Source organism: Cebidichthys violaceus, unplaced genomic scaffold (genome assembly GCF_023349555.1).
Source record: "Cebidichthys violaceus isolate CVI_PGR_0920_01 unplaced genomic scaffold, fCebVio1.0.p SCAF_20, whole genome shotgun sequence".
Lineage (NCBI taxonomy): Eukaryota > Metazoa > Chordata > Actinopteri > Perciformes > Stichaeidae > Cebidichthys > Cebidichthys violaceus.
Window position 1 is genome coordinate 6,291,397 of NW_027176373.1, and position 288,358 is coordinate 6,579,754.

Genomic DNA, 288,358 nt, shown 5'->3' on the forward strand with positions numbered 1-288,358 from the left:
GACAGGTGATGCATGCTTGTTCAGGTTCAGAGTCCCTAGGCTCTCCCCCTAGCTGTGTCTTTTATCTCCACTATCATTTCCCTTACCTCTGGAGCCCATTACCAAAGCAGTTTGAGTCTGTGGGCCACCAGCCAATCAGCATTTATGATACTTATTTGGTCCCTCTTTCTGCTGATGGCATCTTGATTTTCATCCTAAAAAACATATAATGTAATTTCAATAAGAGATATACTGTATATAGTGTCATCGTTCAGAAGATTGCACATAAATCTACTTTGTATTCTTTGATAAGAGTATGAGAGGGCCGATCGACAGAACCAGCCATTTAGTGTTTTATCTGAGATCCTCTGAGGAGAATTTTCTTCCCCAATAGGTTCCCTCTTGCAGTGGACGTCTCAGCTTGGCCATTAATCAAGTCATATCAGTGAATTGTCTCAAAAGTTTGCTGAAGCTAAATGCAACTCATCCATCACATTACTGAAATGCTTCATATGTAAGCGATGGAGACATTTTTCTTCTCTATCCCTTGTCAACTGTGGATATGATCTATATGCAAAGTCAGGTTCTCCCCTTCACTTGATTAGTTTGTGAGGTCCTCCAGAAAGGGATCGGTGGATGAAAGACAGCGGGTAAAAAACAGTGAAAGGTACAAGAGCAATGAAGGCGAGGGACTAGGCAGGAACAGAGAAAGAGAAAGGTGGTGAGGAGGGCAGAGAGACATAGAGGGAAAGACGGATGGAGGGGTAAGAGGGATATTGGGTTACTTGCAGATAACATCGCTGTGTGATAGATTCATGGGGAGACTAAATTGGGCTCGTGGGCTGAGAGGGAATCAGTCTAAGTCCTGAGTGACAGGCAAGGAGAGTGCTTATCAATGACTAGTGAAGGGAAATTGGACACCTCCTGAATGGCCTCATGATAAAGCTGCTCATTTGTGTGTGTTTCTTGAACGTACACAGCGCGGTAATCGATAATTCTTTGACATAAATTCAAAACACACCATTTCATTCTTTGTCTAGTCTGTAGTTAGACTGACATAGATATTAGTCTGACCATTATAGCTGCACTTTAATAAATGAACAGCAGCCCCTTACAGGTCCATGGAGCCTCTGGGTAAAATACTTTTACCTTGCAAGATGTTTCGTCCAACATCTGTAACAAAGACTTTCCAAAGCTTGACAATCATCAAAGGTAAAGATAGGTCGAGTTAAAGGAATAGTTAGACATTTTGGCTTTTCCTCGAGAATTATGAATTGAAACTACTCTCATGTATACGGTAAATATAAAGCTAGCGCTAGCAGCTAGTTGGATTAGTTTAGCATCCGTACACACAAAAAAGAGAGTAAAACTACATGTTGTTTTATGGGGGAATTATACACTTGATCTTGGCACAGTAACATCTTGTCATCACTGTAATGTTGCCAAGCAATCAGCAAGGACTCCAGGAAGTCATTGTGCCTCAAAGAAATTGTCCGGCACTCAACGTGTTGTTTTACGTTGCAGTTTTTTTGTGTGGATTAAACAAATGAGATATGTGTTAAATTGTGAGGTTTAGAGATGCTCATAGGCAGTAAACCTTTCATGCTAGCTGCTTCCCCTGTTACCAGTCTTTGCGTTAAGCTAAGCTAACCAACTGCTGGCTCCTGCATATTTACATGTATATTTATGAGTGTGGTATCGATTTTCTCATATCACTCTCTGTAGGAAAGTGAATAAGTGTATTTCCCTAAATGTCGAAATGTCCCTTTAATACGGTGGGCGGATGTTTATGACAAGGTGACCCAAAATTCACTATGGTTCTTCTTTGTCTCTCTTAAGTTAGAGCACTTGTCCCCATTTTCACCTTGCTCCCCCTCTCTGTCGCTTTCTGTCTGTGCTCACTGGCCCACTAAACTGGCTTTAAAAGCTCAGACCAGATGGCTCAAGAAAACGAATGGCTGTGCCTGTGGAAGTGTGTGTGTGTGTGTGTGTGTGTGTGTGTGTGTGTGTGTGTGTGTGTGTGTGTATACGCGCAGTGACACATTCAGGGTTAAGAGGGACATTAGTGAAAAGTCATTTTGACACCCCATCAGGGAAAGAAATTCCTTAGTCCTTCATCGCGTTCATTCATCTCCATCTCTTTATTTTTCCTTTACTTATTCAATTTTGCCTTTTGCATGAGCATCTATTTAGTTCTCAAACAGGGTTATTTTAAAGTGCTGCCTGCCATGTCTTAACGCTGTGAAGTAGAATCAGCACTAGGAGGAACATAAAGGACATAAACACCTTCCTGTATAGACTGAAAGGAGAAAAATGTGCCCTTTTCATTTTGTTATTTCTTTTAACTGAAAAAACCTCAAACTGAATAATATTTAATTAGTGAATTACTTACTTTTTAGATCAATGCTGTGCATATTATACTTGAAAAGGTCAGTTTTGTACAGTAAATTATGCTCCAACTCTTTCTGAAGAAAAACATGTTTAAGAAAGACAGCAATTGACAAGTCTTGTCAAAGCCCTTCCTCAGCCAATATGCCAAAGAAAGTTATTGTTAGAGTTTCCTCCACAAATGTTGCTGAACAGCAGAAACTGCCTTTGCGTCTCATTTGCAAACATCTTTGGTAAAGGAAGTGTGTATTGAAACCTTAACGGTTATATCTGTGTTGGTGTGCCTATGTGCGTAAATGTTGAAAGCCATGCATAGTATACAAAGAAGAGCTTGGTGTGACTAGAAGTATAATGGAAATTGATTTATTATGCTCGACAAATATACAGCATAGATAAATGATAGATAGATGAGAAGATTCATAGTGCATACTTTTCCAGAGGGAATTCACTTCTCTTCTATGTCACAGCCATATTAATCACCTCCGGGAGGGAGAGTGACAGCATGATAGTTTCATGAATTAATAAAGCTCTTGCTATACAACAAAGCCTTCCGGTTAATCCAAATAAGGTCATAATTCAGCTGCATTTATTTGTAAAAAGGCACACATGTACTACACGCCACACGCGCACCAAATGCAGCTACCACCACTCTATTGGAGCATTTTTCATTGAGGATATAGCACACTGTTAATACTTATTATTCAGAAACAGTGGGGAGGTGTCGAGCTCAGCAGTCTGCCCATTTTTTAATAAACAGCACACTGCTGGGCTAAATCATACCATCGTGAGTGTGTGTGTGTATCTACCAGTGCATGAAAGAAACACAGAAAACACAAAAAAAGGCAAAGTGAGAACAAAAGAATTAGTGTTTTTACTATTTAAAGGGAAGCAATTTAAATGCATAATTGGATTCATGTCGAAAAATATTAACATATCTTTAATTTTGCTCGTGCTACTGGGAAGAATAAGTGAGAACGAAATGATGAAACACTTAATTTGCAGTTGTTCCTGCAGACAGAAGTTGCACACTGCAAGGTAAGAGGGGGAAAGTAAAATTCGGAACTAAAAAAAATATCATTATTGACAAATAACATTATCGTCCTTAATTTAATTGCAATTTTTCCCAACACATTTTTTTATGTATGACAAAATGATTAATTAATTAAATAACTCCACAGTCTTACCGGAAACAATTAGCACTATGGAATTAGTTGCCATTGGCACAGTTTAACAAAGATTGTATATTTTAACATCCAGTGTTGAAATGCAATTAATTCCCTGCTAAATAAGAAAACATTATAAAAAAAAATCATATCAATTTCTAAATAGCACAAATAAGTTAACCAATCTCTCAATACTGTTTATTACACATTTTTATACTTCATACTGTATTTTTTTTCGAGTGTTATTAATCTCCCTTTCTTAAGGTTACCACACAGGATACTAACTAACCACAGTTAGTTAGACAGTGACTGAATGACATAACAGCAGAGAGTGAAAACGGATCTTTTCAGGGTTTGACAGCGCTTTCTCACAATATGTTAACATTAGCAGTGATTTCTTAGCAAAGCCATGGCAACAGCATAAAAGCTTGACTTCCACTTTCTCACTCACAAGCATGGGGTCTCTTGACAGAGACGGCAGCATTTAGTCAACTCAAAGAGGATGTGACATGCAATCCCTTCTGGTCTGCAGCATCTGCTTAATATTGACCCATGTCCTGACGCACTGGCAGCAGCCCCTGCCATAACATCTGTTCAAAGGTGACCCTGACCCCCATGTAGTACCTTGGTGTAAAGTCGTACTTTTCTCTCGACATAGATCATTACCTCTGGCCAAACCACGGGGGGCAACGTGTGTGGATTGAGAAGCATGTGGAGTCAAAGCTCAGTGAAAAACATCTGGTTCATCATGACCCTTTTGCCCCCGACCTCTGATAGAGCTACAAGTTTTTCAACCCTTTTTTCATTCTTACAGTTGGGTGGTGTGTGCCTGCTAGGTTTCAAAGCATGCTGAAATTATTGTTATAATAAAATGAGTACAGGGACTATAAAGGAGCTATATTTAACATTCCAAACATGAATATAGCAGCAAACAACAATTTGTTGTGTAAAGATGTAGAGGAGTAATTTCTAAGTGAGAAAAGAAAGAAGTCACTCTCCCTCTGTGTGTGTTGTCATCAGAGCTTTCCCTTGCTTTGTCGACACAGCTGGGCCGGCCGCGCATAATTTCAGAGCATGTTAGTCACTGGCTCGCTCACAGCCCCCACTCTGCACTGCACTTATACAGCGGTTACAGCTGACAATGCCTTCCTGACAGACAGCGTTGTAGCAAAAACGTGCCCCCCACCGTCCATTTCCCCCTCAAGTAAACACTGTTAGCTCTGTCAGCTCTTTCGCAGGTGTTTGAACTGTTAGCATTGTTTGCAATGTTAGCTGTGAGCCGCCGGCTCACTTTCGCCATTTTGAGAGACGGTGAGAGGCAATCGGAATTCTCCCAATTTCGTATCTTGCACCTCCAAAAAAGTTTTTGAAGGTTAGGTCAGAATTTATAAATCCTATAACATGAGGTCACAAATCTGTATTTACGTGACACCGAAATGGTTTCTCTAGAGCTCCTGTTGTGTAATTCTGTGTCAGTATTATTTTTTCTTCTTTTCAACATTTAAAGAAAGTACCAGTGTTGAATTATATATGAAAGCAAGGTAGGCAAAGTTCATATATGTTTGTTTTCATAGTAAAAGATAACCATGATGGTGTTCCGACCCCCTTTCTCGTGACACACACACAGAAACTCACAAGGTTAAAACAATACATCTACACCACACCACGCTGTCGCTGCTTGTAATAAAATAACACAACTCTTCAGCTATTTAATGAGGCACCACCATTCAGACCACCCGAGCACATACACATTCTAACTGCCACAGAACTCTCATTTAACACTGCACTTTCTCATCATTTGGAGCTGTGCCCTTTAAATGCACAGTCTGGAATGGACAAACCTGAGGCCTTTTATATCCTCCATTAGTTGTGCTGCAGAAATAAATTAGCAGTATCACTGCAACCACGGCAGCATCCAGCCAAAGGCCAACTAATGATTTGCAATCCTCCATAAAGCTCCCATTCCACCATGATGTCGTCCTACTACACGGGTGTCTCACATAGAATGAGCGTCATAGGCATTTGGATAGACAGTGATTGAACAAAACACATACAGCTTTGGCTCTGTGCTGTCATTACTTTAGATGTGAAGCAGCACAGCTGCTTTTAGTTTCATGTCCAGACTGTCAGCTTTAATGAAGATGTTTTCCCCACAGTTGGAAAACTTCTGTCACATTTGGTCAACTTTACACATTGCCAGTGCTCCAAAAGCTGTGCAGATAATTATGATAAAATGATCAGATGATAGAATAAAAACATATGTTTTTACAGACTTCTAAGGCCTTTAATTGATGCTATGACCATATAGACGGAGACAGGAAACACAAGGAGACAGAGGGCGATGATGTGCAAAATGTTTTTATCCAATGTTAGGTTTGTTAGATGCAAATGCTCTTCCAGCATCACTCTGCTTCACACCAGGATAGTCATAGTATACTCAGGATAGTCACAAAAAAGTCAAAGTGTAAAGTCTAAGGAAAAAGTAAAAATAGCTATCAAGGCAAAATATTGTAGTTTATGAAATCATATAGTATGCCACAAAAATGTCAGAATTATACTGAACAAAATGTCATGATGATGTAAAAAAAAGTCATAGTATAGTATGTCTTAAATAGGTCACATGGTCAAAAAAAATCATAGTATGGTATAACAGATTTAGTCCTAGTATGGAGAGACTACTCTGAGTCTCTCACGGATGACTGAACTTCTCACCCTATCTCTAAGGGAGATGCCAGCCACCCTCCTGAGGAAACCCATTTCGGCCGCTTGTACCCGCGATCTAATTCTTTCGGTCATGACCCAGTTCACATGACCATAGGTGAGGGTAGGAACGAAGATTACCCGGTAGATAGAGAGCTTTGCCTTGCAGCTCAGCTCTCTTTTTGTCACAAAGGTGCGGTAGAGTGACTGCAATACCGCCCCAGCTGCTCCGATTATCCGGCCAATCTCACGTTCCATTGTTCCCTCACTCGCAAACAAGACCCTGAGGTACTTGAACTCCTTGACTTGGGGTAAGGACTCATTCCCTACCCGGAGTGGGCAATCCACCGGTTTCCTGCTGAGAACCATGGCCTCAGATTTAGAGGTGCTGATCCTCATCCCAACCGCTTCACACTCAGCTGCGAACCGATCCAGTGAGTGCTGGAGGTCACAGCCCGATGAAGACATCAGGACCACATCATCTGCAAACAGCAGTGATGCAATCCTCAGCCCACCGAACTGTAAACACTCCTCCCCACGACTACGCCTCGATATCCTGTCAATGAATACCACAAACAGGATTGGTGACAAAGCGCAGCCCTGGCGGAGGCCAACCCTCACTGGAAACGAGCCCGACTTACTGCCGAGAACCCGGACACAGCTCTCGCTTTGGGCGTACAGGGATTGGATGGCCCCCAGAAGTGGACCCCTCACCCCATACTCCCGCAGCACCTCCCACAGTATATCCCGGGGGACCCGCTCATACGCCTTCTCCAGGTCCACAAAACACATGTAGACCGGATGGGCGAGAGTGAAGAGCTGGTCCGTTGTTCCACGGCCAGGACGGAATCCGCATTGTTCCTCTTCAATCCGAAGTTCGACTATCGGCCGAACCCTCCTTTCCAGCACCTTGGATCCAAGACAGCCCCTACACACCCAGTGCCTTCAGCATTTCTGGACGGATCTCATCAATCCCTGGGGCTTTGCCACTGTGGAGTTGTTTGACTACCTCAGTGACTTCCACCAGGGAAATTGATGATGCTCCCCCATCAGCCTCCAGCTCTGCCTCTACAGTAGAGGGCGTATTAGTCGGATTCAGGAGTTCCTCAAAGTGCTCCTTCCACCGCCCAATTACCCCCTCAGTTGAAGTCAACAGAGTCCCATCCTTACTGTATACAGCTTGGATGTTTCCCCGTTTTCCCCTCCTGAGGTTCCAGATGGTTTTCCAGAAACACCTTCTCCATGGCTACTCCAAACTCCTCCCACACCCGCTGCTTTGCCTCCTTCACGGCAGCGGCTGTAGCCCTCTGTCGGTACCTTGCAACTGCCTCAGGAGTCCTCCGGGATAACATATCCCAGAAGGCCTCTTTCTTCAGTCGGACGGCTTCCCTAACCACCGGTGTCCACCACGGTGTTCGAGGGTTACCGCCCCTTGAGGCACCTAAGACTTTGAGACCACAGCTCACCGCTGTAGCTTTGGCAATAGAAGCTTTGAACATCGTCCATTCCTGTTTGATGCCCCCAACCTCCACAGGGATGCTAGAAAAGCTCCGCCGGGGGTGTGAGTTGAAGATCTCCCGGACAGGGGCCTCCTCCAGACGTTCCCAGTTTGCCCGCACTACCCGTTTGGGCTTACCAGGTCTGTCCAGAGTTTTCCCCCACCCTCTGACCCAACTCACAACCAGATGGTGATCAGTTGACAGCTCCGCCCCTCTCTTCACCCGAGTGTCCAAAACACGCGGCCTCAGATCCGATGATACGATCACAAAATCAATCATCGACCTTCGGCCTAGAGTGCTCTGGTACCACGTACACTTATGAGCACCCTTATGCTCGAACATGGGGTTCGTTATGGACAATCCATGACTAGCACAGAAGTCCAACAACAAACGACGGCTCGGGGGCCTGGCTCCAGACATGGGCCCCGGGCTTCTTCCGGGTAGGGTCTCCTCGACTCTATGCTTTTTCATTGGGGTTTTTGAACCATTCTTAGTCTGGCCCTTTGCGTTAAGGTGATGGTTCCCCGGAGAGGCATAGTATATCATAAAAAAGTAATAGCAGAGACTTATACTATAAGTCTGTCGTTAAAAAAATCATATCAAATTGTTCGTAAAAAATGTCATTATAGTATGCCATTGTCATTATAGTATGCCATTAACAATTATAGTACAGTACATTATAAAAATTGCAATTAAAGGTCATAGTATGCCATGTCATTAAATATAAGTAGGTATAGTATAGTATGCCATAAAAGAATAATAAAAATGTATTGTACAGTATAGTATGTCACAGAATTATACTGAACAAAATGTCATGAATAAAAAAAATCATAGTATAGTATATTGTAAAAATGTCACAAAAAAGCCATAGTCAAGTAAAACATAAAATGTAATGTATGGAAAGAAAAAGTCATAGTATATTATGTTGTAAATATTTCACAAAAAGCTATAGTAAGTATGCCAAAGAGCCATAAAAGGATTTGCCATAAAAGTTTTGTAACAAAGTCATGGTATGTTGTGTGATGAAAATGTCATTAAAAGTCATAATGTAGTATGTCTAGGTAATTAAAGAATTATTGTACAGTTTGTCCAAAAGTTATAATATAGTATGCCATATAAAAGTCATCAAATATTTTGTCTAAAAAAGTTATAGTATAGAATGTCATGGAAATATAATTAAAAAGTCATAGAATAGTATGACAAAAAAGTCATAGTACAGTATGTATAAAAGTCATAGTATAGTGTACCATAAAAATGTCAAAAAGAGACATTGTATAATATGTCATAAAAAGGTTGTAGTATAGGATTTCATTAAAAGTCATAATAAAGTATGCCTTATAAAATAAAAAGGACAGTACAATATGCTGTAAAATGTCATAAATCACTCATACTATATATAGTATGATATATAAAGTCATAGCATATTATGCCTATATAATGTCATAAAAAAGCCATAGTATCGTATGCCACAAAAGTCATAGTATAGTATGTCATGAAATAGAATTAAAAAGTCATACTATTGTATGCAGTAAAAATGTAATAGAAAGTAATTAATTAGTATTTTACAACAATGTCCTAAAATAATTATAGTAAAGTATGCACATAAAAAATCATAAAAAAAAGTCTATAGAATTCCATGGTTGCAGCAGCTGCTGTCATCATCTCTTGTTAATAACCCTTTTACTGTTGTTCTTTGCTTATGGTAATACGATTCTTTTTGGAGCAACATCCAGTTCAAACCTACAATTTGGTCGAAGCAATGAAGAAAACCTGTTATAAAGCGTTGACCTGATTGTCAGTCGTGGTAGCTATGATTTTCCTCGATGTGCTCACTGCTGTGTCTTCCGTTGTGTTAAGCCTAATCAAGGTATTTAGGCTTTTTGGTGATTTTGAATTGAGGCTAAAATGGCATTAGGGTATTTGAAAAGTACGTCATAAAATAGTCATAGTGTAGTATGTCAAAAAAGTCATAGTATAGAATGCCATAAAAAATGTCATAGTATCGTATGCCATAAAAATGTCACAGTATAGAATGTAAGAAAAATAATTGTATTTGTATATCATTAAAACAGGTCTTAAAAAGTAATTGTATAGTTTATCCTAAAAAGTCATGCAATAGTATGTCATGAAAAAAGCCATAGTGTGTCAAAAAAGTCATAGTATACATCACAATTTCACAAAAATTCATAGTTTAGTATGCCATAAAAGTAATACTATAGTACATCATAAAATATCATAAAAAGTCATAGTATTATGAAAAAAAGTCGTTAAATAGTATGAAAATAAGAGTTACAAATAAGTATGGCAGAAAAGTCTTAAAAAATCTTACCATAGAAAATAAATTAAAAAAAATCATGTTTTACAAAACAGTCATAGTATGTTTTACAAAACAGTCATAGTATAGTATGTTATAGTAGAGTATACATTCAAATTTAAAAACAAGTTATAGTATAGTATGTCATAAAAAGTCATAGTATACCATAAAAAAGGTTCTAATATAGTATGGTTTAAAGAGTCATAGAGTAGTGGGTCATAAAAAGTCATAGATTATTATGTCAAATAATTCATAGTATAATAGTAGTATACCAGAAAAGTATTTCAAAAAAGTCATAGCATGGTGTGCCATAAAAATGTCAACGTACAGTTTTCAATATAAAAGTAAAAAGAAGTCACAGTATAGTATGGCATAACACTGTAATGAAATGTCCTAGTATCATAGCCCATAACATATTTCACAGAATCATCTGTCAAAAAAGTTTTATTACAGTGTGTTAAAAAAAAATTTATGAAAAAGGTATAGTATAGTATGCCATAAAAATAAAAATTCTAGTATGTCAAACAAGTAGTTGTATCTTATGCCATAAAAAGTATTTAAAAGTCTAAAAAGTCATATTAAAGTATACAATGAAGAAAGTAATAGCTATAGCCCTTTCAGTGTTGTTCTTTGCCTATGCTAAGTAGGATGTGTTGATCCCAGCTAGGCACTCCTCATCCAACTTCCTGCATAGATTGGAGCAACACCAACCCCAGCCCTACAATCTGGGGAAAGAAAGCACAAACACATGTTATAAAGCGTTGGCCTGATTGTCAGCTGTGATCTTCCTCCAACAGCTCTCCACTGTGTCATCTGTTGTGTCAAGCTGTGTCAATTGAGGCACTTGTTAATTATCTGAGGACTGGACAGTTAGTAGATAGTTTTTGAATGTATTACAAATTTCAAAATGTTTCCTGTACTAGGGTTCTGTTTCCACGGTTTTCATTCAGTAGGCTCAATTAGTGAGGTTTTAATTTTATTGACATGGAATACAATGAATTGTTTTTGATAAAGTATTCTATGACTTTTTATGATTTTTTTTCAACAAACTATACTATTACTTTCTTTTTTTTTACATATTATACTTGGTCATTTAAATCACTTTTATTTACATGAAATACAATGAATTGTTTTGAACATACTATACTATTGACTTTTTATGTTGTTTTTTCGCCATTCTATTTTTTTATTTTTCATGACTTTTTTGACCTTCATTTTACAGACTGGTATATGAACTGGTTTAGTTCACCAGGTAATGCTTGTGCCATTTAAAACAAGAATATGTTGCAATTTTAGGGCTCAAGAACAGCTTGAGCTTTCTTTACTTCATTCATGAGTTTTTTCGACAGACTATACTATGACTTTTTATGACATATTATACTTGGTCTTTCAATTACTTTTTTGACATAAATTACAATTAATTGTTTTGGACATACCATTCTATGACTTTTTTAACATCCTATACATATACTTTTTTGACCTTCATTTTACTCTCTATATCATTAGTGTTATTTTACAGAATGGTAAATGAACTGGTTTAGCTCAACAGGTAGAGCTTGTGCCATTTGAAACAATAATAAGTTGCAATGTAAGAGTTCAAAAACTGTTTACATTTTCTTCATGAGTTTTTTTGACACACTATTCTATGACTTTTTATGACTTTTTCGATACTCGGTCTATTAAATTACTTTTTTTTTTTACACAAAATACAATTAATTGTTTTGGACATACTGTACTATGACTTTTGTGAACTTCATTTTACTCTCTATACTATCAGTTTTATTTTACAAACTGTGGTATATGAACTGGATTAGTTTGGTATGTCGTAAATAATCAGAAATCACTACAGACTCTGAATTGGAATGATCGTTGTGTGTGTGTAACAACGGGTTCACACGGAATGTGAAAGCGTTACGCTATTTCAATTGTTGCAGATATGTGGATGGACTGATTGATGGTTGGCATGGTGACATTACACCTGCTTGCAGAGATGACACTTCACCAATAAACAACTCTGTCTGGAATTTATATTATTTTGCTTTCACAGCACATGAAAGAGGTCTGTATTCCCTGCATGTCTCCCTGACATGGGGTGACTGTGTCTGTAAAAAGTCTTAACTCGAGGTCACTTGCCTGATCACCTCTGGTCTTTGGCCTGAACTTCAGAAAAGTCAAAGAGCTGTTGTTTGAGGAACTCAGTGTGTTCATGGGCTCATGTGGGGAAAATTCCTTCAAAGTAAAGCTTGTAGACATCAAAGCTTTTTGTGCAAAAATTCTCTCTGATGGCATCTTGCAGCACAGCAAACCGGCCATTGAATGTGTGTGTGTGTGTGTGTGTGTGTGTGTGTGTGTGTGTGTGTGTGTGTGAGAGTGTGGTTGTGGCTACACATGGTCAGCACAATTACAGAACATCAAAGGCCACTAACATCTCTGCTGAAATCCCTGTTCGATCCCTCTAAAGTGAATCGCCCTGCAGAGTAAACGGAGATCTGGCAACACAGGATATTGCAGAGGAGGGATGAAGAGGGAAATGAAGATGAGTTATGGGGCCTGTGTGGAGGGCAGGTGATATAATGGAGGGAAAGCGATTAAGGGAAAGATTGGGATTGATGGAGGGATGGAACGAAATGGCTCTGACTGAAGGCCTGAAAGGAGGCAACCAGAGATGTGGGCAAGTGAATCCACATCATAAAGAACAGGAAGGTATTTGCATATGGAGTGGCTGATATCTTCAAGACAGCTGCAGCTCTCACAGCTGGCAGACTGACAGCACTGGGCAGGTGTGAAGCTCGTCACATTCAGAAAGGGACACTTAACGAGAGATGTGTGTGTGTGTGTGTGGTTGTTCGTGTGTGTGGAGGGGGCACCATTCATCTTAAACAGCCCTTTGTGAAGCAGCCTTCAAAGATGGAGACTTACTGTATCAGTTATCTCTCTTTTCCCCAGCACATCCATCTGCTTCCTTCTTTCTAATTGCTGTTCCCTTTGTAAAGCTTTCTCTTCTTTCTCTCCCAAAGATAAACCAAAGGGCACCAAAGTGCTTTATCACCTGAACAGTGAACATTCACATTATTAAGTTATATGAAAACCTGAGCTACGTGTCTTTACTGATACTTATTTCTGTGTCTTTGGATTTCAGATTTGTATCAAAATGGTCTACATTAACATGTTGTCATTTTGTTGCTTGGCCAAGAGGTGGGCTATTATTCATGCTAAAATAGTCTTGCACTGACAAACCTAAATGAATGCCTCAATCAATATTTTTGCACAAAACAGTACGATTAAGGGGAATATATTTTGTCATCTTCCTTCAATTTAATATTAATATCAATAAATAACATTATTCTATCCTGATTTTGTTTGCTCTGGGACAATTCAAATAATTGTCAAATCACTTATCAGCAAATCACTTAGTGACCACATACATTTGAATGCATTGATTATTTATTTGAATGTTGACAAATCCAATATTTATCACAGAAAGTAAAATAACCTAGAGCAAGAAAAGAAAAATAAGTTCTGAAAGATAGCGTTTGGAGAAAGTCTAAACTCTATGGCTGTAGGGCTTTTGGTTTTCTCAGCAATGAGTTTGAAATATCTCTTGATGCCGTTAATTCATTATTAATGTGTTTTTGTTTTTTAAATGCTCAGGTAATATGGTTATGTGATATTACTGTACCATTCACTTTAGTATTACACTGTGAAGCAAATTTACAGTGAAATTTTAATAGTAACCTATACTCTCTTATGCTTATACTGTATTTTGCTGTGAAAGCAATGCATTCTGGGAGTCATAACGCTTGCTCCTATGATCCTGGTCAAGTGTTTCTTTTCACACAAATGTTCTGCTTACTGCTGACAAATTGACAATTTAATTGCAATAAGTTACTGTATTTCTCCGATAAAGTCAAGATACTGTAACTTTTACAGTATATTTTGATACAGTCAAGATGCTGTAAATTCTAAAGTGGCTTAAGAGCAAACTTTCAGCCAGTAATTTACTGTAATTTTACAGCTGACAGTTTTCCAACATTTAGGGTGTGATTGGCCATGAGGCATTATGTTGACAGTGTTGAACATAGGCTTACAAAAATATAGTGGTAAGTTTGGGTTTTGTGGCAGGCAGCTCAGTGGACTATGTTACATTCTATTCATTCACTGTATTGCCTCAAATCTATTGTTGGCTGTCATCCCACCTGTCCCCTCCATCTGTCCTGTTATTCTTCTGCACCATCTAACAAAACTTGAATATTACAAACAAAGAACTTTCAGCTCATTTAAGAAAGTTGGGACATCATTTTTCCTCAGGGAATGCAAACACTTGGCTACAAAATCTGCTTGACATTATTTATGTCTGGTATCCTTTAGCTTCTCTGTCCCAGTTCTCAAAACTGCTCTGATAGATTGAGTGGTAATTGAGTTTTTCACTCACCCCTCACTTTTCATCAGCAGAAGAATCACATCTCATCTGCAGAAATGCAACCCTCTCCTGGCTGCAGTTATTCCTGACAGGTGGGCTGATTGCGGCTGTTTTCTTCAGTCTAACAAGAGATATTATTGCCATTACTTACACCCCCCTCCCCTCCCCCAAGTCTTAGATATAAGTATTAGATTACATAAACTAGTCAATGAACAGAGGAAAGTACTGCTCAGACAGCTGAAAGACTCCATTTGACAAACTGAATGGCATTATCACACCACCACCACCACCACCACCACAGACAAGGGGCCTAAACATAACATGAATTATTCTTGTTAATTAAAATGCATAAATATGTGTCTGTGCATGTGTTTGCTTGTTCGTGTTTGATTGTGCGCCGCATGGAACATAGTCAGACACTTCCAAAGCAGCAGTATTACTGTATCATCGGTGCTTATCTCTCAACTCAGAGATACCAAGGTTAAGAGGCTTCCAGAAGGAAAATAATGATAAAAAAACCATAAAATCAAGCTCATACAGATGTCTCTGTTTCTATTTATTCAACAATACATGAGAACGAACCTCTAAATTAAATGTAATAAATCCCACAGACAATGGGAGAAAAACACCTTCATTACTGTGCTATATATCGAATCAAGCCCTCTCAGTACGGCTTGATATAAAACCCCTTATTTCACCAAGGTACATCAGAAGCTAATTAAAGTGTCTAGCTCTAATCCTGATCTTCACTGTGGATATTTTGTATTTTGTGAGTGATAATGCGTTACAACTCCTTTACTCCTTTCATCTGAGGACTGATATACATAAAGTTGACTGTTGCTACATGGAAAACATTATGAGATAGAGGGTAAAAGCATTGAACTGCTTACATACCATCAGCTAATATAAGATAACATTGTGTACAAACACAACTTCTATCATTCTGAAATTGTGTGATTATTTGCAGCATATTTATAAATATCAGGATTTCAAGTCAGCCATCATATCAAAAAGTTGTTTCCTAAGTCAAAAATCCCAATGACAGCAAGATGACAGATTTACTGAAGAATCACTGAATAACTTTATTAACATTGCGATAATCTTAAACTCAACAAACACATGGTGTCAGCATTCAGAGACTACAGTAGCAGAGTGAGAAGTCCCCATTTTTAGACAGAAAACAAAACAAAAAAAATATCTAAATGAAATAGATTCCTGAGATGCAAAACAAAAGAAAGTGATATAATTATAAAAAAGAAAAAACATCTCTACATGTGATTGTGTCACTTGTTGTCATCGTGACAATATGGAGACTAAGCTGATTGATTCTAGTTTCAATATTGCAGATGAACAATGAAATGCGCTGAAACCAAACTGTACAAAGATATGAAGGGTCAGAGGAGGAGAGATACGACTGGACCGGGCCATGTCATGCTATTATCACTGCTGTTGAGAACAAAACCTTTAATTTAAAACAAAATGCAAACCGATACAGTGAAAAAAATACAGATTATGACTCAAAAGAGGCCATTACTTTCATATTCATCCCTTTTTTAATAAGGGATTTAGAGTTGGTATTTTTAGTTGATATGGGCATCTAATTTCCTGAAACTGGGGACAATTGCTTGCGCAAACTTGAGCAAAAATGCGTGTGTGTGTGTCTGACTGACTGCAATATGTTGTGGCCAGGGTGAGCTCCTGGGGCAGTGCATTGTGGTGAAAAGGCTGTAGCAGGATGAATACATAATGCAGTCATCAGGTGGAGTTTGGACAAGCTTCAATGATCACATTAGCTTGTCTCATCCCTTTTTTAAAAGAAACAGACAGGCAGAAGGAGGGTAGAGAAGCAAACTGGAGGTGCAGCTCCCCAAATATGTGTCCAAGGATCCTGTGATGTCCCTTTTTAAAGCTGAATTTAAATTTCAGGGTACACTGAAATCTTGTGATATGATGATCATATAACATAATTATATGAGTGCACTTGGTCAACATCGACAGTAACTTAGTATTATATTAAAAAGGTTTTTTTCATTACTTCCTGTTGCCTAATAGAGTGGAACACGCACATACGATTAAAAGTCACGCATACATGATTTTGTAAAAGTCTGTTATGTGCAACCGCCAACATTAAAAATTTTACCCAAAATTGTGAGCAATTTCATGACCAAAGTCACTGCCTGATCTGCATAAATAAGTAATCTCAGTTGCACCACTCCCACTGTCAGTCAAAGAAGGTGGGTTTGTTTGGAGCCAGGAAACAAAACAGAGGCAAGTCAATTAAATGGACTAGTGCCCAACGAAAATGGCACAGTGGCTACGTTAGCGCTGTTATGGTCTTGCCACCAGGATGAAATTAGAGGCCCATGATGTCGGGGATATTTATCAAACTGGTATATGTTGGAAAGCAAGGAGGCAACGAGTTTAAAGCTTAGTTTCAACCGAAAACATAAAAAGAAACACAACTAATAACTAACCCAATGATGTTACTCACTATGATAGTTGATTCAATCATTGTAGAATAGTTCATAATGGTATGTGCCAGGCTGTTAGATTAACAAATTATAAAAAGAAATATAATTTTTTAACCATCTTAAAAAGCCATTTGCAACAAATTAGCTCATTACCGCCATGTCAAAACAAATATTTACATATGGTTTTCAGAAAGAAAAACAACAACAAAAGTAAAACACATTTCACCATTTACTAAGAAATATCCATCAAATTAGTCAGAGTGCATAATTCAGTAAATGGCACCTGTTTCATTTCTAAACACCAACTCATCACTGCAGACCTGATTATTTATGAGTGTTCATTTAATACAAAACAATCTGCTTCTCCGACTTCAGAATCAACAGATCCATTCGTCCGCTCTCTTATTTCTAAGATTGATACGCAGGCGTAAAGCAACAACAAAATTGACTGACACCATCATTGATTAAGACACAATGAAAATAACTAAATAGAAAAGTAAAAAAAAAAAGACATTACATATCTGTGATAAAAGTACAGTATGTGATACAGAAGATTTCCAAAGACCAGAGTCTAGAGTGCTTTAGCCCGGAACGTGGTGAGGCTGAAGACTAACTGTAGTGGGATATTGATTGAAGTGCTCTAAAATGATAAAATATGGAAACTGTGGCAAAGCTTTTGCATTTTTAAAACATATTTAAATGTAATATGCAACCTAAATTCTACATCAGTGGTGATAGGTTTAATGATTCCCAACTTGTGATTCAGTCCAGCAGTGCTGGAGACACATAGAGAAAGACCTTACTTGCTGACCTTATTTGCATAATGTTGTAAATTGGCCACTGAATTGGAGACAGCTGGGCCCACTATTTTATTGCCCTTGGTAATAATTTGCGTCATCTTAGTAGATTAGTGCCTTGCCTTTTAAGTCTTTAGTTTCAGAAGCCACATTGTTTATCGCTCTTTCACAGGAGAGTAAATCAGCCAAATTCCTGCAAACTGATGAAAGACAAATGGCAGGGATATATGAAAAGAAACAGAAGTTGTTCACAAGGTTATGTTTGTAAGCGTGTGTGAAACTTTAAATGCCTCCAACATGAAGGCAATGTATGCTTGAATGCTTTTCAATTCCAATTTGTATTTTAAGGATTTGGTAGAGACAGATAGACATAATTTTCCATTTCTGTTCAGTTTTGTAATTTTTCTTTTTTTGTTAATCACATCTATTACAACATCGAATTCTTCCGATCTGTAGCACCCAAGAGCACGCCACAAAAACAAGGAACCACTGCTCTCCAAAATTAAGTTACAAACATACTTTCATTGTAGTTCTCTCTTAAATAACTTCAGTTAAAATAAATAAAAATATGAACCAAACAAAAACATGCTAATGTGGATTACCAAAGTTTAGTTTTCACCCATTATATACATGCCTTGTGCCAAAACAAAATACATTTGTTTAAAAGATTTCCAATAAGGATTATGCAATGAAAGAGTAAAGTAAATAGATAAAGTGGCTAATATACAAATTTGTAGGAATCCAGAATTTAACAGCAATTTTCACAATCAACCACATTTTAGCAGACACAATACACAGCAGGGAGATTTGAACCATTTAAACCAAAACTATTACAATATTTTAATAAAAACATGTTTTAGCTTACACTTTCAAAAAGATGCACTGTATTTCCCCCCTAGAATTGAATCAAAGACAGCCTTGTCATCTTTCCACTACCATTTGAATAGAAGAACCATTCCCAAGGCAATCTAATTGTTGGCAAAGGAACACAGTTACTCATTCAGACATTTTTGTGCTTCTCTATTTGTCTTCAGTTTTTAGTTTTGGAAAGGAGGCCCCTGCAGATCCATGACCCAGCACTCGCACACTATTTTACATTTTTTCTTTTTTTGCTTGAAGACCCCATGAAATGGAAATCAAAGTTCAGTTCATGGCAAGCGACTCTGACAAAATGAAAATAAGTAGAACAGTTATGCAGTTTGAGAGTAGGGAGTTTATGACATGTCGGTGATACATACAATTTAACTAAATTTTGAAGCTTGTTAAACAGAAATTTGGAGGTGGAAATATGAACAATAATGTGTTTTAGTCAAATTTATTTTATCACTATTTGTATAAAATATGAATATGATTGGATGTTTATCTATGAGCCAGTAAATGAACAGAAGTGTGTATATAATCCACTGTGAAAAGCTGCCAGGACCTCAAGCTTACAAGAGGTAACCAACGTAAGACAACGGAAATTGTATTACTGTAAGTAAAATAATTCAACAGTAAATATTTATATTCATACAGTAAGTGTGTACTTATTTTACTAACTCTTAATGGTTCATTTTACATTTCACAGGGTCCTTAAGCCTTAGAAATATTTCAATATGACATAAACATTAAAAAAAAAATTAATTCAAAGCGAAGAGCTAAAATCATTTCAGTACAATTTATACAGCGTTTAGAGAGAGGAGATTAATTCTTTCTGTACACCTGAACCCATTATGTGAATCACAAACTATTGTAAGCTGTCAAGAGGACACTGAAGGTGTTGGTGTTTCACTAAACTGCAGCCTCGACAGTGCAAGAATATACAGACAAAAGTACAGCAGATTTAGCAAATGGTTTTATACACTTGATTGAGTTTATTTGATGGAATGCTTCATCTAGCATCTGTGTGTATTATCTGCTCTAAACAATACCACACTACCCTTTATTACCCCTACTCTAATAATGAAAATCATATTACACACTTATCTGACAAACCTTGCTACAGTGTTACACAAAACCTTCTTCTTATCTTACAAGGGTCAACTGTTTCATTACAAGTCTATTTAGAGGGGATGGGGTTGGGGGGAGGTGGATCTAAAAGTACCATATTCAGTGTGATAGACATGTATAAGGCGTAAACAGCAAAGATCTTCATTAAAATAAAAAAGACGCAATGTATAATCAAAAGCTGTGAGCTAATCAATGAAATGATGGTCCAGTGAACCCATCTACAAAGCATTTACATTGCTACTGACAGACGATACATGAAGGCATTGACAGAAGTTCAATGGCGTCTGTATTTTTAGGCACCGTGTTGATGTGATATATGATATGTGTTTGTGAACGTGTGTGAACAAAGGGGATATCATGTGTGTTTGGATGCCTGCTTGGAGGGAAACAGGAAAGAAGATGCAGAAGGGCTCATGTAAGAAGCAGTCATGGTAGTTATACAGACTTCCAGGCATTCATGTCAAAGACGAGGAAAATTATGAAAAAGGGGACAACTTTGGCAGCAACAGCAAGCTGCCTTTGAAAACCGGCTGCCAAAAAAAGAAAGAAAAAAGAAAGAAAGAAAGGACAAGATGTAAAAGATAGAAAAAAGGCAATAATAGGAAAACACTTAAGGAACTTCTCTGTCTGTGGACTGCCTGCGGGTTCCTTGTTGACACAGCGGGGGCAGTGGTCAGAAGTGGAGAAGAAAAGGGGGAGAAGGAAAGAGAGAGAGAGAGAGAGAGAGAGAAAGAAAAAAGTGATACAGAGATTGAAAGAGGGGAAAGGGGAAGGAGAGAGCTGCACAGCTCCCTCTGCAGTCTAAATGAAGTACTCTTTCTTCTCTTCTGCGTGTGCATGGTTGCCCTCAGCGTTGATAATAGCTGTATCGGCGTCAGGCGCGTCGTCCGCCCCTTTAGCCTCGTTTGTCAAGTACGTTCCTGAGGAAACAAAAAACAAACTTATATCAAGAAAAACAAATATCGAGCAGCCCTGCATGGTGTTTACTGCCTGGGGAAAAAAACACATCTGAAGACAACATCAGTAATACTACATAATTCATATACATAATGATGAGAGGCAAGGATAGTACAAGATATGCAAATACAGCAGATAGTAAGTGTGTAAAAAAACCTGCATCGATAGACAACTTTACTGTTCTCAATGATGGCAGACGAGGCTTAAATATGAAGGCAAATCAATGTCAAAATCCGCGTAAACCCAGTAGCCCAGTAATTACTTCTGCGAGCGCTTTCACATCACTTCGCGCAGAACATCTCTGCAAAGCCTGCTAGGAGAAAACCATGCTTTAAGGGCGAGGAGCGCCCCCTGGTGCACGACTTCTATCACTGCTCTTCTGCGCGCAAAGGTTTCACTTGCTCGCTCTCGAGTGATTTTACTTTCTGATAGTAAGTGGGCGGACCCAGTCACCATTGTATCACTTAATTTAATTGGTTACAATCGTATTTTTGGATTGGCCGAATATCCCTCCCGACACAGACGCTAGGTGGCGGTATAAAGGTGGTTTTCTATCCACCACTAAACACTATTCTACTACATCTCAGAGGTAAATATTGTACTTTTTACTCCACTACATCTCAGAGGTAAATTTTTACTGTACTACACCTCAGAGGTAAATAATGTACTGCAAACATAAGATGATCTTATAGAATATGATTGCTGTAGCTTAAACTAACCAACAGTATGTAAAGGAGTTTAAAACATGCAGCATACACGTTAATGCAGCAATAATATGTATCCTGAAACATAAGATAAAATAGTAAAACACTGACAGGGAACATTTTACTGCACGTGTACTTTTACTTTCGGTACTTAAAGTACATTTTGCTGGTAATAACATACTTGACTAAGGTTTTGAATGCAGGACTTTTACCCGTAGTGGATTATTACATCAGTATAGTATAGTATATAGTACTTTTACTGCAGTTAAGGATCTGAATAATTTTTCATCCACTAATTACTCGTAAGTGACTTAAGTTTGGGAACTCACTTGGCAAACAGTTAATATACAAACAGTGTTTCCTAACCTTGGCTCCAGATCCTTTACCAGGTCAAAATTCTAACTCATAGTATATACATCTATATTTTATCTGTTAACTGTTAACTGTAAACACAACAGTATGATTAAATATTATCACATCATATTTTAATTAATTAAGATCCAAGAGTTTCTTTGAGCTGTTTGTCACAAGAGGTTTGACTATCAAACACACATTGTCTGTAATAGAATGATAGAGTGAATTTAAATCAATCTATGCAACTTGACTCCAATTTATTCAAAGAAATTGAATTATTGTATTTAAAAATGCTACTAATATGCTTTGTATTTCATCAGCCTCTACAGTTTGAAAAGTTAACAAAAACTGTCAGACAAATGGAGAATTTTTTACCTCTGAGATGTAATGGAGTGAAAAGTACTATATTTAACTCTGTAGTGACTATATCTAATTCCAGCAATTAGCCACTCAGCTGGGTGCCGGAGAAGAACATGGTTTTTACACGCTTCAATGACGAGATTGCAGGCTGATTCACTGTTTGATTGATTACCTTTATATTGCAAGCAAACGTGTGCGGTGATATGATGACTGACTTGGCTTTCTGGTTTGCTGCCCAGTGAATACAAGCGTGCGAATGGTAAAAACTGTGCGATCTCCCCGTCACCATGCGTCATTAGCCTGCCTGTTGCACCTGTGCTGCATATAGAATTTACCTGCCACCTGTCGTGAGCTTGAGGTAGGCTACCAATACAAACAGACATAAATACACAGTTATAAGTTATGGCTCCTACACCTCTGAGATGTAGTAGAATAGTGTTTAGTGGAGGATAGAAAACCACCTTTATACCGCCACCTAGCGTCTGTGTCGGGAGTGATATCTGGCCAATCCAAATACGAGGATTGTAACCAATTAAATTAAGTGATGCAATGGTGACTGGGTCCGCCCACTTACTGTTAAAAAGAAAAAAAAACACTCGGGAACGAGCAGGTGAAAGTTCTGCGACCAGAAGAGCAGTGATAGAAGTCATGCACTAGGGGGCGCTCCTCACCCTCACATCATGGTTTCTCCTCGCAAGCTTAAATTTTGCTCGCAGAGATATTTGCGCGGCTGTTTGAGTTGCACATGCGGGACCTCTACACACAATCTCATTTTGACATTGATTTGCCTTCATACTTAAAGTTCGACGTCCAAACAATGTGATGCAAAACTTGATTTTGTATACGTAAATACAGAGACATTTCTGAATTGTTCTTAAAAAATAGACCAGATCATAACCAAATGAGTCTGACACATCAAAGACACATGTCCATCAATGCTACCAATGTTTGCAGGACTTAAAGGGTAACTAAAAGGTTAATAAAGGTTACTAAAGGGTGGTTTTCAACCTGGACCCTTTATTCTCATGTTTTTGTATCTAGGTGAATAATGGCGACAACCCTTTTTGAAATTAGTCCAGTATTAAGAGAGAACACTGTAACTGGCAGCAGCGAAACGATCTGCGAGGGCAACTGCGCAATGTAATGTTACGTTACCTTTTTTGACACTGACAGGATAAGATTGTTTGTGTCTGATGTTGTAAGAGAACCTACAGAGAAGTAAAACATGTTTCCCTTACCGTTTGCTTGATCCAGGTCTGTTTGTTATTGTGTCCAAATGCTGGTCTCAGTGTCTCATTGTAAAATTTGAATATCGGGCAGCAAAAGGTCACACTCTTTACTGCATTTTTCCTCTGTGGGCATAAGGGCACAGCCCCCACAGGAACACCACCAGTCTCCTGAGCTTCTCGGCCTTGCAGCTCTTGAGCACTTTATCTGTTTACTCTGGCTCAAATAAATACGGGATGCCATGGAATCCACAAAATTATGTAAATTCAGCCAGAACATTGAAAATCTTTTAGATAACACTAAGAGACTCTTTCTGTACTCTCACGTTTCCACCGTTGTCTTCCAGCAACACGTCCCCTAGCAAGATTTCAGAATGAGACTTCCCCTTTAGCAAGACTCTTTCTATAACGTCAGACACTTAGGATAACAATCGCTCCCTGTCACTGGCAACAACAACAAAAAGCCCATTTAGTGGACGTAAATGACGCTGGCAGCTGGCTCCAGCCGGATTACATTGCATCCTATGAGCGGCTGACTTCTACAGTGCTCTCGCTCAAGACTCGACCAATTTCAGAAATTGTTGTCCCTATTAGTCAGTTCAACACAAAGACATTGTAAAATAGGGTCTCGGTTTAAAAATACCCTTTAAGCCTTCAGTCACTGCAGGTATGTCACACACTTGTAACTTGGAAATAGGGGAGGGACTTTGATGTCTCATGGGAGAAGTAGGACATGCTTAACTAGTTCCATGAGCCTCGAGAGACTCAGGTCTTTTCCATTGTGGTTTTACCTTTATGCCTGGCCAGGTATCTTCCCAGAACAATGATTAAACACAAGGTGACAAAGACCACCACAGCCACCACTCCTCCGATCAAGGCATGGTCAGTGCCGTGCTGCCCCAGAGCATTGGGATCTGAGGAAAGACAGAGAGAGAAACAAAGAGAGCAGATGAAGGCGCCGGTTGGTGAGGTGACGGAGTGAGGGCAGAGGAACAGCAAGACAGATGATACAAAACAGAGCAAGGAGGAAAAAGATTATTTCCACCTCGTTCCTGCTCTAACGAGCTGCTGTCATTCCTCTCTCCTTTCACATCATGCAGTCGAAACAGAGCTGCCTAGCTCTCTGAGAATAATAAAATGGAGAGAGAGAGAGCATGAGACACGGACACCACATTGACACAAAGAGGAGCTACAGGCAGACACACATTCGCCCTGAAAAATTAAGGAAAAAGAGAATGAAAGAGGAACTCGGAAAAAAGAGGTGAATAATTCAGCATCACCCCCACGGTGCTGCAGGAGTCCCCAACATGCAAACCAGGGCGGCAGTGGAAGACTAGTACACAGTAAATAAATCATCACACTGAAAATAAAAAGGAAAGATCAATCTTTTTCTGTGTCTTGGCGAGAAAGGATTTGTTGTTAGGAAAATTAATTTGGTGTTGGAGAGTTGCTACAGGTCCCTAGCTGTTGGAAAAACTGCGGAAATGATAGCAGAGTCATGAACGAGTGCAGATGTGCCTATTCACGCCTCATGCAAAAACCCATCAAAGATTTCCCTTGATGTAAAAAATAGCTTATTTCCTTTATTCACCTCAACTTACTTTTTCCACAAAGTCTGGCTTGTAGGTTATTTAAGTTTAAAGGGAGGACATGGCACTGATGGTGTCCACTGTAGGCAAATGAAAAAAGTTGACAGTGACAGCGGTGGGGGATATGGGTAATGGGATAGCCTGTATTATTCATATCAGTCCATGACACCTGAGAAATTAGCACTCATCTCATTATCCTCCTCCGAGTGCCAGGGCATGCCATATACCACCATGTCACTCTGTGTATGTATGTGGGCTCATGATAGCTAGAATATGGCAATGCCAGAGCAGCGTAAGCAGTGATAGAAAGGTGGTTTAGACATACAGCACACGTCTCGTATTGACACTGTTTCTCTTCAGTATTCTCCTTTTCTTTCAGTGTCCGCCCATGTGGCCAAATTGAACAGCTGGCTTGCTCTCGCTCCATAACTCTCCACGGCCTGAGTGACCAGGCCGTCACACTTCACCGCCTCCCAGTGGACAAACACACACTCATACCAGCACACACGCTGATACACACAGACGTACGTGGCGTGGTTTCACTGTGCTGCAGTTCTGCTTGGTCAGTGGAGCAGAGAGTAGAGGAATGTTCCCCTGGCACGGCCCAGCAGGGCGAGGACTCTGCGTTTAGTTACACACATGGTTGTGTCTCTTCACCTCTATCTGTCAGGACGGTGAGTGTTTTTTTTTTTTTTTTTTTTTAACCATCACTGTCCGGCTGTTTCAACCCAGTGCAAGCACAAACAAGCCATGGCAGTCGTACGTCTGCCTATAGAGTACTACACAGTTTGGCCATGCAATATGCTGGTGTCATGTTCAAGAGGTTTGGCTATAAGTCAAACTCCTTGTCACTTCAAGAGCATGCTGTCTGGTCCTGCTGTTACAGGATAGCCACTGAACTCAGTTTGTATACACTCACAGTTTCACAATGGCTGGAAAGCTGATACGTTTCTATGGATGTTTTGATGCTTTGTGATGCCATCCTAGTCAGTTTATAGGTCTCAAGGAGAACTATTTGTGAAAAACGTATAACTTGAGTCAGCATCGGTTAGGGCTGAACACTTCAAGTTTGAAAATGAAACTTGCGGAGGTGTGGAGTTAGAAGTAAGTGAGCTTACTCGACCTCTATGCTGTAGTTCGCTCCTCATTTAGCGTAACTAGCTAGCATAACACACCAGAATCTCCGACTGAACTGAACTGGTAGAGTTAAATTGTGGGTAATGTAGGTGGGTAACGTCAGGTTTTAACAAGGAGGAAAAATGTTGAATAAATTCAATAAAAATTACGGTATCTCTGTTTTTGCTGCAGTCATAGGAGTCCAATGCTAAGTCGATTAAGGCATCTTTCAAGCCAACTGGGGGAGAGTATTTGATACAGAAGGTTAAATTTCCCGAGGAGTATTCCATCAACTGGATACTCACGAAGCAACAGAAGCCGGTGGCATAAATTCATCACAACCTACAATGTGTAAATACAAAACATGGTTCATCTATTGCAAACTTTGCATTCTGGTCTGGTCCACATGGAAGGAGAAAAATACAGCAAGAGTGTATGAAGACACACAGAAAAAGGAAACGAAAGAAATGATGCACAGGAAAAGGCTGAAATTTCAGTTAGAGCAAGAAGGACAAGGAAAGAAGACAAGGAGGAGAGGGATCTAGAGGGAGGGTCATACATTTAATGGGTCCAGAACACATTATCTTTTAATAAGGGCACATACATTCTTTTCTCTGCGATTTAATATGAGAGCGTGGAAGAGCAAACTCCTCTTTTAATATTTATAACACTCTCCTTGTCGCCTGGCTTTGCGAGTTGGGCTTGTTTAATAAATTAAAGGGGTTCATGGCTTCTGTGAGCCACTGCTTGGCCAGACTGAACCAAAACTGTTGCTCTTAAACTGCCCCACTAACTTCTCATCTGATCTGTTTCAGTGATCCTGGCTCCATACGGGGTTACGGTGAAATGATATGTGATTGTGATACTGTGTGGTTTTTCAAGAGGATGTGTGAAGGCTGGGAATGGAAATATGGTGTCATATTATTGAGTATGATTAAATTACATTAATCCTATAATAACATTTCTGAGACTAATGTGAAGCATACTGCATATCAAAATACAAGCATGTGTTTTAAGTCAAACTTCGAGAACAGTTCACTGTTCATGACTGAAATTTGACAAAACTACACAAGGTTTTGCACATGGACATTATGGACATGTCCCTACCAATAGGAGGACGGAATTGTCCCTACCAATATTTAAGCAAACTTCTCAAATAATGTTTGCATTATCTTTGCAGTGGAAAGACTCACACAGAGAGAGAAAGGGAGAAGAGCAGAAATGCTTGTTGACCTGCACAGAGTAACGCACTTCTGGTGTGATCGGTTGTAGCCTGCGTTGAGGTCAACGAGGTCCAGACCTTGGTAATTGTTTCCTAAACAGCCCACCATCTCTCTGCATCTGAATGACGTGAAACCGCTTTAAACTGACAGCCATTAATAAGACCGCTATCTATGGTGATAATTTCATCAGCTGATTCATGTTTTGAATGTGAAGACAATTTTGAAAATGAGCAGAAATCTTTCGGAAACACATATGAGGTAATAAAGTCCAGAGGTCCATAAATTAATTCAAATTAATTTAATTTATCATTGTGGTAATAATGCACATTAAAGAGGTTAAAGAGGAGGAAGAGTAAATCCTTGTCATATACGGTAGTCTAATGCGCTTGCGCATATACTGGGGTTTATACGGGAGTTGGGGTTACGCATGTAAAGGAGACACACAGTGATCCATTAAAGACCTACTGACCAAGATTACGAAGCCTCTATTGCATTGCTTTACATGGTGTCAGAAGTGAAAACGGAGTCATGGCAAAGTTCAATCCCCCGACAAACTTTTCCTTCGATAAACCAGGAGAATGGCCGGAGTGGAAGCAGCGTTTTGTGAGATTCAGAACCGCCACCAAGCTGGACAAAGAAGATGGCGCCGTGCAAGTGAGCAGCCTGATATACGCTATGGGAAGCGAGTCGGAGAACATCTTCCGTTCGTTTGCATTTACCGAAGATGGACACAGAGATGATTTTGTTAGGGTGCTTGGAAAGTTCGATGAGTACTTTGTGCCGAGAAGGAATGTAATACACGAACGTGCATGTTTCCATCTGCGCATGCAAAGACCGGGAGAGAAAGCCGAGACTTTTATCAGGGCTTTGTACGAACTGGCAGAGCATTGCGAATTCGGCGTGAGCAGAGATGAGAATATCCGCGACCGAATCGTCGTTGGAATACTTGACAAAGACGTCTCACGGAAGTTGCAGCTAACGAAGGACCTGACGCTAGCGCTGACCATAGAGACAGTCAGGCAGTCGGAAGAGGTAGCTTCGCAAGTCAGCATGCAAGGAGAGACAACGGGGGTGATACAAGAAGTTACTCACGAGCGCAGAAAATACTCCAACCACTACGGTAAACCAAAAGGGGAAAATAAAGGACAATGTGGACTGTGTGGGAAAGCGTGGCACAGTAAAGATGAAAATTGCCCGGCCAGAAAATCCACATGCAATACATGCAACAAAGTTGGACATTGGAGTAGGGTGTGTAGGAGCAGGAAGGCAGTGAGTGAGGTTACAGAGCAACAGCGGTCATACTTTCTTGGGGCTGTGAGGAAGGCAGGTGGGTCACCAGAGCAATGGGCCGTCGAGTTGCTGGTGGGCTCTACACCAGTTGACTTCAAAATCGACACAGGGGCCGATGTTAACATCATTCGCGAGGAGACCTACCACTCACTCATCCCCAAAAGACCACTGGAGCCTGCAGATATACCACTGGACAGCCCAGGCGGCGAGCTGCAGTGCATAGGACAGATCCAGAGCACTGTGACCTACAAAGGAAAGGCTCACCCACTCACAGCATATGTCATCCGCGGATGTACTGTAAATAACCTACTCAGCAGGCCGTTGTCTGTGGAAATGAATCTAGTGAGGAGAGTGGATGAAACGGTGTGCGACAGAGGACATCCACGGGCATATGGTGAGCATGGGACATTAAAGACTGAACCGGTGAGAATACTGCTGAAAGACAACGCTCAACCATATGCTGTATACACAGCACGACGCGTACCTCTCCCTATGCTGCAAAAGGTAAAGGAGGAGCTCCAGAGGATGGAGGGAAATGGCATCATCGAGAGGGTAACACAGCCCACGGACTGGTGTGCACCCATGGTGCCAGTCTTGAAGAAGAGCACAGGTAAAGCCCGCATCTATGTTGATCTCAAGAGGCTGAATGAGGCTGTGAAAAGAGAACAGTATATCCTGCCTACTACTGATGAGATTACAGCAAAGCTGAGTGGGGCCACTGTCTTCTCTTCGCTCGATGCCGCCAGTGGGTTCTTCCAGATACCGTTGCACCCAGACAGCTGTAAGCTCACTACCTTCATTACTCCATTTGGCAGATTCAACTTCAAGCGGCTACCATTCGGAATAACAAGCGCACCAGAAATCTTCCAGAGGAAGATGATGGAGACCCTGCAGGGGCTGGAGGGTGTCGAGGTCTTCATGGACGACATTCTGGTCTATGGGGCCACAGAGGAGGAGCATGACGGTCGCCTGGAGAAGGTAATGCAGCGCATAGAGACAGCTGGTCTAAAGCTAAATCGTGAGAAGTGCTCCATCAGGCAGAGTCAGCTGCGGTTCCTCGGGCATCTCATTGACCGGTCCGGGATCCGGCCTGACCCCGACAAAGTGGAAGCTATTCGGCAGCTGTCACCACCAGCAGACGTGCAAGAGTTGAGGAGAATACTGGGAATGGTGAATTATCTCGGAAGATATATCCCCGAACTCTCAACGGTAGGACAGCCGCTGTACGAGCTCCTGAAGGACAAAAATACATGGATATGGAGCCATGTACAACAAACAGCATTTGAACACATCAAGGAGCTGTTGACAACTGCACCAGTACTCGCTTTCTATGACTTGAGCAAGCCCACGGCTGTGTCAGCGGACGCAAGTAGTTATGGATTGGGGGGTGTACTCCTTCAGCTGCACGGGGAGCAGTGGAAACCTGTGGCATATTGCTCCAGACGCCTCACTGAAGCAGAAACACGCTACGCCCAAATAGAAAAGGAAGGTCTGGCTGGTGTGTGGGCATGCGAGAAGTTTGACAGATACCTCAATGGACTGGAGCAGTTCAAGCTAATCACTGACCACAAGCCGCTAGTGCCTCTCATTAACAGCCGCAGCCTGGACAATGTACCTATACGATGTCAGCGTCTCCTCATGAGGCTCATGAGATTCAATCCAGTGGCAGAGTATGCTCCAGGGAAAACTCTGATCGTCGCGGACACCCTGTCACGCAGTCCACTGGCCAGCACGTGCGCGGAGACAGACACACACAGTGAGGTGGCATGCTACGTGGCTAGTGTAGTAGAGGGGATCCCCGCATCTACAAGCAAGATGGATGAAATCAGAATAGCGACAACATCAGACGCCGAACTGCTGTCAGTTGTGAAGCTCATAAAGAAAGGATGGCCTGAACACTTAAGCAATGTGCCCATGGACGCGAGAGAGTACGTCCAAGTGAAATCAGAGCTATCAGAACACAATGGCCTTGTCCTCAGAGGAAGCAGGATTGTTGTGCCAAGGGCAATGAGAGGTGAGATCCTTCAGAAAATTCACGAAGGGCACCAGGGCCTAGTCAAATGTAGGGAGAGAGCGTGCTCATCTGTGTGGTGGCCCGGACTCTCTACGGAGATAAACAAGCTTGTGACGTCATGTCAGGTGTGCTGTGAACTGAAAAGAACGCAACAAAAGGAACCTCTCATCTCCACACCGCTTCCGGAGCGACCCTGGAAGAGAATTGCAATGGACCTTTGTGAGCACAACCACCACAACTACCTGGTAATCTCGGATTATTACTCCAGGTTTCTAGAGATACTGCAGCTGCCATCGACAACAAGTGCACAAGTCATCCAAAGACTGAAAACAGTCTTCGCCAGGTTTGGCATTCCAGATGAGGTGGTGAGCGATAATGGACCCCAATTTTCAAGTGCGGAGTTCAAGGAGTGCGCGAGGCAGCTCGACTTCAAGCACTGCACATCCAGCCCTCACCACCCACAGGGCAATGGACACGCAGAGAGAGCCGTACAGATGGCAAAGAAAATTCTCAAACAAGAAGATCCTGTGATGGCTCTGATGAGTTATAGGTCCACTCCCTGCTCCACCACAGGCTTCAGTCCAGCCGAGTTGTTGATGGGGAGGAAAATCAGAACCACACTCCCCACTCTGGAGGAAAATCTCATACCCAAATGGCCCAGCAGGACAGCTGTGAAAGAGAGGGACGGGAGGGAAAAGGCTAAACAGGCTCACTACTTCAACCGCCGTCATGGAGCCAGGCCCTTACCTGCCCTGCGACCAGGAGATGTTGTATTCTCCAAGTTGGACCATGAAAAGTCATGGTCTTTGCCAGCAGTGATCTCAAGCGAGAGCACCACCCCGAGATCCTTCGTCATCAGGACGCAGCATGGAGTAGAGCTGCGACGGAACCGCCGTCACCTCCAACCAGAGCCGGTCCCCCAGCCCATCCCAGCAGTGCACGGGGAGATCACAGGGACAGACACACACTCTGACGGAGCCACTATGTTAGAGACTGTTCCTGTCAGTCAGAGTGTGGCTCCACCCACAACCTCTCTACCCGGTCAGACTGTGACCAGATCTGGACGGGTGTGCAAGCAAGTCGACAGGCTTGACCTGTAGATTAGTGTAGATCATATGGCCTTTGGGGGGGAGGAGAAAAAAAAGAAAAAGAAAAGTTGTACATGATAATGTTTATTTGTTGGTTGATTGGAAAGAGACCAGTGTATGTTGAAATGTCTCCATTTGATTTAATTTGAGTTCATCTTGGTTCATGCTATGTGCTGTTTGAATAGCCATCTTTAGTTAAATTGTTCCTTTGATGTTATTGACATAACACTCAAAAGAGGGGGAGATGTCATATACGTCTAATGCGCTTGCGCATATACTGGGATTTATACGGGAGTTGGGGTTACGCATGTAAAGGAGACACACGGTGATCCATTAAAGACCTACTGACCAAGATTACGAAGCCTCTATTGCATTGCTTCAAAGTCTACAGGGGTTTTGACTCAGCAGAGGTAACATTAAATGTGAAAAGTTGATCTACATGACAATACATATTTGAAAGCAATACAAAATGCTTGAGAGCCTTACTGCATTATGTTCCATTATATTTGTATATTTTGAATTGTCACCTGGTGCCTGAATTTAGTGGTTTCCTTTACCTAAATAAAGATGTTCGCACCATAAATTGATGCAGAAACATTCACCAAAATGTAGGAAATGAAGTGTTAGACTCTCAAAATCTTCCCCAGACACCCCTGCTTAATATGTGTCCCCACCCATGTTGAGACCAAGCCTACGCCCTTGGAGCAAAGGAACATTATCAATTCAAGTGAAAGCTCAAATATTCCATCAAGAACTCAGCTGGAGAGAAATGATGAGTATATCTAAAAAAATCTGCCGACCTCCTTCCTCAATCTGGTCATCACTAGGCATGCACCAATCAGACTCTTTCAGTTCTGATTCCTAAGGTCGGCCGATACCGAGTACCGATCCGATACCAGTGTTTAACTAATAAGCTATCTGCCTCACTGTGTCAAAATGACTGGGATCAGTCTTTTATATGTAAGGCAACATCAGGCTTGAATTAAATATTGCTTTCATTACTTAAAATGTAACAAATTAATACATAGATATTAATTTACTGCATTCAGTACCAAAAGGTGTGACTTGGTTGGTTTGATTATCTGAATCTGTATTAAGAATATACCATTAAAGTTGTCTATATTTATTCTGTCTTCTCAAGAAAGAAAGAGCTTTATCTGGTCAGTATTGCCAGATTGCAATTTTTCTAAAACATTTCAGAATCAGCAAAGTATGCACAACTTTTACTTTACACTCAAAACTGGCGAGCGCAGAATGTGTCTAGCACTAAGCTAATTTAAATTTGCCTAGATAGGGCAACGGCATCTCTTTGGCCTGATGCTATACCATCCTCTGCTCTGCCTTTCATCTAAAGTCATCTTTTAAATTAACAATCTCAATTCATCAGATTCAGCATCCTGGAAACATATCCGTATGCAACTCAAATGGCCTTCGCCAAAGCTTAATATACATCTCTCTCTCTCTCTCTCTCTCTCTCTCACTCTCTCTCGCTCTCTCTCTCTCTCACTCTCTCACATCTTTTTTTGTCTTCTTTTGGAACACCTTTCCTCTCTATCTTAGATAGATATAGCTCTGTGAAGCAATGGTTTCAGTTGCTCGGATCGATAAAGCAGCATCTACTGTAGCTTAAGCATAGGCTTATAGAGCTGCAGCGTCCTTGTGTCCTTGCATCTTTTTTGTATTTGCAGTTAATACATTGTTAATTTGAAAATCCAATCATTATAATTACTCTAAAACATATAAACATCTGAATTGGATTTGTCTTGTATCTTGTCTTGGTTTTTAATTGCATTTGATAAACAATTTGTGTTCTTATCTTGCTCTTGACCACTTGTCAAATTTTCTGTTACCTGGGAAAAGAGCAAAAATAAGAAAACATTGGTGAATCTAAGAAAATAAAAACAAGTTGTGGATAAAAACAAAAATAAGAAGAAATTTGTTCTTTTATTGCTTCCTGAATGAGGCCCAGTGACTGTTACCTAAGATACAGTCTGATTACCTGAAATAAACTGTGACCAAAAACTAAAACTAAATCTTGATACCTCGCCTTGAATGGCTTTACACTGCATAGAAAGAAAGAAGACATTTATTAGAGTTGTCATATACATATATACAAAATTTAACTTCTGCACTTAACCCATCCCTAGCTTATTGGGAGCAGTGGGCTGCTGAGGAGGGCCTGCAGCAGGTAGGGGTTCAGTGTCTTGCTCAAGAACACTTCGGCACAGGACATGTAGCAGCCAAGGATCGAGCCGCCGAAACTTGCGATTGCCGGACAACCCTCTCTACCCATTGAACCACGGCCGCATATTACATAATTTAGCGTGAAACATAAAGATAAAGATATTACTTCCATACTATTGTAATAGTGGTAAGGTAAAGTTAAAGACAAAAGAAAGAGGTGCCTGCAAACAGAATGGAAGTTAAGGAGTGAGTGTTGCAAAGTGCCTGCAGACTTCACTTGTTCAATGAGTCAATTATGCCCAACTTTTTGGCTGAGACTGGAAATTCACCAATCTGCATCTAATGCTGGCTTTACTGCCAAGATGAAAGAGTCCCTGGAGGCTGTAGAAGAGGGCTGAAAGACACATGTGCATACACTTTTGAATGCATGCACCCATGCATGACTGAGAGAGTTAGAAAGACAGAAAAGACGAGACGTAACCGAGACAAGTGTGAGTGTGTGTGTGTGTGTGTGTGTGTGTGTGTGTGTGTGTGTGTGTGTGTGTGTGTGTGTGTGTGTGTGTGTATGTGTGTTTGTGTGTGTCCTGCACATTATTACTTGCTGGGTCAGAGTGGATTAATTAGATTCTGAAAACAAATTACTTCTGCTAATCATTCAATAAAGCCCACACATGGACTTGGACACTATCTTGAATATTCAACAACCTCCTTCTCTCTTCTCAGAATGAAAAGAAATTGTGGTCAGCAGGGTAACAGCATGAAGTTATAAGCAAAGCAAGATAATTAATCATACGAATTCATTAAGTTGCATCCAATAATCAATTTATCAAAGCAGCTCTATGTTTGGCAAAATCCATAACCTCTTCAAAACAGCAAGGCAAGGAGATGACCAACGACACCAATGTTACTCATTTGTGGTAATATATTGCTGCTGATTTTCAGATACATAAACTGCATTATGCTGCTGGTTAGCTTGGAAGAATTGCACTGCGTTAGCCAACAGCAGAACAAGAGCAGGAGAAAAGAACTAGCCCACACTGCAATGAGTGATCCTGGAGGAAGTAAGTTGCCACAACAAGCTCAACAACCCCCCGAGGGAGACAAGGAGAGAAAAATGAATAAAAGGCTAAATACAACTTCATGTCAACAAATGAAAATTAGACTACCTTAACTGTGTGTGTGTGTGTGTGTGTGTGTGTGTGTGTGTGTGTGTGTGTGTGCATGTATGTGTGCGTGTGCATGTGAGTGCCTCTTGAAGATTGCTGAATGTGTCCCCTGCCATTGAGATTTAATGAATAGAAGGGCTATTACAAGTAATTCATAACACCAGCCCCAAGATCTAATGATTGCTCTTTTTCCGTTCTACACTTTGTTCCAAATTGTTGCAATAATTCTTCCCCAAAGCGAGTTAAAGTGACAGGCCATCAATAATAATTGCCCAGCAATAAGTGGAAAGACCTTTGCATTATGTTTTAATTTATCCTGTGCTCCTCAGCTTTATGGTGGAAAGGGTGGAGAGTGGAGAGAAGATGGTAGGTAGTGCTCAATATTTAACCATTTCACCCCCTCAGGGATGCAGCAACCTGAACCCAGCCTTTCTGGTTTAAGCACATGAACCAACCAGCTGCCCTGGACACTTGCCCTCAAGAATATATGTCTTTAGCTCATCCTATGGCCTAACCTGGTCCTTCCATTTAAAACAAGATCAATAGCAATGGAATAAAGCAGTTACGACTCCCTCCAAGCAATGAAAATTGTCCCCTCCCTAATTTAATTTTCACAAAAGGTTTGTCCTTGATCTAAACACATAGGTGAAAGTGGGGTTAAAGACATAAAACATTATTTGTGGAGTTCAACCTTCCCCTTTAATACCTCAATAATTTGAAAGGGTAATTTCAAAAGTCTGTCTAAAATGTATGTTATCAAGCATGCTATTAAAGGAATTTGAGTAATCTGTCTCATTATTCGCTGCTGCAAGTTTTCTAATAAACTCAAAATGTTTCAGTTTCCTCCTCTTATAGCTCACTTAGAAAGCACCTCTGACTGAGACAAATGAACAGCTTCAAGAGATATTTTACTTTTCTGATATATATGCTACTGTACAACATCACGTTACACAAAGGATGTCTGTTCACCTACCACTGCTTTTAACCCTCAAATATAAGAAAATATCTTGAGAGGTAAATAAAAAAATGTTCAGTACGGCAAACAGGATACGAGTGGTTCTGTTTTAATGTCTTACTATTGATGTGCAGGTTTTCGGGCCAGCGCTCACTTGAAGAGGGTTAAATCTCAAACTAATCCCGTCTTTTGAACCCTAACCAATCCCTTGTTCCAATCTTTAATTCTCCTCCTAGTGTGAAGTCACTACTATCAACTCCAAGAGAGGAAAATCCTTTGTATTTTGCTTTAGAGTACAAGCATAAAAACCATGATAGTTATGGATTGCCGAGGTCCTCCATGGGGTCCTCCATTGGACCCCACTGACAGTTAAAGTCTCAGATATAGCAACCAGCCCTCTGGAATAAATTTAAGACAATCTAGCAATGTATTCCATGTTATAGTATGTGTTCTGATTAAGGTTGTTGGTACAATTCTTTACTTCTATCTTCTGTTCCACTCTGCAAGGAGGTAGATGGTATTATTTTAGTCTTTCTGTCCTCTCCACAGGCATAGACACTAGGCATGAATAATTGCTGTCTTCTCTGCAGTGGGCCCTTTTTCTGCGGCAATTTTAGACTACAGGGTCTGGGGTTGGCCACACGAATGCTGATTATGAGAAGTGAATAGTAAATATTTGAAACACCAAAGAAACCCTTGTGCATGATTCAACCTTTCAGCTACACAAGGTCAAAGCTAATTTGCAAGCCATGAAAGAGCATTTGGCAAATTTTAGAGAACTCAGTGGTGGGGGTGGGGGGACGTGTATGTGTGTGTGTTCGTGGGGAGGGGGGATCTGATGACATTGCATAGACCTCTGATACTTAGCGAAAGAGTTATTATAGCCATTAAGGCTGGCTGGGCCATTGAAGCTGTGTGTGTGTTGGGCATACCTGCCAGCACTTCATTAATAAAGTGAATCACAGACCGCAGTTATGCATCAGTCCTAGCATTATACAGTACGGAGGAAAAAACTGGAGGAATCTCTTGCATATCTTTACACTACACCCCAAAGGTCGACAACAGTTAGTATTAAAGGCATGGATTATTGCCAAATTTAAATTACCATTAGAACCGCTGAGTCTACAGTATGAAGTATTTATTCACAAATATCCCTGAAAGCATGAATAATGCTTCCATTGGTGCATTATTGTATTGCCCACTAATACTTACTGCCACTAAGTCAGGAAAAATAGACAGAAAATGAGCTATCATTGTAAAATCCTATTGTAAAATAACGTCACATTTTATTTACCACTAACACTTTTTTGTAAATACAAAATATTAAATCCTGCAACTACTGAGAGGAAAACAAGTTGTTGCTTAGTACAGGGAGAACAAAAAATGGTGAATCAACGGCTAATTTTGGCATACCTGAAAACATGAGAAAAGCACAAAAACAACACTTATTGCATCTGGGCTTCACTCAGTCAGGTTTTTCCTGGCACCAAATCCACAAAACAATAATACATGACTAATGAGGTAGAATCACATCTCTTATTTACTACAATTACTATTAAAGTTATTTTATTTTGGATAAATATAACATCCAGTTTATTGAAATCCAACTTTTCCCCGGTCGGAATGATAGTTCCTTATAATCGGGCCTCATATGTCTATTGTAGTCCAGCACCCTCACCTTGCTTTCGTTGGCCTGTGGTTGCGGTTGTAGCTAACAGGGCTTATTAAGATCAAAGCAAAAAAGACCTGATACTTAGTTGACCACCGGTCCATTTTAAAGGGACAATCCTAAACTTGGACCTTTGCCCCACGTCCGGCAGTATTATGAAAATCATAGAAAATGTCCCACATTTGATTAATCAAGCCTATTTCTTTTGTTACATTTATTTTTGTAGTTAAAAAAACCCATGTATTAACTGTGTACTACCATCATCTTTCCTAAATTAAAATATTTTCCCCCACAGAAATTGTGATTGGTTTGAAAAGAAAAATCTGCGCAGCCATCTTTTTTTTCTGAAGCTATTTGGTAAAGAGGAGTGAGCTAACATATAATCACATATAATTTCTGGACCCTGAGTCTGAAATAAAGTCTATCTAATATCTTTATAGCCTAATAATTTTAATTTCTCTCTTGCTCATGTGTCCCACAAAATCACGTCTGCTTTCCTGCAACACAACAGTAATGATGTGGTCACCCTCTAATATAATAGCAGCTCAATTACAACTGAGGTCTTAACTCTGAAAGTCTGGGAGACAGAAGCTAGTTATACATTTCGCCTCCGCAATTACGCAAGGGTCCACGAAGTAAATGTTGTCATCAGAGGGTGTACATGTAGGCTCTGTGCAATTGTCCATGTACCCCCAATTTGATGGGACTGTGCGGTATGTGTGGATGGTGTCTATGGCGTCGGCAGCTGTCAGATTACAAGTAAGTTTGGGAGTATATTCGAGGCTTTAGCACACATAGAATATCCATGATCAAATATTTTTATTTTTTATCTTACATGGTTTACTCTATTTCCAACTGATTGAGTGTAATGATGGCTAAGGAGTATTGGCATTCATTGTGATTTCTTCCCCATTTAAATATCTCCAATTAATTCAACTAAAGGTTTCAGTAACAGCATGTTAAGCTGTATATCTAAGGTGATGGAGAAAATAAGGCAGGTGGCTGCATCCACACAGAAATCAACTTGCATACTGTAAATTAATTACACCATTGAAATCATTCATTTGACTCAGTTTCTACATTGCCATGGGGTATTTGTCATACCGTAATCTAAAATTGTCAATTCCAATGGCCGATGTAGTTACAGGGATATTTTAGGCCTCATGCTACAATAGGAATACAATGAACACACAAAGCAACACTCAGGGTGAGACTTTTGCTGAATGTTACAGATCCTGTACAGGCCTATCTGATTTTCCAAATTACCATGATCACTTTTCAGGTTTTTTAGCCTGGACGAATGAAAAAAGTTGAAGGGGTTAAGCTGGGAAAAGGTGATCATCCATTCAATGAAAACCAATAAACTGTACATCTACAGTCCCTCCTGTTCAAACACCAACTGCTTATCTCTTCTCTGCTTCTCTGTTCTTCTCTCAAACCGTTTGTTGTTGGACTACAACCTCAGATGTGCTGATGACGGGCAAGAGAGGGAAGATGCAAGACTAGTATAAAAAAGATGACGGAACAGAGAAAGGTGCACCTAAAAGAGCTCATCAGATATATAATATGCTAATATTCTGCATACAATGTTGTAATGCAGAACCTACACTGTGTATTTCATCTGTACAGGAAGACAACTTTATTAAAAAGACAAAACGTCATGGGGCTGGTACAGCTCCACAGTTGTTTGCTTTCATGCAGAGCCTGTGAGAAAACCTGGTAATAAATCAAGTAGACACATGAAAGCAGATAGTGTAGTATCCTGTGACTGGGGACACAGTGAAGGAGTCTGATATTTAGATTCCCTAAAGATACACTAAGAGGCTCAGCTTCTCTGGTGTCTCTGCACTACACAAACAGACATCAGAGAAAAATAGAGACATGCTGATGAGGAATATCGAAAAAAGATGTGAGGAGGTGTGAGGGTAGAAGACAAGAAGTGGTTGAGAGACAAGTAAAACAAAAGCTTTGATAGAAAGCAAAGCAGCGGAGGAAAGGTAGAAAGGGAGTCGAGACTCTTGAAGGACTTTAAAGATGGAAATTTAGAGAAAGCAGCAGTGATAAGAGGAAAGTATTCTGAGTGAATGTGACTGTGAAGCACAGTCTGCACAAGTGGCAGAGAAGGTGAACTTTGCTACATCTATAGAAAACAGACACATTAATGAAAATGAAGGAAGCTGCTTGAGAGAACTGCAGAAAAAAATGCAGAGAATTTAAGACACAGAGAAGAAATCAGTGTCTTGAATCGTATGTATTAATACTATTTAGTCTGAATTCTATTTGGGGTTGAATTTTTATGTTTTACGTGAAAAAAATACTGTGTTAATTATATGTTAAATATGTACAATCATCTTGTAACAACTTTGTAACAACTTTAAGAATCCATGATTATGGATGTATTTGCATACAGCTTATCACAGCATAACGTTTTTAATTGACATGTCACTCAAAAACTTTGATTGACACATCACTTTACTGTAGCAGACATGGCGCTATGTCAGCATTATTGTTGTAGTGTCGCAGTACGAAACAAGACAGAATCACTAGACAAACTGCAATTCAACAAAACAATTGTTACTTCAACTTTTTATTTCTTAGGTGTTTGTCCAATGGTACATTTATTGCCTTTGGATTATTAATGTAAATCTTAAAATAAATGATGTAAAATCACATAAACTGTACACTCACCAAGAATAAATGTTTCAATCATACAGATATAATTTGGGTAAATAGATTTATATAATCCCAAAGGGTTGTGACATCTATTCCATCTGTCCATCTGTGATGCCAAAACATCCCTTTCCTCAGCCACAGTCTCCAGCTCCTCCTAAAGTATTCTGAGGCTCTATATGTATATTATGTCATTCCCCGGTATGTCTGTCTGCCCCAAGGTCTCCTCCCAGTTGGTTGTACTAAAGAGCCTCCACAGAGAGATTTACAGTATGTTTCTTACCCAAAACAACGTAACTGCCGCCTTTAAATGCAGAGCTAGTTTAGTTGAACATGCTGGAACATCTCCAGTGGGGGATATCTTTGTCCTCCACTGGAGGTGGGCGGGGGCAGCTTTCAATTCTTGAATCGAAAGCTGCATAAGAGGACAACAGAACTACATTATCAGCATTAAGTAGAGCTGCTACTTCGACTATACAAGATCGGATTGCTCATAACAGCTGTCCAAGCACTTATATTCATGTAGTACCACCCCACAAGACACCAAGGGAGATAATAATATATCTCTAATAATAATAATTGTTTTTGAAGTCCACGCTTCACAAGAATGGGACAGACCTGAGGTCACACTGACCACCAAAATCTAAACAGGTCATCCTTGAGTTCAAGTGGACATTTGTGCCAAATTTGAAGAAGTTCCCTGCAGGCGTTCCTGAGATTTTGCGTTCACGAGAATGGACCCGACGAACGGACAACCCAAAAACATAATGCCTCCGGCCATGGCTGTCACCAGCATGGAGGCATAAAAATGGGAACACCAACATCCATCTGTTATTCCATAGATACTGTCCCCAACCTCCAAGCAGGCAGGTCAACCATGACAGCAGAATATTCCGAAATTTTACCACCTCAGGGTAAATTCCATCAATCTGGCACTTTATAACTGCAGGGCTTTTTGACCACCTCAATGACCTATACCATAAGGAACGGCAAGGCTTCCCCTAAGCCTTTCAACTGTGCCTCCACTGTGTTGGCAGCATTCTCAAGTTCCTCAAATTGTTCCTTTTATCATCCAGGTCAGCAGTATTTCTATCCCTGTTGAGAACATCTTTCTGGAGACCACCAGCGGGTTCTTGGGTTGCTGCCATGACAGGCACAAGTGACCTCCTGGCTAAGACTTGGAGGGATCGTATACACAATGGGCCACTCAAACACCATGTCTCTAACCTTGTCCAAGCTGCAGCAAATATTCTCTAGAGGTAAACTGGTTGTAGCTGGTATCCCTCCATGTTCTACAGTAGCTTTAGCTTCTTCCTCAGCCAAAAAGTGACATTCAACCTCCAAGGGTCAACATACCTCCAACTGATTGGCAACAAACCAGACCACCACACCAAACCTTTAGGGTCCAAATTGTGGGGTTTCTGAGTCAAGAGATTTATTGAAAGATGTCCTAGATTTGGTGAGGCATTAACACTATTATGAGAAAAATGGTTTGTGTGGATGGCATTGGTTGCCTAAGGATGGAGATGATTTAATTTATACTGCACATCACTCACTTTAAAGTTTAAATCTATGTCATCAGCCTCTGCAAGGATGAGAGGGGCTTGAAATTGGAGAAGACATAAGTATGTTATGCCTCCCCAACATTTCATTTTCATTCATATTCTTTTTTTCCTTTTTCAAATGTTATATTATAATGCTTTACGGTTTGTATCACACAGAAATAGATTCTCTAAGAACACCAACAAGCAGTAAGATGCCTACATGATGGCTACTGTGTTATCTCTCTGAAAAAGAGCTTTTCAAGTCAGAATTCTTTAAGTTTGAACACAGCATTAGGAGTCATGATGAGACATCTCCAGTGGCCAGACATTTTCAGTTGGACATGACATTTGCTTCTTTGAGGTTTCATGGCACAGCAGTACTGAAGTCTTTGAAATGCCAAGGGGACAGTAGATTGTGTATTTGAACAGCTAGACTCTTTGTGAATACAAAGACCCAGAGCGTCTGAGAGACTTAGGACATTTGAATAATATCCTTAATGTGAAAACACAAAACAGGTACATTTCAATAGATATGCATGTCATTGTCCATCAAAAAGATGCACAGTTTATGTTTACAATCCTAAAAGGATAAGAAAAAGAAAAAAAGGTAGACAGGAAAGAAATTTGTCCCAGGAAGCACGTTTCATCAGATATTTTCCAGGTTTCGGTGTTTCCATGTCTCAGTGTGTCCACATGTAGCATGAACACTGACGCTTGAGGCAGAGAAATAGCTGGGAGAGAAGTAATAGGACAGAGGAAACATAAAAGTAAGACGAAAGCGGGAATATACAGTAGCATGCTGAGGTGGCTGTGGAGATGCATGGGGTGGTACTGTACCTCTGTTGCCAGTGACTGTGGGGTCTGAGGCGTGGGAGCCTAATAGAGCGGTAGGATCTGGAGGGATGGAATGTAGGGGGGGAGTGGTGGATGGAGGCAGGGTTGTGGGGACGTCTGGTGGGGGGATAGACACACACGTATATACAAAACAATAAAACAACAAAAGATAATTCATATGGGGGCAGTTATATACTTTAAAAAAGCAACACAAACTGGTCAAAGCATTATACAGTGATGAGAAACAAAAAAGGTATGATTATGAAACAATTCAAAGCATAAAAAAAATAGTTGAAAACACTTTGAAATGCAGTAATGAGATACTGTTGATGCAAAGTGATGCACTACATGACACACATTAATTTAATTGCTCATCCTTTTTGTTTGGCTTCTCATACAATTGACTTTTAATGACTTTCTTTGCGTCAATTTTCCCATGAGTCATATTTAAGAAACAAACGCATAGGTACTTTTGTGTTATACCTGTTCATCATTAACTGTATAGCGCATCAAGGACAATACATTTTCCTCAATTCCCCCCAGGTGTTCCTAAGATACTGCTTTCACAAGAATGGACCGAACGCATGGAAGGACATCGGAGAAACATAATGCCTCAGGCCACAGCGGTCACTAGCGCAGAGGCATAATTGCAATATGAGTGATGGAAGAAACATTTTGCAAGTTGCCATTTTCAAGTTATGTTCAGAGTATTTTCATCATCATTGTAATTCCATATGTTCTGTCTTTGGATATGAGGGTAATTGCTGTAGCATGAGAACAGGATTAACTTTGAGTCTTCTAATGTTGGCTCAAGTCTGTGAGGAAAGATCCTACACTGGAAACCTCTCTACACCCAATGAAAGAAGTCATTTAACAAATGATCGGTGCCAATGATACAGGTTTGCAAGGATGATTTCAGGAGAAGGTAGCCAAACCATCATTATCATGCTATGTTTTCTATTTCTCACTGCAGTATAATGGTAACAGTGCTTCATCCAAGGAAGTGTTTCTCACTGTCGCATGTTAAAGCAACAGGAAAAATGGGACTGAAACATTCTGTGACAAAGTTAATGAGGTTACACAACCACGTTGGCTTTTATGTTTGTGTCACTCTGCTTTTTATGATGAGCTTGAGGCTTTTAATTGGCGGTGGTACTCTTTCTCAGGGCCAACTGTCCTGCGTGTCTCTGTGACATTTCAGCCTCAGCGTGAATCACTAAGCAGCTAAGTGCATGTCGCTGGGAAAGAGGGTAGAGAGAAAAAGTCTTCTCGTTGAGGGGGAACCATTAAAAAGGTATTTTCAAAGAATTATGGCAGCAATTGTGAAAGGCTAAAAGGTGTGGTAATCACTAATGAAGGGTAGGAACAGACTGTGTGCCATTTCAAAAGAACAGGTAATGAATAGGCCTCTTTGACCCGCCTATATTCCTTTTTTGCGGCATAGAATTTGTCAGTTTAATAACATCACTGCAATTAAGTGCATTGGTTAATCTTGTTGATACATTGAGCTGAAATTTGAAGGAATTGTTAAATGCACACAGACATTGTGGCATGTTAATAGGAAGTGCAAAATTAATCTTTTAAGGTTTAAGTAATAAAAGCTTTGATATATCTATTTGAGTGGACCAATAAAATATCAAAAGAGATAATAACAGTATTTTTGTTATTTTACCATGGCGGATCCCAGATCAATACGCTGCTATAGGCTGTGTCTTCTTTTAACTCTGGTAATCAGATTCAGACATGGGTAGGCAGTTTTCTTATCTGTATGTGAATTCTGCTTGGGAACTTCACAACTCTCTTCGTTTTAATACAGCCTTCACAAAAGATTTGAATATGAAGGAAAAAATATCATATATATCAGTCCTGCAGTGCTGACCTGTTTTGTGGCTTTAAATGCAAATGTGGCACTTGTGACATTCATTATTTAACTAAATATCTTGTATTGTTATGACTGCATTTGGAATGGTTTAAAACTGGTTTAAATAAAGTCTTCCCACAGTAAATACAAAAATGTTAGTAAATTTATATCATTACATTTGTCTTGTCACAGTAGCATCTGGATTAGTATGAAAACCAAAATATAGTGTGACGACAGAAACCATAATTTGTCAAGTTTTAGTTGTATAACATTTGGATTTTACCTTTCCTTACTTTGAACCTACCCATTTTAATTTAACTCTGCAGAGACTTCTAAGTGCTGCTAGCTGAAGATCAAGTTGTAAGCCCTACAAAACCCTTCATTTAGAAGATGTCATTATATTTCTCTGACATTTACAGCCTTACTTTCATACATGGATCTAATAAAGCACTTGACTGTCCATGTCTTTAATTTGTGTAATGACATGGCTTAAGTCCAGTTCTCAGTTCTAAGAGTTTCTTATTGGAGAAATAATTAACCTGTATTATTATTATTATTCTGTTTTGTATGGCCAGCAGGGGGCAACTTCACTGGTTAAAGAAAGAAATCAGTTTGTTTAGAATATTTTAGACTACAATTTTAGATTAGAAAATTACACTACTTCTCACTTGATTTATTATCTCAGTAAACATTTTCCCAAAGAGTTTATGACATCAATCGCAAGTCTTCTTCAATACAGCATGATGTTCATTTTGTAAATTATGGTCCCATTTAGAGTAAGGTAGACGATAAAGCAGCCTATGCTTTAGGGCATGACAACCTTGTGATAGACAAATCACTACCACGGTGACCTATCAATCACAGTAGCAATGTGTATCCCTCCCCAGCTCAACCCTCTCGTCCAAATATGGTTGGTCACTTCTGGCTCCAAAAAAACGAGATGGCAACGGCCAAAATGACAGACTTGAAGCTTCAAAATGATGGTCGACAAACAAATTGGCGACGTCATAGTGGCCACATCCACTTCTTTCATACAGTCTATGCATATTACAAGATATTTCACTAGGAGGAAAACCGGACAAGTCTTCAAAACACTTGCGAGAAGTGATGCGGGGAGAGATGCAAGAACATGCCCGAGACAAGAATTATTATTTCCTTAAATGGATGTCCGCAAGAAGCCAGCAATTCAATTTGAAAAACCAAGAAAAAGAAGAGAATATGTAGGAGAGAATGGTTGGGGAGATGCGGGCAGCAAGGAATGAGAAAATAGGTTTTTCCCTTGTCTCGTATCTTTCACTCAAAAACAATTTGTACACTACAGGATATTTAATACATAGTGTCAATCTCCAAAATTTGTCAGAGAGTGGAAAATCCGGGCTAAAATCTTGTAGTGTAAGCTCGGCATTAGTCACATTCTCCATCGGTTCCACATCTGGTTAGTTACAACTGTACATCTAACAAGGACAATCATGAACCTACTAGAACACACAGCTCTGTCAAAGCATAGCTTTCTCTCATGTTCATCAGATTAGCTCTGCTTTTAAATTAGAGAGCAAATAAAACACCCCCTAAGTGCATGTAATGATAATAATGTAATATTTGATTGATCCACTTAGGGAAAATATATTTTGCCTCCAGTCGTATGATCTCTCTGGCCAAACACTACCAGCATTTTTGTTCCTCGTCTCACACACAACCAAAGTTACTAAAACAGAGGGTAAAAGAGATGTGTCTTTGCTCTGCTCATTTTTAAGCATTATTCCTTAATGCCAGAAGACAAATGGCAGTGGAGAAACGGAAGTGAGGAAGAGCTATCTGTTTTCCCTCACACTTAGTCCCTTTATCCCCCACCTCCTCTGGCGTTACTAGGAATTACTTATCCTTCCTGGTGATATTCCTGACAACGCAGCACTAAATTCTGCCACCCTCACACATTTCTCTCCTGTGTGTGTGTGTGCGTGTGTGTGTAGGATCTGGGATGCAGGTTTATTTAAGGAAAGGCGTTGGTGGCATTTGTGTCACCCAAGGCCCTTATTCTCCTTGTGAGAGATGGTGCCACTAATCACTCCTAGCACTGATACAGTATGCAGATCAGGATGTATTATAATCCTGGTTTTTGCAACGGAGTTTGGAGCTATTGCCTGTGAGGTTCATACTTTCCCCTATTTATGTAGCATTATTGGAGTCCAAGGCATCATGCATTGCAGCTTTTTCCCCTCATCCATACGATGTTTGAAATGAGTAACTGATGAAGATTTCTCTCTGTTTCTTTACCTTTGGACTTGATCACATGAAACACAATTACCCACATCAGCCTCTCCTTTTAACTCACCATAGACGTAGAGCACATATTCAGCACTGCTGGTCCCTAGGTGGTTGCCAGCTTCGCAGCGGTAGGTGCCATTGTCTGTCTTGTTGAGTGAAGTAAAGGTGAGCTCCCTCCCCTCTACAATCATCCTGTCCAGGTCAGGAAGTTCACCCCCGTCCTTTGTCCACATCACAGGATCTGGCCTGGGAGGTTACAGGATGTGAAAGAGAAACAAGGTATGATTAATTTTCCTGTCTGAAGCGTAATATAAAAGGCTGACACAAACTGATACAGAATTTGAGTGACTTACGAAGGGTTTCCTTTGGACACACACTCCAGCTTTAAGTACTGACCCTCCTGGGGGACTGCAAGGGAGTGGATAATCTGCACACGAGGAGCATCTAGGAGAGACAGAGAGGCTCACAACGAGGGCTGACGATCAGGATTACATACATATTAAGATAAACATCTGATGATTTACTTAATATTGGGTCATGATTTAACAATGAACTAAAATATTCAAAACCAAATGGTTAAAAGCATTAGACAAAAAAGGTGCATCCCCTTGAACAACATTTTCAAAATATGATTGAAATATAATTATTTAAGACATAATGTAAAAAAGAACTATGACTTATGATATGTCATTATAAGCACATTGTCATGATTCAAACACAGCACATGGAGTTTTTCATGAATGATAAATGATCAAATTCTCTTTGCCATCCAACAGGATTCTGCAGCCTTAGAAGCATTCTTAGTAACTTCCTCTTTAATGTACATTCTCTTCCGTACATTGTGAGGTTTCACAACGTACACTCCATGTGTGTGTTTGAGTATGTGCATGTTTCAGTGTGTTCACTCACAGTGGACCTCCAGTACTTCTGTGGCTTGCTGCGGTGTCTGTGTGAGTGCCACATGGTCCACTTTGCAGGTGTAGGCCACTCCATCATCATTTCTGTCCACGTGCAGCTGCAGAGAGCTCCGTACTGTAAATGTCTTCCCACTTGCATTCACCTCTTTGGCACCTTTGGAGAAAGTTGCATACTGTCACAGATGTAGCACATTTATCTTGCAAGGTGTGAGGGCCGCACATCAATGTGATGCCCCTGTGTACAACTATCCATATAGACAGGAGCCTATCATGCGATGCAACAAGCACCTAAATGGAATTTTCCCAGTATCTTTATATTAATATCTTCATCATAGTACTAGGGCATGTTAGAGGAATTATGCATACAACTATTCCTGTAAGAATTCTGCACTAGAAAAGGCTTTACACAAAAGACTGAATAAAAAAACAAACAAATGATCAGATGAGAATAACAATTCCAACTCACATCACACATCTCCCAGGATGCTGCTTTGGCATCTGTACAGCCCACGACCCATTCCAGACTCTAACAAAACCCACTTGCCTCACTTCTAGGTCAGTGGCTCTTTGAATGTAATGTGTATATTTACACCCTAGGCCTTTTTAAACACCTCTGGCCCCAACTACTATCTCTGCCTGGGGCTTTCTGGGCTTCACTGCTCCCACACAATGTCTAAATCTCACCAAACACTTTCCTCTCCCTCCAACCCATCTACCTAACAAACATTTCCAGCATCATTGGGACAAAAACATTACCAGGGCCAATCAGATCTTTGGCAATACCTTCAATAAGCTTAGTTGCAAAGAATCATTATACACAGTCCTCTCCATCTGTACAACCTGCTTTCAGAGCTATCCCTGCCACACCTGCCTTGTAATACCATCCAAACAGCTGAGTTACCTCTCTGTTTCCATTAACACCCCAATCTTTGCCAAGGCATTGGAGAACTCCTCCAACCTAGCTTCCTAAAATTATCTACATGATGTCTGGAAATTTGGCTTGCACCTTGAGCACATCATTCCACTTATTGCTTCTTTTGCCATGCCCACTGATATGGGCCTTAGATAAGCCAAATTTGTTTGATTGACGTTTCACGACCAAACCTCATGACACCAATCTTGACCACCACTTTAATGTTCTTGTAATTGTATTGGCTCACAATAAATCATCATCCCTGAAAGCAGTGATGCCTAGTAAGTAGAGAGGTCCTTATAACAAGAAGGTCACAGAGTTGACTCCCGCACCGCTGACTTCCTCCGTCCCCATCAAACTGTCCTTGAGCTTGACACTCCGTATCTGGCCCTGGGTGTCCTGTGCTCAGTCTAAATGAGTTTCAGACTTATATTCTCTTTACATACCCAGAACATCTCATTAATGCTTGTTGTTTAACACCCTCCTAGTTGTTAAAAAAAAAAAGAATAACCTTCTGGATTTGGGAAACGTCAAAGTCCGATAGTGATCCTGCACAAATCACAGCAAAAGACTTGAAGAACTGTAACTGTGTTCAGGTACCAGACGACATTTAAGGATGCCAATTTTTGACGAAGCCTCAGCCTACGCATATGACACGAATGTTCTCCGAAATTCAGAGACTGTTAAGTACGTGTTATGCAATTCAAATGACCATCCTCCTCCAGACTACACACATGCCAACATTCACAACTCACCACCGCTAGATCTGCTTTTACCTACTAGCTGTAACTTAATTTGTAATACGTAACCACCCCCAAGCAGGTATTTTTAACACATTCTTTTCACACACATCTGCTCAACCAAGTCTTTTGGGGCTGGTTGGTCTGCTCACATCATGCCAGCAGCCAGTATTTTAAACCATGTCAAGCCTGTTCATTCCCACTCCTACAAGGTTTTTTTTATAATAGGAAAAGAATACTGTAATACTGCATCCAGCTGTCCAGGCTTATCTCTTCATTCAGGTGTTGCCCTGCTTTGTAAAAATGTCCCCTTTTTCTTTAATCATCATAACAAATTCAAGAAAGCTTCAGTGTATGTAGAGTCTCTTTCTCTCTCTTATGCTGGCCACCTTTGTTTGTATCTCCTGAAGAGACTGTTTACGCTCCATATCCTTCTCTCCTCTGCGCTCATCTGCTCCACTTTCTAAGCATTCCACCCCACTGTCTCCTCTCCCTCTCGATTCTGCCAATCAACCATTCTCCTCAGTCACTTCCCCCCCAACTGAGGCAATGAGCCCGCCTCCCCTAGAGACGAATGACTGACAGCTCTGCAGTGTTAGCAACATCCACACAGACAACAAGAGAGAGGGGGAATGGCTGAGTTTCTTTCTCACAAAGAAGAAATAGAAGGCGGCAAGAGACTGAGAGAGAGTGGAGGCCTAGAGAGATGGGACATCTCATTTCTAATCTCTTGGCATGCTTTAGCGGTTGCAAACATTCTCCTACTATTTTTATTAGTTATTCCACGTCCACATAGACTGCTTCTCCCTGCCTCTTTGCCTCTCCATCAGTTAAACTTGTCTTTCTCCGTCTGTCTGCAAAAAGGTTCCTCCCACTGATGTACTGTTTATGTAACCTTATCCTTCTTCTTGTTTGATTCCTGTATTCTTCTGTTAATATTTGTATGTTATTGTTCAGTTTAGTATTAGGGTTAACGGTTGGTTATGGTTTAACTGAAAAATTGCAATTACTCAATAACGCATCTGAAAAATAAAGTCACTTGATTTCAAAACGGGTCTCTAAACAGCTGTTTCGAATTCCTCTACATTTTTGTTTGTTTGAAGTTTGGAAAGTGTATAGTAATGTTTTTTTAAAGTATGTCAATTCAAAATGACTTACAACTTAATGAATCATCCTGAATTGTGCAACTAACCTAATGTTCTGGCAGTATTTAAACTCCTCTATTTATTATTGTAGATTGGCATTCAGCAAAAAAACACACAGGATTATTTCTAAAAGTTAGTTCATAATATTTTTATTCGATAGAGAAGCTCACTTTCTGTATAATTCTACTGTGTGATTATAATGTCTAGACCCATTTACACTCTTAAAAGCCTTATGGCGATTTGAATGGATTCTGATTGCAGCTGTGAGATTCAGGATAAGAGTACTACAAAACGTGCTTGCACAAAGTTGGAGTTCATTAATATCATTATTCGGTCCAAAAGCTTTTTAGATCCACTTTGAGAACTTAATAACAGTTGTCTAACAGCAAGTAATACCTCATTGTTAAAATGTGTCAATCTGCATGCACTCATGGCTTCTGCACTGTTGTGTGTGTGCATGCGTGGGGGAGAGAAGGTACTGTATAATTGGTCTATAAATATCTTATCACATTTTAAGTGCAGCTGACATCAAGCTGCCACTACAGGTCATGGTTGTCAATCAAAAAAGTCATCTGGCCAGTCTCACACCACTGAAAAACATGTATTTTGGGGGAGTATTGGGTGGAGTATTCACTTACTTTAGGATAGAGGACACATCAGTGTATAGCACATTGTATATAGTAATTTTTTATTAGAGTTTCTACAGTATATAACAGAGACAAAATTCAGCTTATCTTTATGTTATTATTTTAACTAGCAAGCAAATAAAAAATGCATCTTCTTTAAGCTCATGAGCCTATCATCATAATTATGTATATACATTGTAAGTGCAACCAGCAGCGAACCCATGTGTATTGTCTGAAACTGCCTTCACACATTATACTATTATTACATCTCTTGGCTATTTTGCAGCTCCCTCTCTTTAATCTTTTTATATACGTTTTCAAATACGAAAAATGCACACTATCCTATTATATTCACCTGTGGAACCTCGCTTCAACAAAAAAGCCTGGCAGTATTTGGCTGTGAGGTGGGTGCTGCTCACAGTTCTGCATCGATGGCGCGAGCCAAGACATAGCCTTGGAGGATTAGAAATGGAAATGACAGGCGTAAAAGTGTGAGAATCTGACCCTTTTATGCCATTTCACAGGAGAGAGGAACGACCCAAGAAAAGAGGATGGGGGGGGGGGGGGGAAGAAAGACAGAAGAGGACTTCTGGGGTGGCGGAGGAATCATCAACAACAGCAACAGAGCTGACTAATCCTGGCAGCAGGGGTCCGAGGGCTGACTCAATATACCCTGAACTGCATCCCATCTGAGATTTAAAACAATTTGCCTGTGAAATTGCCTGTGGGTGAGGGTGAGGAAAAGCAAAATATATAACAGTACAAAATGCTCATTTAGATACAATAAAATTCACAATGCAAACAGAAAATAAAATGTTGCCAGATAACTACCCAGTCTGCGTGCTTTCATTTGTCTGTCAGATGAGCTGCGCAGCAATAAGTATGGCTTGACTTTGAAACAAGAGCACTAATACACAGCAGGCTCCAGCTCCAGTGAGGTGTGGAGATGATATATTGTGCCATCCACCGTCTTCTCACATATTCTGGCCACCCTGCAGCGTCAGGGAGCTGGGCCTGTTGGCTGAGCTGTCTTACCAGATCGACTCTGCACTTATCTGACGGCTGACTATGACCAGGGAGCACTGCTGAGTTTCTATGGTATCAGTGCCTGGCAGACCCGTCATAATGTCCTTTCTGACATGAAACTCTCTGAGTATTTACAGCTAAGAAATGTCTGCTGTGGATGCAGACGACAGGTTTTTTTCGGCTCTCAAAAGGAGAGGTCTGATAGGTCTTGGTGCCTTGGCATTTAAAACTGGACAGGTGCTCCACCTCCAGGATGTTGCTCTTAATGGACATAGACAGTGGGGGTAGCAATCTGATCTTATCTTCTTTCGCCACAGTGCTCAAGTCTAACTCTGTTAACCCGATCACACACTCTTATGATGCCAGAGAAAGAGGATACATTAGGTACACCTCTACCTCGGCATATTAAATCAAGGTAAAACAAGTTTAAAGAGAAAGAAAGACAGTAGAGGTGGCGCATGAGAATTTCATGCTCAAGATAATTCTGCTCTTCATTTTACCTATCTTGTGGTTGAAAGGTTTGACAGAAACAATTGCAATTAAAGTTGTGATGCTACAAAGCGATGTAAAAAACATAAAACTAGTTATGTTTATGTATGTGTTATAATTAACATACCAACAGATTTCAACAGAACTCATTACAGGCATGTGTGCAAGTTGTACTTGTGAGACACATGTATACAGGATATAGAGGGTGAATATGCGTTTTTGTGTGTGTGACTTAGACATCTTTTATTCATGCCACTGTGACTTGCAGGAGCCATCTTGAAATTACATCTTTAATGGTCATTGATCCACACCACCCCAGGGAGCTGGATAGTATAAATGCAGTCCCAACACAGACTTTTTTTAAGTAGTGTGCAGCGTTGTCAAACACTGTCGAAATGACTGAAAAGATATTCCTCTTTTAAGTGGAAAACGACTTTAAATTCCTGAACTTAATTCTTATTTTAGTGTTCACAATGTCACCAGCAGTCTCATCAACTTCAACATCATCCTCTTTGATATAAGCTCCTGGAGCTATAGCCTATTCGCTCTCCTCGATAGTTCTTTCCAGAGCAAACCTTAGAATAACGATGGCCACCTTATTCTGTTCTCACTTAAAGTAGTCAAGGACAATTACCCATAAATGAAGAAAAAGCCAGCACAATTTGAAAAAGTTGTTCAGTCACTATTCAACTCTTCAGTGTGCGAGCAGACTTGAGTGATAGCGTACTGAGAAGTCAGCAGACAACGACCTAAAATAGTGCAAGTTATATCTGCAGTAATAGTTCCTTGTCCTTGACTAACAACTTTGACAACAGAATAGGGATGTGGCCGCAAGCGGATTTGAATCAGATCTTTGTGTTTTCTTCCATAAGCCCCGTTGGAATAGAGTTATCGCGTAACATGATGAAGCAATAACCTCTACAGTTTAGGTCAGGGAGTGCGATAATACTAGTCTGATAGCGAACATCCCCACCCTTATTTGAAATAAATATTCATTTCATCTCTGCCTTGCTTGGTCTCCACACAGCTCCCCCTGGTTCAGTGGTGTGTAAACAAGTGCTACATGTGGTGATATTGGCAGAGGTCTCTCTGGGTTACGGTGTGTAACTGAGATAGAAATATATCATTACTGGGTGGGGACTGAGGGGATCTGGGGGACAAAGAGACTGAGAAATAAGAATATTGGATCCTCACACACAAGCTTATGTCCTCACATGTAGGCTGTCTGCTCCATCTGTCTGTTTTGCTCACACACATATATACACACACACTTAGCATAGGGTGTCCGTTAACTGCATGCGAATGGGTGATGGACTGCTCCAGTGGCTCTGCTGGTAATATAATCTTCTCTATTCCCCCAGATCCCACACCAATATGTCACAATTGTCATTTATTCCCAGCATGGTCGCCCACAATCAGATGGCTTTTCAGATTGAACACACCCTGATCCTGTCAGGATGATGAACACTTCAGTTGCACTCACATACGCCTACACATGCGGACATACATTGTGTATTACCCTGCGCTGCTCTTTGTGTTTGCTTTTTTCATGTTTATTTATATTGCCTGTTTTAAATGTGGAAAAAAGTCAGAGCGCTGAAGAGTGGCTTGCACGCAAATAAACTCTATTGGTGAGATATAGAACAAGTCACACTGACTGTGTCTTGCTAACAATTCACACCTTCCTATTAATACAAAAAAAAACTTGGCCAAGTAATGGTAGAAATGCATTTATAGTGTGACAAAAAAGAACAACATGTGTAAATGAGTCAATCACAATCTCAAGAACTGATTTTTATTCCTGAACTAAATACGTCCTGAATAAAAAAGATAATGGTGACAAGGTTAGCCACCAAGATTTGATGAGAGATTTGATCAGAGGTGACCATTTTGTGGTGTTAAAAATCAGATTGGGATTTTGTCTTCACTCTGTCAAGAGTCAAAGTGTGAGATTGACACGCTTTTTAAAAAAAAATGTATTTAGCACAGAGGATGTTCTGAGGAAGTCTGAATAGACGTGATGAGACAAATTCAATATTATCTCCCAACTACAGTTAATCAAATGGAAAGACACCATGATATCTTCTTGAAACTGTGTGCAAAACCAGCATTGATCTGGGCTTATCTGCTTGCTTATCTGGACCCTGGTAAACCCTAATGTGAGATAGCAGGCTGAGCTGTCTGGGCTTATGCTGGGGTAGAAAGGGTGTAATGGCACACACCGAGAGAGCTTTTCAGTGTATTCAGCGAGGGCCAAAACATCACCTCTGATCGAAATTCTTGACTATTCCAACAGCAGATCTGACAAGAATCTTCTAATCTGACATTTGTATAAAGTCTCAAGGTTCTGCTTTCTGTTTTGGGACAATGTTACCAAGACTTCTTTTACAAAAAAGAAAAATGAGGACACAATGTGAATGGTCATTATATATATAAATACTGCCATCTTTACAAACAGTTTCAACAATGTTAAGAGTTATTATTCGTGTCCTTTCTGGGCAAAGAACTACAACCATGTCACAGTGAATAATATACTGATATGACATTGTACAAGACCCAAATTAAAGGGAGTAGTGTGCCAAGTTGAGGAGAGAATTATAGCATCTGACCTTAATGAGAAGGCGTATCCTCTTGAGATTACCTTCACTTCAAACCACCAAGGATATCTCTGACTACCTGTTAACTTTCTGTGGCAAATTGAAAGAACATTATGTCCTGGCTAGGTTTCCATTTGCCTTACAGGGAGCTCTTCTGTCAGTAGTGTGCCACTGGGAGAAGCCATAATCACCCGTAGAGACACAATAAGCCTGTAAGGAAAAATACCCACTCTGCTAATTAGTGTATATATTCTTCTATAAGCTTCAAGTTCCTCAGAAAAGCAACAAGAGGAACTATAAAGTGGAGTGACAAATACTATACTATAATACATTACAATCACATGGTGATTAGAAAAAGTTAAACAACCAATATGCAACTAGAGGAACTACTCACAAACATTATTTAATGAGTGAAATATTAATAAGGATATTGTTTATAGAACATACAAGTGTGAAAATGTTTATAGAGATTCAACTATTCCATATCATAATAATAATAATAATATTTTTTTAATAATTAAATGCAATTTCAAATAAAAATGTTCTTCATTTAATTGGACATTTAGGATGTGCAACACCTGGCTGCTTGTTATTCTCACTACTGAGTTTCAGTGATCTGTTGGGTTACACAAAGACTTTGACAGTGCCTTTGCAAACCAGTATTGTTTATGGCAGTTCTAATACAAAAAAATGTAATCTGTGATTCTCAATCCTATCTCTTTGTTTACACATGCAGTCATTTGAATTAGAAAAGGGTGATTTGCATTTTGTTATCTGACTTCAATCTACTTTGTGAAACAGCATAAAGACCTTTGTAAAAAAGTTCTGAAACTGTGCTGATGATCTGTGACAGTCTGCCCCACTGGGTTTTGCATTTTATTTGATACAGAACCACATCTGTTTCTCTGTTCCTCAAAGAGCTCATCTCGTCATTTCATGTCCCTATCTCTCTTTTCTTCAATATTTTTTTCTCATTCTCCCTCTCTCGCTCCCGTTCAAACAATTACATAGCCGATGGTTCATCAAGTAGAACAGAGCAGGGGGTGGGTGGAAATGAGGTGTGTATTCCAGTCAGTGTGATTTAGAACTGCCCTCTGATAACAAGGGAGGTTAATGTATCGGTCTCAGGCCAAAGGACACTTGCTGAATCTGCTCTATTAGAAACAACTTGTTCGGAAAAATAATACACTGTTGAGACGTCTGCTGCAGCAGTTTCATGGTACCAGTTTTATGAATGTATGCAATGTATTCTATAACACAAATTCCTATTTTCTGGCACATTTGCTCTCAGTTGGTCTGAGCCATGCTGAAATGTGATAATCAATAGTTTTTAGTGTCTGACAACACAGTGGAGATTGTGGGCCTAATGGAATGGTTTAACATAAATGGGAAGTTATAGCATGGTATTGGAAATATCAATAAATCCGTAAATAATTTTTACTTTAGCAACATCAGTAATAGCACAGAATGATTAACTTTATCTTTTTAAAACTACAGTAAGTAACTTAACTGCTTCATTGAGAAAATGCTCACAATTACAAATATGTAGTCTAAGGAAAATATTCTTTTATTTCTAAATATCAATTTGCCATGTTTTAGGTGAAACCCTTGACATATTGTATGAATGATATTTAGGGCTGTCGTTGACCAAAGAAATTGTCGACTAACAGTAATACGATTTTGTCGACTAGTTGATTTGTTAATTTAATCGCGTTAAGTTTCTTGGAAATAAGTCATTCAGCATGAAAAAAACAACTAAAGAAATGTCAGTCGACAAAAAACATAACGACTGATTTGTTTACAAATCATTTGTTTACAAATCAGTCGACTAATTGACTAAGAGGGGGCCGCCTTGATGACATTACGCATGAGTTTGTGTACCCAAAGCAGTGATGCAGATGTAAATGCAGGTACAGATGTTACATACCTTTGACCTCCTTTTCATTCCTGAACCAGCGCAGGTCGGCAGCGGGCTTGCTGCCCTGAGTCATGCAGGTCAGAGTGATGTGGTCCCCCTCCAAAGCAGGCTTCATCAGGCCATCGATCTCTGGCTTCTCTGGCACACCTGAAGGATGGAATGGGAAATTACAGCAATGGAACTTATTTACACACTGCAAAATGTCATTATGCATCAATAATATTGTTATGCCTTATTGGAAATTCTCCTCTCGCTTGTGCTTCTGCAGGCAGATTAGAGAGCTGACTACAGAGCAGCATCCCTGAGCAGCCCGATAATGCATCAGGTAGGACTCTTTCTGACACAGTGGTGGATGGTCTCTAACCGCTGGACCGTCTTCAAGGATCAGTTCACCAAAATTACAGAGAAGCTTGTTTTCTCACATACCTCTAGCTGTATCAACCAATGTGTTTATGATTAAATCAGGAAATTATTTACAAGAGCATGAAGTTATTCTTAGATTTAGCCTCTGAATTTGGCGCTCAAAGTGCACCAGATTGCATTCAACTTTAAAATGTAGAACATTTTCAGATAAAACTCAATTCGGCACCGCTGGCATCAAGTCGTGTAGATTTTCTTTGGCCAGGTTGTGAAATATCTGATTCTGCCTCAGCGCAATTACAAAAGAGGTGAATATAGTTTTGTTTGGGATGGTCACAGATCAGAAGATTTGGTCAACACTTTTTTACTGCTATTTTTTACCAGAGAAATAGTACCTAAATAGCACAAGGTGTAAGTTGACAAATGTGTTTTTGTTTGTGTGTATACGTGTGTGTTTGTATAGGTGTGTGTGTGTAAATGTGAGTAAGCAAAGGCTTGTGGTCACAGAGGAGGCCATGAGGTTGTACAGAAAATGTTAATTACTGGCCTTTCCTATAATGAGTGTTTTAAGTGTGTAGCGCTGCCCTTCTAATGCCAATGAGCAATAAGTCTGCCTCAGGCTGAGAGTCTGAAAGGTCTGTCAGTCAATGCCATTGACTGACTCTGGCCTTGTCTGTCTCACCACCTCCAGTAAGGTTTATTACCAGACTCCTGTTTTCTGTTTACCATCAATTTGAAGGAAAAAAACTGCATCCACAATCCTAACAATGGCTGCTGCTGGGTAAATTCAGCATACAGTGATATATTTCCCTCCACAACTAACTAAATCCTTTACGTTTTTCTATGCACATTTGTTGAATGCATAGATTTTTAAGTGTGTGAAGTGTCTCTATATCTAACTAAGTACTGGGCTGCATGTATAAGTATGTGAATGATTAAGTGTGGCTTGACTCAGAAAAGTGTTTGATGGTTTTTCTCCAAGACTGAATGAGAACAGATCAAATACAATGTTGATTTTTTACAGTCATGTTCCCCCTTGGGTGGTTAGAGGCTGTTAATCCTTCTCTCTGTTTGTATGTGTGTGCATGCACGTGTATAAATGTAAAGGACTGTGGGTCCGTTTGTTTCTATGCTCATTTATGCGTCATGGATCTGTATGTGTTTTGGAGTATCCATGTGTGCATGACTGTTTAAGCCCAACCAACAGCTTTTTTAAGACATGCAAAAAAAATAAAAAATGTATTTCAGATGTAAGGTGAAAACTTCCTGTTCACTGATAATTCCTAGGGTTAAATTTGATCATGTTGCTTTATGCTAATCTACACATTTATAAAGATGCATTTAATACAAAATACAGAGAGGTAATTTCTTTGAGAAGTTATTTAGAACCAAAATCAAAATCAGCTACTATTACTAATAAGAAAAATAACTGAGGGCTAAGTCTGTCATGTTGCCAAGCTACAGTAGCTGCATAGCAAAGTCGATCCAACACTTTGGTCCAGAAATACCTATTGGATGGATTGCGATGAAATTGTGTAGAGAAATGTATGACTCCCCAATGGATGAATTCCAATGACTTTGGTGATTCCATGACTTTTCCTAGCACCACCATGAGATTTGAAATGTCTCATTAAAATTTGTTGCACATATTTGCCCCTCAGGATGATATGTAATAATTTTGGTGACCCCCTAAAAGGACCGATATATGACATTCTGAACATTAATATAGCAGCGAACAACTATTTGCTGTGTAAAGATCCAGAGGGGTTATGTCTACCTGAGCAGAGATGGAAGTTTCTCTCCCTCTGTGTGTGTTGTAATCAGACCCTCTCCTTGCTTGGTTTATATATCCGGGCCGTCCGTGCATGCTTCTAGTTCACGTTTGTGCATGTGAGCGTACCCCGCTAATTAGCTCATGGCCACCGCTCTGCACTGCTCTCATATGGCGATTACAACTGATAAAGCCCTAGATGACGACATCGTTGTGGAAGCATAGCACCCACCCTCCAGTTACCCCTCAGGTGTTAGCTCTGTCAGCACTTTTGCCGTTGTTTGCACGTTTAGCACTGTGAGCATGTTGGGATCCGTTAAGAGGCAATGGAGATGTCCCCAATCTCGTATTATGCACCTAAAACCTTTGTTTTATAACCGAATACCTGCAAAACTAATGCCATTCCTATTAGCCTCAGCTGTTCTTCATGTATGGTTAAATTATGAAACGCTGAAATGCAAAGACGATGAACCAAAATGGTAAACTCCAATTATACCTGCTAAACTGTTAGCGTAGTCATTGTGAGTGTGTTAGAAAGTTAAACAGTTAGTTTAAAGCACTGCCTCATCGGTCGTGTTATACCACTACTATTTTCATACTCAAGAGTTTACATTTCATTATTTCACACTTCAAATCATGTAATTCATTTCTAATCTTAGTTATAATGTTTTAAAAATTGTGTGGTTGCTAATAGATAAACACATATAATATAACAAATGTATGTTGAGAAGATCTGAATTTGAGGCTCAATTAATTTTGATATTTTGTCCAAAGAATTTTCAATGTTTTCTTGTTTTCATTCCCAGCACACTTTCCTGAAGCAGTGGCAGATAAACCAGGCCATTCACAGACCATTTTGAATGTTTAATAAATCTCCCTGTTTCCTGGCTTGCACCATTAACTATTGTTCAGTATTGCAAAATAATTTTCTCCATATCCTTATTGAGCCGTAGCCTTTAATGTCTCTAATTCTCTGAATGCTTGTTAACACAGAGAGCCTGCTAATGGTCCTGGAGTGCACTAGGACATCTATTAACATTAGTGAAAACTAATTGGCAAGATAATAAGCCCAGTGGCAGGAAATGAGACAATGTTTGTGAGGGGCGATGATCACAACACAAACATTACTAGAGGGCCCAACAGTATGTTTTTATTTGTCTGCAGATGCTGGCGTAAGCAACAGACTATTTGTAACCACTGTTGATTTGTTAATTTTTGTTTGTCTTAAAGGAAAAAACAAAAGACAGAACCATTATTGGTTTGAACTGAAAAATTTACCAAAAGGCATAACTAGAAAGCATTCAAAGCATCACCTCCACCAAGGATGCACAATTGTCTAGAGGTGTTATTTTAGTAATAATGTTTTGAAATTAACACACACACAAAATTGAATACAGATAGTAATACAACCCCCTGCCAGAGTTGCTTTTACTACTGATCTTTCTCTTGCCCCATGGCCTGACCTTCCACCTAATTTCATTGAAACCGTTGAACACGTTTGTGCAAACTACAGCAATTGGCGATGCACTACACCTTGCATTACTGAGCCCATCTTATGTTTGGTGATATAGTGCTCTTTTAAGGTCTTAAACTTACACACTAAACAATTGTACTATATTATCCGAATAAGCTTTTTCCAAATAGATAACATGCACAATATCACAAACAGTAGCCTCTGTAGACTGTAAGGCATTGCAACCAGAACAGCCTCTTGGACCCCCACCAGTCCGGCTTCAAGGTGGGTCACTCGACTGAGACAGCCCTCCTTGCGGTGACAGAGTCGCTTCACACCGCAAGAGTGAACTCTCTCTTCTCGGTCCTGATTCTCCTGGACCTGTCTGCGGCGTTTGACACTGTGAACCACCAGATTCTCCTCTCCACCCTCGAGGGGATGGGCGTCTCGGGGTCTGCACTCTCCCTGTTTGCATCCTACCTGACAGGTCGATCCTACCAGGTGACATGGAGGGGGGCCGTGTCGGAATCACGCATTCTGACTACAGGGGTTCCACAAGGTTCAGTCCTGGGCCCCCTTCTCTTCTCATTCTACACAACATCTCTGGGTTCTGTTATTCGCTCGCATGACTTCTCGTACCATTGTTATGCCGACGACACCCAGCTGGTCTTGTCATTTCCCCCTGGCAACACCCAAGTGGAGGTATGCATCAGAGCAACACCTTTGCTTTCAAAGTAATTTTGGAAAATTTAGGATTTTCTTAACTATGGTGGACCAGGTTGAAATAGGTTGAGGTTGAAGGAAGGTGTGCGCGCCCACAAACTATGTTATTGCAGACTGATCTTAAGTAACAGTGAATTCACAAATGAACATTTCCATTAAGCAGGAATTAAATACTATACCTAATATGAAATCGGTACTTACCTAGAACCGTCAGGTAGGCTTTGGCTGTTCTGACAGGCATGGTGAAGAGAGAACAGGTGTACATGCCTTCATCCGTCAGCGTGACATCACTGATGCTAATGGTCAACTCTGACCATGACGCATGCACCAGCTCAATCCTGTTGTCCCTTAAAGCTGGACAGAAAGACAGACAGAGACAGAGAGGGAGTTAGTAAACATTAAAAAATAGAAACATTTCATTTGTACATTTCATTTTTGTGGGGGCACAATATGCACACAGACAAACAGTCAAATAAGGCACATTAATCATGGCAACAGTAGGCAACTGCAAAATGAAAAAGTGAGATCAGTGATATGCTATTTTCCTGCTCTATTGTATGATGCTTAACATGTGCATAGTGTTGAAAAAAACAAACAGTGCCATGTTAACTACACACACATTAATCATATCCAAACGTAGTACTACAAACATGCATTTTGCCATTCAGATTTTGGCATTTATTACACATGGATATACAATTTTGCCCAATCATTTTGAAATGCTAAACTTGGTGGTATAGTATGGTTTTTGCTCGTGCCGAAATATGTAAGGCTCATTTCCACTTTATACTTTGACGTGAAAAATAGTACTTGAGGTAGCCAAACCACGCTGTGTTGTGTAAGTGATATATGTATGAATACATTTAAATGCATAAAAAAATGTGAAATGGGACCACAGACCTGAACTTCCTGTTGAATCTGAAAATGTACAGGTCGATACACCTCTATACTGAAACATACTCATACCATTTTCTGTGGTGGAAACCCTCGTAGATATTTTACTTATATGAAAATGTAATCTTACGAAAGACATAACAGGAATGAAAATCAATACTGCAATAACAGGCTGGGAAAAAGGCCAAATGAGAATTTGGCAAGATGTGAGAGTTGAAATGGATTTGCTGAAATTGGATAGCTTGTTGAAAGATACTCCATGGTCTTCAAAGTAGACATTGTACTTCATGTCTGTGATACAGTGTGAGCAAGCTTTCAGAAATTGGTAATACCTTGAACATGACATGATTCATGCCTGTTGTATCCAAAGGGGTGCATTGTGATATACAAAACAAAACCACCGAAAAGGCTGACTTCTACTTTAAAAAGACAATATGTGGATCGTTAAGTGCGATAAAAAGTTAATCCATTCTGTGTCTGTGGCCTTGGCTGCTCAAGAGATTTATGCAAGCCTTCCTTCTGCAAGTACAACACCTTTCTACAAACCTTATTTAATACAAACAGCTCTCCATCAAAGTGACTCAGAGAACATCTCGTTCAAGTGCAGTGTGTGCGTTTGTGTGTGTGAATGTTTGATTTAAGCAGAAAAGATTATTGATCATCTTTGCACATTTGTTTATATTTTCTTTCATATGAGGCTACATGAAAGAACATTCTTATCTTATGGTAATTTGGGATAAATCCCATAAAAAGTAAAGCACCCTGGTTTTGTTACCTCTCTACAAAGATTTGAAGAGTAAAGGCCATTAGACAGTCTGTTTGTAGAGTACTTTAAAGAATGGTTGGCTGAATGTTAAAATTGATACAAGAGGTATCTAAAGAACTGAAAGTGGCTTTCAGTCAGCATTACAAAAAGTCTCTCTCCCATAGTTTCAAAGTTTTCAAAGTTTCCAAAACAATAATGTAACTTTTTTTAAAAACTACAACACAAACCTTAATTAGTTTACTCTTTATCAAACACTTGATTAAAAAGAAATCTATAAAATATGTACCTACAAAGTCAATTAACTTTGAAAAGAGCTTTAAGTATTGCCAAAGGTCTCAGTCTTACATTTGATTGATTGAATCAATGGCGACTGCTGCAGTAGATGTGTTTTTACCCACTTACGTTTGTAATTTGTCAGTCACTGGTAAATGTCTATAACCCTTGAGGTGACTGTGAAGGAGGTGTTTGGCACACAAGCTGCATTCTTTTTTCCAGAGTCTGTGTATGCATTGCTGCAATGATCATGGAACTGACAAATGTAGAAAAATGTCAGTGAGCACACTATCTCGTGTCATTTGGCCTGCCAAGGGATGGATAGCTTTGCTTTGCCGGTTCCACGCTAAACACCTACAGTAAATGGCAGTAGAGTTGTAATCAGTTTGGCTAAATGACAGCTGCTCTCTCTCGTTTATTATTGCATTTGTTCTGTCCCTTCCTGTCCCTCACAACACCGGTTATCTCTACAGGCTGTGTACTGAGCCTGAGCAGGCGTGACACGTTGATATGAGCACATGCCATATCTTTAGGCTTGACACTGGTGACAGTACATTCCTGTTTCTGTGTGTGTGTGTGTGTGTGTGTGTTTGTACAAGTACACGTCGCCATCAATGCAAGACCAACGAATTAGATGTAGTTTGACGCACTGCCAGTTCAGTTAATGGTGAGACCTGTACTATAAAAATTGTTATTTAATTCAGTATGTATGCACACAAATATATAAACCTTGTCTCATCAAAAAATAAACTAAGACAAAGAATAGATTCTCTTTGCCTCTGTATTTCCTTTCTGTCACTTTCTCTCCTTCCTCAACCCCCACAGACCTCATTCTGTCGGCTCAGGCAGCTTCACTAACCTGTGAATGTGTACAAGTTAAACAATGCTTCTTTTCAACAGTTGTCTTATTTGCTTTGGGCAAGGAAGTATGAGCAGGTCAGAAAATACATCCACTGTGGCTGGCTTGCTAGCTGTCGCGATGCAGCTCTACTTTCTTCCTTCCCTCTCTTCAACAGCCCATTGTGGGAAGTTGTTTGTGTGAGACTGAGGGTAGTGGATGGATAGATAATTCTTTGACTTCTTGGTCAGCTTAAGCAAGGTAACGAGAACTCAATGACATCAAAAGCTGTGATGACATTGCATCCGCATGTATAATGAGAGAGCCTAATTGAAACGTGACTTGGTTGAAACAACTGCATTGAATAACTGGTAATATCAAAACTTCCTTTCATCACCTGCATGTTGTTGAACACAGTTTATAAAAAGATAATAATCTGAAGATTCTGATCATTCAAGTTAGAATCTGGATTCAGTGATCCTATAATGCTTTAAGTGTTGTTTCTGCAAATGTCAGAGGTTGAACGCGGAGATCAGGATAATTTAGATGCCAAAAAGCAGGATCATCCTGATCCCCCTGGAAGGGTGGATTTAAAAAAAAAAAAAAAAACAACATGAAAGGTGTTGCGCATAACCGTGAAATAGTGATATGACTGGTAAAGATGCTATAATACGGTCAAAATACAGAGGACTTTGTTTTATTCAATCAAATGAATAAAACCTTAAAAACAAATTCTCACATCAATGGCTTTGTCTTTAAATTGTTAGAGTCCTGATAGTCTTATAGCCTATTTGTCACACTTAATTTAAATTGGGCATATACGTACATTTAAATAAACTTGATCTATTTAAAATATCAAAACCAGGATTTGGTCATTTGTACACTTGCAAGATTTTACAAATGTAGACCGTACATATTATTGCATGTACACCATGCAATAATATGAAAGGATTGAACACACACACACACACACACACACACACACACACACACACACACACACACACACACACACACACACACACACACACCACTAAAATTCATAAAGGATTTACTGTATCTATTAAAGGAACAACAAAGTCTTCCATCTTTTTCCCTTCTCTCCCTAGCTATGTAACCTCCCTTTTCTCATTCTACGCCCAGTGAAAGGTTGGATATCGACGGAGCGAGCAGACGAGAGGAACGCATCCTTTGCTATTTGTCTGTGAAGGCGGTGCAGCTGCCTGCCATCCATTAGACACTATTACTGCTGTCAGTCCAGAATGTGTTCATGGAGAATGATATTGTCGACAACAACAAAGGGTGGCGGATTTGTATTACAAAATATCTACTGACTGAATGTACGTCCATATTTCTTTGCTCATTTAGCCTTTATCTGCATCTCTCCCTGTACATAGAAAGAGAGACAGAAAGCAAAGCAGCACTTGTCCGCATCAAAGTTTGATTTGTTTCTGCAACAAATGGTCAATACACTTCCATCTATTTTGCTGCTGAAGTAGACAGAGCATACAGTTTGAGTGAGAGAGAGAGAGAGAGAGACAGAGAAAGCGAGAGAGAGACAGAGAGAGAGAGACAGAGAGAGACAGAGAGACAGAGAGAGAGAGAGACAGAGAGAGAGAGACAGAGAGAGAGAGAGAGAGACAGAGAGAGAGAGAGAGAGAGAGAGACAGAGAGAGAGAGACAGAGACAGAGAGACAGAGAGAAAGACAGAGAGAGACAGAGAGACAGAGAGAGAGAGAGAGAGTTGTCTTTCATACGTTTGATTTCCTTAATCTTGGCAGAACAAATACGCAGTACCTTGAGACGCTGGCAATTTTATGAGTTTGCCGACGCAGATGCAGTTTCATATTCAGAAACCCAGTGGAGGCAGATAGATTGCTCATCTTATTATGAGGGCTGATGACCCTCGGCTCGAACGCCGTGTTGAGATTCCCCTGAATGAAGCCATGACCGATCAGATAACAGAGAGTAAACGGCTATAACATCGAAGTCACAAGGCTCTCTATTCCCATACAGCATATTCAGAAAGGGACAGAAGAGAGAGGGGAAAAGTCATCTTTAAAAAACTCTGTAAAGGATAAGAAGAAAGAGACATCTTTGAAAAGGAGAAGTGAGAAGGAGAAGGTCAAACACGTTGTGTTTCTTTCAAATTAAAAGCGACGTTTTCATTCTGAGAGAAGACGTTAAGTCAGCCGGTAAAACAGTCTTATTGAAAGTATGGATTCAATCATAATCTTTGAACCATTAATGAGTCATTTTTTTTTAAATGTGTCGGGAAATCTCCACCCAACCATTTCTTCTCACCCTAGGCTCAGCAACTTCTTTCCACCATTTAAGATGCTTCCTACTTTACATTATATTTCTCAAAACATCCTTCTTTGCTTTTTTGGCTTCCAAATTTGCACAGCAAAATTGTACTGTAACTTGTAGCTATTTGACATCCCATGAATGCACCACAATCACAGTCACAAAAACATGACACATCACCCTTTTCCCCAGCTCCAAATGCTAGTTATGGAGCTTGGTCTTTTGGTTGAGTATCGAAAATCTGAGTATGCCACAGTCAGACGAAGTGGTAAATGCAGTGAATGCCTGGGATTCATTTTGATCACCATTAATCTGTGATGCAAGATGGCGTAGGGCCCCAAAACTGTCCATTAATTAACATTGATGTTCACAACACTTGGTTTGTAAGTCCCACAACAGCTAAACGAGTAAAAGACCCAAACTACAGGAGTGGAAGTGCCTTTAGAGTCCAAAAAGCATTTTCCAGCTCAGCATGGGGAAACCTATCATTATTATTATTATCATAATTATTATTATTATTATCATTATCACATGACAGCTGATGGTTTTGTGACTCATCAGTATGTTGCCAGAGCCTCACTAAAATTGCAACACATCACTGTGTAGCTATATGTATCTGTATTATTGTGTTGGCACACAGCACATACCCAAATTGGCTGCATATCTTGCAGTTTTTCACGGCTACCTTCCATCATTAAAAGCAGCGGGTGAGTAAACAAAGCGCGTGTGGGCATGTGTATGTATGGCGGCTAATTACATTTGAACATTAGGCATGCGATTATATTATAGGCATACAAAGTGCATGCATAAGCAAATAGTCATAACTCTAAAGTCACTCACTTTAAACCTATCATGTTTGCACATTTCACTTTCTCCCTTTATTTCCTTTGCCTTTTCTCCCTCCTGCCCTTTCCTCTCCCAGCCCCCCTCCCACGTCCCTTCGTCTTTCCAGGGACAGTATGTATTAGTATGGAACCTCGGCAGGTGTTTGCTCATTCAAGTGACACACATTTATAATGAGAAAAGTGCACATTTCAGAATATACATTCAGCTGCCTGTGTCTGGATGTGACTGTTCTCTTTTCCTTGTCAACACCCCATCTGGAGACTTGAGCTTGTCTGCGTATATACGTGTGTGTGTGTGTGTGTGTGTGTGTGTGTGTGTTTGTGAGTAAGAGATAGAGAGAGAGAGAGAAGCAACAGCATGCAATGTTTATTGAATAGCTTAATGTATATTCTGTATCTCTGCCGTTCCTCAACCTCCATTACCTGTTATGCCTTTCCAAAGGCACACCAGCTTTTTAAAATGTAAAATGTGCCATACTCCATACACAGTAATTGGCTTGTGGAGATGTGGAGATTCCTGTGACGGAAATGATTTCCTTTCATCAGTTTCTACCTGCCATGCCAAGTTCAGTGGGACACTTCCACCAGCCCTACTTCATTAAGTCCTTGTGAGAAGCGGGTCAGTGAGGAGACAGCTCTTCCCTATAAACCCTCTTGTGTTTTGCATAGGCATACATTTTCCCCTCTAGCTAGTACCTAGGATACCCACTACAGCTATCCTTCAAAAATGACTTTGAAAAGTGTTCCAAAATAAAGTGGACAGTGTTTGTAGAGTTTTTCCATTTCGACAATAAAAAAAAAATAAAAAAATCTTAAATTCTATTATAAAATATGATTTCTTTTCTCGGTGCTCCAGAACTTTCTCCCGGAATAGAAAACCACTAAGCCTACGTGCACCACTAAGTGTGAGCTAATTATTCCCATTTGCCTCAGGTATTTTTCTCTACACCTCACGGATGATAAGTAGCTCTACTAATAAAGGCAGTAATAACTGGATATATCGCTTCACTTGGCAATGTAGTCTCTTTCTCACCCCAACCTGCTTTCCAGGTGTACAGCAAAAAAAAACAAACAAAGCTGACATTTATCTGACACCAGTTTCTCTCGACACACACACACACACACACACACACACACACACACACACACACACACACACACACACACACACACACACACACACACACGACAACTATACAGATCTCTGCTTGTAATTATTATACCTGACTGCCACCTCTAAATACAATGTAGTAAATAGAAAAAGGTTTTTTTTTAATCAAAAGCTGAATGTTATACAAAAACAGACATATGCAAAGAGATGTGACAAAGAAAGACAACGCAGAAGGCTCAAGGTGAAAGAAAAGTTTGCCTGCGTCTTTCAGAGGTGATAACTGCGTCTGAAAGCTCTAATAAAATGCCTCCTTAATTCCTCCCCTTTATCCCACCAAGGCCTATATTCCGTCTCCTTTTTCCTCCTTTTCTTCCTCTCATGTTTTATGGTGCTTGTCTTGGGGAGAGGGGACTTGTTAGGGATCTTTGGAGATTTACAGTCAAGTTTTTTTTATCAGAGCGAACACCGTATCAATCTTCAGGCCGATATGAAAGGATGTTTCATAGAGGCACTCTTCCAGGAAATAAATAATAAAAAAGACAGCTGTCTGAAAAGTTTAACTTTCCTTGCTAAGATTATGTTTTGAGAGAAAGTTCTGCTATCTGTTTAATAAAAAGTCTGTCGAGCATTTCTTATTTTGTTATTTACTTTGGAAAACTTTTAAAAGCCTATCCCCTAAATTGCTCAGGCACAGATATTCTGAATGCATCAAAGCTTTCATGGGTGCATACTGGAGAGGTGGAATGCTTGACATTTCACATGCACACACGTATATGTGCACTTACGTACACACTCAAACACGCACTCACACAACCACAAACAGCTAGCAAATTGATTCAGACAGCTGAAAATTTGACATCTGAGGACGCGAATGGCTTCATATTTAGCAGCTCGGGGGTCTAAAAACGAGCAGTTGGCCGGTAACTGTTCACCCAGAACACTAATCTTAATTTTTAAACAGATTCAATAAATGTGCAGATGACACAGCGTGAGCAGAGATATCCACCACAAGTACACCACCAGGAAACATCAACATTGTACCACTCGTACATCCAAAAGCTGCAGATACTGCATTGTACTAATGAACCAATAAATGTGCGTGGTGACTCGGATTTCCTGATAGTGAGGTTAGTGAGGCAAAAATGCAATCAAACCAAAAATAAACCCATGACTCACTGTGTTGTGTGTCAGTTTTATCCTGCAGAGCACCCAGATTCTCTTTTCTATGACAAAATGACCAGCACCTTAATGTAGTAACCCTTTACACCCCACCTGAGAAATACATACAGCATCTTTTGTTTCAATATTTGCCAATATATGTGTCCGCTGCAGTAGCCACATTTTGGACACGGCTATAATGCATTCATATGTGCAGAATAGGCAAATACTTTATGACATTTTTAAGGACAGGTAAACTCCGATCCTGCCAAACTCCGGAAGGCAGGGATGGAAAGACAATTAAAGGGAAGAAAACGGGATCAAGAGCCACCCATTCTCACTCCCAAAGCGGCAAGTACCGCAGCTTGTTCAGTGCTCCTCGGCGTCTGACACAGACACACACTTAGCGTGCGTATGCGGCGCACCCACCCACCTGCATTACGGGCAGAGTAAAGAGAGTAATGTGGGTTGAAAATGAAAATACTGATGTGGGTGTTGAAAAAGAACTGGAAAGAAAAAGGGTTAGCAAATTACAGTAACCGCGTTGAATAAATTATTTCGATGTCATACCTTAGCCACTGCTCACACATGCTGAGTCCACTAATTAGGCCAGCAAATTTAGCCTGGAAAGTAATTACACATTGGGTTTTTTCTTGTACGGGAATAACGAATACATTGTAATTACGCCTCATTGCAAAATTTCTCCATCCAGGAAATAAAGCTATTATCAGTTCTTGAATTACAATGAAACCAAAAGAGCAATTTGTAAAGAGATATTAGGCTCTTTTGAATCTTATAAAGGAGAGAATCCCCATTGCCCCGTGCTCATCTCTCGCTCGCTGTCGAAGCTTAAGTCCCTCAGTGGTAAGTGATGGAAAGGACGAAATTGGGTACTTTCGGGACAATGACTTATTTGAAATTCAAACAACTCTTCACAGCCATAGGAGCACCTTCTAGAGGACGGAAGACAAGAGGAGTCTCTTTCATCCGACTAAACGTCTTGGAGGTGAGCCTCAGCTCTGACATTAAACAACAACAGCAGCCAAACGGGCACCACTCAAAGGACTGTAATGGAGTCAGTTGCTGCATTTGTCTTTGAAAAAAACAATATGTTTATGCTAATGCTCTGTGGCTGACTTTAATAGAGGATGTAACTGACACTTTTTGAGATGCAACACATGCAGGCATACGTGCAATCTGTTGAATTAGACAACAAACATAATAGATTCAGCTGATTTTTTGGACAGTTGCCTGTGTATACGTAAATCTGTAGTATGAATATTCTGTAAAAAAAATATCTATCTATGTATGTTTTTTCAATATACAGCAATGAATAAGTCACATAGACCTATAATTTTCTACTAGAAGAGAACATTTTAGCACTGACTTCCAAATAAAACTTTAAAAGGAAAAACATTTTAATTTTTATCACTTGAAATTGTATTGTGTTTACTTATGTGGAGTCAACCTTTAACCTTTTAGAAGGTAGATATTGAACTGTATAAAACCAATTTCTAATTACAAACAAAAACATTTCAACGAATTGTAAATTATGCAAAACGTTGGTGAGTTGAGGTTGTATTTTTTAGCAACTGTGTGCTTTCCCTAATCCCCATATTCTTCTTATTATTCTTCTTCCCAACAGGCAGCAAGGACAATTAATCTGAAACCTACTGTGCTCAAAGGCGTTTGCAGCTGAGACATCTTTCCTTCTCACACTGCCAGTGGCACTTTGGAAACGCTCACCATTTCAGTGCTCCCATCAGCATGTGCATCTGAATTTACCACATTCAGCAAGACAACTCCCAAAGCACACACTCATTCACAACGATCCAAAACAGCAACACAATTCTGGGGCCTCGGTAGTATCCTTTTGCTTTTCTCATAATAACAGAGTTTTTGGCTTCTTTTTCATTTCCAATCTCAGAGCTCTGCACTGAAAATGCCATGAAATAGACCCCCAAGACCGACCCCTGGTGTGATATGGAATGACCTGCAGAGAACATCAACTGTTGAATTTGATGTTCAATGCAGCTTTTTTTACTGCCACTCCTTCCAGTAAGGAAAAATGTGAATGGCTAAACATGGAAATGCTTTGCATGTATTCACTTGTTGTATGCAAAATACAGACAGACAGACAGACAGACAGACAGACAGACACACACACACACACACACACACACACACACACCTATACACGTACAGTGCATGGCAGCCCAGTGGGCAGATGGATAATGGAAGAAGACTGTGTAAATCCCATATGTGCTTAATCCAGACACTTACAAGAGAGTGTGATTCATACTCTATTACACTCAACTAATACAGCTGAGAGACGCACAGGGCACAATCATTTCAGCAGGCATGCACCAACAAAATAACACCCATGAATCCTCTTTATGGGGACTTTACTGAAGAGGGTGTGGAAGGTCAGGAATAAAGCCTTTGTACTTATTAGCCATTAAAACAGTGGCGGTGGTGCGCCACACCCACAACGCGTGTGCATGGCTTTGTTAGTGTGTGAGTGTGTGTATTACTGAGCCTGTGAATGTGTGGAAAGATAACAAGGGTTTGCATCCATTTAACAGAAGGAATTTCTTTGCAGCACGGTGCAGGTTTCCAGTATATAAAGTGCTTTTCTGCAGATCACATTAATGGCAGGCCATTTTCTCTCAGGAAGCGGGTTGTGAGGTTGATGAGGCTGTTAAAGTCCTCTACTACAACACTTTATTCAGTGTATATAATATACTTTGTATTAGTAAAAAACAATATTAAGCCCCAGTAATTTTAGCTTAATTCATGCTGTATTGTTAAATATTGCAAAACGTTTGAACTACTCGTTTGAGTAAACACATTTTAACAAGTGAGTCTCATTTAATTTACATCATTTCAAGAGCAGTCAGTAATGCAGGGTCCACTAATATGGCTATTCTGTAAAAATGTAACCTTCATCGCTGATATCTATGCACCACCAAGTCACCTGTAGCTATTCTGGAAATGTTTGCTACTATATTATGATAACCCATCGCAAAAAACTTATGAATACACTACCAAATAGCTGATTGGGTGCAAAGAAGTCCACTGCCTGTCACTGATCATGTTGTGAAATGTAATGCTCTCACCCCATCAATTACACACAAGGCCATAATGCAGTATCATACAAGGCTCAGGTTTTTTGGTTTGTTCCATTTCATGTAGGCTTTGCCCTCTAAGAGTTGTCGCTATTGGGTTTATACCCGCACACATTATTTTCCTTTCTCCCTGCATGGGCCTCTCACATCTTCGCAGTTGTGACAAACTCCCATTTTTTCTTCAGTGTCCAACAGTCAACAAATAAAGATGAAAAGAAGATGAATAAGTCCAGCGTTGTCCATCTGTGTACTGGCTGCGAGGTTGGCTACATACTCCCTACTGACCTTCGTCCCAGCTGCTCGTAACCTGTAAGCCACTTGCCAATATTGTGCTCACTTGCCTCCGGAGGATCTGCAGTGACGATGGGAGGCCTTGGTGTTTAAGGTGGCGGGGACGGTAGTTAGGTAGACCATCAGGATACCGTAACGGTGGAAGAGCTGGACATCTTCAGCTGCACTTTCCTGGACATCATGAATGAAGAGCGCTGTGACCGACACAAGTCTGCTGGCTCAGCTTCCTCCATAGCAGGTTCTCCACATTTGCAGGCTTCCTCCGTCCCCACAGTCGCCAGGAGCCTCGCAGCAGCGACTCCCTCCTTCTCCACATCATTTACCTGCCACCAAGGCACTTTTTCAAGACTTGCCAAGCATCAAAAAAACATGGCAAAGGCTCGCCGCTGCACAAGTCACAATGCAGCTGGCGCAGCTCAGTCACTCCCTCACATTTTCATGAGTAACAAATCTTCGTTTAAAACTTGCATTACTGAATTATCAGCCTCCACCCGTCCTTCAAAGTGAGTTAGAGGTGATATCCCAGCACGCCCGGTGGCAGTTTTTTAATACACAATGTGTTTTGCTGACGCTGTCATGAATTTCAGCACCGGCCCTTTCTCAACTGTTGAAGCTCTCTAGCACCACAGTGGGATTTACCGCTGGTTCTGCAGATGCTTGGGGATGTCCCCTTTGAGCCGATAGCCCAAATCTCTCTTGAGATACTATCTTTAAAGACACGCTCCTTCTGGCCCTGACATCGGCTAAGAGAGCGAGTGACCTATGCCCTCAGTCGGTCTCGTCATCCTGCTTTTCCATTAGAGAAGAGCAACCTTACAGCCAAATCCCTCATTTACACCTAAAGTCTTAACAAACTCTTTTCGGTCCAGAACCATTTCTCTGTAGAAATACATCCTCACCAGAATGAGGCAGAAGAAGCATCTCATCGACTCTGACTCTGTGCTTTGTCTCAGTATATGGCACGTATGTTTAACATAAACATAACGCTGCAGCTGCTGGGCATCTGAGCGCTCTCCATGAGAGCTTTATCCTCATCCATGGCCCTCCTAAGAGGGATGGCAGTGGCAGACATCTGGGCTTCTCTGTGCCCTTTCATCCGTTTCTATCTGCTAGATGTATCTGAAACCTCCCTAACTCATTCAGTGTTCAATGTGCTAGCTGTCAGATGAAGCGTTGCCCAATCAGGCACCTCTAGGAGCCTCTAATCTGATCATCAACAGAATTGATCCTTGTCTAAGCTTCTCCCTAGAACGGCCATTGTCCAATCCTTCGTTAGCAACTGGAAGTAGGCATAGAAAGCCAGAAGCCTAAGAGGAGAGATGTCGGTTATTGATTAAACGTTGTGGGAGACTTCACTCCCAGCTGAATTCATCGGACTATAAACGTTGTTTATTCCAAGGTAAGATGCTAGTAACGCCAGCTAGCTTTACACATACACACATATAACAAAGATGGTTAAATATATATTATAATTAATTTATGATACCCAGTGTATGGATCAAGCCCATGATGTGCAAGCAATATCCTGGTGAGCTTTAAACAAATGGAAAAGCAGAATAAATTAGTTTTGTATTAGATAATTAAAGCTATAGTGAGTCAAAACTAAACAAATTATATTGCAAATGTAGTTTCCAAAAAGTATATTGTATTGCATTCTATATACTTCTCTATGCTATTTCAAAACTATTATGTCAATAATCTGCTCTTCTCTCCTATCAAATATCTCTCACTGATAATGACATGGCAGGTGCGAAAGCTTGACAGGCCTAGCAACAGTAACCAAGGGGGGAGGGGCTTAGTGAAGGTCAATTGATGTCCCCACTCTTCTGCAACGGCAGTGCTGTGTGAAGAGAGTGTGATATATTTGTCTCGACACGGGGCTGTGTTAACCACGTCACATTCAGCGCCTTCCCTGCCATTCTTACATTCGGCATCTGCAGTTTGTGAAGTGGTGCGTGTTGTCTTCTTGTGGACCTTGGTGTCACAGTGGGGCATTGGGAACCCAATAGCGACGTCCCTCAAAATAGTTAGTTAGGTACCGTAACTCCAGATTCTAGGTGAGTATAGGTGTAGCCCTATAAGCTGTGGGCCCAAACTACTCCAGCTGAAGAAATGCTGGTTTAAATTGGGAGCAGAACTATGGTCACACATCGCAACTGCGGACGTGCGAGAGGCCTGTGCAGGGCACAAGGCCACACACAAAAAAAAAAATGCTGAATGCGCAGGGATAAATGTAACTAACGTAAATGTAAATGTAACTAACTTCTTTTCGCTGAATTTGTATTCATACTGTATTGTGTGTGCTAGACGCAGTACGAGCTAAGCACTACAGGGTTGTAGTGAAGGGCACTTGCACAGCGGGGTGAATGGTTGACTTTGAGAGTGTGCAGGCTGTTTCTGATGTTCTAATTTGATTTGAACAACAACATGAAAGTATTGAGTATGCATCTTTTGATTCAGATTCCAACCAAATTACACCAATTTTTTATCCATTTTGACTTTTCAAATATACTGAAGTGAAATTGACTGCACACAAAAAATCATAAACATTGAAACCCAAATTGTCCATGGCAGTTAATTTTCACGACTAGTTATCTCGGCAAAACAAGTGAAATAGAGAGCTGGCCGTATTTGTTTTCCTCAACAGAGGGGTGACTGTAAAGTTGACGGATTAAGTGAAAAATCCATCCCAAAAGGAAAGCTGTGTATCTTTTTCTATGCACTGTGAATGCACTGTCTGTGAAAACAGAGCATCAACAGGAAAAAACAGACACATGAAATGTGGGACAGATGGTATGACACAACAAAAACAGCAGCTTATTCAACTGACAAACACACAGGAACACGAGGGGTTGTTCGGGTTGCTCTCCAGCCTAAAAAAAACCACAGTTTTGTGTGTTTTGTGCATTTCTCAACCACCATAAACCTAACAGGGAATATTCTGTAAGACTGCATCTGTTGTGCAGCAGCTGCTGTCTGTCAATATTCAAAACCTACCTTTCTTGTCCCCAAAAAAGAGGGTTTGCTGTGCTGGGTTTGACCACTGGAGGGAGGTGTTGTCATTATACTCCACACGGCAGGTCATGTTCGCCGTCCCACCCTCTGTCACCGTCACATTCTGAACCAGTGGGTACTGACCGCTGATGCCTGTAACACAACCCATAAGAGAAATGTGTGAAAAGAGATGAGGATGCATCAGCAAAGGGGGAGATCGAAAGATACAACGGTAGACAGAGTTAAACAGACGGTACACGTTTGATTGCTTGATTTGTAAGGTTGCTTTGTTGATTAAATTCGCTTAATAAATTTCAGATGATCACATAAAATTAAAGATAGATAGTAATGCGACTTTAATCCAGTTGGTTCATAAAGATGTACATAAAACAAAGAAAAGACTTGTCTGTCTCTGGAAATCAAGAGAGAAAATCTTGTTTATGTCTTTGAAAAAGGCTTAACACCCTAATTAAAAAGCAAATGTTCAGCCAGGATGGCCAATCACTACTGTGTGCTAAATTGGACCCTAACATAGAACACAAAGGGGGCATTTAGCCTGCGGTACCAACCCTGAAACCTCAGCTACACAGGGGAGACCAATTAAAACACATTTTTAGAAGACTTGTGTGTGCATGTGTGGATGCTGGTGTGTGCAATGCCCGCATCCAATGAGAGAAACAGGTTATATTGTTACATGTGATTAGTCCAAGTGGAGAGAGTTTTCAGCACCATGGACAGGTCTCTATTGCAAGTGGTTTGTCAATAGCTGCTAGTTTTCAGAACTCTGGACAGCTCACTGTTGTGCATGTGTGCGTATGTTTTAGTGGGTGTGTACGTGTGTGTGTGTGTGTGTGTGTGTGTGTGTGTGAGGGATGCTGTGAGCAAGTACATAATAATAACCATATATCTATCCCTGTCCCTATTCCCAGAGGACAGGTTTTAAAGACTGTGTGACTAAAGGCTTAGGTAAGAAAGATTATTCATCCCCTGCTAACTCTCCCATCTTAAACCACCATCCCCCCCCGGGAAAGGATCATGAAGCTGAAAAAAAAAATATGTATAAGGAAATAAAGAAGTAAGAAATATTTGGAATTGAGGAGTTTTTTAAATTCCATTCCTGTGTGATTCTGTTTGATACCTCCCCATTCAAACGCTGTTAATGTATTAGATCTAATTTAGCGGGCAATTTTTGTGTTTCCCTTTCTTCAGATAATGACTGCACAGGTAAGATAAACAAACCATCAAACAGTGCTTGTCTGCAGGGTTAGCAGGTGAAGCAAACCCATCACTGACAGGCCTGTGGTGAAGGACATGTTGAGAGGAGAGAGGGTGAGGTGAAGGAGGGGAGGAGAGGTAGAGAGAGGTAAGTCAAGGAGCACGGGTCATTTCCAGTGTTGATTAAGGCCTCCCGAGGTTAATCATGCGTTTGAGAGATAGAGAGGGAAGGGCAGGGAAACGGGGGGAAAAATGGATCAGAGCTATGGGAGGCTAGGAATATGTTTTATTCATGAAAGTTTTGCATGACGCATGATCTGCCAACGATTTACCGTTCTCCTGAGCCAGCCGTCGCTCTCTTTATTACTTCCTCTTTTTAAATCACTTATTTTTTTCCTCATTTTTCTCACTCACGCAGTTGGGCAACATACAGCCCAGTGTGAAACAATTTATTTCTTTTGTGCTGGCCGCAAAGGGAAATTAATGGTTAACTGCCATACTGAACGGTGGAGATGATGATTTCTGTGTGAGCATCTGCACAATATGACGTAGTGTAACATTCAAATTCAATACTGCAGTGGATGTGTCCCTGCAAAATGTAATTGAAGATGGAGACACTGTGGAGATATGCTTGTTTGTTGTATTGTCAACCCTGTACTCATCCCTGAATATATAATATGCTAGTTTGTTCTTCATGATCTGCTTTCGACAAACAAGAAAACACGAGATTTGGGTGATTTAATATTACGGCAAAGTGCTTTTAACGTGCCCCTTGTGAATATGGGTGTTTTCAAAATGTAGACTATGAAAACGTTATAATATATATATATATATATATATATATATATAATATAACATAATAAATAATGTTTGAATTTGACTGCAAGAAATACATTTGAAAAATTATATATACTACATACAATACATACTGTGTATAGGTGTCACACATGAGAGCCTGTATGTTTACTTATCAGGACAGAAGCTACATATTATAGCATATATTAAAGTTCCTTTTTGCCTTTCTCTTCTTTTTCTCCTCTCCACTTATAGTAGTGCCTATACAAAGTCACAATAGTCCGGGGATCCCCCTGCCTAAGCCCTTCGCCGGTGTCTGGTCAAACACGTCCAGTGGGACTGAAAGGGCCGAAGGGGCCACAATGATGGTTATATTAGAACAGTGCAGTGTTCTGTGTGCCTAATTGGCCAATGGAGTAGGTTCTTCCATTCTCCCCCCTGGCCACCCAGACCTGATTTAAATGTATCTCCTGAGGGAAAGAGGCAGCTGTTCTCTCCTGATTTCCATGTCTAAATTTAGGTCCTTCCCTCACTTCACCTCCAAGCTTTCTCCTACTTTCAGTTTCTTGCACTCTCTTTTTCAGTTCACAACCATTCCACTCAATTCCCTTCTCTCAATTTCTCTCTCTCTCTCTCTCTCTCTCTCTCTCTCGCTCTGTGAGTCACGTTTCCTCCTCTGGTTGATCCCTGAAGGGTGGCATTTCCACTTTCTTTGTCTCTCATTTTTGTATTCTCTCTGTTTCCTGGTGCTCCCCAGTCTTTCAAATTTATCTTGATCCTACCTCCTTTCTTGTGCTCAATTGGGATATATCTCTCGTGGAGAGTGGGGTCAGTTTAATTGCCCTCCACTTTGACTGACATGCCAAGGCTAAGCCAGGTCAACAACATCCTCAAGTGCATGACATTATGAAGTAATGACATAATGAAATTAGCTTTGCTTTATTTAGCTTCAGTTGGATAATATATGTGTGTCACCCATCACTATAGAGCAAGGCAAGCGTTGATTTATTTAGGGTGACTATTGCAACGCCGCTTGCAGCTGCCTCTAAACAAGTAGCAAATTATTTTTTTCCTCTAGATTCTCACACTTTACCCTTCATACAGCTGTCTCCAGAGATGAGCTGGATCTTAAGATTTAATGGGACCACTCAGTACCCTCCAGTACCCACTGTATGCACTGGCTAATAATCAAGGCTGGCGGCAAAGCTTCCCCACAATCATTTGAACTTGTGCCTCCCACCACACAAAGTAGTGTCTCTAATATTTCTCAAAAGACTAAACTATGGTTGCAGCCAGTAGAGATATTTCCATGACACAAAGGTAGATTCAGACAGACAGTACCTGTTGCCAAAGCAAACTACCGGACAAATAATACTGATAAGAGTATCCCGGATGCTTCCTGTCCGCTCTCCGACATGACCTTTCAAGCAAGAGCAGCTGAGTCTACTAACCTTTCTTATTTAGGCATTCAAGAAGCAGAGAAAAAGAGCGCGATGCAGGGAGACAGACGGACAGCCTGGAGCTACTGACCTTTATACCAGGACTGGAGCTCAACTGAGCTGTAGAGCTATGATGCATGGGCCGGGAATACAGAATTACAAAATGGATAGAGGCAGTCCACAGTTTTGATTAGCCGATTCACCTTTGAAGCCAGTCGAACATAACTACCCTATCAATGCAGACTCTGGATTTCATCACTGTATATTTGAATTCAAAGGATCAGTCTCGTTTTCACAGTGCCATCATTTCTATCGGAAATGAAAACACCAAATAAGTCTCTGAGATCTGGAAACACTGTGATGTTGCTTCAATGAAGCAAGAAACAAAGTAGGAGGACAATAAGGCAGGTTGTAAACAAGTCGACAGTAGATATTCCTGAAAATGAACATAGTCGTAGTGTTGGTAATAAACCGTCATTGCAACATGTGTGCATGCACTATGTTAAGGAGAGAAGGTAAAGTATGAACCAAAAAGCTGGTATGGTATGCAAACTGGGACAGATATACAAAAAGACATTACAAAAAGAAAATTTTAAGTCACAATAATCAAATGATAAAAACGACCTCAAGTCGCTCACTGCTTAAATGCATCCCACTCAGAAGATCATGAATGAGATGCAGAAGATTACAAAGTATATGGCGGCTTTGCCATGAGCAGCTAGAGTCTTTACGGTTATGCAGGTGGCTACACAGCTGGATACACAAGCTTCTCAGACTGAGTGATTCTCAGAGTGTCAGGCAGCAGGGTGGCCCGGTGATTGGAGAGACCATACAAGGTCGAGAGTTTGATCAGCTAAAGAGCTGGTGTGAATTCATCAATCAGCCATGTATTCTGTCACAATGTCCTTGAGTAAGAAAACTTATCTACCAACCTCCTTCCTGGTTTACAGCCTCATCAAAATGTTGAAAACGCAAATAAACCTGAACTTTCAGGCAGGTTTTTATTTTTTTTTGGGCGAGAACCAATTTTAGCCGATAATATGGAACACAAAATGTTACCGGTAACTTCCTGGAAGAGAAGCTGACATATCAGACGAGTGCATCATCACTCCCTGCTCTCGCTCTGGGACTCTCCCTCCCACTGTGACAATTTTCACACCAACTCCTTCCTTTTTCTCAGGAACATGTCATGCAAACAGACAGTCTTGTTTCTTTCTCTTTCGCGATGACCTTTTTCACGCCTTCTATCAACATTCATCCCAAATCCACGTTGCAGCTCAAATGTGATTTATCAACATTTCATAACACTATTACACCTGAAAAATAAGCCTCCAGTATTCACATTTAAATTAATGTATGTTCACATAAAAATAAAAAAATACCAGTGTGACAAAACTATATACGTGTCTTTTTAACTAAGAAAGGTGGAGGGTTACAGCACTGCAAGTCATTTATCTTTTACATTTCTGGAAAACAGAGAAGGTGAAGACACATGGTGTGCAAGCCAGCTGTTATACAGCCGGATATTTTGTACTGAAGGACCACTAAAGTGTAAAGTGTTGAGAATACAGTTACATTTACATTGACTTCCATTCTAAGTGAAACAATTCTCAATTTGTTCTCCATATAAGGATATATGCATTTTCCATGACAAAATACATTTTTATGGAATTACTATATAAATATCAATTAATGTAAAGCTCATGCTGCAACTAACTGATAACTAATTAAGCTCTCTACTTTCTGTTTCTTATAACTGAAGTGATGAAACGTTCTATTTGCCTGATTTGTTTTGTTTGTGTTTCCGAGTGAACTGTATGCTAATTTCTGTCTGTGTGTGTGTGTGTGTATGTGTGTGTGTGTGTGTGTGTGTGTGTGTGTGTGTGTGTGTTCACACACAGAATCTCAACTTGCTCTTTTGACAATGATAAGACTCCTGCTGTGAGCAAATTGAATGCAACCCCTGCAGAGGGCGGAGCTACCTTTGTATTCAACACTGGGGTACAACCACCTCAGGACAGTCATTTCTGATCTGCAGATATGAAATTAATTATCCTGCACCAGAGAGGCTGGCTGTGGCAGTGCTGTTGCTATTTACATACAGTAATTAGACCGGGCAGCTGTTGGGGCTGCCATCACAAAGTTGACGTCCAACTCAACAACTGAACTCAGATCAACAAAATATCACCTACTTCTCCTCAGAGATAATAGGTGTTGTTTAAGCGCGGCATGGGGTGACCGAGAGAAGGCAGTTTGGTAGAAATCGAGAGCTGTCAGAGAGGAGAGTGACATCTTTTTGGCTTGTTTTTGAGATCGGGGGAGGGTGTTTCCAGTCACATCTAGGGTGTGAACGGTGTTAACAGAAGGTGATATGGTGATTAGAAAACATCCAGAAAACAATTCTCCCATGACAGCACATTATTCTATGTACAAAGCACTACAGGAAACAAACATGCCAAAGCACAGCAGATTCTCTCTTTTTGTTGCTGAGGAAAAACTGTGAATACTATTTATTTGGGTGTAACGGTACAGACAAGTCATACTTCATTTTATACCTGGTTTTGGGGTCACACATATACATATACATATATATATATATATATATATATATATATATATATATATATATATATATATATATATATACATACATACATACATACATACATACATACATATATATATATACATACACATATATATATATATACACATACATACACATACATACATACATACATATATATATATATATATATATATACATACATGTATATATATATATATATACATACATGTATATATGTATATACACATATATATATATACATATATGTATATACACACACACATATATATATATATATATATATATATATATATATATATATATATATATATATATATATATATATATATATATATATATATATATATATATGTATATATATAAATATAAAGCTCACACACTAATTTCAAATCGGTGACCAGTATTGGTGCGACGGATCATATTATGGATCAGTCATGGATCGGATCAAAGATCGGATCAGCACAAAAGGGGGAAAAAAGGATGCAAATATAACTTTTAGAGATCCCTGAACACATTTGTTTTGCTGTCAAAACTAACTGATGATCATTGATGATCCATATTGTTGTTTGATTATAGCAACTGGTCTACAAGGCTCCAGACTATTTTTTTTGCCACCATCCCAAAAATCATTTCAACCACACTGTAGTCTGTAAACCATCAACAATTCTAAACGTTATCCTTTTACTTTACTTATAGTGTTTGTCTGTCCCTCATAAAAACACACAATTCAAATGATTAGGAAATAAAATATTGTATTTTTTTGATTAAAACAAATCTTTTCATTAGTAGTTCTAATGATGTATTATTAGCAGCTTAGAGCTAGTGTGAACAGGTCATAATTTATCTGTAATATCTATTTTATGTTGCTGTGAAAACATCATACAGCTGGATTTATTCAAGTTCGTATTACCAAAACTACATTTTACGAGGTTACATGTGAACACGGTGTAACGGACCACGGTTGATCCCGTTACACCACTAGTGACCAGACATGCTTCCAGACACCAATATTATTTGCCCAGTAGCCTATTCTTGCCCTTGATTCAACCACATCAATTTAAAGGGCAGAGATATAAACCTCTGCCCATTCTCTGCATGCAAGCTGCCTGAGTTCAAGCTTGCTCTGTCCAGAATGTCCAGGGATCTCACTATCCTTTCTGAGCCAAAGGCAGACATCTCATGGTTTTATGAAAGAGGTAAACCTGGCCTTCATAAATACTTTATACACTGCTTTCTTCCAGCTGGCAAAAAAGAGCAGAAGAAGCTGAGAGCTAAGCCTAGTAATGGCAAGGACAAAAGTACGTATTTTGACAGATAAGTGAAAGCATATAAGGAGGGACAACAGTAAACTAAGGCAAGTGCAAAATGAATAATATCTTGAGGGCCTCCTTCAAGCCAAAGAGGACACGTTTCTCAAACTCCCTGTGATGCTAAGCAGACATGTGGGAAACAGGCATTTAAATGAGGCTGCCCTGATTTATGGATACAAATATAAGCTGGTATAGATGCTTTTCTCTGTGTGCTTGTATTTGGCTCTTTGTACATAACTATAATTGTATTTGCTGCGTGTAGATAGTGTTTAGGGTTGTTCTAATGTCACCAGTTGTGGTAGAAAGTGAGCAGTGCAATAAATGTTATTTTCAGTTCATCCTTTCCATAAAAAAGCAAATTCCCAGTCTCATCTGGTCTATTTTCAGAGCAGCAAGGACACAGAAGGCAAAGCTTTGGCTACGTACAGTATATCTAGGCTTAGATATTCCACTTTATTACCTCTTTAAATATGGCAAAGCAATATTAGCAGTCATACATACTGGCTTAGTAGATTTTGTTAAACAATTTCAGAAAAGCATAAGGTCAGGCAAAAGCAATGTCATGAGAAGGCATATAAATAGCATGCCACTTTTAGCAACATTGCGTGTCATGTCTACGCATATTAAGCTTTTGTGTGTCATTTAACACCTTGTTCTCATGCCAAACTCCTCACATACGTATGTACCCACACCGTTTTAAACACGTGGGTAACATTGTGAATTAAAACTAATGTTAATGTACTATTTGTAACTACTTGTTTGGGTTTAGAAAGATCATGGTTTGGGTTAAAACAAGTATGATTGTTATGCAAATCAAGATATGTATATGAAGTAGTCCACATAAGTAAGTCAACGGTTGACAGTGGTCTCCTTGGTTAAAGTCTCGTGTTTGTTTGATCCCATCCATTCATCCGCCCTGTCCTCACCACCTACTTGCTCCGAGCGCATAAAATTGCCGTGGTGTGAAATGACATGCAAAAAAATAAAATAAATACATAGTGATAATGTGAGAACTTTAGAAAACACCATTTGGCTTTACCAGACTGGGTCAGGGAAAGCATATTTATTGTGGCTGAGGACATTTTCAAATTTCATCAAATTGATGTGGAGGGAAAATGCGCTTAACTTGTTTTTATTCTGTTTTGATGCTTTCATAAGGGGTGAGGGCAGAATGATCGCAGACTAGTGGCATTAATGAGGGAAATCAGACTAATCATTGCTGCCACCAAAAACTCTCCAATTCCCCAAATCAACATGCCACAGTGTGATTTTCTAATGTCTGGTGATGCGTTGACAGATACTGTTCATCTAAGAGTGATCTTGGGAAATACTTCTCGCCCCAGGGGAGATCTGCAAGATTCAGTGAACAGAAAGTGCTAGATTTAAAAACAGCTCTTATCATTTAGCTTGTGTGTCAAACTGTAATGCTCTTTTACCAAAACTTTCAGTCAGGGCAAGGTTGACACTGAAGATCTAATATCAAAGCGAAGCTCAGACTGGTCGCAACCAGCATGAGTACAGCTAAGTATATCATTTGAGGATTATTTTACGACTATCTAAATCTCTTCGATGTCCACAAATAAAGGTCCATTAATCCTCTAGAACTTGTCTGAGAATCATCACATTGCTAATAGCTAATTTGGCACATTTTGGATCATACAAATTTGCCAAAATGTAGGCTAAAGTATAAATATAAATAAATATAAGCTAAACGGAGGGGGCTCAAGAACATTGTGCTTCTTGTTAACATCCCCCAAAGCATTGTGTGATAGTTCCAAAACTACATGCACACTCGCACGCATCCTGTGCAGGTGTCATATATCTGTGTGTTGTGTTTATTGAGGTTGTTTTTTATGCTTATTTGCATCGCTGACAGTGATGTCATTATGTTCTCACATTTTCTTAAAATAAACTTAACTTGATCTTCAACCAATGAAATAAAAATATTATAGTGACAGGTTAGAAATAATTGTGGTGCTGTATATGCAGTATATATATATATATATATATATATATATATATATATATATATATATATATGCTGTATATACAGTATATAGCGATAGTACAGCCAATTACTGTATATATATATATATATATATATATATATATATATATATATATATATATATATATGCAGAAGCAAGCGTAACTCCGAGTCCTTCAGTCACATACAGATCTTTTTCTCAGGGCCACATGCTGATGAACTGGTGCTTTGAGGTGAACTGAGCCTTTATCTGCCACTTATCAGCATAACTCTTACCTAGCTTGTTATGTTTTCCTACCAATATCCTCATTATAACATAGAAAGAGGCAGGAGGGAGACATGTGCTCGACTCTGAACTACACATTCTCTGTTCCCCTATTAAGAGAGCAATGGATTTCCTATACTGTCACAGTAAGATAGAAAAGAATGATAGTCAGGTAGGGAAGGCCTTTAATGAGAGGAGGGTCAACACTGAATGAGACAGAGATCTTTCAGACAAACACTGCACATGCAGCTGGATGCTGGCCTGGAGGGAGGCTTTAAATTAATTACGCATTCCGACACAGCAGGAAAACAAGGAAATCCTGCATTGGGGAGTGTTACTGGAAACATGTGATGCTGATGCTGTTACTGCCATTACTACTACTGAGGATGATGACAAGGAGGAGGAGGAGGAAAAAGGGAGACTGCATTTTGAAGAGAGGACAGGGTTTTGAAGTGAGCAATATACCAAATCTATCACTCCGCAATGGGCAATCTTTTGAAAATGGCAAACCTTGCTTCAAGCACTTGAAATGCAGTATGGATTTACTGTTTATTTGTACAGAAGCACCAGTTTTATCAGAGAAGACCACTGCAGTTATTAAACAGCAGGCCAGCTACCCACTGTGATTTAGAATCTCCCTAGTAAACCCCACTTATTTAAAAAAATGTGTTCATGAACAACAAAAAACTGAAGAGTGTAGTGCGTCTTCCCATGAGAACACTTTTAACTCTGCTGGTGGAGCATGTGCAGAAAGAGTATAGATTTTTCTGAAAACAGAAAGTAACTTGAAAGAGCATTTACACAACGATACTTTATCTGTCGACTGGATTCGATTTGTTTTTTAACAAATGGGCCACCTGATTAAGATCAAGGTGTTTCAACGGGGTGTTTTTTTTATCTCAATGGCTATTATTTGGATTACTTGCACTCAAACACGTACATTTGGTCACATATATTTTCATATTGGTCGACATTTATTTTCACGTTTGGCTCAGATTCCATAACATAACATATCCATACTAAAAATGCTGCCTTTCACCAATCTTTTGATAAACACAAGTTGATGTGTACATCTGGCCAAAGTGTGCAATTCCTCTTTGAGCTGATTTCTCTCCTGTCATTGAACTCATCATCACATCTCTGCTCAGGAATGTGACTGTGTTCAAGACCTGTGCTTCTATCATCATTAGCCAAAGATGGTAACAAAACAGAATGAGATCAGAGTCATGGTTGACTAAATTCTTAGTTTTGAGAGGCATATTTACTGAAATCAGATTATCTCCTCTCACATAAACACTTTGCCTCTCCTCTCTGACTCTCTCTGATCTATAATCTACTCTCACTGCCATCTTGCAGACAGAGAATGATGGAGAAGATGTTGATCATGCTAATTTACTGCCACCTCTCCAGTGCCTGGCAATGGTAAAGGGCAATATTACGCAATTAAATACCTGATAATTAATCGTATGACCTCGGACAGTGCTCTCCAGAGTTTATGTGCTTAAATAATTTACTAGCAAATATGAAAGAAAATATATATGAATACAAGATGAGCTTTATGCCGTAGTGGTGCTACCATTTCTAAAGACATTCTGACCCAAAGCAAAACATTTGTCATGATTTCCACTGTTTGGAAGTGACAAGCAAACAATGCGTAGTGTTGTCTAGTGTGTTTACTAAAACACATTAAAAAAGGTATGCAAACCAAACGGCACTTTTGCCTTTCATCAAAAAATGTGACTGTTCTTGAAATAAGCAAACAGCACAACAACAAGGGAATAAAAAGAAAATAAACTTAAAACTTGATTTTCAGATTTGAGTTCAACTTTTCTGATGTTACTTTTGTAAGGCGTTTTGTCAGGAGTATGAGGCACAGCAGGGAAATGCAGCCACAACTCACCTCGAGCTTTGCCTTTTGAAGCCATCACTGAAGTACCCAAGTAGACAAGAGGGGTTGAATGGACAGCAAGAGAGGCAGACGCCAGAAAACAGAGAGGAGAAAGAAAAGACAGAAGACAAAGCAACTGATTAGATAAGTGTGGGAAGAACAGTATGCCTGTATCTGTCGCGTATATGCAGAAACAGCATTGTCTTTATCGTCAATGTCAATCACGAGTGCTGAAGCCCTCCCATTTCCCAACGCTGAAAGAGAATGTCCCGATTTAGCTCATCAGCAAATTGAGATCTTACAGTGTGGCACCTTTCAATTAGTCGCATCACATCATGTGGATCATGCAAGGAAGCTTGTTGCTTTCTAATGAGCTTGCAAGGCCCATAAGGATATGGGCATACTGTAGATATCATGTTGATGATTAGTGAATGATGTGCTTCATTTGATTTTTTGGAGGAAATTACAGACTTTATGAACATTTTACAGTTGATTATCTCGTTCTCAGCTGATGCCTGTATGGCTCCAATTTTATGTGTACAAACAGAGAGTAATGATTTGTCTGTCTGTGTGTGTGTGTGTGTGTGTGTGTGTGTGTGTGCTCATGCACACCCTGGTGCACCGTCATATTAGATTGTGATTGACAGCACTGTAATCAGAGAAGGGAAGCACAGACAGGACTGTTATGGGAATATGATGATATGGGAAGGTTCAACGAACAGCTTAGTGTAAACCATATAGGCCGACATATAGCCATGTACAACTACAAAGGGAACCACAAGACAGACAACATAACCAACAACAAGAGCGTCACCTCAGAGACTTCCTGCTGGTAAAAACACAGAAGAAAGACAAATAAACAACATAGATTGTCTATTAGCTCGCGTGTGTGTGTCTGTGTATTTGCGTGTGCATCCCGAGGGAATGACTTCTATGCTTCACACACACTGCTTTGCCAAATTGATGGATCTATTGGAATGCCTCCAGTGAGCCTGATAAACCTGTACAGCTCTAGGAGACAGTGCCTGATAAAGAATGAGAGGGGAAGAATAAAGAGAATATAACCGCAGGTGCCGAGTCTGCAGGTTATACAAAAATATTGTGCTTTCTTTTCGATTACAGATTAATAAATCACTCTCCCTGTACATAGCATATATATATAATTTTCTATTTTGGCTGAAAAACATACCCTACATAGGCTGAAATTCATTGTCAGAGAGGGGGCGGAAAGCAATCCAGAAGAACGCCAAGAAATACAAGCCAGCTGCTGGACAGTCTTTTGACTCTCACATACATATTGTTTTGTTTATATCTGGGAGCCATCAAATCATGACAGCCAATTTTCAGCGGCTGATGGAGATGATTATGTTTTGTTAGTACTATTTCACAGATCGCCACGGTGCAAGAGAGAGTGAGGAAGTGAAAGAGAGAGACTGATCATTTCCTGGGGTCTTTTAATGAATTTACACTTAACCCAATGCTAGTACAAGCAGATTTTAACTGGTTATGAAACAGTCCAATTGTAATACTGATGCCCCTATATGACCTACATGAGCAAATGAGGCCATCAGCAACGAGATTGGCTGTTTCTCTATAGTTATTCTTTCTCTATAGTTATTCTTAATGCCTGTCACATAGTTCGATTCCCCACAAAATCAGACAAAACAATTCACGCCACACAGACCCGAGGAGCCTTGGTGTAGATTTTCTTCACAGGCAAAGTTTCCCAATGAGTAATATTTTAGCCAGTTAAAAAGAAGCTCATTTATTTATTTTAGAATTTTATTTTCAAGTTAACCTTGATCGGTCATTCAAAAGACTGCAAGAATTGTGAGATTTGAAAGGATTCAAAATCGATCTTGAGCATGACCGACATGCACCAGGCGATCACACAACACACACACACACACACACACACACACACACAGGCAACCGGTGAGAATGTCCCACCTTGCTGCTGTTTCACTGGTCAAGAGGGAGAGGGTCAGACAGAGAAAGGGGGCAGCGGGTGTCACATCTCTACCAACACTGCCTTCTACATGAGACTGATGGCTTTGTGAAATATTCCCTCAGCAAAGTCTGACCTCGCTCTATTCCTGCCTTTCATCCCTGTTGTCAATGAATGAGTTCCCTGTCACAAGAGTGGCTCTGTGAAGATATATATATATATATATATATATATATATATATATATAAAGCAAGAACACAAGCAGCGGAGAAAAGAGGTGGGAGTCTTCCTATGTGCGCTATCTGCGTATTACAGTTACCAGGCAACCAACACAACAGTTTGGTAAGTCCTGGCAAGCTGAAATTGAACAAAACACTTTTCATTCCACTCTCTCATTCCTCCATTTTGCCATGACATGAGCAGAGTATTCCAAATTGATTACACAATGGCCACCTCTCACATGCTCTCCATTCTCCTGTTAGGACAGAATGCACTAAAGATACCTAAGAAGCTGGCACCTGAATGGGATCACATTCAGCTATTCTTCTAGAATGCATTAGTTCAACCTGATGCATTCTCTTTTGATTCCTCCTTTTCGATTGTCTCATGTCCAGTAAAGTGTTATTTGAAAAAAATCGTAAAGGAAGTCCAAGGGGAAAAAACAAGTATTGCAGTAATATGTCCACCATTGTTCTATGACGAGCAAGCAATGCTTTTTTTTTTTAAATCAACATTCAAATCAATTCAATAATATATGGGATTTTTGATATATTTAAAGCGCTATCAAGCAATATTTTCAATAAAAAAATACATTCTACAATGTGAAAGTGAAGCACCTAGCACTGACCACACAAAGAATCAACACACCACTGTATTTTTTTTTTTTAATCTATTGGTTCATTGGACCGCTGTTCCAATAACTGTGGTTGGTGGACCAAACTGGGACCACATCAGGAGTACAACAGCAGCAATATTGGATTTACTGTACAATCAGGTGGTGAAAGTTGCTCTGCTGGCTGTGCAATCAAGCAGTTGTTTTCCAACATTATATTAGTCTTACTTGCTGTTTAAGTTGGAATCGTTCTGCCCCCTAGTGGTCAAAAACATAGTTCCAGTGTTTTTACTAACAGGTTACCTGCAGGTAGAAGCCCACCAAGCTTTACAGAAGTTTGATTTATCCCTCCAGGTGAAAAATCCATCAGATCTACTCTACATTATAGAAACGTAAGGACATTCCCACCTATAGACACTTCTTGTATACATTTTATAGAATCTATTGTATCATCACAAATACATGGTGATTAATACCCTGCATTTGAGATAAACATTCAGAGTTTTGTTTTAGTATTTTTAAATGCCATTTTGATGAATAATTGTGGACAAGGTGCATGTAAACCATGTTTTCAAAGTAATAACCTTACTTGGAGCTATTGGTCTAAGTATTGTATGTGTACAGTATGGAAACACACACACTTTATCCAAGACAGTGAAAAGTGAGTGTATGGTGATGGAACGGTACAACTCAGGTTGTTCTCCGTCTCTGTCACTGTCAGCGGGGTGCCATCATAAATAAACTGTGTGATAGTTCATACAGACACCACCTACTGTGACACACGCACGCACGCACGCACGCACGCACGCACGCACGCACGCACACACACACACACACACACACACACACACACACACACACAGCAGTGATCATAGTATTCCCTAAGGGTATACGTCTCCAGGGAAGACATGTGTTCCATTCCAACATCCTTCCTGTTTTCCTCTTCTTTTCCGTCTCTGTTCTTCTCCCTTCAACTTATGCTCATTCAGGAGTTTGTCTCCCCTGGCTTTTCATATTCACTCTGCCCCCCCTTTTAACCCTTTCCTTTCCTGTATTTTTCTCTCCTCTTCTGTATTTCCTTCCCCCCCCCTCGGGCTACCTTCTTTCACTGTGGCAGATATATTCAGAGTCTGACATGCAGTGAAAAGCCTATGGAGATCGATGTGTGCAGCGTGGCTCTCTGAGCTGTCACATGGCATGATGGAGAGTTTAGCTTATCTGCCGTACAGAAGCAGCTGTTTTGCAATATGTTTGATGTACTCCGGGCCTTTGGAATACAACCAATATTCCACCGGTGAGCAGATTGCTGTAAAACCTTAACACCCTCTTTGTCACCCTATGACGTGGCTGTACATGGAGCCATTGACCCACTCGTACACAAAAGCATAACAACATTGAGGAAAATATACATTGTGACACGTATTCACACAATAGTGACTGTTTTGATTTCAAGAGAATCATCAGCATAAATGTATGTAGCTCAGAATGAATACAAGCAAATGTATTTAAATCTTATTTGATTTAGCACAGCTTTTGCTAAGGGCCACAATTCATCTCAGGGTAATAAAGGAGATGGTAAACAGTGCTAATAGATGGAATCAAGCTTACTTAACTCAGCTTATTGCCACCATACTGCCCGCTTTATTAGATCTGTCTACCTCGTCCTTGTTTTCTCACATTACACGGAGGCACACATCTGTTTGTTTTGTCATTTAATCTAGCATATTTGATTTCCACTCCTTAACATGATTACACATACACACCCTGTCCATGGTACAATCATCTGCTCATAAGCCGAATACCCATAAAGCACACATATACACATGCACACGTGTTGATAACGCATGCACAAATTGACAACATTTGTTTCATCAATACTAAAGATGGTCCAGGAAACACACCGACCAATTGCATGCGTTGTTAAACATATAACGTGATGCTACTCAGTCAATCAAATGTGTATTTTGATATGCATCGCGGCTTGAGTGAGATCAAACACACACGGGAGAGACGGGGCGATAGACCGAATAGTCGGAGAAGTACAGTACGTGAGTCACAGAAGTTATTTATCAAATCGTTCTTTAAAAAGAGAAATGTGGACAACGAGACCAGTCTTTAACCAATAATGGACGGACTCTTGTTTGTTCATTCTTCCCACAGGTAGCTCAAAACCAGTATGTCGCATCTGTTCAGAGACCATGACGATTATTAAAAGCGGTGATGTGAAGCACCACTACGAGACAAAGCACAACTCTTTTGACCAAACGTACTCACTCATATCTGAAATGAAGGAACAGAAAAAAAAAACAAGAGCCCAATGTGATCAGAATCCTAACAAATTCATTCACTTCCCAATAATGATGTTGACAGAGAGGATAGAGCTGGTTTCAATAACTACTGATGTAGTCCCTGCACACAATTGTCTCTCTTTTTAGAAGATGAGAATATAATATTGTGTTTTCACACTTTAATGAATTGAATTTAAAGCTGCAGGACAATTTAGTTCAAGTACTTTATTTTAAGATAGACATTTTTCAAAAGCTTTCTGTTATGTATTTTTCTTAAATGCAGCCCTGATTTTACTTGAAACGAGAGAAGAACATTTATTTATTGTTAGAGTATGTATTATATATAATCCATCCAGTTCAATTTGAAAGCTGATAATAAATATTGTTGAGAGATTATTAAATGTTCACTTTCTTTATTTGATTTGACAGTCAGTTGTTGACTACACACAACGGTTGATACAACTGCTAGGCTCTTTCAATATACAGTATATGGGACAAAATCGGAGCACAAGTTAGACATTATTGTGATGTTCCAGACATTTGCATAAGGAAATGATCTCGAAACAGACCTCGTTGAATTATAATTGAATACCCCTGGTATAGGGTCTACAGTTGTGGTCAAAAGTTTACATACACTTGTAAAGAACATAATGTCATGGCTCTCTTGAGTTTCCCCGTTATTTCTACAACTCTGATTTTTCTCTGATAGAGTGATTGGAACAGATACTTCTTTGTCACAAAAAACATTCATGAAGTTTGGTTCTTTCATGACTTTATTATGGGTTAACAGAAAAAGTGATCAAATCTGCTGGGTCAAAAATATACATACAGCAGTGCTAATATTTGGTTACATGTCCCTTGGCCATTTTCACTTCAATTAGGCGCTTTTGGTAGCCATCCACAAGCTTCTGGCAAGCTTCTCGTTGAATCTTTGACCACTCCTCTTGACAGAATTGGTGCAGTTCAGTTAAATTTGATGGCTTTCTGACATGGACTTGTTTCTTCAGCATTGTCCACATGTTCTCAATGAGATTTAAGTCAGGACTTTGGGAAGGCCATTCTAAAACCCTAATTCTAGCCTGATTTAGCCATTCCATTACCACTTTTGATGTGTGTTTGGGGTCATTGTCCTGTTGGAACACTCAACTGCGCCCAAGACCCAACCTTCGGGCTGATGATTTTAGGTTATCTTGAAGAATTTGAAGGTAATCCTCCTTCTTCATTATCCCATTTACTCTCTGTAAAGCACCAGTTCCATTGGCAGCAAAACAGCCCACAGCATAATACTACCACCACCGTGCTTGACGGTAGGCATGGCGTTCTTGGGGTTAAAGGCCTCACCTTTTCTCCTCCAAACATATTGCTGGGCATTGTGGCCAAACAGCTCGATTTTTGTTTCGTCTGACCACAGAACTTTCCTCCAGAAGGTCTTATCTTTGTCCATGTGATCAGCAGCAAACTTCAGTCGAGCCTTAAGGTGCCGCTTTTGGAGCAAGGGCTTCCTTCTTGCACGGCAGCCTCTCAGTCCATGGAGATGCAAAACACGCTTGACTGTGGACAATGACACCTGTGTTCCAGCAGCTTCTAATTCTTGGCAGATCTGCTTTTTGGTGGTTCTCGGTTGACTCTTCACCCTCCTGACCAATTTTCTCTCAGCGGCAGGTGATAGCTTGCGTTTTCTTCCTGATCGTGGCAGTGACAAAACAGTGCCATGCACTTTATACTTACAAACAATTGTTTGCACTGTTGCTCTTGGGACCTGCAGCTGCTTTGAAATGGCTCCAAGTGACTTTCCTGACTTGTTCAAGTCAATGATTCGCTTTTTCAGATCCATGCTGAGCTCCTTTGACTTTCCCATTGTAGCGTTTGTGGGCGTTTGTATCTAATGAGCCCTATTTAAATGGCCTCAGAGAAGTCACCAGGTGTAGTCACTCATAATCACTCACAAGAAGTTAAGAGGCCATGCTATGAAGCTCATTTCATTGACACAACTTTCTAAGTCACCAAAATTGCTAATTCATGTTGCTGTATGTATATTTTTGACCCAGCAGATTTTGTCACTTTTTCTGTTAACCCATTATAAAGTCATGAAATAACCAAACTTCATGAATGTTTTTTGTGACAAAGAAGTATCTGTTCCAATCACTCTATCAGAGAAAAATCTGAGTTGTAGAAATAACTGGAAACTCAAGAGAGCCATGACATTATGTTCTTTACAAGTGTATGTAAACTTTTGACCACAACTGTATATTAATCATTGTAAAAGTAGCCAATTAGTTCAAATACTGTTAACAACGTGTAAGCATCGTAAGACAATGGCTCGCTTGATTTTTGTTAATAGGGACTCTGATTGGTTTCTTTACTTTGATGAGGATATTTAAGGTCTGGGGATGTTTAAGAATACTGAATGAAACTCAAGACTGTGCCAGTCATCATTCATTTTTTCACCTTTTCATAACACCTTTGTTGTGTTGTGGTGACATTATAGGCATGGTCCTGAGGCAACACGCACATATAACGACTCAAGGGATTCACAGTTTATTGCTGATTATCAATGGCCTCCAGCTAAAAACACATTGAACACATGGGGGCACCACACCTGATGCACTGCCGACACTCTGAGCCTTGTTCTTTATGTTGCTGTAGATCAGGTACAGAGAAGCACACCCATTTAATTGGCAGCAAGGGTGCTTTTCCTGTCTTTGCCTTTGGTAATTCAGTGGTCCATGACAAAACTTGCATCAAAATGGGAACAGAGTTGAGGGACATGTGGCTGCAAGTTGAGCGTCACAGTGTTGCTGTCCCATGCTAAACGTATGCGTTCACTGTGGTTTTCTTAGCTTAAGTTGGCAAACGTGCATTAATAAAAAAAGACTAATTGAAATGCATAAATCGATAAACTAAACTACAGAAAGACAGATGGACGAAAAAAAAAAAAAAAGAAGTCAGATGCTAAATAGTCAAAAGCTTTTCTACTACATTTGCTCTGTGCCCTCTGGCATTCAAGGACTCGCCGTGACTTTAAGAGGTTTATATCAAAGTCAGTGCAACACCATACTTCATGTTATACAAGAGAAAGGTTGGGAGGCAATTAAACATTCAGCACATAAGTTTCTCCTTTAGTCGTCTTATTTCCTTTCAGATCACAAAAAAATAAAAATAAAAAAATCAACTTGGTGTTTTTCATGAAAGTACAGGAATTGCAACTGAGACAAGAAGACAGTATTGATTCTCTTCTCTAGGCATCCGAGTTATAATGATTCTCTAATATATCAATGTTTCTGATGCTGAAGTGATGATAATGCACAGTCAGTGATTAATAATGATGTGTCCAGTATACATTGTATGAATACAGTGGAAAAGGCATTATCACTCATGCACACCAAAGAGCATAAATAAGGTGAACCAACTTACAAGTTAGTAACAGTTGACATAGCAGTAAGATCATTGTTGCTATGGCTATGTGCTAACTAGCATATGCTAACCAACAAGGAGTATTTATTTAGAGTGGTGATTAAACGGTTGGCCCTTACTAGTTTTAACTGTATGGACATCTGCAGCACAATTAGAAAGAAGTTTGTTCTGTGGCACGATGTGACATATATTCTTATTCATTTGTAAACCAATACTAATACTACTATTTACAGCAAGTTTTAGCAAAGAAAACACTTTAGAAACACAATACAATCCACAGTTATTGCATTAGGAAGAGGGCTCAGTGACAGTAGCCTGGTGGTTTTAATGTCAGGACATTTTGGTTTACAGCTCCTCTGTCACTTGACTTCACAGCTGTTCTATAAGAAAGGTCAAAGCACAGCTACACGAAAACACACACTATGTGAACACTGCTCACTACAGCTACACATATTCTTGGGCATGCACACTCACACAGCAGACACAGCGTACATATCAAAACATGTAATTCTACCAAATTGAATACCTCACAGGTTTTTCACAGATTGCACACCCACGCAGCAAATACAGTATCACGCCCTCCCGCGCACACTGCCGACCTCATCAGGAGCATGTGGTACTATGCATTGTGTATTGCACATAATCCTTTACTGATCCTTATCCCCACAGTTAGAACAGATTCATATATCATGATAATTAACTGCTTTTGCTAGACAAATGGTGAGCTTGGCTTTGAATGGATTGGGCCAGGGCTGTAGCACTCAAGACTGTTTTTTTTAAACTGATTTATTATGCATTCTGCCTGCATTAACTGAAAAGAGCTGTTATCAAAGTTGTGTGCAAGTGGTTACACAGCAGAGCATAGGATTAGCAATGATAAGACATTATTGCCTATTATGGTCATGAACAGGACTCAATTTGCTCTGGTCTTGACTTCTCTACCGCCTTTGGACCTAGTCTCGAAACAGACTCGACCTGGTCAAGTTGGTCTCGACTACAGCACTGGAATGACCTCAGTTTTTAGTTTTTAAACATCAAAGATTTGGCATCCCAGATGTCAAAGGCTTCTTAAATGTAACTTAGATCTGCAGTAGCAGCCATCTTCATTAGGTATAGAAGCCCTTTAAAAAAAGCACAGAGCCATGGGTTTGTCCCATGCTACAAGCATGCCTGACAAAAAAAATAAATAAAAAGAGCCAAAATAAATTATGACCCTTGAGGCTATTAAGCAGTCTCCATTTTTGAAGCAGATTCTCAACTTATCAGCTAATACTTAACATTTTACTTTTTCCACTGGGCATATGATGAATTCTTGATGAGTATGTTCTTAAAAACTGACATGACAGGAGCACCAAACTCATCTCATTAATCCATCTAAGACACCCTCTGGACTGTAACTATGGCAGCGCCCTATCGTAGAAATCTTCAATCCAGTCTTATCATGTTACTGTGGGTAATATAGTATGCATCGTTTTTATCCATCATAGTGCAGTGGATGGTATAAAAGAGAGAGGCGAAGATGAATAAGGATCAGACAAGAGGAAAGAAGATAAAAGAATTGTGGGTTTGACTATGGTCATCTCATGAAAACTGCCCTTTGACCACAAAAACAAATACGGACACATGCATGCGCATCGGCACACACACACACACACACACACACACACACACACACACACACACACACACACACACACACACACACAGCCCATAAAATGTTGCCATTTAAAGCATTAAAGAAATCCCTCTGGGCTCCAGAAGCACATTTCAATTCCCACAAAACACCCGGGGGATATCGAAATCATGAATCTCCCCAACAAGAAAAGTCATACCAGGAATTGCCATAGGATGATGGACACACACAAATGCATAGACTTGCGCACACGTTCGCGTACACACACAGACACGCCGCACAATGTCAAACAGGTACTGCCGTAAGATGATGGACAGTCCGTCTACAGCCTATAACTCAGCAGATGCTTTTTGTTTCCACTGCTTCTTCAAATGAATAGTTTAGAAGGTGACGTTATACTGTGATAGATGCCTTGGGGGTAACAAATGGCTTCCTCTAGACAAAGCTTTGAAGTGGATGTGTATACCTGGTCACCTACCTGTAATCTCCAGTCATTCGTCACAGGGTGAAGGGACAGAAGATTTCCAAGGAAAACTTCCAGATAATACGTTCACCCTGTGCAGAGGTCAAATCCCTACAGGGCAAGGGAATATGTGGCAGTAATACTTTTCTCAGCATTAGGTTCTCTTTTTTTATCCCAACATATAAATTGTCATATATTTCTGAGGATTTTTCTATTATGTGGCTTTATCCTTACTGTTAGTCTGAGATCGTGTTGAGATGGGAAGCTTTTATCATCGGTGGAGAGGAACACGGCGCCTGGAAAATGCCTCCTCCCCTTGATAGTGAGACTTTGATCAAAAATGTGTCATAGCATTTTGCTCAAGCTGAATTATTCAAAGGTCAGTGAACAAAGGCATGTTTGTGCTGTGTTGCATTACAAAGCCTGGAATGATGGTAAATTGGCAAAGTGTTCACTGTGTCTCTATAGGGAGCTGACCGGTGAGCTTCACCCTCCAGGGACCATTTGGCATCAAACAGCGCAAGCTCCCTGTGATTGTTACTGCCTCAGTCATCGCCAGGCTGTTACCTCCCATTTTCAAACCATCACCTTTATATCCCATTCTATTTAGGGCTTTGGGTTTCTGTGGATTTCCAGCGGGTCAAGAAGAGAGTAGACTTCTGACGGGAAGGGCTGAAAGCTCGGGACCTGTGGGGCTTTGCACCCCTAATGAATGTTGCATGTATGTGCGTGTGTGAGTGTTAAGATTTTCATGAGTTTGTTTAGAGGCAAAATACTGTGTGTGTGGACTGCTGCAGTGCAAGTGGTCTTTTCTAATGATGGCAATAGGTAATCTCGAGGGCATCAGGGCCGCAGCCTGTCTCAGTGGGCAGCAGCTCACTGGAGACCGCAGCTATGAAGGAAAAGGGGAAGAAGAAAGAGCTCAAACACACATGTGGACTTATCCTTCTTTCAAGTCCATGACTATAGCTTTCTCTCCTTTGTCTTGCATTCTCTTCCTTTTCATCCCTGCACCCGCAGCTTTCTTATTCAATGGCGTTTATAGTGAGTGTGTTCTTTATTTTCAATCAACAGTACACCATGTGCTGTTCTATCCATGGGCGGACCAGTGGAGAAGATGAGGGCAAGTAGAAGAGTGGAAGAAGAAAAAGACAACATGGGGAGATGAGGTAGCGTAAAATGGCTAACCTTGCATGTTTGTCCGTGGCCTGTGTATGCGTTAAAGCATTCATTCCACTTCAAAAGCTTGCATTATTCATACAGTCTTTCTTAAGAAAAACCCAAGCAAGTGTGTGTGGGTGATTCACATAAACACACAAAATGTATTAATACACACAAGAGAGACAGGGAAGTGCAGTAGAGTCTCTAATGAAACTGCTGTGGTGAGATGAGATGAGGAGCACTGCAACACACAGGTTTCCCATGGGAGTTAAACCAACTCCAGCTAACCAGGTCAGCCAGGCCTCCTGCAAAGATCCTCTGCTTTGACGTCTTTTGCTTCTCCAGTATATCCTCAATAATAACTTCAAACAATCTGACAAGTAATATTTTTTTCAGCCATGTTGTTTATAGTCCTCCCTTCTACTTTTCTGAAGAACTATCAACAGATATTATTTTTTAACCACCCATCAATCTGGCATTGGTATATGTGCTGCAAGTATATATATATCAGTGCAGGATGTTGTCATGTCACGCTATCTTAGCAGTGTTATTCTGCAGGGAAAGCTGCCACTTACAGGAATTATGTTCACCAGTGATTTGTCTAATGTAGAGCAGCTGTGAGCCAGCCCTCTGGAGTAGGTGGAGTACTGACGTAAACAACAATACCTGACTATTGGCAAGTTCAGTGTTAAGTGTAATATTTGATTCATTCAAACTCAAAGTGGCAAATGTGTCTCCCTAAAAAATAAATGTACATCATTGTTAATATTTTCTGCACATTACCTGTCCAGTGACTTACATGACTGATGTAAGTCGGTGCTTTGCTAGGTTTTCTTTTCCTTTCCTCCTCCCACTCCATCTGTTTTGTCCTGTTTTGTGTGATCGTGTGGGTGTGCTTGCCTCCTGCCGGGGTAGCCTGGCAGGAGTCATGCCGGGTTGTCCTTGTAATGGGAGTTTGTTTGTAAGTGACCTGCCTGGTTAAATGTTGCATTTGTTTTTCAACCACCCAACCAATCAGACAAAATTAATGTTTCATTCCCTAGACATGTTAATTTTTCTATTTAGATTAATATGTTGGAAAATGCCTGTTTTATTTATTAGAAGTGTTTTTTAATGTTGGAAAATGTCTTATTGATTAAGCTCAGTAAGGATACAAATAGTTTCACTGGATTTACAGAATTAAAGAGACTTGAATGCATTTATATTCTGGAACAGGTCTTCATCAAAGATATGATAAATGTATAAAGGCTACTTGTGATACAAACAAATGTTACATGTGGGCAGAAGAAAGACCAATATACTTGTGCTTTCAAAACAGATAAATTAAAAATATCAAGGCACTGACACACCTCGCCTCACCCTGTTACCTTTTCAAAGGCTGGAAAACATGAATAAATTCCATTTCATGCCTCAGCTTGTATTTACAGAAGAACAAAAGAAAAACCATGTCCAATTACCAAAGACAAATTTGAACTTATCTTGGTCATTTTGAACAAATTGAACAGGAACTAATTCCTTTGGAGTGTTACAATTGAACAAAATAAATAAATGAAATGGTGACTTGTTTGCTTTTTTCCCCCATCAAATTAAAGTTGACCTCAACATGCTCCTATTAAAGCTATCCACAGGCACAAGCCCATGGGAGCTGTGTAAGGAAAGAGGGGGAGGTGAAGGGGGAGGTGGAAACAGCTGTGCTAAACTGTGATGCAGCCTCTGCAGGAGAATGCACATAACACAGCTTATTACTAGAAAAATAAGTTCATATTCCAGTCATCGTTACACCACCTACCATGGTTCCTGTCTATCCTAGCTTTCATTTAAACCAACTCGCTCTCCCTTTCCTCTCTCCTTGTCTTTCTCACCCATTACAAAAGTGTAAATTGGACACAGATAATTGAACATTACTATCCCGGGAGATAGCTGGCGCCATCTGTTAAATGTCCACCCCCAACATCACAGTGCATCACACAATGCGCCCAAACTTCCCAATGCACCATGCTGCACATTTGTGTGAGCATGCATGTGTTGCTGGGTGTTTGGCTAGAAGCTTTCCTCTTCCTTCTATTCATCGACCCCTGAAAACACTGAGTACAGGTATTCAGTGCCACAAATGTGTTCTGGCTACTCATACGGCTGTGCAGGAGGCACTTAATTTGTAAACAAGGTGAGCCAGTAACATTAGATGGAGACGATTTGTAGTAGCATGTATTCGAACAATATTACTGATACTTTACTATACATTAAAGTACATTAAAGAGAGGTGGAAACTTTCTGTATGAAAGTCATAATATCATTTTTAGGACTGTATCTAATATTATGATTTTGATAATACATATTTTTTTAGATTCAAAGCATCTAACAAGGTTTTTGAAAGAAGCTTGAAATTAGACGTTATGATGTCATCACCCTAAAAAAAATCCCAGAACAGATTTTACATATACATATATATATATATACATATACATATATATATATATATACATATACATATATATATATATATATATATATATATATATATACATACATACATATATATATATATATATATATATATATATATATATATATATATATATATATATATATATATATACGTATATATATATATATATATATATATATATATATATATATATATACATATATATATATATACGTATATATATATATATATATATATATATATATATATATATATATATATATATATATATATATATATATACGTATATATATATATATACATAAAGTGATCGGATCATCGGGTTAAATGATGTGGTTTTGTAAAGGTAAAACACCAATAAATATTAATTTAAGCAGACAATTGCATTAGATATAAAATATTTAGTACATTTTTTAAATTTTTAAATATATCTTTTCATAAAATTTTGACTTTTGGACTTTGAAATGTTCTGGAGTAATAACAAATGTTTGTATCACACGAGATGGAAACAATACCACCCAGCCACCACTGAAATCAAATTCTACAAATAGTAGAATACTGTTTATTCACTACAGAGCCTGTTTGTAACGTGTACAGACAACGTTATCTTCATCCCTCTCTCCTCTGCACAACAAAATGTGTCTGGAGAGGCTAAACCCAGCACACTGAAACACAGGAGTAGAGGATATCAATGACTGTGTGCCACATACAAAATAAATATAGAGGAAACACTGATTAGTGTAGCATAATCTTTATCTGAAACTGTGCATAAATACTGTTAAAAAAAACCTAGCTTCCAACTATTTAGTACGGCCCTATAAATTATGCTTTTAATTTAGCTTCAAGTGATAAAATAGGATAATTATAAGATATAAAACCTCTCCCTCCATCTCCGTTTAGCATCAAATTATTAAGGTAATAAAAGTTTACACCTACAGGGCTAGAAACAAAAAATACTTTACCATTACCCAGGGGTTTGGGTAATGGTCAAAAACTTACATACAAAACTAACTTTCTTTGTAGCTGTACCTTTGGCTGGAACTTGCTGTCACCAGTTACCCAGTAATTGTGCTCCAATTATTGTCTAATGGCTGGTATTGTTCATTGCTCATAGAAGGTTTACATAAATACAGAGCATCCACTGCATTCCATAAGGTTCCCAACAAAAACCCAATTATTGGCTCAGCCTGGATTATGATTGGTTATCCACACAAATAATGAGGAAGATTGTCTATGTGAATTTTTGAAAAGCCTTAATGGTCCCCGCTCTCCCTTTCTTTCTCTCTCTAACATACATGGCTGATTAGCAGTTGGCATTTTGTGTTGGCTAAGCGCTAAATGAGAGCAGCAACATTACCATCTCAAAGATGCTCTCCTCGCCCAGTTAATGGTCAGGACACAATGGCTGCTCAAACACTTGATGGATCATTGAAGGATTTTACCATTTGGCTTCGTGCCTTATGCTCATTTTGTGCACGGGGGCGTGCATGTGAATGTGTCGTGTGAAACAGACAGGCAGAGACATCCTGTATCCTTTAGGTGTGGACTCCTACGGACCTCTCAATGGGAGCAATAATGTCAAGGATCTGCAATGTCATATCCATCAGAGCTGACTTTCTGTCAGGGCCAGACAAAGGTGTTGACACCTCAACACCACACAGTGAGTGAGGAGGCCATTCAAATGTCAGTTACCTGACACATAGCTATGCTCTCATAGATGAGTGGTAACCGATGATTGTCAGTTGGTAACTCAGGAAAAAGGCCACTGCATATATAATGCTCAAGAGGAACAATCCATTGAGATTTAATGAATGGATGTGTTTTAATCCTCTGAGGCAAGTATTCAGTTGGTACAATCACACCTGTCAACTCTGGCAAATCAGCAGTTATGGAAACGAGGCTAGGCGGCTATCGCTAAAGTGGCCTCAGGAGACACATTCAGATTGCTCAGTCAGGTGTGATACTGTCTGACCTCACCACTGTTTGCAGTATCTAGTAAAAGTTACACTTCAGCTATATTGTTTAGAGAATTTAAATACAAAATTTCACACCTTACCTGCACATTTTCACACTCATTTCACACAAATCATGGGATTATCAAAAAATACTGCATCTCATCAACATAAATGCATGAAGGTATGAAATCTACACTTATTTAGTTAACGGTTTGTGTGACAATCAAGATAACATCATCCCAATAGGTGGTCACAGTGAAATAGAAAAAAGGACAACCTTATGCTGAATGGTGCTGGACAGTCAGGGTTTGACTCCCACTTTCAGTAGAGCTGTATGTCTCGTCAATTAAATCACTATTTAATATCGTCAACTTAACCAAACATGTTAATGATCATCAATGAAATAGTTGACAGTAAATCAAATGTATGTTTTTCTTTGAAAACTTTATTCAAACTATTGGTTGATTGGTTAAAACGAGAGAGAATCAAATGAATAGGGGGTTTGTTTTTCCATCAGTAGGGGTTTTGTATCTTGGGATATCTCTGGAGCCTTTCAATTACCTGAAGACAAATAAACTGAGTTGGTCTGGACAAACTGGCAGCAGCACAAGGGACCACAAACAAGATGACCTCTGATACGAACGTATCTTTGGAAAAAAATGGGAGAACCTCATACAGTAGTGCTCTCTGAGTAATACATGTTTCTTTACTTAGCTGGCTTCCCTCTCTAGCAAATGCTAAAACCCTTCTAATCAGACAACAATTCAGCTCTGACTTTGAATAATTCAGATACCTTGTCCTGGCTACCACTGATAACTTGTTTCTGACGTCTTCCTATGTACAAGAAATTATCTTGCAGTAATGGACTTATTGACAAACCGATGATTGGATATTATTTCATGAAGTGCAGCACTGCACATTTTAGTGAACCACACAATAGCTGTTTCCTTTCTACCTTCATAATGACGTCAGTACCAGCCAGACTGTCCAAAATGGGCTTCAAATATCCCAACTGCAGTAAACTCATGAAAACAGCTAACTTCTTTGTCCCACCTTTATTGTTCATAGTTCAGAGGGTGGTGTGAAGTAAATCATCGAACCGAATGCTGAAACAATTTACTTCTTTCTGACAGTCTGAAAGAATGATGTCTCACTTTAAAGTACGTAAGTTGTGTTAAAGGAGACTCAAAATCATAAATTTGTACCTTAAGACATACAGAAATGGAGAAAACATGATTCTAAATCAACTTTCCTGTGACTTAGACTCCCATTCCCTCAGGCTTCAGGCCGTCATACGACTAGAATCATTGCTGTCACAACCACATTTCTCTTAACAGGAGTGGCCCATCTTGCTATACTGGTCTGCTGCCTTTGAAACTATCAACCACCAATGGGCTTCATTAGCCTGGAGATCACTGACTCTTCTACATGCACAGAGGGAGGACAGACTACCTGAATATCTCAAGAAGGTTTACATTTTTGTGGAACGTGAGCCTTACTTTACTGTATCCCCTGTGAGGTTCATCAGGCCTGTGTCCTGGGCCACGTCTTACTTTGCCTCCACATGAAATGAATTGACTGTGCCATCTCTTCTCAAAAACTTCTCCCACCGTTATTCCAACAAAGCTAAATTCATAGCTTACATCGATGGGACATATCTGGCTGTCAATTACAATCCAGTCACTGCTGACATCCTTGGGACTCGAAACCAAACTACCACAAATCCTGTAAACTCCACAAGCAACTTTTGGTGTGCTCTCTACGACTTCCACTGACACACTTAGGGACATTGACTGCCCAGGTCTTATTTGTCTTCCATCAAATAGTATAGCTACCTTCATTCTAGGCTCTTGAAGTAATTTCTTCAGCTCCAACAGTGCCTCCAAGGCAATTCTGTCTTCCATCATAAAATAAAATTAATGTTTCCAGGAAACATGTTATCCTGCCCTCACTTGAATCATGTTCTCCAATATATTATTTCTCTGGTTCCTCATATTCTTTGATTTACTTCAACCTGAAAAGTTTCTTAATGTATTCATATATTCCTTATTGGGTCTTTTTAATTTAATAGTTCTGTCTCTTCTGTGTTCCTGTCCATCAGCACTTTCAACACAACTATTCTGATGTTTTAAAATGAGTTTATTTACTCTCTCTCTTGAGAAGGTTATTTTTTCCAAAGTGTAATCCAGATGTAATTTTACTTTGCATATAGCATTTTATAACCTTGAAAATGGACAAAATGCCCATTTTAGCCATCATGTCCTGGTAACCGTAACTGTAATTTTACAGTTATTTTCTCAGGAAGAAAGACTGAATTCAGAATGCTTATAAAGATCACTGATTAATATACCGCATATTAACTTATTAATGTCAAACTTAAAAAACAAATACAGATATATTTGAATAGTCAAGAGGGCTGCCTGTAAAAAGACTAACATAAAAAGTTAAATTTCATATCGGTAGCATGTGGCCACAAGCACAACAACACTTCTGTATCATCCATTAATTACAATTTATGGACATCTCATTGTCTTTAACCTTCAACAGTCTTGGCATTAGGACTCTCATGCTAACACTGGCCAAGTACACAAACACAATCTTGATCATTTGTCCTCCACTTTGTTCATTTTTTTTAGCTCACTATTTTTAGTTCCCATCATTCTAGGTCAAAAACTATGATTACTCCTTGCAGGCATTTCTCCTAACTTTCTGGACATTTTAGGCCTTTCTGTCTATCCTTATATTATCAGATTATAATGCTCCTTATGCGGAAGACCAGCCTTTCTCTTTAAATTTTATTAACTCAGAACAATACAAAGCAGTAGGATTGCTTAATCGAGATATAAAAGAAACCAAAAGATGGATGTATATTTGTTTCATTATGTCATGCCGAGTCTTAAAAATAACTACTTCTTTACATTTCCATACATTATCAATTCAAGACACACACAGAGCTTTAAGTAAAGAAAAGTGAATCAGTGTTTGATGTGATAGGACAGACATTAATATGACAAGGCATTTAGGAAGTATTTGGGCAAAGCACATTTGTGAATAAGCAACAGTGTGTGTGTGTGTGTGTGTGTGTGTGTGTGTGTGTGTGTGTGTGTGTGTGTGTGTGTGTGTGAAAAGATGAACAAGGCCTTGTGCAGACATGATGTTCGTGCAGATACAATAACTTATGATGCCTGTGGTGTCAAATAAAATAAAAAAAGTAATTGTGTGCAGAAGGGAGGAAAATTATAATTTCAGCTATAAATAATGGAAGTCTGTTTCAATTATCAGTGATGTAGATCTGACAAAAGCCGACAAATACTGTGAACTACTGAGCTCACATATTATTTTCTCTTTGGTTTCTATGGGGTTAAATCAGTCTCAATATTAATGAATGCATACAGAAGGACTCACACATGTATTTTATTATATAACAATAAAATCCACAAATATATACATTTAAAAGTATTTGAAATGCCACTAATCACACTTCAATAGTTTGTATGTAAATGTAACAACAAAATATGTTTTTATGATAATTTGAAATACTTTTAAATACATTTGTGAATGTAATATTTTTGACCTTCCACACACACACACACACACACACACACACACACACACACACACACACACACACACACACACACACACACACAGTGAATATTTTGCAACACAATCCCAATATTCCAGGGTTTGTGTGATAATATGAGGGCAGACTTTTGTTTTGAGCAAAAATCACAAGCAGAGATGATTATTATGATTTACAACAGCTCTATGTTACAGATATTCAGAACTGTTAGGATTAAAAGCCCTTTAATATCTGCCATCTTTGATGCTGTTAAATAAGCTAAGGTGAGCATAACAAAGGATAAAACATCTTTTGACCTGACAGAGGTGAACTTGGGCTGTTTCCCTAACCTAAATTAATGTTTTGAAGTCAGTCCAAATAGAAGAAAATAGGCAGGAAATCATGTGTTTAATGTGGTTAAATGTCTGACTTGTGTTGACATTTTCCTGCACTTTACTAAATTGTCTTGGAATAAGCCAAATTACTTTATAATACCAATGAAACAAAGGGCAGCACAAATTGCATGACTAAATGAGCAGTGAAATAGAAACATGACAAAAGTTTTTGACATTTCTTTTATGGCGCAAAACACAAAGAGCAGGGGACAAATCGAGAACATCAAGCATGTTCTTGTTCTTGTTCTATTTTAAAAGACAATGACTCACTGATAACCAGCTATGCAATAACAAGTACCTTTGCAGTATGATAACATACGTAAAACATTTAATTGTTTGCAAGTGCATACAGATCGATTTAGTTAAAAGGCTTAACAATAACTAAATATTTGGATATACATAATTACCATGAAGGAAACCACTATTTAGATTTTTTTTGTGGGTCATTTAATGTGATACACTAGTAGTATTAATTTGATACGAGGGAAATTAAGGGAAATTCAAGGATCTCTAAGTGTTTGCATTAGTGACACTGTGAAAGTACAATTTAAGACGGTTAAGAATGTGTTTACAACATGAAACCCCCATTTTATTGCTGGCTTCTGCTCTAGTATTATCATTTAAACTTACAGCAAATGAAAATGAAGTGTAAGTATGCTTACTATAAGTACCACCTCCATGCCGGTAACAATCTGTTATTGAATTCAGCTACATTTTGCCAGCAGCCGACAATTTGATTTAACCGTTAATTGACAGGGTAATATTTCCTGGAGTATCGACTTGGAAAAAAAAGTCAACTTCAGAGAAATCAATTACACAAAGTTAATGTCTTTTGTTTGCCCTTCTTCTTTCTCAGTCTTCTTCATTTAGCCTACACCCTGTGTTATAGATCCATTTTATTAGATTGACAACCAACTGGAATATCCAGTAACTGCTCACATGACTGAAGGTCTATACAAAGGTGGTATAAATGTAAATGTATTTAAATGTATAAAGTAATCATTTTGTATGGATTTATAGAAACTATTCACCATATGCTGCCCGGCTCATTTCTTCACTTCCAGTTTGAACTCAAGTGTATTAGTTCTTCCAGCTTAGCGTTATAGTGTTGTTGACAATTGGATGGTTTACAGTACCACATCCATCAGCCATCAGTGACTGGGAGGACAACATCTGACAATGGCCTGAAATCACCTATGAGGACATTTATATTAATTTGTATTTTGTCTCTTGGAGTAAATGGCTTTGTTATGGGGAACTACACAAGTAGCGAAGCATACCAGTAAATCTGCTGGTCGGATTCGGCACACGGATGCACATGTCGACAGTGTCTTTGCAATTACTCTCACTGCCAAAGGGAAGGCAAAGGTCCGCACAGAGAATTTAAATGTATAAATATTAGTTTATCTTGACAGTGTATTAAACCAACTTGTCTATCTGTCTATTTAGCTAGCTTTCTCCAAATTGGTAGTTCTTAATTTATTATTATCATTTTCTAATCACCCATGGTTAAACATGCAGTGCTGACCTGCGTCTACCCCAACTGGCAGTGAGAGCAATTACAAAAACACTGTTGACATGTGCTTTTTGTTCTCTCACAGTCAGCAGCTCCTCACAGCTAAAAAAAAATGTCGGCATTAATTTAAAAAAACTGATCACATTTTGGGAATCTAAATAGTGACTCGTCTTACCTAAACATTATTAAAACTGCTTTTTATTAAATCTTAACTGTTTTTTGTTGGCAAGGATGATAAAGCTGGCGATGCAAAGCAAAGTAATAACACTTCCACTCTAAAACGGGAGTAACAAAATGACAAAATGACGCAATGCGGAAGAGCCCTAGTTTATTACATACTCTGTGTTGTTTAATATGGCCTTCACATAGTTCAGGGAGAACACAAGTCACTGTGGTTCTCCAGCACTGAACAGACAAATAGGCTAACTGTGGAGAGACAGACATTGACCGTCTGTAGAGACATTTATAGTGCTGTCTTGAAAGAAGGACAACTGGAGGCCAAGATCAAATATCTTTCCTTCTTTAATAGGATGTAGTAACGTCCTACATCAGCACACTTCCACTTAGACCCATCAGCACACTTCCACTTAGACCCGCCTGTTAGTCTCACTTGGCTGCTCTTTCCTCCCCTAGGAGAAACTCCACTAGAGACAACACATTTATTTTGTGGAATACACACATGCATGTGCATCCATGCGGGCCAAATGCACACACATGCACGTACTGTATACGTGGACAGGCATTTATCAAAGGAGAGGCGGATTCATGATCCATCAACCCATTTCTGTCCATCACTGACATTGTTTGGTGTGTAATGTTAAAATTGGATTACACACATGCTGAGCAGTGGCGCATAAAAGGTAGATGTGGCTAAACATAACATATCAGGTAATCACTAAACTGTGCCAGCCAGGTGATTAGAATTTGTCCGATTTGCCACATTTTTCCAAAACATTTAATACATCTCAGTCAGGAAACTGCAAACAGCTTTCAGTGTTTAGCTTGTGTTTTCTGACCGGTGGTTAGCTGCAAGTTACTGGCCAGAGATAAAGGAGACCTCATGAGACCATATAAAAAGGAAGAACCAACAACAAACAACCTCAAACAAACATTTTGGTCATTGTTTTATCCGTTGCACAAAATGTTCAATGCAGGATTGTCTGGAGCATGCATTGTAAATGCAGAGGAAAATCCTGCCTCTGAGTTGTATTGATTCCAGTACTGTGTGTATGCGAATCCAATGGAGTGTGTGTTTGTGTGGAAATGTGATTGTTTATATTGTTACGAATATGTGTGTATGTGTGTGCCCTCTGCATCGATTCCCCACTTTGTTCCAATTATCAGGGGTATGGGGACTAATGCTGCTATTCACACAAACGTTAAGAGCAACAGAGGCGGCCACATCTGAGAATGCTTACTGTAGGAGAGTGGGAGGAAGTGAGAGGAGGAAATGGCAAAAGATGCAGAGCTGAAGGAGAGGATTGAAAAGAACACGATATGATGCAATAAATACATTTATTTTTCAGGTTATTTTCATGCACCTCTTTTTTAAAGATTGGACGACAGATTCTTCTATGCTGTGAATCCCCCCTCCCCAACATTGCATTGCACACACCACATTGTATGTTTATTTCCAAAGCATTCAGCCATTAACTATTATAAATAAATCTTTGCAAATAGGTGAATAAAAGCAAATTCTAACAATTTATGGGTGACACAGAGCAACGATACAAATCCTTCCAGTCATTTGTAAATGTCTCAAAGCTGACTGATGACTTTAGTTTCTCGTTTTCAGGTCATTGGCTACATGTGACATGCCATTAATGAAAGACTAGGGTTACGATGGCATGATGGCATTTGTAATCGCAGGTAGAGATAGTTGCAGTCACAGTTCTTATTTCAAAACCCTGTGTTTTAGTGCTCTTGCCAGATATTAGCTGACAGAGCATTATAGGGGACACACGATGCCTATACTTTCCAAAGAGGAACACCAATTATTAATAATGTGACACAATTGATATTTTCTTTCTAGTAACTTCTATATTCACAAAATAATGCTGCCTGGCCTTTTCTTTGGGTTGCAAATGGACACCCACAATGTGGATTAAAATATTTAGTGCCGCTACAGATTGATTGTCTTATCCTCACTCTACACACACTCTTGTCTGTATATTTGTACAGAGTTTGCAGCTTCTCAGTTATCAGTTGTAACCCATAAACCCTGGGTTAGAGGTCATCATCGAGGACATATAAAACAGCTATTGATCACCTTTACAGTTATCTTAACAGTTTAGAACAACATGTAGGGATGGAGACTCTTAAATGAAATTCGTTTTCACTTGGTGGCCAATATTAAGTATTGTGTAACAATGGAAGGAAAGGGTGTGGGAAAATACAAAAGGGAAGAAATAGGGGGAAAACTAATGCTAAGGAAAGGTAAAATGGGATGCATTTTGTGTCAATTTGTCAGTGTATGTTTGCTACTGTGGATGAAAACCTCTCCTGCGGTTTGAGCTGAATTGTTTGATTCCACTGATTCCACAGTAAGAGTCGCCAGGGGCTTGTTGCCAAGGTTCAGCCAATTGAATTAGGGATTTGTTGTTCCCTCCTCAGTCCAACCCTCCTGACCATTTCCTGTGTCTAGGGATCCCAGAGGACCCTTCCTCTCCATTCAGCTGCGGACTGTAATTGTATTTAGGATGCCTGTGCAGAGCCCAATGGAATACAACATGAGTAGACAGAGAGAGAGAGAGAGAGAGAGAGAGAGAGAGAGAGAGAGAGAGAGAGAGAGAGAGAGAGAGAGAGAGAGAGAGAGAGAGAGAGAGAGAGTTAAATGGATGACTAAACATGACGGTGGGAATAAAAGAAGAGGAAAAAGAATGACGAAATGAGGAAATTCTTAAAGATAGATGTCTGTAGAGGATAGGAGTGGTGTGAGAGCAGAGAAAGACAGACTATCCACCCATCCAAATGGAACACAAGGTCATTGTTCTCATTAGGTTTCCAAGCCTGACTAACCTAGGCTGGTTGGAGACAGTTTGGTGTAAGTACTGCAGTGCCCATGCTATAAAGCAGGAACCTAATAGACTATTATCTCCAAAGACATTAGCGTGGTAGCAAAATGATTTCCTTCAGCATTTACCCAATTTAGAAGTAACTGTGGTATTATATCTCTTAGTAACTATTATATTTCAACTGTACAACGGCATTATAGCAAAATAGCCCTGAGTATGCCATTCGGGCACATGTATTTTTATGTATCACCTTACCATCAAACCAGGCATTCTAACATTAATAAACTGATTCATGAAGTTTGTGTAATATTGTTGTGTTAATAAATGCAAGTGTGAATTAATTCACAACATGGGCACAATTATCAATATGGATTTAATGAGAATGAAATCTTAATATTAACATAACAGCAGGTGCTATACTTTTTGGGCCCTGTGGCAAAAAGGGTTCCTTTACATTGATGTGTCCTGTTGGTGATATATCACCTACCATGCCCAAAGGCCTTTTACCTAGGACCCCCTGAAAGTCTTAATCCCATAACCACACACTGGTGGCACCAAAGTATCATGAACACCTATGCAATTTAATGCAAGTAATTTTAATAGCACTGCAAGTACCTTTGTCACTTGCATTGTATTGTAAGGTGTTCAATGTGTTGCAGTAATGCCTTTCCACAAACAACACCACATCTATCTTACAGCTGAGGCATGAATAATACGGTGCCTTTCTGCTTTCAGTCAAAGCAAATATGTAAAAAACAAACAACAGAAATCAGGGGATTACTGTATCACACATAGTGAGTTCAATATAGTCAACTTATATTTGAGTCCTGTTTTAAACCCTTGTGCTCCAAGATGACCATTTTTTTCCCCAAGAATGTTTACTGTGTTTACTGTAGAATAAGAGGATGAATAGAGCCATTAAATAGAGTAAGATGGATAGACTATACACAATTGGGAATTACTATCGTCCTCAATGATATATTAATGGGCACATTCTCATAATTTAGGCAATAGCCGACAAATTTGTTTTGCTAATTGTGGCAATGCTTTTGCTTGAGACGGACATAATCTAAAATTGATCGACTCATCTGAAGAGAAGATGAATGATGTTTGTGTCAGATCTACATCACTTAAATTTCTTTGATCCCCATCAGGTCAGGCCCATACTACCCAATTCTGACCCCAGGAAAATACTCAGCTAATATTGAGAGAGACAATAAATTAATTTATATGTACTGGCAAAGATGACACTTACAAAATGTATTTTCAAAGTAGAAAGAGATGAGAAAGCAACTGACACTCGAGCATAGAAAATCATGTTCACTATGTTGTTGTACATCAGATAATTCTGAACGCTCTCCAACTTGATGCTGTTGTCTGCGCTTGTTTGAGTGACATATCTGCCAGACAATGAGACTGAGTGCATTTCCATTGGAGCGCATTGTTCAGCTCTGACTCAGACTGTCACCTTCCAGCTACATCTGGAGAGGAGATCTAGCTTGACAGGCAAAGAGACAGAAGTTCACACTTGCAGAAATGATTTATTCAAAAGTGTGCATGCAGCTTTCAACACAATCACGTATTGTATCACTATCACATGTTTTGTCATACACATTGGTTGACACCATATACTTTGCGACTCTTCAAATTCAACGATTGCAGCTGTGTTTCTGTCCATGGTCCCATTTCTATGAATGTGTCTGTGTCCGACTCCCTCTGGTTTCACCCCCTGGCCCACATCCAATGGGACCATAAAGCAATCTTTGGTGGTGCCCAACAGTTTTGTCTGACATGTGTTGGTCAGGGTATGTCCTTCTGTTGCACCACTTGGATCAAAGGAGGAAGCTACTCCACCCATCTGTGTCACATTTAATTTATCGCAGGCACGACAGGCCTTGCTTGTCTTGATGGCGAGGGCGTGACACAGAGACACACTTCTGCCCACAAAACGTGAGATGCAATATGGCAGGAGATGATAGAAAGCTGATTCAGGTAAACTGATGATTAACAAAGAGAAGGATCGGGCATCAAAACAGAGATGCAACAACCAAAGGTGAAAGCATATGGCATGAGGTGCCCTTCCACGCCTTCCTCCGATGCTCTAATCCTTTCTCTCTCCGCTAAAGATGAGAGCCCTCCTTGGTCTTGCTTTGATGACCAGGTGCTGGGCAGGTGGTTTGGGTTGGCAGGAGGTAGCTCTGCATGTGTGTGCATGGGAGCGTGTGCATGTTTGTTTGTGTGATTGTATGTGTATGTGGGTGCGATAGAGGAAAATCCATCCCTACAGTAATGAGAGAGGTGCCAACTGCTCTTCCATCTGGCATTGAAAAAAAAAAAAAAAAACTTTCTCCTTCTCTCTTCTCACCCCCTACACTTCTTATCATCTGCTCATTTGCTTCTACTTCAGTATCATCCGTTTTGACATTTTCAGATGATGTAAACACTCGACTACCCACACACACTTCATCCTAGCCCAACACATTAAACCTGAGAAATTCAAGCTACACCTCCCACTGAATTTGAAATTGGTACACCGGCTACTTACAAATGGAGCCAATTGGCAAAAACATCTGGTTACGAAATATCTGCGGCTGAAATGCACTGTACTGTACTGTTCTTGGGAATTTGCTTTGCATGCCACCGTCTTGAATATTCCTGACAAAATTCAAGAAAAAATATTTTATAATATATCTGATTATGTGCAACCTGCACATAAACAAGCAAAAACTTTCTCTGGCAAGGCAAACTCACTCAACTGATGACCTGATGCAGTGGCAAGTCCAAATGCAATAGCATAAACATGTTGATAATACAGAGTAACGATGATGGTAATATGAACACTTCAGTTATACATTTCAAGTAGAAATGTCCAGATTAACATACAAATACAACTTCAATGTGATTAATGAAAGAATCCCAATAAATAAGGATATTAATTAAAGGTTAATGGATTACACTATTGTAGCTGAACTAAGACTGCTTCTAGGTAGTATGAAGGCTTTCCCTTCCAGAACATTGACTACCTGCAGCCAACTAAAGGCTGGTTCATCTGCAGCAAGTCATTTGACAAAAGCACTGCAGCAAAGCATCAGTATGCATGCTGATGCCTTGGGATTACAGGACCCATTTGTTGAAATCTTGGACAAACAAAACCAAGCTGCTTCAAACAAAATGCACAAATGTTGTGCTGAATCAGTAGTGTTGGTTTGAATTAAGGATTCTGCCATTTTATACATTACACTATAGAGGAACCAATATGTGCCCCACTCAAACAGTTGGGAATATGTTAAATATGTCCTCCTTTTATGAACCTGTAAACTGATTTGTCCCTTATTTATTTCCAAGGTATTTCCTTTTGTTAAGGAAATACATGCATTTTTTGCCATTGGTTTATTTTATAAATAATTATATTTAAAACCAACACAAAGGCTAGAGAAGACATTGGATTATAAACACGTCCCCGCTTCTAATAACAATGTATATATTCGTTAACTAGGGGTGCATTACATTTTCTTGTGAAGCATTACATTGACGGCATTTCTTTATAAACCTTACAGTGACAGTGTCAATTAATTAATTAAATAATACAAAAAGAATTATTTTGATCAGTCAGAAGGAATAGTCACAGTTTTAAATAGTAATAGCTATTTACAGACTGTGTGGACCAAAATGCAAAAGAAGCCTAATTCTCCTGTACAATAATTCACTACATGTTTTCTATCGGATCTGCAACCTCATTAAATATATGGAATAATTATATGATACTAGAATAGTGGCATTAGAATGTGCCAGAGGCCCAAAAATTTGGACTTTTTTCTCCAGGGGTCACACCCCTGGACCCACCAAGGTAATTACTTTTTCCCCACTGGCTGGCTACTCCATATCCTCATGGAAAGCCCTGCTTCAAAGCAGAGAAAGCAGTCAGTAGGCTAATGGTCAACGTGGTCCTCAAAATGATGTTATAAACGTGTGACTTTCCATATGTAAATATGATAGAATTGTGGAAAAATGCACTTAAAAAAGAAAAAAGAAAATTCTTGGGGAGGGCTCTCATTTGGTTCCCATCGGGTGCCATGTGTACAGTATAAGAAAGGAAACAGAAAGTTTGCCTGAATACGTCGTCTTTGTGTACATAACTCAGCACTCTGCATTGGTCATACATTTTCAGAAAAACGCTCAAAGGTCAGGAATCCGTAACCTTCAGTAATGAACACATAATGTTCAACCGGACAATATTTACTCAACACACACCCGCCCTCTTGCTGTATTACACACACACACACGCACGCACGCACGCACGCACGCACGCACACACACACACACACACACACACACACACACACACACACACACACACACACACACACACACACACACAGGGGAGAAAGACAGGCAGAAAGACATGTTTGCATACAACACACATTAATTGACTTTCCAGCTTCTTCCCAGGCATTTTGAGTGACAGGGGCCGCCATGGGAGATGGGTAATGATGAGGCAGCTGGCAAATGGGCTGATGGGTAATGAGGGACCCGGGGCTGGCAGCCGATGGTTAGATGCTGAATTAAACAGCGTCTACTGTGTGCTAACCATACATTCAATATGCTATCCTCTAAATGTCAATACAGTGGAACCTGGAACATCAAACTTTCTTCTTCTGTCACTTGTCATATCGTTGCATTATATGAATGGTTAATCAGCACCACACTAGTCAAGCAGAAATGCTTTTACACTGCTTGTTTCTTTGTAGCACATTCTGCTAGAGTTATGCCAATCACTTCATATTCAAAACTGGATCCGCACAATAAGCTCCAATACTTGTAACTTAGAAAACCAATAGCTGTGGCAGTGCTGCAGCTGAGCGATGCAAATTGTAGTCGCAGCACTTGTAACGGATATTTGGTTTGCCTAATCTGTTTACCTCTACCGATTTTTTTTTTCTTTTTCACACAATGATCTGAGTATGATCTGAGGTTTTTAAGCCACTTTATATGAGTGATGTACAGGGCCATTTTTGTTTACTCTCCATTATGTAGACTATGTCAACTCTAGCAGGATAGCAGGACAGCCCGAAACAAAGCCTTTAAAGCCCTAACATTTCCCTTGAGTAGGGGGCATTATCTTTTAGCTGACTGCTACTGTGGATGTTCAGTATCCTCCATGGAACACTGCAATACAGAGAAGTCAAGTACGAGCTTTACCATTTGGCAGTGTGTGCACCAGGATTTTTGGAGCGCAATGCATACCATATATGAGAAGTCAGTGGATATTAAGATTATTGACTTTGGGCCTATGCTCTACACTGCACAGATGGCTCTCTGTGACTTATGCTATGTGAGCCTGTCTGTGTATGAGAGTTTGCATGAATGTGCACTCAAATGAACCCAATCTCTCAGAAGCATAGACTGTTGTGCAGATCTAGGGTGAGAACAAAAACTTACACTATAATCTTTTTAATGTTTGTGTACTATAAATATTGTTATCACTGAGTATATTTCATTTTTATGACAATTGTTAGTTATGTGTATAAATCTATGTGAGCGTGACAGACATAAAGACTCCCACACAGCTAATGATTTTGAATCCATGCCTACATTGGTGGAATAAGTGCAGGTGGGTAACAGGTCCAGAGGGCGGAACGGTAATTTACTGCTTAGCTCTTCACATGCTGGTCCCTTCCAACACTAAAGTAAGCCAGTTAAACCGGCAGCACAGCACTAATATTAGACCTTTTCATTGGATTGAATTATATTGTGGGGGATGGTAAGATCTTATGAGGTACTACAAGGTGTATTTCTCCAGGCCTTGGGTAGTTAAACAGAAAAAAGGGGTGGTGGCTGCTCTTGCCTTAGTTGCTTAGAGACAGTGGCAGACATTGTCCATTTGGGATGCCATTAGAATGATGTAGTATCAAGCTTTCTGCTGACAATAGCAGGGACCTTATATGTTCTCTGTTTATTATTGGCCATTACAGATATTTACTGCAGCCACCATCAGTGGCTTGACCCCTGAAAGCTTCCCACTAACCTCTAACTCCTCCCTAACTATGGCCCCGTCTCCACAGAACACCTCTTTTTAGGATACCACTGTTAAACAGATGCTCGAGTTGCTGCTGCTCGGGGCTTCCGCTTTTCCTCTTAGTCTTTTAACACAGTACTGGGAGAATAACACTTTGTGCTTAAAAGGTCTACAGTTTTAATTGCTAGTGCTTGACACTCTGAGCATACTCACAGGCTTAGTTTTCAGCACTATCAAACATTTAGCAATGATTTGTTTCCTTGTTCATTTTCTTGCCTGTGGGTGCAACCTATTGGCACTTGCAGACAGCTTAAATAGCTTAAATAGGCTAGCTATAATGAGCAAACTGATTTGTGTTTATTTATATGCAGAGCTATTGGGTTAAAACGAACGCAGTCCTAATTCCCTGTTACTTATTAGGAAAAAAACTGTCCAATTTTAATGTACTTAATCAGAATTCTATGTCATGTTTGTTACACTTGAACCACATCAAGTTCATCCAAATCAAAAGAAAATCAGCTTAATCCCTCTCATTTTCAATTCATAAATTACATTTCCTGATTTTGTCTTTTCAAATGTATCAGTGACCCGTTGTTGTTGTTGTTGTTATCTAATCTCTTAAAGAGGAAGGAATTAAAGAAACACTCACTGCAAATAGCTCAATTCAGGAAAGCTTAACTCAACTGACAAACTGCTCAGCATACACAATTACGGATATTAAAAATTAACAATTTAACTGTTAAACAACAATAAGTATTTGACTGATTAATCTAACAGTTAAATAGTTAAAAGACAACAATTAAGAATAAAAAAAAATCAAGCAAAACTTAGAGGAGTGGCTGTCACCTAAAGGAGAATATTGCTGGTTGACCTTAATGATCAGACTATCTTAAGTGAGCTTGAGCCAAAGTTGTTGCATTGTATCTTTTTCACCGGCAAATAACGTGGACACATACTGAACTGCTACATTTGCAGCTCTAATGTTACTGTAAACTCCATACTCATCATCACACAAATGCGCTCTCTCTCTCAACAGAACACTCGCTAATGTTACACCGAATTTGCATTACCCTGGCAGGAACTACCTGACAGAGTATGCCATGTAGACAGACAGCTCACAATCTTGCAGCTAAAGTAGTTGATGCGTTGGAGACATACTGGCAAATTTGCTGCACGTGTCTGTGACAATGCAAACAACATCGTTGCTAACTCCTAAATGGGTGAACTGCAGACTCAGTTGCCTGTTTTGCGCGTACACTGCTTTGCAAAAGTATTCAATCCCCCATGGCATTTTAATTACTATTTTGCATTACAACCTCAAATTAAAATTGATTTAATTTTGCTTTTATGTACTGTAATGTAAAAAAATGTGTTTAAACAAAAATAAAAAATAACGGAGCACCAATCCATTATTACAAACAAAATTAGAAAACCTGTTTGGAGTTTCCCACCTGCCTTGGGCAAGCTCCAAACTTATTTTATCTTTAAGCAATGTATTTTTCTGGCCACTCTTCAATAAAGCCCATCTCTGTGGAGTGTACAGCTTAAAGTGGTCCTATGAACAGATACTCCAATCTCCTCTGTGGAGCTTCCCAGCACCTTCAGGTTATCTTTGGTCTCTTTGTTGCCTCTCTGATTAATGTCCTCCTGGCCTAGTCTGTGAGCATTGGTGCTCTCATTGCGGTTTGTTGCTTCCTTCCATTTTGTTATAATGGTGCTTCAGTAAAAGGGAAGTGAGGGATTAATGAGAAAAGAGATGTAGCTTTAAGAGCGGATTAGTAAAATAGGTGCAGCATTTCGGTTACCAGCTACCCATGACATCCCATTTAAATTCTCTTGATTCTTACCAATGTAATTGTGGTATTAAAAAAAAAGAAAGGGATTCAAAGATTGATTGGCCCTCATCATTTTATCTCAGTACAATAGAAATATGATAGGAAAAGACATTCAGTTACTGAATAGAATGAGGCAGAGCGTGATAGGGAAGGTATCTACATATAAATGTTACATTGGATGCAAAAAACTTTGGATTGAAAGTGAAATATTACAAATCCAACTTCTTTGATATTCCTTAAGAATAAAATAATTTTCACTTCTGAGGACTGAATGTAATATTAGAAGCATCTCTAATACCTGCCAGGCAAAAATGCTTTGCTCAAGTGGAGGCAAGTCAGATAGCAGACTTTTGTTTTGAGGACAGGAAATTGTGTGCTTACCTGTTGATGGAACAACAGCGGTCAGGTAACAGTCAGGGGAGCAGGAAGAGGAAATGAAAGATGAAAAAAGAGAAGAAATGAGGATTATTGTTCACAAAACATGCCAAGAGTAATGAAATTGTATGTTTTGCTAAATGAAAAGAAAATTGCAACAGGACAACAATGTCTACGATAATTCATTCATATGATGTGATGATGTTATTGCTAAAGATGATAAGTCCATCTCTGCTGGGTTAAGACGTGTGTGTGTGTGTGTGTGTGTGTGTGTGTGTGTTTCTTGGCCCTGCAACAAATTAGTCATGACGGTAACAACGGATATACCTATGTCTGCGCCCAGCGAGGGACCTGGCTCTTTAGGGGTGTATGTGTATCTGACGAACAAAGTATAAACATAGAAACACAATTGAAATCCCTCCCGCCTCTCATTAGAGCAACATTAAGTGAAGCTCAGGGTTGGAGCCCGGTGAGAAGAAAGAAAAGAGGAGAAAAGCACACATCATTCTTCCCTGGGCAGCTTAAATGCTGGGACACCGAACTGCAGTGACACCCCAGACTTGATTGGTTGCTTTCACTGAAGTGTGTCATAAGCCATGCAACAGCTGTTGTGTAGAAGTCCATTAGATTTTGGGGAATATTACATTTTAAATGAATTATGATGTGTAAATGACTCGCTGATCTCCCCAGGATTCAAGAGGAGAGGGAAGATAATCCACTCCGCCTCTCCCTTTCTTCTCGCTCTCTCCCTTTGTTTACACTAAGCTTTGCCCCTGGAGGAAGGATAAGAGGGTTTAGCGAGGGGTTGACGTGTGTGATGTCACACACACGGGCCTGGATACACACACTCACACACATTCATTGAAGAGAATTAATGATTACGTTAGCATACAGCAATTAAAACATATAAAACAACAAATGAGTTTTGTGAAATATAGTTTTGCAGGCATTTTTACTACAGGTGAAACCAATTAACAAACAAATCGTTATTTATACATCTTGCTGACAACAAAAAATCCTCCAACCAAGCAAATCTATCTGTGCTGATTACTCTTCCGGAAAGGCAACCATCAACAACCATCTTGGCAGCGCACCTCAACTCCATTTCCTCTGGTAAGAAATAGTCCCACTTAACTGGTAATGTCGTTTTGGCTGTGTGGGGCTGTTAAACCAGCATTACTCACTAGTGACGAGGTGTATGGTGGTGTGTTTGAGTGTGTAAAAGAGTGCGGCTTTACAAATGACAGATACAGCTAGTCGATACACCGTCATTATCAGCTGAGAGGAAGGAGGACCGATTGACTATCGACAAGGCTGGACAAATGAAATGAAGCCTGGCATCCAAAACAACAGAAGCTCACAGCGGACACAGAACTTAAGCTTGGAACCTTTATATTGCTGGTCCGTCTCTATGTTTGCCTGCTTCCTCTGTTAGGAAGACGAGCTGACACACACACAAAAACCAGCTCTAATTAAGGACCCACTGCAGGGCAAACCCAAGTGGCAGGGACGTGGCTGAAACATAACTTGGAACCTGAGGCATGTTTAATGGCTGTCAAAACTTGTAAATCAACATTCAACATCAAAAGCAGTCTCTTGCAGCAGGTCTTACTTTACCCCAGGCAGCAGTCTCGTGGTAAAAGCTAAAACACTCTCACACCCGAACAATTAGTTTCATTATTGATTCATTTGTAAATACTTTTGGGACCAATCAGTTTTTGATTGGTCAGTTGATATGATTGCATATTTAAATTGCTTTCCTCCAACGAATAGTTCAAAATCTTAAGATTTTAAATTTAAAAGGTTAAAAAACAAAGAATGGCAGAACATTTGAATGGCTAGAATAGGCAAATGTTTGTTGTTTTTACATTAAATTGATTAAATAATATTCATTGATTATGAACATTGATGCCTATACATTGACTCATTGATTAATTGAGAGCGACTACAATGTTAGCTGATGATTTTAAATCTTGTGCAGACAGTGCAACATTCAGCCATTTAAAAGTCACCCAACAATTGGCTAGTTTACACATTTTCTATTTAGTGGCTGAAGAAAAACCTCAACCCAAAAACTGCTTTTTTATTTTAAAAACAGCAGTTTTGGTCTCAAATTGCGGTGGGACCTGCAACTCATTAATATTAGAAAGTGTCTGTACTTGTGTTTTGAAATAGGGTACTAAAACTAAGTGAATTTATGGCATTCATTAAATAATGACTCCCATATTGATGTTTACAAACATCTGTTGTGTTTGCTCATCAGGCCTAAAGTGGAAGTTTGGTATTGAGTGTAATCAATAGCTTTCTAATTAGAAATCAACCAGGGGACAGCTGTTAGTTACTTAAAAGGCAAATACAATATAACCACCAGATGCTTTAATGTGCGTGTGAGTTTATGTGAGCATCTGTGTGTGCATTGTGTGCAAAGCAATGTTTCTGTTTTGTTTTTTTGTTTTGCTGATGTGTTGTTTTGCTTTTCCACAATTCGCCAATGTCTTAACTGCAGGTCGAACTTATCACCGGTAATAAACAGGCTGCACATTACAGAGGCAAACGCTGTTGGAGGTTCTTTTTTTTTTTATTGTTTAGCAGATGAGAAAATAAAAATTGGCTGAACTAAAGTAAATATTGCCACAAATTGTTTTTCTGCTCTCTTGTGCAGCAGGTTCAGTGCAGATAGTTGTGCAGGGACCACATGCCCATGAGCAAGGAAAACATTCTTCACTGAGTCACTTCCAGGGGATGAATTACAATCAGAGCTCTTTTGACAAGACTGAAGGTTTACAAGTGATTAGCTAAGTCTAATTCACTTCGGGGTAACATTCAAGTTTTCAAAGTTTGAATGCCAGACTCTTATTAGATCCCTATGCACACAATTGGTAAACAATATGTTGGTAAACAACTTAGAATTTGGCTAATTATTTGTCAATTTTCTTCAATTTTCTTTTTTTCCAGATTGCAATAACGCCAGAAGTGTAACACAGAGGCAATGACAGCTTAGGAAATGAAGGCAAATTAAAAATCATCAAGTCCAGATGCTTCTGCTCAACTAAACTACTCATTTTATATAAATGTGTTTGCTTTTGCACCAAAACAGATGCAGCGGAATATACACAAACACACCAGCATGCACACAGATTCACCCACACACAGAGTATGCACGTTTATACTAAGTGATAAACTTTGTCTCTTCAATATGTTAATGTGTTTTATAGTATTCAAAACAACCCAAAACATGAGGTATATTGTCCAAAAAATATCTGGAGAAGAGACACAATACTAAATGAAAATGCAACTATTTGTTGAGAATTGATTAGGAGGTGGTGGTCTGACTTGGTTATGAAAGACTCAAGCTGCATGCGAGGATATTTATATTGCATTTACTTATTTTCAGTAATAAGCAGTTGCACAGTCCATTACATTATCTACACAAATCAACCAATCAGTCTTCCCTCTTCACATAACGAGAGCACGGAGAGTCATGGAGGCAATCTCTTACCATGATGAAGACTGATTTCTTATATCTGACGTCAGCGTGTGGGATGCTGCATCGGTGAGCAAAATGTGTACCAACAAAGATTTCAGGAGCACTTTTTCACTCTTGGACTTGAGTTTGGTGTACAGATGGCCTGCCTGTTGGAATTCTCATTCATGCTTGCAGTGACTTTCAAAGGAGCAATCTGCCAAAATCTAAGCCGATCTAAAGAGAACCAATTGAATTAAAGATTTGTTGTTCTACATTTAGAATTTGGTCAGTCAAATGGCAAATTTTTTTTTGCGTGGAATACCAAGTGTTGCAACACTCAAACTGACAATTACACACATACATTTTTTTTGAGAACTTAAAGATGATGAAATCAGTTTGAATTTGGACAGCACTGCCCTTTTGTTCAGCCTGCGGCTGTGTCCGTTGATTCTCCTCAGTTAACTACTCCTAACAGTTAATGGCTTGGATGAGAACATTAATCCTCTGATTCATGTCCTTCTGTCTGGCAGCATCAAATCTAGCATCATTACCTCCCATTACAGCCAATGCTGACATTAGTAGCTGGTATAGAGCAGCTACCTAATCACATTAAGAGTTCATGTAATTACAATCCTAAAAGACTTGATGTAATGGAGGCATGGGGAAACATGATTTGCAGTGATGAAGAATGCGTACTGAAACTTTCATAGTCATTCATGAAGTGCAAAAAAAACATAAAAAGGTTGGACTTTTCATCTTGCTATGCTGCTTTCCCACAAAATCATTTAGACACAAGAAATAAATCCAAGCTTGAGAAAAATAGAAGATATGTAGACAATATACAGGCTTTATTCTAAGTGAGCCTTGACCACTTATAGCTTGTTGCTAGTTTGCGTGAGAAAAACTGCAAAAAACATCTATTTAACCGGCCATCAGGTCAAAGTGTTTCACTTCTATCGATTTTAAAGATTGGTAAATATTGAATTCCATCAGTGGGAATTGCTTTACTGTAGCTCTATGACTTTGGGTGTCCACAAGACTTGTTCTCCTTTCTTTCTGATGTAATACTCATTTCTAGTGGTTGCTTATGCTACCTTTACTAAATATTAGACATAATATGAAAGAAAACTTAAAAGAAAGGTATTGATCCTATTTTACTTCCCAATTTACAAGTATTATCATTTATGTTGTTCTGGTTTGTTGAGTGCTGACTTTTAAGTTAGATAGAATAATATTAAGTTACAAAAGTAAGATGATAAATGTAACAGATTATTGTTAATAAAGTCAATCAATTGAATATGTATTTACTGGTTTGATGGTTTAACAAATGTGAGACATCTGCCCCGTCATCTACAGTGAAGGCTTCACTTCTTAGCAGATGGAAAGCATCCAAGGCTCTGGAATAAACTTAATGCTCGACCAAAACCATTAGTAAACCTTCGTTTTGCCATTTGCTTTGGACAGCTTCTTCCATTTTAATCAGTGAGAGAGGATTTGTAAGGAGTGGTGGTACATTGCATGCACGTGAGCACACTCGGACTTGCCCGTAGGCTGCAAGTAGTTGTACTGTGGTGTTGATTTTTTTCAGTGTGTGACCTTTATTTATCTCAGCAGGTACAAAGCATTCAAGTGCACTTTCCTCTGAAGATAGAAGTGAACTAAAATGTGCCTTCATACAGGAACATATGCTTAGACATACAAGCTTCTTTTCTTCCTCTCACGCCTGTTGCATCTGCACAAAAAGTGACAACTTAAAAATACCTCACACGCAGAGTGAAGAAATGTTTCACCATAACCATTTGCATCATACAAATGCCAATCAAAATAATTGAGGCATTTGATGTAAGGTTTGTTATAGGTACTATTTCCTTTGTGGTTCCAAGCTGAAAAGTAGCAATTAGTGTCTGTGGCGCTGTCGCGGTACACAGGAAGGGGTTGGTAAAATTACATATTTAAGCGCAGCAGGGACCCTACCACATTACATTTTGTATTTTTCTTGAACATCTTTTGACTCTGTTTGTGTCAGTGTGCATGGAGCAGCTATAGTTTAATTTCAGACATGCAGCCGTTGATGCACCTACAGCACAACGCCCTGTTGCAATATTTGAAGTTCTCAAATGGAAGCAAAAAGTACAGTGAGAATAAATGCTTATCAGGTAAAGTGCACACTTCAAAACACATAATGTAAACAAATGCACAAAAAGCATAGAAGAATGCGAGATTCACTGTAAATGTTCAATCCATCATTTCCTGACGAGGGACGGAGTGGTTTTGAATGGAAACTGTGTACCTGATGCACAAGCGTTGTTAATCACAGGTGGTGGGGGAAAACACACTTCCTTGTCATCTCTCATCATTCACAGCATCTTTTCTAGTTTCCATTTACTCCCTTCTTCTTCTCCCTCCCAGTAGTGACCAGAAAGACTTTTGAGTCAAAGGGAAAACATTTAAATGTTGTCTTATTATCCACCCCGTACCCTGATAAGCGCATTTTATGGACATGAAATATATGACCACACAAGCGAGCAACCAGAAGCGCCCTGGGTTTACAGCATGAATAACAACCCCCCCCCCCCCCCTTTCGTTTGCATGTGTGAACAAGAGAATGAGAGCTGTTGTGTTGTTCCTTGCTGCTACTGCAGCCTTCCAGGCATGTGGTACTGTTGATGTGACAATGGGTTTGAGATAGTGTGAGGCTGTGTGCAGCTTCTGTAGAGTGACTCAGCAAGATCTTAATGAATGAACAAAGAAGAGACCAGCACACACCTCAAGCTGAAAAGCAACCAAGACCTGCATTCACCTCTGTTCTTGTGCACAGTTTGCGTATGAATTGTTGAGTGTGAGAGACAAAAAGGGAAAACGAAAGAGGAAGATGGAGCGGCTCTGCCTGCAGTCCATTATCAGTTTCCATTTCCTCCCCCATCTTTCTTCTCTTGTAGTACAATTTCTTCCAACTGGATTCTCTGTGGGGATGTGCTTTCACCCATATTGTCACCCCAAACATAGCGCTGTTTCCTCTCCATTTTCTGCATTCACAACCCCTCTGGCTCCCCACCCCCCTACCTCAGACAAGACAAGCATCTCAGTGCCTTGTCTGTTCAATATTTCATCACTGGTGGAAGGATGTTTTATTTACCATGCCCGGGACACCTGCAGTGACTCACTCACAACAGAGAGGCACCAAACAATACAGTAGCTGGGGAACAGAGGTCAAGGGGTTACAGCTGGGAGATCCAAAGTAAGAAAAGACAACCACTGTGATGCCAGAGGCGGTGTGTCTACAGTATGTGTGTGTGTGTGTGTGTGTGTGTGTGTGTGTGTGTGTGTGCATAAGTCACAGTGGGCATACAGAGAGGTTGAAGCAAAACAACATTGCAATTAGCTTTACAGGAAAGGCTTTTAGAATCACATGGGAGTATGGGAAAGGAAAGACGGATTATTGATGAGAGTAAGCTTAGACATACAACCACACCCAAACAGAACAATCTGGAGCTTCCAATAGTATCAATTCCCACCTTGTAATTCTCCCATCTCCTATGCATAAAATAGGTATCCAGTGCGGAGGAAAATCAGTTCATTATGTGAACACATATGTGGCGCTGCACTGTCTGCTAGTTGGGAATCATCAGTTGAAGCGTTTAGTGTCAGACAAACACCGTCATTTCTGGCAAATTGGCAGCATTTAAAGTAAATGGCACCTTCCTGACAAAGGAAGAGTGACTTTATTTTGTTCTGTGAAATCACCACGTTTGTCACTATAGTAACAGCAGCACAATGAATACTAACTCGGAAGCTGTAAAAAGTGTCTGATTTGCACTTTGCATAGTATTACACAGACAAAGTTTATTGAAAAGATACAGGAACCAACAAATCAAATTACATTTACATTGAAGGCTTTGCAGGGTTGCATAGAGCTGGATGAGTGAAAACCTTTTCTAACAGACATAACAGATTACTCGGAAAAGGTAAAGAGAGGACGAAGAGGAGCTAGACAGAGGGCAAAACAGAGCAGGAGAGACAGACAGAGAATGGATGACCCCATTTTCTTAAGGATTATCTACTGTGCAAGTGGCCTTTGATTCAGATTCAAAGGTAAACAAAAGAGAAAACCAGCCATAAATATTACACGACTGGAACCTGCTTTCACTCAAATTTTTTTTTTTATTTATGAACACAAGAAAGCAACATCTAAGCTTTTGATGTCTAACACTAACCCATGTTAACATAAACCGGGATTAAAACAAAGACTGTACTATTTAAGTCAGCTAAGAAAAAAACAATACTGTATGTTTTTATTGTATTCATATAGTTTTAAAAAAACTGCATTATTCGCCAAAGAGAAGAAACAATGAATCATTAGTATCTCCACATTACAAAAGCAATTGAAATTATTTGAAATAAGTATATTCAGTATCCCTGCAGATGTAATACAGGTGTTACAGATGAAATGATTAAACAAAACACTCTGCATGAGTGCACACCAATTTTAAGATCAGAAATACATTTACATTGGTTTGATGGATGAGGGTTATGTTTGTATATATGTATATGAATATTTGCTGCACATTCTTTTGCATTCTTTCCAATCAAGTGTTTCTCCTACTGTGTATCTATCTCAAGCTGAAAGGACAGGCCGGAAACTACAGAAACCACATGAAACTGAACAGTCTGCTTATGATGATCTTTTCATACCTTTTGGCTTGACCCTGTTATCTCTCCTTCAGATACAAGACGTACTGGGGAATTATAAAAACATCAAAGCTTGATCATAGGTCGATCACAAGGCCTCATGGCCCACGTATGGGAGAAGACATCATTTAGTGTTTAGAGCCCAACAAGAAAATACTTTTCATGGTCACGTCTGGGTATCAAGGCCTCTGTGCTCTTCCCCTGCCCAGACACACTCAAGCTAATTATGGAGCCTATTGAGCTGAACGAGAGGGAAGAACAAAGCCTGTCTCGTCTGGCTAAAGACATTTATAAGGCACCAACGCTCAAAACACCAACGATAATACGTGGGCCACAATTAAGCAGCGAGTACGTAGTTTATCACCGACTAGAAAAGTTTGCAAAGTGCAGAGCACTTCAGAGAGACCCACAATGTTTTTCACATTTGTTGGAGAGTCACTAAAGGGATCAAGTAATCAAGAAATCAACTCATGTTATTCAAATGTAGTATGTTTGCACTGTGCTATGATGAACCCATACAAAGTGCACCCTTTGATATCAACATGCTGTAGTGGAGTGAAGCTATTTAATTGCTGTAACTCACACATTGACATTGCATTGGCTTATTTCTAAAATATGATAAACCACACTTATGATACTGGGGAAATTCCAAGTAAAAACATGTCTCTCATAATAACCCGTTTCAAGTTAAGGCCTCCTCGGTTTGGCTTAGCATCCTCTCCTCTTCATGACTTTGTTTAAATAGCTGATAAACACCGAGTCCAGCTCCAACGTGCAACTAGAAGCAAAGTGGAGCAAAGGCTGCTAATGAGATCAAAGTGGAGTGCTGTTTCCTCCCAGCCTGATTCATTCATGTCACCCAACAGCCTATGTGTGATATCATTTCAAAGAACTACCCACATGTCACAAATTAGCTAGTGACATGCCTCAAATAAGCCTTTGTTCTGCATTGAACCACACTGACTCTCAGTAATTGGGAGACTATGATGCAGGACTAGGGAAGTGATGAGTGTGAGGCTAATACTCTACTTGTGAGACGGAGAGAGGAAGAGAGAGCGAGAGCGAGGAAATTCACATTATTGGTCTTAATCACCATGTAAAAAAATCATCATCACAGAGACAAGTCCAGTGTAAAAGCACACATTAAAAACGAATTAAGATGGTAATTAGGTAAAAACAAAACACGAAGATTTTGAGTAATTCATACTTAAGAAATGCAATTAGTTCTTCCTTCACCTTAAAGTACAATAAAGGAGAGTAAAGGGCAGAGATGGAGAAGAGAGAGAAAACAGTAGGTTATAGCATTGTGCTCCCAGAAAATGAATAGAGTAGAAAGCGTGACTAAAATCTCTTTCCAAATAAAATTATTACAATAAAACGCATGTTATGTTCTAAATATGAGGATGTGAGCCATGTCCTGATCAAGTTTTTTCTTTTTTCTTCAATAATGCACATCTGCTGATACAATACTTATATTTACCTAAATATGTATTGGACACACTGAAACAAACAGCTGAACAGTAGCCTTCTATCTTTGGCCCACCTTATTTTTCACAAGCTATTGATCCAAACACTGAAGGTCTTGAATCAAATCTATAAAGGCGACCAGCTGAAATTATTGATATGATATGAATGAAAGTTTATTCCCGAGGATGTATCGTTCAGTTGGAGTTGTGAGAACTACATAAACACTTTTTCTTGGCCTGCCATCAACATACTCACAGAGTTAACGTTAATTAGCAGTGAAAGCAGCGGTCAGCACCGGCTGCAATGAGAAGCTGCTTGCTGAATGTTTGCTTATACGAGAGTACAGAAAACAGCTTTGTTACGATCAGAGTTTTACGGATTCACACACTATCCTTTTCGAAATGCTCGCACAGTGGAACCCACTGTTCTAAAGGAGAGCAGTGCACCGCAACACTAAACTGTAGAGTTCAGCAGAGAAAGGATCAGATTCTGCTGATACGGATCCATCAAAATATGCAGCATTGGCCCCGACTCCTATCCTTAGGAATGATCTGGGACATCCATAGCTAGATGTAAAGAGAAAGTGCATACATGTTTCAACATTACAGGCTGCAATGGCACTCTTTCAGTGTATGTATTTATTCCCCCCAAAAAAGCGGTATCTTTTTCTCTGTAGTCAGACAACATTGGAAAGCAAAGCACGAACCTTGAGGTTCTCTACTTTAGAAGGAGTGTGTGCACCACCACGTACAATAGAAACACAGCACAGGTCAACTCCGCATGAGCTATTCTCAGAAAAACTGAGATCAAAATTTCAAACTGCACACAGAAAGAACATTTACTTTGAGATGTGCAAGCAGGAAGCCAAGGATGCATAAAAAATGCATTTTTCTACAAGCACAAAAAAGACCACTCTAGGAGGGGTATGGGAGACTGTATGATTGTCTTAAACCACATTCACTGGCTCCTGTTTAGAGTTTAAAAAATGTTGTACCACACAGTTGACAGGCATCAGTTTAATTGAGCGGTAAGGAATTTCACAGCCTTGAACTCTTCGGGTGCCGTAATGTCATGTCCTCAAAGTTTTGAACTGGACTAAGCTGTCTGAGAACTGCCAAGATAAAGACAGTGGATGTTGCAGTCTCTCTGTTCAGCAAGAGTTTCTCCAGTGCGATGCATGTGCTTTCCTCAATGTTTCTTTCAAACTATTATGTGAACATAATGATGCTTAAGGCTGTGTTTGTATTCCTGCAGGTGTGTAGACTACTGAGGCCTGACCTGGGGGGAAGGGTTTGCACTTCTGTGCTGCATCATGCATTTAGGGTCTGTTTACTGACATTGTCTAACTACATTTAACAAAACAGACAATGTTACTCCATTCATGCTTTGGTATGGGGTGATTTGGGTTGCCTCAGCATGCCCCTATATCACATCAGAAAGAGAGGAGATGTGGAACAACAAACTGACCTTTCCGAACTCTGCAGTCGCTCTAAAAGAACAAGATAAACCTGACATCAAGCTGTACAGGAAACAAGTGCAAACTAGTGCAACCTTTTTGCTTGCACCATCCACTGGAACAAAAGCTGAGAGTAATCCAGACCTTACACCACCAGGTGGACAAAGTGTCTACAAAAAGGGTCTCACGACAGGGAACACAGTCACATCAAACAGGCTTTGGAATCCTGCTGTTACCCCGACTGGGCTTTTATCAAAACAACAACAATACCCAAAACGAACAGCGGACCAACAGGGAAAATGGATCACAACATGAGACGGGGCTTTTTTATCATCCTTTATAGAGGGGAAGGTACGGTTGACAGTTTGTCACTGTAGAAAACATTACCACATAAATGTGTCATGACTTCTGCAGTAATGTGATTAAGAATCAATTCATAGCTATGCGTTTTAATATACACAATTTTCTTGTATACCTTAGCAATTGAGAATATTTTTTTTGTTCATCAGTGACTCCTAACAGCCCCTTAAATGCATGTTCAGCACTGAATAGTCAATGAGTCAGCAGCAGCATCTGCAGAACCAAAGTACAATGCACAAGTTAAGACAGAAATGACGGACTCAAAGGGCTCTCACCAAAGAAAGAGAGAGGAATCCAACATTATGCATGTCTATGCATGTACAATGTTTTGATATTTTCCTTTACATCAGTAACTGCGCTTTGCGATTGTGAACTCAAGGCATAACAAGTGTAATGTATACATTATCTCAAAAACAACAATAAACATCAGATTTTAGAGTCAAGACCTCAAAACCAAAGGGACTCTTTTCTATAGATTTCCCACTTTGTTCTGATTCGACATTTATGCAGGAATACATTTGTCATAGAGATATATCTCTAACAACATAACATCTCTACTGAAGGCCCCTGTAGGCTATCATCCGATAATTGAATGCTGCCATAAGATCTCATGCTGTTCGTCTACCGGAGAAATGTGGTCTCCTGCTATTACTGCACAATTACTTTGATTGTTGCTCCGTCCATTAACACTGACTGTAATACAGTCAGGTAGAATGTGAAGGCATTAGCAAATAGGGTGGAAGACCTGCCTGTGGCCTACTCATTACTACAGTAAAAGCAGTGAAACCAGCTCAAGAAGAAATGTAGGTAATTTGTGATACAGGGTCAAAGATTCAATTCAGCTACAAACTTAAATGTGAACCGTCAGTTCAATATGATCAGGGGTTTTACTGCTATTGCCCGGTCTGGTATGACCAACAGCTTATGCTGACGAATATTAGCTGTATAAACAGTATTATTGAGTCTGTTTTTGAGTTCTTGCTCTTTTCCCACTTTCACACTACATTTGAGCATTTCTTATTCTCCTGTGACTGCCAGTCAAGACCTCAGTAGCTGGCATTCTGCAAATTACATAGAGTCACTTTAAGCAAAGAACTGCAGCCCATTTCCCATTCAGTAGTTGGCTGACAAATGTGTTTATCAGTTGACAATATCCATTCAAATGAACCATGAATATTTATTTGATTTAATTCAATTGACTCTTGTGATTGCTATCACTCAGTATCCAAAGTTATATCAAATGAAATTCGAAGAAAAACGTGATTGTCCGCCAATTCCTCTGCTCACTGTCGGCAACGTATTGGCTCACTTGTGCTGCAATTGCTAACTTGTACTGAGCTATTGAGAGGACATTTCCAACTAAATGCACACTCATTCATTCGTGACTGCATTCCATTGCTGCGACAGAGGTGGAGTGAGCTGGGGTCGCTGGTTTCGAGTGGGATTTCAGCAGGGCTGCAGGCAGGAGAGGGATGCTGTGAGAGGACTGATGGGGGCACAGAACCCCTAATGCACTTCCTTTTAAATATGAAGCTGCACATTAAGCTTTCATAGGCCTCCCACTGCTCCTCTTATCTGACAAACTGGCGAGCCAAGCTGCACGCACACACTTGAGTAAAGACAAACACACTTACACAGCCAAATAGACACTCACACATACACAACATATACAGGCTGATTTTATGAACGATACAAGTGAACAGTCTAGACAGAACAGAGTACAGTATTAACTCATGTAAATGCTCATAGTTACATCCTGCAAATGTAAGGCTTATTTGTTTTCTTCAAAATCAAAAACGACAACCTATAAATCTGTGGGGATACTGGAGTAATTAAATAAAACAGCACTCATATATCTGTGCTTTCAGAATTGCATGATCTGGCCCCCAATTCCCAAAAAATATAGTAAGGCTAAGGTGATCCTCCTCCTAAAGTATTGTAACCCAAGACACAAAGACAATTATTTTTAAATCAAAGTTTATAAGATGGATTTTTCAAACAGCCGTACCATGCTAAAATAATTGAGTCAGAAGAATCAACCCGTGAAAGCTTTCCTCAGCAAAGGACTAAAGCCACCAAAAATCCTTTAAAAAGGCTACTGGAGTATTTTTCACCTTTTGCCATCAGTCATAGTTTTTTAGAAAGGGTGCTACTTATCTTTCCAAATAGTGGATATCTCATTTTGGAATGAGGCTCTTTTTCAGACCTTCACAGAATTGAGGTCGTTCAGGAGAATCAAATATTAAAAGCACTGAAAGGCATTGCGTTTTTCCACATTCCACATTCCATTTGTTTACAGTCTGAAATAACATAGTGGCAGCATTCATTTCTTTTCAGCGGGCGATTTTCAGGGTCAGAGGTTCAGTCAGCTGAGTCTTCAGAATTCATAACTGCTTCACTAGCATGGCAAAGAAACCCTGGGGATTTTGAGGTATTGATTCAGAGACCAGCTAAGAGAGCACACACACACACACACACACACACACACACACACACACACACACACACACACACGGTTTCAGTGTATTGATGTCAATATTATTCAGGAGGAAAGGCAGATAATTTAATTTCTGATATATCTTTCTATAGAGAATGTGTTGCTATTTACAGAAAGGTAGACTCTGTTTTAAATGTGTTACAATTATATCCTACTATAAATAATTTAACTGAGAAGATTACGTGGGATAAAAGATAATCTGAAGTTGGTGTGTCCACTTAATTTTGAATTATAGCATTAGAAATAACTAAAATGAACATTTCTTATTGTCTTTTTATCTTTTGATTAAGGAAAAATAACAAATCATACACCACACGGTATATCAAATGTCTTCTGAAATGCAAAAAAAATACTTTTTTTGCAGTTTGGAAGTGTATTGTGTGGCAGGGATAGTGTGTCGTGTGTGCACATGGGTGTCTATAGATGTGTGCATATTCGCACCGACAGGTTAGCAAAAGAGTGTGTATTCTCAGAGCTGAGAGCGTCCAAGCTAATCCTGTAATTCCAGACACGGAGATTGTGGCACGAACACACTGCTGCAGAGAGAACTGCCAGTACACCCCGTGTCTCTCTCACTGCTCCTCACTAAGTCTCTGCACTCCTGTTTTATTCATGCTCCTTCTGGAGAGGAGAAACACAGGATCAGTTGTCTGTGTGTCCACATGTGTGTATGTTTGTGAGCCTACAGCATGTGCATGTAAGGTATGTGAGTGTCCATGTGCCTTTAAAAAAAAAAAAAAAAAAAAAAAAACCTTATTAGAGGAATACATCCTGACTTTGGAAATGTACTGAATAATCAATGGTAAAAAAACATGGATTCTGCCATAGATTAACCTTTCTGTACACCCAACCAACATATACACCCTCACCACACATCTCCACCGCTGCTGCAGAAACACCTTCACACAGCACAACCCAAGTTATCTGCGACAAATGACATTGCTTTAAGTAACACTTGTTTTAAGCAACCCAGCGGCCCTTTATTTTTTGTTTTTTTTTAAAGTTCTACAGTTTCCCGTGGTGCTGGGTGATTGCTCCGGTGTTGCTACATCAGTTTGAAGGGAGAAAAACAGAAAGACAGACGACAGAATGGCACTAAATCAGGGAGACAGAGCTAGAAACAGAAATGAAAAAAGACAGACAAAGATGCAGAAAAAAAAGTAGAGGAGTAGAGGAGTCAGAGGGAGGTAGAGGGAGAGGCATGGAGAGAGAATGAGCAAGTGAGCGGGGAAGGGGGAGAAAGGTCCCTACTGAGCAGTGGCTGTTGAGTGAATTTATTTGAGCTGTGGCCTCTCAAGTGAATCCCCTGAATGGGAGTAAATAGACAGCAGGCACTACAAGGCGGCCTTGCTTCACATCAGCTGGTGAATGTAAGAGAGGAGGAGGATGGCAACAATACAAGCGAGCTAACAGGTTCCCAAGCAGTGGAGACTTAACAACACAACAGAAAAACAATATGGAAGCACACAGGATAGGGAAGACAAGTTATTTTGTCCTGCCGCAGTACAAACACATCAAGGACCATGCAAGGCAATTGTTAAACAGCACATTTACAGAGTTGACAATTTGAGCTACATTGAACATTAAACAAGATATTTATTTTTTCAATGGTGGTCTGTATTTTTAAACATCCCGTCTTTTCTACTGCCATGTGAAAACAGATAGAAGAATGGTAAGCGTACTGAGCACATGGGCTCAGGGTTAGTTAGTTAGCCACTGGGGCATAGTGTGTGCTGTGTATCTTTACCAGCCCCTCATTTTTTGTTATATTTGCCCACTGGACATTCTTAATATTCTAAAATATTATTGTTAATACACCAGTATGTCTGCTTCGGACCATTTTTGTGTTACCTATCAAAACAACACAAGTTGTTTTATACCATTAATTTCAAAATATGCATTATTTTGCAAGCTCATCGTTATTCTTCAGCCACTTTGTCAGTGTTCTCTCATAGTTTAGACATCAATTATATGACACACCAAAAGAGGCGACTTATTGAGCGAATGTGCACTGCTAAATGCAATCTTTCTAAAAAAATGTCCCCAAAAACAAATTTAATACATTAAAACACAAAAGTGTTTTGATTTGGCTTCACATAATAATGTATGAGACTGGAGCACTAACAGTAATATTTCCTCTCCATCAGCGCTGGTAAGAAGTTCCAAACACATCAGGCGAGCAGCATAAATATGGAATTCCAAAGCAATAATGATGTGCGATGGTTAATATGTCTCTCAATCAAGAAAGAGCAACTGACCTTATCATATAAAATGCAGTGGTGAGCATTGTTATTATCTACAGTAATGAACCTGAGAGCTGAATGGTAAACACAATCTAAGGTCCTAATAAGCAGCATGTTTATAAATGGAAATATAACTCATCATATAACTCAGGGGGAAGTTGACTCTGTCTAAAAGAGAAGCCACGGTTTAACAACAAGGTTTTCTATGCAATAACATTTCATAATTTGGCCAGATGACAATATATTTCTCTATAAAACCTAAAACCCAAACACCATAGCAACTACACAGAACAGAATAGCAACCAATCAGAAAATCTAAGCAACTAAGGTACTGTCGTGTTGATTTGGCATGAAAATAAACAATGGGCTGCTTCAAAGGTAGGTCACAAATATCATTTGATATGCTTTGGGAAATGGTTCATGGAAATTAAAAATCCACACAATTAGTTAATGGGATTAAATGTGCAAATCCACGGCCTACCCTATGTCGAGAAGTTCCACTCATCCCACAAGAGAATTAAAGGGTGTTAATCCATACATCTCTATTAAGAACTAAGCATTGAAGATATTTCTGTAACGGATTGTGATGCTAGACCACTACTGCACAATACAGTAAGTTAGAAAATAAATAAACAGAGCAGCAACATCAGGAAACGTGCACGCTTTCTAGAAGCCTTTCCTAGATTGGTAATCTTCTTCCTTCTTAGAGCAGTCAAAAGTTTTCATGGCTGAGTGTTTTTTTGTTTTTTTAACTGCTGCCATGTGTTTTGCTCTCTAACCCATTGTCTCTCTGCACCTGCCGCCCTTTACCGTGTCTCTCTGTCCTTGTCTTCCCTCTGTATATAAACGTACTCTGTACAAGGTGGCTGTCCACGCCTCTGTGACTAAGTGACTGGCAGTGACAAGCGACAGCTCCCTACTTTTTGTGCGTGTGTGTGTGTGTGTGTGTGTGTATGTGTGTGTGACTGAGTGTAACTGAGGAAGACTATGTGTGTGAGTACCCCTGGCCTTAGTCTCACTTTTGCTCTCTCTCTGTCTCTATTTCTGCCTCCTTTCATCTGTCTACCTGTCAAGCAACATTCCAACATCCCTTCCCACAAAAATAAAATAAACTAAATAAAACAAAAAAACCCTGAAGCTGAAATGGTGGAGACAAATATGCTACGCCCACAAGTCCTCATTCTTTCACTCTTCATAACTGCATCTTTCAACAACAAAAAAAAAGAAAACAGAAATTGTGTGGTATTAGTTTGTATGCCATTGGTAAATCTGTGTGATCTGGGTCTTTACGTGTGTGTGTGTGTGTGTGTGTGTGTGTGTGTGTGTGTGTGTGTGTGTGTGCAACTTGTAACTAACTGCTCGAGTGATGACCGCTGGGTGACACCGTAGTTAACAAAGAAAACAAGAGAAATCCAATGAATATGTTATCTATCAGGAAATACATTGTGTGCTAAAAGGCTAGCTCAGTGCGTATGTGCCTGTGTGTTTGTGTAAACACACTGTTTATGTCAGCGAGAGTCTGGTCCTGTGTCAGCTGGCAGAGACAAGCATGGCATTAGGATTTTCAGATTTAGCTAATCTCAGAGCAGCCATTCATTCTACTTGCCACTTCAGCAGCACGGCGACACAGGGGAGCTTCGGAGCTACCTTCTGGGATTCTGCATCTTTGGTGCATGTAAAACCAGTTACACTGGATGTAAGACGGAGTAAAAGAGAGAGACATAATGAGTGTATGTGTGTGTGTGTGTGTGTGTGTGTGTGTGTGTGTGAGTGAGTGCATGCGTTTGTATCTCCTTGCTTTAGGGCAGTGTGTACCCCAGCTAGTGGACAGCGCCTCGTGTAGCCATCTCATCCATCTTCGTCAAGAGTCATCGTCTCAGACAGCTGCTTCACAGCCCGACACTCACAGAAGACTCTGCTCACCCACCTGCTCTCGCAACGCAGTCACATACAGGCATAGAACAGCTTTTTGTTCTACAGTACCAATGCAACAGACCCGCTGAGCCAACAGACCTCTTAACCTCGTTCTAGCTCTTCCAATGTGCGAGCATCAGCGTGCTGCAGCATGTCGATCCAGAAGCCCTCTTGCTTAAGTTGAAAAATGATTTACACTCGCTCACATTGCTTAACTTAAAAACATATGCATGGGTGTCAAAAGATAGTGTATTTATTATTTCTTAAACAAGTTTTTATCCACTCCCACACAAATATATGACATTTCCTAAACAAATGCCGTAATAAAGAGACAATCCGGAGCCTCTGTTTTTACTCCACTGTTATCTCGTACAGACTTTATGACTATTTGTGTTGTGCTAATGCTCCAAAAAAAACAGGGTAATCTCGATTTAGATTTGCCTTGATTAGGCAATGCAATATGCGCAAATTACTGTATGAAAAAAATGTAATTTGGAAAGCAAAAGGAGGTAAATGTTTGCACATGTGCCTGTGTATTCGGAGAAAAGCGAACGAGAGCGAGATAGTGGGCACGGTATGTAACATTTGTTGGATAAAGATTAGTGTGGGTCTCTTAGTGTTGAATAAAGAGATTGAATAAAGAATAAAGAGAGTCAGTGAATTAAGACTCAGCAGCAAGACGGGCAAACTGCGATTAGCCCACGCTTAAAGGTCGTGGAGCTTTACAGGAAAGGGTGAATTCCTAGGAGGGAAAAATAACTTGAAGCTGGGAATGTAATCCATGACATTTTTTTTTTTCCTCTTGTTGGTAGTTCAGCACATGAATGTCATTTTGAAAACATATGTAAAAAAAAAACATGACATGTTCTATATGTAACCCCAGTGAGGCAGATCTGCTGTTGGCTACCTGAGCGTAGATCGAAGTGAGTGAAAGCTCTCGTTTTCTTTCTTTCTCTGCCCATGCCATATACTCAAATCAGAGAGTGGTTTCTTTCTCTGAAAAGTCTGATTAAACAATTTTGTGATTGCAGAAATCTAGGCACACATAAGTGCCTTTCACTCATGGAATACAAAAAACTGCCAGATTAACTTTTCCCTAGCATAGGTAGATCTGGCTTGCTCAAACAACTAATGACTGCTGCACCAGATAGACTGCTTGAGTTGGTAATACGGACAGCTTAGTCTGTCATTTTTTAATGCTGTACGTTTATTTTTTAAATAAATATCTACGGCAAGGGAATTCAGTTTGCTAATTATCTAGGATTTTCCTCCATGTGCAGTTTTCTTTTTTTAATAACCGCGTCTTTAACCATCCCTGACAGCTGCCGACATATTTCTTCCCATGCCTTGCTGCTCAGATTTCATTTTTTGCCATCATTCCCATTTGGGATCTTTTTGTTTTATTTTTCCAATCAACATTTTAATTTTACATGCTCAAGTCATGCAAGTCCATTTTGATAATGCAAGGGTGTATATAGTAAAGTTTACTCAAGGCAGCAAACAGTTTTGAAAGAATTTGGACTCTAGGTGTCATTTAAACAATCATGCTTTAATTGAAGTTACAATCTCATTTGTTGAATGTTTACAGACAGACAGAAGTGTATCCTGGGATCACTATCTGTGCTCTGACTGCTGGAATGTATCACAATCAAAGATAGCTATGTGGGATGCACAGGAGAATACCATCAGATTATACCTAATGATTGATTAACTCATTCGGGACTGTTGCTGCAGTAAACATGGGCTTATGGTCTCAATCGCTAGTTTTAAGCCTTCCATACAGCATGATGTCCAATTACTAAATTAGGGTCATGTTTAGAGTAAAATAGACCATAAAGCAGGCTATGCTTTAGGGTGGGTGATTGACAATGAAAAAAAGATGGCGACGGCCAAAATCCAAGACGGCGATGGCCAAAATGCTGAACTTGAGGCTTCAAATTGGCAGTCCACAAACCAATGGGTGACGTCACGACTACGTTCACTTCTTATATACAGGCTATGGTTGAACCAGCACACTCATGATGAGGAGCACGGTTAGCCTTAATGGCTTGTTGAGATACAGTATCTTAGTACATTGTAGCTAGATATGATGTGCACTTTTTTGTGAAATAATAATTTGAATAAGGCCAACAATGAACAATTAAATATAAACACTGTAAAAATAAACACATTCAGGAACAAAAGGGGTTTTCAAATGTATTTCTTTCAGTGGATTACACCTTTACATCTACCCACCCCTGCTAGGCCAATCACTGACATTGTAACAATAGTGTTAAGGATAGCTGTATGTGTATAATAAGCATCAATCATACCAACGGTTTAATTAGGGCCATTTTGGATTTAGAGAAGTTGACCTCCATCCGGTCAACTACGGTAGATCTTTTTAAGTCACCGAGCTTGAATCCATCTTCTTCTCAAGTCTCATTAAAATCAGTCAAGTGACATCGTATCATGAGAGACAGACTGACAGTGTCCTAATCCGTTCTAGTCAAAGATGATATTAGGCCAAAGCAATAAGCTATTGCTACAGTTTTCAATCTCATTTGCATTCTGCAGATTTCACAGGCAATCATGAGACACTATTGATTCTAAAAACTGTTAATTATAATGATATAATTATTCTTCAGACAACATTGTAAAACATTTGCTTTGTAGCTTTCTCAGATATCATGTGCAGGGATGTGTCATGCTGATGTTTACCTGCATCATAACGAAACTGGTGTGATTACAATATAATTAAAAGTAATGTCCTTACTACAGTAGATTCTAGTGTTCAGAAAAGTTGCCATTTTGAGTCAAGTTGCTTATCATGATTGGAAGATTATTCACTTTTATGTTGGACCGTTCAGTTAGTATACTGCAACCATTATACAGTGATTAGGAAGTATTTGCTTAAATCATATCACAGTGCTAGGTGTTGCAAGGGGGTGCAGGGGCAGAGAGAGTGGGAGATTGATAGACCGAGTGAAAAAGAGAGAATTATGCCTCACAAGAGATGAGAGGAACACATTTTGTGCCCCGAGGACAGATGGGAAAGAGGATAGAGGAGAATAAGACTGGAAATCGGTTGAAGTGCAGCACAGGAGTGCTGAGCGTAGATAATTATACATTATGTATGCTAACGTAAAGAGTATTGAGTATGCACTTAGATGGCTATTGAAGAGTGTGAGAAAAGGACAGGAAAAGCTTACATATCGGCTAGAGGGAGAGAAATCCACATACATTTTCCGCAGACCATAATGTGATGGCATTGTGCTGTGTAATGCATTGCAATTAGTGGATGATGCATTTTGCTTTGATAGACAAACTATGCCTGTGACAGACTAGCCCATTGTGTGAGGACAGATTGTCACACACACACATACACCCCCCCAAAACCCTCTCCACACAAGCACGCACACGCACACGCAAGCTAATACACACAGACACCCAAACAGTAGGAAGCCCCCTGGTGGATCTAATTGGAGAGATTAGATGTTATCCTGTTATATCCCAGCCAATTTCAGCCCATAGCCAAACGTAATGCCTGAGAATTCAGGGGTTACAGCAACCTCCACACACGCAGCATAGCTGTTCCCTTGGAAACAACAGCAAGACAGTCTATAACAACCTGTCTAATAAACTCTCTTTCTCTCTCCCTTCTTCTAACTCACTCTCTTATTTCTTTAAACCTTTTCTCTGACAATTTCTTATGTCTGTCTAACTGTTTTCATTAAATAATTTCATGCTATTATACCGTTTTCTTTCTGCCGTCAAAGGAAAGTTCCTCTCCTTGCTCAATACTTTGCTTCTAATGTGCTTAAAAGGCTGTGAAGTGCCCAGGGAGCAACTTGGGGTCCATTGTTTCGCTCAAACACATGAGGAGGACAATGACAATAGGAACTGGGGATTGAACCACTCACCTTGTGGTTAGAGGGTGATCCTCCTTACCCAATGAGCTACAACCAATGCATATCCTATACACAGAAAGGCTAGAACTTTACCGTGAAAGAATACTATAGCTTAAGACATGAAGGAAACACTGTTTGAGTTGGGATTTGATTCCGAGTGGACTCACTCATTCAAAACATACATTTTATATATAGACACTTTAGAAATACGAAGATAAAAAATAAATACATGAAACAAAATAAAAACTGAAAACTACAGTTAGTTAAACTACATGTATTTGTAGCATAACGTCCATCTGTTTTCCAATAGGACAAAGGCCCCATAAAGTATTAAGATACATGAGATAAATTAGTACCAGATGTGTTTACAGAAGTATAAGCTCCATATGTGTGGGTGCATGAACTCCCACTCAGCAAGAGATGAGCTAAGCATGGTCCCATGGGCTTTATAGCAGGTTATAATTTAATCTATGCAGCTAACCTGGGAAAAAAAAGGAACCAAATGACCAATTAGGATAATGTTTGCACCCTAATGCTCCTATTTGTGTGCTGCGATAACAAAGGTTACAATACCCTTGATACCACACGCACACACACAGCACTCATACAGACCGTCCTGAGCTGCAGGATTGTGTTTGTTTACCCAACAGTTTAGATTAACCTTCAGACACACTCTCCACTCTTCCGTGACCTGGTAAAGGTGTCGTTGCACCCTCGCTCCTCCCTTCCCTCCACATTCTGTCATGTCCCTGCAGATCTCACTTCATGTTGCCACTAATTCCTGTAATCATCTCAGGATGAAGAACCGATTAAGTGAAATACATTTAACATTCTATTGCTGAGTAAAACTGCAACACTTTTAGTTCAACTGAGGGTCGCATATGAGACATTATTTTCATTATATTATTACATATTTCTATTTAGCATGTTTTACAGGTTTTTGAAAGTTGCATGCTTGGAAAGAAAAAAATGACCTTTCTTCTGTACGATAATCAAATTAGAGCAGGAACCCCTCAGCGTGTATCTTGTAGGTACCACTGGACCTCCACAGATTCATTTGTTCATTGTGTAACTTAAACTGAACTTTTATTGTGAAATGTAAACCGTTACGATAACTCTGCCCATGGCCTCATCATTTACTGACAAGCCATGATGTCATCGTATCATCAAAATCACATCTCCTCCGTTTCTTCCATCTCTGTTCGTGTTTCAATGCTCTCCCTTGATGAATCGCGGGGGCCTGCCTGGAACATTTCTGGTTGGCCAAGTACACACTGCTAACTCAGAGTAAACAGGGTCTGCCAATGAAGCTCGTTAGCGTCAAGCTGCTATCTCTTGCAAGGTGCTCAAAGGAGCAACCAGTTTTCTCTGACCTGCACCAACAGCACAGCAAAGACAACAACTGAACCAAAACTCTTCCTAGCCTGTCTCACAATAATAGACTGAATTGCTCGCTAAGCTACCAAAGCAGCGTGCCCCATCCCCCTCCATGGACTGGTAACTTTAACTGAGCATAGCATAACGAAACAGTACACGGCTAGTGGACTGTTTGAATTTTGTCAATGAACATGCATTGATTTGGTTCAACATGAATCACTGAGCTTTATTGTTGTGATCTCTTTGTAGTCATGTTATTGGGTAGTTGGCTTTTCCACAGCTAAATTGATGTCAGATATTTTCACACAGACACATGGTCTTGCGTGCAACCCTTCTCTTTTCTAACCCGTCCTACAGTGGTCACGTACACACTTGTACTGGCCTTAAACAGAAATACACATGCGTAGAGGAAACTCAAAGCTCTTTCTCCGTAGTGTTTTGCTCTGACCACGTGTGTCCATGCTCGTACCCTGGTCTGTTTAGTGTTGGACAAGAGAGAATGCTGCAAACCTCTGCTATTGAGAACTCCAAATGCTTAAACCGTTACTAGCTACTGATATAGTTTCAAATTGATAGTTAAGTATGTTGTATGAGACTACATTAATTATTTGGATATAATGTTCCATTTATCAAAAAAGGGTGGTGTCCCCATGTGAATTATTGTTAAACTCTGTTATTCAATAGCTGCTGCACCTACAAAGGGATGCTAGTTCTACAGTATTCCATACAAACAGCAAATGATGCTGCTTCTAAACAATATGGCAAGTTCTACTTCAGCCAAGCTGCATGTACTGTCATTCCAGTCCAACACTAGCACTGTAGGAGTGTTGAAATTCAATATTTTCCGCTAATAGAGCTTCAGAGAAAATTTGGATGAAATGAAGGGCCTGTTGACAGTGAAACAGCCTACTCAGTTCAAATGAATTTAAGTCTTTATTTGTAGCTGAGAGGAAATTGACTGCAAAGTGCAATGTACTACAGACGTTAAGCCAAGAAACTAGAATAATAGCCAACAGTCTGTTTTCAGTCATTCACAACCATAGTGGCTAAACTTTAATGGAAAAATAATTCCCATTATTTATTACATACACTGGGCTCAGTTATGGAAATATACAATCAGCTGCCATGTCAATAACTAGGACAACGAGCTACAGTAATAAAAACATTGGCCAAATATAAAATCTGATAGAATACAACAATTGAAAGGAATTTCTGAAAAATTATACTTTCATATTGAAATGAATCACCCAGAAATATACTGATGTTAATGTTTATGAGTTTAGCTAAGTAAATATGAGTTTAGCTAAGCTATCAGACTGGCCTATAATGAGGGCAAAAAGGCATAAAAATCCATCACCGTCATGGCAAATTCTATGATTACTATTGATGCTGCTCATCAGGGATCTCATTGCCTTGGCGAGAATGATTGGTTCTGTCTGGCAGGGAGTTCCATGTATGTGGCTGAAGCCTTCTGTTAAATAGTGTGTGTGTGTGTGTGTGTGTGTGTGTGTGTGTGTGTGTGTGTGTGTTAGCGTGTAGGAGGTGATGGGGTGGGAGTGTTGGTGAGGCTGTCTTGTGATTAATACTCCTATCTGTTACTGCCTCTCCCTCCTCAGCCCTTTCGTAGTCCAAGGTTAGTTGGACATATCTCGTGCAATTTCCATAAGAATATTGGAACCGTAATACACCATGGCACAATACTTAAAAATACAGCCATCAGCTAATCGTTTTTTAAGTGACCACATAGTAGATTTTAAAGAGTTTTACAAGGTTAAGAAATGGCAGTCAATTTAAAAAGGAGCCTAAAAGTACTTATCTTGATACAGGACTTTACTTAAATTTAAACATTGCACAGATCATCAAAATACATTGTTATGATGCATCATTGTCATTTAACCATATTATCACATGATTTTCAAATTTATTTAAGCGACTAGACTGGATTCATTTAAAAAAAAAATAAAAGTCCTCCTTTCTTCTTTTAGAAAATATGTATGGTACACAGGCACACAAGCAGACACACCACAAACAACATCATGCACAGACCATCCACTGACGTAATAGGCTATATTTAACCCATTGGACCTTTGCTGTTGTGCACAAAAGTCTCAAGGTTAATTGCTATAGCATGTGTCAGTTCCAGGCCACTAAGCTGTGGCTAATAAACACTTTGGAAGCAGAGATAATATCCAAAAACTGATTATGGACCAGGTGTATGACAAAAGCGAAAATTTAGTTTGACATTGTTTTTGACATATTTCATTATATTTGGAGCTTGTTGCTTCGTCTTGTTTTATTGCATCAGACTTAGACTGCTGACATGTTAAGGATCTGTATATGTTGCTATTTTACAAAGTGCATGCTCATGATTCATAATACATCAAGCCTCCTAATGATAAGTGAGAGACTATCACAGACATAGTAAAAGCACCGGATTACCGTGCCCACTTAAGCAACGCTGTCACTACTGTTCATATCAAGAGTTCAGAAGAGCCTGAACAAACCTTTGCACATCACAATACGACCTAAAGCACAAATTGCCATCCGAAAACATAATCAAGAATTACATCTTGGGAGTAGAAGTACAAGTCTGAATGCAATATCCCACAATATGCTTCTGCTCGCATTAATTACCCGGCAATTAAGTTGCCTATCATCATCCATCATCTGTCACACAGGGTAGAATTTTTTTTCCCCTCACATTATGATGTAAATTAATGACTCTTTAATCAATTAGCCCACTGATCCTTCTCAGTTGGTGCTTTAGATAATCAGAGATAATAGGAATTATTAAAAAGCACAATACACAACTGTCGTCTTTGGCAGCAGGGACATTTTAATGTTCTCTCCTAGCTGGATTTTGAGCTTTTCTTAATATTATCAAATGTCTACTTAAACTACCCTTCTGACTATGTGCCTGTAATCCCTATGTACACACATCTTTAAAACGTATTGTTAGCCAGTCTTAATGACTACCTCCCCCTGCACACATACACTCTGCACAAACACTTCTCAAACCGCTAACAGACTCCATGCAGTGTGGCGCTTACTGTGCGGAGAAAATTGAAGAGAAATACATTTTCCCTCTTTTTTTCTATGTTTATCCCTCTTTTTTACTTCCCTTTTCTCCCTTCTCTACCCCACATCCTCCCAATCTCTATATTTCTGCCTGATGACAGCTTGATTATGCAAAAACTGTAGGAAATACAAGAGGTTGGGAATAAATTGATATTAATAACTGTGATTTGACTGCAGGCATCTTGCCCAGCTATTTTCACATTTTGTTTATATTTGTGACATTATTCAGAAAAATGAACACTTGCTGAGTTGAGGAGAAAAGGAGATTCAAGGATAAAATTGCAGTTGCGCATGATAATCAGGGCTAATTTTCACAGCAATTCACATCTGAACAATGATTTAAATTAATACAAACCACTAGAGGATTGACTTAGAATGGATTCACTGACATGCCACGCATTCAGACAGGCGAACAAAGGTAGCCAATTGAAGGAGGCCTGACTCTTGATCCCTATTAAAATGAACAATTACACGGTAGGGCAGTGTCCCTTAACTGGGTTGTAGTTTACTGGCATTTGAACCAGACGAGTGATCTGGCAGGTGGGTCATGATGTGTGCATCAAAGGGGCAGAGAGTAAGAAAGTCCAAAGATAAATATTAAATAAAGCTAGCAGGAGATAAAGACGGATAAACCCTCCTGACCTTGCACATGATGTGTTTTTGTAGGTCTCTGTCTAAACATTGTGTCTGAAGGTCTATTGAGGTTGGAGCTGCTACACTGTGACCAAGTTAATATGATGCATCATTATTTGTAGCCGAGGTTAAGCACCAATAATTCACTCTGTAGAATATTCTCAATGATACACACGAATATAAGCAAAGGCTGCTTCAAACATGCCCACATCGTAACACAATACAGTAGGCGACTACTGGGCATTGACAGAGAGACAGATTTCACACATAAACACACACGACAAGCTGTGTGAAATAAAAAAGACTAATGAAGAAACATGAACTCATACTAACAAACACCAAAACAAAGCCTCGCCATGCGGGGCCTCAACATTGAAGGTAATTAAGAAAAACAATGGGTTTAACAGCATGCTCCATTTTCAAGGTATTTTACTTTATTTTAAGTGGGAATCACAGGTAGAAACATAACACAGAGGATGAGCATATCACTGTGGCTGCGGCACACAAACATTGGCACACACACGCACACACATGTACAGTATGCGCACAGCAGAATGTAAATGAGCAGATGAGATGATAAATACTGGGAGAACAGAGGCGTCATTAATCTTTGCGGAGATGAGGTGTAGTAATTAAGGTTGCTGACACATGGCAGACTCCCATAGGGAGGCTGTGACAGAGTTAGACAGGGGAACAGCAAGCCTCTCTACCCGTGCCCAACGCCCTCTTAGTGGGGTGCTGAGGTGAACCTCGGCTGTCTGGCAGCACGGCTGACGCGTCGGCTCTTCTCACACTCTCATCCTCGTAATGAGTATGTGAATTTCTGCAACCCTCCGTGACCCATTTTGCCATTTCCCCACCACTCTTGTGAACTTTCCTGCTCTTCAGAAACAACAACAGCTTAACACAGAGATGGGGGAATCTTTAAATATGCAGCATTAAACTACTTCTATGCTATGAGGCACTGATCGAGCACAGGAGGCAATAAAAAGCAACCAGTGACACTTGAAAGATGATATTATAAAGCTTTTTTAAACTGCTTCCACAGAAAAAAAAAGAAAAAAGTAATATATGGTAGGGACATATTGTATATATCCTGGCTGAAATTAACTGACATTCTGTGGAATTATCTTGACTGTAGCTCTCCACTTTCTTGCCCCTTGGGTATTCATTTGATAAGAATTACCGATTGCATTACAGAATAGTAGATAAAGCTGAGACACTTGTATTTGCCGCTCAGCCTCTTTTTAACTATACATGCATGCATCTGCTCAGACATAGATAATGTTATATGTTGGCACTTAGTTTTGGATTTATTAATCTATTTACATCTTTGAAACATATGTCTTGCTCTCACATAAACAACAACACTGCAGAGTACTCACTCGTTTGTCTTAAGTGTTTATCATAAAATTTGGGTTGGCTTCAGTCCTAATAGGCCAACAGAACAGAACCTTCTACAGCATGCAGAAAGAAATGACTGCTCTCATGTTTACTAGGATAACAAACCTGAACCCTGGATTATGACAAATCCATAGGCTTTGTGCTATTACATTTTTTTTATTAATAATACATTTGTGAATTTTCATGCTGTCATTTAATGTAGAAGCTCTCCATTAATGAATTCTAGCATTACCTTTACTTGTAAACTCACATACTCATACATACACATATTTTCTTGATCATGCTCAATCCTATTTTTGCCTATGTTATAGTATAATAGATATTCTATATTTAGGACAAGCACAGTGGCTGAACTGCAGTGAATAATAACACTTTTTTTTGTCTGAATGCAACAATCTGAGAAAAAGTTAAATTATATCAAAATTGTTATCATAAAAACAAAAACACCCTTGGGCCCATCACGGTCAGAAAGTCTAAAGTGATTTTTGGACTACCGCTTGATAATTCACACACCGTAGCGCAATTTGACATACTGAAAAACAGATTTGTGCGTTGAACATTGCTTTCACAGGGGCGCTGGTGACTGACATATGAAATCAGATTTGCACTTTTTTTAAACTAAACAAGTGTGACTTGTTTGTTATTCACTGGATAAATGCACACTGTGCCAACACAGCATCAAAAGGGCCTGCTGGAGTCCACTCAAACAGAGGAAATAATCTGCATGTTTTTACTGGCGCTACTTCGTGTTGATTGGCAAACGCTTTGCTTGAGTTATTCAGTGATGTTTGCTTGTCAGCATAGGGAATGTTGCATTTTTTGTTGTATCATCAAACTCGACACAACAAAAACAGTCTGGCTTTGTGGAGGTGCACTGCTGCAGAAAATTTCAAATTCACCACAGCTTGGGCTATGCTTCAACTTCGTATCACACAAGTGTGGGAATTCATTGTAATGGTACATTTACGTCCTAAATATGATAAAGCATTCACTCCGGTTGTATTCAGCCTGGTCCTTATTTTAGGTTTTTCCCCACAAGAATGATTGATTGTATTCATTATTGCTTCATGATCTGGAGAAAGTTATTATCACCAATATTTCCTCTCACCTAGCCTTCTGTAACTCCTTTTATGGTGCATCACGTCTGCAGCTGGCTCACAATGCTGCTGTTAGACTTCTCACCGGTACCACAGTGCTGACCTCTCGTCAGTGAATCCTAGTGTAGAGCACAATTGATTCCAACGTCTTCCCGTTTGTTCCTGTGGCATTTAGTGAGATTGCATCATACATCTCATATCTCTCCTTATACCTCCTCCAGATCTCTGGGGTCGTCTGACCTGAAGCTTGTGGCCGTGGTCGAAACCAATATACAGTGAGGAACAAGCCTTTGCTGTTGTGTCACCTATAGACTCTGGAAAAACGTCCCTCTAAAAGTTGGAGGGACACTGCAATCGAAACGTTGAAGACAATCTCAAAACTCTTTTGTAGCTACAAAGTCACCTTTTCTGTTAGCTTGTACGTAGCAGCTTCAGTTCCCTGGTAGTGCTGCACTCTAAAATTGAACTTTCACAACTGGTTTTCTATCATCTACAGCGGGACCCGTTATAATCTTAACGCCGATCAAGCATATGCCTGCTACCATTTGTACTCTTATACCGTTGGAACAGTATGTGTTCTTAAACTGGTCTACTAAAATATTTCAGATCTGTTTCATAGTTCACTCAATTTGAATCATGTTAATACCACTTTTATACTTTTAGACAGAGGGTCATTTAACTCAAAGATCAAATGGAGTCAACTTGAGAGCATTTATACTTTTTAAGTAATTGATCTTAAAAGCTTTCAGAAAATGAACAGTAGACTGGCAAAGTCCTAATGAATCCAGACATTCAATATCGTAGTAATGGAGCTTGCTTTAGAACATTTTATTGGAATATGTGCATTAAAGTAAGTGACTGATTTATGACAGATTGACGTTATTCGTCAGTCATATTAGAGTTTTTATTGGCCTAAAGCTAAGGTGGGTGGGACAAATAGACTCAATATGTGTGTTTTATTGGCACAAATGGTCCCCATCTGTAGATATGCACTTTTTAATGGTACAACAAAATTTCATAATTTATAGCAAACACATTTTGTGGACCCCTTGGCAGAATGCCATGGACCCCTGAGGATCCCTGTACTCTACTTTGTGAATCACTAATCAAATGTTTCACACACCGACGTTATCTGATACCTCCAAGCTGTTGATGTCACACATATCAACACAATGTAATGATATTCAAATAATAAAGTTACTAACAAAACCACAAGTACACACCACAGATCGCATTTTTGTAAAAATGCTCTATTTACTTCCTGAGGAAAAACATGACTAGTAACTAACAGCAGAGGCTGCTGAATGTTATTGAGTGAATGCAAGCAAATCACTCAGAGCTTTCTACATTTTATACCCACAACAGATGCTGCACTCAAAACTCAACTGTGCAACTTGACCTGGCATTCGGTAATTAATCAGAAAGGTAATTAAGGCCCTTGTGAACCTTGTTTCCTTGTCTTTATCCCTAATAGGGGCCGTTGTTGGCATAACATTACGTACAGGTCCCTTTTGATTGCCGTCCATCTCATTAATTTGCACTATCCAAATACATACTTTAAAGATACATCTGAATTCTCTGTTGTCTGACATGAATATCTATTTACAGTTTGTCTAAACTCACAGGGATACGCTCATGTGCTAAATTGTTAAGATTTAATACTTCTACTTTAATACATCTCATTGGAAATAGTTGAATAACAAAGACGTGTCTGTTGCAACCGGAGTAACTATGGTGCAGTATTGGTGAGGTCTTCCATCTGTGTCCATCAATGCCTCAATCCATTAGAGGAACAACACATGTCTTTTCTCGGAAGTGCGGCATATATTTATCTCCATAAAGGATGCTTTTTCGACGCTGGAATAAGCCGCAAGAATGTAGGGACCGGAGAACTGAATTGTATGAATGCTCCACTAGCAATAAAAGTTACACAAAGTGCACCATATGCGCGCGCGCGCGCGCGCGCACACACACACACACACACACACACACACACACACACACACACACACACACACACACACACACACACACACACACACACACACACACACACACACACACACAAAGCCTGGGATGTGAGATGGGAACGACAAAGTCAAGACAAGACCCAGTGAATGCTGATAACCTTGTTACCTTGACTGCATCCGCACTTTGTTCTCCAAACTGACAAAAAAAGAGGGTTCTTTCCAAAGGTATGGAATGAATGCACAAACACTAAACCATTTACAGTATATTTAAATACACTACTAATGGATTTTAAAGTAGATGCAAGAACAGTGCAAATAGACGTGAACGATATGAACTTCAGATGTAGGCGAACGTGACGAACTGCAGACGTTTTCTGGAAACAAGAAGCAGCGAAACGCGGTCTAATGAGAACAGTCCTGATGTCCTGCTAAACATGTCACAATCCCCCTGCCCCGCGTCACAAGTTCCATGCTCAGAGAAATCCGATCTATCATAATTACATGGATGTCTGCCCATATTGATCACGTGTTAGTCAGGCAAGACTGACAGTGAGCAGCGGAATTAAAATAGATGTGTGAGTACCAGGCATGAGCTGAGGGACTTCTACTCCACTTTGGCTGAGCAGCACACATGTCTTGGAGCCTGTAAGCGTCATTTTGATGAATCTCTTTCCTTATCCCAGTCTCTCTCCTTCATACATGAAGCACAGATTTAATAGTGTATGTAACCTGTCATACAGTACAGATGTAGTACATGCTAGATATTGTACAAATATCTTATATTTCTTTTTAATACATGTAACTCCAGTGCAGTTTACTACTGTGTGCATAAAAACAGAGCTGCCAGAGACAAATAAAATGGTTGAGCAGCCCTGTGTTTGAAAGTCATGAATTATATGTTACAAAATACCCACTGAAATGCATAGGGAGCGATGGCTACTCCACCCAAACACACCATGTGTGTGTGTGTGTGTGTGTGTGTGTGTGTGTGTGTGTGTGTGTGTGTGTTACACTATCCCAGTGTATCTCTCACTCTTATGTTGCATTGTTTTTACCAAGATTAACAATAACACAAGCATGCGCATCATCATAACTCGTCACACTATCACACTTTTTTCATCCTTTTCTTAATCACCCAATTCATCATCATATTCATCATCATCATGAATCTGAAATCACATCTGTACTTTTGCCACACTCTCATGCATCACACTTTTTTCCACATCTTTCTAGTTGGTCTTGGCATTATCTAGAATATATTTTGATAGGTTTTTCATATTTAATTTAATTTGCTCTCTTTATTTTCATCACATATTTGCTCCCCTCGATCATACCTCCCACTTAATTTCTCCACTGAAGGTGTCAGAGTGACTCCATCACTCTCTGTGGAACAGCTGAAACCTTAATGGTCCCTAATGATTCTCTGCAATTCAGCCACTGTGCTTGTACTAAATATAGAATATTCATTATTCTATAATATAGTATGGCAACAATATTTGTGTGCAATATCTAGACAATATGTCTATATGTAATAGTATGTAAGGTTGCAAGTAAAGGGGTTGCTAGAATGCATTAATGGAAGCTCAACAAGAGCGAGGAGAAGGCTGCACAGTGACGGCAGAGAGATGAGTGAGCAGAGTAGGAAAACTGATAGATAAGGTTGTGAAGAAGAGGCGAGAAAACACACAGGAGGGAAAGAGTGTCTGGAAAGAATGTGTTGATGGGAATAAAGTGAATGTGAAGGAGGAGATAAAATGGAAGTAAGAGAGGGCAGAGTGGGGGAGGGTATAAGTTTGAGAAAGAGGTACTGTAATTGGTGTAGCAAAGACAAATAACAGACAGTGAGATTGAGGGGGGGGGTACTGTACATACCAACAAAACAGCACACCTGCAATGTGACCAATAAAATGATCCAATGGTTGCAAGAGTTGAGCTTTTTACGGGTCGATTACAGCCGTGTTCAACTACACTGTGCTCATACAATAGCAGGCAGGAAAGAGGGACCTGGGATGTCTATGTTCCCCAATCGGTAATGTGTTACCATCCAAACAAGCAAAAAGTCAAGAGCCAGCTGGCCAACCATGACAGGATCATCACACCCAGCTTACACCTCAGCAGCATATTGATGGCTGAGCGAGACAGACAAAGTGTAAATGCACCAGGTGTATGCGTGATCACACATCGCATGCTGGCCAAAGCACGCGCACACACAGACGCACGCCGGTGCATCCTGTTTGTGTACACACAAATATACACACACACACACACACACACACACGCATACAGACGAGGAGAAACTAATAAAAAAAATTCATAAATTTGCGTTTTCAACATCTGTCAGATTCCAGCTCAGCGGGGGAGACAGCATGAGGGAGAATGGAGAACAGAAAGGGAGACAAGAGACGAAGGGAGGGAGTAAGCAAGTGGGGTACGACTTGTCTCTGCCCATCTTTCATCTCCCTCGCAGTGGACGCTGGCTCATTTTGTATGGGTGTCACACAGACAAAGCCAGGGAGAAAGAATAAGGGCCTATTTTTTTGAAATTGCTACTTGGTAGGGGTAAGTGTTCTGCAGCGGTGTAGTAAAACCACGTAAGATTTTGAAACTAGATATCATGGGAAAAAAATGGAAGTGGTGTGAAAATGAGAAAAATAAAAAGAACAGGAGCCTGGACTTGACAACGTTAAAGAAAGAAGAGTGGATAAGAAAGGAAAAGGCTGTGGATTCAGCACTCAGTCTTTTCTCCCCGGATAAAGCCGACATGATCTGGGTCGATACAAGGTCATTTGAATAAAGAACAGTTTGTGCAAAAGGTCCACACATACTGTATATACCCACACACTTTGAACGGGAGGAGAATAACGCAAATGTTTTCAGATGTAAAAACTAGCCAGCTTAGTCACACACCCTTGAAAACTGTGAGGGAGTGAATAAAAAAAATAAAAAAAGGCTTCTGACAAATTCAATTTGCAAGGACTACAGCCAGTGGATGCAGACCGGCCTATATTAGTATTAATAATGAGGCATATCATCCATCACATGTAGAAGAGAGGACAGTAGACAAGAATAGAGGTGAGAACATTGCATTTAAATAGCACCTACCAATAACTGAACCGTAACTTTATGTGTGTTACTGCTCCTCTGAAGACATTTGTCTTAAACCTGTGGTCTGATCAAAGTGTTGTTGCATGGGTGGAAATGCATTAGTTTGTGCCCACGTGAGTATTACAACTACCTGAAGGTTGCAATCCAGTCTGTCATCACCTTCTTATCCCTTCTGGGAAAGACGGTTATGTAACAACCTGGGATGGATGCAGTCGGAAATGCATTTTACTGTATATTGCCATGTAGGTCACTATTCCCTCAACAAGCTTCCCTTTCAATTTCTCCTTCATACATTCCTTACTCATAACTTGGGTTACAAAACACCTGAAAGCCATATGAAGGCTTTATTGCAAACATTGAGAAATTCAAGAATTAATAAAAAATTAAGATAAGTTAATCTGAAAAAAAAACAACAACAAATGCATGACAGTCGATAAAATCGCACACTTTCTGGTTTAAAACAATATGTAGGTGCCCATGTGAATACTAAGACATAATGTTTGAAGTATGAAAACAGCAAATTTAAACATGAGCCGATTACAAATTAGAGAAATGTCTAAAACAGCAAAAATTGTAGAATAAAGGAATGTATCTATAATAGACTTGTCTTTTTTTCCTTTTATTTTTTTTAAGTCCAGGTGCTCTCTGCAGCTGGGCTAAATAAAGGTAGAATAAACGGTATGTTTATTTATTTCCTTCACATCCTTTGTTCACTCGCTCCCTCTCCCATGATGATGTATGCTATCGTCATGGCTACCTACGCTCTACTTCACAGTGAGAACAGAGCAGAAAGCTTCTTGTGTGTGTGTGTGTGTGCGTGTGTGTGCCCCGAGGGTGTGCATGCGTGCGCATTCATGTGTGTATCTATGCATGTGTGAGTGAATGTTTTCTTGACCCCTAGCCTACTTTTTTGACCTAGTTCTCCCTCTCGTGTCCTTAAACTCCCCCGTCATTCACTTCTCCTCAGACTGCACTTTTATAATATTCTGTTTGCCCGATCATATCTAAAAAATGTGACGCACTATTTGAATTTGCTTTTGTGCATTATTAATTAAGGAATGTTGCAATCTGAGAGAGAAAAAAATAGAAGCTTTACTCTGCGTGTTGTTTTTCACTTTATGCTGTTGTGGATCGACTGCAGCCGACACAGACACACACATCCCAATGGGTATGATTGCTTGGACAGCTAAATGTCAAGGTCACTCTCAGAGTTCAAAAACCATCTCTTTGTTTCTAAACCATTCTTCAAATGAATCCTGATAGAAGTCACTAATGCAATCAACCTTTTAGCCTCAATCCTAAACCTCCATTCTCCATGTGGGGCGATGTGAACTCCGATGGGGCAGAGGACAGTAACATCCCCCCTTTAACGATTCATGAGACCGCACTCAGATAAAAAATCAATTGAAAAAACAATCCACCCTTGTGCTGTTATGGTTGAGGACAATTGTTCAACTTTCGATCAGTTTTTCCACCCGTAAGACTTCCCTTAACCTCAGCCATTATTTTACATCAAAGCCTGCTAAATGGTGCTCACAAGTGCCAATTTCTTGCTTCTCTGATCTTGAAGTGTCACAGGATACTTCGGACCCGAGAAGAAGGAGCACATGCAGCGCACGACGCTGAACACACAGGCGGGCACACACACAAATATCCGCCTGTTCCGTGTCATCGCTCTGTTTGAATGGAGTGTTTATTGGCTCTCACTTGGTCCACAGTAAATCTTCCCGAGAGAGTCCCTGCCCCCTTCAGGTCAAACTCATATCAGCGCTGTGTTTGATCTTAGGTCGGTACAAAAGAAACTGGGAGACAGCGCTGCTTGTGATATTGATATCGGGACACTTCACAGGTGTGTTTGTTATGTTTAAAAGTAAAAAATGTCAAGAGCTAGGGCGCAAATATGCAATTAAAACCAAACTCGGATGCCTCAGTCGGAGTTTTATAGTACATAAGAACATCAGGGAGTCGTAGAATAGACAGACTAGTAAAATGCCACACTGAGATTATACTGTGAAACAAACGCCACATGAAAACATCAAGTGAAGCCATGTGATATTATACTTTAGATCTACTCCTGCAAAGCAACAAAGCTCAGCCAATTCTCTTGTCCTTTGTACTGCAAGATCTTCTCCAATCTTCCAAGAGTTTCGAAGCGTCTACTTAATGTATGTGTGAGTTAGACAGAAGGAGAGAAAGCAAAACAATCTACAATAGTGTGTGCATGTGTGTAGTGTTTCTCATTAATGCATTTTTGTGCCAGTGGGCCTCAGAATGATCTAATATAGAGACTAGGCCCTCAATTTGTGGTGTTTCTCAAGCCTATATTTAACAGCAACAAAGCCAAGACCCCAGACCACGGTTCCCTCCCACTCAATCTAACTCCATTTTACATCCACCAAAAGGCTACTTCTATCTCCAGCAATTCATCTGGGACACATATGAGAGTCTTTCTGGAAAATAAACGAGTGGAGAAATAGGCTCTGTACCCTTTGGATATAAAATCACAATGATATTCATATACAGAGAAATTAGGCAACCAAGCTCTTTCTCATGACAACCTGTATAATAAAAAAAGAAGCAAAACCAACCTTAAACCACACATCTGTGTTTTACGTTAATATATACTGAAATTCACTGTAAAATAGAGACCATCTGACCTAGGCAATATCTCTTATAATCTTACAGGATATTTTTAATTCTACTATACAACACAGATCTTTCGTTTGATTCAAGTCTTATCAAAAGGGTCTTGTATAATAAAATATTCCCTTTCCTTGAATCTTAATACGCTGCCAGTTCACTGTGTTGTCTTGTGGTGAATATTTTATTTGTGGGAAATTAATGTCATAGACATTTCCATGCACATTTTCTTACACTTTTATATCTTTATGATGGACACTCAAAACAAAAGCTATGCATGAATGCTGTGCTACTGGAATGTTTTGATGTTACCGCTTTGTCTCCATTCATAACAGTAAAGCTTAGGTGAACTGAATCAAACTGAAAGAGTTGGCAGGTGCAGGGTTTGGTTAATGGGCAGGGTGCCGCAGTGTCTGCGTGTGACTGACTGCTCGTGGTGCAACGGATCATAAAACTCACGGTTCGGATCGTATCATGAACCAGAGTAACGGATCGGATCACAGATCAGCACAAAAGAAAAAAGGGAGCAAATATAACTTTTAGAGATCCCTGATGAGGTTGTTTTTTTTGCGGCCGACACTAAATGTTGATCACTGATGATCCGTATTGGCAGAGACAGATCCCTTTGTTGTTTGATTATACAGCTGGTCTAGAAGGCTCTAGACTCATTTTTTTTGCAACAAATCATTTAAACCGCTCTGAAGTCAGCGCAAACAATCAACAATTCTAAATGTTAACCTTATACTTTGTTATAGTCATCTATAGTGTTTATTTCTGTTCATAAAAACACACAATTCAAATGGTTAGGAAATAAAAGATTGTATTTTTATGGATTAAAACAAATACTGTCATTAGTAGTTTTAATGATGTATAAGCAGCTTAGAGGTTTTGTAAACAGGTCATAATTCCCTCTCTGATATCTATTTATGTTGCTGTGAAAATGCCTCCTTCAAGCAATTGGATTTATTAAAGTTTCTCACCAACACTACATTTTACGAGATTACGTATGAACACATCATGATAACGTTAGAATTTACCTTTGCCAAATACAAATTTTCACTGAACAGAGCCTGTAACTTAACTGAACCTTTGTTCTCCTCCTGTCAATTTAAACACAGATTGGTTGTTGAAAATGTAACATCAGAGATCGGCGACTATAAAAGCATAAATGCAGATGTCCTGATCGCATATTTTACTGAATATCGGCGGATAACGATCGTCAGTAAAAGTTTATTTCACACTGTGATGGTTAACGTTAAACTCTGTAATTAATCCGCGGTTCACCTGCGTCCCGAACCGTGAGAGAAGGATCCGTACGAATTAACAGTGGTCCGTTACACCACTCAGATCTGTGACCTTTCAGAAACAAGTCAGTCACTCTGACAGCTATGCCACTCTGCCACGTGTCATGACTCAAACTGGCGCCCTATAGTGCTCCCAGACAGCAGTAATGCCCACATTTGTGTTGGCTATTAGAGCAGCAAACATTGTACTGTGGGTTTCTGAGCTCTGTTATTGCTGGCTCCTTCCTGCAGCTTGAGGTTAACCTCAGAGATACAATAACAGAAAGACGGCTACGTCCATACACACTGCACACAAACTTCTCCCTCCCCTTTCTGTCCACCTTTCAATCTCCTCTAGTTAGCCTTTTTGTACACACAAACACATGTCCTGCAGAGAAAATGGTAACTTCAGCTACATACCTATCTAGTCCAAATGAAACTGGGATTCAATAACAGTGTGTAGATGCTAGCAGATGCATGAGCAAGGAAGAAAAAGACTGCACAGTGTGTTTTCATAAAATCTGTATCACAATCTCTCTTGATTTACATACTGATTTCAGCGTAGCCAACAACACTTAATGAGCTGATTTTAATTTGCACATTGACATATGAGCTTACTCAACTATTAAGAAAAATTTGCATTTCATTAAAACTGAGTGAATTTGTCACTTTTGAGTTTGGACTACATACGACTTCAATTTATTGCTTTTTCCACCAGCTCTGAAACAGTAAAGGCCAAATTACGAGGGTTATTTAAAAATGTTTTTTTTTCCTTCTTTTTAATGCAACTGCTGCCGCCTTGGTGTTTGCCAACCCAGTCACAGATTTGGTTTTATTTGATGTGTTTCTTGGTGCTTTGGTGGAGCACAGACGAGCCAACTGCTCCATGGGCTTAGGTCTTTCCAATAACCTGAGGGTTGTGCGGGTTTGTGAAGTGTTTGCCTGCGTGTGTGTGTTTGTGTTCCCAATCAGATGTGGCATCGAAAGGGATGCGGCAGCTCCTGGTGTCTGGAAAGGAACCCTAGGCCAGTCCTGAGCCAGTTTGGAGATTGTTTATACCCCGAAATGTGGTAGATCACACAAAAAAGGAGGGATGGAAGAGGAACTGGCACAGAGGGTGATGAGATTTGACAGCTTTCAAGTGTGTTCATTGTCTGTGTGATTGTATCTTCTGTTCATGAAAAACTCTGTTCTTGAATCCCTTTGTTGACTTTTTAGCACAGTATTTGATCACTTGCCTGTGTTAATAAGGACAGCCTAAGACTAGGTTATCCATAAATGCAAAGAGCAGAGGCAACGCAATATAGAAGTCGCTCTCTCATCGGTCAGAAACTATGAGCTGAGGAGGAAGGAGGCCTACAGCCTCAATGGATTTTTCCCAACATACACATATGAATGCTACACACATCTATTCAAGCATTTAAATCAAATCATATGACGATCAAACAAGAACACTGGGCCATAGCACATCATAAAAGCTCTACCACAAAGCCAGTTCCCTGATCCCACAAGGATATACACACAATCTAGAAAATAAAAAATAGCGCTTTACGACCAATTTGGACGTGCTCTGTTAATGCATAGCAGAGAGCATTTCTTTCTTTTTTCCTTCTTTTATTGTTTTTTTTATTTTATGATGAGCCAAACCAGTAGTTCATGACTCCAGTAACCACTTAAGAGAAAACCGAAGGGTGGTCTCAATTGCAGGGGCATGGATCCCATATGAGTAATGCCGTGCTAATGAAGACCAGATGTATGTGTTTTGCTACAGCATGGTTTTACTGCAGTAGAGCCTCTTTTTTTTGGGATGGTGGGTTTGTGTGCTGTATGCTCCAATCAAAGCACACAGAGATGGGACAACAGTTTCACTTTTGCTGAGGGTTCATTTGTTACTATTTCTGTAGTCGGCCTTACTCTGCATGATCAAACGTCTGAGTGCTTAATGTTTTACCAGAGACAGCTGGGAGGTTGTCTGTGCACGCGTCTGCCCGACTGTGTGTGTGTGTGTGTGTGTGTGTGTGCAAGCGAAATGTTCCCTGTTTGTGGGAGTGCTTGTGTGCCTATGTGTCTGTATAAAAAGAAGACAGAGGACATTGGGAGGGGCTGCTCTGTTAATGTCCTGGTGGAGGACTGAAGGGTAGAATGAGGTTACAGAGGTCTGGTTAAGTTCAGTCCAGCAGAAGAGAGGGGAGGATGGTGAGGAGAAGAAGAGCAGATACAAAGTAGAAATTAAAGCGCCAAAGAGGAAAAATTTACAAGAAAATCATCTGCAAATACGTGCATGTGTGCGTGTATGTAAGAATGTACTTGGAGTAAGCTATGGGGAAGGTGCTAATACAGTGAGTGAAGGGTTGGATGAATTATTCTCAATCCCATAACCTCAGTCTTATAGAGACGACATTGGGAAATGTTTGTTGAGCTTCTCCTTTTTAACATTTTCACTCATGTTGATACTTCAGTTTCTGTGTTTCAGAATTTTTTGGAACAAATGTATTGCTGTTCAGTTAAACCTGAAGATGTGCTGTAGTATCGCGGCGTGCTACAAACTAACAATTCAGTGTACGACTTGCTAACAAGCAGAATGCGACTATGAAAAATGTAATTCAGTTAATGTTAAAACAAGGTGTAATCTGACTGTTATACATGTTCAAGCTTTCAGGATGTCTGAAAGTTATTTATGTAATGTTGCTATAAATATCTTGAGAAATAAATAAACAAAAGCCGCTGTGAGCTCAGAGGGAGCCATCGCTGGTGGCTGAGGAGGACAGACAAGCATCAATGTAGATTAGCTCACTTCTAACTTCACTAATGTAACAAGCAGTGCCAACCACTTCCTCAATCTATCCCACTGACCAAAGCAGAGTTGTTTGCTTCTGTGATGTTGAGAATGAATTTCCCCAACAAAGTTAATGTAAAGCTAGCCAAGAAACTACAACAAAACTGTTGAAGCTACCTGTCCAACACATTTGAAAGGTGGGTGACAAACAGAATTCAAAAGCTAAAATAACTCGCAAAGTAGCACTGGGTTCAGCCAACCATAGGTATATAATGGCTCAGGCCAGCGCAGACTGCAAAATAATTTTGCTGGGATTCATGTGATAGTCTAAGAGAAAATGTGTTAAGAGTCACAGTTTAGACAAGGGTCAAACTTTAAAAACATTTTTTGAGCGGACAGATCGCCAGATTATTGAAGATTCATGTGGCTCCATGTGTAATTTTAAGATGTGGGCCTTATTTAGTAAGATATGAAATAGTTACTTCTGTTTGCAATCACTTAATATGTAGTTTAGCACCTAACTTATTAAGTAAGTTTATGCAAATGAGGTCAGGAGCAATTTCCCAATTTAAATACCTGAGGCACAACCATAATCAACAGTCTCAAAGCAACCGTCAGCAAAGGAGAGAGGGTAAAGTGTGATTCCCCATTGTAAATGCCACCACCCAACACACCACCAGAGGCTACAAAAGAATAACTGAAAATTAAGACTCATTATTGAAGTAAATGGAAAATAAAAACGGTTTACATATTAACAACAAATATTTTCAGTAATCTCTGAGCCCTCTTACCAAATATAATTAAGTGAAACACACGCTACTGAGAAAGTTGTGCCTGTTTGCTCAAATTAGCAGATTAGCACTCTTTACGAATGTGACTGCATTAGTGCTGGCATGACTTTGTGTCTCTGATTACATCATTGTCCTGATTCAAAGTTTAATGAGTTTTTACATGATGCCTCAAGCTAAAACTTTGAAAAAACCCCGAAATAGTACTAAAATGGTTGTAATAAAAGGAAGCGCTGATATCAGAAAATAGATGGCAGTGACTTCTAAGGGAGAACAGCATGTACTGAAGACATAAAAAATGGCCTTCAAAAAAGAAAATGTGTACCTCGTGCAATACCCAAGTGTTTCCAAATGTGTGTGACCACATAAGGCTTTTGAGCTGATTTCAGTTGTCCACTTTGTGTTTTACCCGATGGACCCCATGAACACAGGGGAGACAATGTTGCAGCCTGTGCTAAGTGGCATGACGTGTCAAGAAATGTCTTTTGGCAGAAATTAACGTACTTTCATTTGTTCTAAGAGCTGATTCGTACGGCACGTCTGAACTGAGGAGACTCGCACTGCTCAGGAGCTCACATAGTAGCTGCCATCTAGTGTTCAGCACCGTTTCAGATAATTGTTCCCTTCTAACCATGTACTATCATAAAACAAATTAAAGCGTAGCTTTGGGTTGGTGTAACTAAACCCCTGGAGAACCTTTAATGTGCATCTTGAACTGAATTACTTTGATTTGCACCACATCACCGATGGCAAGAGCCCATACAGTAGAAGTTCAGCTCCAGGAGCAGGCAAATGGATTCTTTGAAACACAACAAGAAAGACCTGAATAGTGCAGTCAGTGTACTACTTATTCCTTGCTTTTGGCCAAATAACATTGGAAGTAACAGAAATGCAGGAAGGGCCTCTGAGGGTTTACACAGGTTTATTTGCTGCTGAGATGTCAAACTGTGTGCTGTAAAATATTGCTTGGTGATCTCTCCTGGTTAACCCATGTTCAAAGAACTGAAATGGACTCTCCCGTTTCCAGTGAAAATGTATCTGAGATGGCTCTCGGCTACAAAACTTGCCAGAACCGGTTTGAAATATTTCATGGGAGCAAAGAGAAAGATGAACTACAGCTTGGCCTGAATAACATTGAGGTTCTTGAAAAAGTTTTAATTTAATAGTGTACTCAAAAAGCTACTAAAAGAGAATTAAAGAAATGTCCACCTGTCATCACGGCACAAAGAAACATGTGTTTTCTGTCACTCACAAATCCAGCACTTCACAGAAGGTTTCACCACAAATGACTGACTTACCTGGAGAGACAGAGATAGAAAAGCAGAGAGAATGAGAGGGAAAAAAAGAAAAACAATAGTTATTACATTAATGCATCACATTCCATATAATTTATTACAATGATTCCCCCCTCTGTCATCACTATTACTGTTTTAAATACATACATACATGATAACACTGTATTCTTAACATTGCAAATCACTGTTTGTGCATTTACATTCATACACAGCAATCAGGTCATCTCCCCTCCATGATGGAGTGAAAAAAGTATCAGAGACTATCCGTCTTTTCCAGCTGAGTGACTGGTAGACATCATAGAGGCAGGCGGTGGAGAGTGTGTTCATTAGGAAAGAAAGGATCCATGTATCTACATTTCTGCATAAGCATTTCCAAGAGTGGGCGGATGAGATCCTGGCATTTAGTGAAATGTTAAGACGTCATTCAGTGTCAGTCATCATTGGCAGCTCCACATAATGAAGGAGGCTCTGTTTTGTGCTTTTTTTCAATGTATTTGTATTTGACTGTATTTGCAGCTATTGATAACAGATTGTGCAAAAGGCATGAATGACAAGTCTAATAAATCCATTAATGGCATTTCTTAAAAGCGTGGGTCCACATGCTACTGTATTTAAACAGCTTATGAGTATGTGTGTGAGGGAGAAAAAGACAGAGAAAAAAAGGTAAGCATGGACAGAGAGTGAGAGTGGAGGGGTAATGAGCCCTGGTCTGAAGCCAAAAGCAAAGTACAGGCTCATCTGCTCCAATCAGACGATAGCAAAACTAATGAGGCACAAAGAGGGAGCCTTAAGATACCTCGCTATAGCTTTTGTGCCAACCGAGAGCCTGCACATTAGCTCGGGTCACTGACATAAAACCTAACATTAGGCAGTCAAACTCACCTCAGTGAACAAAGTGATCTTTAGCAGGTGGAAAATAGTAACTTTTCTTCAGTAAACACATTAATGCCTCTGTGGATTGACTTAACGTCATCGTGAGCAAACACCCAGTCACAGCGTGTCCTGCTGCTGCTGCACAACGAGCTCAGCTCTACCTGCTGCAGGAAACTGAGCAGTGTGTCTGTGTGTGTGTGTGTGTGTGTGTGTGTGTGTGTGTGGAGGAGCACATCCTGAGGTGTCCAGCTGCACTGACACGGTTAAGACGCACTAATGTGTTAATGGAGGCTTTACCCATCGAGACACATCTGGAACAAGCGCTGACAAGGCGAAAGTACGTGTGCCTGAGTGTGTGTGTGTGTGTGTGTGTGTGTGTGTGTGTGGGGGGGGGGGGGGGCATGTGTGTTCAAGTACCATACACCAAGCTCTAATGTCTCACCACACGTGCTCATCATATGTGGGGCTGCACTCCAAGCAGAGCAGCCAGTAAGTGGAAATCTCTGCTAGTGGCGCAGCATGAAATGTGCAGGTACGGTTAAATCTTAAATATTAATGGTCGGACCGTTACCGTATCAGCTTTATGATCCTCATTCATTTGGGCAAAGTAGATGACACACACAGGCAAAACTCAGATTGTCCATGTTTGCCCTGCAGTACTAAATCCCTGGTTGTGTGTATTATACAGCCTCAGAGCATAGCCTGTATTTTCCTGTTTTGTGAAAGCTTGACAATGAATATTTAGACAGGGCATGGAACTCAAACATTTAAGAGCATCACTGCTGTCAAACACACTTAGAGCCTCATCTGCTCAAGTAAGACCAAAATATCTGAAGACATGTTTTTGTCTGAGCATAACCTCAGAGAAGCCTTGTGACTGCTTGCAAATCCCCTCGATGATAATGGCATACAGCTTAGAGACAGAGGGAGAAAAAAGTGTGTGTGTGTGTGTGTGTGTAATAAATGAGAAGAAGAAAGAAAAACTGTTATTGTTATCATAACAGCTCATATGTTATCAGCGGGACTACTCATGCTCGGGAGTTTGCACCTGTTTTCTTTTTGATAATCTTCTTTCAGAATCTTTCACGTGTTAAACTCAAAGTTTAACACTGGTGTGGTGTCCAGGTAGGACGCTGCGCCTCACAGTTTGGTTTACTGATTATGAGTCAGGGGTCCAGTTTGTCTTGGCCTCATAAACCCAAAAGAGTAGAAGTAAAGACCAATGACTATATATACAGTTCATAATGAAGTGTGAGTGACATGCTAAGTAATATAAACCCACACAGACACACACACACACACACACACACACACACACACACACACGCAAGAAGACTGTCAGTCTTCTGCTGTACACCCTATTTGTAACAGAAGACTATTTCAAATGACTACTTGAAATTAATCTCACCGGATGACAATGAAATTGTGATTATTGTGTGCTTGGCTATTTCCTCACCCACGTCCTCCCATGTGTAGCTGTTAAATGCAGAGTGGAAGTAAAACTGCTAAACAGATGGCAACTTACCAAAGAAAACCATACACTGAAACATGACTTGTTAGAAGAATACAACTTTTCCTGAGGGCTTTTTTTGTGGTCCATCAGCCGCAATAAATGAACTTACTTCGGTTAAATTCTGACATAACTGAGCTTCTCATTATTGGCCCAGAACATACCACAGTCTCCAGTGTATTGGCCTTTTTGCCCCCTACGTCAAACCTATCTCCAGGAATTTTGGCATTATATTTGATGTTAAATTGAAATTCAAACACCATGTTGATAAACTGGTTCAATCCTGTTTCTTCAACTGGAAAACAGCAAAAATCAGACCATTTTTTTCAGCTTTCTCATTATTCTATCCTGAATTTTATTGCAATAGATATCCGCAATGCATTTGCTTTTTACCTAAGGATTAGTTTATGTTGTAGAAGACACTGCTTCTGGTATTCATCTGCTATTCTTTTCAGCAATTTAAACTGAAGGTCTACAGAGGAGGCCTCAGTTATTCATCATATCACATTTATTCATTTTTTGTATTTCATTATGCTGCTTTACAGCGAAAGGCTCGAGTGTTAAGATAGTTCATAACTCAAATAGGCATGCTTTTCTAGACTTGCTTAGTAGAAGAAAAAAGATTCAAGGATAAAGCATTCCTGGTTTACAAAAAAAACAGCAATTAATGAAAATTATTAAATTACTCATAGAGCGACTTAACATCAGGTTGAAAAGCAGTGTGTCACTGTCCTCCCTGGTTAAAAGATGCAAGCATGTACCTCTGACTACATCCTGCAACAATGATATCATTGGAGTACACCTGTATATGATGGAAAGGTGTACAATGTGTCACAATAAAGCAGCACATACGCCATGCCAAATGCATGAATTGAGATCAAAATCCCTTGTGATGCCAGTAAACGTCAGCACTTGGCTGAGCCATTATATTTCTTGACTTGGAGTGACAAATTCACAACACCTAATTACAGAGCAAAACTTAGTTAAAGATTTTCTGACTATTAGGGTTTGTTCAAATGATCGATAATGGAAAAAAGTCAATATAAAGTCTGCAAAATTCTAATCTCATAACACTTGGGTTGCAGACGTCAAGCATCCTATTATGTGAAATGTCATATTGTCTCATCGTCCACATGTCCTTGTTTTGAGCAAACTGATAGTGTGCAGTCGCAAAATCAACATTCAGTGTCAAATGTGAGTAATTTACTACCGAAATGACACATGCAGGCCCACTTTGCCTGTGCATTGTGCATTGTAGAAAAGAAAGACATTTTGTCATCGCTGACTCTCATGGACATTGTATTATTCTTTTTTGACATTTTCTCACAACACATCTTGAGCCAAACAAACCTGATTGTGATTGTTTCCAATTTACGTTCTGCTTTGTGGAATTCTAATTCCGACTGGATAACAGTAATTTCTCCATCAGTGTGTGCGCTTCTGTGTGTGAGAACACCCGCATACTGTATGTTTAGCCATGTGCACAGGCACTGGATAAAGAACCCAGTGTCTAAAAGTTTTGGTTAATTTAGATCTCAGTGTCTGTGGAAGCAGCCTGAAAACCTCAGCTGTGCTTCAATTAACCCTGTCAGCAGCCAAAGACTTAATTCTGTCAATTTCCACACTTTTGTAGTTCACTGAGTGTTTCTCTGCTCCTCACCACAAAAGCCTCATCCCTTTTGCCCTGACACACAAGCACTGCAAAATAACTGAAACCTTGTTTGAAGTCAAAAGCACTGCAAAATGTTGTGGTTTCTTTCAGGTCATTTTACTCGTTAAATGCTCTGTTAATGATGGTACAGAGCCCTACAGTATTTAGTATTACGACATAAAGACAAGCCGCAGGTTGAGCAACAGAAAGACATTTTGGAGCCTTGACATGCAGTCTAAAAAGTTCTCCCTCTTTGTGCTTTCCTGTCTTTTTTGTTGGACTAAAATGTGTTTTTTTTCACATTTTATTCAGATCAATTTGAGAAGATATGTCAAATCAAGGTAAAAGGGACAAACAATAAAAATGGTAAACATATTACTACAACAATACGTTTCCTTTTCCCCATGTAGGCTGCATTTATTCATTGGCTTCTGGTCTTGATATGTTTTAAACAGTATTTTCCAATGCCTTTGGGATTTGGATCTTATCTTAATCCGAGTGTGCTATGGGAAGAAAACAGGAAGTTACACACTGATAAATCCGGGGAATTCTGGGGTCATGCTGAGCAGACGAGACCTCAGATGTCACATGCATGGGTCGGATTAAGGTTAAAACCCTTCAAAGAATGCGCAACACCACTTACTCTCCCATGCATCTTCAAACCCCCTTTCTAAATCCTTATTAAGGCAATTGCTGTTTGTTTTGTTTAGTTACTTAACAGCACAGGCTACTACAAAAAACTGGAAGACGTTGTCAGAATCTGAACTAAGCAGAGGATTAAACAGCACTTGCAGCTTTAAGAAAAACAAAAAGTCTGTGGTGACTTGGAAACTCTGGAGTAACAAAGGATTTTCACCAAAGCACACTTACGGCTGAATCAGCCAGTTCCAACTTAAAACAAAACAAGGCTGAGTGGAAGCCTACACGGGCTGCATTAGACACAGGCTTGCAACTGGGTACCGCGGAAGAGGCGGTGCATAATGCCCAGACACCATGCACGGTTTTAAAAGGGTGGTGACTGCCACCCCTACAACCGGATTCAGATGCAAACCAAAACTTTACACGGTTGCTTGGCCAGCAAGTTTAGTCGTGCCTGTATGGTTTATGTCGTGCAGCTTTTCATTTAAGGGAACAAAACTTCAAGAACTCTCTGCAAAAACACACTAGCACGAGTTGGAAACAACTCTTTTAGTCGAACACAGCCTGGTCTCATTCCTGGTCGTCAAATACCGTTCTTTTGTCACAGCCCTCGGTATCAACCCACAAGGCACCATTTAGCATCCGTGAGAGGCACCGGGCTTTCATGTAAAACATGTACATTTTGAGTTATTATTACACATTAGAAATATTATCAGGGAACTTGTAGACACCGCAGCTCATGCACACACAGCTGTCTGTGAGGTACTTCCCACCAAAAATGAGTCTGAAGTCTAAAAATCAACGTGTTCAGTTTCTGTATTAAAACACTGCTGCAGTGAATTAACTCAGGTCCAATTAAACCACACGTACACAAACACACGTAATATCTCTCTCACACAAAGTTATAGACATTTAAACAGGTTGTGTTGGGTTACTGACAACAGCACTAATATATTTCTAATGAGGCACCTGCCAGGCTGTAAAGCTGCTAATTCACTAGTAGATTCAGCTGAACAGCTAGACTCTTTTCAGCTCAGTGGGAGACACAGACACATACTGAGAAAGAGAGAACATTTTTGGATCTTTTTTTTTTTTTACCTGTCAGATAGTAACACAGATAATAGAACGATAATTAGGTCAAATAAAAAACAGAAAATGTGATTTGTACTAAAGTGTACTTCAGCAACATGACCAGCATTACCTACCACAGAGAGCTACAAGATACACAATGCTCATTCAACCACAGTGCACACCAGCAGAAAAACACTTCTGAGCCCCATTAAAATATGATCTGAATGCAGATATTCTACCCAGATAAGAAAAAAAAAATCCCCCACTCTTTGTATTTACACAGTTTTTTTTATACGTATCCCTTTTATGACGCCATGTCATTTTTCATGTACTTCATATGCACAGCAGCGGAGCAGGTGGAGAGGTAGCACAGTCAATAAAAACATATGGCAGGTGCAGCCTGTATTTACTGTCTAGCTGAAATGAGAGAAAAAACATTATCTCTATTGGCTGGTTCTAAGGACGCATCAGATACCACAACAGGTTGGTTTTGCTGCAAGTGTTGTACAGCTGTACAGAGACGTCTTCATTATGAATGAGGGCAATGAGCAGTGACAGGTGGGAGGAGCTCACATGGCACTTTTTCAGTAAAGCTGTGCAGAAGGTTACGTGTGTGTCATAATGTTTGAACCCTGTGAGAACTACTTTTCACAACTGTGAACACACTGGGCAGACTGCGTTTGCACCTGGATGACTCTGGCCGGCATCCAACCGCAATTTAACCGGAGGTGATCTGGCAAACACGATCACATTCACATTACATTGCATGCTGTGGGCAACTGCAGTATACCTTTGCATTAATGGGCATTTTACTTTGCCATGGAAAGGTATCCAATTACAGATCATATTACCGGGAGTAAAGGTTTAACGTTAACCTGCTGATTCTGCCTGGTCCGTTATAGTTACAGTATACAAATGGTTTTTTTTTTCAACCTTGATGCCATCCCTTGTCACTTGTTTGACTTTTAAATAATATTTTTTTTTTCCTCCATTATGTTTGAGTACACGGTTCAGGTCAGCACCACCTCATTTGTGTATTTTCCAGAGCAAGCTAATCAAAGCAGTAAAGTCAGGGTTTTGTCACAGGCAGTGTGGAAGGTGACACTGTGCCAGACAGCAGCCTGCTACACAACGCAAGAGTCACAAACTGTGTACAACAACCACATTGTTTTATTTGCTGAAGTCTACTTCTTATCTAATTTACAAAGATGAACACAGGTCCTGTCCTGCACCTCAGTTTAATGAACAAACCACCAAACGCCAGCTTGCAGAATAGAGAGCAAACTAGCGGCTCAGCTGCAGCACATTAAACAGGACCTGCAAATGTAATTTTAATGTTGTGGTGCTCACTCTTCAATGGCACTAACTGAACTCTGTAAGTTTGTTGACTTTGTCTCTCATTTCCCTGCTGGAGCTCAGTCTGCCAGCTGCTGTCAATCAAACATGGGCACTGGCACGCCCTCCTGCTGTCTGAGAACAAAATAAGTGTTTCTGAAATTCCTCCAAAGACCTTTTTTTTTTCCCTTTTAATAATAATAAAAATAGTTAACTAAAGACCATGTTGTGATGAGACCCCACAAGCAACAATGCCAAATCGGGCCAAGGTTGTAAAGTGTGTGTGTGTGTGTGTGTGTGTGTGTGTGTGTGTGTGTGTGTGTGTAGGCCAACAGACAGACAGACAATATAAACATCTGTCAAAGTATACTCAAAACCCATTTTGTGATAGTTCCTGCTACAGTCGGTGCATAGGTGTGAATGAAACAATGTTAGAGAGAGAGAGAGAGAAAAGAGCAAGGGTAGGAGATGTGTTGTTGCACCCAGAAGAGAGAGGTGACAGCAGGTTGCTAAAGAATTGATGAGTAGAGAGGAGACATGTTTCACCTAAGACATTTCCTGCTGTGTTACATGTCCTCCATGATGACTTCCTGTCATCAATATCATTACATCCTGCTGAGGTGAGTTGACAAAGGTATCTGGTCTGTAAGCGTACTACCCTATAACTGTGCCAAGACTGAAAGACATAATGCCTGTTTGTGCGTTTGTGAAGGGCATGCAAGGATTTTATGAGGATGGTACAGTGAATTATTCATTTCAAAATGGGCTTCTCCTTGTTTGTAATCCAATTGTAAATGCTTTACTTCCATCTCAAGTTTGACTCTCCTGTTGTTTATGCCATCAACTGAGATACCATAAGTCCATTTGATATTTCAAAATGCACCCTATGAAGAAGATCAACTTGAGCTGACCTGATAAGTTCATCTACCTTTACTATCCACTTGAAAACTGGAACTCTCAACATCACAAATCATATTTAACACTGAAAAGACAAAGTAAAAACAATTGCAGGTGGCACGCTTTTTGACCACTTCTCATGAAAAAGCAACAATCTGCCAAAACATCAAATCAGCAGGTGCTCTGTGATGGAGCAAATCATATTTCAGTGGTTGAGTGAAGAAGGGTTATTCAATACCACACCCCTGTCCTGTCAAATGGCAGGATACTCGCCAATAACAAGAACCTTCTGGCTGAAAACCAATGAATCAAATTCTGATCTAATAGGTCAGACACAAACTTAATCACAGCTAAATAAAAATGCCTATTGAGGATCCTCAGTGGCTACAGTGTGTGTAAAGAATTGATATTTGTGCCAGAGATTCAGACATCTTATAATAACGACAGCTGTGGGAGAAGTGATGGACATAAGAAATAGCAAGGGTGTCATTTGAACAGGAGAGGGAAGAGGATTTGACATCACACCAGAGTGAAAGGCGGTGTTACTTGATGGAAATAAAGGCAACATGACCCTCAAGACAAAAAAAAAGACAGAAACAGGTAGATGCTATGGTTATAATTATAAGTAACTTAAAATGCACTGTGTAAATTAACTTTATTCCACTGTGAGAAAAGTTTTTTATTTATTTTTTTCTATTTTAATATAGCGACTTCAAATTAGAATTTTTCCACAGCAACAATTCTGAACTGAGTCACGTATGCACTTTCCTCACAGCAAGTGCATCAAATATAATAAAAAGAAAAACCTCAGAGACTGTGATCTAGCTGCACGTCCATGCAAATCCTGTCTATTGTTTACAGTAGTTGTTGCGCTGCCAGCTGGTTACTGCCCTGTAAAGACAAAGAGGCCACACTATTCTGATATATTTCTGCAGTGCTTGTACAAGAAACCACTTTTATTATGACATGTAAAACAGCCAAGCTGAACAAAAAGCAAGGTAAAGAGACATTCAGGATGGCGTTTCTTGAAACTCTCATTTGCACTGCATTCCTGTCGTGACAATGGAAGTGCATTAGAAAAAGCACCCCGACGTCCTCCCTTACCAGCACTCCTAACCTCATTTAAATGGAGGACAATTCAGTTAAGGATTTTAAGCAGAGTGAGTCCAAATAGTAGAGAGACTCAAAGTGTATATCCTACTTTTACCTGCCTCTTACAGTCTTCAGTAACCATGGAAACAGAGAGATTTGAAAGAAGAAAGAGGAAGACTGAACTATTGTACAGTGCAGATGGACAGACGGACAGATGGATCAAATTATTATAATACATAATAATACAAAAAAACATTTTCGTTTAGAACAAGCAGGTCCCATGCACTTGACATGTTGAATATCCAGTAGCAGTCTTGCAGGATGTTCTCTGTTGTGTCAGGGTATTAGTTAAATTAACATTTGTTCTCAGTCCAACAGCATAGACTATGTGGACAGATGTGGGTAGAAATGATGCTGTATATTTATCTCTGTCATCTAAACACTGCCTTTGATGTGCTTTTATTTTTCATATTTGTATTTTTGGCATCAATGTTCTGGTAGGTTAGGATAGCTCATCAGAAAAGTGTATTCCTAATCATATACAATAACTCCCCCATGTCAACTTTCCTCATAAATGTTGTTTTTGTTTGTCAAAAGCAAGAATGCCTTCATTTACATTTTGGTTATTGTGCTGGTGTTCTCATCCAAAGCAATTAAAATGAGTGCAGTGAAATTTACCAGTCAACAGGATGTAATGCAACAATCTTTTGTGCCATAACCTGTGGTGAGCTTCCAATCAGAAACCTCATTTGGATGTTGAAAACAATGATGAAGCATCTTACAAATGATTACCAACGAGAACATGAAGCAACACATCGTCCCGTACATCAGCAACCAGCTCCCTGAACTACACGTTACAGTGCCAGAGTGTGTAACAAAGGATAGGGTTTGGTGTCTTGTTCATGAAGACTTTTTATGACTATCTGATCTCCCAGATACAAAAAATGATTTCAGTCTGCCCAGCAGCCCTGCCGTCCAGAATCAACATAAGTTAAGTAGTTTAAAGCATAAACTAAATTTATAACTACAATAATAGAAAATATTTTTTTTAGGGTGATGACATTGAAAGCTTCATTCGAAAAGCTATGATGATTCAATGTGATAATTCAGCGTCATTTCATATTTTGATGAAATCATATATAGAGGTATTGTGATACACAATTATGACGTCTAAATTGACAATAACAAGCACAAACTAATTTTCAGAAATTCTGATGCGAAATATTTTGAAGGACTATAATTAGAAGATTGAGGTTTTGTTTTTACATTAAACTTTACATTACCACTCACTTCAATACAATAACAAACTGGAGCCTTCTAGTCACAAGTTTCTCCAAGCTTTAAGTTCCATTATCCGAGAATAAAGAAGTGCATGCAGCTCAGGACAGGGTTATCTAAATAGTGGTGGGGAATAACGTGTAAATAAACTGTGAGGAGTGTTTCCACCAGAATTGCAGGATTTTCTTTTCATATATTCATTCACTCATTAAGCTTTATTGTTCAATTATTGCGTGCCTACACCCCACCCAAGTATTCCGCTTATTGGAATACCCCATCAGTTAGTTAAAACAAAATAATGTTTTTTGTTTTTTTTGAGGGGGTATATATTTGTTGCATTTGTTTAGGATATATGTGTTGTTGTTTAAACAGAAGTAGAAAAACATTCTTGTTGCTCACATTATGTGGTCCGGTTTAGTTGTTGGAAAAAATTAAGTGGGAAAAAACGTATTGCCTTAATCTAATTACTCTGTATTTGTGTGTGTGTCCATGTAAACATAGTCAGTGTATTTTTTTCCTGTGTATTTGCAATTGAAACTGTTATGTTCAATTTGCACTGACGTTCTTGATTAAATGAGAAGAAAGTCGTCAAGTATTTCATTCACACAGCTGTGTACAAAAATAGGCTGTACAATGCAGTTATTCAATACAGACTATATATTCATTTAATTACTAGAAATCAAACTATATTGTGATATATATCGTTATCAATATTATTAAATATCAAATGACTGATATCGGGATAGAAGATTTTGGCCATATCGCCGAGCCCTACAACATTTATTCTCTTACAAGCGTCAAATGGTCTGGCACAATGGGTGCCAATCTTTTTAAGCTGTGAACATGATAATGACAACTCATTAAGCATGCATAAAGGAAAGGTGAGCATTTTGACTGATGAAGAAAAAAGTCTGACAAAACAGACTAGTCTATTTGTGAGCTAAAAATATGTTTTACAACCAGCCATGTAGCCTGGTTGTTATTAAGCCCATTGCTTACAGCTGAATAGCTAACTCTGGTATTGATACAGGTATTGATTGATTATCCTTCTCCGCAGTCTACAGGCAACATCAGTTATCTTCCCTCAGTTATTTGTGGCATTTCCACTGCTCCCTTACAAACCTTTAAATAATGAAAGGCCAACAATCAGGCCTTATAGATAGTAGTTGTAAATGTTCACACCTCAAGGTTAGCTGGGCAGTGTTTGTTTCTGCGAGTCATCCATTACTGTTCAGATTATTGGAAGTGGAGCAGTCGATTTGTAAATGGTGTTTACTTTCCCACACAACCATATATCTAAGTGACACATACTGCAAAATCCCTAATGTCTTCATCGTGGTTTAAATACATATAACGACACAACAGCTTTGTTGGTAATAATTTGATTTAGGAATGAATTAAAAGTGTGCTTTTAAACACAGCAACACCCTATTAAATGCAATTCAAAGAGTGAAGATAGTAAACTGAGACAGAAAGGACAGGGATGCAACAGAGTTCTAAAACTGTAGGTCCTCTTGGAGGTAATGCATACACTGGCTTACAAACTGGCACCTGACATGATCCTCCACTCACAGTCCACAGAGTGACCACGACCGTCTCACATCCATCATGTTACTATTCTCTAACATGCCTTCAACACCTGCAACCACCAATGTCATTTGTTGGTGAAAGAAAAGTAAGAAGCACACTGCAACATCAGAGAAGGTCAGTGGTTTGTGGACGACAATGTGAGGGCTTGAATCCTCGAGGGGACCCAAGTATTTCATCATAACGCTGAGAGTTTCAACAGTTTCTCCTACTCTGTATTCTTTTCTTTGTGTGCAAGTCTGCAATAATAATACGAGTGCTTCAGCTGTTAACATGACATGACTGGCTCAAAATTGAAGATATGAAATGTACAATTCCAATGAATAATTTCCTAAGAAAAATTGCTGAAATTTAAAAAGAAGTACGAAGGAGTACACTGAATTTGGTGTCTCAGTGGGGTAAGTTATGTAGCACAAAACTGCTCTTGAATCAGAAACTGACAGACAATTGACCTGGAAAACAGATAGAAATACATCCACTCTCTACTTTAACGCTGCAACCTACTTTATGATAGGACTATACTGTAAGCAGTGTAAGTGTGTGTGTGCGTGTGTGTGTGTGTGTGTGTGTGTGTGTGTGTGTGTGTGTGTGTGTGAAGAGGCCAAATTCCATTTCAGAGTTGTGCCTTCCAAACGGTTTGCTGATTAAGGCATTTAAAGAAAATTAACCCCACAGCCATCATGAATCTCACTGCTTTTCTTGAATGAATGCTGCAATTCTCACAGTTCATTTTCTCATTTGCATATGAAAAGCATCACCTTCACTTTCACTGTCTCTCTATGTTGCACAAACCAAATTGCGATTCGGCAAACAAGGGAGAGAAAACATGTAAGTAGTGATATGTGGCGCAGTTTGTGTCAACATCCGCATATCAATTTGTACCCAAAACGCGACTCGGGAGTCTGAAGTGGACCAGCTCATTCAGACCTCGGTGAACCTTCCCTCTTATTACAAAGTTATTATGCATCGGCAGGCGACAGAGAGTTATGACGCTCCATCATCTTGAATGATCCCTACGAACTTAGCACCATCATTCATCTCCTCAGTGACTAACAAAATATGGAGCTAAATGAGAATAGGAAAAGCATTATCAACTGAAGACAACGTAGCTGGTGTTCCGGTTTGATGAATATTTGGCTTTTTGGGAGTAAACAATCATGCCTCACATAACTACTGAGGCAGAAGGGAGGAATAGAGCAACTTCTGTATGGAATTCACAAAGGCCCCAACTTAATGGAAGTTTGAATTACCATTTAAATGGGATTTCTTTTGGGGGAAGGGAAGGCATCATAGAGAAAGATAAATTACATTGTAAACAATGTCAAAACAGTTTAATGACACATATGAAATGAAAGTACACACCCTTTGCTTTCTTAGCTACTTAGTGATATAAAAAGTGGATTGAATACATAACGAGGCAGCCCGAGGAAAAAAAAGAGGACTATGAAGACTTGTTTGGTCTCTAGCTGGGCCGGCACTTTTAATTGACTTGAATAAAAAACTCAATTAAAGCATTCTGGCCACCGGGGGGAGAGAGAGCAAGCGGCTGAGAGAGAGAGAGAGAGAGAGAGTGAGATGAGGATGAGAGGAAGGGAAGGGAGCAGAAAGAGGAGCGAATGAAGCATGAATGGAATGACGGAGTTATTGGGTCAGAATGGCACCTCAGGGGGGAATCAGGACAGCAGACGAGCCTTTATACGGGCCACTCTGTCTATGGGAATTACACCTCGCTGAGAGAGACTATAAAAAGAAAGGGTAAGAAGGTAAAGTGCTTTGTCAGTACCTTCGAAGGCTTTTTATGCATTTATTGTCAACTATCCCGTGTTATTCCACTGAGGCCGACTGAGATACTGATTGAAGGTGAGGGGCATTGAATCAAGTGAAATCAGTAAGCAGTCCCACTCAGCTGAGGCGCTGATTTAGCTTCCACAGAAGTCGACAGGCCTCGTGCTAGGAGAGTATTAAAGTGAAGAACATGAATAGATAAGAAGGCAACAGAACAAATGGTGAGCGTGATGTAAGGAGAAAGAAACTGGAGATTCTTTGTAAAAAAAAAAACATCCTCAGCACCACACAGTGATACTGTCAGGCTGATAAACCATGACTGATTGTGGGTCTATTGGCAGATTGGTGTGCGTGTGTGTGAGCACATGAATTTATATTTTATATTTTATATATATATATATATATATATATATATATATATATATATATATATATATATATGTATATATATATATATATATATATATATATATATATATATATATATATATATATATATATATATATATATATATATATATGGTGTGGCAGTAGTGGGGGTGTCGTGGAAGCGTGAGTCTTCCAGATATCCTGAAATCAGAAAACAACAGATTCTTTGTCAGCCTACAGCAGTCAATGCATTGTTTGCGGACAGTGAGCCAATATTTCCACCTGTGTGTGTGTGTGTGTGTGTGTGTGTGTGTGTGTGTGTGTGTGTGTGTGTGTGTGTGTGTGTGTGAACAGCAAGCCGTTGTTCCCATGGTTGTGTGTTATTGATTAGTCATCTCTGTGGGCAATAGGAGCTGTTATCAGGCCTGACATGGAGACAGACGGGGGTGGATGATGCATGGGACGGGAAAACAGTTCAGACGCAGAGATAATGGAGCTACACACACACACACACACACACACACAGCAAAGATGGACAAGGAAACACTGGCACATGCTCGCACAGATTCTTGCACACACACACACACACACACACACACACACACACACACACACACACACACACACACACACACACACACACACATAATAGACCCGTTACACAACTGAGCACAAATGTATTGGCGACGATAAATTTGTTTTCAGCACCATGGACAGCACTCTAAATCTTGAGCAATGCCCGTACACAGTGCATATGCCTAATGACTATCTAGTGTAGCGCCCACAACTATAATCAGCCATTACTCATGGAAGTTAAGTGTAGATGCCCTCAAGAATCACAGTAAATTCACCAAGTGAATCTAAGAAGTGGAGAAAAAAATGTAGTGCCTACTGTCACGACCAACCCAGTGCTTCTCACAACCATGACACATGCACCCAGTGTCCTGGAACTCACCTATGGCAGAGAGAGAGAAGGAAAAAGAGAGGGGTTAGAGTCAAAGAAATAAACTGTACATCCTGCAATGGTGTGTGTGTGTGTGTGTGTGTGTGTGTGTGTGTGTGTGTGTGTGTGTGTGTGTGTGTGTGTGTGTGTGTGTGTGTGCGTGTGTGTGAAAGCGAGTATTTTCAGCACTTGTGTGAAATGTTGTGTGAATACAGTGTTGTTGCCTGTGAAGACGATGCAATTGTACAATACTGCAGACACTGTGGCAAAACCAGACACACACACACACACACACACACACACACACACACACACACTCATCAACACATCTATTTTTCCAATACAATACATGCACATAGAAATAAAGACATAATCTACAATTAGAAAGTTAATTATCAACTGCTTACAGCTTTGATAAATTAAGCAGAAAAAGGAAGAAAAACCCATAGATGCTCATAGTACTTTCTTGTCTGAACTAAAATTGATTGTTCATGTTTTTAACAGCTAGAGTGACAAACAAAGTTTGCAAAGGAAACATATTGTTACCTAACTTGGAGCCGAGTCTTAAGTGTCCCTTGCTTGTAATCATGTCACAACAGCATGATGAGCGTTCCGATTGCCTCTCAACGGCTCTCAACACATCAACGGCAAGCTAGAGGCTAACAGCGCTAACAGTGTAAACTCCAAAAGCCAACAGTGTTTATCAGAGGGTGAACTGTAGGGTGGGTGCTAAGCTTTCACGTTGATGCTGTCGGACAGCGTTATCAGTTGTAATCATCATCCGACAGCAGCGCAGAGCTCAAATGCACAAATATGCCCTATAAGCATGTGCGGCTAACCCGGCTATGTCAACAAAGCAAGGAGAAGCTCATATAACAACAAACAGAGAGAGAGAGCAACTTTATTCTCTGTTCAGGTAGACAGTACTCCACTATATCTTTACATAGCAAATAGTTGGTTGCTGCTCTGTTATTGTTAAATACAGCTCTTTTAAGATGTCAGTTAATGCAAGTCTTACATTTTCCTTTTAGTCGTTCCTCTTTCTGAGAGCTGAGTAAGTTGTGTGTAAATGTCAGCTGTGGAACTGGCTGTCCACGAGAGGCCAACCATGGGCACACAGGGAATAGATTGTCATGGCCTGCACTCTACAATCCTCTCCTACTCCGCAGGGAGAGGTAGACTCAGGTTTTTTCCAGTCAACCATGAAAATACACAGAGGTCAAGCTTCCCACCATGTCCTCCACTCTCTCTCTGATGAGATGGACAGGGTTGGGTAAGGCCACAGACAAGATACAGAGAAAGTGATCCATAAAAAGGAATTTCCGAAGCAACTTTTGGTACAAAGTGGTGGAAACATGCTAAGGATTGGTGGTTGACATTTTGTCAAGGGTCAGCAATTCACTGGTGTTACTTTATGTGGTTAGGAGTTAAGTAATATTCCAAGTATTCAAAACATAGCTAGACAATATAGTTTCCAAAAACATGAGGTGGTCAATGATAATAAAGAACAGACCTAATCATGTTGCACTTCATCCAAAATTCCTGCTTTTGAAAATTGTAAACACACTGATGTGCAAAAACAAACAATAAAAGATTAAGTCTACACCAGACGCTGTGCATACATACTAGATTTTCTGGAGAAGATTATCACTAACATTACTTAGCCTTCTACATTTGTTAATCACAATAATTTGTACAGTAACAACTTGGGATAACTAGATAACAAACAAAAAATGTTCAGCAATCAAACCAAGACATCATGCCAGCTTATAGTAGCAAGACAAACAATGTCTGTTGTCTAATTTAAAGGAGCACTTGTGAATGACATTCAGTGAAAGCCCCGTTAAAATAAACAGGAGAGCTGAATACATTATTCTGGCTGGCACAGCGTTCCACATCTCTTGATGAAGGAGCCTCTGCATTGATCGATGCATCCTGATAGAAAAGCTTGTTAATAATACGAGGTTGATTGGAGGTAAGGCTTATCCCATTAAACCAACAAAAACAGAACAAATTACTCATCTTCCCCTATGGTAAAAAATGAGGTTCATTCCAACTTTTTTTTTTATTATTTCTTTTTAAAAAGTCCTGATATATTCCAGTAGACAAGTAGTAAAAACAACCACCATCAATGTGAAACTCATTATCGAATATTAATAAGTTATTAGTCCAGGTATGTTTGCTTCCAAAATGGCTTTTAAGACAAAATCATGATTTAAATACTATAAAATTAATTTCAGGTGGAAGTTACAAAAAAAAATTAAAAAAAATAAAGCTGGAATATATATTAACTTGTTTTGTTTTCTAATATTTTATAATGCCAGAACATGTAGCGTTAAGAACAGATCTCTCCTTGAATATAACATTATGAAGAACAAAATTTAATTTATGATGCTATGTCTACAGGTCAAGTTGTCAGCCTGCTAGTCGGTGCCTGTGGCATCTACAGCGCACCAGTGGAGCTCCTAATTTTTCTCTAACTGGCCTAATAAACACATGGCTGGCTTTCTGAACAGATATTAAAGTGAGCCTTGCCCTCTACTACAGCAAAAATGAATATAGACATCAACTGAAAACTGTTCTTATTGGACTGTAGGTGTGGTACCTGTACATTGAACCAGGATAAAATGCAAAAACCTTGTTTGTCTTTACTCCGTATACAAATCTGCCTTTTGTCTCAATGCTACTGAGATATTGTGAGATTGTTTCTCTGCCTTAATCTGATACCTCAGTATGCTGTCACTGGCATCTAGCCTGCAGTCAAAACAGTACCTCTCCCACGTCTGGCAAAAAAAAATCTCCTTGATTTGGGGCTGACTAAATGCAGGATATGGATCATCAGCAAACAGAAAGCATCTTTCACTCCTCAGCTACAACATTGTTTGAGTCAATCTGCATTGCATTGTCTTCCAGACAATACAGTGGAAATGAAACCAGTATGCCACCATGAATTGCAGTAGAAAGAGAGTGTTAAGTAGCTAAGCATATAAAACACATACAAAGAAAATGACACAAAAGGAAAAAAATACCAAAATGTATTTTGCAAACTGTATTAGTTCAGGTACAATAGCTGCCGCAGCTGCCATTTCACCCACAAGACAGAGGAGTGGCCAAATACCTTGTCTGACCATCAGCTTATTACTAAAATTAGTTTTCTACAACATTGAATATAATCTCTGTTCATCCAATATGTAATCAATAAAACTTGAGGACCTGATGTGATCTCCTGTCTATTGAAGTCCCGATTTGCTTATTTATTTATCTGTGTCTCTCTACAAATGCCAATTAGGGGAGAAGGCTGGATAGTGGCAGTGCTGTAACCTTTCTCTTTTTGGCAGGCTAGACAATCCTGCGAGGGGACACAAAGACAGAGCACACACACACACACACACACACACACACACACACACACACACACACACATACAAACACACAATGAGAGAGACAATGTTTTTGTTTGGGCATAAAAATATACTTAAATGGTGACTGCTTAAGAATTCATCATGGACTGACACTGACCCCGCTGTATCCCCTTATTATAGAAAGAATAAACAAAGGCACCGGACCAAAAGAAAAAGGGAACAAAATGAGGACAACAGCAAAAAGCATTGCCATAATACAATGGAACAGAGAATTATGTAAGCACCTCATTTTAATTTTTGCAGATAACTGTCCAAATCTCCATCTCCCTAATAACTAATATATCTGGCAGTGTATGAATTAATCTGATTACATAAGAACACCCATGTGCACACATGGACACCAAATTTTGTTGATGGCTAAAATAAGAGAATAATTAGTTATAATGGCGAGGAAGATGGAGCAAAATGTTGCATAACCCGGTTTTGAATCAAGCCAACAAATCAATAGGGAGTCTGTTCATGCTGCTTAGTTTGCGCCAACCTCCACAGATATGAATTACTCATGTTTTTGACCAGGGAAAGGTGCTGCTCTCTGGGAGCTGTTCACTGCAGGGGTGTGTGTGTGTGTGTGTGTGTGTCCGTCTACGACGACATGAGGCAAACTGCTGAAATGAGGTGACAGGGAAAACCTTGGCCACCGTATTCCTCTGTGAGATGTCTCGTGTTTTGTCATCGTTCATCCTATGTTTATTCTAACTCCTCATCCCTAACAAGGCATGAAGCACTCCAATGAGAGGCTATGAAAGGATTTGAGTGACAGCTGAGGTCGGGCGCACAAAGCGACAAAGAGCCATTCCGCGGGGGGGGGGGGGGGGGGGGGGAAGGTGCAGCAGGGCGGCAGGTCGTGGGCCACGTCAACCTACGCGGAGAGAGAACACTACGCCAATGCTGCCTGCGTGACTATAACCCTGAACCCTGACCATCACACCATACGGCGGGCGACCCCATGGCCTTCAACAGCATGGATGCTAATGGGACAGACCGTGTTAGTCAGGACACATTAGCAGGGGCGTCAAGTTCAAGAAGTCACTTGGTAAAAGAAGTTGTTTTGTGTCTCTTCTTTCCTTTCACAGGTAGTGACAACCAAGTGTTTAGAGACTTCAGAGCGAAGTGCTGCTGTGATTGTATAGGCGTAAACGGCTGCTTTGTAAGTAGGTCCTACCCATAAAAACACACACACACCTTATTTTCTGTGTGTGTTTGCACCTGCGTGAACATGAGTGTATTGATTTTCCTTTCCACCTTTTTTCTCATCTTTACTTCGCTGGCATCCCTGTATTTTTCTATTTGTTTGTGGACATCTTCTCATAGTTCAGTCTGATGGAAAATGTGATCTTGTCCTATCCCCTCACTTTCTTGCTTTTTCCACTCTTTTTTTTTCCTAATAGAAATTCTGTTAGTATGTTTGTATGGGATGAGAGATGAAAATGATTCTGTGGATAGGAAGAAAGATGGCAATGGAAGGGAGGGAGTGGGCGATAAAAAAAATGGCAGAGGATAGAAAATCAATGAGAGATGAAATATATCAGAGCTCCTGGAGCAAGGTCAAGAGGATATGATCTCTCACAACACACAGTTGTGCCTCACTGAGCCAGAGGGAGCAAGCGAGATGGAGAAAGAGGGGAGAGACAAAGACGGGGAGGATGAGGGAAAGAAGGAGTCAGTGAGAAAGACAGACGAGGGCGGGGGCCAAGACAGACTTTTCTTCCGAGGAGCCGTTGTCCATTTATCAAAAAAAACCAGCATCCTACTCAAAGCCTGTGTTTGTCCATAAGGGCAAAAGTATCGTTACCACAAGCAGTGGACACACTATGCGCTTATGTTGGCACAATAGGGTCCGGTACAAAATGTGGAAATTAATCTTCCTTCAGTCAACTTTCTTCCTACGCTAACTAATTCAGCATTAAGTAGCTAAAGGGGCCTAGATCAGCAGGCTGCGTCTCCACCCCAGCTCCAACTCCTGGTTCCATATGCGCAGACCATTAGAGCCCCACTCTCACCTCCTACAGAGAGCAGGGCCAGATAACATCTGTCTACAGCTACCTCCCTGCGAACACTCAACCAATTAAAGAGCCATTAGCACTCAGGCTTAGCGGGTGGTGTTTGGGTCACTATTTCTGTTTGTGTTTTGGCTCATTCTCTAGGTTAATGCAATCTTTTCTATGGCATATGAACCGGAAAGTGTTGTTTACACATGCATATGCATAGCATGCAGACAAAAAAATTAAATACACATTTCTTTCCATATAACCTTTGTTTTCCCTGTCCACCCACTTGGCCCCACCCCCACCATGTATCATTCATTAGTCGCCCCAGTCTTCATCATACAATTTTAATTCATAATAGAGACAGAAGTAGGTCGTTTGACAAAACATGTCACATCTGCTCCAATCAAGACTGCACCTCCTTTTAGCATCAATGTTTCATCCCTGCTTAACACAAGAACATTGGGTTGAGGTAACAATCAGTTGGAGCTGCACCTGAAATGTGTTGCGTCGGCGTGCCGCTGGCATCTCACAGGTTCAACCCTGCTAAGGAAGCTATTATTACAGACACAACTGTCTTGTCCTCAGGGCTCGTATTAGTGAAACATATACAGTATGTTGTGCACAGTTCTGTACCAGAAAAAAATGATAATCAACACATCATAGCAACTTACAGCAGTTATCATTATGACAAACTTATGACAAAGTGTTTTTGTCAAAGACAATGGAAGAGATTTGACTCAATATATGTGCTACGTACAGCATGTGTTCAAGTGTACCTCAGATGCAAATATTGTGCAGTGTTTGTTTTATACTACTTGAATGCTTGGCTCACTTCTAGAGCACAGTTCACCTTTGACACTTACTTTTCTGAGTTTTGTGATGTCATTATACAAAAAATGAAAACCGTGAATATGAAAAAAAACAAAAAACATCAACAAGACACCGTATACCAATGCCGAACTGGCATTTACAAAATGTCTAGAGAGGGCATTGGGAGTAGGAAAGTGAGACAAAGAGGCCAGATGAGAAGCAGACTCTCTCAGAGGGACCCAGGTGTCAGCTGGCCCCCTGTGGTGCCCTCTGTCCCTCATCACTGACCCCGGGGGGGGCAAAGTGTCTGCTGTCCCCAGAGTGCCCTGCACGCCGGTCTGCTGCCCTGTACTCCAGTCTGTCTGTCCACCAACTGTCAGAGCGACTGCTCAACACAATGACCATGTACACATACACGCACATTCCTTCCAACATCATACTGCACAATATTTCACAGATAAATGGGGGATCAGTCGTGGTCATTGCATGTGGCTTTTACATTTGGATAAATATTTGTACATGCACATGGAAAATGCTTCTTTAAAATATTGTATGCATAATGATAATGCAGTAGATTTACATAACTAATACAGGATGAAGAAAAAACACCCTCTGGGTTTAGATACCCACCTCAACCACACCATTAAATTGTTATAATTCAGTATACATGTAGTGGAGTGGATTGTGTGTTGTATGCTGTGTAAAATATCTGTATTTAAGGGTATTTAGTAGTGCATTTTTGTGTGTTTCTCTCCTTAAGGTTCCCTGTGGAGAGATAATGCCTGTAGCCACTGAGCTTTGAACGCATCCAGCGCAGGAGACAACACGCTGGCTTTCAAATCCCCATGTCCAACAAGAGAATCGCTCGGCTTCCACACTGCTCACAGCCATTAATTTGTAGCCTAACACACTACAGTGACTTCAGCATAGCTATATGCACTGAGTTTTAAATTGTCAAAGGAATTATCAATGCCTGTGTTTGCTCCACAACAAGGAACTTGTGGAATCGGCAAGGAAACTGTCACCAACAGTGTACTTGCTGGGGAAGCAGACAGCCGGCAGAGCAGCTACTGCTTCGATTGAATTCACAAAGAACAGATTGCACTATGAATTGCGCATCATTTGTAACCTCTATTTGCCCCGTCTTATGGTCTGATACACAAAGAATATTGCACTTATGATAATACAGCGCTAACATGCCCATGAAGTTTTGCAGCCGAGTGCAATCTGCAATGTTGTTGAAGGTGGAGAGGCATAACGTAATTTGTTGATTCGTTTTTCATAATAACCTGTTTTCATGACTTCTTACATGTTTTATTTTTTATATATTTTCAAAATGCAGTGACGTGATGACAATTGTCATTGCATCCCGTCACTGCATTCCGAAATAAATGAGTTTGAGCGGAGCATGACGATGCCTTCTACTGGCTACATTCACTGCTGCCATGATCACTGGAAGGTCCGGGCGTGTCACCTCTTATACCTCAGTCACCACTAACTCTCTGAAGACGCTAATCATTTTCACTGTAACTAGTTTTAGTAGACAGTTTTTGCATAGAACAGGGCCAATTTTGCACCACATCTATGCATATTACCTAGTTTAAATGCGAGCAAATAGCAGATGCACCAATGTGCTATTTGCTTAGCAGGGCAGTTAAGGATGCATTTCATACTTTGTGGGTTCTTCGAGCATTACATGGATTCTTTTAGTCTTATTTGTGCAGGTTTAGTGACTGCAAAAAAGCCGCTAAATCCTTTTGTTAATTTCCTCCTTAGTGCGCATGGGACAAGTTCAGCGTCAGAGTTCAGAGCCAATTGTATAATAGGCTCACAGATAGGTGACACTAGGTTAAATAATGACCATATCCCCTAATAGAAGTGGACGCCGCAAAGAGGACGTTGTTGTAAAGGTAAGCAAGTGCTGACCGCATTAAATATTCACTTCAAATTACAAATAATGCAAAAATATAGGGATGTCCTGTCAAATTGAATTTCTGATATGCATCTTTATTTTGAGCTGCTATAGTTTGTGAACTGACAGTTATCGCCTGAACAAAAGAAAACAGCTCTTTCTCTGCAGACTGTTCTGCAAACTACGGTGAAAGAGGAGTGGAAAGGAATGCTCAGACAACCTCTGTCTCTTCCACTTATTGTAACAAGTAGAATATTTATCCACGCCTCAGTGACCAACAGGAAAACATTGGAAGTCCGTCCCTCTCTCTCTCTCTCTCTCTCGGATGCTTGCAGTAAACAAGATACGGCCCATGCGTGCCACAGCAGTTCCTCTTAAGAGGATGAATGCATGCCTGGGTTAATTAAGGAATAAGCGTTTTTGAAAGTGGCTCTATTGTGTTCCCTGTCGCGTAAAATATTTCCTACTGACAACCTTAAATGCAAAAAAAATAAATAATAAACAATTATGGGTTGACTTGATGACAGAAACCAGGATTATGAATGCTAATGAGCACAATCAACACTTGAAGTGTCAGAAAGTGGCCGCTTCTGTGGGTATGTGTGTGTGTGTGTGTGTGTGTGTGTGTGTGTGTGTGTGTGTGTGTGTGTGTGTGTTTGCTATTCCTTTCTGTTTCTGCACGAACAGTTTGCAGTGCATTGTAAAATGGTTGATAAATTACTTTAGCAATTATTCAATTTTTGATTAATTTTCTGCCAATCAACAATTACTCAACTAATCGTTCATCATTAGCATGTATGCTTATATTATTCACACCATTGGGCCCTGTAGTATTTGAAAATGGGCTTTGTTGACGTTTACTGCAGTCATTTGCCATTGGGTTTGTGCATTCGAGGTGTACAGCAGTCCATCACTTGACATTATGGTCCTGTCGGCTGCACTCTCACTGCGTTGTCAAACAGCATCATAGATGTCAGATTCATTTGAGATAGGCAAAGTGTTGATGCAGTTGCGTCCGCGCCTGAATTAGCGGTCATGCCTGTCTGCTTTAAATGACAGGCCATCAAAGACAGAGCGTATTTTGCACTCACATTAGCAACTAAGAATATTCAGGAGTTGATTATCTGCATTGAAGGAAAAAAACAAGTGCATGTTTTAATGAGCCAGCCAACTTCCTGCACACCAAGAGCATCAACCCCATGTGCAGGATGTTACAGAACAACCTGTTAAAAATCCTAGCAACATACTTCTACATATACACATTTCTCCTCGAAACAAGATCAATCTAATCCCTTATCTGCTCTCGTCTTTGTTCCCCTTTTAGTAGTGACAAGCCCAGACGGCGGAGGGAGGTGGATAGAGGAAGGGGAGCTGCCTGCCTGTGTCCTATTTGTAGCGGTTGCCAGACTCTATAAAATCCCCCTCTAGTTGTGTAGAATATGTCGCCCACCCACTGACAGCCTCTTCAGCTTGACACACTCTGCCTTGCCAGTGGGAGATAGTGGGACGAGATATGCAACCCAGCTGGATTAATCTTGTTATACAGTTACGCATAGACCACAATCTCACTTACAGAACACATATATATATATATATATACGTATATATATATATATATATATATATGTGTATATATATATATATATATATATATATATATATATATATATATATATATATATATATATATATATATATATATATGCATAAATCAAACAGCAAAACCTTAAGCAAACTGAGTTTTGTTGTTTCTTAAAACTGGTACGACAATTGTTTTCTATAGATAATGTTTTTAGAAGGACAATGTAGATCCACACAAAGATTAGTTGCCATGTAGTTATCTCAAACATAAAAAGAGGATGTTGTGTGTGGGCCCACCACACCAAATCCACATTTATCACTGAAAATGGCTGGAATATCTTTGAAATTATGCCTGCTTGATTATTAATAAAGCCAATTAAATTTCAGGAACCATCTTTTCTAGACCTACAATGTATTCAACCTCTGGCTCTGCAAGTTAGACATTAATATTCTTCAAGCACATGTTTTCATATTGAAAAAGAATTAAGTCTATTTAGAAAACCAAGTGAGTTGGAAACAAAAATTAATGGGGAGAAAGTGACCATACACATACAATGAATTTCAATTACCTCCCTTTGCTGTCTGAGCTCAGAAACTAGCTCCAATCACACAATGATGAACACTGCATGTTGAAACCAAGAAAAAGAAAAAAATTGACTGCAAGATGATATTTACATAGGAAGCTTAGAAAATGCAAATAAGAATGTGACGAAGGCTCAAATGCTCTCATTATAAACCCACAACTCTCATTATCACAGTAGACTCTAAACTCATAGTTTAATTTAGTATAGTTAGCTTCTAACTATACTTAGTATAGTAAGTATAGTTAGAAGCATGATAAGCCACTTTACAATGTGGCGAAAAGCACTCGTTGCTCACTCTATTTACAGACAGATGTATGCTGGTTTTCTGAAATGTTTATCTCACGCAATGCATCACTTATGTGTCGGTCATCAAGGCCAGCTCATCGCCATCAGTATTATAAAATGCTTGATACTTCCCACTTCTCTTTGACAGTGTAAAATGCACAGCACAAACACAGCTACAGCCTTTACCCCCCTATGTACGTCATGTTCCTGTTCCGTGATTCACTGTTGCCATGTGTGACCCGATACAAAGAACTTCTCCTTGCTGTTTACAACAGACACAACGCACTGCTGCTGCACATTGCCGACAGCACCGAGAGCTTAGCGGGCAGTTAGGGCTCACGGTGCCAGCAGTAGAAAGACTAAAAACTTCTAGCTAGCAAAAGGGAAGTGCACTTCAAACACATCTCCTTTGAGTCACATAGCAACAGCAGCCGCCGTAGCCAGTGCTGGCTGAAAGGACCGAACCTCTCTGCCTATGACTACGACAGTTGCTATGTTATTTCCGTACGATTGTGCAACCGCTTTGGCCTCAACCCTTTAAAATCATACACATTTAAAAGGATGCAGTGGTCGACTCTTCAAGTCAAGTCCAACTTGTGTCCAGTAGCTCAATTATTACATGAGGTAAGTCAGCTGAACACATGCAACACTCCAAGTGAAACAACTTATATGCAGAGCTTCCTTGATACCTTATCTTAGCCCTTTAAACGGCAGTAGAGGTGCAAAGTGTCAGCTCCTTGTCACTCTGTCAGCTACCCTAGTGTCCCACTCCATGTTAACATGCAAGTCCCTATCCAGTAGGCATTAACATGCAGGGCCAGCAGCCACTAGGTGGGCCTGAGCAGAGCCCAAGGCAGGTGGCAGATAGTCAATGTGCATGCTCCTAAATCATTCATGTAGCTGGGTGGAGGGGTGTGTGTGTGTGTGTGTCTGTTTGTGTGTGTACTTGTGCGTGAGAAGAGAACGTGGAGGGCCTCTATTGATGTTACAATATAAGAATTGAACAAGTAAGAGGGAGCGCTGGATGAAATAGTATTTCATAGCCTTTGTGGGATTCAAAGAGTGGATATAATTCATGTGTATATTTCTTATTACCATATGGGTCCCTTGGATGGAGCAAGAAAAAAAGATAATGTGGAAAGGAAAAGGAGGACAGGAAGCCGGGTGTGGCGGGAAGGGATTGGGGGTAAATGGGATTGGAAAGATGAGAAGGAGGAGGGAAGGTGAAACTGACATTCTTGAGAAGGGGGCAAGCCATGTGGGCGAGGTTTTGTTAATGAATTAGTATGCATGGCTGGTACCACACAATGACCTCGAGCAAGGAGCTGAAACGCCATAGACACAAGACTGAAACTAACTCTAACACCACAAATTATTACCTTTTCATTATGGAAATTAGCCCTTCCTTCTCATTCCTCCCACTCTGTCTCTGTCTCGCTTCTCTCACCAGCTCTTTTTCTATTCCTCACATCTCCCCACTCGCTCTGGTATATTGGAGGAAGAATGGTGTTGACTCTGAAAAGCAATTACCTGTCATTTACCTGTCCCTCTCTCTCCCTCTGATAATGAATTTCAAGTGAAAGGTGAAATAATTATCTTTTCTCACACAAAATCAAAGCTGTGGGAGGGGACAGCCCCTGTCACAATATGTGGCATGCCATACGGGATTAAAGGATTCTCGGTTAACACATACGCCCACGTACAGTACACACACACACACACACACACACACACACACACACACACACACACACACACACACACACACTACAACGTTGTTCTTTGATTTAATGGGGAGAAAGTGTGTATAAAAGGACACCTCAGCCTTGGCTGAGACCGTGACAGCAAGTTAACTTTGTGCTACCCGATGGCCTGTGTGATCTCAAAGTTTAGTTTTAGATCTGGTAGAGAAACTCATCTGGAAGTGCATTTACTGTGGCTGTGATGAACCGACCGAGACAGCAAGACACCAATGAGACACAGGGTCAGTTTATACTTTGAATAATCCCAGCATGTTAGAGGGCTTTAAAATGAATTGAGTGCAGCAGATGGACATACTGTAACTAACAAAATATATAATGCCGCCAAAGCTTTACAACCTATGCTCGACACAATTGATGATGTCAACATAGTATCCTAGAACATGACACGTTATGGGGAACGTTCTCTTAAACCTCTTAGCCACTACTGAATAATTTAAAGATGGATTCATTTGGGAAAAAGAAAAACCTGAACAGGAAAACAAAGGAGAGGAGAAGCATAAGAAACCATATAGTTTAAACAACAAGCATCCAATTTTGTTGGTGCAAACAGAGGTTTAAAGGGAAATCAATGTGGATCCTTTAGGTTTCCATAGGGGAAATCAGAGCAGGAAAAAACAAACAAAAATCACAACGACGACGACACAAGGAAAATAGTGTTGATATACAGCAGGCTTGCTGTGGTGGTGGATTTATAATGTATGATAGATGGAAAGAGTGTCACCTGTCAAACCATCACTAAAGAAATGTGATTTTCTTACATTATCTAATGCATCTTTCCACAGTCCTTCATTTCTTTCATTGCCCAATTTTGTTATAACTGACTGACTTTACTGAATAAAACGGCAGGGACCCCATACCAATCCCCCCATAAAAACTTAAATTTGCACCCCAAACAAGTCACAGTCTATCCAGAGTAGACATGCCAGTTTGAAGCTAGTATATATATACATATATATATATATATATTGTTTCTTTGCAGGTGTGAAATGTTGAGGCTTTTTTTATTAAAAAAGAGGTCAGACAGTCAAGAGAGAACATCAAAACAGACATAATTAAATGGAAGCAGAGTACATAGACGCTTTCTTGAGGAAAAACTACCAAACAACTCGATCATTTGTTTCCAGTTAATCAAATTTCTGGCCTGGTGTCAAGTTATGCCACAGAGCAATGACAAATATGTAAACATTAGACCGCCAGATATATCACAACTGCTCAGTAAACTTTGCTTCATTACTCAGATGATGGTTCAAAACACAATTATGGTTTGCGTGAGTCAAAGAAAACTACTCCCATCCCTTATTCTTCTTCTCGTCTTTACCGTTTTTTTTCCAGTTTGGTTCTTGTGACTGTGCGTGTGTTCATGCTGTGCGCAGTCTGTATGCATGTGTGTGTCTGTGTGTAGTATGGGATGTTGCATAAGCTTCCACAGCAGGCAGTTGTTCAACGTGAAAATAAAATGGAGAGATAGGGAGGGGATCGGAAAAAGAGGAGGAGGGCACAGATGAAGAGGAGCAGAAGACGCAGCAGGAAGACTAAATAAGAAATGGGAGGTGAGAAGTGGGGGAGTGTGGGGAAAAGATGGTCTTGCTTCTTGCAGGTTCCTCACTGTTGCACCTTCACTGGAACAGCTTTTAGCAGCGGGCAACAAAAGGGCTTTAAAAATAATTGACAAGCGGACAATCACCCACAGCCTCGGTGAATGAGTGACGAAAGAAAAATATCATAGGTGATATAAAAGGAACGAATGAGAAAATAAGGACAAAGCCAGACAGCAAAGTATGAACAGATGAAATATCATGTGAATCTCTTTCTAATCCTATCCATCCTTTTCGACAAAGATAATCTTTGAATATCCTCACATCCATTTATTTTCAATTTTCTATGTGTGTGTGTGTGTGTGTGTGTGTGTGTGTGTGTGTATGTTTGTGTACATATGTGAATGCGAATGTGTGTATGGTCAACGTATGGCCCAGAGCATGATGCCTTTGTCGATATCCAATCACTGTGAAAAACTACACTCTGAACTAAAAACGAACCCCAGGGAGGGTCAGGCATTTATCTGTGCCTAACAGGCTTCCCCACTGTTAGCTGGGACACACACACAAACAAGTTCATACTATGTCTTTATTCATTTGTTTAAATAACAAATGAACACATTTCAAATGGATAATATATGAAGACTGTTTAAGCACTAGTACAGTGCGTGTTTGGGGATTGGCCGTTCAGAAACACGTGTCCGTGCTTAGCGGGCCAAATGCCAATTGGGGATGGTTGTGGCTCAGTGGGTAAAGCGGATTGTCCTCGGGGCGACTGTGGTGGCTCAGTGGTAGAGAAGGGTCGCCCTTCAATCAGAGGACCGGCGGTTCGATCGCCAGCTCCACTAGTCCTTGTCGATGTGTCCCTGGGCAAGACACTTAACACCAAAATTGCTCCCGCAAGCTGTGCCTGCGTTGTATGAATGTGAATGAATGTTAGTTAGAGTCCTGATGGGCAGGTGGTACATTGCATGGTAGCCCCCTGCCATCACTGGATGAATGGGTGTGAACGGGTGACTGATGACATGTAGTGCTAAAGTGCTTTGAGGTCGGGAAGACTAGAAAAGCAGGATACAAGTACAGTCCATTTACCATTTCCTTTAACCACAAGGTTGGCGGCTCCTATGTCAGTGTCCTTGAGCTAGACTCTGAATACATTTGTAGCAGTTCTGCTTGCAGTGTTATGGAGAACAACGCTCATTGACTCCAGGGAAGTGAAGAAGAGTGTGGTTGTAAGCATCCAGCAGCAAAAGTGAACGACCCACTGCAGAAACCATGTTGGACTCTGCAGTCCCCCACTACCTCTCGGAGCCCCGTTCGCTTGTTTATTAGTATTCTCGCATGTCCAAATTGCACCAATTTTATCACGGCACTCCCTTGGGTCCCTGGCAATACACCTGCCAAGAGTGAAGTAGAACGGCTGAGCGGTTCTCCAGATATGCAAAGGACCCACATGCAAACACACAGACAGAGATTCCTTGCTTTATAGTTAAATGAAAAATGCTGAAAATTATATTTAATAGGCTCACCATCCATCCATCCCTTTCTCCCTCATTCTTCTGCCATTAGTTTGTATACAGTATGCTGTATACGGCACTATAAAATTATATTTACTAGGTGTATTTTAATAGTCTAAACACCTGGCACTATGCGGCCACAAATTTAATTTACAGACAACTAGTTTTATGTTTACTTCACAATCAGTGAATTCATAAAAGGCACAGATGAAGAGGAACTAATGAGCAAACGCAGAACATTTGATTTGTTTATCTGACATTATATCTTGCTTTTCAGTCTATTTTGCCCCAAACAGTAGCAGCGACAAAAACAGACTGCAATAGTGCAACATAGACAGAGAATAATGGATAGAGCAACAGAGACAGAGGGTGCAATCCACAGATAAAGGGGGAGGTGCACGCTGGAATCTCAACACCTGATCCACAAGCAAGCTAGTGAGAGGTAGGCTCTTTGATCTCTGGAGAACAGCTTGGTTTGTGGAAAGCTGATTGGAGACAAATCCGTATTGTAAACACCCTCGAGCACACACACACACACACACACACATAACAGATGTACTGTATGATATCATTTCTCTTTTAACGATGTACCTTGATACTGAAAATATGAAGTGTAGTGTTGTGCAACTTTTCTTGCCCATCATGACGTAGTTAGCATGTCCCGACCTCATAAACACAGAGCATTGTCAGCCCTGCTAGAGACCAAACAGACAAGTTTCTTTTGCAGGAGTTACTGTTTATCTGATAACTGGCAAAAAAAAGGCAAGGCTGCCTGTTACTCCTGTTTACAGACACGGATATTGACGTTAACCCTGATATTTTTAAAAGTGAAATATTGCTTCTATGTTAATAACCTACATTTGAAAATGTTGTGTAGATAATCCAGCGCCTTTTTAACCACGCTTTTGTACAATTATATAGAGATTGTCATAAAAGCGTTATCATGAAATATTTTTTTTCAGTATTTCAATTTTTATTTTCAAATTTTCTCTCATGCCCTATTTCTCCACCAGAAAAAGTTGATATTATGCAAATATTCACTAACGCTAATGTATGAAGGCTGGCACAGGCTCATTTGCATATGGCAGCACACTCAGCCAGTGAAACAGTGTGACATGTTGACCCTGGTCAGGTTGCCAGGGGAACAACCCCCCCCACCCCACTCCCACACACAAAGGCACACAAACGGAGAACCTCAACAGCACACACCATTACTACAACACTGACTGCAACGACGTTGGTCGTTTCTGATGAGCTGCATTAATTCCCAATTAAGGGTTCACAAACTATATCTAGGAGAACCATGCAAAGTTTGCCCCTCGACTGCACAGACATCCCATGGTGAACATGGTCCTGTGATCCAACAGGCACAAAATGATAGTGGTAATGGGCTGCTTTTGTGTCCATCACAGCCACTTAGCTCTGCTTTTGAAATGGAAATAGTTGGATTACTGACAACAATGGGCTCAGTCCTCTTTTGGTTAATTTTACAATAGAATGACGAAGCTTCTCTTCCTCTTGCCGCCATCTAAATAAAGACATATTTTCATGTTTCCAATCACCGCTATTCTTTTTCTAGTGACACCTAGACACACACGCATGAACACACATTTGCAGCTCAGCGTGCGACAAACAAAGATACATGAAAGCATGGACGGGTAGGCAGCATCGTTTATATGTATGGGGCATGCTTTCAGGCAAACACTCACACACTATCCGTTTTTCCTGAAGAGAACAATGGCTGACAGGGATGGATGTTCTGGATTCTAGCTGCTTAAGGATTATGTGAATGGGTCTTCTCAGCGCACGATAAGCCAATAAGACTTTTTCTTGGACAGCACATTTGGGCTGCCGAGATGCGACTTTCAGGAATCCTCTTCCCGTCAGAGCATCTATGCATATATCAAAAATGACACTTGAAAAGAGAATCGCTGAGAGAACAAAGATACGAAGTGAAAGTGTGGTAAAATAGGAAGAGAAAACAAGTCAGTCAGGCTGGTTGCATGGGTAGAACTGCTCGGATTCAGAAGCCACAACGGCAGGTGCTACGGCTTCTATCTGTTTATCTGTTTGTGTAAACCACCACAAACACTTTTCATGACAGCCTGACGTTTCTCTACAGTATGATATTCTCTCCAATATGCTATCTGAACTCATGTCAGGCATTCATACAATCCTTTCACTCTCACATCCTTTCTGTTTCTCTTCCATTACCTGGCGCAATCTTCTTCTCGATTATGCGTCGCTCATGGCAAAGATTCCATTTAATGATCGTGTCTACATTGAGACTGATTTGACCTGACTTGACACTAGCAGGCTTGAGATTGATATGATAATATTATATTTTTTTCATATCCCCTTTATGAAAGAATCATATAAGCATAAAGTCTATTTGATGAAATTTGGACATAAAAAAAAAACATGTTACCATTACATTTTAGACACGGAAGTGGGCAATTAAAGAAATATATTTTTTAAGTCCTACTGCTCTGTTAACAGGGGAACTGTCTTTCTAAACATGTTGCAACATCGTGAAAGGGTTATTATTCATTCATTCAATTACTTATTTATTTAAAACAGGGACAGTGTACAATTAATTTATTTCACCATATATTGCACAATTTCCATCTATTATCCCCAAGCAGGTAATGAAATATTAGAGTCACATTAATATAAGAAAAAAAGTAATATATGTAACAGTATGAAATGCATCTTTATCCCTAAGATAGCTTGTCACTTTGGAACGTTTAGAGTAGCTGCATTGAGCAATGGAATAATATATAATAATTTAGAATAGTGAGTCCAAAAATGTTTACAAAAAGTTCCGGCACTGGATGACTAGTTGTTAATGCATAAAATCAATAATGCATCAAGTATCAACAGCCTGATCAGAAGATCAGTACTCCAGAGCAACTTAAAAAGAGCAAAGCAGCAGGATGAGCTTTAATTCTTGCAATAGTAAATAAAAGGCCTGATTGAGATACACAGTGGCACAGTGTTCCTGAGCAAGAAGTGGAGAAGGATTTGCCCCATTGGCAGCTAATGAGAGAGACGGGAGGAAAACATATCTGAAGACATTTGTAAATCCCCAACACAAAATAGTGAAACATTAAGACTCAATTGGACTTGTATTAATGCTACATAAGGTGCAATGTTAATGTAATTAGAGTAGATGAAGAAAACAACTTGCAAAATGCCACCTCGAAGCATTGATGCTCGCAATACTACCGTGTGAAAATGGCCAAGGCCGGGTTTAAGTGCAGTCCACATGTTTACATGGAACATTGTTGTATTGATTGAAGGTTTTACAATTGAATAGCTGAATAAACAGACGTTACTCATATCAACTCATGCCTCACTTCATGCATCAACAAGCCGCCCAGCTGCAACGATAACCGATGCACCAAAACATTAAATCCAGGATTTACCGCAAGCTGCAATGTACGCGCAAACTCCCCTTCACCCGTCTGGGAGAGTTTGCAGCCGCGATGTTGTGTGCATCGTCATGGACACACGCAGCCACTTTCCCAGTAAATCTCCATCGCATCATTTAGTTTAGCTGCAAGGTTGCCTGGCATACTTTGTCAGGGTTTCCGCCTGTGTACTGCAAGCCCGAGGTAAAGTTAGTGAGTGTTCGGTGGAGAGAAAGCATATGCGTGAGATGATGAGTATGAAGTTATCCCCACATCCCTACTTGTGCATTGTATAACTTGTGCCATGTAAAAGCTTCACATCTATCTTCAATGGTACATTTGATCATAATGAATGCATCAATTGTTATTACACAGGATTGATATTCAGTCTATCCAACATATGATAGGTAGAGCTAAGCACACTTTATTTTCAAACTCCAAGTCACGCTTGATGTTGAGGAACAACAAAGCTTGGAATGGATGTGTCTCCTTTAAACTGTGTGTTACAAGCAGGTAAACTCAGCCAGCTCTCTTTATATTCTACACACACACACACACACACACACACACACACACCTTTTGTTTGTGTGTGTGTGTGTGTGTGTGTGTGTGTGTGTGTGTGTGTGTGTGTGTGTGTGAGAAAGAGAGAGAGAGAGTGAGCGACTGGCGTTTACCCCTAGGCAGCCTTGTAACACCTGTTCACACCATTTCTATTTGACTGAAGTCCTGTAGCTATATATTTAATTGTATACATTGGGGTATGCATAAAAGATGTATTAATATTGTGCAATTGATGGTTGATTTTGTTGTTATCCGTGTTGAAAATTGAGGTGAAGGGCCTAAATTTAAGAGGTGCAGTGGTCAAGTGCAGACCAAAGGCCTCTCTTGCCCTTCATCAGAGTGGATGCCCGTAAGTCCTCCTCCTACGCCCCATGTAAATGAATTTCACCGATTCATTAGACCTGGTGACCAAGGTTAATCAGCTCATCATTTGGTAAAGAAAAACCCTCCCAATTATGATGGACTTCGGCTTCACTTCCTCCTTAGACGCTTGAGAAAGCACAGAAAATATTGCGTAGTTTCAAACTTTCAAACAGACATTAAAAACCATTTGGAAACTGTTTCCCGAGTGCCTAAATCTAGACTGCAAGATGTTGATGGCAGCTTTAATTTAGTTATCTGATTAGGCTCTAGGGAACACACTAATTTACAGTTATAATGGGTATGGCTGGAGGCATTGGGTATGACTTTGTTTTTTGCCACACACTCAGTGTTTCTATGCTGAATAGAGCATCCATTTATCTGTCATATGTCTAATTCAAGACTGCAGCATATGCACTTTTTCCATTCTTTCACTCACTATTTCTTGTTTATGAGTTTTCTTTCAATAGAGTGGCTTTTTAATTACTGTTCCCTCTATCTTTATAGTCTTGTTTTTTTCTCAAAGTACTTCTTTGATAGTTTTATAAGTTGGACCAGTGGCTGTGTGGTAAGCAGATTAATAGCAGAGTAATGCCATTAAAATGGTAATGGGTAGACTTGGGCGAGATGCTGAAAACAATAATACTCCACTTGATTAATGACACTAAAGCATGAGCATGCACAATAAATGTGTACACACACAGCAACACGTACACAAACTACCATTGTCATTCTACTTTTATAAAAACAGCTTTAAGAAATTGTATTTGTTGGTGAATACACAAAGACAATAACATTTCCACTCCTGCTCTACCTCCTGAGCTACATTAGTCTGAAGAAAACAGGTTGTCAATTAACATGTGAAACTTCTCAATATCTCTAAAATCCAGCTTTACTTAAGGAAGAGACTGAGAGGTATAATCCATGTCAACACACACACACACACACACACACACACACACACAATTGGCTGCAAATGGCATTATTCTGTATTTTTGTGGAAGTTATTTGAATAAAATCTGGAGCTATCTGCCATGAGCAACTCATGATTTCCAACCACAAAGACACAGAGTGGGTGAAGAAAATAAGAAGAATAAGGAGTTGGGAGAGGTTTTTGAAAATGAACGACTTCTGGCCTCTTTTGGTTTTCCACATTAGTTCACTGGTAGAAACCCTCAAAGCTTTGGAAACCTTGACAAATAGGCTAGGGGATGAATTTGATGCGTTTCTTTTACTAATCCTCTTGCAGAGATCCTAAACCATAAAAGTCACCTCCTGTGATGTTTACATATGTGGCGATGTGCTTGCTTGATCAATCATGATCCACAACACTCCTGGTAACACCCCAAAGTTCCTGGAAATGGAAAGGTTCAGTATCTCGGACAGCCAAACGGGGTTGCATCAATTGTATTCGGAACATGCCACCACTAATACAAACACCTAAACCTGTGAACTCTGCACAGCAGGGCTTGTTTTAAGTGTTCTCAATAACAATGGCTGTAGATAATTGTAAAGAAGGAGCTGTATGAAAGTAACAGCTGACACACAATGCTACTTCTTTCCACATAACAAGGGCTATCCAGCAGCAGCACCCTGCATATGTGTGAGCGTCTTCATGATTCGCTGTGACTGTGTATCCATGCCTTCATAGTTGCTGGTGGGAAGCAGTTGGCAAATGGTCAAATAATGACCAGCGGTGACACAAACAGAGTATTTGAGGGTTTGAATTCAATGTTTGTTTCAGCCTCCCAGCATGCAAACAAATCCGCACAACGGCTCTGTAGAAATAAATCTGGCTCCTGGGCTACTGCACTAGATACAGCACAACACCCTGTGGGCTAAGCCCACACACACGCTGATGTGCCCGTTCTATACCACTACTCTCTCACACACATTTAGGATGAGAATGCACGGATGGTGCTTTGTGTCATTTCCTTTACTGACATATCAAAATGTGTAGGGGGACTTTACACAATACAAGTATTTCAAAAGGCAACTGAAAATTAAGTCAAATACGCTCAAACATACATTTTGCATGCATGCTTGCGCACAAACACACACCTCTGGGCCAGCCTCCAGGAGGTAGTTGAGGCCTCTCAGCCAGAGCGGCGTCAGGGGAACCTGCTCTCTGATCATTTAATAGGCCTGGCCCCTAATAGACAGCGCTCGCTTCGTCAGCCTGTCAGGGGGCCAAAGCTGACCCTGCAGAGCCATTTTGGCTCTCGCTGGCTGCATGCTGAGAGGCCGAGGAAAAACAGCAAATCCAGAGCCTCAAAACGTCTGTCTCTGTCACTGCTGGTCATTATTTAACCATTCACTACCAGTTTCCACATCAGCAAGACACATAACCAACACCCGCAGCCACACAAATCAGAGAGCAAAGATAAATCTATTCGATTTCTGCTCGTGCTGCAACATATATTTACAGATCTTGTGTAACAGTAGGTTTTCATTGATTGGAGACGTAGACACATAAACAAACATAAACAAAGACATAACACGAATCCTGTGAGCTGGCATTCTGTTACTTTGCACTATATTGTGCCGTGGGCTAGCAGTCATGCTGCATTTGAGGCAAAACAAAAATAGAATGTGACTAAAAGAAAGCCACACAATGCCAGCCTCCAAACCACAACTGTGCCTGTAGCAAGGGAGAATGACAGCATGTCTGAGCGCTTACACTCAAGCACACACACACATACACACACAGGAAAAAAATTGTGGGAACAGAGAGAAGAGGGGCATAAAGAATGCGACGCATCATCAGCAAACACACCTCAGCATGCCATACAAGATACACATGACCTTGGCTAAAGGTGTATGTGTGTGTGTGTGTGTGTGTGTGTGTGTGTGTGTGTGTGTGTGTGTGTGTGTGTGTGTGTGTGTGTGTGTGTGTGCCACACTGATTACATCTCACCTGCATGTGACTGAGACACTGACATGGAAGGAGATCCAAGATACACCAGTTGACGCGTGTGCTAGGTTGCTTGTGTGAGAAAAGTCCCTCATGTAAAGCAGGATACTTGGTGACTGGTTTCTCTATATCATTCAGCGAAGGTAATATCCGTCTAGCTTTAGACTCAAATGATTCTAAATCAACTGTAATGATCTGCTTCCATGTAAGCACCTGCTGTGTGACAGGCTGCTGTCAGCACAAGTAAGCAACATGCACAAGGCTAAAAGCCGGGTCATCTCAGAGTCAAATCTAACATGCGTCTACTTGTTGTACAGCTTTAATTTCTGCTTAAGTAGTCGCTTATGATGTTATTGCATGTCTGCATCATGTCACGTTAGTGAGCAGAAGGGGGAGTAGGAGAGAAGAGAGGCAGTGCCGGAAGAAAATAATGGAATTTTGAGAGTGGATGTTGAGATTATTATTATTATTATTATTAAAATATTAAGACTACATCATAATTACCCATAATAACCCTTCTTGATCATCCTGCTGCTATAGCTACATGATGTGTAACCATAAAAGACAAGCCTTTTTTCTGAAAATGTTACTGCAGTAAAATATCTAAAGTGTGTTAAAAATAAAAATGTATGTATATGTAATGATATAACATAATGGGTTTTTTTTCTGCAGAAAAGCTGCAGGGCGTGTAACTATTTCCAGCTCCCTCAGAATGCATGTGAATATGTCATTAAATTTACATTCATTTAGAGTTATAACATAGATCTACAGTACACGGCTGAATCAGGTATTGCCAGTGCATGCTTTCTGCTGATGACAGTTGCCGGCCCTGGCACGAGAAATGTATGGAAACGCAAACATGGTGCAGCTTTCAAAAGCGTCGCCAAGACACACTGGACCAAAGCAGACGCGATAAAAACCCAAACCCATCCAAATGACAATCGGACATACGGGCTGTTCATCTCCTGCTTTGCTAGATCAACACAGATTGGACTAATGTATCACCATAATCCTCACAACACTGAATCCGAACTGCTGCCTCATCCAACAGCAAAATGATCTCTCTGCGGCATGTGGGAAATTGTCACACTTTGATTTTCACTAACTGAGTCAGGTTTGTCTTGGCATGGTTTGTCAACAGTAAAGAAGCTCACAGCAACCTGCTCTGAATATAAAATCATACTCAGTGAGTTTTACTGTTAATGCCTCCCTGCTACAGATGGTTTATGCAGGAAAATACAAGGGGAGGGGGTATTTGAGGGAAAAGGTGCTGAACGATAGCGTGGGTGTATTCATTACAGTGAACTGCAGAAGCAAGTTTCTAATGAATGCTGATGTGCGTTTTTGTGTACGTATGCTGATGTGTAGGTGTGAGTGTGCATGCGCGATAACTGAGGAGCAGGGGGACACTTAGGGCCACTACATAATAACTAGGTTTCTATGGGGCAGCAAACACACACACACACACACACACACACACACACACACACACACACACACACACACACACACACACACACACACACACACACACACACACACACACACACACACACACACACACACACACACACACTGAAAGGGGCCCCTCGTTACTCATGCATGACCAGGCCATAATGCACTTCTGCGCTTTCACTCACCGTTGGCAGGACAACAGAATTACTGAGAAAAGCATTTGGGGAAAGCAGGATTTGCCAAGACTGTGGGAACAGCCAGATTCCTTCTTACACCACAAAAGATGGTGAAAGAGCAACTCAACACTCCCCTTCCCTAATAAATACATTTGGAGCAGTGAAAGTATTATCCTTTATTGTATCACCTTCTGTCTCAGAGCCTTATGCAGCAGAGAAACAGTTTTTTTTCATTTGGATTGCATGCAAAACAGAAAAAAAAATTGGTTGAAATCAAAACATTAGGGAAAGATAAAGCTGCAATTTGTTGTATTAAACAAAGAAAATTATGCTAAATTGTTGCACCTGCAAGTCCTAAACTTTGAGCAGTTTATAAATGATTGTGTGTGTGTGTTAGGGTGTGTGTGTGTGTGTGTGTATGCACGCCAGCATCCAACTCTGGCTGAGCATTGATCGATCGGGCTCCCTACAAAGAAGATGTGAGCAGACAACTAATGGAAGAGCTAGCCTCAATTAGCCCACTGACTGATGGGAAATGTGATTTCATTTAGTTGTCGCTACAGACACTGTAAACAAGTCATGTTTCCCCTCCGGGAGACTGAGCAAATAGAGAACACACACACACACACACACACACACACACACACACACACACACACACACACACACACACACACACACACACACACACACACACACACACACACACACACACACACACACACACACACAATTCAGACGGATGTGAGATTCCTTGCAGCTGTTCAGAAGCTTACAATATGTGATCAGTGTCCGTTGTGAAACTTTTATGCCGTCTCATTATGTTAAATGTGTCTACTTCACCTGTGGCACGGAGTCCAATGAGGCACACAATAGTGCCACTGCTAATTTAATGGCGTCGTTTTCAGCCTGATACAATTGAAAGTGGAAAATGGTGAGACCTCTTTTATTTTTTGTTCACCTCACACTTTGGTTCTTGCGAACACATCTTCCCGATTTAATTAACACAAGTTATAAAGAAAACTACGCAGAACCTCTGACCAAGCCTTGTTAAAATTCAAATCAGGAAAGGCTTTAAGAGTTGGATTATTTTGTGTACTGTGCAGTGTCCTTCCCTGCATAATGTGTAATCAGCGTTGTACCATTAAGTAGCCTTTACAGTTTAATGCCTCGGGCTGGGTATTACTTTAAAGTTTTAAAGGTAAAAGCCAAGCGATGCCTTGCTTTTGGTACCAAGCCATGTTTAAACATTTCATTGACCAAATAAACAGCCTTTTCTCTCTTATAAATGAAATTAATAGAAACACTTTTTTCTACAAAGTGGCATTTTATTTTCATTTAAATCAAGCTCAAATGATTATCTATCTATTAATAGATTTTCAATCGGACAAATGAAGGTTCAATCCCAAAGACTTTATTCATGGGTTTTCCACACTGTGTATTGGCAAGCACCTCACGATACGATACGTCATGATATCGCAATATTCTGCGATATGAAACCATACAATACATATTGCGATATATTGTATTACTGTCTATTTTTTTTATGAAAATGTACAAATAATGCAGAAAATACAACTTGCGGTTTACCACCTTGAGACAGTCTAATACGTACATCACATACTGATAACTCGGCGGACAAATTGCATCAAAACTACTTCAAAAGGTATTTGCATTGCACATAGTCACTCGGCAAAAAACACACTGAATTGAAATGTCATAAAAAAGTAAATGGAAAATAAAGTGCATATTGTATTCTCATTGTGTCACTGAACACTTTTTTATTGAAATGCACTTGCCACAACTTCATTTGAAAATAAAACATGTACTGTATTTTCTTATTGTGTTACTGACCACTCTTAACATACATGTAGATGCCATTAACATCATATGAAATAAAGTGCATTAAATATGGCTGGGTCTTTCCCATTTATGTCCCATTCCTCCAGGTTCAGTTTTCAGAAACTCCACGATGTTACTGCCTGTACGGCTCTCGTGCTGCGGTTTTGTGACGTAATCGTAACATGTGACTCGCCGGTCTAGTCGTTCACACATCGCACTTCAGAGCTACTCTCTCTGCAGGGGAAGTTTCTTCACTTCTTCGTAAATCCTGGGCACTCTACTGCTACATCCGTCATGTGTCGGCAGAAATGGTCCCATAGCGCCGCTCTATAGTATACGGCCGCTTGCTTGTGAGACGCCATGTTGTGGAACTAGGCTCCTTCGAGATTAACTGACCCTCGCCTGGAAAGTGGACGAGAACAGGCGGCAGCAGCAGGGGGCGCTGAAAAAAGAATGCGGTCAAGTCGGACAGTTTTCAACTGCCTTCAAAGAATACACGGGAAGTCACAGAAACAGTTACATCCTGTTAGATACGATCTGAAGGCTATTTGTAGTTTGCAGACCTCGTTCGGATTTATTGATATGGGTTTGGAAATATATATTTATGTGGAAATGTGCATGTATGTTCGTGAAACACTTTGCTGCTTGTTTTGATGTGTGTTATACAAATAAGCTTTATTATTATTAATCACACAAGATGTTTTTAGATTAAACCTTCATTGCACAACATGAGACTAATAGCCAACAATTGAGCGTTAAGTAATTACAATTACACAGATAAATATATTTGTTGTCAAATCTAAGTGCCAATCAGCTCTTTGACCTGGCAACAGCCAGGCGTTTCCCCATCATGCCCTGGGTCATGCAGTCGATGCAGAGCAACTGTGGAGCCTGGCTCTAAAAACTTTAGAGCCACGTTGACCACGTGTGCATGACGTCAGAGCAAGTCGGACACAAATCTAACCGGCATGATTAGTGCGGCGATCGCCGATGATCGATTCTGTGCAGGACTGGCTCATCTCGAACGAGCCTATTTGCTGGATCATGTGACAGGCCGAGAGGTCACTGGCCTTAGTTTAGAAGGAAATAGGCAGCGACATCTAGCATTACAGGAGCGGAGGAGGAGGTTGTTTGACACACTTGAGGCAATTTAAAAGACATTTTGAATCTGTTTAAAAAAAATATATATATTTTTTTTTATTTTTTTTTAAATATATCGATAGTAGTCGCGGACATATCGATACACTGTCATTTAAAAATGGTCGCGATAGTAAGCTATTTGATATTTTTGCACAGCCCTACTGTCAGCTGCCTCTTGGTGTTCCACCTATTCAGTCTCAACCAATTAGATTTCTCCACACCCGCTTCGCAGCCCTCAGATTGGGATACAACTCCAGGTCACATTCAACACGCGCCTCAGGAAATCCTATACCTAGTCAAACCCATTAACCCTTCAACTACAGAAATAGGTTGCGTCCAAAAGACGCATCCACAATTTCTTTCACCACCACCGATGTCTTGACACCATTAGGGGAATTCATATGCTATACACTAAACATTATACAGGGCAAAACAGACTTGCTTAGGTCAGAAATGATCTTTGACAGACGCTGCATATTAACTGTCTTTTGATGCACATAACCTTTATGCAGCTGCATTGACCCAGCAGTGATATAAAGCTGAAAGTCTCACTTCATCCACAGATAGACAGTCGGAGAGAGAGAGAAAGAGAGTGTAAAGGACACGGAGAATGAAAAGAAAAGAACGTAGCTTGCTGGTGTAACAGATTCATCAGTACAGCCTGGGTGCATTCTGATGGAAACAGAGCACTGTACGCATCATTCTGAAAAGAGGAAATTATATGTCATGGTCTATAAAGCACCCACTTTCTATATTTTCAGAGACAGTGTCCTTGTGGCCTAGATCATTGTAGAACCCTCAGTTATGATGACAAAGCTTCTTTTAAGACATTTAGTCGCTCTGCTGTAGCTGCATGCAGAAGATCAAGCTACTTTAGGGATAGATTTTTCCCAAATTCCATTCAAACTCATTTGACCAGCACAAAGAGCAAAAATAGAACTGGAGCAACATAACGACATGGCAGACCTTCATAACCGTCTAGTGCCATATTTGCTTCACTCATGGCTATTTCGTATTTTGAAGACTTTAATAGGAGAGGAGGAGGTGCAATAAGTGTGAGACAGTTATGATCAATTAATGTTGATATTAGGGCTTGCTGGGATTAGAATTGTCAGCATACACCATGACACTGATGGTGAAAGATGATTTGATCAAAATATATTTCAAAACATTAGCTGCACAGTAGATCTACTATATAGGCCTTTGATACAGATCACTAGAAAATTATCAAATTCAAAAGTTTCTTTGGTCTGCATGTTTGTTACAGTCAATGTGAAAAATACTTGGAATCAGGAACAAAAGGGAAATCATCAGAAGTTGTAACAAAAGAATGAAAAAGATCAGGAGCAATTGAAGTAGTCAATTTGAATGGAGACGCTGGGAGAAAAATCCACTGTTTATTTGCAGCTGTACTTTTTATTTGGCACGAGACTAAAATATTGTCAAACTGAGTTTTTGACTCTTGATGACTATCCATTCCTACTCATTAGATTCTCCTTTTTTTTTCTATAAACTTTCCCCCGGCCAAACATCCCATTCAACACTTTCTTATTCAAACCCCAACAAGCACAGAACCATCTATAACCTCTACAGTAACCATGTATCTATCAAAGAACAGACAATTTGTGTGAGTACATCGGCAACTCCAACTGGTTGTTTCTGTCCAGATGTTACATCTAACAGCTATTTATCTTATGGATAAATTACTACTGTGCCTCTTGCTCAGAATATACAGTAGCTATTAACATATGCAATTATACAGCATGTGCCTTAGTATCTGAATACCAAGTTATTGTAGTGACAGCCAAGATTAAGTGGAGATATATTTGACCAAATTGAATACAAGAGAATCAAATTCAGAGAATATGCTACCGTATCCGGCTCAGTTAACTTCAGAAGTCCAAATTCTCCACGGATATCAGCAAAGCAAAGCAAACTTAACTTACTCACTACCTTGGGGCGGCTCCAGTGAAACTTTTTTTTTATGTATGACAAGGACATCAACATAACTGTCTCCAAACTTCACTGCCTCTTTAATTTGGTCACAGGATCTGCATTTCCATTGGTATGCAGTTTCCGCTGTACCACAAAACTCAGTGGTGCTTGTTAAAACACTTTTCATATCTATGCAAGTGCAATGAATGGTGTCTGACAAGGGCGCTTGTCTGCCAATTGGAGTATTCTCATAAAGAAAGCACCCTGCCAGGATGAAAGCCCCGGGTGACGCTGGTGAGTGAGGTGTCGGGGGTAAGAGAGAAATGAAACATCCAGATAGGAAAGAGAGCGTGTGGAGGAGTGCAAGGAGAGACATAAAGATAAAGGAGCAAAAAACAACAACATATAAACCAACTATTTTATTACATTCATTGAGATGCTTCTCAAAGAGCAAAAATGAAACGGACCTTATAAAACAGGCCTCTTCATTGTTACTGTGTTTCTCTGTGATTGTGCCTGCATACATAATACATGGTTAGAAATTGTGCATACTAGTCATATTTGTCAGATAGTGTGTGTGTGGGTTTGTGTGTTTTGTGCACAATATTGTCAAGGCTCATTTCCTGAATATCTCACGCATGGCTGCTGTTCATTTTTTGGCTCTGCTTTTTTTTCACTGCGCTTTCTTTAATCTATTTCTATTTTTTTGAATTCTCCGGGTTAATCTGTCTCTGCTCCAGTTCCTGTCAGTATGGTGGAGAAGCAGATGTGATATAGGAATTCCTCTATTCTCCCCCATTGATCCTGTTAGCATCACAACCTCCTAATTTTTCTCATCCCCCTCACCCTCAACCCATTTATGACCCACCCACGCGCACGCGCGCGCACACACACGCACGCACACACACACACACACACACACACACACACACACACACACACACACACACACACACACACACACACACACACACACACACACACACACACACACACACACACACACACACACACACACACACACACGGTTTTGCTGTTACCCTCATCCCTGTCTCATCTCATCTCGTCCCAGTGAGGCTTTACGGGAGCGTTGGCACAGCAGTGGCCTGGAACATGTTACTCAAGATCCCAGCCGAGCCACGGGCTCAATATATACTCGCATAACATCTCAGAACAACCCATCACCTTTCCCTGTTGCATTTCCTGCTTTCTCTTTCCTGTCATCTCTTCTATCAACGGTGGTCTCCTTTGAATGTCAAGTACCCATTGGATATCAGGAGCACTGCTGGGACTTCAGGGACTATGCTATTAGTTTTTCTAATCAAGCTGGAAAGGGATGAAAGCCCTGCAAGCAGTTCAAGCCGCATTTCTGTTTGGTATAGCAGCACACTTTAAAAAGGCCTAATTTGATACAAATTAGCAAATAAATGTCTACTTAGTTGCTTCACAAGAACATGCAGTCTGGTTTTTCTTGATTTATTCTTAATGTATAGACGTAATGCACCATAATGTCAGTGATTTTGCTTAATTTAAAGTGGGAAAGAGTCATTGATTTAAATGGCATATATCTATGGGAGGGACGGACATACATATGCAGTCACATCTCTTTGTGGACTTAATGAACCCAAAAGTGTGAGAAAACAAGAAATTTGGAATCAACATATTCCATCACTCCAACCGCACGGCAGAACCATGTATTTACGAGAGAGTAGAGTAAGACTGCAATTCATCAATTTCATGATTATCCTTTACGGATCAATTTCATTCAAGTAGATCTGCCCTATGTGGGGCATGAAAAGACATCAAGACTAGTTCAGGCCTTGATGTCATGAAAATATATCAAAATTACAGTTTTTCATTACAGATTTTAGATAAGAAAAACCTTGTCATCATCATATATTTGCCATGTGGATATGAGCATGAAATGATGTAAATTTACTGCCGATAGAAGATTTCTTATTATTTCAAATTATGGTCAAATTATTTCTCATATTGCACATGTTTCTTGCTAACATGTGCAATATGAGCACTACTCTCCGTAAAGCAGGGTATCGCATGGCACTGCTGTAGTGTGTGAATATGGAAATCTATATCTATATCTATACAAAAAATCTCAGACATATTGTATTCTGTGCAGTTTACACACTGCACTTTTCTTAGAATCCAATTTTGTTTATTCTTAATAAATGCTATCAGATTCGTCCGAAACTGAAAATGTGACTCTGATGTTACCTCAGCTCCGTGATCATAATGCCTAGAAGGTAAAAGGTGGCTCCCGGATTATGTCTTGTGAAGGTCACCTCCTCTCAAACAGGCTGGGCTAGGACCAGCTGTATCGAAGAACTACTACAGTCCAAAGATATGGCTCCTTTCTGTCTCACTTTTAATAAGGTCAGGATTAGGGTGACTAGTGCATTACGACAAGGGCTTAGGATCAGCGCTGAGTCCTGGAGAGTAGTCTACCATTTACCAGCTCAGTGAAACAGTGGTTAACACCGTCTCATTATTGCTGCCACGCGGGGAGATTTTGGGACGATCTTTTCAGTAATAGCTTGTATCTGCAGCTCTGTAAGTGCATGTGTATACCTTTGCTAGTGTGTGTGTGTGTGTGTGTGTGTGTGTGTGTGTGTGTGTGTGTGTGTGCGTGCGTGCGTGCGTGCGTGCGTGCGTGTGCGTGCGTTAGAAGGTGACCACTGGTGTGAGGATTTGAGCGTCTGCTGTTATAATTTAATATTTGCTGCGCTGATATCGCCATTTACCATTCCGCTGTCCCCCCTCCTCCACTTTCCATCTCAACTACAGACTAGCATGATAATGTTGCACTGAGGGTGCTTCTCAGAGGATTAGCAGAGATTAGCATTAGCTGGTCCATTTGAACTGGATACACATATTGCAACAGTAGCATGTCGGCAAACTAGTCTGGGATTGTAGCCATAGCATGAATTTGCAAAGGGAGATAAGGGAAACATTGAGAGAAGGAAATACACAGTTGCAGCTTCAGAAAGGCAATGTTAGAAAAGACCTTGTGCTTTTACATCAAGATAACCCCCAAAAAAAAAAATTCTCAAAAGGAAATTACTTAATTTAGCTGGGGTTTAATGGCTGTAATAGTGATTGTTTCATAAGTCTTTTACTTGCAGTTTATAACTTTAATAGTCTGCCCTTTGTATTCTACATTTCCTTTAGTTCACTTTCTGCAAAGACAGCCACTTTACTCCTGTTATCTAGATATGAAACAGCCAGACGATATAGAATGCTACCAGGAGCAGTGACACATTTCTAAAGGAAATTTATGTTGACAAATTCTCCAGTGAAAAAAAGCTGCTTTTACTGAAATGTCAAACAATCTAAAAATAAATGACTGCTGCCAAATGCTGGAACATACAGCCAGACTACAACTGAAATCCAATCCATCAAAACCAATCCAGCTGTGCTAAATGCACTGCCCAGGTGGGCTATAGATTTACATTTAAAATTGTAAATCGTCCTGGCAGTAAGGCTTTGATTGGCAGTGTAAGAGTTAAGAAGCACAGAAACGAAGCATCCAGCATGTTTACTGATGAGGCCGTACTACAATTGTTTCAAAGCAAATAAGCATATCTAAAATGTTTATGTTAAGCATATGAATGCACAACTTTGGCATCACTCACTAGTCACTAATGAGTCTTACTGGATTCTAACTACGTGAGGAGTTCGACTCACTTCAGCCAGTGGAAGCTTTTGACTTGTGGGTAAAGGAGAGTGATGGACTGAGTAATTGAGTGCACTGTGAGACACACACTAATGAGGAAGATAAAGGGGGAATTGAGCAAACTGTGTTTCCCATTTCTAATGATAAGAGATGAGGAGAAACAGAGAGGGAATGCAGGAAAGGCAGACCATTCTGTTTTTCGAAAGAATGCATCTGCTGTATGTCTGACTTGTCTAGTCTTTGTTTTTTTGCTAAGCACAATGCTCGCTCTACCCAACCGGAGCAAAGTGAGAGAACAGCAAATAGCTTTAAGATAGGCGGTGAAATTACCCGTAATTGGGGGCCATTTAAAAACATAATAACTTCTTTGTTTCCTCAGCAGGAGGTTCAGAGCTGGGGACGCGTTTTGATTAGAAGTGGAGATGAGTTAGCTATAAAACTACTGAGCCAAACCTTAGCCAGATTCATGCAGCATGTGTGTGTGTGTGTGTGTGTGTGTGTGTGTAAAATCCGTCTGCCAAAAGGCAAAAAAAAAAAAAAAAAGAAGAATTCTGGAGGTGGCAGGATTATTCAAGTCCAGTGACAGTCCAACAGGGACAACTAGAAAAAAATCACACAAACTGACACGTGAAGCAGCGGGAACAAGCAAACAGGCTTGTAAAATCTCAAACCATCAATGCTAAACACCAACTTACAAAAATTCAAATGGAGCATGAAAATATGTATTAAAATCCAGCTGGAAACATGCCACGGCATCTTTAACAAAGATGTGTATGCGGTGGCAAATTGTCACCGTTCCACTGAGTAGGATAGTGGAAGTGAGCTCAGGGGTGTGTGCCACTTAGAGTGGGGGGAATAATGTTGTGTAGCATATAATGGATTTGCAATGTGGCAAACAGAGACAGATGGTGGAGGCTATGTGTTTGCTAGCTTGGACACACACACACACACACACACACACACACACACACACACACAACGTGTGTGGAGAAGAAGTCCCTAAGGCACATTATGTATGCTACCGCTCACTCACCCAAGCCAAGGGTCTCAGTTCATTTGGTTTTTAACTGTTATAAATTGTCTCACTTGACTCCATCTTCCCTCCCCTCTACCACAGGCCTGGAGCAATCTCGACTCAGAAAGCGGCCAGACTCCAAACTTAGAACTAATATAGGATTTTTAAATTCTCCTTAGAAACCGGATCCATACTGGTAGAAAAACACAGACAAGGCATCATGCAGTATGACAGAGGAATGGCAAAATTTGGAGGACTAAAATTGCAAGGACACTGTCACATGAGTACTTCTTTATACATGTAAAGATGTAAAAATGAAAGTACTTGAACGCCTGTATGTATGCAGAATAAGTAGGAACTATGACCAGAGCACCAAAGAAACCTCATCTGAAAGCCCACTTCAAATGTCAGTCAGTTTTCAACTCTAAAGTTAGGGTCAAAGCTACCATTCTATTGTGCTCGGTGTGTGTGTGTGTGTGTGTGTGTGTGTGTGTGTGTGTGTGTGCTAACGGGTATAAGTGTGAAACCTTTTCAATTGGATGGTATTTCACACCTGCAGTTTTAATTCCAGGCTTTACACATAATATGCGTTCTCTCTACTTCACACGGAAACACACACAGAAACCTGTGCACCCACTCACGGAAATCCTCCGTTTGCTCCCATCTGAAGCCCTATTGTTCTGAACATTACCACTTGCCTGAGATATAAGAACAACACAGCAGTAAAAAACTGCTTGGGTTTTTACGGTGTGCACCAACTACAATGGAAGAACAAGCTCAATTTGAGTTTAAGACAACATCAGAGGGTGTTAACGGCATAATTTCACTGCATTTAAAGTGTTTAGAAAGGGCTCATTCAAAAGAGTGTCTAATAGCTTTCAAAAACTGAATTAAGATGTGGGAGGACCCTCAAGCTGATGATTAGACAAGGGACAAGAAAGTGACTTCTGGCGATAATATGAATACAAAAACCTACACACATACACACTCAAGTGTGCACGCACACACACAAACAGAGGCACACACAGAAAGTCAATTAACATGAACATGTGTCTTTGGGGAATTATATTTCAATTAGCTTTAGCTACTTCTACGCTTCCTTTGAGACCGCGGTGCTAAAACAAGTGCACAGATCTGTATTTGTGGATGCAGTAAAGCCGGCTTTTCAATTAGTATCATGACATAATTCCATATTTATTGTTTAAGTACAAGTTAAGCGATTAAGCACTAAATTAATGCTTTGCACGTTATTAAAGTACTGTAGTGTTAAAACGACTTACGCATAGCTATCGCAGCTGCATTTCAAAGCCAATATAAAACAAAATCATGGCAATGACAAATTAACAAGTAAGAGTATCCATTAGAAATGTGTAACAGCACTGTCATTAAAGAGGGATGTCATTAAAACTCATTTTAAGGATTACTTTATGGAATAGCATTGGTGATTTGAGGAAATATGATAGTGACTGGGGGAGCACCTGTGGGATTTTCTGTGATTATAGGTTAATTTCCTGTACATGAACTGACTGGACTTTCCCCTTAATGAACCTTCGGCTATATAGAAATAATGTTTCTTTTTGCAGTGTCAGAAGAGAAGAGATTTGTTGGTTTGTTCCTATCTCGTCCCCAAATCGTAGGGCCTGGAGATACCTGAATTTCTCTCTTCCTACTCCATTCTGCCATAGCTAAATCTTCAACCTTTTACAACATATTCCCCTGTGAATTTACCTTTCCTGAAAACCTTGATTTGACTAAAGAAAAAGATGCGTTTGTGTGTGGACACAGAGAAAGCTGAGTCTGGATCATAAAAATGGCAGCAGTACAGTAAAAAAGAGCAACATTTTTTAAGCTTCATCGTGTTTACTCCAGCAAACGCAGTCCCTGAAAACAAAACACGTCTGTTTTTTCCTCACTGTTGCCTTCATACTGTACATGTATATTTGTGCCAGTGTGTGTTCTTGGTGTGCACATATGGCGTGAGAACGATACTGTACACAATATGAGCTGTCTTTGCTTTGGCTGCATACATTTCTGTCAAGAACAGAAACAAGAGTCCCCAAACAGTATCAAGAGTTGGGGCAGAAGAGCTGAGGGACTAGGCAGAGTCACGGCTGTCCATATCTTTATCTCGGTTGAAGAAAATGATTACTGTAACATGTACTAACAAATCTCCAGACTCTGGCCCTCTGGGAATTGTATGAAAAGAAGCTGTCAGATGAAAGGAAAGGGCACGCGACATAAAAAGAACATTATCTAGGCTAAGAGTTGTTAAGAGGATCTGTAGAGCACTGAAAGTGCATGTTAAATCAACTCACTTCATTTGTTTGCGTATTTGCAAGTCTGCATACAGTACATATGCATGTATGAGACAAAGAGAGGTAGTAAATATTGTATTGTTGTTGTCTTGGGTTTTTTCTTTTCCTCATCATAAACCTTCCTTTAGCTTTTCCTGGTTTGAGTGAAAGATTATAAACAGCCTCTGTTCGGGGAGTTATAATCCAAAAGGTGATTGTGTTTGTGTGTCTTAATTCCAGAGTGTTTGAGATTAGTGACACATGGCTTGTCAAAGACTGGAGACTTCCGATTAGCCACTCGCTAATCCTTTGGAATTCAATGCTAATACAGACATCACATATGCACGCACGCGTACACACAGGCCGAGGCGCTCACACTCAATAACACACTCTGTGGCTTTCCCAATGTGTGTGCTTGTGCGTAACTCGCATGGCTAGATTATATCTGATCAGTGGAGTCTGACTCAAACAAAAGAAACCCAAAACATCAGAGAAGTTTGCCTGTCAATCAAGACGCACCAGAGAAGTTGAACCAAAAATAATTTATTTTTAAATAAAAAAAAAAAAAATTCTCCATGAAAATGATGCACCATATCAAATCAGTGCTATAGTTCACAGCATAGGGTAAGCTCACCATATATAAAAGTGAACACCAATGCAACCTCCAGCATTCTTTTCTAACTGTACGGGTATTTTATTTTATCATCACCAAAGTCCCACATCGATAAATGCACATTAGTTCATATTCTGTCTAGAATACATAAATAGCTACGGGTTAACCTTGAAGAAAAGCCCCCATCAGCGAATATGTTAGCTGATTTTGCACACTTCTTTCACCTACTGGGAGGTCTATTTGGGGTGCAAACGTTGCAGCCAAATCCACCTGTGGGCTCGTATCCTCCCTGTTCTCCATGGGAAGCTGTATTTCATCTCTCCCTTCTCTCGCTTTGGGCTGGCTTTTAAAAATTCCACTCTGCCTAAGAAACATGAAACGCAGCCTTGATGCCAAAATAAAGAAAATCTAAATTTACTCTGCATTGATTCTCTGCAAAAATGTTAATTTGCGGATTAGAAACCTGTTCGTGACATCTTCTGTCTCTGTAACCAGGAAGCTACCTCACTGCATCACCAAAATAGGATTCTAGAAGATAATACCTGTCACTGTGGCTAAAATAACATACTATTGATTAGAATTACTATCATATAAATGTGACATTTTTGCAATCACTCGTGATGGTGCGTCATTGCCATCACCCAGCCAATTTACCTGCCAGGATCAGTAAAGCTCTGTACAAAGCTCTGGTAGTGCATGTGTGGGCCGACACAATGAAAAGACCTGGAGACCAGCAAGTTATGTATGAAACCTCAGTTCATTTACTGCTGTACTTTCTCTTTTGAGGGGGATATTTGCTTGGTAAAATCTTTCTTACCTTTCCATGCCTAACGCTACTGTACTGGTACCGTAAAACACCTGGTCTGTCTGGCAGCTGCGTCATTCAGTTTGGGGCTCATCCTATTTTGCAGACTCGTAAAAAGCCTCAGAGATTTCCACGGGCTGCTTTGGGAGCCGAGCTGCACACGCCGGAGTACATTTACATGAAGCTTTAGAACTTTTCACTCCTACGTGGTGTCTTGCTAGGTTCCTTTTTTTTGTCACTTGTGAATCTCTACCATCTGCGAATACATGTGTATTAAAGCTTAACAATTACTGGCCGCCTGCCTCATTTCATCCCTATGTCTAAACACTCTGAAACAGCGTCTGTATTTAACTCGTCATAGTACGATCCGAAGCAAAAACCTGCACCAAATATGTGCACCAATATGAGAAAGAGTTGGAGCAGGTGTCAGGTTCACTGGAAGTGTCTCTCGAGCTGTTCTGCAGAGGCACATTTCTGCTTTGCCACGGAGAAACCTGTGAGCTCTGAATCCGACCACGCTCCCCTCCAGCCTCCTCCTCCTTTCTGTTTTAACTTTTTAACACCTGGACTAACAAAAGACTGACTTTGATCATGGGAAATCCCTTGGCAGAGCAGCAATGAATCCACAGCGGAGCCAGCTCTGTGTGTCTGTGTGTGTGTGTGTGTGTGTGTGTGTGTGTGTGTGTGTGTGTGTGTGTGTGTGTGTGTGTGTGTGTGTGTGTGTGTGTGTGTTGCTCATTGAGCCAGGGCTGCTCTACTGAGGATTCTCAGCATTGAAGCTTCATGGCATCGGTTTAAGGTACAGCGCACCTCACATGTTCTACCTGTCAAAGCGTGTCCGTGAAAATGAACACGCTCGCAAAACGCACAGAAGTGGGAGGGTGAGCGCAAGTGAGCGAGGAAAGAGAGAACATCTCGTGTAATCAGCAGCTCTGCAAACACACACACACACACACACACACACACACACACACACACACACACACACACACACACACACACACACACACACACACACACACACACACACACACACACACACACACACACACACACACAAGGCCGCTTGTTATCAGAAGCTTTCCCACGCTGCTGTGGTACAAAGCTCCCACACCAGGACGGGAGGATGGAGCGAGGGAGGAATGGACGGAAGTACAGAGGGATGGAGGGTCAGCCTTCAGCAGCTTAGACTCACTGCGGGGATAAACACATCCCTCAGCGGGGGTTTGTGTTTAGGCTAGCGAGATCAGAGTTCAAAACAGACAGACTACCAGGAAACAGACAGAGCGGCCATCAGCAAACAGCAAACAACCAGTGCACATATCACAGACTTTAGCTGGGGAGATTGAACATTCCTCCTCCACACCTCTCCTCCCACATCACTCTTACATCAACTCTCTCTATTCTAGAACATCTCCCGCTTTCTCCGTCACTCTCTTGCCCCCCCCCCTCGTCTGCTGCTCAGCCCCGAGCTCTTACGTAAGAGGCTCATTTGCATAACAGGCGTTTTTTTTCTCTCTGGCTCCGGCATGGGCACATGAGACACACTGGATAATATGTTAACAACTCGGGCTGTTGGTAAACAACAACAACCGCCATCGCAGCGCTTCACGTTCACACTATATACGCCGCGCAGGTCTAGTCTAGTGACAGAGATGCAGTGTGTCTGGATCTCTTGATGCCAGCTGGCACCGGGCCAGAGGGGCTGAAACAGCTGTCATTTACAGAGCGCACGGATGCGGCTTCGGCTAGATAGACTTCGTTCAGGAGGAGGCTGACCTGCCCGCTGTGTGGAACCTATACAATAATAGGCCTTGCGCCGCGAGATGACTGTTCAAATCAAGCAGCCTAGCATTATCCTCTTCAGGGTTGGGGGGGGGGGGAGACTGATGTGAGGGTGTGTGGTGGGGAGCCACACATGAAATGAGCCCGACATGCACTCTCTGCTGTAACCGCCACCGTTATGTCTTTGCTCAGGCCTCATCAGACGTAAGCTAAACAAACGTGGCACACATGCGCAGCGATATTATGCAAACACACGCCCAAGAACACACACACTCATAATGAGTGTGCCACCATTATGAGAATAAAGAGGAAAATAAGGGCCCTGTTACGTCAATAAATGAGGTGGCATGTGAGCTGTAAGATATAGCTGATATCCTAAGATACCTCATTACATATCAATTCATTAAGTCAAGAATGGCCTTAATCATCTCTCTCACACACACACACACACACACACACACACACTTCAAAGAGACAACAACAAATGATCAAGGGAATCAAGCACAAATGATCTCTCATTTGGGATTTCTCATTCTCGTGTGGATAAAAAAAAAAACAGCAGTTAAAGTCAAGACTTTCATTTTCATGAATCTGATCTGATATATCAAATGCTTTAAATACATCTTGATATGATTCGAGTGGGATGAAGTGGACTTTATATGACAAAACTGAAGCTCAGCGTGGCATATGTGGCCCTGCTGTTAGACTGACAGTTGTTTTGGAGCAAATCCATCACCCTCCTGCCACTGTTCAACACAGCCTGAATGTAGCAGTCCAGAAATCCAAGACTTCTCACATAAATGAATGTTATTTTACTTCCCTTGCTCGCCAAAAGATCTGACTTCCATCCAGTACCCAACACTGTATTTAAGTGCGCTTTGTGGTAAGGAATTACCACATAGAATACTGTCGATTTGTAAAAAGTGGAACTATTCTGAAAGCAAAAAATATTCCACAGAGTGTCTGCACTGCACCCTCAAAATAGGAGCCTGATATGAAGATGTTCTCTAATGACTCCAAGCTGATGTATAATAAATCATACTCATAATAACCCCAGAACTCACTTTCCTTTTACTGCATTTCCCCAATCCTACTTAGTTGTTACTCACACATGTATCTGTTCAAGACACTCAGACAACACAATTACAAGCATAGAGAAACCTAAAAAAGTTGTACATGGTGGCAGTGTTTCAGCGAACGCTTTTTTTAATTTGAATATATGATTTTCACAGTAACTTATCTATTTTAGTTCCACTTTAGTGCATATGCCTACAATACATTGAACTGTCTCACTAACAGGCCGCCCAACTCACTGTGACCTAGACCCCCGATGGCACCTTAATCTGGTGTTTACAGTGGAATCCTCCGTCGGGTAAACACCACTGCCAGCTGTCGTAATTATGACAGATAGTCTCGAAATCACAATAATATTCTCATTGATTGATCCAAATTGAGTTCAGCCTTCGCCCAAATTGATTCTCATCTTAAAACGTGAGCATACAGTATCCCTGGTAAATCCCATAGGAAGATAAAATCCTTCAGCTATCATACCGGAAATTCAAATGTTCAGAATTGAATGAAGAACATTCCAATCAGGCCCGTACACCTGTTCCTACAACTCATTTTAAGGTTATTGGCAGTACCCTTCCTTTAAAACTGCCATGCAGACACACAACAACACCAGATGACTGTGCGACAGACGCCACACCTGCACAGAAGAAACAGAAGTCAAACATTCCTCAAAGAAAACAACAACAGAAATGTGGAATCAAAATGCTCTGCGTGGCCAAGATCAGCTCCATCAAACTGTTCGGTGCGTAAAACGTTGCCAGCGTCTCTCTGTGACTCATCCAAGTGCTGCAAGTCAAAAACAACCGCCGGGTTGGTTACTTCATGTTGAGGTGTGTCTTCCTAGCGGGCTCTTTTTTTATTGTTTTCATTGCCACTCACGCACAGGACAGAATTGCAGACGCAGGAGACACATCAGTCTGAATGGCTACACAGTCTGTCGTGTACAATTAGGAAAACAATATTCCCCCCATTCCTGAACATTAACATCCAATATATTTTGAATGTTACTGGACAAGCTCTCTCTCTCTCTCTCTCTCTCTCTCTCTCTCTCTCTCTCTCTCTCTCTCTCTCTCTCACACACACACATCACGCACGTTTGCATACGCACGCACATTCAACGCACGTCCACACGCGTGCAGGCACAGACACGCATGTACTTGAGAATGAGAGCGAGAGAGAGCTCCGCACCTTTCAGTCAGGACCCGCGTGTGACCGCGCGTCCTGCTGCCCCTCTACCCTGCCCTGTTGTTGGCCTGTAGCGCGTGCGCGCTCAGCCTGAACACAAACACACAGAAAACACAAGCGCATGTGCGCACGTCTCGCCCCAGACTCACCTTTCAGAAGAATCCCATAAATAGTGTAGAGGGTGAAAATCAAATGACTCTTGAGATTCATCCTGTCTTCGTTGTTTCTTGCCTTTCAGCGCTAACTTCTCCTCGCGTCTCCCCGCTGGACCTCGAAGCGGACCGGACGGCTTTGTGTCGGCTATCCAGGTGGACTTGGGACGTGCGTCTTTTGTGCGTCTCTGGGAAAACGGGGTTTGACACAACCGACTTCACGACCCCGAAAGCCTGTGCCGCTTGTGAAAACCTTTCTCACTCTTCAAAAAGCAACGCGCCGGGATGCACCAGCGGTAACGTGTGGGCTCAGTCTGCAGGAGTGAACCACAGCGGTGTACAAACCCAGGGGCTGAGAGCAGTCGTCCTCCGGTAACAGAGTAGATGCTTGCCGCTGCCGTACTACTGTCTGCCCCGCTCTCGGTCTGCTGTGGCGCACAATCCACAGCGCAGGGAGCACGAGTGGATTGTTTGAGTCCCGCCCACACAGCTTTGACGGACATGAAAGGTGAACCAATCGCGAAGTCCCGAGGCTTACCGAAGTAGGGGCGGGGGAGGGGGGTGGGGGGGCTCTAGCGACCGAGCCACGCTGCAAAAAATATCAATTTCAACTAGTTTGTAGACTCGCTGAGTGTTTAAAAGTCTGAACAGAAAATGGGATGAGTTTACACCTTTTATACAGTCTATGGTTTAAGACAAAAATGTGCCCAATTTATTGGCATAATGTGTGTAGTCTCCCAATAGGAACTACATTCCCATGGTTGGCTAAAGTGGACTGTTTTGGGAAAAGTGTGATTTGTATTTTTATATTATATTTGTATTTTTTGATTACGTTCCTACTTTGTACTGCAGCTGCTGCACAACAGTTTTCTTCCGGATAGTTCTATCATATCTTATCTTGTTTCATTTATTCTAGTTGTATCGTATTTGTTTGCACAATAAAATAAATATAGCTATGAAAAACAAAAAAATGCATCTTCATACATAGCCACTGACATACGTATACACACCTACATAAACAAAAACAAATCTCTGCGGCATCGAGAGGTACAGCAAATATGAGTGAGTTGAGGAAGGTTATGTGGAAGCCTCATGTCACTCATCTTCAACACCAACTGCAAAACTTGAAAATGTTTCAGCTATTTGGGTGTGATTTTAGTGCCTGAAAATATGGTGTGGAATTCATCGCTCACAGGATCTCAGCTGGACGTTCTTATTGTCAGCCACACCAGGTTACAACCGAAGAGACCAGCTGAATCATGTTTTGCAGTGTACAAGTGGAATGGGCTCAGAATTCAAAACAGAGAAAGAGCATGCAAACGTGCTTCTGGGTGTGAGCTGTCCTTCCACATGAGCTGGGTAACTTATATGTTGCGTTGCTTGCTGCTCTGTTGATAGTGATGATCCAGGTTACAGGGCTGTGAAGTATTAAGGTTGACAACTGCCTGAGCTCTGAAAATTGTCTTGTGGAGGACAATCAGAGGGGTGGAGAGGTGAGGTGGGATGTGATGGGACAAGACGGTGTAAAGGTGTAAGGGACGGGGTGGAGCCCTTTGGGGGGAAAAGCTGTTAACACACACACACACACACACACACACACACACACACACACAGAGAGAGAGCGAGCAAGAGAGAGAGCGAGCAAGAGCGAGAGAGCAGGTTCCAGAGGACAGGGGGTTGATGAGTCAGCGGTGTAGCAGAGAGACGTACAGTTCATGGCTGAAGTGATGTTTGTCCAGGTTATTTCAATGTCTACTCTATATGTTCCAAAACTGAGAACAGGGGGTAGGAACAGCATTTGGACCTAGATGACAGTACCTTGGGAACAAATATAGAAATGTATTAGAATTGTTTATCACAAAACCATGTATATACAGTTGTGGTCAAAAGTTTACATACACTTGTAAAGAACATAATGTCATGGCTCTCTTGAGTTTCCCCGTTATTTCTACAACTCTGATTTTTCTCTGATAGAGTGATTGGAACAGATACTTCTTTGTTACAAAAAACATTCATGAAGTTTGGTTCTTTCATGACTTTATTATGGGTTAACAGAAAAAGTGATCAAATCTGCTGGGTCAAAAATATACATACAGCAGTGCTAATATTTGGTTACATGTCCCATGGCCATTTTCACTTCAATTAGGCGCTTTTGGTAGCCATCCACAAGCTTCTGGCAAGCTTCTCGTTGAATCTTTGACCACTCCTCTTGACAGAATTGGTGCAGTTCAGTTAAATTTGATGGCTTTCTGACATGGACTTGTTTCTTCAGCATTGTCCACATGTTCTCAATGGGATTTAAGTCAGGACTTTGGGAAGGCCATTCTAAAACCCTAATTCTAGCCTGATTTAGCCATTCCATTACCACTTTTGATGTGTGTTTGGGGTCATTGTCCTGTTGGAACACCCAACTGCGCCCAAGACCCAACCTTCGGGCTGATGATTTTAGGTTATCTTGAAGAATTTGAAGGTAATCCTCCTTCTTCATTATCCCATTTACTCTCTGTAAAGCACCAGTTCCATTGGCAGCAAAACAGCCCCACAGCATAATACTACCACCACCGTGCTTGACGGTAGGCATGGTGTTCTTGGGGTTAAAGGCCTCACCTTTTCTCCTCCAAACATATTGCTGGGCATTGTGGCCAAACAGCTCGATTTTTGTTTCGTCTGACCACAGGACTTTCCTCCAGAAGGTCTTATCTTTGTCCATGTGATCAGCAGCAAACTTCAGTCGAGCCTTAAGGTGCCGCTTTTGGAGCAAGGGCTTCCTTCTTGCACGGCAGCCTCTCAGTCCATGGAGATGCAAAACACGCTTGACTGTGGACACTGACACCTGTGTTCCAGCAGCTTCTAATTCTTGGCAGATCTGCTTTTTGGTGGTTCTCGGTTGACTCTTCACCCTCCTGACCAATTTTCTCTCAGCAGCAGGTGATAGCTTGCGTTTTCTTCCTGATCGTGGCAGTGACAAAACAGTGCCATGCACTTTATACTTACAAACAATTGTTTGCTCTGTTGCTCTTGGGACCTGCAGCTGCTTTGAAATGGCTCCAAGTGACTTTCCTGACTTGTTCAAGTCAATGATTCGCTTTTTCAGATCCATGCTGAGCTCCTTTGACTTTCCCATTGCAGCGTTTGTGGGCGTTTGTATCTAATGAGCCCTATTTAAATGGCCTCAGAGAAGTCACCAGCTGTAGTCACTCATAATCACTCACAAGAAGTTAAGAGGCCATGCTATGAAGCTCATTTCATTGACACAACTTTTTAAGTCACCAAAATTGCTAATTCATGTTGCTGTATGTATATTTTTGACCCAGCAGATTTGATCACTTTTTCTGTTAACCCATAATAAAGTCATGAAAGAACCAAACTTCATGAATGTTTTTTGTGACAAAGAAGTATCTGTTCCAATCACTCTATCAGAGAAAAATCAGAGTTGTAGAAATAACTGGAAACTCAAGAGAGCCATGACATTATGTTCTTTACAAGTGTATGTAAACTTTTGACCACAACTGTATATATGAGGCACACTCGCATATGCAAATAAAAGGTACGCTTGTCAAAGCTCCCAGGACGAGTGCTAGGCTTTGAAGCAAATTTGACATAGTGGCCAAACAGTGGAATTACAACTTGAGGATCGGTCATGTGATGCTATTGGACCCAAAAAGATATTTTTTTCCCATAGACTTACATTGGGAAAGAGATATCTTTCACACTCATGGCACGACTTCATAAACAAAGCACAGAGATGCTCGGATTACAACACATAGAGAGGAAGACCGACTTCATTCTCTGCTCAGGTCGCCATGACTCCACTATATCTTTACATCTTTATCTTTGCATGAGCACTTTGAATATTGTCCAGAGAACCTTTAAGTAATTTGAAGCATTCTGGTTGTTAGATCAGAGAGAAGGGGCTACAGTACAAACTGCTTTGTGATGCCACATGAACTTAAGAGGAAGAGGATTATAATGAGCATATGCGAGGATATAATTGAATAGTATAGAGCCGAAGAGCCCACAAAACGGCTTTGAACTATGTAATTATTGTACGTATATGAATGTAAGGCATCATAAGACTAATCTCTGGAGGGGCATCAAGCTCGGAATCAGAGGCTTTATGAATTAATAAGGTGTTGTCTGTAAAAATGTTGGCCAACTATGTCTAGTGATTGAAACGCAGAATTAGTTATTAATCTATCGAAATTGTTTGTGTAATAACATGTATTTGACAATCACATACTGTATCACAGTATGTCTAATCTTTCATGTCACTTTTCTGGGGCAGAGGCACGGGGTCTCTCTCTCTCTTAGATTGCATCTTTAGCTTGATTGTGAGATGGCTTCTAAAAACAGCCTATGCATTATTTATAAAATTAACTTTGCTCATTAGAAGTTGCCTACCTATGCTGATAACTTCAAGTCAGTCACACAACTAAAGCTGCTTAGCAGGAAGTGTTCCCCAACATAAAAAAAGAAAAAACGTACCGCAAGTAACTTTTTCAGTTCAAAAAGTTTGACTCACATTGATTTGAAAATTATGACATGGAGTAAAGTTATTTTATTCCGCATTACTCACAACCTGCCATGACTCTCAGCTGTCATTAATTTTCTTCCTCTGCAGGATGGTACTCTACGAAGCTCAGATCCGGTTTAGCCCTCTCACATAAACACACTGCCCTATACATGTCCACACACGCACACTTGTTAAGTCGTCCCCTGTTTTCCGTAAATGATCTGTTTGTGAACAGCGTACTATAAATAAACTTGACCTGCCTCGGCCTGCTGATCTCATTTTGGGTCAATTCACTTTAAGAGGGGGTGCTGCACACCTTGTAATGGCTCATTTCACACTCCCAAAATTGGTGTGTGCATCACTAGAGGCATAGCAAGGCACCACTGGGTCCTCTCTCAAAAAGCGCTTGGATCCAGGGGAGAGGCCAATCAGTGAACTGATAGAAACAGCACATTTGAGTTTCCGCCTCACCTGGGATTGTCCAGATGGCAGATAGACCGGTCTCTCTTTCCCTTTCTCTGTCACACACACGTACTGTACACACACACACACACACACACACACACACACACACACACACACAGCCACTAATGCACACCCACCTCTCAGAGTTTCAAGTAACCACCACCTGCTCCAGGCTGAGACCATTGTTCACTGGTCCACCTAATGTAGGCTGACACACGTTGCCAAGCTGAGGGCCGAGCACTTTGGCTTGGATGGAACAAGGCGGGGCATGACATAAATCACCTCAGCTTTTATATTGAAATTTGATTTCATCCGTGTCTATGTGTGTGAGTGCGTGTACGCGTGCTGAATTGAATGACTTACTTTGTCAATTCTGTACAAAGCCATCAACAATAACAAATGTGAAATAAACAAATAAATAATAATTACATATTTTAAAAAGATAAAAAAAAATCAAAGAAAGAATCATGAATGCTTTGGGGAAATATTTCATATTTGCATCAGAAACAAAGAAAAGTATGTTATTTATCTGTATTTAAGGAGTATCTGTCCAGTGTAACTGTTTGTAAAACATGCTCAAATTCAGTTTCAATATGGAGATGCAACTAGTAAGAAAAAACAGATTTGAATTTTACACATTATGTCTCTTTCACACTTTTCTTGGACTCCTGACATCTCTTAATAACATACAGTTTAGAAGTTTGTGGTGTGACATCTGGAAGCGTGTGGGTGTTGTTGCCAGTATTTGGGGGGGTTTGGAGTGCTCTATTTTCTGCAGCACTCTCCTGCCATCCATTTTTCATTTTCCTGTTGCCTGCTTTTGACTATCTACTTCAAGCAAAAAAGCATCACCTGCTAGATGAGTTGGTGATCTGGAACAGCTTATGAGCATGAAATGGCCCAACTGATAACAAATCAGAGCTATTTAAGAACTGCTGGAGCTCATCACGTTACGTGTGGTAACATTGATTTTAGCTAAGTATATTCGTGCAGTTTGGCGTAGAATACCTGTGAAGACACATAGTCGGTATGCATGCCAAAGATGGAAAAGTACATACATTCAGTCGGGACAGAGCAGGAAAAAGCACATTGACAAGCTGTGCTCCTGCACAGGTGGCAGAGGAAGGAAATGAGATGTAGCCAATACAACGCACCAGTAACTGAAAAGGCTTCACAGCCCAGTAGCCGCTATCCAGAATGGATGTATAACTTCAGTATGACACGGGCAGCGTCTCTTGCAGACACCTGGGTTTTTCTCTCCCACTGTGTCTGCAGTGTAAATGACCTTTCCTTCAGATTTTGGCAACCATGAAGTGCCACAGAGACCAGAGCCTTTGCAGGCTGCCACACCACAAGGGGAGACTGCCTGCCAAACACAGCCAGATCCAATGCTCAGTAGCAGTGTCGAGATTAGAGTGGCACACCAATTGTTTCAGTTCCACTCACTCGGAAAGTGTTCCTAGACCAAACTCTGAATACAAAGACGGTAGGAACTGCCCTCTTGTTAATGAGGATTGCAGCATTCCACATCCATTCAGAGGTGTAAAAGACTTCTGGATAACATTCATGCATACTCTTAAAAAATGTATGTGCCTGAACTTCTAGCGTATAGGTTTTTTGTGAGTGTCACTGTTTGATTTGTAGTAGATACCAGACATTGAGACAGAAAATAAAACATGTGTTGGTTGTGTTGCTTGGTAACTAAGGTCAAGTTCATATCCGGGCGTATTCACAAACAGAACATTTACTGTTAGGGGCTCCAAAGCTGTGTGCTATTTGGCAGTGGGCTTTAAAAGACCATACTGGCGGTTTTGTGTGTTCTAGCCCATTAACTAGGAATTGTGAATACTTTACCTTTTTTTCTCAGTTTGTGCTGCTTTCTGACTGGAATGAAAAAAATCAAAAACATGTGGTTGCTGGTGGAAAGCAGCATTGTGTAGTGGTTGTGGTAATGGGTATACGTGTGTTTTTAAGTAAGTAACTAGAATAACTACAACACCAGTATGACAGGCCATTTCGGCCATGCACCTTATTCACTCACAGAATCAGAATCATACATGCAGTACACCACTATACTCACCCTCAAACATACACAGTACTCTGTAATCACTCACACACTGCTATTCTGTCTAACACACCAATATAGTCGTACTCATATAATACTCTCCAGTGAAACCAAGAGGGAATGTCTGTGTTATGTGATTGAGAGTAGAAGTGAGTCAGACAGAGTAATAGCTTCTGAAAAAGATGACAGATGATGAAAATATATATGTGATGTATGAACATATTTTTACAATTTAATTCCATCATTGGCTGACATCCAACATTATTCTATTGGACACAGTCTTCCGATAAAAGTTGCTCACTAGAAGCAATGTGGTGAGCATTATCATCAGCCGTTCTTAAACACACTGACTTTTGGACCATAGCACATGAACATTAGGGTCAGACTAAAATAGCTGACTCCCTGTACGCATAAAATGGCATGGAAATAAAATGTTGATGCAACTCCACATAACTTTAATTTTTGTAACTAATGACTCAGATTTGACAATGCAGAGAATAATTGTAATAAGTGTTTGTGACGTCTATTTCTTTATTGCTTTACGGAAGTGTGTTTTGCAATAGTTAGGTGTGGTAAAGAGACTTTCTGGGTTAAAGTCATGTGACCTGCAATTTCAATTGTGGCCACTTCACCAAAATCACCACACAGATGATATAGGCTTTGATTGGAACATTTCCAGGAGCCAATCTGCAGCTGAGAATTCAAACTGCTTGTGTTCTATGAACCAACCTTCCTTTAATTAAACATGAATTATTTTACACACGACTGTTCTCTCTCACATCCATTATTGTTATCTGTCACGTACACTTGCATTGTTTCTCATGCACACTATTCTCCCTCATATTCCAGCCCTGTCTCCTAAAAATAAGTACTCTTCTAAAACAGTGCTTTTGTCACTCACTCACTCTCTCACTCTCTCACTCTCTCACTTTTGAGTTTTGTTTGCATTACAAGAGAAACCCTGCTGAACCTAATTGAAAATATTATATAATATATTATGTCCTATGTTGCTCATCATCTTTTAGGATCTAAATAATGATACTTGCAGACCACACTGAAGAATAAATGTGTGTGTGTGTGTGTGTGTGTGTGTGTGTGTGTGTGTGTGTGTGTGTGTGTGTGTGAGTGTGCGTGTGCGTGTGCGTGTGTGTGTGTGTCTGTTTGTTTGTCTGTGCAGGTATCAGTTGTATTCATAAATTTGAACTTTAAAAGGTCAGAATCCTCTTCCTGCATGTTTTGTTGCCTGTGAAATGCCACATTATGTCTTGCTGGTAGTTCAACACAACTTGTGTGCCACAGTTAAATTCAGAAACAACACCTGTACCAGCAGAATTTGCATATTCAAACTGGATTGCAGAGAAGTGTGAAAGCATTATGAATTGTGCTGGCCAAGTTTTGACAAATGCAAACAGAACATTACTGACTCGGCTAGAACATGAAGATTGAGTTTCATTTGTTTACACAGAATGAAAAATGAAGGGCAAAGTCTGACGTGTCCATTAGAAAACACTGGAGTCTAGTCTGGCCTGTATTCCTGTTTTTGTTTCTGCCTCTGTCGTTCCTTTTTATGTGTTATTTGTCTGCTCGCCTGTATGTCTCCGACAATGTGCTTGGACAGAGTACATCACTTTATTCAGTCAGATCCGGCTCCGGTCTGGATGGAAGAAGCCAGAGCTGAGTACGTCAACTGTTTCCTGGCAGCCAGGGATAAATTATTAGCCAGTCCATTTAAGTTACATTTCCGTGTTTGATTGCCATATCCAGCTAAGCAGTAGCAATGATGCCAAATCAGTGGGAGTAAAGCTAAGATGAAGTGCTAAAAAGAGGCTCCTGATGCTTCAATTTTCCAACCGCACTCTGTGATGATGATGAAAAAACTGATTAAGGTGGCTGAAAGATGAAATTCTGAACATGACACTGTATGATAAATAGTTGTAGCGTTTATATCAAATAAATGAATAGAAATAGCTATTTGGTGCTTTATGGAGAAAGAAGGTAGACATGTGCAGGATATGTCGAGCAAAGTAGAAGTCTCATTCAAAGTATATATAATATCAAAAATATGATATGCCAACACTTAAAAAGTGAGTGCTGTCATTTATGAATTGCAAATGGTCTTTGTTTACATTTGTAATATATTAGAGCACACATTTGTGATAAAATTATTCAAAGATTTTAAAGTTGCTTCTTTGATAAATCTAGTTATAAATATTTAAAAATGTTGTTCTATGATGCCTACGTTTTTACATCAGAGACCAACAGAGACCCACTCACTCATTCTCTGTCACACACACACACACACACACACACACACACACACACACACACACACACACACACACACACACACACACACACACACACAGAGAGTAATAATATGCTCCATCATTTGTCATTTATTTGTAATATGAGTGTGACTGTCCACAGCTGAGGTATCTAGTTGAGCCAGAGACCTCTCACTCATGCAGAACCACACAAATGCCATGTGCACGCAAACATGCACACAAGTAGGCTACTACACACACATGAACATACACCAAGCCAAAGTGTAGACTGAAACCCAACAGACCAGAACTTGCACAGATTTTGGGATGATTCAGTGGAGGAGTGGGCTTTCTGAACACACATGAAAACACACACACACACATGCACACTCTTTCTCACTCCCTAGCTCTAGCCTCTAGGTAAGGGAAGGCTCACGAAATTGAGTTCACGGTGGTCGCTTAGCAATGTTGAGCAGAGGGTGTGCTATCAGGCCAAATTGTTCCGGTTCCTCTTGACTCCCCTCAATTCCGTTTGAGTGTTCAGAGGTGGAACGACGGCACAGTGATCTGGCGGCACTGACATTTAGAAAGGAGGAAGGGGAAAATAAAAGGCCGAAAGTGAGAATTTATCAGCTCCTCAGCTAAAAGAAGCTGCAACATGGGCAAAGGAAAATATAGAAGATCTTTGCTTTTTAAAGACAATTGGAATCGGAAGTTCACTTGTTCCACATATCTTTCTAGACCATTTTCATAAAAATAAACTATAATTGAAAGGTACTTTTCTCAAGAAAGTTAAAAAATGCTTTACGAGTTGCTTAAAAAAACCAGTAAAACATAGAAACAGTGAAAAGTTATAAAAGAAACAATTGGCCTCATGCAGCAACATTCTCTCAAAGTTTCTGTTAAGAGAAAAAAATAGAAGTCAACTCTAGATGCACCAAACAAACGTTGTTTACCTTCCAGATCTGCTCTTATCCAGGTGTGCTGAATGATGAATCCCACTTGATCATAAATTGGAGGCATGTGGTCGATTGTTTATTATTAGCGGAGGTCATACTATATAAGGGCATATGTGGTGCCAAATACTCTTACTCTTAACCTGACCCACCAGATGGCTTGTTACACAGAAGCCGTCTTTGATAATTGTTTGTAAAAGGGCAAGAACTTTCAGAAAGTACATGGCAATACATGGCATGGATTGGATGAACTATTTGTCAACAAAAACCAAAATGATTGTGAGAAGAAGAACTTCAGCAGCAGTGAAATTAAGTTACTATTTTATAAACTTAAACAAAGTAAACTAATCCAGAGCGTCATTACTGGCATTACGGAAAAATCAAAAAGCATCAAAGGGCAGAATGTAAGACAGGAAGCTGAACCCACGCAATATCATCCAAGGGCTTTTTATCATCTTAATTGGGATCCATGGACCAATATATTTCTTTAGCCCACCCATTTAATAATCCAATCATTATAATTAGTTTAAACATATAAATATCTCAATATGATTAAATATGTTCCTCAAATGTAAATCCAAGAAATCAATATTAACAAAATAAAAACAAATCATTGATAAGAACAAAAATAATAATATTAGTTTTGATATTGCTTCCAGCGTGAGGCCGACTGTATTGTATGTGTCTTCAGTCTAAAACTTTAAAGTAGAATCTGGAAACCAAATGTATGGTTGCACTCCGCATACAAATGCTCACACAGTTAAAAAGCCCAAGGGTCTATGTGACTAATTAGCAGATACCATTTTCCAAACCTCACTCTCAGCACTTTTCTCCCATTTGCTTGTTTTAATTCATTTGATCTTACGGCTACAGAGGTAAGTGTAGGAACATGGGTAATTTGGCAGCTCATCCATTCCTACTTCATCTCACAGTAAAGGACAAACATACCAGGCAGAGTTTGAATTTTCTGCTTGTGGGGGCAAAGCTGAGTGCACAATCTGCTAATTCCTGGCTAAATGTACAATCTTGTCTCATTCCCAAATGTCACCTTCATACACCCTGCCAAAAGGAAGGTTTATTTGAAGAGCAATTCAATTTGTAGCTGATACAGATAGACAGATGTGTGTATGTGTGCATGTTTTTATGACTGCTGGAGGCTGCTAGAAAACCTGGCTATTACGGATCCAGATGTTTTGACTGCATCCCTCGACAGAGAGTACTCTGTCCATGCAGCTATGTAGAAAACAGACAGTGTCCAGAAAATACTGGACGTCTTGCATGAACTGTACATCCACAAAATGTCATTGCAACAGTTTGTGCATCAATAATTGGTTATTGATTCTTATCAAAAACATTATGCTATGTTTTGCGTTTTTGCTTCTTGGAATTGGATGGGCAATCATTCCAACTGTGAATGCTGAGATTCCAACTGTTTGTTTATCCCCTCCAAAAAATCCTTCCTCAGAAACTGACTTTATCTAACATAACCAACTGTTTCTGCCTCCTTCAACCAGCAAGTGTTGATAAGACAATGTCCACACTTATGAATGAATTTATGCTTTTCTCTCTGTATTGGCCCTCCATCGAAATTGACATCTTTTTGATATTGTTCTCCCAGATAGATACATTTGGAAACATGCACTGTGGCATTGCATTGTTGATGGAGACAATGAAAGCTTTTGAAAGATGCTGATGCATTTGTAAACCTCTTACAAACATGGCCAAGACACTTGACACTCACTTGACACTCTCATCAACAATTTAACTTCCTGTCGCTGCAACTTCCTTAGTGATCAGTAACCTGGCATCACCAGAGACAGTTCAGAACAGAGACATCCCACTGAGAGTCGGTTTCCTGTATCCGTGTCATGTGGGTTTTTCCACTGCCCCGCCCCTTTAGGAGACTAACGGCGGATCCTGGGTCTATAAACTCCAATGAAGGTAGTGATCATGGAAAGTGATTATGACTGATTCTTTCCCTCCATAGTTACCAAAGCAAATATTGGACCCATTTTTCGCAAGCCACAGATCTTCCAAACATTCTGACACTGAAATGGAATTTTTCAGACAGACAAATTCAAGGAAAATTAACTTTGTTCGAGACCTTTGTCTCAGCAACATACTCAGGCGAGATCTAGCAACTAACTTTCCCAAATAACCTGGTTAACAAATTTTCTAATGCCAAAAAATGTCTGTTAGCTGTGTAAATATCTACTGTTAGCAAAAGAAAATGTAAATACATGTACAGCCCAATCTGCTTTCATCAATTCACATGAAATTTACAACACTTTCAAATGAGGTGGGGGGGATGGGGGAGAGGCGAACACGCCGTGATCACATCCACCTAGGGGAAAGAAAATGTACCATTTCAAACCATTAGCAGAGCTTGTAATGCAGCATCTTTGTTATAGAGTATCTTTGGCATCACTTATTGGGCCACTGATTAGCACTGGTTGTCAACAGGCATATTTCAAACTGAAAAACATATAGGTAAAGGCAGGTTGAGTGTGTTTTTGGCTCGCAATGCATTACACCGCTGGCTGGTGAATAGAAGATAGCGGCAGCAACAATAAATAGCAGCAACGGTTGCAATAAGTTGGAGCACTTGTTTAAGTACAGCACTCTGTTCAGTGCAGGTGTAGATTACTTGATCTGGGTTGCACTATGGAAATCGTTTAACACGCAAACAACATTTTTAAACTCATCCAAAATAAAGGGGACTTTGCCTTTCTCGCTCTGTCTTGCCACATCTATGAGGAATGTGCGCAGGTCTTGTGTCGAGCAGATAGTGACTGTCTGTTCAGTATTGAGGGAATTTGGGTTGGACAACGAACAAACATGACTTTAAGTTAGCTGCCTTCTAAATATAGCAGACATCATCTTTTATAGATATGATGTGCTTAAAACTGAAGGAAGCTCTACAGTACTATTGTGGACATCCACTGAGGAGCTAGCTGTAGTGTAACTTCAGATATAGTTGTTTCAGTCAATCATCAATCAGCAAACTTGAGTTTCAATGTCACGATGATAAAAAGACAACAAATTAAACATTAGGTCACCTAATCTTCAGCTGTTGACACATACTCTCATCTCTCAGTTTTAAGATATGTATGACAGCTTCATGTTACATTGGTTTGCCGGTTATTACTTTCAAAAATAAAAGAAATCAAATTCATGTTTTAAAAGAACAGAGTTTGTTAAAATGTGAGCTTCTTGATATTGTCAATACATGTCAACAGCAACAATGAATACCAACAATTCAGAGGGAAACGTATTCTTTCATGTTTTCTAAAGTAAGTAAGCATGCTCACTGAGTACAAAGTGACAAATTGTAGACTCCAGTTTGATTTCATGTTCCTAAAAAGAGAGAAAAACACTGTGGTGGAGGTAGTGGTTTGGTCCTGGGAAGTTGGCATCCAACTGGGGATAACCTGAGGCAGAAGGGGAAGTTGAGCACTGGAGCAGTGAGATAGAGCACAAATGTTGGTTTTGACATGAACGCATTCACACTTGGAAGTCAAACAAAATGCTAATTAATCAAACACTGCAATTAGACACAACGCAGGATTATATCCTGTTGGTATCACTACAAATGAGCACGACTATAAAACTGCAGCTGAAAAAGCATTTTAAGGTCACCAGAAACCCAACTCAAAAGGAAAAATTTCAAAAAGAATCCCTAATCCCTAATGGGCTACTATATGTCATATGATATATCTGATTAGTTGACACAGAATAAAAAGTATGTGTTCATGTCTCCTTATATAACCTCCTTTCAAAACATTTTATTTTGGCTTCAAGAAATGCTGTCATCAGTTGGAGAGTGATCATTTGTTGCTACAGAATTATGGTTCCTTCATCTTTGGATCAATCAGGATTTGGACTTCTAAAGGCTGACAGATTTCCTCACAGCACTCCTACCTCTGCATTGTGTCCTCTACCAATCAGAACTGGTAACGCCAACGTATAACTGCCTTTGCAAGCCACTATTTATAATTCACCCGTCATTCTGCTTGCTAATTCATTAAAACTGCTCTGTTGCTATTGATTATGATTTTAGCAGTACCAATCTCAGTTCATATGTGTGAACTACAGCCAGCTGGTTCACACCAATCTGGCTGCCTACACAGACTGTTGAAGGAGCCACGTCTATCCAAATCCGATCCAGCGACCTTTCTTCAGACCAGTAAGCGCTAAAACAGACTGCATGAGCTGTCACTTAAAGATGCTAGTGAGTTTCCGTGTGGGCGCTATCGTCCCATTAGAGTGAATATACTGTTGAACTCTGCCCTGCTTTGCTCTAGAACTCATCTTCTTCAACAAAAGCAGCATTAATAATACCGTTTGATGACAGTGAAGTGATTGCCTAGTAAAAATCAACCTTTCAGCCGTTCCTTCCTACTAAGTGCATTTGCATGTTTCATTGTTCCCGGTGCAGTTTGTGGGGCCAGATCATTAATTAAAACATTTTGTATTTTGTCACTGCTTGTTTAGTGATCAAAAACTCCCATTATTACAGCTACTGTAAAATGCAATGATGTATATACTATTCCCCATTAGTTGTATAATTAATTGCTTGATTAATTACATTCAAACATAATCCAATGTAATCCCTCTGTCTGCTGCATTTTTGTCAGGATGTTCCTTCCATCTATTCCACAATAAGGACAACTATCTTTTAAATAACTCTGAGTGAGTAGGTCTGTTCAGGTCTGCTCAAATGTTACTCATTTTCAAAATCGATCCTCAAGGTGAGTCATATAATCAGCTGGACCAGATGAATTATCTTCTTTCTTCTCCTTTTTCTGTGAAGTTAAATTGAATCTATTTCTTTTACAAACAGTGACATCCACTAAAGATTTTTCTTTTTTTTTTCATCCACCTCCTCTACTTCAAGGGAAACTCGCTCTGACTTTGAACCTATTGCTGTAAAAAAAAAAAATGTGACTACTTCAAACTACAGCTTTGTCAGTTCCAGCAGATGGAGAATTGAACTGATGGAAAACCTAAAGGCTATCTAAGCTAAGCGAGTTAGCCTCACTGGCTGTGAGCGTTGGTGCCATAAATTCTTATGTGAGTAAGCTAAAGTCAACACTTTAGTGTAATTCCAGTACTTAAGGCAACCTCAAGTCAATTCTGCAATCAATCCAACTCAGGATGGTGGAGATAGAGAAGAGAAACTGTGTGTTGAATTCACCCAAAGCAGCCAAGGACCTCCTCAACTCAATGATGGCAGCACAAGTGGACATTAGTGGGCTAATCACAATATTAATGAATCAAGGCTTTCTTCAATGGCGTCTCATATCGTTTAGCTTATATTCACATATCTCTGATAATAGTGGTTCATACAGTTTATCCAATAATGAGTAATACTTGCAGTGTAAATTCCTACATCAAAAGAATGACTGAGATGAGTCAAATGAGGTGGCGCGGGCTCAAATAAAAGAGGGCTGATGAACAGATGCATTTTAGTTAAAGAAAGTTGCTGGTACGCAGCCAAAGCTGAGGCTTAAGAGCTTGAACTCATCAGGGGGTTGAGGCTGCTGGAAGAAAAAAGGGAGAAGAGAGATAATGGGATAATATCGAGCGAGGACAGTTATGGTTGATTTGGTATGGGGACAGGTGAGCTGGCAAGTAAAGGCCTGCGGAGTCATGAAATAAGAAAGAAATGCCTTGTCAGGGTAACTCACAGGAGCTCCCTTGCCTAAGCTTGCCTGCCGAGACCCAACACACTGTCAGCACCTTTTTTTAGTCACTGTGCCGTCAGCTCACCAATATTGAATTGGGAATTTGAGCCACAACGAATGGGGAAGAGGGGAAAAAAAACATTAATACAGGACAAAAAAAAAAAGAGCCAATCTTTGCAGTTACATACCTTGTAATAACTTGGGTCATCCACAACCCCAACTCCCACACCTTTATCAATGCATAGGGGCTTTCAATTTGCCTGTGAGATTAAACAGATTCAATAGTTTGTTAAAAATAACTTTTTGGAGTTGTTCACTTTATATTTTATAGTTGGATCAAAGAGGTTTTGCACTGCATAAAACCTGAGCAAATGAGATTCTCTCTCAAAGTCTCCCTAAATTCTTTTTGGTAAGACTTCAAAATCCCTCTGTGGCTAAACCTCATCTATATAACCTTAAGACAATGACGTCTCTTTTGTCCCCTTCCCTTGTGGGCCTATTTATTCAATTTTTTTTTGTATCATCTTGTGGTTCTTTTTTTAATGCCTGTATGTCTCGTGTAAAGCTCTTTAAACAATACAAATAAACATGCCTTGCCTGGCCTTATTGGTGGGGAGTTGTTATGTTGGGTGTGGGTGGATAAGTGGCTTCATGGGGGCCGTGGGCAAAACAGAGCACATACTAGTTCTGGCTTTATCTAATATATGCCAGTAGATGCAATTAAAATGATGTGTGATGTTTAATTTTTAATTGTGCATATGAATTCATTATAATTGAATTATAGGTTATAAGTCATTTTAGATGTTTTTTTCTTATCAAAGGCTGCATAAACGAAGAAAGGAATCTTGATCCCATCCCATCCCTCCCCTCAAACCTTTTTCCATCACTCTTTTATTCCCTTTATCTACATTTTCTGTTTTCTCTTTAAGCACTGGATTCATGCGTTGACATGCACTGTATGTGTGTATCACTGAGATGACATGAATGAGAGTATGTGTCTTAACTTGAATGAGAAGGTGAAAGGAAAGGGCATGCAGTGTTGAACCTCGCCCTCTTCTCTCTGGTCTCTGGTGGGAGGAAAAAATGAAATTACTTCTTCCTGCAATATCACCAATCTGACTCAGCACCAACTTATTGTTCTTTTCAGTTCATTCCTATTGCTCTCTAGTCGCCTTTTAGTATTATCCTTTACTTCCCCTTCTGACGCAGTACAGTGCATGGCCAAGGAAATCTAACATAAGGTCCTGCGTTTATCTGCTATTTTCTACTCCCTTAGTTGCTCCCCCCACACTCCATCTCTTATGTTTTCTCCCCACGTGTTTTGTGGTGTTGATGGGCCACGGAGAAGTCATTAATTCCCAACACAGTGTGAGAGAGAGCGCACACCAGAGGAAAGCAGGACTGAAGCATTCACAGCTCTGCATCCTTCTGATCCCTCAGCCAAAAGAAAAATATCCCCATGGGCCACAGCTCTCACATGCGCGTGTGTGTGTGTGTGTGAAAGAGAAAGAGAGAGAGAGAGAGAGAGAGACAGAGAGACAGAGAGGCCGTGCAGGAGAAAGAGAGGGAGTGGGGGCTCAGTCACAGGTATTGTTCCAAAGTTAGCTCCTTTGGGAAAAACTGACATCCAGCTCATCACACTTGATAAAAGTGACACCTGGGATTTTTAGATGTCTGAAGGTGCCACAGACCCTGACACTCCTGAAAAAGCATGTCTTAATCAGTGACCAACTTTATTATTGTCTGTGTGATCAAGCACAGCGAAAACGGGCAGCAGGCAGCACTTGACCTACTCCTAAAATTATAAAGCTAAATATATAGGTACTAATGGACAGGATTGAGGTAATGGACTCACACACTTTGTCTTGTGAATAGATTTCTGTTTTAGGATGCTGGTACCACTAAGTAACACACCTTTTTCCAACTTAATTTTTTTTATCGTTTATTTTTAATGATTTTTCAGTATGAACAAAAACAAAAAAGGAAAACATATGACGAAAAGCATATATATATATATATATATATATATATATATATATATATATATATATATATATATATATATATACACACACACATCTGCATGCACACTGTATGCATCTACATGTACTGTATCTACATATATACACACATCAATACCAACATGTATACACCAAAACAAACACATGCATACCTGTATACACAAATATTGACTGTTCTGTTTTCCATGGATTTGTTTCTTCCAAAATGACATACGTATACTGATGACATGTCAACAGGATCTATAAAGTCTTACCTGACCTATGTTCTATTTTGTTACAGTAACACATTAAACAACGGTGTTCAAAAAGGCCACCCAATTTGGTTACATACAGTAATGATCAGCCATGTATCTCATTCTGAATGAGCTCTTTCAAAATGAGGCAACCTTGACGAACTGAATAATCCATTCATGAAAAGATGGTCTTTGTGGAGTCTTAATAAAACCTGCCTACCCACCATTATGCTGGTCTGAATCATATCTGAAGCTCTACTGGCCACTGACTACTGTTAGTAAGTCACCTAACATATACAATTGAAAATATCACAAAAACATGTTTGGTATTCCATCAATAAATCTGAACTAAAGGGCATACCCACAGCATATGCAAACATGTTCTTTACCATTTCCAATAAACTGCATTATCTCTGATCATCAGATCAGTCTAAACATTTGGGATTTGATCCAATAAAAACAATGTAGGATCATTAGTATCTTTAAAGAACCAAAAATAAATCCTTCGAAAAAGATTCAACATATTGGTTCATTAAGAAAATTGTCTGAAATGTATCTTCCTCTACTAGTTGTATCCACACAACTCAGTCCAGTCCGCTGTTTTGTTTTGAGCATTTTTGAAAAGCAGAACATTTTAATAGTTATTGTATGTTATCCAAACACTGGAAACAAACGGTGATGCTGGCTGTGTCTCTGACACTATCTGTGTCTAAGTTGCTTTAGAAGAGAGATCTAAAGGTAATCCAGAGCCAGCAGGTAGTGAAGTCCCCACAAAACACGGCAACAAAGACAAAAAACAAATACAATCACACTTTCATCTCTATGCTTTAAAATCCCACACTGACTCAATTAATTTGCAACCGTCATGCTACCCTCATCCAGCATGGAGGTTTACAGCAGTCCAATCTTAAAATAACATGTAAAGTTGAGGTCAGTGAAACAATTCACCTTCATCTTTGAGTCCATATAACAAGAAAGTATAATTAGGACTGCATATGTGGTACTGATGATGGATGTCGGATTGAAACAATATATTACTTAATTCTGAGAAACTAAGACCAAGTCATTTTGTCCCACTCGTGTGTTGATTTCTGTGGGTCTGCGATTGACTGATTGCCCAGCGTTTGACACCCATGGCACTCTGCTATGGTTTGCCTCATTAGATATATTTAAACATTCAAGTAACCTGAAGCACAACCCAACTGGCAAAAATGGCTGTTCAAAGGTAGCACGACCCCTTCTTTCTGATCTTAGAAGACTTATTCTGCATCCATTCAGTTGTGCCATATCACATTGCAACAATGGTTGGATCTGAGGTCATTATTTGTGAAATGCCTTGCTCCACAGGATCCCCAGTGGCACTGTTTTTAAGAAGGTAAACACAAAGAAAAGACAAATTCCTGAGCTGCATTTATGACAAAATATGAGGCAACGGCTTTGAACTTTTGGGGGTGCTGCAGGGGTGTTATGACAGTTCTTGCCAATGTTTAAACATGGCAAGCACTTGCCTGGGGCTGACCTTGGATCATTTATAGATCTGATGATAATAAAATACATGACTTCATTTTCAGAAACTTTCAGCTCACTGTAGGTGACTTCACATACTTATTTTGAAATGTCCATGCCATTTTAGTCTGCTGTTATGCCCTTATCTTTATATAATCGGTTCAGCTAATACACTATAAGCAGCATTTTCTTTTCAGAATTATTCTTTGTGTATTGCTGCAATTTCTTTGCAGGCTATATAATTGGCTTTGTGTGAGTACCAACATCATTACAATTGTCATCATATGGCCAAAACATTTCTTATTTACTCAATAATCTCCCAGTCACTGTTCTTGCTCTCTTGATATATTTTATTCAAAACATTTTTCTTTGTCAAAGATTGTTTCATTGCTAATTGTAATTGTATGGTAAGCAATGTCTTAAAACATGAAACCATATAAGTCTCATGTAAAGATAGGTTTAGGCTACTTAAGCACTTTAGTTAAGGTTAGTGAAAGATTGTAGTTAGTGAAAGAGTGCCCATTGAAACCATACCTGATCAGAATGGGCCGAACGCTTGGCCAGTGGTGTTGCTGCTTGCAGCTTTCTCAAGAATCGCTCATTCAAACAAGTCAACACTAAACACTGCGCTTCCTTGGGTCCTGAGCAATACACCTGCCAGGACATAGTTGTGACACACACCCAAGTTGCAGCTTCTCACTGTCAGAAACACCAGTGAATACACTCTAGTTCACCGGAAAAACACACCAGGAGAAGACTTTACAGTTAGACAAAGTAGGCAACCAGTCTCTGGGGCCCCCAAATATAAGAAACCCAAAGAGCTATAGATATACAGTATTATGATGTTTAAATATGAAAGATATTGAATTATGTTACCAGCAAAGCACTTGACAAAATATTTAACTCAACCATATACTACTTACTGTGTACTTATACTTCACATTTGACTTACAAAATATAACAAATTAAATATGAAATAAACTATCCAGCATTTGAATTGATAGCTCCACCTTAACAGACATATACATTGTGCAGATAATTCCTCTCTTTCACTCTTCACCTGAATAATTTGAATGAGGGTTTTTCACTGTGCAGTATCAATAGTTTTAACTGTTTTACTTTCTGAAGTTTTTTTTAAACAGTTTGAGTAGCCCTCTTCTTATACCACTTCCAATACCAAACTTTCCAGTTAGAGAAAGGTTGAAAAGTAAAGCAAGGCAGCGTTTGCCTCGGGCCTTCAAATCACTTAATCCCTGAAAACACACTTAGGTCGGGGAAACATTGGTGAAATAGGCTACATTATCCACAATTTCCAAATAGGCGTGTTAGTTGCTTGCTTTGACATAATCACTGTGGTTATAAAGTAGAGCATGGATTCAATTAGCGGGGTATTTTGCTGGTGGTAACGTTTGTAGTGTTATAAGTCTTAAAGCCTTAACACACCAGTGCGTGACAAATTATCGACACGAAAATGCAAAATGCTCGCTTGGGAATATCATATGTCTAGGGCTTTGATTGTGAAAGGTGATAACGCAAGGAGCGGATCTGGTATGTGCTGCCTTTGCCAAGTTTGAAAAAAGTAATAAGTTTGCCATCTTAGTGTTTTATAGATATAGTTACAACTCAACCTGTTCCTTGCAAAATGATTGATTGAAGCCTTTATTTCCAGTGCGAAAGCTTGGAAAAATATTACGTCACTTTTTCGCAGCATGATATTCGCTTTCTGTGTAAATGCACTCATGATGAAAAAAAATTGTTAAACCCCACCCCCCAAAAAACGTGTGTAACGTGTAACAGGCGTTTGCTCACAGGGGAAAACACTCCCAAGTTGCTCACGATCACACCGATGAAATGCACTGGTTCTATTCTGCTTCCAGTTGACTATTCCTTTGTGTGACTCCAGGGAAGTGAAGTGTCCAGTTGTAGAGTCAACTGAAGTCAATAAGCGACGGTTTGCCCGCTGTTGCCAACATTAACAAGCCCCGCCCCTGCTGCTGAACATAATGCAGTTTGCTTGTTTATTCAAAGTATATTGTCTAAATGATACAAAACTTGACAAAAGCCCTTCCCTTGGGTCCCCAGCAATATACCGGCAAAGAACACAAAGACAGACAGACATATATTCCTTGCTTTATAGTTAGATATTAATAAACATGTTGTGTCTCACACTTTAGATGCTAGTTAGCATTTACCAAATATGTTCAGTATAAACCTTTGAGACTTGCCAGATCCGTTAATTAAACACATTTCTTCTTTATGATAATAGAAAATGTAATTCAAGTAGCATTACATTTTCTCCAAAACGTATTTGCTTCAGAAAATGTGTTGTATATAAATCTAATTTCAAGGTGACAGGATTGTCCTCTCATAATGTCTGCAATAGAAGGTCCAAATCCTATGAAAAAGTCTAAACAATAAAATGTATGGGATGAAAGTCAAAAATCTTTTACAGATACCAACAAAGCCTGCGAGATATGAAAAGAAAAAAAATACTGTGTACTGTGACAGCATTAAATTAACACATCTAAGCAACCCAGGCTGGTCCCAAATACTTAACTTGTGGGCAGTAACACACAGGAGCCTGCATCCAATGTGAACTACATTAACATTGCAGGATGCTGAAAGTAGTGTCTGTAAATTTCCCCACTGCGGGACTAATAAAGAATTATCTTATCTTAACCCTTAGACCTGATCCAACTAGTATGTGGTAGATGTGGGGTTTTCTTGTGCACGATCGCTGTCCAAATACAACACATTGATTCAAGACGCATTTTGCATTTTTAAAGAATTCATGAGAAGACACAAATGTGGTGCTTACATGCAGCAGCTCATCCTCCATTGCTTTTCTGCCTCCCGCCAGCACTGCTAAGTGCTTACAGAAGGGTGAATTAACTGTTTTTTTCAGTTGTATATTTTATGGAAGTATTCATGTGACATTTTATGGTAAAAAATACACCAAGCAACACAGCTCGGATTGTCTTTCAGTTCTGACCACAAACATGACTGTGGGGTTTAGCTGCCTGATTCAGATGCAAAATCAACTCTTGGACCCGTGAAGCCCATTCAAGGCTCATTAGATACAATAGCAACATGCATATGGTTCAGCTTAGTTGCTAGAAAATCTGCATTTTTGTGATAATTTTAGGGTTTCATTAAAAAAAAAGAGCAGTTTTAGAAACCTTAGGGGAGGGTTTGAAGTTGCAAAACATCGTCAGAGCCAGACCTTCCATTAACGCTGTGTAACCTCTGTAATATTGCACACTATGACGGCTGAACAGCAGACTACTACACACTTTTAAGGCTGCAACCTTTGACGTACAAGTAATCTCCTTGATGGATCCTTCAACTTTACTGGCTCATCAAATTGCTTCTATTATTTATTTTTTAAGACTGAGGTGTTGGTGAGCATGTCTAGAGCCAAATATACAATAAACCTTGGGTTTATGATGGGGGTCCAGATGATGATGGGCTTGAAGGGTTTCTGGGTGCTGACAAACTTTCTGGTCATCAGGCTCACTGAGTTTACAGGCCCTCCTTGTACTATTAACTCACGCACACACACACCAAAAATGTGTTTAGTGAGGACCAGCTGCTGCTTTAACACGGCACAAGAATGAAATAGACCTTTCTGGTATAGCTTTGCCGCAGTGCACACAGAAAGCTTTGGAATAGATTAGGTGCCATCCAAACCTTACTACAAAACACAATTCAGAGATTAGGTGAAAGAACAAAATTATATTTCAACAAGATGCTGAGAAATCATTGACATGCATAAATAAGCTGAAATAGAGTGTTATGCCTTATTGTCCCCCACAGGGTCACTGTGGATACTGCCAGAAGGGGTTGATAAAGTCATGAATTTACCAATCGACACCTAAGAGCTTTGTCTACGTACCAAAACCCATTGCCTTGATTATTATTGCTCATTCATTAGCCTTCCTTTGGAGTGTAGTTATTTGTGAGGTTTGCAATGTTTGACCCAGCAGGCAAAGGCAAATCAAGCCATGGGTCATTACAAATCAGCATGAAATTAGAGGTTGCTGTACCTTCACTCCTCTTCGGGGAAGTGTTTCATAGCTGGAATGTCTCACAAAACTGATGTCTTGTTATGCTTGTTTAACTCCAAGTGCCTAACAGTAATTGCAAATAAATATAAGGCCTATTAATATCCTAGCATACTGCAAGCAGGTGGAATACCATCTATTTTTGAAATGTTATTTTGCCCGCCCAAATCTGATGTCGTTGTGCACAGCAGGCTTAGACTATCCGTTCTGTTGTAATTCATATTAATTATAACAAGTTTTGGAAAAATTAAAACAGCAACTATTGTATTTACAGCATACTGTAAAACACTAGGGGAGGACATTTCGGGTTTCTATGCATAGTTTTGAACACTGTGTATTTCAAAGGACAGTCCAACAGAGCAGGGCTGCAGTGAAGGAAAAACAATCTGAATTCCCATTTGTGTCATTGCTGGCACTCTATATAACAGTAATGTTAGTGAACGTTGTTGGGCAGCTAAGGCTATGACTCATTTCAGCTACTGATTCCAGTATTTGTTTTTGCTTGAATACCTCTGGTTGAAAGATAGATTTTTTTTTTTACTTAATTCTGTTGGTTAGAAAGAGGGATTGTATGCAATAGTCTGGGGAAGAGGCAGTAAGTGCACACTTATCTTTCTGGTAACATAGGTTGCCCATAGTAGCCTAGTGTAAACTCAAATAAAGATTTGTTTATACAGTAGTATCCAAAAGCAAGCCCAAATGTCTGATCTGCTCATTGATGACATTTAAAATCTCAGCTGTGATCGGAATTGAGTTTCACAACATCACCAGTGAGCTAAGAGCAATAAGAGGAAAAGGATTACAAAATCACTAGAGTATACGCATCTTTGAGTAGAGATATAATCTTTTCCCACTACCACAGCAGCTTTAATCCCAAATTAATTATGTTTTTGGCATAAAGTGATTTTCTGGATGCAAAAGCAATGGTAGAATTTTTTTAAATCAAATTATTTAGAAAGAAAGGGATGGGAGAATTCACTGCTTCACTGCAGTAATGCTTTTTATGTGTGGAGGAACCCAATTTAAAGGCAGTTATTGGACGGTTCTGCAAAACCCTTGATTCTTGCTTTCAACAATATCTGTGCATGGCACCTTTGGTATGGACAAGGTTAGGGGAAGATTGTGGTTATAGCAAATAAATCATGGTTGATATATGTTTAAGTTAAAAAAAACACTTGCTTAACAGGGTCAACAGAGTAGGTATTTTTAGCACAACATCTGCTTCCAAGGTTCATGGATAACCATGAAATCTGCAGCAAGAAGAAGAAAATTATTTTGAGACCAATGTATTTCTGCTTGTGGGGTTCATCACGTTATGGTATGTGTTAGGCAACGGAAACACTTGGTTTAGGGTTAGGTAATAATTGAACGCAGAACACACTACAATACATGTCCATACACAATACCAACCTCAACACCCCTCACTACAGGAGCAAACAATTTCCCTTATTGGCACTAAATGGTGGCGTTGGACATAAATCGTGAAGTGTGGAACTTCTCTAATATGGACACAGTTCATATGGGTACTGGGCTGGGGGGATTCTATCATAGAAAACTTGTGTCACTTGGTATAAGCGCTCCACAACCACTGCATTCGTGGAGACCAATGCATAAAGGAGTTATGTGTTGCAAATGGTAGGCTTCCTAAACGTGTTCCAGTTAAAAATGTAAAGACCTTTGAGTTGCCATTTGACATTATTACATAACTTTATTAGTGTGTAGAACAAAATACTATCCCCTTTTTATATCCTTTGTCTTGATTAGCACTATGAGTCCTAGAGGGCTGCATTGCTTGAGGCAGGCTGCAGGGAAATATGTCTTCCTTTTGCTAGAAAAGGGTCTCATTACTTTTCTACAGCTGTGACTTCTCACTTAGCGCTCTGGGCTTTGGCATGGTGTGACGCCTTACCTTTATAATCATCCCTAATAGCAGCAAACTGCCAAAAACAAATAATGTAAGCACTTATGAACTAATCTGTGTGAAATTTACACTCCTCCTACTCCTCCTACTAGCAGTACTGCACTTTAAACTGTTATTGCTACTAAACCTATGGCCACCAACACGCCAACTGTTTCTAGATCTGTACAGCCTCTACTCTTGATAAGTGCATCTAATATGACTAAATTAACAAACATACACATACACAGCTAATACAACTACCTTTGTACCTACAGTTTTTACGTTCGTTTTAATGTACATTGACTCATATACATAACACATTTGACATTGATACAAAATAAAATAATAAACAAAACCAAAAAGACAAAAGCTGTAAGGACATGTACTGTATGATGAAAAAAATAACACAGGAAAAGCCCTCTGCAGCCTTAATTCTGTTTTCAATAAATGTTGCAGCTTTGGTATAAAAACAAAAAACTGGGTAACAATTATTATTAAGGTAGTCACCATGAACTAGTTGCTTGTATATTTGTAGTGTATTGTTCCCTTATGAGTCATTATAAAGCACTTATTAATGCCTTACTCTGCATGACCATATTCTACAACTACTAGGCCATTAAGAGTTTTCCCTCAATAACCTCCCAATTACTGCTTATTGATAGTAAGTAAGGAAGTTGTTGTGAATGTATTAGGATCTTGAATGGCTTTGCTCAGTATGGGCCTTATAAGGTGATAGTACCACAATTGTCATTATCTCTTAACAAATAATAATATTATTGGTATTTCTTTATGTAACAAAACACAAAACTAAGAAGTGTTAATATATTAGTGTCCAAATAACTCTAAATTAAGTCTTTCTAACTCAGAATAGGCCCCCCTTCTACAGTGAGGTCTTGCTCAGAACTAATTCACTAGTAGTTTGACACTTATTAACCTAAACAGGCTGTTCTAAAGTTGCCTCTCCTTCACACTTAGTAAATCCATTATATCACACTACTGCTGCAAGTGAAAGACCCTAATCTTAAGTGATGGGGTACACCTTGAAAAAATGGCGCTCTATTAAAATGCAAAGATTCTATTCCCATTCAGTGGTAGAAAAACAAAGTCAGCCAAGTAGAAATATATCCTTTATTAATAGACCACTTCAGAGATTTTCAAACATATCAAACTTTTTTTTCCCCCAAGTGACTTCAAGTCTTTTACTTTTGGGAATATAACCTATGCATCTCAAGACATTAATCACTCAAGAATACCGTCTGTTAATTAAATGCAGTGGTTGTGGGCTATAATGCATTTAGTGTGAGAGGAGACAACTTTAGAATAGGGAACATGTGTGGGTTAATAAGTGTCAAAGTACAAGTGAATTAAGTATGACCAAGACCTCATTTTATAATGGGGAACATATTCTGAGTAAGAAAGACTTCATTTTGAGTTATTTCATGGCTATTAACACTTGAGGTTTTGCGTCTTATTACATAAGAATTTTGTGGTACTATGAACTTATCATGCCCATACTGAGCAAAGCATATTAAAATGTTAAGACACACTGATATATTATACCCGATGGGTTCAGCTAGGAAAGAAAGAGATGGTATTTGATACACAACAGGAAAATGTTATATTTGATGTAAAATAAAAGCAGAAAGTCATAAAGTGGAAATCCTACAGTGTGGTGTTCGTTACATGGTCAAGCTTTGGGGACTGGGATCCAGAAAGAGATGAGATAACTCAGCATGAACCAAAAAAACAAAGACATGCGATTCAAGGAGAATAATGAGGTGGTAGATATGGTTGAACCGGAGACCAAAAAAAGAGCAAGTATTGGAAGAGTGTGTTATATAAAGTAATGTCTGCTTCAGTGCTTAATGGCACAGTGAACAGAGATGTAATTGATTACTGTTATCAGTGGACAGGCAGTTACTGTAACACAGATAATGGCAGGCAAAATACACTGCCCTGCAATATACAGTTAGCCTGATGGAAACAGACTGATAGAAAACTCATGAGCAAAGGAAAAGAAAAGAGAGAAAGGAATGGGAGGTGATAGTCTAAAATGAGTATTGAGACAAAGGAGAAGAGACAGAGACAGAGGAGGGCGATTAAGTGGTTCTAATAATATAATGGTGTATTCATATATCAGTGTTGTCCTTTGGAAAGGAGTTTGATCTTTTCCCACATGCTTTCAGCCCACTCTGTTATCCATATTTTCCTCTCCAGCTCACTTTCGTCTTTAGCAGTTTATTATCGGTATCCACCTATTCCACCCGTATGACGCCCATTCATCTCTCCTCACCTATTCTTACCCTCTTCGCCCCATTTCACTCATTGGCTCTCACCTGTCCCCTCCCCTCCTAAATCAAGCCTCCCTCATCCATCACCCCTCTCTTCACTATCTTCACCCCTTTTCCCCTTTCTCACCCAGTCTCCACAACGCTGCTCAGCTCGTCCGTCTTGAGCTGAGTAGAAAAGATCAGAACAACACCGTCGCTGCTGTGGTCACCGGCTAATGACCCCTAATGGATTTAAGAGAGGATATTAAGAGATATGCACAGACTTAAATGGACTATCGTGTGCATGTGTACAAACAGAAGAACGCATACATGCACCCGCATGCACAAAGTCAGATAAACCCTGACAGAGGCACGCGCATAGAAGAGATACTGCAATATTTAATGTCCCTGTGTGACTCATGTCTCCTCAAAGCCCATGCCTCGGCTGTAAATCTTTAGACTTTTTGCAGCTCTCTGTTTTGTTTAGTGGTCATCTGGGAGCAAACACACACACGCACATGAGCACACACACATACACACACACACATACGCTCACACTGCCTCATAAAGCTTTACAGTTATTATGATGGAAATAGCACAGGCAGGTGGAGTGAAGGCGTTGGCTGAATTAAGATCTGTACCGTTCAGACTTTAACCTGCATTTGCTTTGTCCAAACTGCACTGCTGACAATGATTACTGTATTTTGACAATGAATATAAGGTACATGGATACATGACATTAATAACATATGATGAAAAGCATTAGATGGCAATCCTCTTCTGTTAAACTAATATAAATCATACTCATGAAGTCATAACATGAAGCTTATTTAGTTAAGTCATGGCAAACTTGGGCCTCTTACTGTTAAATTCTCTTATTAAAACTTGAATAAATTCAAGGTTTTTGCAAGAAGAGGTTTTGCTTGATGCTTGGTGAAATCATATCTTGGACACCAATGTATATCAAGATGATCTTGTAAATCATATGAAATAAAAATGACTGGTGACATCCTTTACACACACAGCACACATTTGAAAAGGGTGACACTGAACACATTTGTAACACACATTTGATCAATTTGTAGCAGTTTCCTGCATTTGGTTCCTTTATTCACACAAAACCCAGGTCTGCAATGAAATTATATCTGACCTTGTAGAAATATGAATTATTCCTGAGAGCTCTGAGCTTTTATACATTAAATGGTACAATTGCATTTATACATTAAATGGTACAATTGCAACAATTCTAAAGTCATGTTTAAATATCTCTGATAAAAAAGACCAGATTATACAAGACGATTAAGAGAGCACAAGTCAACACCACTTTCTACCATTAGGTTGAAGTATTCCTATAATAACTCTATTGCAAAAAGCAATCCTATAGTTATCACAAAAAAATGGTCCTCACCCTTTCCTATAAAGGAGACTTGTTAAACCTGGTGGAAAACTGGTCACACATTTGGATGACACATATTGACCATCTCACGCATCAACAGCACATAACATACATATACCTTGATACTAGCCATAGTCTGGCTGAGGTATCATGGAACTAAAGCAATTTGCAGGTGATGTTGTTACCCATTAATCGAAGCTCCCACATGCCATGAATAAAGCAATAAACAGAATCTTCCAGCCCACTTGCGGTGAGCCACCCACAGATCAAGCAGTCCGTCAGCAAAAAAGTCTGTAAAATGCAGACATCCAATGTGGGATAGCAGTTTACTTTTAATTTAGGGGAAAGAAATGATGATACCATTGGTAAAAAGGATGCCAAGCACTGCTATTTTTTGTTGACAAGTTTTGCAAAACAAAAGTGAATGGAGGCAAAAGTAACCAATTTAGGGTAGAATAACATACAATTGAATTTTTTTTTTTTTAAATATAAGTACGATCTCACAAAGGTTAAAAGTAATGGAAAACCAGGATACTTGAATAACCAAACAAACAAGAGAAATCTCAGGGCCCCACCATCACAGCTCCATGGACGGAGCACACGTTAAACAAAGAAGAACATGGTACACAAATGGAAGGAGGAGTCACCAGAGCCTTGGCTGGCAGCTTCACTTCACACACCTGGCTGCCGTCCCAGCCTGATAGAGGCACTACCAAAGACCCGCCACAATCAAATAACAACGAACACACAGCAAAGTAACACAATCAGTCCCTCAGTGACTCCTACACCCTGTGTTCTGAAGATTCTAACTGAGGCGCATCTCCCTCCCCCACTGCTGCACAGCCTGTGACAGAAGCTGAGCAGAACCCCTTTTTTTCTGTGAGGCCATCCTCTGTACACATTTGGACCCCCCAGATGATGGACGGATTTAGTAAATTTAATGCCAGATAGGACAATAATCAACATTAGAGTAGGAACGCTCCTTTTAGTGAAACCATAAAGACCATACAGCTCAGAATCTTTGATTTAGCACTCGGCAGTGATAAGCAAACTAGTGGAAAATCAGTCACTCCATTTCCAGTGTCACAGCCCCCCCCCCCCCCCCACCCAGCTTTCATTCCCCACATGGCAGTGTTAGAATAATAATTGTACTCATTAAATAAAATACTCTTCTTTTTCAAAAGGATCTGTAAATAAATGACAACCAATTCTAATTAAGAACATAACCCTCGACACTCCAGGGCATATCTAGGTGTACAAATTGCATGTGTGTCATTTACACACGAACAGTTTGCACATAAAGACTTGTCTTGTGTAAATGGACCTAATTAGGTGAAACAGGAAAAAACAGGAGACCGTGAAAAGTAATCACTTGTACAGATTGTTTTCCAGACATCTTAAGGATAGTGGTACACATTTTAACTAGATTTACCATAATGATAAATTAGGGATTAAGGTTAAGGATGTAACGGTGAAGCACAATAATTAGCAATGTATCTATAAAATAAATGAATGTCAGTACAGACAAGTGGCAAAAATCATGTGTTTATACATTGTATGTAAGTGTGTTTGTGCGACAACCGAATTGCAGTTTGTAATTTACAGCACCAGCCCAGCTTTAATATATTGAGTGTGCTGAGTTTGTGTCTGTGTGTGCATGAGTGTGTGTGCAGTTCCCACCTGTCTTTTTGTGCAGGATTGACTCCATTGTGTTGTACTTTTCCGGCCATGCTTGAGGTAGCCTGAGCTATAAGCTGGCATGGAATAAATTGATAGGAGAGCGGAAGAGAGGTTTACTAAATTTGTACAAGTAAACACTGCAATAATTTTCATGTATCACTTCAAACCAAAATGAACTGGGACTGCCGAAGATCATTAGGCTCTGCTCATTCGTGGCTTGTGGATTCTGACAGCACATTCAACAAAACAAGCAGCACAGTGATTGGTAAATACACAACCCGATGCTCTTGAGGACAGGATATCAAACCTATTTGGCTCAGAGTTAGAGGTTTTTAATCGGCTTTCAGAACTTTGCTACCCTACCTCCTCTTGGCTGAAAATTCTTCCCCCAAATTGCTTTTTTGGTTATGCCAGTGGATGCTTGTTGACATGCAAAATCTTTGAATGTTACGAAAGTAAAAGAGGACTGGAGATGTCACCAAATTTGGAACATCATTGGGTATGGTTTTGGGGAGCTTCTCCTTCTCTTTAATAGTTGTGCCTAAAATGATGTTAATGCTGCAGATTTATCTTGCAAGTATACTTTGTCAACATGAAGTACCACACTTAAATCTTCTGAAATGTATTTTTTTTGTTTAAATTTAGAGGACCTTAAGATATAACTAATCATTTATTTATTATTTGAATCAAATTCAATTCATTTGTGACTGAGCTGGAAGAGGGCTCGACCAGGTCTTCACCTCCAGAATTTGAGTTCAGACAAAATTTCTCACTTTAAGGTGCAATATATGAGACTTGGAGCATTTCAATTGGTTTTCATAGCTCTTAACATGGCGATGGTGAGCCAGTGTCTCACAGCTAAGGGTGCTAACAGTGCTCACAGTGTCAACAGTGCAAACTACAGTGAATGTGATAGCGGAACTGGAGGGTGGGTCACTTCCGTGATGTTGGCCGGGATGGCATTATCAGCTGTACCAATCGCATGAGCGCAGTACAGAGCAGTGGCCGTGAGCTAGCCAGTGGAGCACGCTCATGTGCAATAACATGCACTAACTAAAAGCACACGTGACCTACCTGGCAAATGTCAACAAAGCAAAGAGAAGCTCGGATAACAGCACACACAGAGGGAGAGAGACTTCATTCTCTGCTCAGGCAGACATTACTCCACTGTATCTTTACATAGCAAATAGTTGTTTGCTGCTATATTACTGTACAATACAGCTCTTTTAATTTCTCAGACTCAAATTACAAAAAAAATGCAGCTTATTGCAATATATATATATACATATATAAATACTAGAGATAAAAGTATCAGGACTAAAATCAATCTGAAGGAACTAACCCTAAAATGCATTCAAATAATTAAACAACTTATCAATCAAAAAAACACAAGGCAGTAAAGCTAAAAAAAACACAGTAGTACTCAAACAAAGTTGAGCTTGTCAGCTATAATGGGCATTGCAAAGCAGCAGTGGCAATCTCAGTCCTAAAGGGACGAAAATAACACAAGTATTCAAACAAATATAAAGATATTAAGCCAAGCAATAACTTAAGTTAGGACCTTGGCTGCCACTGTCAGCACACAGGAGCATTGGCCTGAAACATATTTAATACTTAGCGACCTGAATTAACAAACAAAGCGGCAGTGTCATACTACAACTGACACCACAGCGGTAGCGGCAGAGAAAGATCAGAGCTTCCCTGAGGCATCTATTTCCTGTATTGACACGCCGATTAATTGAATTGGCCGCATTGCGCATGTGAGGCACTGAGGGCGTGTGTCTTCAACCTGCCGGTTACACCTTGTATTCAAATTAATTCAAATTCAGTTCACTACAATTCAAAACGTCACAGTCCCATAATTGAGATAACACACCAATGTAATATAGAATAAAATTTGTATCACTGCACGTTGATTTAGACAGCAGACTTCAGCCTCTATAAATGTAACATAAATGCAACCACTAAAATCCATAGATGTCAACAGAGATATACCAGCAGACCAGCTTAGAGAGAGCCTCAGGATGTATTTTATCTGACCGGAGCAATTATGGCTCATCATCCAGTCTTGACTCCTCTGATCAACCTAAGAGGGAACTTGACGCTATCTGGCAGCACAGTCTATCACAGTAATACAGTGGGAAGAGTGACCAGGTTTTAATTACAGAAAGTGTGGATGCCATGTCTGCAATTACAATCATTCTACAATACTGACGGTCAGTAAAAACTGGACATGAAAACTGAACACAAGTGATTCCTTCCCTTGTTGCTTGCCTTGGTCCCTATGAATTCCACATTGAAGGATTTACAGCATATTGAGCACATTCTTTCTTACAGGATATATTGATTTGCAGTATGTGCTATTCTGAGCTCTCTTGTGGTGCTTTAAGTAGAGCGTAGCCTATATGTGAACTCAAAGTAAGGTTGCAGTGTTTGGAAGGCATTTCCAATTTTCATAACATAGCATCCAAGTTTTTAAGGACGAACAGACTTTTACTCATCATTGTACCTGCGAGCTCTCGTTTCATAATTAATGTTAACATGGATATGTTCTCTTAGGATGAGTATTGTTAGTCTGACACTCATCCTGAATTAGCATTGTACTCTGCTTCATTATTCAGTGTGTAATGATGCCAAAGCAGAGGGCATTGTGTTCAATGCCTCAGCCCAGACCGGTTTGTCCCTACCCAATTACAGATTCGTAGCCACTAGACAGTCTTGAAAAGCTCTGGTTGCACCCGCGAGGGTTTATTCTGCTCATTGCTGACAAAATCAGAAACCAGGCGACTGAGGCTCAGGAGGTAGAGCAAGTCGTCCACTAATCCGAAAATCAGCGGCTCGATCACCAGCTCCTCCGGTCCGCATATCAAAGTGTCCATGGGCAAGGTTCTGAACCCCAAATTTCTCCCATAGGCTGTGCAATCGATGTGCGTGAACGAGCATTAGTTCAGATCCTGATGAGCAGGTTGCATGGCAGGCTCTGCTATCAGTGTATGAGTGTGAATGGGGTAAATGTCGCCATGTAGTATAAAGCCCTTTGAGTTGTCGAAACACTAGAAAGGTGCTGTATAAATGCATTTACCAAACCATCCAGACATGCTACTTGTCAACAATCAGATGTGAACATTTCACAAGACTTGAAGTAAGTAGCCCAATCTTTCAAAATAAAGATAAACAATCTAAAAAAACACAGACACGGCAGCGCCCAGTTGTTGCAAAGAAAAAAACTGAAAAGAGAAATTGAATTATCTGATGAAAAAAATGGACATACATTTTCATATGCAAATTGTAGACAATAATCAGCAAACACTAACCCTGTGGTTTGATCATATTCCATTTGCCCATGTCATTAAGTTCTGTAGCCTTGCATCCTAATTGAAATGCATTACTTTGTGTGTGTGTGTGTGTGTGTGTGTGTGTGTGTGTGTGTGTGTGTGTGTGTGTGTGTGTTTGGCATCACTCTAGCTTTGTTTGATCAAAGAATATCAGTTTAATTATCATTAGCATGTCATTTTGCCTTGGATTGAAAAGTATTCCCATTGTTTCTTTCTATTTAAATATAATGGCAAGAATGCTCTTGTTTTGTGGTTAATATAACACATTTATGGGTTTGTGGATTATGCCTACTTTGCAGGCTTTGGAAAACAAAATTCGTGCTTTGGTATTAATTGAGGATACAATAAGGATCTCCCCGTGGGCTACTGAACACACACTAGTGCTAAGGTGTATGCATATTAACACATGCTGCTGCCTGATATGAAATAATGTCTCTGTGAAACCGACACCGTTTCGATGATGTGTTTTGTAGTGAATTGATGTTAAGCTCAAATATTATAAAGCTCATATGAAGAAATACTCAGTTAACAACACAGTAATCCCCCTCTACACACACACATACATTCACACACCACCCAGCCCCTTGTAATGATATACACTCAGGTTACTCGTATTCATAATCACTGAAAAAGTCCCAGGCTATCCAATTTCCGTTCCTTTCTTCTTTTTCTTTTTTTTATACACAATGTGAATCTCAACGCAAGTCATGCTTCAAAAAAGTAGAAACAAATGAAAAGGGTAAGATAAATCCAGATCAATTTGAATGTTTCCTCTTTATTCGTTTTATCTCAAGTGTAATAATGCATTCAGGGCCAAGTGGAGGCAGGCTGGGGGGGGGGGGGGGGGGGGGCATCACTGTCAGAGATGCATACAAAAACAGAATCTGGAATAAAAGCACATCACACAAATTAGACACACTGGAAGGATGTCAAAATAAAAGTCCATGCTGAGGCTTTAATAAGTCACCGTAACTATTGAATGATGAAAAGGAAACATCACATACAGTAAAGTACCACCGTGCCAACAAGGTGGAAGACAGCAGAGAACATGCTGACAGGCATGCTGATGCACAAAAACAAGCCTCGTGCAAAAGATTCATAATAAGATATGAACAATGGGCAAATATGTAGACACATTTATGTCTTTGTCTCTCTCTCCAAAACACAATTGTATGCAACTGTGCACACCCACACACTCACACTAAGACACACACAAACTCAGGCCGAGTCTGACAGAGATGATGCTATAAATTACAAAATGCAACTCCTGCCTTGTCTCAACATTGATTAAAAAACGAAAACTGGCCCTGAATATCATCTAGAACCCAAAATGGTTAGAAATGAATAAATCATAGCTCTTATCCCAAACAGCAGAAGGAGAAAATGAGCAATATCCTTGAAAGCTTTAATTTTTTTTCCCAGCGTAAATATGAAGGGTTGTTTAGTGAATCCTAAGCAGATGCTTACCTGATTGGAATTTGATGCACAGCGGCAAAGGTGGAGTTATGGGCAATCCAGCGAGAGGAGCACTTATCAAAATTCAGCCTTTCATTTCACCATGAAGAGTCATTTGAAAATACTGTAGACAGTAAATCTAAAAATAAATTGGCTGTGTAATTTGGCAGATATTGGAAGATCAAAGTCTGTATGAAGACAAAGTAGAAAAGTAATAAGACAATGTTTTTTTTGCATGCATAAATATTGTACATTTCAAGGTGTTTGCTGTTTTGCTTGTATCCTAACTGATTAACAATGAGTGACTACGCACTTACAATTTGCCCAAGGACTTTTTTCATAAATAAATACTATAGATGTATTACAGTATTTTTGCAATAGCGGGCTGCATATTTTGAAGTAGGCTAGTTGAAATAGTTCACCAGCCCAGAATATAGATTGGTTTATTTTTATCTTTGAAGGCATGAATTGGACAATGTCTCTTTCTGTTTCTCTAAATGATGGAATGAATCGCCCTATTTAAAATGTAGGTTATAGCCATTGCTCTGATTAATGAAAGAATCAAGAGAAGAAATGTAAATGCAAGTACTCATCGCAGACCCAGCTGAGTATTGTTCCCCTCCTCACCGTCCTCTGAAAGAGCAGAGCTTTACCTTCTGAAATCTGAAGAGCTTGAATAAACAAGCACATCACACGGCCTCACACTGGCTTACTTTGATTCCCAGTTGTATCAGTTGTGCAAGATATATAATCTTTTGCACTGCTGCTCTTTTATCTCTCCTGTCTGTACAATGAGCATGACCAACACAGAGGAGCGATAGGAAAAAAGAGGGATAAGAGGTGCAAGGGCAGGAGCCCCACGATACAGATTCTGGTAAGTAAAATCAATAAATACACTCTGTTTAATGATTCATTTGAAGCAGTATTTGTTTTATTAAAAATAATGTAGTGCAACTCGGTTTTGTTGAAAAGACCAAAACAAATTACAATTAACACATTTGATCAGGTCTTTATATCCTCAGTGACAGATGCTACAGATGGCTTTGTTGGATAAAATAATGTATATATATACAGTTGTGGTCAAAAGTTTACATACACTTGTAAAGAACATAATGTCATGGCTCTCTTGAGTTTCCCCGTTATTTCTACAACTCTGATTTTTCTCTGATAGAGTGATTGGAACAGATACTTCTTTGTTACAAAAAACATTCATGAAGTTTGGTTCTTTCATGACTTTATTATGGGTTAACAGAAAAAGTGATCAAATCTGCTGGGTCAAAAATATACATATAGCAGTGCTAATATTTGGTTACATGTCCCTTGGCCATTTTCACTTCAATTAGGCGCTTTTGGTAGCCATCCACAAGCTTCTGGCAAGCTTCTCGTTGAATCTTTGACCACTCCTCTTGACAGAATTGGTGCAGTTCAGTTAAATTTGATGGCTTTCTGACATGGACTTGTTTCTTCAGCATTGTCCACATGTTCTCAATGGGATTTAAGTTAGGACTTTGGGAAGGCCATTCTAAAACCCTAATTCTAGCCTGATTTAGCCATTCCATTACCACTTTTGATGTGTGTTTGGGGTCATTGTCCTGTTGGAACACCCAACTGCGCCCAAGACCCAACCTTCGGGCTGATGATTTTAGGTTATCTTGAAGAATTTGAAGGTAATCCTCCTTCTTCATTATCCCATTTACTCTCTGTAAAGCACCAGTTCCGTTGGCAGCAAAACAGCCCCACAGCATATTACTACCACCACCGTGCTTGACGGTAGGCATGGTGTTCTTGGGGTTAAAGGCCTCACCTTTTCTCCTCCAAACATATTGCTGGGCATTGTGGCCAAACAGCTCGATTTTTGTTTCGTCTGACCACAGAACTTTCCTCCAGAAGGTCTTATCTTTGTCCATGTGATCAGCAGCAAACTTCAGTCGAGCCTTAAGGTGCCGCTTTTGGAGCAAGGGCTTCCTTCTTGCACGGCAGCCTCTCAGTCCATGGAGATGCAAAACACGCTTGACTGTGGACACTGACACCTGTGTTCCAGCAGCTTCTAATTCTTGGCAGATCTGCTTTTTGGTGGTTCTCGGTTGACTCTTCACCCTCCTGACCAATTTTCTCTCAGCAGCAGGTGATAGCTTGCGTTGTCTTCCTGATCGTGGCAGTGACAAAACAGTGCCATGCACTTTATACTTACAAACAATTGTTTGCACTGTTGCTCTTGGGACCTGCAGCTGCTTTGAAATGGCTCCAAGTGACTTTCCTGACTTGTTCAAGTCAATGATTCGCTTTTTCAGATCCATGCTGAGCTCCTTTGACTTTCCCATTGTAGCGTTAGTGGGCGTTTGTATCCAATGAGCCCTATTTAAATGGCCTCAGAGAAGTCACCGGCTGTAGTCACTCATAATCACTCACAAGAAGTTAAGAGGCCATGCTATGAAGCTCATTTCATTGACACAACTTTCTAAGTCACCAAAATTGCTAATTCATGTTGCTGTATGTATATTTTTGACCCAGCAGATTTTGTCACTTTTTCTGTTAACCCATAATAAAGTCATGAAAGAACCAAACTTCATGAATGTTTTTTGTGACAAAGAAGTATCTGTTCCAATCACTCTATCAGAGAAAAATCAGAGTTGTAGAAATAACTGGAAACTCAAGAGAGCCATGACATTATGTTCTTTACAAGTGTATGTAAACTTTTGACCACAACTGTATACATATACACTATATACATTTTCAGAGGACAGCATTTTCCCCTTATGGTTTTTATTATTCATACACAAGTGGCAAACCAGTGTCTTCACATTTTCATGCTCAAAAATTGTTTTGCTACAAAATTGCCCCTTTATTTTTCAGGATGGCCACAGCCAGACTCCACTTCATAAGATGGAGGAAAAGTAGCAATTTCCTTCCTTCACCAGAATATGATCCAGCACGACTCTTCCTATTGCGCACTATGTTGTGAACCTGCTGCGGTTTTGCAATCTTTTCTCTATAGCAACCAATCCCTTTCCCAATCAGGTTAAAACTCTTCTTCCTTTTCTGTAAAGTGGGAATGTTATTTCATCTAAGTCAGGACTGCAGTCCTCCTAATTTATTTATTTTTCAGAACAATGATTTTTCTCATTGTTTCAGAGGATATTAGTTTGTACTTTGAGTAAAAGCTTTAACAATACAGGTTTAGGAACCTCATGATCTAAACTAGACCTTGACAGTGCAGTCTTCGTCTTCAGTGGTCCTAAAAAACTAATCCACGGACTCTGTTATGATGTTTAAGTGTGTCCTACTGACACAAAAGCAATACAAATTTAAAAAATGCTCTAAAACAAGTAACAACAGTAGACTGACTGTCCATATAAAGCCCAAAAACAGCAGGTAAGTCGCACATTTTAGATTTTTTTCTTAACTTGTATTACTTGAGTGTTTCTGACTGTGGGCATGATTAACTTCAGTGGTTTACACTGTGATTAACACCAACAAATTGAATGCAATTGTGGAATTTAAATTTTTTTTATTTTCTGAAAAATACACAGTAATGAAGGCATTTCAGAAATAACGACAAACAGCCATTTGCAACAGCCAGGAGCCTGGTTGGGAATGGCCTATTTGAATCACAGCTGTCTTCACACTGCATGCACTGAAGCTATTAACATGTGAGTTGTCTTGGTAAAAATCCAAGGAAAGAGTGATTTGTAACATTCAGTTGGTTCATTGGCTTCTTTCAATTTGAATAACTTGAATTTAAGTTAACTGATGAACTACTGGGTGGGTTTTTTCTTCCAGTGATTTCTTCATTCAATCTGAGAGCACATCCTCTAGCACGGGAATTGCCACAGAGGCCAAAGAGTTTGCAGGTTTCCATTCTAATGTACACTGTGTGCTTCACTAATCAACATATGTTCAACCAGAGAGCTGCAGCTAACTCTCTGGGTGATTAGAAAATCAGAGAAGACTCTCTCTAAGTTCTTTTAAGAGGTCCAGAGTTCCTAGTAGGTTTCAAAATCAGTCTGGGCTGTACATCAAAAAAACACATTCCACACTTTCAGCCAGTTGGACTATAATCTCCACTTGCTGTGGCTAATAAATAGGGACTGCAAAAATGTTGTGTGAACAAAGTGCATACATTTTTTCTTTAGTGGCTACCTTTATCACTTCTATTTGTTTGATTGTTCATTTGCAGTCCGAAGAGCGAGAGCACCCTTCCATGAAAACAAGCACCAAAGTATTTCCTATGATATTAGCTTGTGTGCTTGATGTCACAGGGGGCATAACACAACAGTTCAGAAGTCTGGAGGACGAGGACATCAGGGATGTCCGCACCTTCTTCTTCTGTCTTAACTACATAATGTGTGCATGGTTGTGAATGTGTTTTCGTGGAGCTACTGTATGTGTGTGTGTGTGTGTGTGTGTGTGTTTACAGATGTGAAGGCTTAGCAGGGTACTGACCACCTGGTGCTTGACTGACATGTTTGCTGCGCAGCAGGTAGCATGGGCACGTCTCCAGAGACATCATTACACAACCTTGTTCCTGTTTTCATACTTTCTAAGTTCACTCGCTACCCTCAGTCGCTTTGTTTGTTTGATGGTTAAGGACATTATCTCTCAGGATTAAAAAGCCTGTAACAGCTTCATTTATTTTTTGTCTCAAAGACATATTTGTAAATACAATTTGAATAGAAATTAGGTGTTTAAAAGACACAAAAAATAATAACTGCATGAAATCCTATGTTTGTTTTATCATTACGATTGTTGTTAATGTGGACTTCAAAGTCATTCTCGTTCATTTATACCTCTGCTAAGGCCTAAAAGTCGGCATTCATGAATGTGAAGGCGATGGTGTCTGTGTGTGTGTGTGTGTGTGTGTGTGTGTGTGTGTGTGTGTGTTCATGTGTGCATGTGTGTGTGCTATAAACCCTTGAGCCATGAGAGCTTATGGCTTTGAGGGCCCAGCCCCTCCAATTATAACACGTTAAAGGCAGAATTCTCTTTACTTCTCTCCGCAGGGAACTGGCACAGAAGGCTTGTCTAGTTTCTCACTCTACCCAGAGTAATAATTACCTGAGATAATTACTTTCCTCTCTCAAGCAATTAATGCCAATTCCAGGGGCAATGGTTTGGGACTCAGGCGGGGACTGAGGTTATGCATACGCTTAGAAATTTACAGCAGGGAGCTTATTTTTTAAATTTTTTTCCTGTCTTTATTAAACACTTTGAGACATGTGAGCCATGGCGTGCATTAGTGAACTGTAATACAGAGGAAGTCATAGCAGGTAGAAGTAAACCCAAACAAAAGACTACTGTATTAACACACCTCCACATGCATAACAAAAAAGATCTATCTTTGACTACGATTGTGCTTTCCGTGAATGACTAAAACAACCCTTCTAACAGTGCCACATGGAGCAGCATTCAAATGTGTGGGCTCAGGATCAAAACCATACAAGGCTGTTTCTGATCCTGCTGTGTGTGAGTGTGTGTTTTTTTTGCACATGTGCACACGTGTGAATAAGCGGAGCTGATAGCCATCACATGCACCTGCCGCCCTGGGCTGAGTGCTCATACGATGGTGCCAGTGTCTCATCATGGGGTATGCAAAACATTGTGAGAGACTGACCCACACTCACAATTATTTTTTTTCTCTCTCTTGGAATCATGCAGCTCCAGAGATAAAAAGACACACAGCGGGGGAAGACGAACAATCATCTCATTGTACGGCAACAGATCCCATCAACTGATTAGTTAAGTATTTTTGTATTCCCTGATGGAATGGTGTGTTAACGATATGTGTTGTTAAAACCAATCTGGCCCGAGCGCCCCCATCGGCGGGGGCGGAGCATGCATCCAAAAATGAATCCACTCATAACGTGCACTCATCAGTAACGAATATAATGATGCCGCATACCTGCTCAAACTGCAGCTCCTGCGCTACAAAGTCATCTCAGCTGTTTGTACACACTCCAAACACAACATATGACAAAGCTACGTATAATACCAAGTAACACAATCGATATAGCGCCCCCTAGGCAGTGCCACTCGCCACATTTATGCCAATGACGTTTTGAAAAATGAATTCAATGCTAACACCCGTTAGCTCCGGAGATCGCTAGCAACCAGACGCTCGCAGCCATTTTTTCACATTCTGCTACGACACAGCCTCGCAGTTTTACTTACAAAACAAAGCCATCATCATAATCCGCATAATCAATCACATCATAAACCAGCTCCTTACTTTGAGATGTTTTGCAGCAAAAAAAATAATGAATGCGTTCATGTTTACTATCGATCTGCGCAGCTCATCCGTCTCTGTGTGAATTCAAAGCTGGCGCTGCCGTTGTGTGCCTCGTGTGCCTGCTAGCGGAAGGGGCAGGGTTATACGTCTAAGTAAATCGGATTTGAGAAATTTGACACTCGGGTAGTTTTTATTTTATGATTGGCTAACGGATTCTGTCATTCAAAGTCACGTTATGTTGTTTCAACAGAGCAGGCTGTGACGCGTCTATGGAACGTTCATTGGGTCAAATTGGCCCTTCGCACAGGCTGAAAGGCCCTGGAGGATAAAAAAAAACGAAATCCAGACGATAAAATCCCATGGATGACAAACATTAACAGTCTCAGAGAGGATCCAGGCTCTCAAAACGATGCCAAACTGCTGCATATGGATAGATTGAACACTATTAGTGATAAAAGAAGTGAAATATATAATTATACAGTATATCAAATTACAATGAAACAGCTGGAACAAAATTACATTTTGGTTGACCTCGTTTGACCTCTCCGTACTAGATCAAGATGTACTAGATAAAGCTTCACTTTATCAAAGTAAAAATTTGTTTAGAGACCCTCAACATATAGTTCTATGATCTGGGAGAGCTGGAAAGCTTGGACCTACATGATTTCTAATAAAGAAATATCCTGAAATTGCTTTTTTTTCCATTTGAAAATTACAATTTTCAATTTGTGCTGTGTGCCATCTTAATCTACTCTTAACCAGTAACATATATACTGATATTTACACATATCAACACATCTCACAAGTGTTAGGGTTACTTTAATGCCAAAAGTATTAAAATAGCCCTTACAGTTGCAACGCTACACTCATTATCGTATGGGTATGCTATTTTCGAGCTGAGGGCCTAAAAATTGGTCTTGGGTCTAAAAGGTTTTAACAATGTAGCAGGTTTAGGGGCAAGAGCCATGTTTTGTTAGCTCTGCATAATCAGTGCTATGTTGCATTTTGAAAGTTTATCCCCCTGAGAGGAACCCTGGGCATCAACAAGTCCTTTAAAAGTATCATGCAATGTTATAATGCAATCATAAATAAGTAAAGATGGCTTCCCAATCGAGAGACACTATACATATATCTTGCCTTTCTATTTTTAAATCTGTATTTTACATTCATGCCATAGTTTAGAAGAACTTAGAAATGGTGATTCACTTTAGGACACAAAAAGGGTTGTTTTATTTTGAAATATTTTACAAGATACCCTGAAGATTAGGATATTAATGTAACGCAACATAAACTCAGAGGATAGAATCAATTGTAGTACTGTACTGCAAGCAGTTTGATTGCAATAACCCCCTTTACATTTCCTGTGTTGCAACCAAACATTTCACTTGTTTCACAGATGTAATGGGAAATGAACTGAAGCCTTTTATGCTTCCCAGAGGATATTTGTCCATTTTGGTCAGTATGCAACATTTCACTTCGCCATCAGACATTGTATAATGTGTTAAGATACATAGCATGACATTTACTGTGGACATTGATGCTCCCGAAATGAAGACACATCCTGCCACCCTGAGGTCAAACTTTACACTCCTTCTGCTAGTAGCTTCCTGTCGGGGAAAGAGGACACCTAAGTGACGTTTGCTACCACTGCATGTAGTTGTCCCATTTGTTAACAGCCCATCATACCACAGAATACATGAGCCAGCAGGGCAGTGCTGTCAGTTTTTAGAAGCTACTCATAGCGTGTTGCATATGTGTTGAAGGACAACACATTAAGGTGAGCTTTACTGACCTCAGTAGGCGATCTTTGACTGAAGCAAACTCACTTGAGAAAAAAGTAAAACTATTTTTGCATTATAGTTCGCTTCTCTCTGAGGGGTGGTGATTTATCATTGGCTTTGGGTGAAAAATACATTTTGACGTTTTTTATTTGTAGAAAATTGCTTAAACACTAACAGACTGAATTACTAAGCTGTAAACAATAAGCAGATGGCAAGACTGGTTTAAATAATGTTCATAATTTTTTCTTAAATAGACTTACTATTAGCGTATAAGTGAATCAATAACTAATTTTACTTATAAAATATGTAATATTTAGTCTACACAGATTATATAATTAGTGTACATTGGGCATGTTGTTTGACTTAATGGTTTTCACCGGTGTGTACTAAAAAAGAGTTAAGTATATGACTTTACATATTAGCAAATCATTATTTGTATCTTTGAAATAATTTGTGTTTATGCCTGTGATTTATGGGCAGTACTATGATCAGCTATATTTTTGTTCAAACACTCATTTACAAAAATATGAGACATATTTTTCACTATAATGCAATAGATTTCAACAGCACCACAGACAACTACAGCCCAATAACTTACAGAGTGGAATCAGCGGCCCTCTGACGCTTCCAAACAATCAGCCTCTTAAATGTCAAATGTATTAAATCCCTGTTGTAATCCTATCGAACTACAATGACATTAGCTAAGTGCACCTCATAAACTGGCAAGCCAGTGTGAAGCGGAAAACACGCAATACCTATTTCTTTCTCTCATGCGCAGGCAATCAAAGTACATGTGTTACCATACTGTAATTGGAATAAAAAGGAAAACGTTGCATGAACATGCACACAAGAAGTGACCAAAACTATCAGGAGACTTAAACCAGCCAGTCTTTCATTTTGATAGAATGTAAGACACACAAACACTTTCTTTGAGGAATCTGGAAAGTTTGAAAAGAGAATAATTACAGTCAAGTATGAAACACAAACACTTTCTTTGAGGAATCTGGGAAGTATGAAAAGAGAATAATTACATTAAAGTATGACAGAGAAAGAAAGAGAGATGTGGGAAGTAGTGGAGAAAGACAGCACCATAGAGGTAGATGACATTTAAAATGTATAGCTGTTGTTGTTGTTGTTTGTATCCCATTACCATGGGAAGCAAAATCACAACATTGTGCCATCAATAGTGAGTAAATGACAGTTTGTCACCTTTAGAGTGAGCAAGAAACAATACCTGCAATGGCTCATTGTGTCCATGAGAAACACAATGAGTCCATCTTTTCAGGCTGTTTTTGGCTGCCAGGAACAGATAATAGAGCTTGTTAAATATTCATCTAATTACTATAGATGAAGAGCCTTTCTTGTGCTGGGAGATGACATTTCAAATGCCATTCAATAAATCCTCAAGTCCAACCTATTGTTTAACTGAGTTCTTATCTCAGGTTCAAATAGATCAGATGAAAGTTGAATGATCCCATGCCAAAGCAGGGCCACTACAACAAGTAGTGAGAGGATATGGAAAGAAGAATGGAATGTTTTTTAAACTGTTAGCGATCCGACAGCCCGCCAGTGGGCCCGGCCAACATACAGTTTTTTCGGAGGCTGTAGTGGGCTTGGTTTAAAAGCTAGAGTGAAGGTACTGGTACCATATGAAACTATAAAACCTAACTATGATATATGCATCACTGGTGACCACAACTACATACTGCATTGTGTAGGCTATCATATTTACTTGTTTATTGAAACTACATTATTCCTTTAGTTTTCTACTTCACTCTTTTATTCTTTTGCTTCCCAATCAACATCTCCTGAAAAGTAGAACCCTTGCACTCAGCTTTCTCAGTACTCCAGCTTGCCAGAAGTGACCATAAGGATAACTAATATATAAAGAAGATATATGAATCTGCTGCTTTTATAGAGTACACCTGGAAGCAAGTGATACATCCCCGCCTAATCTTGTTTTGTTCAATAGCATGAACAAGAACTTTAATGAGATAAAGTGACAGAAGATGAAAGAAGAAAGGATGAAACTGCAAGTGAGAATGACCAGTGATGCTTCTGCTGATTCGAACAAATGCTGTTTTCATCATTTCAGTGCTGGCTCTGTTAGATCATTTTTTGCGTTAGGTCACTCATTTAGCAGCTAATGGGTTGTTATCAGCACTGCACCACCCAGTGGCTCAGAGTGGCCTCAGGCTTGCAGCATGAAGTAGTCTCGTTATCCATTTTTGCTCTGTGATCATTGTGTTTTCTCTCTAGTAAACAACAGTCATACTGGTGGAGAGAGGGGAGTCACTATAAAAAACTAGATTATTATGTCAATCCAGTAATTTATATTCAGTTCAAGTTTTTGAGCCACTGCAGTGTCTTTTAGACCCTGACATTTCTCTCATTGAATCACTGTGATTTTAGGTCCTGTGGTGTTGTTTCCATTAGCTGGGTTCATCTGCATACGGTTAATAAATTGCTCCCCTGGCTGCACCATGACGTTTTGAAAAATTTGCCATTCAACAGGATTCTTTCTCTTAAAGAATACAGAGGGTCGTTGGATTATATTCAGTTTTCGCCATTTAGCATACATAAAAGCAGTTTAAACGGCTTGCTGAGCATATTCAGTCAGATGTAACAACACGTACTGTATGAGCAAGAGCACTCACAGGCGTGTATTATAAAAACACAAATACACAAACAAAAACGCATGCACCAACACAAGTATTTGTATTGTGTTATAAAATCTGCTCAGTGTCTTTAAAATTTGGATAAGTCATTCCTTTCTCCAAAGCCGCATTTCTTTTCTTCTCTTTCTTTTCATTGACAGAAAGTTATCTGGCACAGTCAAGTCATCTGTAAAGAAGATTGATGGCTAACAATTGAAGTGCCAATCCCGTCTAGACAGCAGCACTTCATCCAATTATTTTAGAAATACAAACATGATCGCAACTACAATGGCAGGATTACCAACACCATAAAAAGGAGAGGAAGAAGAGGAAGTGGAGGAAGACAAGTGATGAGGATGAAATTGACAAAGGAAGATAGATTGGGACAAGCCTGGACTGTGAAAGACATGATGGTATCAATAGTGAGAGATAGAGGGAGGAAGAAAATACAAATAAATGTAGCCTCGTGTCCATTGAGTGGGCTTCAGTGAGATGAAAGGCTGGAATTGAGTTCATGTGTGTAGCAAAGAAAATTTGAAGGCAATAACGCACATACAGATCCTCACACAGACACACACACACACACACACACACACACACACACACACACACACACACACTCTATTGCTGTACACAGGCATCGGCCGTCATTGGAAAATTATTTACTCAGAACTTCTAAAAGTAATCTTTGATCATCTTGTGATTTATATCTTAGCTTTACTTAGCCATACCAGAGGCTTTTCTAATGATTGTGGTGTCTGTCAAACTTTAAAAGATGTTTTTACAGTGTTCTATGAAAAGGGATAAGAAAAGAAACAAAACTGCTTGCTAAACTGTAGCCTTTTTAAGGTCGTTTATACTGTTTGTGATCAAAAAAGAGCACTTGAATACAATATTGTTTTGCAAACTTAATGCAAGTCCAACATACCAGAGCTCTCCACCGGCACATGAATGCATCAAAACAGTCAAAGTGACAAAACGAAAGAAAGAAATGGAAAGCTTGAAAGACATGTTAATACCAATTAGACATACAATGATGAAAAAGCAATTTCCCTCAGCTAAAAATACATACCACTGTACACACAACTGATGACATTCATATTTAGTCTAATACTGAATTCCTGCCACACCTTTTTTTGTTTCATTCATGCTCTCATGAAAATACAATAATATATATATATATATATATATATATATATATATATATATATATATATATATATATATATATATATATATATAGCAGTACCGAATTACGTTATGTTTCCAAGATATCTTCCCATCCATTTAATCCATGCCCTTTAGGATTTGTGGTAGAAATAATAAAATATAGATTTTTCATTTGACATTCTGTGATGCAATTAAAGCAGACTCTGGACTAAAATGTAAGAATGCACCCTGTGATGTCTGGTGGTTGTGTGGAGGTTCAATTTAGTAAGGAAGGGGGGGGGGGGGGGGGGGGTAAAGAATTCTGACGTAATGTCTGATGACCAGCTCCACAAATAGGCCTCCTGCCAGACAGTTAAAGATGATATGTTGATAGATCAACCTCCTTTAAAAGGTTTGCACTGGCTTACACCAGTCTGCAATTCTAGTGCTCAGATGTGTGAATGTCAGGAGGAGCAGAGTGTGTATGCTTGCATTTTTGCACGTGTGTGTTTTTACTGTGACTTTCAATTATTCCATCCACTGCCTTATTGACTTACCCCTTCTAATGTGCAGGTTGTTGACTTGGAGTTTGTGAAAGACATCTGTCCTCTGTTTCTCTCTCCATTTGGCTCAAAGTGTAAACCACCTTGTGAGTGCCACCAGGTGTTGGCCACTTCTTTTCCTCACTAGTCCAGTATTCCAGTAGTCTGTTTGGTTTTCGTTTGTGATAACAAACAAAACTCTAATCAGGTCATCCTTGAATTCAAGTGGAAGTTTTGTGGCAATTTTTTAAAATACTCTCCAGGTTAATGGGTAGGGAAGGACGGACAGACATACAACCCTAAAATAGAATGCTTCCGTTCTTGCAGATGTATAAAAAAATAGATAAAACAAACCAAATACTGCAGTTAGTTCATGCAACCTCCTCCACACTTTTGTTTTTGCTGTTTTTTGGCCTGAAAATCTGGGACGGTCTTCAGTTCCATTTGTTGGTAAAGGTCAGTATGTTCATTGCGGTGACTGTTCTGCTTGTTAAATCTGAAAATACAAAGCAGCTACTCACTATGAACTAGATAAATAGTACTGTTACATGAGCATAATTTTATCTGTCTCTGTGGCTACCTGCTTTTCAGTGGGTAACGTCTACCTTTTTAGCATCTGTGTTTGCAAAGTCGTGGATACTGTAATTGCAATCATGCTGATGCTAAAACCTTGTGTGGTTGCTATGGCTGTGAAATCAACAATATCCGAAGGTTGTCTAACTACGATCCTCTATAGAAGCGACTGCTGTAGCTTAGCTGTCTGATGTGACAATAAATGGATGATTTGTTTCATTGCTCAATTTGACCTCTACCTTGAGCTCATGTTGTTTTGTTCTACCATGTGTCAAAGCCTGGATGGGCTGAACCATTGCATTGTTAACGCAACACTAAGAGGTAAGTGTGATTGTTTTGAGTGGAGTAATCGCATCTGTAGGGTTTTTGTTGTTCACCCATCAGGACAGATCTTTAATAATGACTGTCAGTTTGTAACCTTGTTGTTATGCATAGCAAAAAGATTATATTAAAGATCATAGAACATTAAGGATTGTATCATAGCCTTTAAAAGTGAAGAGTAGTTGATTAGTTTAAACAACATCATGAACCAGATTTTATAAAGACAGTGTTGCGAATGACAGTAAAAAAAGGAGGAAAGTAACTAATATATTTATATATTCAACCATGTTACTAATAGGGGGTTGCAATTGGGATCTTATCGTGTTTCGGTGATCTACACACATTACAAACCAATGCTTGATTAAAATGAATGGAACACATCTTAAACATTGATGAATTTTTCAGAAGGTTCTGCCTCACAGTGTCTACATGAGTTTATATTTTCTTTAATGATTGAAATTAATTTGTAATATTAATTAGGGGGAAACTAAGTGCGCTATATTTTGAAAAAATTTGAGTCAAATATCTGTATAAAATTTCAAGCACAACATCATGGAACCATTGCAGTGTGAATGATGAATTCAGCTTTGTAGTGATGTTAATATGATCTGATTTTGACATACGACTTGTAATTAACTAACTCCTACATCTTTTTTACTCAAAACTGGAAGGGCTGCTTCATAAGGGTAAAGGCATTAGAATTTTGGAGAGATCAGCATGCCAATAAGGTCTTTCTGCATTTCAATTAGGGCCGGCTCATTAATGAGTCATCTGAAACTGCACACTCTGAATGAACAACTCCTTTTTAAAATGTGGCATTGACTGCCTCTGAGGCCAGTGCGCTAATAGAAAAGTTAATTACATCAGAGGCATTCATGTTAATGTATGTACTTTGACAGAGGCGATATAATAAAAGGTTAGAGGAGTGTGTTCCAGTCCCCCGATACCAGACACATTTAATTGCTTTGTCTTGGGTTCCACAGTTAGTCAAAGATTTTTTACAGTCAATGTTGTAAAATACATTTGGATATTAATAGTGAATGGATTGTTAAGCTTTGTTAAAAACACAATGTGTAATTTTGATAGACTTTGTATGATGATTTGACCAGAATATTATATGTACATGGATTGAAATGTTATTGGAATGTAGGACTGAAGGTGTTGTTAAGACAGCCTTACAACGTATTAAATGCTACACATATTGGTATGTCTTGGAAGATTCTCATGTCCCATTTAATACGGTCCCCATGGGGGTGACCGTGGCTAAGTGGAGAGCAGGGCCGCCTTTCAATCAGAGGGTCGGCGGTTCGATGCTCTGTTAGTCTCATGTCAATGTGTCCTTGAGCAAGACACTGAACCCCAAATTGCTCCCGTAGCTGTGTCTACGGTGTGTAGATAGATACTGAAATGTAAGTCGCTTTGGATAAAAGCGTCTGCTAAATGACTGTAATGTAATGTAATACTGTTATGTTGGCTGGATTCAAACAGGTCAACTGCACCTTAGATGTCTGGGCCAACATGACAACAACACACGCTCAAATGAGTGGTTAGGATTGTGTGCAAATCATGTCAAATTCACATAGTTTGAGGTGCAAAAATATCACAGTAGTGGAATGGTAAGTGCAAATTATTAGGTGTTAAAGCAGTGTTAAGTTTCTTGTCATGGTTTTCAGGGTTTTAACAATTTGTGAGAACATTTATTTGTATTCAGTTTTAATTTGAACTTTGATTTATGAAATTATACCGATGCAAAGAGAAATATCCATGAGTCTTATGCAATATTATTTGGTCCAAGTATTGTATTTTTTTTTATTATTTTTCTAATAAGTGTGAATATCTTGTTCTAAAGACAGAATGTTAATGGTAAGAACATTTATTTAACCTGTATCAGGGTTATTGGCAATTTCACTGAGACATAATGATTTCCACAACTGAATTCATCTCATATACATATATATTTAATGTATCATTAAACGATTTTTAGACTCGACTCGATTATTTGACTTGCTTTAAAGACTCAAGAAAGACTTTGGTTGAAGTGTACTGGATTAAAAGAGTTTAGCTTTGAAGTGATGTCTCCATTTTTTTAATATAACTTTGTGTTCTTCAAGATTTCCATGAGGTTCCAGAAGATGTGACGGAATAAGTTAAATTAAGATTTAAAGTTAAAAGTTTGGTTTTAACAGAAACTAGACTACTAGGTTTTTGATTCCGTGTTTGTCTGAAGCCATGTAAAATGCTCAGTTTAGTGGTTTGTGGTTTGTTTGTGAAAGAAATATGTTGATGTGAAATCAAAATCAAAGATGAAAGAAGACCAACTGGAAGACGAGGGGTTGAGCGGCTGCAGGCGGAGCAGTGAGAGGTCCCTGACCAGTGCCCTTTCACCTGGAGATGTTCCGGATTATACGTAAACTTCAACATGAATTAAGACTCATGTTATTGTTTTAATTGTTGCTGAAAGCAGTAATCATTCGTTCATACCAAAGCCAGATTTATTCAAAAACAAAACGTATTCCTCGTCTTCTTGTGCAATGCAATTCAATTAATGGACATCAGGGATGGAGCCATGCACTGGAAATTAAAAGGAAATATAAATGAAAAATACTGTTAAATATATTTTGATGCTAATACTTTTGTACTTTTATTTCAACAGGACTTTTACTTGTAACAGAGTATTTTACCCAATAGTATTGCTACTTTTATTGAAGTAAAATATCCGAATACTTCTTCTACGGTGAAGAAATAAAGGATTCACTTTAAACTGTCTTCGACTAATGGCAAGAAATATTTCAATCGGCATTGCCATCCAAAGTTAAAACATTTAAACTTTTTGCCATCCTCCACATTTTTTACCGAATACTGGAATTATTACATAAAATGGTAGGCAAAAAATAATATCATCTATTCCATCACCAAGCAACATATCGTCATGTGTGTTTTGTTTTCCCGTCCAGCCTTTCCGGCGGACTGTTTGTTTGTTTTTCTCGTGCCGTCCAGAAGGTGTTATTCGTCTGCTATCTACCACCTGCCTGATTCCATGTGAATACAGCATAACGGACAGATTTACCTTCCATCTGTTTACTCTTTGTTTTGTGATGGATCAATGTAGCTGGACCAGGCGGCAACTTCCGGGTCTGAAAAGTGAAGCCAATGTGGAATGGCCTTAAGCTTGCATTCTTTCTCTCACTCTCAGTAAACATTGTAAACATGAGTTTAGGGTAGCAACTGCTAGTTTCAAGTCTTCTTCTTAAATCTAGCATTATGTTCATTAGTACATTATGATCACATTCAGAGTAAAATAGACATTTAAGGAGGGTATGCTTTAGCATGTGTGGACCTTGAGATTGACAGGTCACAACCACACTGTTGGCAGATTTTAGGAGTTGTCTTTTGTTTTTTGTCTTAGAACTTAAACCTTTCATGGTGTGTTTTCAGTTCATGAAAGTTAATTGTAACCCTTTTGGTCGCTTAAAAATGTCTTGTTCAGCATTCAGTTGTACTTAGCTCCACTCTCTCGTGTTACGCCTGGTTTAAAAAAAACAAGATGGCTACCACCAAAAACCAGAATGGCGACGGCCATTTACTGTTGACCACCACCATATTGGGTTGGAGGTTCAAGCCCACTCTCAAACTTGAATATGACTTCTATATGCTGTGCAGTAAGAACCTACAACAAAAATGAGGACTTCACTGTTTCTTTCTATAGACTACCTCGAGAAGGAATTAGATTGCAGCAATTGGTTGCAGCAATTAAGCGGGCAGAGTGGACACCAGCTAAAAGTAGTTGTGTGCAGTGCACAATTTGACTCGACTGAATATAATGTCATGCAGCGAGCTAATGTTGGCTAACCTAAGTGTTAGCCTGCTAAATCAGAACTAGCTAAAAATCCTAATTTGGAATAATTAGCATTATGTACCTATGTATGTAACATCGGTACCCTTATGGCGGCGACAACCACAGACTATGTCAGAGGTCATGTGACCGTATGGCATCTATAAACTGGTTTCATTAACTATGTAGAATGGCAGTCAAAAATCTGAGTTTAGAGCTCAGTGTAAGTGTATTCATTGTTTTATTTTACAAACACAGTAAGACGATGGAAGAAAAATACCAAGTGTGAAGCTTGCTGAACACCAGTGTCCCACTGTCAAGATACTAACAGCTTACTGTAACGACAACGTGCTGCACTCTACTGTAAAAGATATATCAGCTTAAGGGACAATGTTGAACTCTATTTTCTTCTAAGCCTTTATGGAGCGGGAGCACAGCCCAGTCAATGATATTAGACTGGGCTGTACTCCCAGCAGAAGGCCTCTGCTGCTGAGCAGAGAGAGAGAGGAGGACAGATGGATGGGTACAGTGGACAGATAGAGGGACATAAACCAGATTAATCATCTCATCATGTGTGATTAATTTGGAACTGAGTTCCATTGGCAGGGTAACACAATGAACCAGACACCCCATTGACAGGTCAATATGTTTACACTGATGGATTTGCTCTTATACATGTGCACATGCACACACGAAAAACACACACACACACACACACACACACACACACACACACACACACACACACACACACACACACACACACACAAGCACATTCTCCTTTTAAGTCAATATTGTCAATAAAAACAAAAAAAAACATCCAGAAGAAACTAAATCTGCACCTTCTCCTTGTTTAATGCCAAACAGCTGGCTAAATAAAAACAATATAGTTGTTATTAGCTGATACTTTTTGACTAAGTCAGAGTTTAAATATAAATCTGTAATTTCACATCGTCCATTTTTTCCACAGGAGTTGCTTATTTCTGGGCAATGAGACCCAGCTGGTTGATTACTATCTACCCTGACTTCGGGGGAAACACAATCTGCACAACACTTCAGGAGGGCTGGAAAATGGTTTCATGAATCCCTTGGCTGAAGGATAAACTGATTTGCTTCTGGAAGTTATCCAGGCTGTGTGTACTATATGGCTATCTTCTTTAAAGCTTTATTTTGATGTAACAAGCTGCTCATACGAGATGACTTTTCACAGTTGAGATAGCACTTGATTTTGAATAGTGTTTTTTTTATTTTCACTTTTTATTAGTTGAATGTCACTTTGAGAGTTAAATTGTGAAAGTGTGCCCTTTTATGTCATCACTTTTACTTAGTCCAAGGGCAACTATGAGTTGGCTTTGATGTGTGGATATCACAGGTGGTTTTGAACAATGGTTGTTGATATGTGCATGTATTCTACGCACACCACAGTGCATACATATTTCGCAAAAGTTGACTTGTATGAAGGACAGCACATCAATGGAATGCCTTTCACAGTAGAGTGATGTCCAGCTCAGTGTCTAATGGCCTCTCTCATATAATACTTCAATAGGCCCATCCTTTCTCTGTCAGGAATCAAAATTCACAGGGGAGAAATATGGGGGGGAAACAATGGCGTGTCACCTCATGGCTGCAGAATAGAAAAGAGAGATGCTTTGTGTTGCTCTCTTTTTCAAACGCACAGGTGTTCTGGCAAACAACTCAAAGTGGGTGTATGTGTGTTTGCTTATCCACTCACCTTTACTGTCCTCTTCTGAACTGCCCTTGATCACAGAAACATACTGCGTCATCAGAAAACCAACACATCAAAACGGAGAGTGTTTGCAAAGTTGTGAGAAATGCTCTCTGGGGATCCGGTGACTTTTGTGTTGTTCAGGGTCCTGTGGAAAAAAGACAAAGAGATGGCAGGAGTGTTCCCCTGTCAGTCACAAGGAGATACAGGGAAGGGTTTATCATAGGAATGCACTTCGTTGCTTTCCGTATGTCACAGCAGCCTGCACTAAAGTCATCTTTTGTAGATTCAGGATACAGTATATATTATATATTTATATATTATTTGATTGTCTAGTGTAAGTCCTAACTTAAGAGGAGGTTGTTAAGTCAACACCTACTTAAAACTTATTCTAGATTTGTTCCAAATATGTCTAGAGCTAAATACCAATTTTCACTCTCCCATTTTCTCAGTCAGTACTGACAGATAAACTGTACAACAGATTAATATTAAGCCATGTGGAATATTGTTTTAACGTGGTGCTACTGTATGTCAGTTGCACAGGGCTTACTTTTAACCTATGAAATGTTGCCAATATGAAGAGCATTTTTAGCCAAACTAGCAGCTTGGTGTATGATATGATATAAGGTCATGGTTATACTTATCACATACCAAGAAATCTCATTATCTGTAAACCTGTCCTTCCATCTCAGAGCTTCATCTATTTTATTCATGCCATTTTGATAGATCGCAGCTTTTCCATTCATATACATGTCTAAAAATGTGTCTCCTTTGTCAGGCAATTTCAAAAATCAATGATTGGAGGTCAGTGTACTAGTCTTGGGCGGTATCTATTTTTACATACCTCGCATACTTAAGAAATAGGGCTTGGTGATATGGCCAAAATTCTCTATCCCGATATAGGGATATATATTATGAAATTCAGTGCAAAATAAACATAACAGTTTCAAGTGGATTTAGACAGAAATAATGAATAAATGCAGACCTAGGTAAGGGGACTACAACAAAAGTAATGTGAATAAAAAAATACTTATAAATGCATTTTACAGGACAGGTAGCAGACATTAAGGCCGATAATAATCTATATGGTTTATATCAACTGCATGTATAGTATAGTCTACATAATGATTGTGATTATTATATCATTGCTTATAATAACAAAGGTTACCTGTAGAGAATCATTTTGCTATTGCTTTTAGATCTGCTTTGTTTACATTCTGTGTCATAGCAATGTACAAGCAATGGACACATTCATATACATTTAATTATTATCAGTGTTATCTTGGGTTTGCAGGGTTTCTTATTCATAGATTATTGGATTTACCCGTTAAGAGATAATGTTCCTACATAAGTTGCCACAAACAAAACTTTAAAAAAAATGTTTTAACGCATTTCTGTGTATAGAAGAAAAAGAAATACAATGCTGGTTAATGACAACGGAGCCTGCACTGCATATATGCCTGTAGTAGGAACCTGGTGTGGCAAACTTTATAGACAATGGTTTTCTGGTCCATGTCTGACTTTCTTACAAGCTCTACTTGTTTTGGTTGAACCGAGACTGAGATAGTTTTCGCATGTCGTGTCCTCTCTAAGAAAAAACAGCTATCTGCTCCAGCTCCAATCCACTTCGGTTCCCACATGCAACGAATGTAAAGCATCGTCCGAATGACACAAATAATGCCGTAACGCAGTTCGCCTGGTGTTTTATTTTATGACGCAATGGAAACGATATAGAAAAAATATAGTCATCATTTTTATATTGTTTGGAGATTTAAATCCTTAGATCAACCAGCCCTCGTAAGAAGTTGCAAGCAAGTGCTTGTTTGGGCCCAACTTGAATGTACAACACACACAATTAAGATAAACAACATTGTACAAATGTCTTTGATATAACAGGAGACAACAAAAATGTGATACTACCTCTGATCTAAATCAATGCTTCTCTTTTATAAACTTTCTTATACATCTTTTTTTCTACTAACAAGTTTTGTGGGTACTGTATCTAAGCTTTTATGGCAACAAGATTGAAAAGCACGGTGTGTTAAATTGAGTTACTCTCTTTGACAAACACCAAAGGAACAGAAAGGTTTCTTGATTGAAAACATGCTATTCTAACCTCCAGTGAGCCACTAGGATCAGTGCAGGTTACACTTCTGGGCTCTACGGCAGAATATCTATCTTTTGTGTGACAAAATTGGTTGGCAGTGGTGAGTAGTTTTTGTTCAAATAATGTGGTAATAACAGGGGCCTGCTGAAATTAGATGACACATAGATTGCTATCATTCAGGATTAACTATTGTGAGGACATTTAGGGTTATTACATAGCATAAAAGAGTTCATTTATCAGCAGGAATCCTGATTCCTCGAAAAAAAAAACACATCACCAACAAAGTAGATGAAAACCTACTAGATTTGTCCATGTGTGTGTGTGCGTGCGTGTGTGTGTGTCACATCTACATTACTGGCTGAATGCCTGAATGTCACTGTATTCAGTTTCATTAGAAGATTGCAGATTTGTTTGGGAATCCATCTATTCAATCATCCACTGGTATGCATGTTTATCAAGCTTAGCTGATTTTATGGAGTTATGAGACACAAATCCGACCAGAAACACCACTAAATTTAATACACTTAAAATTAACTCTAGTTAGATATGTGTTACTGGCACTACGCTTGGGTAATAGGGATGTATAAAATATTTAATGTGGTGACGTATAGGAAAAATTCCCATACTCTCTATATGACGTTAAGCTATAAGTATACCAGCCTCAGGTCTTATCATTATGTTGCTTTTTAACAATAAATAATGCAAAGGTCTGTAACTAGTTACAAACTTGCAATTAAAGGGTATTTTTCAACCCTATTTTCCCATGTGTTTGTGTCTGACAGACAACAAGAATAGGGACAACAATATTTGAAATTGGCCCAGTATTGAGCGATATAGCGCTGTAGGTGTTCCTGTGGGTCCTGTGCCCTGATGACCACAGAGGAAGAATGCTATAAAGAGTGAGACGTGTTGCTGCCCCATAGTCCGAAGACTTCTTCTTCCTTTATGTTCATGACAGGTGTCATGTCATGCTAATGAAAGCGTCATGACAGTCTAATGAACAAATAAAGTGGTAGCACTTTTTTACTTGTTCATAGCTTTTTTGTGTCTGTTTAATTAGACGATAATTTATGCTCATGCATTAGTTTTATGTTTGCATGCATGGGACCTTAAAGTTACTCCTTTTCATCAATATATAAAGACTTTGGTATTATCTGTTAGTATTCTGACCAGTTGGTGGAGCTTTGACGCTTTGAAGTACAAAAAAAAATATATCATGAGACTATTTCAGTGAGGCAAAACCTCTTTTGTCGGTGCTCTGTAATTTCCATGTCAATGGCATGCCTCTTAGCAAGGTGAGCCATCACAAAATAAAGGGGTCTAGAATGCCTCAAGGTTGATGCTGAATTGGAACATAATTTGCAGTATTTTTAAAAGTCACTTACATAAATGTCCAATCCCGGATGCTCTAAAACAGTATGAGTTCAGGTTATTTAAAGTTACTGAGATTGTAGTCTACCTACACAAGTAAATCTGCGAAAAGATTGTCTCTTTCTATTTAGTTATTGTTAATATCCACAACAAGTTATAGTGGCATGTTTGCTGACCACATATTGTTTAGAACTGTGTTGCAACTTGAAGCCTATACCAGCTCAAAGTACACTGTTGCATTCATTAGTGGGACATCAATTTCTATAAGCCAGGTCATTATGAAAGGTTTTGTTATTTGCAGATTAGAAGTAATTGATATATGAACATGATACGCACGATTAAACCTAGAAAACAATGTATTGCTAATTTACAAAGGTGGACACATAGGCCTCTGGCGAGCAGTACACTGGTGCAATTGGCTGATACCACCCCAATTAGCACTATGCTTAACTGCCATGTTGGGTGTGCCATTCCTGATGAGGGGTATGTTATGAATATTCCAGTCAGTGTGCAGTTTTGATTCATTCATTAGCAGCTGTGACAGCTCACTGCCAAATAAAACTCTATACTTTATTTTCAAAACCTATATAGGACACTGAATTGACAAATCTCTTGTTTCAAAAGTATTTTGCGGAGGAAGTTGACAAAATGAATTGCAATAACAGTCAGTAAAACAGCTGGTTTTACTTTCTGCACTTTGAATGTTTTGGAAGGTCCTAGATGAGTAAATATGGCAGGATACATTTGTTTTGCACGCTTGCCTGCAGCATGTCATTCCAGTACTATCTCCATCATTTCCATTACAACACCACCCCTTTATGCATGTTTATCTTTTCAGCTTGTGTAGTTCTGAAGGAAACAGCTTACCTCCTAGGGAAATAAATAAGCCAGTTCAAGTGATGCTAAACTGGCCTTTCTGAATATAATCTGGTCCCAGAGATATTTGTTTCCGGGTGGCCATATTGTGTGTGTGTGTGTGTGTGTGTGTGTGTGTGTGTGTGTGTGTGTGTGTGTGTGTGAAACCCATGTGCATGGGCTTCTATGTGTTTATGTGTATATGTGTGTGACTGATCTGATGATTTGGAGGGCAACCCAAACAGACAGGGATGACATTTGTTGCATGAGAGGGGGGTTGTACTGCTTCTGTCAGCTACTCTGTTGTGGCACACACACAAATGTTAGGATACCACACACACAAATACATGCACACACACGGCATGCAAACGACTTTGCCTGTGGCTTTTCAGATGCCCCCTGGGCTTTTCCTGTCCATCTGTGATGACAGAATGACCATTCTGCCCCCGAAAACTTGAGCAGAGCTGCGTAGCCACAACACACACATACAGGAACACCACACCAGAAGCTCCACAGAAACCCGCCGCTTCCCCGCAGAAACGCAGCATGCATCTTGTTTGTCTAATTGACAGCATTCCAGACAAACACACAAACAAGCCTTGTTGCAGTGAACCCAGTGACACACTTAGCTTGCAACACCTATGCCCTTCTGTGTAATTGATGTGGAAACACACAAGGTGAACTTTTTGTGAAGGCTAGTGCTGACAGCAAGCTTTGATAATCTCATGTTTTCAGTTTTCATCGGAGCTACCTGCGGTAGATGGACTCATGCAAATGTTGTTTGCGCGGAGTTGTTAATGGCGAAGAAAAATCCAATAAAATCTGTATTAAGTGGTATTCCAGGACAGATGCAAAATGCCATGGAAATGTTGTTTGGATTAATACAATTTCATCAATTTGTAAATGTGGATGTGCTTACTGTCATCTAATGAAGACAAAGTTCAAATCAGAATTCATTCAGTGACTTAAATCAAGTACTCAATTCGACAATTACTTAAAAAAGCTGCCTGGAGTAATTTTCCTCCACTTTACCTTTTAAAATGAAAGTTTTATGATGATGCAACTTTCAACAAAATAAAAAGTTCTAATGTCACATCGCTTCACCGAGGCAGAATCGAGGACAATTATCGTTGCAGTGTATGAATATGTTCAACTAACTGCAATATTTCAGCTTTTACCAAGACAAAACAAAAAAAGAAGCGGGTGTGAACATTCTTGAATGCTTTGATAAACATGTGACTCGCCTCAGTGCAAAGACGTTAAACTTCCCTCATTTTTTCCACCAATTATCCATGACACACTGTTACTGACGAGCTGTAATTGGTTAATTGCCATCTTGTTTGTGTGAATGAATAACTTAGAATGTCACCTTGTGTAATTGTGCTGCCTTAAAAGCAATTATAGCAGGACTTTGAGGGCCTCGAACAGCAAGTTGAATGGGCATTACCAAGTGAGAAAGGTATTAGCAGTTGCTTTACTCTCAGTTACTTAGTGGTGCTAAAAGGCTTTTGTGTGAACATCAAGGAAAAGACTGCAGGCTACCATATGCGTGTGATTAAAAATGGGAAGACATCAAATACAAAATATGACATATATCTTTTGAGAGCAAATACAAAAATTGATATGTTGATTTAGCAATGTTTAAATAAAGCATTGTCTAGCACTAACATATTAGAGTACTGTAACACAGGGATAGACATACGGACAACTGCCATGCAAAAAGGATGTCTGCACCATTTTCTTTTAGTCGTTAGTACCCTCACACAGCAGTTTTCCATTTGATCTTTGGATGCAGATGTTCAGACAGAATCACCTGTCTTACAGAGGGATCAATCTGAAATAGATTTGCATTTAGGACAGACGGCTTGGCAAAGGTGTACATGTGTTCCGAATTGACTGATCAAACTGATCTCTGAAAACATGATTCAAAACATTGCAATATACATGAGAATGAATTATTTATGCTGGTGTACAGCTTCAATCAAGGAAATGAGATGAGCAAAGCCCTGATCATTACTGGGATGGCTTACATCAAAGCCTCATAAATGTGTGCGTATGTGGGTGCCTTCGCAAATTCACACCCGGTCTTTGTGCGTGATTGACCTAGAGATCACGGCAAAGAAAATGATATGCTGGGATTGTATGAAGTTAATGATAATAGAGGGGAAAGTATGTGCTGTGCGTGTCTGTCAAGCCAAAGTGTTTGGCTTGGTGTGTAAAATGAACACCTGCTTTATCAGGGCCTGTGTGCCATCTTGTCACATGTGAACCTGGATGTTGTGATGACAGTTCATTTTACACTATAACTGAACATTTTAACTATATTGATAGCATTTTTTATATTATCATATGACATTATGTATCAATGTTGGAAATATGACATTTTCTGAATTTCTTTCACACTGAATTTGGATTGACTAGAATTTGGTTATTTACAGGAGAGACAGAAATAAATGTCACAATGGATTGCACTGTCATTAAATTGGAGTTTGGCAATTGAAAATGTAAGCTAGAAAAAAGTGGTATGGTTTTTCTTTAGCATTTTAATGCCAGGCCTTTTAACCCACTATCACACACCCACTGTCACCACCTATCACAATAACCTCTCCTCTGACCACAGCCTCTCTCTCACTCTCTTCTTGCTTCCCAAAAATGATGGTGGCACTATGTCAGACGCTATAGGGCAGCACCGGATCTACTGGTAAATACAGAGGAATATATGCTGAGCAAGAGAGTGAGAGAGACTCCCTATAAAAAAAGAGCCATGGGCTCGACTCTTCACAAGCATCAGCAGCATTTTCAGAAGCATTGGGAGCTGTTGGCAGATGAGGAGAGTAGACCTGCTATTGGGCACCAGAGTTGGCTGTTTCTACTTGAGAGCTACTAAACCCATCCTTTCTGCCTCCCACTGCCTCTTTCACTGGAAATAAGGTCATGCTCCCTTTGAATCTCTTCCAGAGTTGGCGTCCACTGTTTGCACAGTACCTGATCTAATTGGAGGCATGTGAGTGCTTCAAAAACATTACACCTCTGCTGCAACCACTTGTGTTGTGGGATGTTAAACAGCCTGTAGAGTGTTGAATCTTGATGTACCGCTTGTCATGTACGAAAAAGCATGTGCACCGTTGTGAAACTGTTGTGGGAAACAAAACGAAAAGGGAATGAGATCCAATCAAGCAAGAGCTGTTTATCAGTACTTAGCTATTGCCGTATGTACGGGTCTGATCCACTATGATGAAGTGTGTAGGCAAAGCAAAGTGAGGATTTTCTCGTTCTCCTCTTTTTCTCATCCTCTTAACTGCTTTCTATTCTCGTCTCTCTCCTATTATCTCCGTATCCCTCCCCTCAACTGTGTGAAGAGTCACATTAAATATAAATAGAGCGAAAAGATGGGCAGGGATATCTAATTGTTTATACAGCATATTGAATTTTAGAGGTCTCTATTGAATTAATAGGATATGATTTAATCGTTAAAGATTCATGACGAGATTGTGAGGATGTTGGTTTTAATTCTGTGCGAACCGACAGCCTGGGCTGGCGGAGGCACAGGATAAAATACAGTCACATAAAAAAGATAAAGAATTTCTGACCTTATTTAACTCCTGAACAAGTGCTCTCAAGGGACAATTGAAATAAAAACCAGTGCAGTGCAGATGGGTAATCAAAACCATTCCAGTCAATCAAAATAGAAGTCCACTCTAAAGTGTTACTCTGTGCAAATAAAAGCATGCATAAAAAATCAGCTTCTCTCATCTTATAGATGGACATGCACACCATTTTTGTATGATTACACACACACACACACACACACACACACACACACACACACACACACACACACACACACTCACATTCACAGTCATACCGACTCAGACGTAAGAGAGACTTGTACCCTTTCTTCCATCCCTTTAGGAAAGGATTGCAGGCAGCAGTTCCTATTTATCAGACTGCCAGCCATCTGAAATCAAATTTCCCCTGAAGACACCATGAAATTACAGATATTTTCTCTCCCAGTCCACCTCCCTGCCAAAGCCCACAGGATAAATATCACAACTCTAAGCCTTTCAAGCTGCTATAAGCTGGCACGCTGATGACATTTTGACCAGGCCTGTGTTTCTCCCCAAAGCCTCACTCTAAGTGACACACGCACACACAATCACATACACATTAACGCACATGTACGCTGTGTCCGGAGTTTCTCCCCTCTCTGTCCCCCTCAAGTCCCTCTCCTAGTGACAGGCTTAGCAATGCAGTGATCCATGGTACTAGCCGCCTGTTTATCCAGGCTAAGTGCTCTTTGCTGTGCCACTCCACTTTTCTCTGTTGTCTCAGACCTGTTTGATTGATAAATATTGCAGCCAGCAGAAGGAGCCAGCCTCTGACCTTAAGATAATGGAAATAGTTTGGGAAGTATAGGACAAAAGGCTAACCACTAAAATCTCTACACCACCATGTTCAGTATGTTTGAGGGATGGCATGGCAGGTAAATGGATGGAATTAGGGTAATTTACTGTTTACCCTGGTCCATGCAATGTGCTGAAATGCCTTCAATGTCCATGGTTAAATAACTGTGATTTACTGATGCACCAAGGAAAACTTTGTGTTCGTGTTTATGTATTTGTTTCCTAGAAACCCCAGGTGGGGCCTGATTATGTGATTGTGAATGTATGTTCAATTTCCAACCTAACAATCTTAATCGATCAGGAGCAACTTATTAGAATGGGTCAAATGGTAAACTCAAGACAAATATGCATACATATGATCACAACCCACGAGCCATTTCCTGTACTTTTATGACTTTGTGATGATTGATTTGTGATAAGCCAGAAGGGGAAATTGTGTCTTGATGACAGACAGACAATGGTCTCCACCTGGTTTTGTCAGAGATTTTTCTTGTGGAATATCAGACACATCCAAACTACACCCTGCCATTCTGAAATAAAGAGACACCTGAGATTCATCAGAGCGTAAAAGGGAAAATGTCCTTTCTGCAGGGTTAATCGTCCCTGCAAATTACAACATACCTGTGAGTTCTTCAGAATGTACAGACCACTATCACTCAAATATGGCAGAAAGACAAAAAACGTGAGGATTTACAGTCCTAACTCCTGGCTGAATAGATCAAGGAGCTGTGAGAAAATTGCAAAGGTACAACATTTGGTGTCAGACATACAACAAGCCCCTCAGCGCACTCTACGCGCTTTGTGTGTGAGACAACCTGAAAGAAACAAAAGGAAAATCCAAGTTGAGGGAGCCTAGAGTGACACAGCAGGAACCTGCAGTTACACACTGAGTGATGGAAAGACTTTAGATGCTTCCCAACTGTCTCGGCTGCCGGAGACCTTCACTCTGCCAGCCTGCAGAACAGAGGCTTTTGGAGGCACTGCAACTGACAATGCAAGAGATGTGAAGCTATGCCTCTGGGGATTACTGGCTTGGTTCCGAGACAATGTAACTAGAGCTACTACAATGTAGCTAACATTACGTTTTGCAATGCAATTTGCATTGCAAAACGTGCATTTTTAAAAGATATGGTGGCCTTTTTTTGTTTTTTAATCAAACTTCATGGATATATGGACAGTTATACATGTAAAGGTGGTTATCAAATATAGCAAATATTTATGTTAATCAGGAACAAGATATGTATATTATTATAATACTATTCAGCCACTGGTTTTCTATGGATGGGATTACAGAACTTTAAATCTAAGCCACATTTCTGCTTTAGCAAACTATTTCAGCACAGCTACACAATGTCAAAACTGCATCAATGTTCGTCTGTGTGTATTTCAGGGCTGATGATCTTTTTCCTGAGTCATCAAAATGACCGCTGAAATAAGTTCCTCAAATGAAGGTGGAGAGGTGAACCTGTCCTACCACATTTCTCCACAGGAGAGATAGGTCTGACTTCCAGTTATATAGAACACATTTGATCTGCAATCTCATCCCATATTCTGTTGTATAATATCGCTGAGACACACACCTCGCTTCATCTCAGTAACTGGTTCTTCTGCTCTCCAGTCTCTTGTCCATTTATTTCACTGTCTCCTTTCTTCCAGCTGAGCCCATGGGGGCAGTGACCTCATCTAAACCCAAACTCTGTGACCGCTCGGCTTCCTGTGTGTCTGTGAAGAGATGAGAGTGCCAGACACCTCTCTTATTAAACCTCTGTTTAGCTATCAAGCCAGGGGGATACAAGCCAGAGACTGGTGGCCTGGACCAAACTGAGTCTCTTTTGTCATCTCCAACATTACACTCTAATTGGCTCCCATAGGTCTTGAGCCTGCTGAAAAAAAGAATGTGCACATACACACATGGACATACATGCACACACATTTACAGTAATAATTGCAATAAAAGTTGCTCAAATCAAACAAAATATTTAATTTGAGTACTTAAAGTTTCTAAATTTATATCATATTTGTCAAGAGTGAGTTTCCAACCATGTTGAACATTACTATTAGAAGATCATTAACTTTCCTTCAGTCAACACATTTTATTCAAAAACATGATTGTTAAGTAGGGTACAACACGATCCACAATTGCTTTGCCTCTATGTTGACTACAAGCGTGTCTCTCTTTGTGACAGACTACCCCAAGCAACTGATTGTGTTTGTGAAATTACAAGTTGCTGTTATGTAGTCTTAAAAGTTTGTGGAAGCTATTTTGTGGAGGATAAAACCAAAAATAAGCCGCAGTCCATCATTAAAGGTACCCTGTTTAGTTTTTTACCACGACTGGTGCTAAGAAACAATGTTTTGATGAGTGGGTCCCCTGATTTGTTTGTATATAACGGTCCAATATTAGGCAGAGGAGCACACATATGCACAAGCATGTAGGTAACATAGTACATTTTCTTTTTTTTGTTATTCCTTTCATGCTTTTATGAGACAAGTGAAAAAAATGTTTGGTCTCTGAGGCAAATGTCCCCTTTCACAAAAACTGAACGGGACGTTCTGTCCAAGAAGTCAAATTTTTTTTGGGTGATAATAATTAATTCGAAGGTTAGCACTACTTAGCTGGTAACACTGTCTGCGCTCACTGGCTATGACAAACTCCACACAGCAAGGAATGAGACCAGGATTCAAACCCAAGAGACAACATTGCTAATCACTCCCACCAAGGTTGTACTGGTGTTACATTTAATCGTTATCATGAGTTGTGACAGGAAATTACTTTCAATAGCAGCAGCTGTCTTAAATAACATGAAGCCACAGGTTCACATGTCAGAACATAAATACAGAGACTCTGAAACGCCTGCAGTCATGACCATGTGTCTTTGTTGTCCCTATTCTATGTGACTTTCTTCGTTTATTCATGTTCTTTGGGACTTTCTTTGTTCCATCAATATGACACTCATCCCCTGAAAAATGAATAAAGTGGCATCATTTAGGAACCCCGCAAATTATACTCCATTTCTGCTCACCGTCGACTGAGTCCCTCAGGTTTTATATGACCAGCCTCGTCAGCTAAATCATCCTCTCTCTAATACAGCCTGCCATCAACCGTATCCCGATGGCACATTCACAGACTATAGATTAATTCACTTTCTCATATAACAATGTTTAATTACACAGCCTTCAGAGCAGCACCATCACAGGCGGAGATTTATGTGTGTTTGTCTGCAGATATGAAGTCTATATAACAGTGCGCTGTCATATTCATCATCCCAAGAGATGAAACTGGGTTTAATTCCTCCCTCTGTTGGGATGTAATTACAGAGGTTTACTGAGATGGAGAAGAATTCTGACAGAAATACACATACGACACACACACACTCACATCAGACATTCACACTGATGAGAATTTTACTTTCTGTTGTGCTTGTTCATGCACCTTTTTCTGCCAAAAATGTGTGCCCAAAATAAGTCACTACCTCTCCTGCGCACTCCCACAGGAATTCATTATTGTAATTGTGATTCAGGAAGCAGAGATTTGTATCTAGCTAATCCTATTTACATCACTGCAAGTCTTTCTCTTGAACTATTTTAGGCACAAGTGTCAGATTAGAGCAAATAAACAGCTAATATAGAGGGAAATGGTTCTAAAAGTCTCTCACAAGCACTCTTAGAGGTAATGATTGTTCCAGTTATTAATTATCTTGTTGATGCCAATTCTGAATGGCCATCTGAACCCTTAGTGGTGTTTGAGCACACTCTCATGCAGCTCCAGCCTTCCTTAGACTTGGCTAATTGGTGTAAGTGTTGCCATTGAGAGGCCGCTGTTTATATGCAGACACAAAGCAGAAGCCAGTCCATCGTAATTGGTGAGACTGAAGAGGGTAGAGAGCAGAAACTGAGGGCTGGTGGATTGAGAAGGGGATTCTTTTCTTTTTTATTAGTTATTGTATGTCTGAGAATGTCCTCTATGGTCGTGTGTGTGTGAGAGAGAGATGTTTTGTGAATGGGTCAGCAGGGAAATGAATAGACGTCATGCTTTATTTTTGACTTATTGTCAAGTGACTAGCTACAACCCCCACCACACATATTCCTCCACCACCACCACCACCAAGCTGTCATAGCTATCAGTTACATTTTTTATGCCTATCAATCACTGGTTCTCCCCATGCCAATCACTCCACATCCATCTCCAGATGCCTGTCAATCCGGGGTTTTTTTCCCCTCATATTTTCCAATGCTCTTTGCCCCCTGTAAATCCCACTGTGGGTCATTGTCTGTCCTTATAATGTCCCATCTCACTTCTATAAACACAGACATGAGCAAACAAACGCC

General features: G+C 39.8%; 1 protein-coding gene across 4 annotated transcripts; it reads right to left on the minus strand.

Annotated features, from left to right (window-relative positions):
- Window positions 1-15,000: 15,000 nt before the first annotated feature.
- Window positions 15,001-221,124, minus strand: cadm2a (cell adhesion molecule 2a). Of its 4 annotated transcripts, XM_068715899.1 has the most exons (11): window positions 220,674-221,124; window positions 87,574-87,600; window positions 76,076-76,225; window positions 61,669-61,821; window positions 57,170-57,307; window positions 47,699-47,860; window positions 47,143-47,233; window positions 46,857-47,035; window positions 42,667-42,780; window positions 24,113-24,235; window positions 15,001-20,640 (listed from the first exon to the last, which is right to left on the minus strand). In XM_068715899.1, the coding sequence occupies exons 1-11, from the start codon at window positions 220,732-220,734 to the stop codon at window positions 20,522-20,524; spliced, it is 1,317 nt and encodes a 438-aa protein (XP_068572000.1). In that variant the 5' UTR covers window positions 220,735-221,124; the 3' UTR covers window positions 15,001-20,521. The 4 variants fall into 4 exon arrangements, with proteins under 4 accessions (XP_068572000.1, XP_068572001.1, XP_068572003.1 ...); XM_068715900.1 differs by lacking the exon at window positions 87,574-87,600; XM_068715902.1 differs by lacking the exon at window positions 42,667-42,780.
- Window positions 221,125-288,358: the final 67,234 nt, after the last annotated feature.

Excerpts from the sequence above, each read along its gene's own strand:
- cadm2a (XM_068715899.1), bottom strand. The coding sequence starts at position 220,734 with ATGAATCTCAAGAGTCATTTGATTTTCACCCTCTACACTATTTATGGG. Across the intron at positions 76,226-87,573 it reads TTCAAAAGGCAAAGCTCGAG|GCATCAGCGGTCAGTACCCA; the intron begins GTGAGTTGTGGC and ends GTTGTGTTACAG. Across the intron at positions 47,234-47,698 it reads AGAAGTACTGGAGGTCCACT|ATGCTCCTCGTGTGCAGATT; the intron begins GTGAGTGAACAC and ends TGTCTCTCCTAG.